Source organism: Apteryx mantelli, chromosome 2 (genome assembly GCF_036417845.1).
Source record: "Apteryx mantelli isolate bAptMan1 chromosome 2, bAptMan1.hap1, whole genome shotgun sequence".
NCBI lineage: Eukaryota > Metazoa > Chordata > Aves > Apterygiformes > Apterygidae > Apteryx > Apteryx mantelli.
The window spans coordinates 130587579-130831371 of NC_089979.1; the positions used below are offsets into that span (position 1 = coordinate 130587579).

The following is a 243793-nucleotide window of genomic DNA, read 5'->3' on the forward strand; positions in this document are numbered from 1 at the left end:
ACATATTTTGCAGCTATACTGGGCCTTTGCAGATCCTGGTACAGCCAGTTTAGAGCAAGCTCAGGTATTCCCACAAGGCACTGCATCATTTATCCTACTGTTAGGTCAATGTAAGCTCATGATCACTTGATCCAAGAATATTTTCCACAATCCGCTTTTGTATAACTTCATTGCTACTTAGTCATTTTAAGGCCAAAAAACCCCCCTTTCATTCTGCATGAAATGCCTTGTTGGGCCCCACTGCTCAGTACACTACAGAGACAGTCCATCCCCTCTATCAACATACTAATTTAGGGACTAATCCATCTCTTAATTAATTTTTGCTAAATTTTCTATCATTTTCAATAGGAACGGGGTCAGATTTTTAGGGTTTAATTCTGAAAATACTTAAGTAAATCAAGTTGCAGTAACGGAAGTAACATCACTAATATCTATTAAGCTGTTTGTGCTTGCACAACTGATCAACTGAAGTAACTTTCTGCTCAAATCCTAGGCAGAATTTGACAAAGTTTTTACAGTGACTGACACATCCCCAAGAGAAGCAAACATTCCCCCTGAAATGAAGTTATTAAAGAAACACTCTGTTCTACTACGTAAGCCTGTTTCACCTTTTCTGTTCCTCATGGTCTTCTTTATGTTTGCTCAAATAATTCAGCAGACCTATAGATTTTGCACAGAGATAGTATTTTTTCTTTTCTTTAGCATACATCAAAAGTATAATGGACTTGGACAAAAGCTCCAAAACAGCCACAACTACTTTATATACAGTCAGCAGTGTTGGTGTATCTGCATTTTTTCACTGCACTAGACTATGCCAGTTAGGAAAGGAACAACATAATACCTTTTAAACAAGAAAGTATATGAAGGAGGAACAAAAGGTCCCAATATCTCCATTGTGATCTGGAGTAATATTCTGCTCTCCTCTTTTTTCTTTCCTTTTTTTTTTGTTATTTATAATGAAGCGAGGACAACATGTGCCCTTGTGGCCAAGAAAGCCAATGGTATCCTGGGGTGCATCAGGAAGAGTGTTGCCAGCAGGTCGAGGGAGGTGATTCTCCCCCTCTACTCAGTCCTGGTGAGGCCCTATCTGGAGTTCTGCGTCCAGTTCTGGGCTCCCCAGTACAAGAGGGATGTGGCACTACTGGAGCAAGTCCAGCGAAGGGCTACAAAGATGATTAGGGGACTGGAGCATCTCTCTTATGAGGAAAGGCTGAGAGAGCTGGGCCTGTTTAGCCTGGAGAAGAGAAGGCTGAGAGGAGATCTCATCAACGTGTACAAGTATCTGAAGGGAGGGTGTCGAGAGGATGGGACCAGACTCTTTTCAGTGGTGCCCAGTGACAGGACGCGAGGCAACGGGCACAAACTGAAACACAGACGCTTCCATCTGAACATGAGGAAAAACTTCTTTACTGTGAGGGTGACAGAGCACTGGAACAGGTTGCCCAGAGAGGTGGTGGAGTCTCCTTCTCTGGAGATATTCAAAACCTGCCTGGACGCAATCTTGTGCAAGGTGCTATAGGTGACCTTGCTTGAGCAGGGGGGTTGGACTAGATGATCTCCAGAGGTCCCTTCCAACCTCAGCAATTCTGTGATTCTGTGCGATTCTGTGATATAGTAACCAGAAACAAAGTTAATGGTGCAGCAGTCATTTACAGACCTGCTTTATAGGTTGTGAAAGGGACTGACAGAAAAGAGTTATAAGCTCAGTAAACCTCACTTTGTTCATCTAGGCGGAAGGATTTTACCCCTATCTTACAAATCAAGCAAAAGCACCATAATTTCTAGCCATCACTTTACTTTATCAAGACAGACATTGCATTTGCCAACAATGTTAACAAAGGATATAGCATATTCATTGCATCGAAGCTGCAGAGTGGACACAGGAGGCAGTTTTCTTGGACATTTGTAAAAGCAGTGTCAAGATTGAGCAAGTGCTTCCACGCTGAACTTTCTGTTCTTGTAAGTTTAGTGAACTACACCTTGTAGGGACCTTGGGTCCAGTTTTCCTCTACTTTTCACTTTCTATTATCATCTATACTGTAGCTATGGTTCGGCTGAGCAGGCTAGCTACAAAATTCTCATCTAAAAGAGTTATACATCTATTTGAAACAGTGGTAAATGATGACACAGGGTCAAGGCAAAGAAGAATCAGGCTCCCCATGCAGGATCCTATTTAAGAGACAGATATTTCAGGGAGTCTAAAGGAAATCCACTTCAGCTGTTGTCTGAGTCACTAAGGCATGAAAACACGCTTTTCACACCTTGTGAAAATTCTTTAGTTGTTTCATGTACTTCCAAAGAAATTCAAAGGAGGCTTTACAGCTGTCATGTATATAATATTGAATGACTCCACTTGAAGATACTCAGATGTCAAATTAAGTTGGCCATATTCAAAAGTATAAAACTTGGTCTAAAAATGCACTTTCTTTCTCTCTGATTTAGAAGTCCTATGGCATTTTTTCTGTTTGCAAATATAGCACTATTTACATCGTGGTTCATTCTGGCTACAAAGCATGGCAGCCACTGGCCAACCCTGATACAGAATGACCATAGATGAAATAACAATTGTAAAGTCCCATTAAAGTTCCATTAGTACCAACTTATTTTCAGAAAGCTTCAGTCTTTCAAAGAGAATTAAGTATTCAGTTTAAGAGCACAGACTAATTAAGGAAGATCTCTAAGAATAATCGTAAAGCTGTTCCAGAAAGTTATACCTCAAAACTGCATAGCAGTCACTAGTAACTCAGTATAAGGAAAGTATTGAAAACATTTAGACTAAAGAACTTATTGGATATTATATTTGGCTTATATATTTATTTATGTATAAAAATATTATATTTAGACATAAGCTTACATGCACTTGGAAGAAGCCAGGAATCTTTATTCTGGCACAACAGAGGCAAGTATCATTTTCCCAAAGCAATAATCTGCTTCAACTTTTCATCTATGATCTGATTTATTAGATGAATGGCATAAAATATCTACATAATAATGCAGCAGATGTTCATACACATTCAGGATCAATAAATTATGAAAGTCAAGGGGAAGAGAGTTGAAGCGAGCTAGTCCAATCTCACCTCCTTTTGATAACTAAACAGAACTGAACAGAGGGAAGAAAAGCTTCCACAGAAATAGAAGCTTTTGAAAATCATGTAATTCTTGTAGGTAGGTTATGACTAACAAACATACAAAGCAGTTTGAAGCCAATCCTTTTACTGCTGTGCTCCACTTTGGGTTAGATTATTTTTTAAATATTAAACTATCAATCAAGTATTTTAATATCCACTATTATTTATTCTATATTAAATATAAAATATTAAATCATATGTTTAGTCAGCTTCAAAGCTTTTAACATATATGTCAAATGTGCATTAAAATGCCTTAAAATGTGCAAATATTCTTCTATTTGTTATGGCCAAGATACTGTTTTCAGTTCAAGGTCTTATTTTCAGAGGACAATGTATTTCCCAAAGTACCGACCTTATCAACCAAAAAATGATTTTTCTTTGAAGTATAAAAAGCATTTATTAGCATCTATGCTAAGTTTTGTTAAGACAAGACATTCAACAAACATTGACAATTTTTATGGAATGATTACTGAGAGGATATACTGTTATTTATTGATTTACTGTTAAAAATATATAAATACTTAATTTCTGCAACTTCAAATTTAGTAGTTAACTTAAATACACATGTAGTCTCCCCTACTATGGTCCTTCCTGACATGATATTGCAATAACAGAAACTGAGATGTGCTAGATATTTACCCTTTGCTACCAGATATTTACATTTTATTTATTTATTTAATTTACATTTTCTTTTGGAAGAGCTACTGGGGATGGAGAGGGAGAAGAAAAGTGGCAGATGCTTTTTATTATACTATATGACTTGATAAATACAGTCATATATGGCTTTTTCCAGTGCTGTACAATGACAGAATCAAAATCTCAATTGCATATCAGTTATTTTCAGGAACAGATCCAAACCAGCAATGAGTTTAGTATTGCACCTAATAAATTAAACATTGCACCTGTCCCTAGGTTACCAAAGCCAGTATGGAAAGACTTCATCAAACTGTTTATACACCCCATCTTCACAAAATGTATATGCCTGATTTTTTTTTAAATTCAAGTTTCATACTGACATTGCAAGCTGGTACAGGCACTGTACCTTTGTGCAATTTTGCATGCCACTTAGCATACCGGAGCCTCAGTCTTAATAATAGGTTGTAGATAATACTGAAAAATGTTTAATAACTATGTTACTGTAACATCAAAAGAGGTTGCATGTCAGTTGCTAAGCCTCCTTCCTTCAAGGGATCTTCCACAGGAGAAGAATCCACTCCTACAGAATTCCTTGCAGGTTAGGAGCCTGTCAGCCACGTTTTGCTATCAACCTCTAAAGCAAGACATCCAAAGCACTCTATCTGTGAAACAAAACACACTTACAGTCCTTTTTATGGGTCCTGCACTGTGCTTCTTGTACCCTGCCTCGTCCGTGGAATGTGGCAACTGACGGCAGAGCAGACTGCATCTTTCCACCTCATGCTGGGCAAGGTCCCTTACGAGGCGGGGGCGGCAGCGCTGCCTGTGCTGCCCGCGCATGCCAGCCACAACACTGCTCTGGGCCACGAGTCCACGTGGTGAACAGGAACCATCCTCGCTCACACGTACCTAGCAACTGTACCAGCTCGGACTGTCATCCCAAAATAAACCTGTGTAACTCCTTTGACTATCTTCTCGGTGGCTTGTCTTGCAGTACAAAGGAAATGAACTGAAGACTTGAACAAAGACTACACAAGCACACATTTTTAGATGAACATGAGTTTGGGTATACATATGGAGAAATTTAAAATACCACTTGTACCAGCAGGCAGTTCAGCAATTCCATTCATGCAACATACATGATAACACGTATCACTGTTAGGAACACAATTTCAGCAATATTTCACAGTTTGCCTCAATAAAAGCACTTGGAAGTTTTAGCCTATAAATCAAGACTGTCTGAAGACAGTTCTGTGCTGAAATCTTCAACCCTTATTCTGTATCTCAGTGTCTTTCAAATCAGGTTTATTTTGCTACCTTTCAGTCATCTCACTTCCATTTGCAATAACAAACCAAAAAAAGCACATTGGCCTGGATGTGTTCATCCTTCCTATAGCACCTGAAGTCCTTAACTTTAGCTATGCAAAGACACACTTTCTCCATTCCTCCCTGCACTGGCAGAGACACAGACTGTGACATAATCTACCACTCTTACGCCTTTGTAAACTCTAAGCTTATTCCAATATTAATAAAAAGACTCTTACTAACCTTTAACAATATACTTGCCCTGTAAATCTGTATTCGTGCAAACTGACTGATGCAGAAGAGACAAGCTTTTAGCCAAGCTTTTAACCAGGTTAATTAATATTAAATAGTAATGCCTTAAAGATCATTTCCAACAATTCTCCAGCAATACCCCTGAAATATGTACAAAAGCATTTAATATACTGCAGCTTGTACAGCTACTCAAATCCACTTTTCATCAGCTGATCTGTTCCAGCACATCTATTTCAAGGGCAACAACTAGAAAAAGTTCTTCCTCCCCGCCGCTCTGCGAAGACAGCCTATTTTTCTTTACTTGGGGGAAAAAGAAAGAAAAAAAGAAGCGAAACGCGGTACTAAGCAGAACCGGTAACTAACATGCAGTCACGCTGCTTGCTCCACCGCGGCGAGTAACCACATCCCAAAGGCTGCGACCTCCCAAGGACCGGGCGCGCCGCCGCCGCCCGCCGCCGCCGCCGCCCGGGGAAGGGTCCCGGCCGGGTCCCGGCCCCGCCGGCCGCCCGGGGCGGCGGCGGAGCCCCCGCGAAACGCGCCGAGAGCGAGGCGGGACCCGGCGGTGCCCAGCAGCCGCCCCGGGGCCGGTTACAACCCGGCAGCAAGTTTGTCCGCCGAGTTGTTTTGTCCTGCGCAGCCGAAGGGGCTCCGGTTTTCGGGCCGCCCGCTGGAAGACGGCGGGGGGGCGCCGGAGCCTCCCCGCCAGCAGCCACCTCCGGGGCTCCGCCCCAGGCCCCCCCCCCCTTCGCCGCCGCTGCCCGCCCGCAAAGCGCCGCCGCCGCCGCGCTGCTCTCGCTGGCCGCGGCGGCACGGAGACACCGGCCGCCGCTCCCCCCCCCCACCGGCCGCGCCGGCGCTGCACCCCTCCCGGCGCCCACCTGCTCGGCGGCGGCGGCGGCGGTGTCGGCGGCGGTGTCGGCGCGCTCCGCCCCGGGCAGAGGGCGCCAGGTAGGGCAGCTCGGCCGCCTCCCCGCGGGGGCCGCGGCGGTTGGCGGGGAGGCGGAGGGAGGGCGCCCGCGGCTCCTCGGCAGGGAAGGGCGGGGAACATTAAGGTCTAGGGAGAAGCCTGTCCCGATCCGCGCGGCGGGAATAATAAATAATAATATATATTTTTAAGTAATAATTGAAAAAAAACCTGCGCAGGAAAGAAACTGGACGGGGAGCGCCGCGGGCAGGTGAGATCTGGCCGGATCCGGCCGGGCTTGGCGCGAAGGCCCCGGCCGCCTGCTAACGGCCGCCCGCCAACGGGCGCGGGGGTCGCGCGGCGCCGCCGCCGCCGAGGTCAGGGGGTTTCCTCCGGCGAGTGAGCCCTGTGCCACGCTGCCCCCCTTGTCGCCCCCTTTTCGTTCACCCTCGCCTCCGCGTCCTTCAAGTGCAGGGCAGCTGCAATGCAAAAAAGAGAAATCCTGCTGCAGCCTGGCATGCTGCCGCATAAATGGGTATCTCGCTAGTTTTTAAAAACCCGCCTGGAAATACAAGTGTTACCCAGTGGCACAGAGAAAGCAGGCCGCTAGCCCGTCCCGCCACAAAACACCACCCACGTGCCAAGCTGCTGCTGCCTGACAGCCTCCCCAGGGCCTGCACTCGGAGCCTGCTACGTGTCCTTGCTCTTCATCGCCCTGTCCCAAACGTGCACCATCAGTATATACAAAAATCTTGTTCTGGATTTTTCAAGGCAATTTCCAGAGAGAAGTATTATGGCATCACCCTAGCAGAGCCTTCCTTGTTTCTTTCCAAGAGAGGAACTTCCTGCTGTGTGACCTCCCTGCTAACCTGAAGGAACTGGGTGCCTGACTTCTGTCATGTAACAAACTTTTTAGGAATGAGGAAAGCACTTTCTGGCTGCAGTTGAATAACATAAAAATCTTAGTGCAGCGTCTTGTTTCGCTGGTGGCCTTCTGAAGGTACTTCCAGATGGCTGAGAAGCACATTTTCTCTGGATTTCTCTGGATACCCTGGTTAGTTGTAGAAGTTGAATCAGGTGCTTCATTGTCCTGCTTGATTATAAACAGGTCAAGGAAAATTAATGTCACTGTGATCTGGGCAATGGAAATATCAGCCTCTGAGACTGGTGAAAAGTCACTCACAGCCTATGGCACTGTGTGTTCCTCATGCCTGGGGCATGAAAATCCATGCCCCAGACCTCTCTTCCCATGCTGTGCTGTCTGTCTGGAGGTATGAGTTTGATTTGTTATTCTGAAAATAGCTTCCTCATATCTTGTCAAATCAAATAATTTTCAGTCCCAAGTATCTGCCCTGGTTGCTTCCACACGGCTCAGGGAATTCTAAACCCTTTTCCAGCTGGTCACTAGTTTGAACTTCAAAACACAAAACCAAACCACAAGTGCCATAGGTAGAGTACCAGAAAAAAAAAAAAAAAAAAGGAAGCTTTTACTTTAAAAAATATACTTTGTACAATGCAACAGTGACCACTTCTACCTATGCAGCTGGACTGAGCTGGTAGCGAGTTTATGCACTGCTCTATTCTGTAACAGTCAACTTTATCCACAGTATATAGTTTATGTTTAGTAAACAGAAGTATTAATACTTGTCACTTGGCAGTAGTAGCCAGCTACAGAAGCTGTTGCTCAGTAGGTTTTATTAAAAAAGAATCCCAAGGGGCTGCATGCGAAAGAATTTTAAAAGTCTGTCTGTTTTGTCACCAAGAGGCATAGGTGAAAATGGATAAAGTGCTCACTTTCCAATGTTCTATCGGGTGGCAGTACTTCTGAAACACACAGTGGTAGTGGAGGGGGTCAAAGACTTCTACACAAACTGCAAGGAGTTTTGCAAAGACTAATGCAGTGAAACCCCCATTTTTCTCTGCTTCCCCAGATGAAATCCTCCTCCTTTTCGCAGCTGCATCCAAGAGCCCAGAAGAGGCAATTCAGCAGGGACAAAACTGACCCATAATGATGATATAGCATATGCCTTGCCTGGGTTTTATTATCTACCAATTTATGATTATTTAAAGTGTTTCAAACACTTTAACTTTTTAAATTAAAAACACTTTGTTTTAAATTAAGCACTGTATCAAACATAATTATGCCTGATAATGGTATGTTTTACAAAACATAGCCATAAATACAGGTTTATTTTCAGTACATTCCATCTGCATGAACATTTAAAAATTATTTTGTATATTGAAATTATATTTTCACTCTCAAGAAATTCATTTTAACATGGATCAAAAGATGTGTCCATTTCTCCAGGAAAGGTTAACCTTTGGACCTGTCCTAGTCCAAAGCTACTGGTATGACTTTCACTATGGTTCCTTTGTAGCACCTTAAAAGCAACTTTAAGGCTTACTTCGGGTTTAGCTGTGTGCTGGGAACGTGTCTCACAGGTAGATCTAGGGAGTGCTTTTGGGTGGCTGTCTTGAGCAATATAGCAGCCCCAGTCTGTCATCTTGTTATTCCAGCCCAATTAGCTGATACAGCCAGTATTTTTCACCTACTTTTCCTTCCCTTGCTGTGTCTTGCACGGCTGAACCCCAGTTTGTATTTACAGCCTTGACAGCCTAAATGAGAAATTCTGCACCCTTCCATTTCCGGTCCTAGCCAGTCTGTGGAAAAACAAATTCATTATAAGCCTGTAATTTCTAAGAAACCACTGACATCTAGTCTAACAAGAGTACAAACAAATGACAGGATAAACCTAACCTAAAACTGGAGGAAGCTGAATCTCTGTCCTCTGTGCTGAGGATAAGAGGCAGTGTCCATGACCATTAGAGACAGGAGAGACGAGAATGGCCTCTGGTAACCTACTCCAGAAGACTCCTTCCATTCATAGCTTATTCAATACCGGATAATAATTATTCTTAGCAAATATATTGTTGGCCATTTCTTCTTTAAAAATACCTTTCCATGATAAGAATATGTTCATGATGGTGTTGTCATCTTCAAGACCCCCCAAAATCCCACACAAGAAAATGAAAAATACCTGAAATAAATCCTGCCATTTAAGAAAACACAGAGTGTCCCAGACAGAGGAAGAAGTACCAGATGTTCTGTTTTGTGGTATTGTTACTGATTTAGAGTAGAAATATCTGGGATGCATCACTGGTGTGTGTCAACATAAATGTTTACCAGAGAAAGTACTCAGAAAAAATTATTCACATTATTTCATCTATTAGTGTCCAAATGAAAAGAGTTCTGTTGGACAGTTATTTGAATAATTTTCCAGAGTACTGATTCTTTAATTTTTAGCTATTAAAAGATCTATAGTACAAATGAAGGTGAGACTCCTGCTCATACTGATATCTTCAATCTCGCTTTATACTAGACTACCATATTGCACTGTGGCTGCAAACCAGGAGCAGTGTAGCTCAACGCAGACCAAAAAATCTGCCAAAGACCCAAAGTGAGCAGGCTGGCAGTGTGCCTAAACTGAGCTTTGTGCTGCTGTGGAGCTACTGCGAGCAGTGCCCAACCAAGGTAGCTTAAAACAAACTCATTTCTCCTACAGGACCTGCACGTGCAGACTCCTGAGAAGAGCCGACATTTCAGCTCTAGCCCAACGTTTGGTCACACAGGCAAGGGTTTGGGGATGTTTTTGCTGCTGGTTGGCTGACACAAACTGAAAAATCAGGTTTGATGCCTGCTGTGAAAACCCTCTGTTAAGAAAAGAATCGTATAACCACGTATTTTTGCCCGTGCATTTGTACATTACTTAACAGTTAAAGGGGAAATGAAACAAAAGACATACAAGCATAGTCAGAGCAAATGTGGTTTCTGTTCGTCTTGGGTTTTGTTGTGTCATTTTAATTACTTTGAAGAATCTAATATGTAAATTTGTTACTCTTTAATGTATTTAACTATTTACCTAAATTAGTTAAAATGCAGACGTGCCTGGAAGTTATTTTGCAGTATTCTGTCAACTTTACTTAATCTGCAGAGTAAGTTCTGAAATCAGTTAATATCTGATATATTCCTTCTTATAAGCTTATTTGGGCTAGTGTAATATGTCTTGATCAATGATAATATCTTTCCTAAAATCTAGGAGAAATGCAAATTTTTTCTCCTCCTCCAGACAATATTAGAAAAAGCTGAAAATCCTCAGTCCTTTACAGCATTTGTGCCTTTATATTTTAAATAAAAAGCACAAGTAAAGTTTGCTAGAAAGCACTGAACATAAGCAAAAAAATCATTTTACTTTAAGGCAAAAAAGATACTATAAACTTTGGAGAAGGTTAAATACATGTCAGAAAATAGGGAGTGGTTTGTATTTGTCATTATTCATGCAGACTTTTTAAAGACATGACAAAAATACCTATAGCTCCAGGCATTTGTGCATAACTTGAAAAATAGTTTTCACGTAAAAATGCATTAAACTTAGAAGCTTGAAGAGCAGAAATAATGTTGTTTTTTGCTTTTAACTTGCATTTTGATTACCTTTTTTGAACAGCTTTCAACACTTCAAAATTCTTTTACATAATAGTCTTAGCCATTATGTGTGATAACCTAGTTAGCTCTAGTTCCATGATTAACAGACATTTCCATGTATTTGTCCCCATCACTAATATGCTGATCTTTTCCTTATGTTACCTATACAAATTCCATGTTTTTGTTTCTTTAGAGAGAAGATAAGAACTCAAAACCTGAACTTTGCTCCAATACATTTTAGTAAGAAATTCCAAAAAGTGACTAAGTTGCTTACTACAGAGCAATGGAGCCATGTTTATGAATGTAGTTTAGACTGCAGCAATACTGAGGAAAGCCATAGAGAAATAATTAGTAGAGATGATTTCCCTAGAGGAGAATATTAGAATTTACTTTTGTTCTGTGTTTTTAATCCAAATCCTAAACCCTTACTCCTGATCTTGTTGGGTAAGCTGTTTGCTAAGTTCATTAGAAATGAGGTCTTGAGTACATTCAGGTTCATAGTAAATAATTAGTACCTAATGTCAGTTCCTTCCACTAATTGTATTTCTTTTGCTTATTTCTCTTTGTGCTGTGGGATGTCTTTAAAAGTATCTCTTAATGATAAAGCTTTGGATTTTCTGCAGTGCCTGTTTCTGCCATTCATTTTCTGCATGACCTCTGGTAAAGTACTTAATCGCTCTTAATAGCATGACTGGAACAAGAATGCATTCATTAATATTTGTGAGGTTGCCAGATACTATGCTGTTGCAAGCATTTATAGTACCTTAAAAAAATTATAATTGCACTATCCAGCTGGTTAATGTTTATTCAGTTACTGAACAGCTAAACAAAAAGTAGAGAGGCAGCCCTACTGTTTTCTCTCCATCAGTATTGAATTTTAAAGGAATTTTTCCATGTTAAAGCTATAGAATTAGGCAGTAGATAAAATACCATTAATAGGCCTCTGTAGAGAATAATGAGCTGAAAGCGTGCCTGGTGCTGTTCTGCAATTAGGATGAAAAGTGAAATACTGAGAGAATCAGAATACCATTTTCAAATCTCTTTTCAGAGTATAACCTTTTCATCCCCACCAGGGGGAGTGTACTCAAAGATAATAATTAGTAGGCACAAATAGCGTTTTTAAAGATGATGGTTTCCTCTGCCACCTTCTTGAAATAGAAAAGTACTTTGTGATCTTTGCAAGCATTTTTTTTTTCTTTCTGAAATTCCTTTCGCCTCAGCTATCACATTCTGGCAGAGAAGCAGCATGAGTGTTTTTCTATATCCTGGGCTTTGAACATATTTTGAACACATTTTTCAAGCACTGATGTCAAGTACAAGATTTAGCTGAGAGCTTACCTAGAACAGAATGCAAAACAGCAAATAAAAATCTCCTACATGATGGCATGCACCGCTATACACATTGCACATGCGGCTTAAATATTAGCATATTCAAAGCGTAGTGTGAATATTTATCTTTTTATCTTGGCTACAAGTGCTCCAATATTATTCCTACTGCTCCTGATGGTAACTCAAGTCTAACTGACAATTCTCAACGCATTACTGTGCTTTTCTTACCCTCTGCCTCTGGATTCCCCCTCTTCTCTGTCTAGTCCAGCACTGGTTGAGACTGTAATAGTTTGACTCTGCAGTCCTTAAAAGCATGCTCAAATAGAGGGGTCAGGCTACATGGCTGGATAGAAAGAGATGGGTGGGAAGCAGGTCCCGCGATTTATTTGCATGAGCAAATTTGCAGCTTTTGCATGTGGGTATGTTATTGCAAACACTCCAGATTTCCTTTGAAATAATAATTTGGTTCTTGTGTCTAAAAAAGGATATAGCCTCATTTGAACTCAAGATTTAAACATACTGTTAGCCATAAAATCCTGTTTTGCGTTCTGGCATTCTTCTCTTTGAAATATAGTTCATATCTCTCCTAGCCTATGAGACCACTTGAAGTACTTCACACTCATTGTAGTGATCTGAAGAAGGGAGTGCCCTCTGCTGCACTATATGCAGATAGGATTTTCAATCAAATTGTTAAAGGGGGAAGATTGTCACTATTCTCAGCAGCAATTGCTGATGTTATCAGTACTGGCATCAGGACTGGTTTTGTCCCAAGTCACTTTATTATTTTCAGTTGTTCAATGAGATAAAATTCAATAATAATTTAGTGCCATGGAGTTCTTCTAAGCGAAGAATTTCTTCTTTGTACATATGAAGCAAATGACAGGTTATGGTGCGACGTTCAACTACTGTTAGTAGCCACAATAGGACAAGACTGAGGAAAAGATTATAATGGATAATTTCAGGAGGGTGACTGGTGAGGGGGGAATAAACGAAAATCACTGGGAGTAGAATACAGGTCTTGTAAGTGGGAAAGTGAGTAGTCACAAACCTTGAGATAACTTTAAAGGTGGGAACAGTGCTGAGAGGCTATTTCAGCTGGCTTTTGTGGCTCATAGGAAAGGCATTACACCAGCGAAAGAGTCACCGTGGTGAGAAGCACAGAAGAAACAAGCCCGCTGAGCACCAGACTGCAGAGATGCTGTTGGACTGGAGTCTGGACCGGTCAGGACATTTCTAGATATTCACAGGAGGAACTGGAGTATTTTCCCCTGCATTTGCAGATATGAGTGTGGTTGCTGAAGATGCCGTAGTGGGGACAGCTGTTCGGAAGAAGACTGTGAGAAGAGAGAGGCAATTAGATAAGCAGATGGCAGGAAATAATAGCTTCCATTTGTGATTTTCATTGCTTACCTTTCTTGATCCGTAATTCTATCCCTTTCAGGCTGGACTGTCAATGTACTGAGGCAGCAGAAGAGTGGAAATGAGGAAATACAGCAAGTATCTGTGAAAAAAGTATTTCTCCATCGCAAACCAATTTTCATTTTATTGTGCAGAAAGTTAGCACAGAGAACAGGGAGATCAGTATAGAATAGTGTGTTGTGTGCTTTATTCCATAAGCCTCTTCAGAAAGTCTTCAGAAAAGGTGTTCAGGGCTTCAAATGTGTGGCAGGAATGGCATCAATTTTACTGAAATTTTGATCTCACTACATATAAACACTTTTTTTCAGAATAAAACTTGACAAGATATTGGCAATGTGCATCAAAAGGAGACGACTAGATTCTCCTGTTCACTCTCTTTCTCCTGTCTTTTTTTCCTTTTCCTTTCTCTTTTTTCTCTTTTTTTCTTTCTTTTTTTTCTATTTATGGCAAACTGACATGATCATTTCTGGTAGTTGGTGGTGTTCCCATGGAAACAGCCTTGATTTGATGATATCACTGCAAGTTGCTGCTGTTCATTTGCTATGTTCTAATTAAAATAAAATCTTCCTAGATAAATTGCATTTAAATCTTCAGACATTTTTCTAGGTAATTGGACTGGTATAATCTGCATTTTTCTTTCGACCATATCTGTGTGCGGGCCAAAAGAGTAATAATGAACAAGACACTATTCTTTTTGAAGCAATCTTTTTGTCTCAGTGCTCCAGTGTTCATAAAACCCAAGTGGGCTTTTACAGCTAATAATGGTAGTTATAAGTGGCTGTAAGCGATTTGTGGAATAAGAGCTGTGACTATTACATGCCACTGAGGAGTTGCTTCTTCTATTCAATATGTAATACTTTGCAATAACAACTGGTTTTGTTTCAGGATCTCTATGCACTTTCTGCTATTATGACTTAAAGTACTAAGGACTTCTGCTTTAAAAGTCAGATGTTTAAGTATCTGGGATAAAACTCTCCAGAGAACGAGTTTGATTGCCATACAGTAACTGTCCTGAAAGCATTGTTGAAGGCACACTGTGTCAAAACCACTCTTCTACATCTTGTTTGCATCCCCTTCCTTTGCACAGTATAGAAGGGGTTTAATTACCAGCTTGTCTCTTCTAGATTCTGAGATGAACATAAAATTGAGGGATTTTTCTGGTTGTGAAGTGTACAATATTAGATGGCAGGTCAAACAGAATTTGGTTACTGAAGCAGCTGGTTTCCTCTGAGTTTGTGTGAGTTTGAGACAGACACCAACTACAGTTCTTATTAAAGCAGACAAAGATGTCTCACCTTCTTTGGTAAGAGAAAACTGCTGTTGTGGGATTTGTTACCATCCCTGTTTGAGGAGACTAAACACAAAGAGGAAATAACCCAGCTCTCTCTCGCTGATTTCTCCACCAGTGGGAAACTAACCTACATAGCCACAAGCGTTAGTATTTCTTGGTAAAGGGCAACATGATTAACACTGCAACTTTCAACTTTTCCTAGGGAAAAAAAAAGATTAATATCAGTCTTCTGCAGAGGAGATGGTAATGTGTAAAAATGTAAAAGTCCCACAGATGGGAGACCTGAGAACAGAAGATAGGATCTTATTTTCCACTTTCTCTACTACAAACTTGCCATTCCCTTTCATTTAGCCTTATTATTGTGCTCTGTCATTATTTTTTTGATCATATATTTATCAAGTCACTGTGTCCATACCCAGATAAACTCTCATAAAGAAAATTTACCTGAACATGAGGTAAAGTAGGGCTAAATAATGAACATGTTCTTAGAAATTACTTGGAGATTAAATGCATCAGGGCCAAGATCATCTTTTTATTCTTTTAATGTCTTGTATACATTAGAGTGAGGGAAAGCTGATTGAGGTTGCTAGATATTACCAACAGTAAAAATGATAAGAATACTTATTCCCTTAGAAAGTATTGCAGTATCCAGAACTGTCCAACCAGCTCATTTCGCAAGTATGGCACGCACTCTAACTAAAAAGCTAAATGAATACATAAACAACACAACCAAAGGTTAAATCATTTCTAATTGAGTTTCCAAGGCTAGCAAAACCACACTGTGCAGAGGAACAGCTCAGCACTAATCAGGCTGATTATTCTGGCATTTAGTGTGAGTGGGCTGCAGAACAGGAAAGTCTTCTCATGAAGTCGCCCAGATAGACTGCAGTTTCCTTTTCCTCTAGAAAACTTTGTAGAAGGGCAGATGCCAAACTCCACAGGTGCTCTGCAAAAACAAACACTTTGCAGCACATTTCACCAATCAAATTAGTCTTAATTCAAAGGGTAAAATGACGTCCCTGTAGAAAACAAGCCAATGGCACATTACTAGCAATCAGCCAACACCTCTAGATTGCAATGTTTGCCAAGTCTACCCCAGCCAACAGTAAAGTCACTAACAAAACACAGGCAACAAGGTCACCATGTCTTCACTGGTTTTGCCACTGCCTTTTACCCAGCAGGCAGCTATTTTGTTTTAACAGCTAATTTCTGCCTTTTCTTTTCCTTTTGGCACTCCCCAGCCTATTGTACACTACACTGTTTGCCATTTTGGGGCCAGTTGTGGAGTATCCACTAAAAAGGGAGGAATCTTGCTGTAGGATTCACTGAAATCAGATGTTTCACACCAAGTGGCTACTACCACACCTACTGCTTTTGTTGTAGTTAATAATCAATTTTCCACAGATCTCTTTACTCATCTTTGAGGTCATCTATGTCTCTCTTTCATTCCAATTTATAATAGATTGCCCACTTACTTAGTTTCATTCTAAGATTTCCAGATTTTTTGTTCAGTATTTGAAGGAAGTACAGAAAAAGTCCTTTGGGGTTGACTAGAAATCTTTACTTTTTTAACTGAGAGTTCACAAAAATCTTGTAAATTAAACAAAACTTTTTTGGAAGGGTAGTGCATTTTTGTATGAATTTAATAAAAATATATACAGTTTGGAATAAAATGAGATTTATTAGGCAAAAATGGTGTCAATGTGCTTATGTCAGAGTCAGCTCAAGGCACCTCAGCAGCACAATTGAAACTGAAATTTTGCTGTCTGGAGAAAGAGGGGCTGAGCTCTGAGTTCTTCCTACCACAGGAATGGAGGGAGGAAGAGGAAGGACAGAGCTATGATGAAGAGCTGAGAGGGCAGTTCAGGAGAGCCGGACTTGCTGCTGCCAGAGGAATGGGTAAGCATGACAACTGCTTATTCTGAAGTGGCTCATTCCCTACCCTAAACAATAGCCCCAGTTGGTTTTTGGGCTCTGGCCTTGACAAGGCAGGAAGCAGGGCTATGAATACCTGCCGCCCATGGAGATCTCTGTCTGTGCTTATACAGCTGACCTATGTTTGTATCCAGCTTTTGCTTAGGATACAGAAGATCTGTGTTCACATCTCTTCCTTGCCCGATCTGGAGCAAGGAATTACATCCAGATCTTTGATATTTTCAGAGAGAACCTTGGTACTTTGACTCTAGAAAGAATTTGAATCTCTCCTCTTGAAACAGTACACTTTATTTAACTCCCCTCATTGGAACTGGGACTGGGAATCACAGAGGCATGTGTTGCACAGCACAGCTGCTCACTCCCTAGCCCAAAAAACGTTTGAGCTAAATGAACAACTTCTGCAAGGAAAGGCTGTGACAAAGCAGCCTGTAATATCCACAAACTACTGACTGCAGCACTCATCTGGGTAGAAGGAAGGTGATTCAAGTGAAAGAAAGAGAAGGCTGGAAAACCATCTCCTGCCAGGTGATAGAATAAGAAAGGGACTTTACTTTGTGCATGATTACTCAGTCTATTACAAATCTAACATAAAATTGAAAAGCCAGAGTGAGTCCTACATTTATTTCTGAAATTTTCTTTCATTGAGATTTTGTTGCAACTATTTGCAAGTGAATTTGTTAATAGTTTTGGCTTCCCCAAAATAACATTATTTGTCTCATATATAATTTTGGAAAATATTTCATTCAGCTCTATTTCAGGTCTTCTAAAAGATTTCAGTATCTTTTCTAGCTTCAGCAGTTGATTCCATGGATAAAAGACAATTTTATTGCTATAATGGCATCTGAATTTTCTGTCTCCTATGAATTTATCCATTTGTCATACTATGTCAGGCTAACCTATCTCTTTTTACATTTAGAAAAGCTCATTTTCATCTCACTAGAAAGTCTTCACATTTCCATGTCTCTGACAGTAAACCTGGACTTTGTTCCTGATTCCCAAAACATGGAATTATTCTTGATTCTCACTGAAATTCCCGGTTTTTCCAATCTGCTGTTCACCTGTTTCAGCATACAACTGAAATTTATGTTTAGTTTTACACTATTTTAACTGGCATATGTTTTCATGTTGTCAGCTCCCACCTGTAATGTAGCAGTTCTCTTTCTATATATCACGATACTGCAAGCTTCAGGTGTTGCAGAATTTTGAACTGAAACTACAGAAGACAGAGGGAAGTGGTTTTCTATTACTTTCTGGATCAAATCTTCTTTTCTTTTCCTAGTTCTTAAAATACTGCATGATTTTACTGAACTTTGCCAATCTGCTCCAATATCCATCTATTCAGTGGCTGCTTCTGCAGTCTTAGGGCTCACAGATGTGGTTGAGTTATGAGAACATAAGAAGTTACTGCACAACAGCTAAGCCGTGGCAACTGTCCTGTGTGCAGGCTTAGCCCACAGCAAATGCAGTGTAATGTGAGTTATCTTAAACCTCTTTCATGATGGGCTTATCTCTCCTATGTACTTTCCTGGGAGGCTGGGTATCATCATTCCAGTTGCACTGATTTGTCTGTTTGGGCTCTCTGTCCCCCTATCCTGTAAGAAATTAAATCACCTCCTGCTACTCTTTTAACTTTTAAAATCTTTGCTTTTTTACTTCACTTTAAGTAACTGTTCCTGCAGAGACTTTAATGAAGATAAGAAGAAAGATGCTCTTATGTGGATGTCTGTACTAAAGATTACAGACTGGTTAAAGGAAGGTTTTCAGTACAGGAGAAAGAAAGAACAAGCTTGAATGCAAGCAAGTCTGTACGCAAAGGCAGTGAATCCCTTTCTAAATGAATGCAAGCTGTGTAACAGACCTCTCATCTTACCTGAATGCAATGCATGAGACTCCAAGGTCTGATCAATATGATAGACAGAGAGGGGAGTGTAATGGATGCACCAAAGAGTGTGAGGCCACCTGACAGAAGCAAGACGGGTGTGTGGCTACTGCCTCGGGAATGACCTTGGTGCCCACAGGAATGAACTTGGTGCAGTCTTTCCTTGCTTGCGGAGCAACTCTCAGAGGTACTGCCAGGGTTGCAGGCCTTATATCAGGTGAATCTGCATTGCAAATACTAGAGATGCAGACTCTGCAGCGAGGAATAGGTTAATGCAATGCAGAGAGGGCCTGGAAAACAGCAAGTCTAATTATTACAGTTGTGCAACTCAAGTAAAGAGGAGAGTGAGAGTGTGCCTGCTAAGGAGTTAGAAACAAGATAAATGAGCAGAATGTCTATAGTCCATCCCAGGACTAACAGTGATCTACAAAAGATACCTGTGGTATTGCATCTGCAGACTGGGACAAGTCCAGCTATGGCATTTAAAGACATATAGCCTGACCTGAGTATACCGCATTGCTAATGGCTTGAGCTTGTGTGTGTGCATGCTTAGGGTCTGGGTTAAGTAATTAACCATTTAGAAAGTGCATGATAAAAAGATAATATCCAATGGGATTATGTTACAAGGTGTAAGGTATTACTTATTTGTGTACAAAAGGGACTTGCAGCTTGAGGGTTATGCAATTCAGGTACCTGGACAATTGACCACAACTGCATTGGCAGTAAACCACTGCTGTTTGTTGTTCTATCTTAATAAAGTAAGCCTAGTGATAAATCTGGTGTCAAGCTGAGCTCTGTGGCTGACCAGGGTTATGAGTGAATTTGGGCCCTGGAAAAAATAGGATTAGAAACCAATTTAGAAGCAGCCAATTGTAGCTGAGCAGCTGCACCCTGGAGATCCAGGAGCAGGGAGGTGAGGCGTACTTTGGGGGAGCAGCCAAAGCCTCAGGGCCATGGGAGGAGTTCAAATGAGTGAGTTTTACTCTCAAGGCGTGAGACACAACACATGTGAAATGAATGAACAGAACTGTTTTAATGTCTTCTCACCCATGTTTTTAGCCTATGGGGCCTTGACTTACTGTGCTAACACATAGAGATGGAACTAAAGCAGTCCCTACATCAGAGCTTCACTAGATTTCAAATTCAGCCTTCTTTCCAAAAATGAGCTAAATGTGGATGAGATTTTTGCATCTCAGGGTCTTCCCTACAATTAATAACTTTAGGAATCTTCTTCCCTCATCATTTGTGTAATGAAATGCAGCAGTTATTTAATAGCTTACTGTGAAATGTAGAACAGGACCACCTGTCAATGGCTGGTAGAGCTGGGCGTAGCAAAATCATTCTGCCAAGTCACCAGGAGGCAGCCACATGTTCAGAAGAGCTTAGTGCAATCACACCTACAAAATCTGCCCTGTAAGTCTGCAATAAGGTGATTACTTTCTACAAGAGTTTTTGTCTGTTTGACAGATTGTTCATTGCAGTTTTGGGTCAGTGAGCAGAAGACAGTTGGCCTGCTTCACCATTTCATTACTTTAACATTAATGAAATAATAGAAAAACACATTGTAATCAAGGGAGTTGCACAGATTAATTGGAAGCAACCAAACTCTGCCTTAGACCCATAAGGAGATCTTTAAATTCTGAGACAGTTGCCAAAATTGTGTCTATTTTCATCATACTCTCCTATGCAGAGCAATAAAATCTGTGCTAAAGATGTTAAACCAGCCACTTCCATGAATGTGTATGAATATGTAAAAAGGACAAGGACTTGATTTCATATAAATGTGGTTGTCATTGCAGTAAAAAAGGATGCACACACACAAACACAGGAGGATGCTGGTAAAGAAGGCTGATTTTCATTTTCCGCTTCAGTCTCTCAGCATGACTCAAGTTGACAAAAGGATTAATAACCTTGTCACATCACAGAGGTTAGAAGTCACAAAGTGCCATAGCTCCTATTGCAGTTACTGTAGAAATGAGAGTAAATGCAAAGAGGCCAAGAAGGCATTTTGGTAGCATTGTGCTTTGTTCATAGCTATTTATTCGTCAAACCAGTAGAGGTCTAAACACACCAGTTCATTGTTCAGCCCTCTGGCTGAATTTCATCCGTCTGAGGTAGCCAGACTTGGCTGAACCAAAGTGCAAACCGTTGTGGTGTATGCTACAGACCTCATCCGTGCTGATTCATGGAGGTGTATTACAGCTCACAGCTATGGTGCTGTAACTCTTCAGCCCAAACTACAGCAGCACATAGATCCTTGAGGTTTGTTTCCTCCCGAGATCCCTGGCTCATTCCTCAATGTATCAGTCAAGACAGCAGCCTTCACACAAGCTTCCATTACAAAAAAGAAATTGTATGTAAGACCTTGATACGATTGAGAAGATAGCATAGTAAATATGATTATACACTGTCACATCCTAGGCAGCCTGCATCAGCAGCTTTTGATGTATAAGCTGTCCATGCAGTGGACTGGGGCATTAACTTTGAAAGGTAATGGTACTGCCACCAAATTAGGTTTTGTGCTAATGAAGGAATTGCAATTGTGTGATTAATTTGCATGCATAATTATTACAACAAGGTGCAGAAATCAGGCAGTTTAATCCACCAGTGGCTACATGAACAAAGGACATGCTGTATGTATACTGATACTGAGTTCCTTTACCTCAATATTCCCTACTGCTGCCCAGTCTACATCTAGATTTTGGACCATTTAAACTACATCAGTTTAGAAACAAATACAATTAAATCAAACATCATCCTGCTAAAATAATGCCTCGGCTGACCTAGTCCCTTGAATTTAGAATTTATCCCTGACCAGTGATCATTTGCACCAAGACCACTGTCATAATCCAAAATAGGCTTCACCAGCTTGTAAGAACCTATGAGCGCTGGAGCCTTGCATCTCCCACACTCTTCTGGGGCTGCATCCTGCTCGTTACACAAGACATTATCAGCTACACCCTGTTCCCTAAAGCAGCAGGGAACAGGAAAATATAACTCTGGCATTCATCCCAGGTCTTAAACAAAAACATGCCTATGCACATGATTTTATGAACATATTCCCACTATGAGTAATGTTTGTATAACTACATGCATGATAAACCATTGGGATATTTTAGTTCTGTCTAGTATCTTCAGGACATGAGTTGTACATGCTGTACAGTGCGACTGTGATCATGGCCACATCCTGAGCACAGTCTGCTCTGATACCTGCGGAGTCACTGAGCTGGAGCTTGCTTTTAGGTTTAACTTCCACTGCACTTGGGAGAATTTGGACCTAAGTTTGAGATCTATCTCGAAAGATAAAGTTATCCTACAAAGCAGCAACCTTTATGTAAACTTTTTTTTTCTTTTTTTGGTCTGCTCCTGAGAGGCACTCAGTCCTTGCAGCTGCCCTCAGCAGGAAACCCATTGGTATCAGCAGCTTGGAGAACAGTCTTTGCTGAAATACAGGGCTGCTTCCCAAGCCGATGTTGCCTGTATTGGGTGACGGGCTCAAAATGGTGCAATGTAGCTGCAGGAGGCTCCCTATTCCAGAGAATGAGGGAAAAGCGAGCTTGCGCGCGCGCGCGCGCGTGTGTATGTGTGTGTGTGTAATTTTCCATTTTTGGAGCTGATTGCATTAGGTACTCTATGTGGCTGGTCACATCACAATGAATTATCAACAGGAACATTTCATGGATCACTGGAGATGTGAAAGACTTTGTTTAAGTGCCCAGAAGGAAGTTGCTCTTTGGTGTTTTTATTTTTCATCAAATAAATCATGTGAAACCAGAAACTTGTCCCCCCCTTCACAAGCAACATTATAAAAAAACTGGGATAAACAGGAGAGGATTAATGATTATGTAAGCACTGCATTTCACAAAGGGCAGGCTCCCAGACACCCTCTTTTTTTTGTTAGGCAGCAGATCACAGCCTGCAGAAGTTCTGCATGAAGTTAGAGCCTAAAAGAAGTCCAGGAGCAATGGTGTGAACACACCATGGGCCAAGAGCTGGCCACCTCTGATGGTGGATTCTGTAGCTGCTCCTAAACCCAGGCACTGTGTCTTTGCACAGGCTACAGCGTAATTCATAATTTCCTGAGGACCGTGTTTTTCCTCTGCACAGTTGGCTTTTTTGAGCAGTCAATCAATGTAAGAGAAGAGAGGGCCTTGTGAATGCTGAGCCTTCCAAAGGTACTGTGGAACATCGAATTAAATTGATCTGAAAACACTGTTTAAAGATGACTTTTGTTTGAAAACAATTGCTGATTGTGACCCCCCCCAAGTATTAAGATAATCTAAAAGTTGATCTGAAGGTGCATTAACTATGCAGAAGAATCAGCAATGCTAATTTTGTATCTTTTTCTATGACTTCTATCATAGATGATTAAAAACATTCTTGAAAGGGCGAGCAAATAAGAATGGGTTATATAATTGTAAAGTCACAAGTTAGTGGACTAAATGCATTGGCCACTATGTACATGTAGCATGCGAAGTTCCTGTTCTGCCTTCTTTTCGCACTGAATGGCTTTCAAGTTTCCTTTTGTGAATCAGTAACTTCACTTGTAAGCAATAACTTTTTGTGAGCTCGGTATGGTAAATGGAAACAAACCAGATAATTACCCTATGAGTAATCCTGTTTGCACTGCAAGTCATGCAGTTTACTAGTAACATTTATTAATCCAGCGAAATTGTGATTGACTAATAACACACTAATTTTTAAGGAGATTTTAGCTATTTGAAACCCAGGCAGTTGAAGAAGTAGAAGTGTTAAAACATTCATTTCTATTGAGTTTTCTGAACAGTGACAAGTTTGAGTTGTATTATCCAGGTATCTTCATGGTAACCAACATCAATAGTTCAAATAAGAAGTTACCTATTTTGGATTGATTCTTTTACAACAAAGCATAGCAATATCTCTCTACTTCCCCGTCACTCCTGAAAGCTATGTGTATTTTTGTCACCTGCATTTCAAACTTGTTACCTCTGTGATTAATCCCTCTTGAAATAAAAAGGATCCACTTGATTGCATCCTCTGTACTATTTGCTTTGTATGTGTTATTTTGGGCATGTTTTGATCTGCGTGGTCATTTTTTAAGTATGGTACTATACTCTCTGCTTCTACCTGTTGGAGCCGAAAAAGGGTATTAATTCTCTTTTACCACTAGGTGGCGATCTCTTAAAAATTATGAATGACAGAAGTACCTTTCCTGAGATTTTAATTTCGATATATCTAAAGTAAAACTCAATAATTAGACTTTAGCAGTTCCAATTGGCAGTGGTGCTGTCAGTCTAAAGGAAAGCAATATGCCCAAGTCTGCTTTCTAAGTGTAAGACATCAATGCATATCTGGCTATATTGAAAATAATAATATAGTTTTATAATGTCAGCCTTGGATTTATTGATAAGATATGTGTTTAAGCAGCGTTACCAATATTCCATTGTGACCAAAGTATTCATATACTGCAGAGTTTACTCAGATTTCCCAGAAGACGCAAAGGGCTTTCTACACAGCAAGATGAACATTGTAGCCGTAGAAAAATGTTTTAGGTGTAAATCCTCTCTGATTGACTTCCATTTTGAAGTGACTCATAGTTGCTTTTCAATTACCGGGTGTGATTTTGTTGATCCAGGTACATTTGCACATGAGCAGAACAGACTCTACTCACTTTTTGTTTTTTCAACCTGAAGGTACTCTGTCATTTCAACAAGTCCCAAATGTATGCTTACTTACTGTAAGAATTAATAAAGATATTGATTTAATATTAGGACACACCTAAATGAAATCAAGCTCTCTAGGTCTGCAGTTTCATATTGGCTACTTTGTCTTTCCTTTCATAGTTTTGCAAATTTTGTAATACTGAGACTAAACTGTGACCATCTACTCATAAAACAGTGCTGCTTCCTAAAGCCAAAGGCACTAAGATTTTTGTTGAACTTTTAGTAAATGTAATGCTGCTGTACTTCTGTTTACAATCCCTTTCTACATTCCATAGTCATAATGGAATAGCTGGTTAAAATACGTTTCCTCTCATTATTTGATTTTTGTCCAGATCTGGATTAGGAAGACATCAGAAAAGCTTTACCTTCAACAACGGCATACCAAGCTCTGCTCTGTGAATATACTCATTTCATTTTCATGCTCTTAGATATAACAGTGGAGGCAGCAATATAAACAGCAAGACGGCCAAATATAAAGAAAACTAGCAACTAGTGTTTTCAATATACAGAGTGTATGTATTATCCACAGACAGAATTTCTAAATGGATTTATCATGTAGCTTTAAAAAGCCACGGTCTCTACAGGAACATTGCTGAATCCTGCAAGTTCTCTTACCTAGTTGAACTAGCAAGCTTTTCAAGTACAAATGGTTAGACAGAAGCCAGTCTTGCATCTCTAGACAAGAAATCTCCTTCATTTGAGAAGGTTTGCAAAAGTGATCCTATTTCAGTTAGGAAAGCCCATTTATTAGGTACTGTTTATAGTTAGTTATTGTATAATAAAAACAAGATTATTCCTAGTAAAAAAGTACTAAGGACGCATTTTTAAAGATCAAAGGGCAATATCCTTAAGACACCGTACCCCATAGATGTGTGTATTACTCTGCTGTAATCTATTTGGAAAGTTTAAGGATAATTATCTTATAGTTTAAGGATAATTCTGATTAATACTGAAATATGATTGAAGAACACTTTTATTATTTTATTATATTTCATGGGTTGTTTAAAAACTCCAGCCACAACCAGCTCCGCATTTGGCCCGGATGGAACCACAGCCCTGTCAGCAAAAGCACAGATTTAATATTAGGTGACCACTACCTTTTCATAACCCAATCAGAAGCCACAAGACATGCCCATTTCCCTTTGACGGCAATTAAATATAGCAATATGGTTTTCAGTGAGTAAGATAAATAGGTTGAGCCTGGACAACTGCAAACAAAAGCACATGAGCAAAGGTTGGCACCGCACCCATCTACTCTTTCAATCTTCTATTTTCATTTAGTCAGCTTAGCTGCATTTGAACAGCTTGTAATATGCCTTCTTTCAGACGGCATAAACTTGCAGTCACAGGATGTGCTGAAGAGGTGAACAGGACAGAATGGACAAGGGCCTTTGGATCTCCACAATCTTTTTTCTGCTGCTTATCCTAATGAGATAAGAAAATAAGTGCTATAATTTTTAGAGGTCATACAATAGTGTTCAAAGTATGACACAATAAAAAAGTGGTATCATGGAAGGGAAGAAAAAGTCCTTAGCTGAGCTGCAAGACTTGAAGAGTGCAGCTCTGCTACAGAACTGTTTCCAGGATGTTTATTCATATGTAAAGTGTTATTACAATGGCAGTCACTCCTGCCGCACATCTCACAGGCTTCTTCATTGCTGGCTTTTGGATTTCAGCAGGATACTTAACCCTCTGGATGCTGTGGAAATACATAAACCCCCTTCTGAGCAATCACTGGGCTTGCCGCGACATTCTGCCTTCCCTGGGTAAAATGGAAAGGAGTTATGACCACAATAAAGCATTCAGCTTACTAATTGTTATTTAATTGCTCTTCAGCATTTCCAATGCATTAACCAGCAATGACAGTGTTACATAAACACTTACAAGCACCAGCTTGAAGAGTTGAGTCTTTAGGACACAGGGAAAGGCAAAGCACGTGTGAGTGTGCATGTGCGTGTGTGTGTGCGAGTGTGTGTGTGTGTGTGTGTGTGTGTGTGTGTGTATGTGTGCATGTTCACAGGCATGTTTGAAGGCATTAGTCATAAAAAGGCTTCTCTTCCCCACTCTGTGCAACACGTAATAGCCAAGAAGCATTTGGAGTGCTCTGAACAAGGAATAGGCAGTGAGTCTGGGTGATTCTCTCCTTTATGTCCCCAGAGGATGTATATATGTTCCCATACCTGCAGTACAAGACCTCTCTGACAATGGACTTCCATTTTCTTAAGTGAAACGCCCATTTTTTTTGCTTCCTCCCCCATGGCCAAAATGGCCATCTCAAAATATTGTGCTTCATCGTTAGAAATGCAGTCTGAAAATGAAGGCTGAAAAAAAGAAAACAAAAAAGCAAAGAAGAATCATTTCCTCTCCTTTTGTGATATGGAAGACAGAATAAATTCAAACTTGAACAGATTCAGTATTTTTAAGAATATTTGTGAATAAAACCCATCTCAGAAAACTGAGAATGCTCAATTTTCCATGAAAAAATCCTTCCTGTTACTAGGTCGCTGCCTATTCTCCCTGTTCAGGGCTGCTGTGCGCCGGGCTGTTCACATGTGCAGGACAGACCTGGAGCGGTTGTTATCTCCAGGTGGGTTAAATACACTCGCAAAAGCTCTGGGTGGGAGTGCATCCGATCTCCTGGGCTGGGGGGCACTGGCGCAAGCCCTCACTGTGTGCCTGGGCCTCTCTGCCCTCATCCCCAGGTGCTTTAGTCCATGCAGACAGAGGCGGGGGTAGCTAACTAGCACTAGGACTATAGGGCACCCTGCATTGTACATCCATGGATAAGCCTAGATAGATTCGGTCTGATGCAATGGCTTTTCCATGAGCAAATCACATCTGTGGTTATAGTGACCCTAGACTTAGTTGCTGTCTTGTAGTTCAAATACTTTTGCTGCGGTACAAATCCTGAAAACATTCTCTGCTCTGTGCACATCAGGAGCACGGGCCTGCTTTTGCCATGCCCTGCTCTGCATAAGCTCAGTGTCTGTGGGTTTGACCAGTAAAGTGCTGCTTATACCTCTTCTTTTTCTTATTTAGGGACTCTGGACTTAAATACACTGTATGTGGATGCTGCTTCCTCAGCAGAGTTCATTCCTCAGAAGGAAGGAATCCCTATTTCTGGCTGGCTTTGGCAATTTAACAGCTAATTCACATGATGGGAGTCTTGTCTTATTGTCCCCTGCAGGCTCTAATAAAAGGCGGGAACAGTGATCCAAAAATCCCACCAGAATTGTCCTACGAGCATCTGTAGAGATGCCTCCCACATGCAATGTGTGCATGTATCATTATTCCTCCATTCTTTCCTTCTGCACTCCTCCATTCGGCATCTCGTGGTGCAAGGGGCGAGCCCCCAGCATGTGCGGGCACTGCAAAGCTCCCAAGAAGTGCCCTCACTCTGCAAGCACATAGCCTCCTCAGATGGCTCAGTGGGCTGTGGATGACGTCTTGGCTAAGGTAGTGCTAATGAGTATGTAAATTCAAATCCATTTTCTGCCACAAGTTTCCTCTCTGATCTTGGTCAAATTACATAATCTGCAAAGCGGGGTATAAAATAATTGCTTTTAGAACCCCTTTGGGTCAGAGACTTTCTCTTTGAAAGATAGTTGTATAGTATCGACTACAAAGAACTGCAGGTTTTGTTTAGTGTCTCTAGACACCCTTATAACATGTAATGAAATAATAACACAATAGTCGTGGGAGATCTTCTCGGTAATCTGTGGATTATCTAGCCAGGGGGATTATTTTGGTTATCTAATCTGACCTCATATATGCCATAAACTAGGAGAGTTTCCTGACCAAATTCTTTCTTGAAGTAACCTCTCTTCTATAAGTAATTCCATTATTAGTTTAAAATGTGTTGAAATTATTTTTAAAAAAATGATACCTTACTTATAATCTGAGTTTGCTGCCATCCTGTCCCAGATCTTGTTATACCTTCATCTGCTAGATTAAGGAGCCTAAGATCAAAGTTTTGTCATGCTGTGACTCCTTTGTTAAGCTAAATAGATCGAACTCCTCTTGTCTTACACTATGAAGTATATTTTCCAGTCCTTTAATCATTCTTGTATGATCTTGTATGATCATTCTTTTCTCTAATCATTCCCAGATAAATGAACTGGATGTTATTTCAGAAGTGGCTACACCAGTGGGAAAATGGAAGAAATATGCCTTCACCACTCCTTCTCACTATTCCCCTGTTTACACATCATGGTTTATTTTAGATCTTTTGGCCACTGGAAGCTCACAACAGGGAATCCCTGCAGGCTCTGGATACTCTACAGTCTCTGTAAGAATTCGCTTTTGTTTGTATGTATTGTTTGATGTGACCCAGATTGGTCTCTATGACGTCTTCCTTATTATTTACCCACTACCTTAAGTCTTAGAGTCAGCTCAAAATTTCCATAATTATTAAGACTGGAAAATATGTTTTCTTCCATTTCACTGATAAAAAATGCTAAATGATATAAAAATAAGAGCCAATTCTTGTGAGATTTTACTGGCAACATAACCATACTAATTTCACACTGACAATGAATTTTTGAACCTGTCAAGTTGTAACTATTAAAAATATGTACAATGCAATTTTGTATTCTTTTTACTCTTAGTGAAACTCTATAGTGTCTCCCCATGAACATTTTTGTGCGTAGGGGTTTCCATATGTTATGGTCTATAATTTTTATTCAAGGTATTTAAGCATAGAGGATTTTTTCCTGTAATTTTTCCATCCCACCTTCAAAACTAAAATCCAGATGCCTTTGGGAGGGAGAAGGTACTCCCAGTCTCCCATTTCCATTGCCTTGGATAGAAGCAGAGGGGAGTGAGGCACTGGTAAAGCTCAGCAAGCACAAGGACGGTGATCAAAAGCTGCTGACTAGAGAGGAAGGCTGGTCTGACTCTACCTCAGCAACAGCAAGAGGATCTGGGAGCGAACTCCTGTCACTCCTGAAGGAGCACATATCTGCACCTCTATCTCTGCTTCAGGGATGCGCTCTTCTTCATTCTCCCTTTCACTTAACAGTTTGGCTTGCCCTTGGACTATCTCTAATACAGCAACCAAGTCCTCTCCCTCATTTTTTGAAGTCTTCTTTGAAGACTCTAGGATTTTGGTATTCAGCACACAGCTTTACTCAGACAATTCTTAACCTTCTCTCCTTTCCCACAGAAAGTGAGAAGTCTATGGACCCTGGTTATGTGTAAGCAGTAAGAGCTAGCCTCTCATCATCTCTCGGTCAGGAGACCTGGCCGAATTAGCTGAGCAGGTGAACCTCCTGCTGAACCAAAGGGGTGGCCAGCAAAGGTCAGTTCTCTCTCCATACTCTAAAACTTCTCAGCCAAAGCCTTTCATTGCTGATTAATCATTGTGTTTTTATTACTAAACACTAACCTGAGTTGGCAGACTTACTGCTCCATGGCTGTGCTTGCTGCTGACAGATGTGATTATAGATGTTTACTCTCAGTCTCCTCAGATACATGCAGCTCCAGCATGGGCTCTGTGTCACCCGCTGTGTAAATGAAACGTCGAGGGAACGCTGCATGGGGCTGAGCTGAGGTATTCCCACATGTTGATTCATGTCTGTTTTACAGTTGTCTAGCTGCAGACCAAACTATCTGAATAGCATTTTTGTTTGGTTAAGAAATGATTGGCTTCAGCACAGGCTGGAAAACACAAATGTTTGTGGGCACATTGTGAGAAGCGCTGGGAGAGGAAGGCAGACGTGCTGGAGTGAGATTTGGAATCCCTCCTACTCTGGCTTGCTCTGGATCCTGGAAATACCTGCCCTTGCAGGCTCTTACAGAGCTTTTATCTATGGCTTCTTTATCAGAGCTGGTCATTCCTTTTTAACATGCACTTTGCAGAAGTCATTTATGGCTTAAGCTTCCCCAAGGCCAGATGGCTGCACTCCTCAGAGTCATTCTGGAAAGGGCTACATTTTGGCATCCACAGCCCCTTACAAATCTTATTGCTGAGAAATATCCTAAATCTTCCCCAGCAAGTAGCTTTTGTTTATATTACTCTACCTCCCATAGTACATGCCAGATATCGTACTATCAGATCAGTAAAGGTGGTTAGGTTCTTCACTGATATCAAAATTGTCATAGGTCCATATAAGAGATGTAATCATTCAGCTCATGTCCCAGGACCAAATGCGTTCAGCAAGATTAGTTTAGTATAAATTTCTTTCCTCAGTGGAGCTGCTCCTTCTGTGTCCATAAGATGGTCAATAGAGACACTACTTTTCCCTCTGTGACCAATTGTTCAGCGAGCTGGAAGGAACCTGAAGAGCTCACCTGCACCAGCCTCCTGCCCCAAGGCAGCAGCAGCTATATATCAGCAAGGTCTTTCTCTTAAAGCCCTGCATGGTGAAGGCAGTCCTTTTGTGCTTTGCTTTTTCAAATGTCTAATCTAAAGCTCCCCTTTTGCAGTCTAGACACATTACTTATTACCTTAGCTACCAAGGACGCAGGAAGCAGATTATTCTTTCTTGCAGCAAGTTTATAGGTGTTTGGAGACTGTTTTCTGCTCTTTCTTCTCCTTTCTACATTAAACAACTCTAATTTCTTTGGTGTTTCCTCATATATCATGCTTTCTCGACTTCTGCTCATGAGTACTAAGCTCCTGTCAAGGCTGTCTTTACTTTCTCTCCCTTTTTAATGCCTGAAGGATGCAAAACTGGATGCATGCTCCAGCTGCAGTCATCACTGCAGAAGAGACATGAAGAATTACCTCCCAGGCTGTGCTACTGCTGATTGAGTGCCTTTTTTGCAATGGTATAATGACATCGTTGATGTGTAAAAATGAGACAGTTTTTAAGTGACTCTGTAGTTCAAGTATCAGCGTGGCATTCCTGGTCACAGGGGTCAGAATTCAGCGTCACGAAGAAAAGGGCTCAAAGGACTGGACACATAAGGCACACTCATTAATTTTCAACAGTTTGCTTATTTTGTTGTTGCTTTGGTTTCAAAGAGACTACCTGCTGTTTCTGCAATAAACTAGAGAGCAGTACATCAAATGCACCGTTAGTAAAATTATAGGGATCTTATGCTCATTAAGGATATAGACTCTTTGGTAAATTACTGTCATTCTTCACTTTCATTGAGTTATTTCTGTGATGCAGTTTCTTCAGAGTGCAGCAATTCTTGCTGCCCTAGTTGTTTTGCTACTCGAGCCTCTCATCTGTATGCAGTTTTTGCACTGCCTTCCTGGTAAATTCCATATTAAAGTGAAGTTCTCCCTTACAACAATATTTCCATGGTTGCGAATGGTGATTTCACTGTAAACTAACCACTGTCTTCCTGCCTGTATTCCTTGAATTCCTTAAAATCAACAGAGTGCTTAGCTGAGGTCACCTGGATAGGTGAGGAACCTAGAAAGGAAATTTCAAGACTGATAAGGGGAATTTCACATCCTGTTTCCCCCTGGAAGGCAGCAGAAGTTGTGTCTAAAACCTGTAAATGCCTTTTCAATTCTGCTACACAACTCCTTTATTATATTCTAAGCCTCTGTCCAAATATGAAAATTTGGGAGATTTTAATATTAAAATTGAAGGGGTTTTTTGATCAGCCATTTTCTTCAAAAATTACACAAGACTTCTGTAAAGTGCAATTGTGCAGCACCTCCTGGCTTCTGAAATAAGTGAATGTTTTAAAACTAACTGCTCACTTGTTATTTATAGAAGATTTTTAACCTAAAGAGTGCCATTTGTAATTTCTTGCAAATACTGTGATTCATTTCTGAACATTTCACTTACTCATATAAGTAACCATTTCACCTTTTGCAGAGAGTATAAAGCAGTCACACAAGGGAAGAAAAATGATTTTAAAGACAGCTCGCTTTAAACTTTGTTCTGTCTCTCTTTGAAAAAGCGTTTCTTCTGTTATTTTTCTTCACTTAAAATAGAGAATATTGAAACATATCTTGGTACTTTGTGGTAAATATACCACAGAAAATCCAAAGGGATTTAAACAGTTATACAAGCATGAGTTGATCACTAGCTAATGCAAGAAATTACTTTTGGAGTGGACCAGCAAAAAGGGAAAAGGCACAGGAGCTAGAGAATACTAATTTTAACAGTTGGTTAGTGTAGATAGCACTAATTGGCAGCACATATTTCCCAGATGTGTACACATTAACTGGAAATCCCGGTGAACACCTGGGAGCTCCTGCTGTCCTTGCAAAAAATAGTGCGCTCTTGTGCAGCACATCCCAGCACATCGACATCATGATGCCCCATGGGCTAGAAATGACTCAGAGAGTACAAGTGAGAGAGAGAGGGCTTATACTTAGGATTCAAAGGACAGCAGCTCTGTTTCCCCCCCTCAGTGATTCATGATTTGGGTACTTGAAAAAAATTTGAAGAGGCTGACTTTTCAAGAGCTCAGCATTTTCTGAAAATCAGAACTGCCCAAACGGAGGCAGGAGTTAAAGGCAAGCTCATCAGCACCATGCCTGCCAACGTTAAGTACCAAGGTTGTTTTCAACTGCCTTTCAATTTCCCTTGGAAATATCCCATACAGTTACTAGTAAGCCGTGCTTCCCACCCAGCTCGCAAAACTCAGCAGATCACAACTGAGGTGTTGGGGCTGAACAGGACCGGCTCGCTCTCTCGTCCAGCTTCTCCTCCTTGCCCTTCCTTTATATTTGCTATTTACATTCACAAGTCATTTCACAGAGGCCCAGACTGCTTCCACTGAAAGGTCATGTGCTTTGTTTTGTTTTGTTTTGAAAGTGGTGTGATTCATTGTCTCCAACCCCAAAGCCTGTTTGCTAAAACCTCTCCAGTTACTGATGCTCTAGGTAACCCAACACATACATTTTCAGTAGCTCATAGCAAAGCGGGAGCGGCAGACACCAGCTTTGCTCTGCTCTAATTGTCAGCTTCCAGCTTCCCCAAACTGTTATGCTCTCGCCACCCTTGCAAAAGGTTAATGTCAGCTGATCAATGACTAGGGCTTTGATATTGCAAGTATGAGAACTTAATCTAGAGGGAAATTTTCCATTAAAGAAGCAATTTCTGAATTAGTGCTTACAGTTTGAGAAGGTGGCACTACCATGAGTCACAAGGCCAGTGGAAATTCAATTGTAGAAGTGGAGTGTGCAAACAGGAATGGGATTATAAGCACTGAAGTTCAGTTGAACTCAGTCAGTGCTACAAAAGCATGTCCTTTCCTACAAAATACCTTCTCTTACTGGACAGCCAGATATCCCTTTAGTAAATATTTGGTATTTGCTTAATTCAAAGCACAGCATGTTAAAATAATGTGGAAATATACCCCTGTACAGACATGGATATATGAGAAAACTGTCTTGCCACCTGTTTTGCCAGGAAAAATTTCTCGAATGGTTTAAATTTTCTGCAGAGAAGCCTTATTCTAAAAAGGGGGTTAGTATAGTGTTTGCCTACCTCATAGCCCTTGGCAAATTCCTGTTTATAAAGTGCTTTGAGATCCTCAGATGATGAGTGGTACTGCATGGATAGGAAAATGTGTTGTTCTTTATTAAAGATAAACCATCAGTAAGCCTGGATCTTTCTCTAGTCATGGAAAAAACACTTCTTTTTCTCAACCCTCTCAAACACGACTTCAGCATATTAATTCATTCGGGTTTGCAAAATTTTGTAAACTCTTAGTTCTTTGGAGTCATGTCTTATTTCCAGAGATGCATTCAAAACTGCAAACTCTAATGTGTTTCAGACCCAGAGTTAAGTTTTGGCAGATCCTAACTTTTAAGATGGTGTATATAAATTTATTGTTAAACCAGAGTGATTTTTAGCCAGACCTTGATCTCAAGCAACCATCTGACTTTAATAGAGATATAATCTTTTAAACTACCATAAGATCTGGCGCCAAGACTCTGGCATGACCTGTGTTATGAAAATAATATAATCATCTGTGGCAATATAACAATACCGAGTTACTGCTGATAGTCTGATAGAGTGTAGATAACAAGCACATCATGTCATTTTATAATAGCTCCTCGGCAATATACTTGCAATAGAAGATAGAGGGCTTGTATACTTTTTATGGAACGTTCCTAAGATAGTGTGTATCACGCAGCCCTATCCGATGCATAAATTTCATTTCAGCATTTTTGCCTGTCAGACAGTCAGATTTATGGTGCCCATCAGGGCATAAGTGCAGCCACACTGGATCAGAACAAAGGTCCATCCAGGCGAGCAGCCTCTGACAGTGAAAAACACTTCCTTGTTATTTTAAATCAGCTGTCCCGAGTGTGTAAGCAGGGGGAGAAAATAATCATGCCCTGCTCACCTTTCTTCACCATTCATGATTTTGCACAGCTATCTTATTATGTCTTTTTCCTATTGCCCTTTTTCCAAGCAAATATGTCCAATCTCACCTTGCATAAAACCCTTTCCAGACCTACGGTCATCTTTTCACCTTTCTCCAAACCTTTTCGAGCTCTACAACATTTTCCCTGGAATGAGACCAAGGGACCAGAGCGGCCTTCAGTAGTCAAGATGTGGCTACATTGCAAGCTTACGGCTTTTAGTTTTGCTCTCTGTTCCTTTACTAATAGATCTTAATATTTTATTTATCTTTCTGGACTACCACTGAGTCCTGAGCTGACATTGTCACTGAAATATCCACAAAAGCTCCAAATTTTCTTTCCTGCATAGTAGTAATGTATGGAGAGTTCACCATTGCAGTTGTATAGTTAGGACTGTTTTCCCTATATCCATTATTGTACTGACCTTGACTTTTATCTGTCATTTTATTGCAAAGTGTTGAGATCCTTTTATAACTTTTGGCCTTTAATTTAGGCTCTGACTCATCTGAATAATCAATAGGTTTATCACCTCACCTTCCACTGCCTTTTCCACTGATAGCCACTTACTGCATTAGGAAAATTGACCATTTGTTACTACTCCCCGCTTTTTTTCTTTTAAACTATTATTGATCCATGAGAGGACTTTTTCTCTTATCCAATTTAATAATTTATTTCCCAGGTAACAGGGGAATCACTGCTTTCAGTACAACTCATCTCTGTGAAAAAAAAAGTGCACATTTCATTAGATGAATATAGATATGATTTCCTTTTTTTTCTTTTTTGTTGTAACATGCCTGAAGTCAAGATCTGGTTGTTGTGGAAAACATAGCTTTTTAATTTAATGCCCTTTATACATATAAAATATCAGTTATCACACTGAGAATTACAAGGAAATGTCTTTAAATTTGACAGTTCCGGGTCCTATAGTCAAATATGTATCATTTTTAAAGATGTACATTGGTTGCTGAACATTCAATTAAAGCATTGCTTTGGTCATATAGTCCTGTGGTCCGGTGATGCTATATTCTGCACAGCACAATAAAACACTGAGCATATATACCAATAAACATTTGTTTTCTAGAAGTAGCAGGAAATCTAGATTTTCTGCATATAAAACTTACAGAACAGACGCAGAAAAACCTCATAGTTGTTCAACTGTTGTTGAGGTCAGGAGGAATTAATGGTATACATAACATCAGGATAAGCTATTTCATTGCTTTGATATTGAAAGTGAGCTTTGCAGAAGCATTCAATATTCACCTACCTCTATTCACAGAAAAGTGATTGGCATAACTTACTTCACTGAGTATCAGACAGTGCGGTAAGAAAGGTTTTCTGTCCTTAGCAGCTTTTCTCAACTGGGAAATGAAATGTGCTTTCATCTACCAGCCAAGAATCAGGATCAACTTTAGCATATTACTACTTAAAATCCCCATATAGGATTTGTTAGGAGGCATTAAGTCAGGATCGTAAAGCACATCAAATAAAACACAGAACGAGTGTCAGCCCTGCACCTTACGTGTTATTAGGCTATTTTCTCTGACCTTACCAAGTCAGACTGCTTGTCCATCAAAGAGCATACAACATGTATAAATATTTACAGCCTAAACTGTTTTATAATGGATGTCACTTCTGAAGACATACTGCCATGTCTTGTCCCTCAGTGGAAGGTTACCCTGCTGCACTGTAAACAGCTCAGAGCACGTTATGTCCTATTCCTCAGCTGCTGCTGCTCCTGCTCTTTGAACATTTTAGCACTGGCACAATTTATAGTTCAAACCCAACAGCACTTGCAGCATTCACAGTAAATGCAGGCAGCGTGCACTGTATTCTTCATGCGCTGGGTGGTGATGAGAAGGACTTCTCCCTGAAGATTTCTGGCTCCCATTCTTAGGTGCCTTCTCCGACATTTGCAGAAGCAGGGTGTTGATCAGGTATTTGCTGTGTGTAGCATGTCATCACTGTCCTGGGTAACTGGCAGTGGGCATAAATACAGCGTTGGAGACACACTTTTATCAGTTTTTCTAAGCCAAGAAAAAGCAAAGTCACTTAGCAAGTGAAAAAGTCAACTCCTCTAACATACAAAGCTGGGAAATTAAAAAGTCTTTAGGTAAGAAAATTCACAATTTAAAGAGAATGAGAGTGAAGGACCTTTCACCTAAACATTAAAAGCTACACAAAACTGAACAGAGGACAGTAACAACCACATGATGTGAAATAAGTTATTAGCAAGGCAACTAAGGAGAGATTAAAAACCATTTTGGTGCTTACTGAGATTGCTTTGGGCCCAAGACAAAACAAGGCTGATATATTGAATTAGAGAGAGGACTATCTGTTATTTCTTAAAACTCTTACTCTCTTCACTTTTGGCATGTTCGTGTGTTTTGAAGACTTGAGCACCAAGACGTGTTTTTGCTAGAGTGCTAACGTCCTTTCAGATTAACTAACTTCCTCTCTGTGGAATCTAATGAAATCACAGCCCTGGTTTGGTCCTGATTTAGTTATACACAGCACTCCTGATTTTAAGTTAAATTAAGCTATTCCTCCAAAATATTATTATTATGGACAATATGTAGAAGATGGCCTTAGAAAACATATGAAGGCTGTGGCCTTTGTCAGGTTGCCAGTGTCAAGAGGAAGGCCTGCAAACACAAGAATTAACATGTGTACTCCTGTTCCTAATAATTAAAAGCACTAGGATATGTATGTTTAGCATCATTACAAAGCCTGATTAAAACCTCCTGGAATCCTATGGTCATATTTCCCCTTGACATACCAATATGAGATTTCAGCATGCCTTTCTAGACCTCAAAGGGCAAAGAGGATGTTATGACTGATGTATCAAAGAGCAAAAGCTTTAAGTGATATGGAAAGCTTACATCCCGTGAACAAGATACACTTTGACAGAGAATAAGAATCAATAACAACAGCTGTTTTCAGGGCCCAACAAATAAATCTGGTAAACTGCATGTTTCCAAACTGATAAGAGGGTGAGAAAAAAACTTCTGCGAGGAGTAGACTGAGCCTCGGATTCAGAATTCACAGATGTTAAAAATCTCAGTAGCTACTGAAAGAGCGGACTTGTAAAGGGCAGGCTGAGCTCCTTGCCACAGAGCATGCAACTTGCTGTGATCCCTGCTCTAGAGGAAGCTGTAGTTCCCTTAAAAAAAACAAATCCTGGAAATTTTCTCTTTCTTTTTTTTTTTATCAGACCCTGAAGTACCTATGACAAAGAAAGTGTTGTTAGTGATTGTTCCTGGGATTTATTACCATGGTGTAAAAAGAGAGCCAGGCTGCTGCTGAAGAGCATAATTTATAAGAAACTAGTGTGCTCCAGCTCAGGAAATTATCAATGTTAAGCATTTTTATGTAGGCACAGAAGGACCATGTAAATGGTCAACATTAAACAGCTGGAGCTGTACAGCTAAAATTCTCACTCTTCTCGGAGACTAAACCTTTACCAGGGCACACTAAATCATCTTAATGTTATTACTTTAAGTGATACAAAAATACTTTCCGTGGTAGGTAAATTCAAAATCTGGAGAGCATTAGAAACAGTATGGGAGTGTAAAAGCTGTCATCTATGGCAAGCAGAAAGCCCCTGAGGCTGATGGACTTTGGAGTCTCCTGTGGGAAGAAGGCAGAGGACGTGAGTTCCTCCCAGAGGATGTGGGTAAAAGCTTTTCACATCAGTCCCTCCAATGAGCAGGAAGGACGTTTTCTATTGCTCTGTATTGTAGTGAATATTTTACTGTTTGAACATTGGACAGTTTTATTGCTATATAAAAACAGTGTGTCATGTCACCCTGCACGTGTCTTGAGCTTTTTTTTCACAAATGTTGAGTATGACAGGGCATTTTAAAGATACTTTATGATCCACTGCAGGCACATGAATTCCTGCCAAGTACTCATTCACTCCTAAGAGCAGAAAGTCGACCCTTCTGGTCATGCAGCTTTCAGTCAGAGGAATTCCAAAGCATTTAGTAAATATTACCTGTATAGAAATTAGTATACATGATGTGCAAAAAAATACAGCCACTTTTAGATAAAATATAGCAAAAATACAGCTCCCCAGAAGTTGGAAATGGTGTCTGCTAGGCCTGAATTGCAGGGAAATCAACACTGACAAATACAGATCTTACCCACTCTACTTTTGTGTAAAGGGTCCTTGCTCTGGCATAAATGAAATATACGACTTTTGGCCTGCTAGCAAGGCCCAGATTCAGTAACAAACTTAGGGTTTTAGGCTCTGTTCTGGTCTGCAGACTCCTCAAAGCTCATGTGCTGCAGCATTCAGTTGCTGTGAGTGGCCCAGTAAGTCCCAGGACAGGTGTGAGTCTTACATGTCCTCTATCTGCTGGGACGTGCTTCCATCAAGGCAGGCTCCAGAGTCCAGAGTCCCCACCCAAGCATAGGTGCCTGCACCATTCCTTCTAAGAAGAGAATAGGACTTGCTTTTAATTTTTAGAAGAAGAAAGAAAGATTTTGACTAGGTCAGACTGAACATCCATCTGGTCCGCTGATAGCAAATATTCCCTTTACTCTTCTCCTGAACAGGGCAGACATAGGATATTTTCTCTGCTGTGTTCTCCTGGGTTATGTCCACATCCTTGTGTTAATAGCTCTTGATGGACTTTTCTTCATGAAATTTGCCTAATCATTGTTGAGCAGCAGCACCAAGATACCCAGGCTGACATTTAAAGCTTTTAGCAAGGAAGTGGGATACCTAGGATCCGTTTCTCTCATGCCCAAGGGAACTCAAACCTAGCTCTGTCAGGAGCGTTACCTGAGGGTGCAAATCTTTCCAGTCTGTAAGATAGGCAGGTTTCTCCAACTACCTGACGGAGCAAAGCATCTTCATCATTAGGCATACTTTTAATAGCTTCTGGGCAGATTCACGGTTCAGATTAATGGCATAGTGTAATAGGGCAGCTGTCCAAAGCAGAGAACAATTAGACAGAGAGCAAACACCCCAAGCAAGACTGATGAAAATGGCACAGATAGTACATACTACCATCAGGAGAAAAGAGAGCTGTCTATGTGCCTTTCTTAAGCCAATTATTTGAGTGAAAAGTCTGCACATTACCTACAGATGAAGAGCATTGGGGTCTGCTCCATTAACAAGGATAAGGAGGCTCAGGTTATCTCAGGTCCCTAAGAGCACACGCCCCTTCCTCCTGGAGGGAGAGGGCACCAAGGCCAGGTCCTCCTGTAGTCAGCTGCATCTTCAGATAACTGGCACTCACAGGAATTTCCTGGGTGTGTCTGAGAACAGATATGGACCTTAGACAGGGACATCCCTCTCCGTAAATGTAACCTGGTAGTGTAGTTGCTTTATTTTATCTAGTAAAAATGGCTCTTCCCCAAAGTCTTTCTATAGTCTAGCCTTTGGTGAACCACACCCCTTCTCAAATCTAACCGTTAAACGTATCCAAATGAAATATTAACGTACTACTTAAAGGCAAATTAAAGCAGGTGGGGAAACAGTCACAGCAAGAGACAACAGCAACACTTCTCCCACAAGACAAAGCGCAACTAGCTCTCTGATTTGGCAAAGAAGATTATTTAAGATGTGCTCCTCCAGGTTCCCTGTGGCATTAAATTCTATAGTAGTAACTTTTGCTTTCCACTTTGCTGTTTGAGCAGGCCCTATTTCCTCTCTCCCAGGATGCCCAGGAAGGTGTGATGGACTCGGGCTCTTCTCTCATACAGTACCACTGAGGAGTCATGCAGCGCATGCAGGGACTTTACAGCTAGTGCTACAGTCCCCCAGTCAGACGGGAAGGACAACATTTTCAAAATGCTTCCTGCATGTAATAGTGTATGTTGATTTGCACAGGTCCACACCTAAAGGCAAATCTTTCACGCATAGTTGCAGGTGACGTATTACATGCAGACACCAAAGACTGGGTGTCATATCCACCCTGAAAATACCACATTTCCTAGTGCACACTGCGTATTTGCCTGGTCTCAAGAAATCTCACTTATACTGCCATTTTTTTTCCTCTCCTCAAATGGAATTGACACTTCTTGGTACCACTTCTGGAAACCATTATATAGAGCATGCAAGTGCTAGACAGGACCAGCAAACCTTGGCAAGTGCCTTTCCCCCAGCCTTGGGAACAAGCTGCAGATCTTTATGGTAACAGTTCAGATCTAAAAGGGAGTTAAAATTGCTCTGTTGTTTTCTGCTCTGGATTGGCAGCTTTTGAAAGGTGTTGTATGACTGCTGCTTGACACCGGTATTTGTTGAAGCAAACATTTAAAAAAAAAGAGCTCAAATAGCTCTCAATTAAATGGGTTTGTATTGTGCTGGGTGAGGGTGTGCCCCGTCCTGGCTGGCGAAGCTGAACAGGTAAAGGCCAAAGCAGTAACTAACATTGAAACGCTGCAAGGGAGGGGGGACCTGCACACCTCAGGACCTGAAACTATCTTCAACTTTTGGCCTTGTTCTCAAGACAGACAAAAAGAGAGAGGGAGCATTTCAGTGGGGTTTATAAAGAAAGTTGTTTAGAAGTAAATGCTAATCTAGAGCAAGAAAACCGCAAAGCACAATGGCTATGCTGAAATGTTACACTGGTCTGAAGTGAAACCATTTCACCGAGAGTTTCTGTAAGAAAGAATTTTGAGTAAAGACTGGAAAAGATCAAGTAGCAGCTGGAAGGCAAGAACTGACCAGAGAGGAGAGGGGAAAGGAGCTTTCCTACTTCAGCACAAACAATTGAAAAAACAGAATAAAAAATACACGTGTTAATATGCAACTCTTGTGTGGCTAGTTCTATCTGCCTTTGTAAATAAACCCCAAATTTATCATTTTAACTTCCTCCTCATTCTACAGCTCTGATAGTGCTGTGTGACTATGCTGCCTTTTCTAAGAGATTTTACTGAAGCTCAGATCCACAAAGGTATTGAGATGCTGTTGAAGCAAGTGGAATTAGATGCCCCAATACTTTTGCCAGTATGAACTTTTGACCACACTGGAATTCTTTAGCTACATCATGAGAGATGCACACTAACACAACTGCATTAATTTAAATACATATTTTAGGTTATAACAAAGTTATTTTCCCATGCATGTAAGTGGGATGCGAGTACCACCAATGCAACTAAAATCCTGTGAGACTTGTGCATTAGTCTCTTAAGTTCTCTTTAAAGTCCCAGGCACAGCTGCTAATGTGCAGCTTCAGTAACTGTCCTGGAGGTAGCTGTGCAATGATGTGTAAGTTTATTTAAGTGATGTTAAAACTCTCAGGTGTCTGAAGGTTCCTCTCAGAAATCTAAAACTTTCAAATGCCTATTTGAACCTCTTGCCACTGCTTATTACAGCTCGGTGTTCTTAGGCAATTTCTACATAGTCTAATTTCTGGTCTCAGACAAGAGCAAATCAGATGCTTCAGTTCAGGTACTTACTTATGAGCTTTACTTTAGCACTATATCTTGAATTTATTACCTCTAAAGTGGGAATGATTCATGTTTATTTTCAGGAACATAAAAGGATCAGTTTTCAGTGGCGAGCTCACTTCTCCAGAACTCTCTGCAACTGCAAGGTATAATTATTAATTTGAGTTTAGGTTTAGGCAGAGAAGGGTCATAGGAATATCTTCAGACTTTGTTGAAATCTTTTGCAGGGGACAATTCAGCCAAATTTCTGTTCCAGCACAAAAAAGAGAAAACCAATAAATACAGCTAGAGAGGCAATATATGATAAAGAAGGTTACTCATTACAAAGGTAACTGCATGGTACATTATTATAGCAGATAAATAAAAACATATGAGCTAAGGAAAAATGACTGTAACAATAAAAGCTAATATTTTAAATGCTGCAAGGGATCATTTAAAATGTGACTTCAGCTTTCCAAAGCTTATGTAATTTGAATCATGGTCAATAGTATTTGCTATTCTAATATGATTCATCACTTTCTCACTGTTTTCCATTTCAGATGCAATTCAGCAGATGTTAATTAATACCTGTGATGGCTAAAGTATTACCTGGAGGCATTTTCATGTGTGAAATATCAGCCCGTTGAGAACTGCACCAGGAACAAACGATAGCTTCCTGGCCTTGCAGGAGGAATTAAACTATCTTTAGATGCCCAGTGAAATGGCTATTTGTGGGTTTGTCTCCTCCTAAAGAGAATACCAGTACAAAATACTGTCCTTGTGCATTCTGCACTTGTGCCTATTTCATAAATTTTATTTCTCTAGACGATTTAGAATGGAAAACCAGAAATGCCAGAAAATACTGATTCTTTAGGGTTTTCTTTTTTTCTCCTCTTTCTTCTACTTGTAGAGGTCTGCATTTCTAGGAAGTAATGTTGGAAGGATTTTTATTTTATGTTTGCACCATGTTCCTAGTCACAAACCCAAAGATGTTAAATAAGTCAGGCAAGCCAACAATGATTTTGGAAACTCCTATCACTGAAAGCACATGTCAAGATTAACTCAACCAAGGGCGTGCAAACTGTGAGGCTCCCCGTGTTTCTCAGGTAGCGATTATTTCCAGAATCAAGATGAAAGCTCAGTTCTCCTCCTGTTCATAACATCCAGTGGGAACGTGCCCAGAAGCACATGCAGAAATGGATTTATTGTATCTTTTCTTCTTCCCTTGACCACTGAACTGCTGCCCACTGTTGTGTCGTGGAACAGTTCTTCTGAGATCAGGGGACAGTTTAGCTAGTCAGACATTTACAGACTGAGGATAAAACAAAGAAAGCAAAATAGAATGAGAAGTCGGCAGTGAAAAGAAAAAGGTGAGCCATTGAAGTACAATGATAAATAGTACCTCTAATTTTTCATTTGAATGGACATGCATAGGTATGGTTCTTATTTTCAGTAACACAGAGGTCGTGCTTTTTACCCACTTACTATAAGAGGAATTACTACAATAAAAAAATAACATTGCATCAGTGGAAAAACCAAAATGCATGAGGAGCTGCAAACAGACAGCAGAAAATTCACGGCACACAAAGGCTTGCATCTGAGAATCAAGTCTACTGACAGTGTTTGGAAATCTCTGTATATTTTAAAACATATGATAGTCTGATAACTAATGCCCTGAAAAAAACATTATAATCATTTTTATTCATATGAAACATGACATTTCACTCTGATGAGGATTGCTCACCAGAGTAAAGTTATTCATGTAAAATCAGGCCTTACAGCTGTTACAGAAAGCTGTTTGTTGTCCCCAAAACACATATTATCTGTTGTTATATTGCTTTATCCAAGATAAAGTGGGCAGTAAATCAAATTCTTAAGCTGCAGCTGCTAATCAATATGCTTTAATTGAAGACAACATCCAAATATTGTTTCTCAGAGTTATTTGGGAATTTCAGATATGTCATTAAGGCCAAAACAGGTGAAGAGAACCTACCTCACTTCTAATCTGGTATATATGAGCAGTGAGCGACTTCACACTTTTTGCTTTATTCTGAAATGAAAAACCCCAGCCAGTAGGTCCCCCATCCTATTTACAATAAATTAGAGATGAGGGGGAAAGGTTTGTTTTTCTTAGTGGTGTAATTATATGGTCCTAAATATTACTTTATAGTCAACCCTCCTACACCAATTTTTTGAAAGAAATCTTAGAAAGGTTTGGGTTTTCTGTGTTTTACCCTATCAGGTAGGATCCCAAAAGGTTACAAAATGAGCTTCCAGTTTGCACCTGCACTTGAAATAGTTTCTCTTCTAATTAAGTATCAGATGTTTGAATTACTCTAATCTTAATGAACTAAATTAAAAATGGGCTCTAAAGTGAAGCATCCAGATGCACTGTTCAGGCCAAGGTTGTGAGTTCTGTCCTTCAGATTTTAACCCTAATATGACATCATGCTCATCTGTCAAATGTCTAGGTGACATTTCATTCATCTTGTTAATAGATGCAGGAATTGATATTTCAAATAAAAAATTATCATCACTTACACTATATTGAAGACAGAACTTAAAAAAAACAAAGAAAAGCAGTAAAGATCACAGGTAGTCCCTTCTCTCAGTTCAGTTTAAGACATACCCTGAGATAACACCTCAGGTTAAGAGTCTTATTAAACATCTGCAGATTTAGAGGCTTTCAAGGCACTTATTCCAATGTTTCCAATTTAGGATCATTTTCTGCAGGTGCTGCTGCAGACTTCCTGCCCCCTATAATCTTCGCTGAGTACCAAACTGACCAGCCCACAATAACAGGGAATGATTCACCAGACAGCTACTCAGAGATTTATTTTTAGTTCAGGCAAGAGCAGGAACAAACAGGCATATACTTTGCAAGTTTATTTGAAAAGTTCACTCTGTTTACTAAATTTTTTTTTTTTTGCCACAAACAAGGGTTGTTTTTTTTTTAAGCTGCAATCCTTAGTAGTAATTGGAATATTAAAAAAATTTCATTACAACTAACTTAGCTGAGGTTTAACTCCTCTTTCTACTTATTTTGTGAACATTGTACTGTTTCTTTTTAAAAACAAATAGCAATTACTTTCTTAGAAAGCTGCCCCATTTCCTAAGCCCACTTTCTTAGGCATGACCTTTACGAAGGAGATGAGAAAAATACCTATATTAAGAATGCTGTGCATTGAATTATTAAAGGACTGTCAGAAGTGCTCTCCAATACAAAAGAAAGATTGACCTTTCTTTACTTAAAGGATGAAGAAAAATAAGACGCTCCTTAAAAGGTGTATTTTTGTGTACCAGCTTAATTCATTTACATGCATACAGATTGCTTCAAGCTTTATCTGATGCTCAAATTAAGAAACGAGGACTGTCTCTGTGATACAAGTTGGTAATGGCCAACGAGACTCCTCTCTTCTAGCTGCCTAACACCGATCAGCGCTAACCTAAAGATACTGCTGCAAGGCCATTGCACAGAGGGCCTGGAAAGTGAGACAAGGCATTCAGTCCGCTTTCTCATGGATCTAGTTTTTCAGTAGCTGCTATCAAATTCATTGAAGCAAGGATTTGACTGAGCAGGAAGATAGAATTACTTCTCCTTCCCACAGCTCAAGGTCAGGATAAAGATGGAGGATGGTTGCTATCAAGCCATTTTTAATGTATTTATTGACTTCATATTCTGGCCAAATTTCCAAGCTCAAAGTCCCATACATGAAGATTCAAGATATAGCTAATATTTACTCACATACTAACCAGTACTGTTACTGAATCTTAACAGCAACCAGCTGAACATCCTACCAGACTTCTTCCCAAATAAAACCATAATGTGTAGATATCTTGTGTGCAGGTAGAGACTTTCAACCAATGAAGCTGAGACATTTCCAAGGAGTAAGTACATGTTCACTGTAGAAATGGGTAGCTTGGAGGAACAGCAGAGAGGAAAGATTACTTTTTCACAACAGCATAAGGATTAAAAATTCAGAAAAGCACATGCGTGCATTTTATAAAACAGTAATCTCCATACTAAGGCCTCTGGATAGTTCCGAAGATCTGACCTAAGTAGAGATTACACTATGCCAGAAGTGAGTAAGAAGTGCACCAGTACAGTAGCTATGTACATGTTTTTCTGTTTTGGGTGAAAAAATAAATAAATCAGGCCTTAGAATACAGAAATACAGACTTTTTTTTCTTTTTCCCTGTAACATAGGGGAACATGTTGTGCTCCAAAGGTATTATTACAGTTCTGGCAGCAAAGCCACCTCTTTCTGCCTCCTTTTTTTCCCCTGGACTAACTGTTGCTGAAGTAAGGTTCTTTTTCACCAATCTGTCCACTCCAAGCTTTTGAACTTTCCCTCCTCTCTCTCACATCCCTTCATGACTGGATTTCTTCCATTTGCTGCTTCTTCACAAAAGGAACTCAGATATCCCTTGACTGAGGAGATTCTATATAACAAAAGCATCTGTGAGGATATACAGGAGCAGCTTGCAACAGTGTCCCCCCCCTCCCCCCCCCCACACTTGCTCTTCACTTTGTCAGTACTTAGTCAGGAACATAAAAAGGCAGTCCAAAGCCAATCAGGAACATAAAAAGGCAGTCCAAAGCCAATCAGTACTTTGTAGTTTTACTTAGACGAAATAGAAAAGCATATGTCTGCACATTGGGTGGAAAAAATCTTTTATGGAAATAGATTTTTGATGATACAGTTTCTTTGTCCTTTGGTTTAACAGTCCGAGGAAGTATCCGAGGGAAGGATTGTTAAGTAACTAATCAGCTAGGTTGTCTTAGTTTATCACACAGGAGCTTTCGAAGTTCATTATGTACTACTATACACTATGAACCATGGGGCATTTGCCTTGTATCTATTACTGTTTTAATATTTTATTTCAATGACTGTCAGTGACAGTCCATTCGTATTTTTACCTGGAATGTACTTCTCAGGTCTTTTTCCTTTCAGGTCACTTTTAATTTTGGAATGACCATAGCTAATTAATTACAAACAAACAAACAACGTAACTGCCTAATACTTGACTGTTAGTAAATAACTTTCAGTCCCAGCCACTATGCAGTATCATCTCCCCCCTCCCCTCCAAAGGAAAAAAAAAAAGCAGCTCTAAAACCATTTTAACAATATACAGTGTGAATGTATTTTACAATAAATAAACATTATCAAGAAATGTGTAATAGCTAAATATTTTGCTCTGTAAGGCACATCACCAGTACAAATCTGGCTTATAGTTTACTTTGTGTCTGAAAATCCAGGAGTTGTTACAAGGAGCAGCTAGCTGCCCAAGTTAAAGCATGTTAGACTGCTATAGAAAGAAATCTTGGGAATCTTTAACCTCGCTTCACAATCTTTGAACACAATAAGCAAACATTTATGTACACTTCCAGTGGTGCCAAAGCCTCTTTCCACTTTTAAAACACAACTCAATCCTCATCAGGGCGAGTCTCTGCTCTCTCTACATTTTATCACCACCTTTCTTCAGCTGAACTTCAACATACCAGTACCACTAATTACACAAAAATCATGCGTTCCCTGGCTAAATAATGTGAATTGTTAGATAGTAACCAGCCTCTCTGTAACAGAACTACAGGGGATTAACCTCTGAAACACCTGCCTCTGAAACAGTGTGTGTGTGTGTGGGGGGGGGAACAAAAAACATACAGTTCTACCTTTTGCATATTTAAATGCAATGCGACGCGAGGCATGGGAGAATCCATGTACCTGTCCCTTACAATACCTCTCTTATGACTCCCTGAATGCAGAAGCATTCATTTACTAGTGTGCTCGCTAACAGCAGGACAGGAACACAATTGTTAAAGAGCTAAGGCACCGCTGGAGGTTCTTGGCCTTGAAATTAGATAAGAACACTTCATCCCCCCTTCCTTCAAAAGGCAGCATATGAGAGCAGCAAGCTGCCTTGGCAGCCAGAGCACAGAGAAAAGCTGGGTGATTGCTCTGAGAAGCGGAAAGGTTGGCTCTCAGAAATGGCTGGGGGAAGGCACAGAGACCTCTGTGCTGGTCCCAGGAAAGCAGCTTCGAGTCCATTCACCATAGGATAGCGAGGGGGGTGGTTACTGTTATTACCATTAAGACAACCACATCATCCCATGATTTCAGGGTTTGGTCTTAGCATTGTTCATGCAGTACAGCACACAACGTCCTCATCCCACTGCAGGCCTCAGTCCTCCGGCTCAGCATCGACAACGCTCCGGACACGCGCTGCCAGGCCCCCGCGGCATGGGGTCGCAGCCTGGGAGACCTGCCTTGGCGCGTCTCCTCGTGGCCCGCGAGGCGAGGCCAGTCCTCGGCACGGGGGCAGCCACAGGCCCCCGCCGCCCCGTCCGGCAGGCAGCCGCAGTGCGCGGGTCACGCTGGGGAGCTCGCGGCCCGGCTCCGCAGGGGTGGCCGCCGGCAGGGCGAAGCGGGCGGGGGCCAGGCCTCCTCGCTACTCGCCCCCCGCGGCGGCGGCGGGGCCGGGGCCGCTGCCGTCGAAGACCTCGGGGCCGTCGGCCAGCAGCGAGGCACGCACCTTGCGCCGCTCCTTGAAGCGGCCCGAGTGGGAGACGCGGAGGCTGCGGCGGCTGCCGCCGCCGGCGCCCTTGGGCTCGGCGCTGCCGGCGGGGGGCGGCTGGCCCTCGCGGGGGCCGGGGCTGGGCGGCGCGGGCGGCTCGGCGGGCGGCGGCGCTGCCTCCGGCAGCTTCTTCTTGCTGGTCAGCGCCTTCCACCAGGGCGCCGCGGAGCCGCCCTTCACGGCCGCGGCGCTGTCCGCCATCTCGGCGCGCCGGGGCCGCCGCCGCCGCGGCTCCTGCGGGGGAAGAGGGGACACGGTGAGCGCCGGGCGCCTCAGAGCGACGGCACGGGACCCGGTCGCGGACCCGACGGCAGCAGGTGGATCCGCAGCACCTCCTCCCGCCCCTCACCCCCCCGCCGCAGCGACCCCGCAGACACCGCACGCGGAGGAGGGACCCGCAGCCCAGGGCTGCGCCTCGCGCCCCGACACCTCGCGCGGCGAAGGAGCCAGGAGCCCCCCGGCCCCGCCAAGCCGCGGCCGGCAGCGGAGCCACCGCCGGGCAGCGGCGACCCCGGACGGCGCCTAGCCCGGCGGCGCGGAGGGAGACTCCACCGAGGCTGCGGGAAGGCCGAGGGGTCTCCCCGAGGAGAGCGCAGGCCGACCCGCGGGCAGCCCCGCCTGCCCGCCCGCCCGCCAGCCACGGGGCGCCGGCCCTCCCGCGGAGCCGGCCGCCTCCTCCGCCCCGCGGCGAGGGGGCCTGGCGGCGCCCTCCCCGCGGCAGGCGGGCGGGCGGGCAGACAGGGGAAGCGAGGCACTGACCTCCAGGCGCCTGCCCGCCCGCCGCGCCGCGAGAGCACTCCTTCTCTCACAGGCGAGCGCAGCCGCTCCTCCCAACGGCCCCGTCGCGAGGCGGCCCGCCCGGCTCTGCGGCGCGGCGGCAGGTGGCGGCCGGTCCCGCGGCTCGCCCCGCGCCCCATTGGCCCTCCGGGCGGCCCCCGCGCCCCGCCCCGCGCCCCATTGGCTGGACCGGCAGGTGTGGGCGGGGCGGCGGCCGCTGGCAGTTGGCCGTTAGCCAGGCCGTTAGTCGGGCCGCCCCCGGCCGGGGCGGCTGCATGCCGCCTGACCGGCTCCGCTGGCATCGGGCGAAGGCGGAGGCAGAGGGCGATGGGGGAGCAGCTCTCGGGAGAGGGAGGGATGGCGTCGCCCTGTGCTAGGCCTCAGCTGGCGGCGGGTCAGAGAGAGGGGACCGCCTGCGGGGCACTGTGCGGGGGGGGCTCGGCCTCGGGGGGTTTCTGGGGCTGGGGGGAGGTTGGGTGGGGGAAAGTCGGTGTCACCTGAAGGCGCTGGTGAGGGTGTTGAGCTCAGGGCGCGCGAGGGCCCGGCTGGTGTTGGTGACCTGCACATTTGCTGGGGCACTGCTTTTACACACAGCAATGATGTCTAAAATTGCCTCAGCTCCCAGTGAGGGTGGGGGGTGTGAGCTTTGGGGGAGTGGGGATGCTCCTCCTGAATGGCCGTGCAGCTGCTGTCATCCTATCTATAGGCAGCGATATGCTGGCAAACACACCTGAATCTAAGCTCTTAGTCCTTCAGTCAGATCCGTGTGAGCCCTGAAGGTACCGCATATAGATCTGACCACAACATAGCTGAAATATTGTTTCACCTTACAAAGAGAAGAAATAAAGCCAAATCTATCTACCCTCACTGGTACAAAACATTGTAATTGATTGGCAAATTTGTTGTTGGCAGCACAGATGAAACTATGCCAGAGAAAAGATGGGAAGGAGGAGAGAGCCTTATGGATTAACTCAAATAAGGCAACGCTGTCAGTTTATAACAAAATACAGGGCTGCAAACAATAGATGCAGTGTTGTCATTGTACATTGCTGCAACAAGAACACATATGAAGTCCTTTCATATGTATTTCATGTGTGCACATGATAGATGGCACATGATAGGTAGCTTGTAATTGTCTTTAACTGGCAACCTTTAAAAAACAAATATAACTGACTTGCTAAGAAAAAGTGCAATCTAATATTTATGGTGGAACTGGCTTAGAATTAGGACTCTGAATTGTTGTATGATGGTGGACTTGTAGGCATACAAATGTCTGTGCCTTTTTTATTCGTCCAGCAAGGGGAAATAAGATTTGCTTATACCATGCTTTGTGTTAAAAATGGTGATTTCTTTCGTTGGAGAAATATGCCATGTAAAAATCTTTTGTTTCCTAACACTCCTCTGATCAGCTACACATTCAGTTTTTCAAGGAGATCTATTGTCATGTGGAAGAGCTTGTGAAAGAAGTGATATTTCAACCTCATCTTCTTTTGCTGATCAACTTCTGCTACTTGTAGCTCCCTTGAATAGCCCATAAAGATAAGACATATGGAGCTTGGTGAATAGAAGTTATTGAGTGACAGTAGCCAAGGTGTGTGCTTGTATTACTCTCCAAAGTGCTTCCTTCAACTACAAAGGGTTTTGGAAAGGGAAGTGTGCGTGCACACACACATACAAGCACTTGAAAATGTCTCTCATATTAACAGATGTCAGCAGCAAAAAAACCTCTCCTGTGGAATAAACCAGTAACTTCCAATGAAAAGAGATGGCATTTATATTGCATGCTAAAAAGTAAACAACTAACATTTTCTAAGATTCATAGCAGCAAGGAACTGGGTTCTTTGAGGTCAAAGACAGCAACAAACCACAGGGCCAAGTTTCTCTCAGTGAGTATAACCTACTGCTATGCTACGCACATTTGTATCTATAGAGAAAGAGAACACCAACATTTCTCCTGGTCTTCTTGTCCCAGGAAAGTGCCTGGGGGAAAGGGATTTTATGGAGAAATAAGAGTAATTATTATTATTATATGTACTTTTTGCAAAACATTAATGCAGAAAGCTTTGCTGATTTTTATAGCTTCCACCCTGCTTATAGGCTTATATAAAACATTTGCCACCATGTTACTTGTTTATATTACTTTGATTACCATAGACCTGACCTCTTAGTTGAGATAACACCAGATTTGCATCAAATCAGCATTCTTTTCGGATCAGTCTGTTTCTAAGAATCCTACAATGAAGGAGATTTGTCCTTTCTGACATTTGACTGGAAGAAGGGTCTGCTAAAAGGAGACAGACAGTTTGGAAAGTTTTGTGAGAGACAGTGTGTGTGTGTGTGGGAGGGAGTTAATTGTATGTATGTGTGGCAGGTAGGAGAACAGCAAACCTTGCTCTGCATTTGGAAGTCACTGCTGCAAATCAGTCGGAACATACTGTTACACAAGATTGTCACAAAGGTGAATGTTTATATAAAAACAACTTTGGAAGTGAAATTGTATGTTCTGCCCCTTCCTTATTGCAACAGTACATTTTGCACTCCTTCAGTATACATACCTTTGCAGAACTGATATAAAAAGGAAAGGAAAATAACCAACTACCTGATTCTTTCAATGCATGGAAGTCAGATACTATATTCATTTAATAAGCAGTTAAATAAGTATTTAATTGCCCCAGTTAAAGTCTGTCCTTTCTTTGCAGGAAAAGAAGGATAAAAATTAGTGGAATTCTGTAGTCCCAACTAGGGTAGACGTGCAGGATATTAGCAGACAGCCCAGTACACTGTAAAATAATACTCTGTAGAGCCACTTCCTCTACGTTGCAACATGCTTCTTTTGAGTTGGATTGGCCATATTGACACCAGGTCCTTTCATAATTCTGCAGGCTCTCCAAAATTCAGAAGTAAACTGGGATCCTCAAGGTTTAGATTCCCAAAGACTAAAACTTTAGTGTCACTGTCAAACTAACCTTACTTGGAACAAGTAAACTAACTGCAGTGGAAAAAAAGGTGTTTGTTGGTTTTCCCACCATTCCTTTTCCAAACTTTGCAGACCCTACAGCATCCAACTTGAATCTGGACTCAGGAAGCTTTAGATTACTAAACCTCACCCCTTACCTAATTATACTGAGGGGGGCCATCTCTACCTACAGTAGAAGAGAGGCACTAGCCACTGCAGGCAACAGCCTTCTTGACACTGTGGGCTATGCAGTGTCCAGCTGAACTCTGTAACCTTTCAATTTTCAAAGCTTAATAGTAATTTTAACCCCAATATTAAAAGCAGCTATGATTATATGCAGGGGAGCCAACCATGCCTTCAGAAACATGAAGGGCATTAGCCAGTATTGCTCTCACATCTGTTATTTGCTCTGAAGCTCCAGACCATCCAAGAAAGTGTGCTGGGCTTTTGAGACTTTAGATTCTCAAGTGCTAACATTAAGGCCAAGAACATCTCTGATCCTACAGTACAAAAGAACATATGGCAATGACACCTATAAACAGAGCAGAGCTTTTCTTAAGTTCATGTTCCCAGCAATATTCAACAGTACACTTGATTCTTTAATTTAGATTCTTAAACACTAACCCTGACCTCACATTCAACTGAGCAATTGGCTCTTAGTGTAGAAGAAAGCTTGCAACACTGATACCTGTTGACACAAGTGGGCCTTAACTCGGGAGCCTTTTAGCATTCAACATTAAAATCAGTTCTTGAAACTCTTAGATCTTGAACTCTAAATGTCACTTTAATTATAAACAAATGACCCCTGCTTACAGTAAAAGACCACTTGGAGAATTGGTTCCCATCCACATCAGGCTGCCTACTCTGAAGATGCCAGCAATAACTTCTTAAGCTTTAGATTTACAAGAGCTAGTAGGACCTCAAATTTTAAATTTTACTATAACTATAGTGATGGACTGCAACCCTTTAGTAAAATGGAAGAACATTTTCTCTGTTGACAGGAAGCTGCTTCTTAAATGCTGTGAAGCTGCCTCATCCTGTAAGAAATGCAGCATTTCACATATCTGGCTATGTCTGTACAGCCAAAAAAGTAAACCCAGGGAGTGACTTTGAATGCTACGTGGTGAACTGGCCCTATTGTTAGTGGAGACTCCTGACATGATTTTGGCCTTTGTCAATTAACACCAACATCCAGGCATGGTTTGAAGGCTGTAAAAGCAAAGAATTATTCCTTCTAGGCAGAATGGGCAAAGCTACACCAGTTTGTCTCCCTCCATAGTCTTCAGGCATTATTGCAACAGGTTTTTGCCCCCTCAGGCACTTTAGGTATCACTACTGCATATATTACAGCCTAGGACATGCATTGCAGCATCTTAACCTTAGGGTATGAAAATGACCAGTTTGATGGGCTGAAACAGCCCTCATGTTAATTCAGACACTGAATCACAATTTTTGGAGGGAGGCACTCTGGAAAAAAACATTCTAAAAGGCCACCGGTGACAACAGTGGTATGTAAAGTAGTATGTAATGTGGCTATGGCAAGTCTGTGCTGCTTGGCATGGTAGAAGTCCCTGGCGCTGCTTTACTGAGTGATACAGATGTAGTCTTAGCTTTCCTAATTCTGCCTCCAACACTACCCCAGACAATATCCTTACATGAACCATAACATTGGCTCTATGAAGGGAACTAGCCCTAGAGTGGAACATAAGGCTTGTATTAGTGCTCGTGCTCATCCTAACTCACTGGTAACTTCAGCTTCATGAATAAATTTGGCTCAGAACACAGCAGATTCTGAAACTTTACCCTAACAATAGCCATGCCTATAATCAAGGCCCAGAACTTGATCAAAAGAGACGATAAAGCACTGGTGCCTTTCAACAGAGTGTAAGAGCGTTACTGCATACCAGCATGACCCTGATTCTGTAGGCCCTGCAGCAGCCTGCATTAACACACTGCTCCTCAAACTTTCAGTTCCTGAACACCTACCAGCCTTTACCTTGTATCAAATGAATTAATCTCCACAGCAGAAGAAAACAGAAGAGTGTAGGCCCCTAACAGCAACAGCCCTTTTCTTATGTCTGTATATCCAGCAGCAAACTCAGTTCTTCAACTTTCTGAGTCTTGAATTCTAAACCGTATCTTATCTCTCACCCTCATAATATCTGGAGATAAAACTAAGGACCCGTTCCTACAACAGAACAGAAAAATAAAGACATTTGTGACTGTTGACACCAGTATCCTTCATACCTCTGCAGGTCTTGCAAAAAATTCAGTTCATCCAGATTTAGAATCCTTTACCCAGACAATAATCATACTCCTGATCACACTTAGATAGAGTTGATCATTTCTGATACCTGTGCACTGCAGTTCTTGCAGCTTCAAATCACTGGCCTTTATTGACAGCAGGCTTTATTCCTAATACTGATGGCCCTGCAGCATCCAGTACATCCAGTAACAATACAACTTTTTCAATATTTGGATTCCTAACCTAACCTAGCTCTAACTATTACTGTGTTTTAAACTTGGGGCATACGCTGACAATAATAGCTATGAACACCAGCATCCTTTCTAATGTTCTTGGGCAGCAGTGTATGGTAACAAATTCGGATCTTCATGCCTGTTGGACCACACACATGCACACCTTGTAGCAGAACAGGAAACAAGGCACTTTCAAATACTGGCTGCAGTCCCTTGCCAGCTATGTGGGCCTGCAGCAGCCAGCCACAATCTGTGTTTTTCAAGATCTATAGTTCCAAACCCTAAAGCTAATCCTAACCATCATTCTAACCCTCATCTTAGCAATAACAAATGGCTCATACCTTTGAGAAAAGAGGGAATACTTTGACCACCCTCTCAGCTCCAGCCTTCTTCCCACATCATCAGGCCCTGAAAAACCCTGCAATAATGCAACTTCCCAGCTTCCAGTAATAAGGCTGGTTCCTGACACATTAGATTTCCAAGCATTATTGTAAAATGAACCCTGACAGCATCTCTGCTTATAACCAGCTGCTCATCTCTATGGTAGATTACAAAGCACTGGCCCCACTTGACACGAACTTTCTTCCTAACTGCAGTCCTTACAACATCCAGCAATAAACCAGGTCCTTCAGGCTTTGGACTCCCAAATACTGGTTCTCAGTGTAACATCAGCATAATTATAACCAAAGACCATGCCTTCAAGTGGAAGAGAATATTAGGTGTGGCCCCCTAGTAAGGCTCATAGACTTCCTATACCTGCAGGCCCTAGAGCATTCAGCAACTATCAGCTTAGTTCTTCAAAGTTCAGATTTCATAATCTTAACCATAATCTTTACTCAAGGAATTCATCTCTACAGCTTAAAGAGCATAAGATGCATTGACTCCCTCCCTCTTCTTATCTCAATGGGCCCTGTAGTCTCTTCATTACCTTTAGTTAGCTGTAGGGGATATAGCAATATAATTCTGCTTTGATGATCCAGTTTGATGGCATTCTTCCCGGTATATATAAGTGTTTGTGAATTACCTTTCTAGTCAGAGTTTTCATCAATTCCTGTTTATCAGCAGTGGGGTCTGTGGGCAGCAGGATCTTCTTTCTCCCTTTTCTGCAGACCTTGAGTCTGCACTTGTCAATGAAGAATTAAGAAAGAGGCCAGATGGGCACCTACTGCATGTGCCTACTGTACAGGGTGGGAGAGTATGGCATCCAGGGAAAATGCCTTAGCCACTCCAGCTGCTGCCACTTTGGGGAATTTGAACAGCTTGAGAAATGCCCACTTGAGAATGCACTTCTGTGAGGCCTTTCTCCCATCCCCACCTCCTCTTCTGCTCCTTTTCTGACAGCAGGGCGGCACCTCCATCCTGCCTGGCTCTGCTGCCAGCTCCAGCCATTAGCAGAACCAGGGGAGCAGGTGGCTTTTCCCCTATTGGTAAGGTGTGGGCTGGGTCTGGGGGGATGTGATATTGGCAGCAGCTAGCAGGTACACCAGCAGTGGTTGTTGGCTCTCTTCATCTTGCAATAGGAGAGAGGGGGAGAGAGCAGCAGCCTCACTGGGTTAGGAGAATGCTCTCCCTCCAGACGTGTGAGTCTAGGTAGGGCCCTGTGCAAACACAGCTGGTCATCTCAGTGCCTCGTTTGTACAGAACTACATTGTGCCGTGTTTGAGCTTATTGTAAAAGGAAAGACACAATCGCTTCACGTGCTCTGCAAACCCTTCTCTGTACCTACATTCCCTTTCACCTCTTCATGCAACGTGACTTTAAGCCTCCTTTTAGCCCAGATGTTTATTACCACAGGCACTCCCAGAGTCTCTCTGGAGGTCTTAGTAAGACCAGAGTTCTGCCCAATACTATACCCATGATCCCTCTTCCCTTCTCTATCCTAAATTTGGCAGTGATGCACAGCTTGGGTCTTTCCTCAGGCACCTTGTTTCAGAAGAGATCCTAAACCTGATAAAGATTCTTTCCCAGAGCTTCAGGTAAAGTTCCTCTGCAGATCTGTCTCCATTAATCTCAAGTGATGTGGGAGCTCAGAGACTATTGAATGTATAGGAAACTGTTCTCTTTACCTCTTGCTTAGCACTAAAATGAATGTGGTACCAATTCAACCAATTTTGTGCTCTGTTACACCAGTCCTGTAGCTTAAACTGACGTCAGAGAAATCACTCACAGAGAAGTGGAGAAAAGAGCAAGGCTGCCTCCTCTGCAATCATTTTTAAAAAGTTTTCCCAAGGAAACAAATTATATGCACTTATACTCTTTTTCTGTTTTCCTTCTGCAAATTCTTCTCTTTACCCAGTAACTTTTGAATCTTTTGTCAAATTTCAATGATATTTGACAGCGGGAGAGAGATAATTAAGTTTCACGACAACTGGTGTCTTGGTAGAGGAGCCTCAAGTCAATGTCCCAGTTGAGGAAAGCCTTCAACAATTCCTTGTTCAGTTTTGCCTACCAGCTGCCTCTTCAGTACACACATACTTTGGAGCCAGACACAGCATATGCCGTCTCTTTTCCAGCTTGGTATTTACAGGATATGTGGCAGGGGGGCTAAGGAGGGGCCTAGAGGAACTGAGATAAGGAGAACTGAATACTGTGGGCATGAAAGAGACAACACAGCTAGGATTTGCCGTGTGTGGGATACAGTCTGTAGAAAACCAAACTATACTGTTTTTCATGGAACATTTTTTTTCATATAGTTTCATATGGTTGTTACATACAGTTCAAATTATTTAAATCTGCCAGCAATAAGCCTCACAAAGACTACAGGTAAAGAAGGGATTTCAGCTGTTTCATGACACTCATAAAAGTTATTACCTTACAAATCATTATCTTATGTAATGTTTTACTAAGCATGGCTAAGACATTTTTGCTTTATGATAGGGAAGTCCTATGACCCTGGTAGCTCCAAGGACCAGCTGTAACGGGGTACAGAATAGCACCTGCATACCAGAAGATGGGGCTAGCTGAATGGCAGATGTGAAGCATGGGTGGATGCCTGCAGTTCAGTACTACTGCTGAGTCTGCAGCAGACCAGGAAAGGCCTTCTCAAGTACCTGGAGAGGAACAAGGTTCATGCCTCATATTCAGCTGCAGTCAAATGGGCTCAAGCACAGTCAAGTGCAGAGTTTTCACCTGCTTCCAGTGTCACTTCAGGTGCAATGACCTATAGGGGAAGTTATATGAGCTATAGCAGAACCTCAGGGAGCATCTTTCAAATGAATCCTACTCTCTAGCAGTGCATGGAGAGAGATAAGACATAGTATTCCGCTGAATGCTTTGAAGGAAGGAGAAGGAGCTGGTGTAATGCAGTCAGACACATTTTCCTGTGTACTGGTTTGTAGGCTTGCATTTAAGATATATATGCTTTGCCTTTTATATTGGCAGATAGTCTGTTTTACCCACAGAGCTCCACAATCTGATCTCAGAGTTGCTGCTCATACCCAGGTGCAGCTGTGACAGCTACAGTAAGTCTGTCACTGGAGATGAAGTGCGTGCAGCACAAGGCAGTGCTAATGAGCTATGGAGGGGATTAGACCCTTTTACTTCCACAGTAAGTATGCCCACTCTCTACTGGTTACCTGAGACAAATACTGACAATTCATTTGATATTTGTGTTCTAAGATGCAGAATCATGCTCTTTTCTCTGTCAAACAAATTAGAAATTTCCTCCTTCCAAAGACACTTTATATGGATATTTCTGAACATACTATTTTGTACAGTCATTGAACCCTCAGGATGGGACATGTGTTAAAGGCTCCAGACTGTGAGATATGTCAAAGGTGCCAGTTTGCTAATGGTACAGGGAAAGGGAGAAACAGAAGCGCAATGGCATAGACTTACTTGTCTTTCTGCAAAATCAAAAATGGTACTCAAATACAGTTCCTGCCTTAAAAACCAACAAATTACTGAGCTGACTGGAAAAAATGAAGAAAATCATTGTCAGTCAAATGTCTGCATTCAAGGAAGTGTGAAATTGCTATGATAACATCATGTCTTCAAAAGTACAGAATTCATTGGATTGATGTTTTGATTCTTTGCTTGCTTGCAATTTTACACAGAGGTGGTTCAGAGTGATCTCAGTAAAGAAATGTGCTTATAGACTTGGTTGTGGTAGTATGAACATCTAAGCACCATTTTGAAACTGCTGACATTCAGAAAAACTATTTTAAGTTTTCCAAGTAAGAAACTTTCCAGCAATGTCAGGACAGTAGTTAGCAATTGATTTTCTTTTGGCAGTTTGCCATGTGGTCAAAGTGACAGACACCAGAACTCTTTAACACATTTAATGGGATTTTCCTTCCATTTACACTATCAAAAATTACAAAGCATATTTCACTTCACAAAATAAAACCATTTCCAGATCATTTTTATGACAGTATTAAGTAGTACATAACCTACAACAAATAGTCCTGTACAATTCAGGAGGATCTATAGAAGTATTGGGTACTCAGACTATTTAGCATTTGCTCTGCAATCTGGGTTAATCTATCTAGCCCTTAGTTATTTCTCTAGAAGACAACAAATTTACAGTAATACCCTCCACCTCCCTTCATTATCATAGTTACACGTATTTTTCAATTTGAATAGAAACAAGTGCTCCCTGAAATAATTCAGGAAACTGCATCACTAAGTTACCAAGCATATGATTCAAATGATCAAGATGAGGGATTATTATCTTTTTTGTATTGAAAATTGAGTTTGGTAGTAAAGTATGCTGATTTGCTATGCTTGCAGAAACATCTCATGCTGAGAAACAGTTTTAACACTAGGAATAAGTTGCAGTTAGACTATGAACTCTGTAGGTCAATGTTTGTGAGGGGAGAAACATATTAAAATTTGGTAATAATTAAATTTATCAACTCCCACATTTCTTACACATTCTTGTTTTTTTAAAACAAACCATCAGGAAACACATTCAAGAGAAATACCTACATTTTCAGCAGATTTACTGTACGTTTATAAATACAGAAACATGACAAAACATAGCTTGATTTTTACAGAAAAACCAAATCCTTCATAATTAACCCAAAAAAGTGCTAACTTTTCAACAAGGCCAGAAAATATCCAGTGTCCCAGCATCACTTAACTTACATATTACTGTAATCCAAGAAAAATCTGGCATGTGAAACTGATACTTCCACCAGGATTTTTGAAAATTCTCAATACCATATTTGACATGGGAGTAAAAAAAAAGAAGAAAAAAGAGAAAATACTATATGTTTTTAGAAATACCAAATGGCTAAAAGTGTACTATACAATCTTAGAATGCCAGTGCCTAATACAAAGAAAGAAACCTAAAGAAAGTTGGAATACACATAAGAAAAGAATTCTCCTTTAAAACATTTGCAATGAAAGAGGTATGTCAGGATAATACTGCATTAATGGTAATTGTTTTCAATATATCATAGCAAAAATGCAGGAGAGAATTATGTGGAAAATAATCAATGCACCGCATTGGTTTATAGTTCGCTAAAATAAAATGCCATTCTTTCAGCTAGGTAAAGTAAAAATATCTTTATAATATAGGTTCTGTTTCACAATTGACATATATAATTATGTCTTATGGAGAGGGAAAATGTATAGCTGTATACAAGTAACACTGATTAAGTACCTTTTTGCTTCTCTAGCCATATTAAAATATGTTTTGTATTTCTTAATAAGTTAACAATAAAATTGTTTGCAACTTCTCAAAACAAATATACATCTGAGGCAAGGCAAAAGATACAAGGTAAGAGGATTTTTTCTGACCTTTTTTTCCCTTCTACAAAGAGGCATATGTCTATGAGACATAGGCTTTCCCTAAGCATTTTGGCATCTATCTGCAACTTTGCAGAAACTGAAGTGCAGCCAAGGAACTTTTCCTTTATTTTTTAAAAATTGCAAAGAAATGTATTTTTCCTTCAAACTACTTGTTTCAAAATAAATGGCTATGAAGATATGTCTCTGTCTGTCTAAAAGAGAACATCTTCATTTTCTATTAAAATTTGCACAATTAACTTCTGGTACCGCATGTCATTCAGAGTAGCAAGGGTACTGTCCTCTGGAGGTCTCATTAAAGTAGGCCCAAACACTATTCCCAGGTTTTCAGCATTCATAAAATTCTCCTTTTCATGCAAAGTAACCCTAAAATAGAAAGAAAAAAAAAAAGTAAGTAGCTGTTTACTTACCATAAGAAAAGAACATATTGTATCTTTATTCTGTGGCCCTGCTCCATAACAAATATTGCTAGATAATGGCATTTTCAGTAACAATTTTTACTTACACTCAACATAGTAACTATTTCCACAGCAAGCACAATGCAGTTATGGTGGGGCTGTATATTCCAGTGCCTTTGAACACCCCTCCTGCAACTCTTAAGTGATTTGGCCATGTGGCTCACATTTAAGGTATCAGAATTAGAGGCAATTGCTTTTTTGCATGATCACAGTTTACATTATGATGTATGGAACATTCCCCTACCCTGCAGTCAGACTGCTACAAATGCCATCTATCCTTGACAGAGAACAGAGGTACTTCTAGGAAGGAGCCCAGGCTGTTTTTTCCCCTGACATAGGTCTTGTCATGTAAATACAAGGATAGATGGGCTACAAGGCTGCAGCAAACACAGACTGCCAGGGATTGTCCAAGCTGCAGAGAAGTGGGCCCTTAGGCCTACTGGAAAATGCAAGGTGTGCTCGAGGGTTTGGTCCACATAGGACAGCTTCATCACATTGATGTTGTCCCAGCAGTCCTTTGGCATTTGAGTTCAGTCTTAAGAGTGTTTTTGTACTGTAGTACAGAGACACAGCCACAATCACTTAGTAGGTCATGGTCCCCCATGGACCAGACACTTGCTGTTACTAAGTAGAGCACGGTGAAGTTTGATATCTCCTCCCAGCACAGCTCCTCTGCCAGGGTGGAGCACATCTGGCACTGGAGCCAGCTCTCATGGCAATAGCTAAGATTGCCTCTGGCCATAGCAATTCCCAATTGGACAGCAGTAGGCAGTGGATTTCCTCATGCCATCAGGGGAACACAAATAGACTGAAACTGAATGAGGTAATCTGGTCTTCCTGTGTTTGCAAGGTCCAAGTAAGACTAGGTTTTGCCTCTACTGTTAGCTCTCTTCAAAGAGTGGCTCTATTCTAGGAGAAGCACAGAAAAACACAGTTCTTGCTTGCTTTCAGGAGGACAGAAATCTGCTAATGCCCCCCCTCCCCACTTTCCAGCACATGCACGCTAGCTGGTGCTTTGCAGGGAGAAAAGGCAAATCTGGGCTCTGCCTAGCCCCTGCCACTACCGTGCAAGTAGATGAATAACTTCTCTGCTTTCCTCCTGTGTCTGCGTGCAGCAGCATGCAGCTATGCAATGACACATGTGTCTTACTAGCACGTACTTCACCACATAGGAGACTACTCTTTCTATTATATTTCCTCCAATTTTGAGTAAAAAGTTGTCAGAAAGAATGTTCCTATTTGACTGAAGAAAACTGCTCTGCAAGTTAAACAGCAAACAGTTAATTAACTGACTGACAAGCACATTTTTTATTGCTGATACTATCCTCTGCCAGATTTTCTTGACTAGGCTAGGCTATTCTTTCAATAGAGGAGGAAGAAGGGCAATAAACAGATTCAGGAAAGGAAGTTCTAATGTTTCAAAAGCAATACAAAACTTATTGTTCTTTGATTGAGCTGGATTTAGTGTTCTTCCGCCTGATAAAGAAATATGAAGTGCATATGACAAGAACTCAGTGCAGTTTCTTTTCTATTGAAACACAATACTAGCATAGAGCTGTGATCCTGCAATCTTTACACAAACAGATTCCTTGACATCAGTGCATGTTTTGTTTGCACAGGATCTATGGGGTTGGAGTTGGGACTCTGTGTTTAAACTACAGAACAGCATGTTCTCAACCTAAAGGAACTTTCTCTCTCTCATTCTGATCTCTCTGGCAGAGTGTCTGTAGGACCTGACAGGCACTTGATGCTGAAAACTATAATTTGGAAAAGGAAAGGAAGTCCATTGCTTGACTTGCAGGTACTTGAGACAGAAAGATTAATCAGCTGTTTGGATTTTTTTGTCTCATCAGCAGTTCAGCTCAACGGCTGAGCTGCCTGTACTGCGGTTCATGAAAAAGAAAGAAGGCGAGTAAATTCTTAGCTTTAGAAATTTGCTCTCAGGACATGAAAGTACTGATCCTGTATGTGGGTCCCTGACTCGTCCAAAGTCTGCACAGGTCTTCCTAAAAGCTGATGTGGTACATCTGGAATTGTCCAGGCATGTGTGCTGAAAGGGGTGGGTGCTTACACATCTCATTTCTGCAGAGTCCAAAGAAGCTCCTGCATGCCCAGGTAATGTCTCATCAAAAGAAAAAATTACTCAGGGTAATGACCTGAGCCAATTCAAAATGGGAAGTCTCTGCATAATGAGAACCTGATTAAGCATGAAGTGCATTTCACAGAAGCTCTCTAATGCAGTTTTATGTGAGTTGAAGTCCTTTTTTTTCAGGTCAGTATTAATAATGAAGATCTGTCTCAAGAACAGAAAACACCCCATTTGCAGCCAAGTAGTTACAAGTAGTGGTACAGCCAAGAAGGATGATCAAAGATTTGCTGTGACAAAGGCAAACAGTTTTGTTTCTGCCTTACCCCCTTTTTTGTTGTTTCCAAGTATCCCACAAACTTTAATGAGAGAAAAGGCACATCCCTCAGGCAATATATGCTTAAATGAAGAGCTGCTTTAAAATGACAGTGTTAGTCTTTACTCAGCTTCAATATTCAAAAACTTACAAGCAAGACTTTATGAGGCATCTAGGTGCCCAAAATAGCAAAGTAGCATTAGCATGATTTTGAAAAACATTTTAGCTTGAAATTGGTGGGTGAGGCATCTTATCCCTCCTTGGTACACTTCATAATTTGCCTTGGTATCTAGCTAAAAGCTTTGAAAATATGGCACTAAATTCCCAAGTCACTTTCAAAATGGAATTTAAGCACTTCTGCAAATTTTATATTCCTTATGACCAAAGAAGTTTTGGAAAGTGAGTAAGGCAGAGTGTGTTTAAAACTGAAAGAAATATGAAATAACTGTTAAGTGTGCCTGTATAGCTACTTACTAGTAGTATAAAAATAGGCCCTGCTTGATTCTTGGCTTAACTGTGATGTGAGCAAAAAACTAGTAAGAGGCAGTTCTTTCCTTTTAGGGTTATAGTTCAGGAGGACAAATCAGGAGGTAAGGGGAGTCAGAAGCAAAGCATGATCAAATGACTTGCCACAGCACATCTAGCACATCTCTAAAGTAACTATCATTCTGGTATTTTTCAGATATTATCTACCTCAGAGAGATGTGACAAATCTGAATTAACTCTTCAAAGACTTGCAGTGATTTGCTGACAGAAGGAGCTATGTTATATATGTGCACAGTTTATATGCATTTACACAAACACAGCTTGTCTGTTTATTTGTAACATAATTGCTTTAGTGGCAGTGCCCTAACGGAGGCTTTATTGGTACTTTCTGCAACATCTCTCTTTCAAGGCAGAAAACTTGTAAACTCTCCAAGTATTATCCTGCATGCCAATTAACTCACTTTTTGAGATGAATCATTAGGTATCTAAGTGTCTCATAGTGAGCAGCAGGGAGTAACATCAACACTTCATGGACTGCTTCTAGTCGTTCATCAGGATTGGAGATTTCTATAAGACAACAAACAACTAATGTTAATTTGGCTTTCCATTTGTAAACAGGCAATAAATTCAGGAAGCTAAGTTATTATTATGGAGTCATTTACAAGCCGTTGACTGTGCTTGTAGGGCTAAATATCAAACTCATAAATAGGGAGCTTATCAGCAACCTTCGCAGCCTCAAAAAATGATCTTACAAAGAATCAGCAACAAAGACCACCCCATAGTCTACCAATATGGTCTGCATATCTATCTACAGGTCAGTGTATCTACAGTAGCTGAGCTTCATAATTGCTTCATAATACTCTGTCTGGAACTGATTCTTTAAAAACTTAGATAAGATTACCTATCATAGCCTTCAAAAGGAGATGGGAATGTGGACATATGCTTCAGAGACTCTGCTTGAATATACTGAGCTATGCTAAAGTTTTGCTAGAGACACTGAAATGATGTAACATTACATAAGCAAAGAAAGATGTCTGAACATATTTAAATACACAGGTATCAGTGATCTGAGATCATTGATGCTCATTTAAGACTGTTTGTCAGTCTCTCTGAAAATTTGAGCAGGATTTACATGTATTTTACATGAAAAATATAGATTCCTAGGCTGTGAGCTGAGTCAGAGTTGTATCTGTTGCATGACTTTTCATAAAAAAGGCACCAAGTGTTTGAATTAGAAGATTAAAAATCTTTATGTTCTGCTTTTAAAGGTTGGTAGATTGACATGATAGGAATTGCTTTCTCTAAGCTTGCTATTTGTAAGACTAGTGACAAGCAAGAACAATTTCTCTGCCACAAGAGGAACATGGGAGTGCAAGAGAGAGGCATCTGTGCTTGCCAGGGGAGTGCGAGGTGGGGTAAGCCAGAAGGGAAGGTGAGCCAGCATAGTCACACACAACACTGCTCCTGTTGACTACTGATGTGCCGTATGCCATTTCAAAAGCTCTAAGGACACTTTTTAAAGAAGAAAGCATGCTACTTCTTAGAGATCTCAGATCTTTGAAATCTTTGCTGATCATTTTGATGCAATTCTATCTGCTGAGTTTTCATTAGTGACTATCATACTGTGGAAAGCTGTGCCCTGGAGAGTAGAATCTGAGGTAAATCTTATCTCTCACTCTCTGCCAGCATCATGTTAGAACCAGAGCAATGAATGCTGCTGCCCTCTTCCCTCCCTGACAGTGTGCACCCATCGCCTGCTGGCTCTGTGGGGGGTCAGTGCATGCTGCTTCCTATCTGAACATGGGTTAGATGCTGTAGGATCTAGTGAATGGGGGATGCACCCGAACTGTGGGGCAGGTGTGCTTTGTGGGGTGCCTCATGGCTCTGATCCGTGCCTGACTGAAGATGGGGACCTGCTGGAGAACAGTGCAGCTCTAGTGCCCAGGCTATGGGAGGTGGAGGGAAGGTTGCACACCAGTGGGGAAACGGGAAGCACTCGCAAGGCCCAAGTGCTGACAGAGCTCACTGATCGTGCAGGCTCGTACGTCCCCGGCAGCCAGCACTGCAGCGGTCATGCCAGCCCTGGCACCCTCCCAGTGCCACGTTCAGTCCTTGCAATGGCATTAGACATTCTGCCTCTTTGTGTAGAATTTGGGTAGGTCAGAACAAAAGAGCAAACACTTCCGTTTAAAGACCGAGCCCAGGGCAAGGTGTAGCTTCACTGGCTGATATCGAAATCACACTTTCTGAAACTAGTGAGTTATTTTTATGCTATACATTTATTTGTATCTTTTTACCTGTAGGTTGTCCCTGCTGCATCAACAGTCAGGCAAGTTTCACGTGAGAGAAGTACAGGGCAGAGAAGTAATGAACAGAACAACGTCCTTGTTTCCAGTTTGTTGGCTTTTTCTTTAATGTAAGCATCTTTATAGATGGGAAATATAATTAAAGAGCAGTGCAAATTGCTATGCAATACTTACTTGCTGCCTCTATGAACTTGGAATAGGTGTCATAGGTGATCACAGGAATCGGTAAGTCTCTGAAGTATAGCTTCAGTGCTCCAGCAATAATGTTTATGTCTGGATAGATACTGGCAGAAATATCAGCCTTGTCACCATCTAGAAGAGGAGAAAGAAATCGTTTTGAAAACAGTCTAATTCTGACTGATGCAAGGCTAGGCTTCTAATTCAGATTTACTGTGTCCAGTCTGACATGAAAAAAACAAACTGAAAGCATTTAGAAAGCTTAAGGGATAATATATTGCTGAAAACTCTTCAGTATATGAATGAGGAATGGTAATTTCCTTATCATTTAGTAAATAATTTATTTGCTCACATCTTTTGGATAAGCTGGTGATTACATCAACAAGATCTACAGTGCGCCATCTCACATACGATGAATTAGTGTTGAATGCAGAAGTCATGTTGAATAATATATTTGTTGAATTTGGCCCATTTATTAGATGTTGAAAATAAACTATTAATACCTTGCTTTGATGTTGTATTTTTTATCCACAGATCTCACGATGCAAAGGAATATGAATCACTGTTTTTATTTTGATTTGGGAAGCAGAGGCACAGAGAAATAACACTACTTTCCAACATCCCTCAGGAGACCAGAAGCAAAATTCAGAGTAGACACCAGCTCTTATAAGTCCTGCACCAATCTCTTCATGGTGATTAGTCCCAAGGCCTTTTTATTATTTGGATGTTCCTCTAATGTCTTCCTATTTTAATTACTTGTTTACAGTAAAGATTTGAATTTAAACAGAAGTGCTATGGCATTTAGCTACACAAATTATTCTGAAATGTGGATCATAATTTCAGTTAAATGAATATGGATAGCTGCAATGGATGAATGGCCAAATAAATTAATTATGCAACCAAAATGACATATATTTTGTTTGCCATATATTGTAATACAGTAAGTTAAAACTCCTTTACAGAGCATTTTAAATCAATCACATGAGTCTGAAATTTACAATTGATGTTAATAAGTCCCTGGCTTTAAAGAAGTGAAATTACAATAACTACCAGCAAGACTGAATTAAAATGATTTTTCAAGTTTAAATGACTATTTCCATTCTATTCTATCTTGTACCTTGATAGGCACATTTTTTTCTCCAGTCTGAGAAACTCTGCTGTCCTCCCCTGCTCTAAGGCAGAGTGCCTGTCCCCTCTCTGGGGCTGCCCCTTTACAATCTGCCATTAGAAAGACAAGGTAAGGGCACTGGTCAAGCAGGGCCTGGGGCTGCTTGGCTTTAATTCCCAGCTTTTCCTCAGACTTCTTTGAGACCAATTATACTCTTTAGCTCCCATTCCTCACTTGTAAAGTGAAGATAACAGAACTCCCCTCACAGTAGGCAGTGAAGATAAAGACATAAAGAACTCCGGACAATGTGATAATTGGGCCATGCAAGGTTAGGCTTACTTGAGTGATGGACATGAGTTTGCTTGTATGTGCCAGGAGGTACAAGCATGAACTTGGCCTGCTACCACTGAGGCGCCGACATGCTGTAAATCCACTGCTTTGCTTGTCTCACAATAACTAGTGCTTGTAGACAAGCCCTGATATAGACAGATGAGTGGGTGTGCTTGATGCACTGCTTCCAAGATGGTGATAAAGGCTTTCACAGCAGAGTAGAACAGTTTATATTGATTGTAGACATTTTATACAAACCTATGGCATTAATCTTGAAGGGATATGTCCTGTCCAATGTACACACATAATTCTCATTAAGACTAATAGTGCTACATGTTCTCATCAAAAGGAGATTATGTGCTTAAGTGTTTAAAACAAGCAGCCTTTCTTGATGCAGCTGAGCAGTTTGAATACATCCATCAGCATTGAATTTAATACAGCATCAGTAACCCCTAGGAGAATGTTTACACTGTTCCAATCTTTTGTTTAATCCACACGTTCCAGGCTCGGTAGCATGAGTGGTGTTATAAAGCGTTGTGTAGAGAGCTCTATTTAATTGATGGACACTGTGCACTCAAAATGCTCCACTGAAAACAGATACCTTCAAGGAGACAGCAGCTGCATCAGAACAGATATAGTAAAGGAGAAGGTTGCATCTATTATCCAGGTCACCAGTACACTAAATGGAAGTGTTATTTATTTAGTACTTTTACAAAGCAGCACAGCACGCTTCCTTAAAGGGGCACTTCAGCTACAGGAAATGTACTTCAAACATACCTCTTTTTTATCTGTTTGCTTACTGCAGGAAAAACACATTAATTCCTGAGTCAAAGATTTTTCTCTTCACTTCAGAGACAAATATAGATCCACTGGAAACACACTGACAATTTTTTTACAGTGAGCACAATGATACGTCTGTTACAGTATTTCTATACTTCTGCAGTAGGTATGTAGGGGAAGGGGGGGAGTTCCTTTCCACTGGTAGATTTTGGATTGTCTTTTTTTTCTTTGAATTTTAGCCACTGAAGGCCCTTTGGCAGGCTACACTTATTTCTTGTCCTCCCCAAATTCCTGGATTTGTATTTTGTTCAAACACACTTAAAATTCAGAGCACTAAGAAGGAAAAACTAATTAATTGCAGGCAAAGTCACGATGTATTTTACATCTGCACTAACACACTGTATGAACTACATATATTTTATATGGTATTCCCACAACTATCTTTTTAACTCTTCAGTACAATAACTTTCCACAGATTGTATTTAGCACTTTCAATATTAATGCAGTGGCTATGTGTTAATGCAATCTTTCTTATACTAGGGTACAAACATTTAGTTCATTTAAGCTTTATTAACTTAATTCTCCCCCCCTAAACCTGTCATTCCTCTTTTCCTGTTACTTTGACTCTCTCAACATATTTTATTGCGTTATGTTGAAGTATGGATATCTCAAGTCAAGGAAAGTCTAATTTCTGTTCTGTAAAGGTTTCACCTGACTTTGGAAGCCAGGTAAATAGATAAAGAGTTTAGACAAGGAAATGGAGTAAGTATTGTGTTCTTAAAACCTCAGCTATGTCCTCTGAATACTGAATTACACTTAAGTTACTTGTTCCTTAATGCTCTGTTTTTATTGCACAACTTTCCTCAAGCTAATGTGCTTCTTTGTAGTTTTTCTTGGTTTTGGAATTGAACAAGTTTCCAGGTACACTGGCACAAGAGTGCGAGTCTGAGTTAGGATGCCTCTAAGTACTCATATGTAATATCTAACAGCACAATATTTTTAGCAAGTGTATAGTACCAGCCAGCCATTGAACAACAAGGGGAAGGGCAGCAGGCGTTTATGACAGTGGCAGCTCTGTGGATAACCTGCACAATAAGCGTTGCATCGCTGTCAGAAGGCCACAGCTCAACAATGCTCACAGAGAGCAACTGTTGTTCTACAGCACCAACATTCACAAGATTAAATAAATCCACATTATTCCTCTCATTCTCATTATAAAAATCACTAAAATGGAACATTGTCAGTGTGTCAGAGAGCCCAACTCTCATTTACAGTAGGGCCATTTACACCCTGTTGGCTTTGGAAGGGAGCCTTCCTTTAAACAAGATGAGGGCCAACTTCTCCCAGTTTTAAAAGTAAGTGTCACAGCTTTATTGGACCAAAACAACGTACCATAGGATACCATTCTTGTCCTGAGATGTTAACTTTCCAACCTGTTTGCTCCTCTGTTCTCATTCTAATTCTTGGAAGGCACAAGAGAGTGTCCCTGCAACAGAGCCAGGACGACGAGTCCCGGGCAGGCTGACTTCTGTGCATTGTCCCCCTTCAGCTGCAAATGAAATCAGGCGGAGGGGTAGCGCGCGGCCGTCAGCCCCGGGCACCTGGTCTCTGCATTACGCTGCCTCTGTCTCCCGCGGCTTGATGAAGAGGTTGTGAAACTGGAAAGCCTTCCAGTGTTATTTGAAGTATGTGTCCTATGTATTAAAATGGAGGGACTCCTTGCTTATTTTCAAAACCATCTATTAAGAGCTGTATTTCCAGAGATGTGAAAACATACTAGTACTGTAGCCAGGTGCACTGGGACTGACTTAGAAGTAAAACCAGCAAGTACTTCACCACTACAGGCACCATGCCACAAAATCCTCTTTGTAAACTGCTCAACCTCCATTTTAAAACTATTTTTTTTTCCCTACTCTGATTAGAAGGTTGTTTCAGAATGCTGTTATTCAAATGGTTAGAAAATGGTCTTTACATTGTCCAACTAAATTTATCTGTGGCCAGGGTATATCCTCTGCTATTGTGATAAGATTATCCGTTAGATTAAACAGTTCCCTTCTCTGGGTCCGTACCCCAACTCTCCACCTTTGCTTTGACGGCTAAATATTCCAAGCTCTTTTAAAACACATTTACCTTCTGCTATACAGCACGCTCCAGAGATGTCTGAGACAGTGGCATGACCACAGATAAGGTTGTTTCTGTTGCAAGACCTGTTAAATGGAATTTTCCATTTCATATTTCAGGCACAATCTTTTTCTTACAGAAAATCTTCATTTTTGCCAAACATACATTAATCTCCTGTAGTGAATGTGGAAGCAACAGGTCTGGAAAACGCTCACGAATTTCACCTTCTGGGCAGAGAAGGCAACTGGAGCAAAAAGCTTGCGGGCGTTGCTGGAGGGCAGACGGTCACGGCCGGCCGCCTGCTCCCAGCTCTGCTGCCGAGGCTGGGGCTGCGGGCTGCACCCGTCCTTGGGACCTTGCCTTCCTCGCCCCTGTGGTTCCGGGGTGAAGCAGGGGTAGCGCAGAGGAGGCAGCGTCCCAGCTGCGGGGCTGGCGAGCAGAAGGCAGCCCGGGGTCTCTGCCTTGCAAACCAGGATCCGGCGGGCGAGCAAGCCCGGAGCTGTCAGGTGGGAAGCGTCCTGCCAATTCACCGCTCTGCCAGCTGACCACCACCTCCTCGTCATGCAGCCCCCAAGTCAGAACAAAAAAAAAATCCATCTTGGTTTTCTTTAAATCCCTTCCTGCAAAAAATACTGGTCTGCATTTTCCATCTCAGGATGGGGAGAAAACGTTTTTGAAACGGGAAAGCACAGCTCACAGCTTTTGGGCTCAGCAACAGTCTGGCCACACGTTCTTAGAACAGGTTTTCATTCACTCTTCCAGGGCTTTTAGCATTATTCATGGCAACGGTTTTTCTTTCCTTTCACATCCCTTTGCCCTCATGGGATTGTCCAAGAAAATGAAGATACAGCTTTTTATTAATTTACGCCCAGTAATGAACTTATCCCCATAGCCAGTGTATACCTGGGTATACAAATGCAGTTCTTGCTTTCTCTGCTTCCATGTTTATCCACACTTTTTTCCCTTTGGAAATCCAGTACTGTCAGTGACTTTATTCTTCCTCTTACAAGATACTGCTTTCTTTGCCAGTAAACTACACGTTCTTCCTCGCTGTGGGTCTCATTCAAGTGTTTATTGCCACCAGCTTGATGACATGAGCGCAGGCAATAATAACAGAATATTCTGTTTACAAAACTAAACTGGCTCCAATGCTTAGAAGCATTTACAAAGCAACTACAACTGCAATAGTATTCAAGTCATGTGCTTGGTTATAAATTTCCAGCTGCCTTCTCCAAACTCTTCCCCCTTCACTCCATGCTCCTGCTTCTCAGTTTCACTCAGGTTAGGACACTTCGTGGGGGAGAGAGTTAATCCCCGCAGCAAAAGGGTTTGTCAGCCCAGACCTAGCTGGAGGAGCAGCGCGGGACCTATGGGGACTCTGCGATCCTCTCCGTGGCACTGCTTGCAGTGGTACATGTACAGTAAATGTCATCCTAGGAGAGCAGCCATATCCTTTTGCATCTCTTTTATCCAAATCATGGCTGCCTCCAGCCCTGATTTGTGTGTGTGTGTACGTTCACAACTGCAGCGTCCAACACCATTTTAAGATATGCAGCATTTTTCAAAGGTTGTCTCATTTTTTGATGAAAACAGTCACTTAAGGAATTCCTACCGCCACAGCTGGATTTTCTTTGCCAAGGAGAGCTGCATGGCAAGCTGTCTCCAGAGAATAACTGTCCAGGCACAGTAAGTGTAGCATGTGTTAGGGCCCCAAGGGCCCCAGAGACCTTTGCAGCCCAGCCCGGAGCCATCAGTCCCTGCCCTGCGATGCCGCAGTGCTGCTGCGCTCCAGCCCCACCACGGGCCCCCCCAACCCGGACCCACATCTATATGATGATGCAATCTTTCTCCTAACATGGCAGATGTTATACTTGAAAAAATGAAGTAGGAGGGAAGACACTATTTATGGGAAAAGAGATGAATATTGACATATCTTCTTAAATGTTGCCCCTGAAAAAGTGTTACCTGTTCATGAAGGCCCTGCTCTGCAGCACTTACATATATACTTAAAATTAGTCATGTATGCAAAGACCGCTTGCATGACCAGAACTAAGGCAATCAGCCAAATTAATTCAGAAGGGCTACCAGGATGGTAATGACGACTAACAGGCAGTGTTTTAATTATTACAGTTTTGCAATATGCTGTGCAGTTAATCCACCTAAGGCTCCTCTGGTCTCTTGTGCAGACATGAAATGGCCATGGGGTGGGCAGTGCTGAGAGCAAGGCCACGTGCGGACCGAGTCCCAGGTTGGAGTTCCTGGTTCTTAAGCTCATAAACAGATCCTCATTATAAAACACTGAGTCTGCTAAATAGGACTAAGAACTTTTCCCTGGTCCTATCTAGGCTCACACTTGAACTAGGGACCCGGACTGTGTTGCTGGATTGAGCAATCACCCAGTCACCCGAGCTTAGCTTCTCTGCCCAGCTTTAGTTCTTGAGTATTTAATTATTCCTTCTAACTAAGAAATATAATTTTCTTCTTATGAAAAGTACTGCAGATCTATTTAAAAAAACAGAAAAGACAGGCTGCTTTCTGTATTTCTGCTTATATACCAGCTGCATTATCATGGTACCTAATGCAAATATGAAAATAACTGAAACGTCCTAAACTGAAAGCTTTGATAAAAAATTGTAAAAATTTAAAAAAGTTATACCTCGATCAAAGGCCATTTTCACATCTTCAATGTGCTCAGTGAAGCCTGAAACTCTGTAGAGACCCTCAGACTTCAAACCTGAAATATAAAATTCTTGGTTAACTTTGTTTTAACAACCAACAAATATTTAGGCTTAAAAACAACAAAGCTAAAGTAAATGTAGGTCTAATAACTGTAGCAAAAATACTAATGGCAATGTTAAACTTCAAAGCATTTGAGGAAGAATCAAGGTAATTTAAAATTGTTTTCTAAAGAATTAAAGAATTTAAAAGTTTGTATTTTCTGATTTTGTTAGGAACATAATAGATAATATTAGAGGAAAATAATGCAATTTGCTAATGCTGAGGCATGTAATATTATCATGAAATATTCATTTTATCTGGGAGATTTTTCTGGATTTATATACAGTTAGTAAAGCTTTAAAGGTCTTCTTACTGGTTGCTTAATGATAAATAGCAATGCAAACAATACTGCCTTCCCCTATGATCCCATTTGTTCCCAGGTTTGCTGTCACCCTTTAGTTACACACAAGGCATGCATGTGACAGAGGCTGTTCTCCCCGTCATTACAACCCTTCCATTGCTCTTGCACCGCTAGAGAGCTGCTCACTGGCACAACACTCCACCTTTTTCCATGCCCACGGGAAAGGGTGGCCGGCAGAGTAGGCCGTTCGCCGAACACAGTCAGGCAGATGTCACTTGTTTTAATCCCAGAGCTCCTTGTTGTGACCATGCACCATGCTAACCTACATCCGATACACTTTGTTTTCTTAACAACAAAATCAGCATTTTAAAATAAAATGAATAGCTCTACAGCAATTAAAGAAAGTGAGAGATGTTGAGAAGACAGACAGTGGGCAGATTTCTCTTAACCAATAAATGCACAAGTATTTATATCTCAAATGCAGCGTAGCTTCCTGCTGTTTCATCTGACTCAGTAAAGCTCTTTTGTCTTAGACCCAACTATTCTTTCTATTTGTCCCTGCAGTGATGATATAATCCTGGTAGAGATTTACGGAGCAGTGCAGGGGATTTAACTATAAATCTTTGATCCATTTCAGTAGATGAAGTGTGGCTTGGAAATCCCTATGGCTAGTATCAATGTGTTGCCATGCAGATTACTGCGATGCCATGAACTCAACATTATGAGATTTCTGTGCTAAAGCTATAACTGACCGGTAAATTTGGCTTTTTGGGTAACATGACATACACATTTGCTACCAAAAGCAAAAATACATGATCTGATTGTTCTGTTGCAGGGGAGATGGTATTTCTTCAGTCTGGCATGCCTCTCTGTGCAGCAAAACCTGTCACCAGCTGGAGTTTTGGCTGTGACATGCCGTCTGAGCCACGGCACCCATCAGTCAATAGCGGAGTGTCATGTGAAGGGTGCTGCCCTGAGCAGCTTGCAATGTAGCGCAAAATGCCACAGTCTGCGACCTCATTTGGCTCAGTAATTTCCATTCACTTGTGTTTGCTTTCCCATGATGCCCTGAAAGGTTATTAACAACAGGTTTGGTTTAAACTGATTACTCTGAAATTAGAAGTGTCCCTAGGTATGCTAAAAGAAAATAAAAGTAATGAAAAAAGACACATAAACATGAAATTAAAGTTCACTTTAAAGTTCACCCCTTTCAAAAGTGTAACATAATACATGTTTTGACATGTTTTTCAAGAAGCATTCCAGTAAACTGCATTATGAAATGTCACGATTTAATTTTACTAGCCGATGCAAAGCAATGCATCACCTCCACTAAAAAAACCCTTCTCTCATCCTGTCTTCAGTGTACATGAACATACTATTTTGTCCTACCTTAGCCTGTAATTCAACTCGTTTTTATTTTATTGTGTCCGCTGCTTTTCAAAGCATAACACACTGCTTTAGCCAAATGACAGTTTCAAACTCTTACAAACCTCTCGCTTCAATCTCTCGGATGCAAGAATCCACAACCATCGGCCTCTGGGTGTTGTGGGCTTTCACTAGTGTGGTCAGGTCACAACAGTAGACTCGCTTTATCCTCTTGAGGTCCGGCTGACAGTCGTTGGGCACGTATTTGGAGCACTGCTTATGTACGTTCAACCCACAGTCTGCAAGCAAAGTTTGCCAGGTTAACTAATTAATACTAATTCCGAGAGTTTTTCTTCTAACCATTTATTTCTTTAGCCCACACCAAGCAAGAGGCATAACTTTCCCATCACTCAGCAAAGCTAGAATAAATAAGATGTTTCATGTCACTCTCTAGTGACTTTGATGGCCTCTCAATATATAAGATTGGTAGGATTTGGTGACATTCAGTTCACTGTGCTGCTGAATTACTGAAGAGGAAAAAGACAAGAACAGAAATCTCTTTTAAAAAGTTATGGGCAGAAGTGAACTCCAGCATAATTGCTTAAAAAGCTATAAAAGCTGTGAATGTTCTTCCCCCACCTCTGGCCTGATGGTTACAGTTGCTGCACAGCTGCAGATGCCTGGGTCAGCTCACAGTCAGACGCTTAGCTCTAGGTGTTGCTTTTGATAGGGCAGGACTTAACTTCTGGGCATTTTAGCTTAGCTTTTTATAAAATTAGTACATTAATGACTGTCTTCTGCAGGCCAGCTTGTGGCTTAGCACTGCTAAAGGACTGAGGACCTAAAATTCACCTCAGCACTTAAATTCTCTCTCTGCTTGAGCCGGTGTGCTGCCCTTCCCCTTCTGCGTTCCTGCAGTGCCACGTTTTGGCATGGGCGGCTAAGCGGTCACAACCTCGCCATCCCGATCTCGTCACTTCACTGGTGACTAAGGTGACCCCAGTGTTTAGTCTGTAAGTCAGCTGAAGCATATAAAATGCGGTGAAAGGCATGATGTAAACAAAAGTGATTCAGACTGCAAATTGCTCTCGGTGTCTTATTCCAGAGTCAGACTTTCCTCTTGGTTACACTGGTAGGTTTCTATTAACTTAAACATCACTGCTTGATCTCCACAAATTGAGTTTTTCTAATGGCTTCAAAAGTTCAGCCAAATAAATTTATAAGCCTCAGGAAAGCAAACACCAACCTCGTGAGTGACACTGGCTCCCAGAAATGTGATTGCTATTTTAATGCTTTCCCATAGTCATGCCTGTCACCAACAGTACCTTTTGGGTAACTTAACATTTCTAGTATCACCACTACTAAGTTACGGCTTTTTCATGTAGATTTACAGCCTGAGCCATTCAAAACATAAACACGTCTCTATTACTTGCAAAACATTTCAGTAACATTCTCTATAAAATACTAATCAAGCAAAAGCTTATCGTCACTACAAACACACCTACATGTTTAATAAAATTGGGGGGTTTTGTGTGTTTCTTCATGCAGTAATTACTGGATAATACATTATTGTTCTGTGAAATCTAAACAAATGTGAGCAGCTGCAGTTAGGATCCTCCCTGCATTGTTTTCAGTGCTCTTTTCCAAGCATGTGAAGTTAAATCCAAATGCATCTGTCTACTTAGAGTTAAATGTTAGTAATTTAATAAGAGGGAGTATTATGTTTCATACTAAATAAATACGCCTTTTTATAAGTTTAATATTTTATGTATGTGAACAAATACAGCTCTATGCACTAGTGATGGCCAGTTCCTGCACGGATCAGTTTTTGATCTTGTGTTTAAGATCAAATAGCTTAAAAACCAAACAGTTACTCCTTTTCTTTTTTTTTTACTTTCTTTTCATACTCTTTGTTTTATCATTATTCATCTACAGGCAGAAAAGACGTCACAGTAACTGTGACTGCACTTTCAAATACTTTAAATTTCTGAAAGGTATTTTGATTCTTCAAACTGCTGTCTAAATTTTATGTAATAGTCACCTCCTCTACCCTGGAAAGGCAGATGTTGGGGTTAAACATGTTAGGTGCCAATCTGAGTTCAGGAACATCCAGAAGTTAGGGCAGGGAAAGGTAAGACAGCAACATATTCAGTTGAAAAATGAAAGAAAAGAATGAAGTTATGAAACCCCATTTGCAAGGCACCAAATCCAATTTCAGTTCCTGAATCAAAAAGATCATGAGGTAATGATTATTGCATTTTTGTAAGATGATTCTTTTTCACACGAGAACAAACAAATTTAAAATAATTAAAAAGCCATTAAAATGCTAATACAGTTCAGAGGCACCAGAGAACGAATCCTTCTGGGACAATGAAGGTCATTATTTTTTGCTTTCCCTCGAGGTAGGATATTTAAGGCTTGCAGCAACACACAGTATTTTTACTGGAAACAGGTGACAGGTTTTTTTGCAGACAAGGGCACTTTTCAACAGTTGGTGGCAAAAAGATGAGCTATGAAGCCTAGTTGCTGGCTGGCATTTCCAGGGGACAACCTGAAGACACAATAAAGAACACAAGAAGAATTCATGATCTATAGCCCAGGCATGGGCATGACCAAGGTACCACCAGAAGGATGTCACCTTCAGTGAACAAGGGCTGATGGCTTCATTTCTAAACCAGCCGAGGCAGGAAAATAAGCAGGACAACATTTCTAAATGCTGTGTTTGGAAAGCTACGGTCAATTTTCCCAAAGAAAGGGCAGTCCAGCTTCTTTTCCAGTAGATTTTGTGTATTTGTGTAAACTCAGGCACTCCAGTATGGCAAGTGGGAAAGCCTGCCGTCCCATTTGTGTTAGGTTTTCACGTTTGGAAAGCAAGAAGATCTTTACCTGCTCTATCAGAGATGCTCTCCTTGGCTAACAGCAGGTCTGGCCTGCAGGTGCTGCATACATACCATTTCTTTTTAAAACTCTGCATATGTAATAGGCTGTACTTCCCAGGACTGGGCAAAACCGCAGCACTCCAATTCACGCAGGAGGATTTCTTGCCACGTTTTGTAAAGTAATCCCCATGCCTCCCGCCTGCAGGGAATGCAGACTTGGCGGGGGGAAGACATAAATCTGAGCATTTCAAGAGCAAGAGAGAAAATGTTTAAGAGCTACCTGAACATCTCACTCCCTGAGCGATGAGACCCCACATGAAGTTGGCACAGTATTCACACCAGTGCGGACCTCGAAATGTGTGGACCTGTAACACAAACGGGGGAAAAAGAAAGAAATGGGGTCGCTGAGAGGCAGATGGTCTGACAGATGGAACAAGTAAAATGGATAAACAACAGAGGACTCAGTAGGAGTAAATCTATAGCGCACAGTGCCCACATCTTTCCAAAGTCTGGATGAAATAAACCATGGGAACAGAAATTTGCTTTGATCTTGAAGTTTATCTTTCAATAGGCTTAACATAACAGAGAACTGGGGTATGTATGACACTGAAACCAAATCATTTTTGCTGGCTGACATTTCAGCTAGCAAAGTTACAGCAGAGGGGAGGAAACCAGGTTCACTAGTCAAAGGAGAAAAATGTAAACTTAACAATCCAAAGAACTGCAGCCAGTGCTTTTATTTCACTAGCTCCAACGAAACAGGGCTGTTCCTGAGGTTCACACTCTCTTCAACAGCTCACTTGAAAGTAAGGGAAATGATAGGACATAAAATCCCTGCAATCACACCACATGCTGATTCCTGATAAACATATGCACCCACAGATCTAGTGCAAAACCAATGTACTCACAAAACAATTATACTGGAAGTATCTGGGTGGTACTTGCAATACCACACAGGTGTTAGCACACTATGACTATGGTGTTAGATGTGCATTTATGCCCAAGGACACCGAACAAAATTCAAGGGCATCATTGTATCAAAGGAAATAATGAATGATTTGTGCACTTATTCCAGGCGATGGTTGGGCAATGATCTGATTTTGCACACTTGAATCCACTAGTGGCACAGGCAAACAACACCCTTCCACACTGTATTAAGAAAATTGATCTCACACAGGCAAAAGATGTCGCTAGGTCCTTTTTCAGTAAACCAAACTTCATTTTGCTGCAGTCCACATAACAGTACATATGAAAAAAAAGACCTCCACCCTGTTTTGCCACAACCCTGCTTTCTCAATTAAAATTACAAAGGCTATGATGGAAGACCTTTTCATTTAAGACATACGTTCTGGTAAAGTAAGCAGTTTGTTTTCATTGGAAAGAAGAGTAAATACTGAGGTCTATGCCTGTGTAAATGGACATGGCATGAACTAGATCTGGCCAGAGACTTAATTGAGCTTAACAAAACATAAATCATGCACACTCAGGCTGCTAATGCTTCCTTCTCCTTTTCTGTGTTTTTGCTTACTGATCCTGCATATTGCTGAATGACCGCTTCCAGCTGCTGGCATGGGGGAAGTGACCCTTTTACTTTCCATAAAGTAATCTTTAGCTGGGAAAGAGAGGCTGTTGCCCTTCTCAAACAAACTTTGTGAAGTTTTAAGCCACGCATTTGGCTTGCTAATGTTGTAGCCCCATTTGTCTGCAGCATCACACCTATACAAGTCTGTATTGTTAATTCTATTACCCAGGAAGATGAAATAATATTGTAATTTTAAGACGGACCCCTCTCTCTGATTTAGTGATAAAAATGTGACGCTTTTACTCGGAAGTGCCTGACAACAAATTACTCCTGACCAATTACTCATACAGTCACTAATGACATGAATAAGCTTAAAGCAATAGTAATTCTTCCTCCCTTTTGATAGCAAAGGGTCAAAATTGGAACATCTGACTAGGTCATATTTATTTTCTGAAATGTTGTTCTAGCTCTCAGCAAAACTTATACTCCTGGGAAACAAAACTTTGCAATAAACATATATATATATATGTATGTATGTATGTATATGTACATTACCATTCCTTGCCTGTTTCATAGCTTATTTTGCAGAGCAAGTAGCATGAAATACAGGCAAGGCTTTTCGCTGGGGTAAATAGCAATACTTAACATCAGCTGATGACCTGAGTTTAAGGCATATGTTCTGTGTGACCTTCAATACAAAATTGTGGATACAAAACTATAGATACAATTAATTATGGCTGCATTTTTAGATTGATAACCACATAATTAGTGGGTCTGCATCAGCATTTAATTGTGAGTGAAAAACATGTGCTGTGGGAATATAGTTAACTATATCTTCTGCTTTGCTGGGGTTTCCAAGAGCTAACCTGCTGAGAAGTGTCTGTAAAAGCTCATTCAATATTTTTAAAATGGCACCACTTCACATTCTGCTGAACGTACATCAAAGTTGCTAGGATATTTGGGTCCTATTGCTCACTTTACATAAAGCTTAATTCAGCTGATCTTGCTGTAGCCTATTTAGAAAACGGTAGCTGATTATTTCTTGATCTCTTCTGTCATTAATGGGGAACAGCCAGCACCGCTCAGCGAGGGCTCCAGCTGAGGCATGCTGACTGCGCACCCTTCCCTTGCTTCCCTGAGCGGCCCTCAAAGGCTAGCTCTATTTCTTCATTTACTTTAATTTCTCACAGCTCTGCATTTTGGCTCAAATGGGAAGTTCCCAACTGAAATACCCTTAAAAAAGCTAGTCTTGGTGATTTCTGGTTCAGCTGAAACAGGGTAATAGCCACTCTCTCTAACTGAAAAAAGGAGACCTTCTTAAGTTTCTAGATGAAGGTGTAAAAATCTTTTAAGATACAGTTTTGAACTAAGTCTCTTATTATTGGCTAGCAATTAATTTCAAAGAATTAATGAAAGAATTAAATTAATGAATGTAACACTTGAATTCAGTCCAAAGCTTTGGGCAGATGCTACAGGCAAAACTTTTGCATGGTAAATGGGAGTTTCGCCTTCAGGATTGGTCTCATATCTATTTTAAACAAGGAGAGGTAATGGCAGATGTCTTAGCATTCTGAGATGGGTTTGCAGTTGTTGCCCTGTCCTTTGTAACTGCATCATTATGCATGGACTGGGCGTGGGTTTTTGGAAAAATGATCAAGATTTATTTATTATTTGTCCCTATCCCATTCTGCAGTCTCAAGAAATCTCTGTGTATATAAAGCATAGGCTTGGGCTGCTTTTGCTACAGTCTACATACAATTTAAACTGTTAAGAAGAATTTACAGTGAAATATTTCTTCATATACACCAAAAATGTGATGTTTCAGACTACATACTGTACTATTTAGTCTTTCATCTTCTTTCCACATTGTCTAACTCCTTCTAACTTTTCCACTCTGTTTCCTTTCAATCTCTTTCTAAGTCCTTCAATAGAAAGTAATTGCTTTCTTATACTCATCCTCTCTGTTGGCTACCTTTGCTCTCTCACACAATATTACACTGCGGGTCTATTTGTGTTGCCTTCCTGTGCTCTGACCTTCTCCTTTCAATAGTCCAGTGTCCTTGCTTCCAAATGATGGCATTTATCCTATACCTACTATCTCATTAAGTTTTTATCTGTCTGGTATTTTAAATAAGGAGTATTTACGGAGGGAGAAACTAAGACAAAAGTTAAGGAGTCCCAATATAGTGGCAAAACAAAATAATCCTTTAACAGTATTACAGAAATAAACTAAAAATTGCCTTGAATTGAAATGTGTGTTTTTTATAGGAATTACATGGTGCTGCTTTGGAGACAATTTTGTTGTTTATCTGGCTGGATAGACTTTTCTATTTGCATCCAAAGAAAACACAGAGATTTTGCAGACTTTCACTTGAATACATGTTCATTTTTCCTCTCCGGTGTACTCTTGCTGAACCTGAGCTGTTTGCAGGGAAGAAAAGCTGACTCTGCTGTTATTTCTGTTTAAATACATACAGATCATCTTCACGATGTTTGTAAAGAAAACCTCTCCCCAACCTTTTGTCTCACAGAAGCAGTGTCTATCTGTGGTGAATAACACAAGGGGAAATTTATGCCAGAGCCTCCTTTCTCCTGGCAGATTTTCTGACTTGCCAGCAAACAGCTCCCTTTACTCCAGTAGCCCATGTGCAAACAGGGTAGCCTGTCTGCTGTGGGATTTGCCCCTGCTGCAGTGGCAAATAGGTGCAATGCTGTGGCAAATACGCATTATTCAGCTGCATTTGCTCAGCCGAAGCAGCGCAGAGGCCCTCTCATGACTTCCTAGCCTAGTACAAACCGGGTGGGACATCACCAAACTGCACCCTGCAGACCCTCAGACATGAGCCTGAGCTCACTACCAGAAGGGACCCCACTGAAGTTGGTGGGTAAAGCACGTCCCAAACTCTCTGCTGGATCCAAACCTTACCGAGATGCGAGAGGACTTTGCAGCCCAGTTAGGCTGAAACCCCCATAGCTAAAGAAATCACATCTGTGTTTTCCTAAACAGAGCTTCAGGGATTTATTCTCTTTCATAAATTATGGTCTGTCTACACTGGCTGAGGCAAGCTTGTCCTGCCAGAGAGGAGCCAGCTCCAAACCCCAACTCATGTGATGGTGTGGTGTGCTCAGGACGAATCCAGTTTGTCAGGGACCTGTGAGAAGCGAGGTGAAGGCATGGTATCATCCTGACCAAGATGGTTTGCGTGCCCCAGACCATTTGGGAGGGAGTGAGCCCCTCTGTTCCTGCAGTTAGCCGGGCCCTCGCGTTAGTGTGGTGGCAACAGAAAAACCTACCACGGCCTCTTCCCACTCCCCACTCCCCAGTCCCTTTCAGCCACATCTCTGGGGGGGTCTAGCACATCTGATCTCATGTTATTAAACTCAGAAATGTGAAATTATCAGAGGCTATACTTTTTACTTCAGAACTGCCACTGGGCAACCTAAATACCTCTTAACAAGTCAGTCTGAATCCTAAATCTCTTTTCATTCATTGGCTTGGAGTACCTTGCAATTTGGGAGAGGGTCTGAATCAGACAGCATGGTTGTTCAGAATCTCATAGCCTGGGGCACTTGCGCTCCATACTCCATTGCTGCTTTCTAATTTTGACGTTTGTTTGGAAAAGACAGAGGGGCATCCAGATCTCGTGCTGAATTTTGTGCTTTGAGTCTCTTTCTTTATTTTGTGCTTTTTCTCTTCTAGTTGAACTTACAAGATCCTTGATATAAGATCTACAAAAATGTCATCAGTTTTACTAAAAATGTGGCCTTTATTTTTATGTTTCTTCACGCCTACAGGACAAGAGCTAAAGAGTTTCTGTTTGTTCATGAAGAACAGCCTATGGCAAGATTATGATGGACATTGTGACATGTAACCTTTGTTCCTCAGAACTGAAATGAATGACACAATACATGTCAGTATTCACTTAAAAATGGGAGACATCTCTTTGAAAGTCGGCAAAATAGCATCCTCCTTCAGAGAAATCCCCTAACTTGTATGCTGTCAAAGGCCATTAAGAATTTTGCTGCAAGACCCATAAAGCCATTCTTTCTCTTTTAAATCATTTCTTAACATTTTTGTAGTGAATATAGGAACACACTAAAGATAGTAGAGTTGAATTTAGCTGAGTTTCTACTCTAAATAGTCTACTCTAAGCATTCTATCCACATTTATTGTTTAACAGCTAGACATATTTTAATATTCTCCTGTGGAAAACTAACTGCTTTTGCATAGTGAATATATTTGTTCATTAAGTAAATGTAACACTTATGACTGGCCTTTATTTCTGGATAATGTCTTTTTTTAATTTTACTTCCTTACATTTTTTATTTCATTTACTTGTCTAAAACCATAATTTTCTGCTGTCAAGCTTTTGAATACATATACATTTTAATCATGTGATTTGCCAGTTAAACTATGACTCTTTTGAAACAGAAAGGAACTGTACAATATCTAGATTGTGCAAACGCAAAGTTAACTGGGCACATTTCCAATTATAAATCAAAGCCAAAACAAGGGGAATTTTGAAGAGGAAAGAATGCATGGGTCAAAGTGGAAAAAAGTCTCAGTCATGAGAAAATATTTTCTAAGTCAAACTAAAATAGTTTTGATATTAAAATGATAATGAGGGCAAAACTCAGAAAGAATAAAAGATGTTTTAACCACACAAGAAAACTAAGAGGTTTACCAACTACAGCAGAAACACTGCAGAGTAGAGTAATGTCTGCATGGAGGAATACAATAAAGAAATAAGAAGTAAAGCTTTTTTGCTAACTCAAGAAATCAGTGAAGTCCCTTTAGTCAGTGTTAATTTCTCCTTTTTTGACAGGCCGGAGATGAATACGAGAAAACTGCCTCTCTGCTAATGAGCTGAAATATTCTGACAGTGACCCAGATCGGCATCCTCCAGGAGCGTTAAGCAAACTGAGCTCTCAAAACCGAGATGCATTGCTTTCTTGTTCTGTTCCTGCCTCTCTGGCTCTCGGTATTCATCCCGATAACCATCAAACCACAATTTGATCCCAGGAGACAGGGTAACTGGCTGGCACGCTCTGAAACCAGCACAGCCCTTTTGGCACAAGGGTTCAGCATGAGCTGCCTGGAAGGTCCGTTTCCAGAGCTGAGTCACTTCTCTGCTCCAGTGCTCCAGACAGAGCGCTTGGGAAAAAAGCAAGAATTGCATTTTGCATGGATGAGCCAGCAACGAGACCATCCGTTTAAACACCCCTGCATTTCTCCAGCTCTCTGTGTTAGTTTGACATGCAAGCACAGGCTTAACTCCTACACTTCAGTGGGACTCTAAGAGCAGTTCCTTAGCATATGGTGCTGGAACAAAAGGTAGGAGACAATGCCACTGCCACACTCTGCCTTCTTGTTAGCGAGCACCGGAGCTTTCTCAACTTCTTGAAAATAGAATCGGTACAAAATGTTTGCTGGTAAAATGTTAATGGCTTTGGATAATAGCTAGAATTTTGAAAAGAGGCCTTTTTATCATTTAAAAATGGATACATTTTAAGGTAAAGAGAGTCAATATAAAGTACCTTTTTTGTGAACAAAAAAGAAAACTAAATCTGGGCAAAAAGAGCTAAAATACAGATCAAATAGTAAGTAGCAAAACTATTATTTGATTAAACAGCTATGTAAAAGCATACTAAGAATGCAGTCAAGGGAACTTAAGGTAGAAAGAAACATGTTTTTTTCAATACTTTTCACAGAGGTAGTACAGATGGGCATCAGGAAATCCAGTCACAGCAAAAAACCCCCCAAACATGAGGCATCAGAACAGAACTTTTAAGCCGAAAATAACCAGAAGTTGGGCCTACCTTAAAATTGTGTGCTTTTTCATAGTTGAAATGGTTGTCATTTTGAGTTAAGGCTGCTCTTCTGACCAAGGAGGTGATCTGTGAATAGGCAAAGAGTTTCAGAGGTTGCCACAGAAGTGCCCCCTTTACTCCCACCTTCACCCCCAGGGCCACTGCCAGGAGCTCTTGGCGTTTCCTCCCTCGCTTCGACTTGTGGACCACTGCGCAGTTTTTCTCATTTTCGAGCCACAGCTCCTCAGAGAACATCGTGCTGGGATCCCAGATCTTTTCGCTGTCTTCCTCGGTGCCCAGCAGGCTCACTGTAGTCAGTACAGTACAGTTTGTCCAACTGCTTCTAATGTTAGCGAGCAGATTTGAAGCAGCTGCAGCCCGTTCTGCCGAGACCTCGGGCATGTGACGTGAATGGGCCGGCTTGTGGGATGGAAGGAGCTTCTGCATCTGAATAAGTGACGGCCTGTGCCGTGCTATTTCTTAAGGCAGATGTGCGCCTGAAACAATAGCCTGAATTCATACACGGAGCAAGCTTCCCCCCAGAGAGCCCCCTCCCCACACCGTGGCATCCAGTGAGGGACGGATGAAATACCGGCCAGGGGACAGCTTTATAGCTTCGTGTCCAAACACATTTCAAGGGAAAGACCGCTTCTACTCCATCGCACGTTAAAAATGAAGACACAAACAAAAAGCCCAGGAAAAGCCCACACGACCAAATCCGATGCTGCATCCAATTACACTCAGACTCGGAGGCTTATAAGCCAGCAGCATGTATACCAGCAGATTAAGCCCTTCAAACCATGATGATTATTTAATCTCACAGGGCTAGAATCTCTCCTTTTTCATATCCTGCACCAGGGAAAAATCCAGTAGCACTCCAAAGATTAATACCACTTCCATGCCATCTTTTAAATCACAACATTTTGTCATAGTGCACTTAATAGTCCGGAGTTAGATCACTGTCGGAGAAAGCTGCAAACGCCGCTGTGAGGCCGTGGGCTGGGAAGCCCAGTGCAGCCTCCCAGCGAAGGCCGCGGAGCCTCCCAGGGAGGTAGGAAGGCACGTGCACAGCCCCGCTTGCAGGAATGGGGTCTGTATGGTGAAAATACCCGTTGTCCTTCACTCGGGTTACATTCGATGCAGGGTTTGGGGGTGGGGGAAGTGATTTCTGGTTAAAGCAAAAGGACAGGAGAGACCTGGAGCCTGACTGGTCTCCACTACAGTTAGCTGTTACTTTGGCCAGCTTACTTGTTTCTCTGCAGCCAGGTATTTGCCCCTTCCCCGGACACGGAAGATGTGCAACACCAAGCCTCCTACAGGAGGCACGTTCAGCTCCCCCACGTGACATTAAAGTATTTGGGTTAATTCACTCATGTTAACTTGTGAAGTTGCCTCTTTTTTTGTGTCTGCTTTTATCTCAGCCTGAAAAGCTGGAAGGTTTGTCTAGTTTACCTACTAAAACCTCCACTGTGTAGACTGTGTGCCCCTAATAAAAGCGGTGCTCTACTGATTTGAAAGCCTGTGGGGACAGATGGTGAGCCACCAGTAACATCAGGCCCTGCAATTTCATACACTGCTCTACTTAAGGCTTTCATGCAGTTCTGCAACCTGCAAAATCAGCTTTCCAGTTATAAAACGATGCATCTATTTCTATGTATAACATATGTAATTCCTTTCTTTCTCAGGTAACTCATAGCACCTCTTTTTACAAGCTGTGATATTCCAAAGCTGCTGTTAGGCTATACGCAGGGTGTCCACACAGCCCCATCGCCCCCGGAGTAGTCACTACCTGCACAATCCTTCCCAAATGCACGGCACTGCCAACTGACCACCACCGTCAACCGGCTGCGACAGCTGTATTAATATTGCTCTGCCTGGAGGAAATCCCTGCTGCTCTTCCATATGTCCTCCCCTTGGTAAGTCCCGATTTCTGCCAGTCCAGGACCTCTACCTGCTACAAGACAGACCACTCATCCCCAGCTCACTCTGAACCCACTTCACGAAATGAGGACTATTGGCGCCAGGGTCACCCCGCCTGGCCCCAGCAGCAGTGACTTCACTTTGGGCCATGAGGAAAGAAACTTTGGAGCAGCTTAAAGTTCTTATCACACTCCAGCTTCTTTTCTCAGTGCCATTTTAAATGCATTTACATTTATCTGTCAGAAGGACAAAGAAAAACAAACGAGCTTTGAGTTGTTAGACACCCCCGGAGCTGCAGCTTGCAAATCCCAATGTATATATCAGGTACTTCCTCTTTGACTTGCCGCATAACTGGTCCAAAGTCAGAGAGAGGTCACCTTCTGAATAACATGCTAATATTTGTATTTATGCCACTAGACTGATAAAAATCCCATTACGTAACCAGTATTTTTTACATAACATCACAGATTTGATACCCAAGCTACTGGCTTATGATGATACATCTTAGAATATTTATTAAACTATTTCTGGACTATTACAGTGTCATCCTAGGAACAGACACACAGTACGGTATGCAATGGAAACTCTGGCTGTTCTCATAGAAGCATTAAACTTCATTGACTCGGAGGAAGAAAACTTGGCTAATTCTGTTCATATGACTAAGGCAGATCAGTATTTACTGTTTAACATACATGAAATTTTATTTATCTGCTAGGTTGCTTTATCTGTCTCGCTAGGGCCCTGCTTAGATGCTTGTTTAATGGGATCTCTTGCAAACACAGGATGTACAGAAGGCCAGCAGTGAGTGCATCTCTTAAGAAGCTTAATCATACAAACCAGGCTTGGTGTCTAAAATTGTGTTGCACAACTGAGAAGAGCTGGGGCACAAAATAACCCCTTCCCTCTCTAAATAAAGAACAAACAGCAGCAACATGAAATTCTCAAAAGTAATCAGTTCCGATGTGCCGATATCCTAAGCCAGTTCAAGTACTGAAGTGCTTTCTTTTACGCATTTTCTTTTTCTTTGTATAAAATCTACTGCACAGGACATTTGATCAACTCATTTAAAGAGTGAGTATCTCCTGATCAAGTTAACAAGTTAGCTTCCAGCTAAGGCAGAGAATGCCAGTGGCTAAAAATATTTAGGTGGTTGTGACCAAATACTTAAGCTAGCGAAGACTGAAAGGCAAATATGGGGTTGTCTGCATTTTCAGACTAAAGGATTCCTGCATAACATATGATTTTAGTTTGTTAGTCTCTCTGTAAAAACATATGTACTGTACAGCAAATTGGGCATTTACAGTAAAATAAATGTCACTGAACCAGAATAATAAAATAAAAGGGGGAGGAGGGGAGAAAGAGTGTTGTTCAGCTGTTGCAACATTTTCAGCATGCCTTTGTAGAAGGAGCTGAACTACGCAATTGTATCTTCCCTAAAACACTACCATCTTGTTTGCTAACAAAGACCTTGGGAGTAGGAAAGAATAAATTTTAGTATGAAAAGCTTTCATTTCTGTACACGTTGCATGATTTCAGTTTTAACCGTGTGGGCGGCACTGACGACTTGCTGAGAGCAAGCTGTGGCTCATCCTGCATGTTTGTGTGTGGGAATAAACACCGCTCCACTCCCCTGCCCCGAGTGCAATATGCGAGGATGCACCGCGCACACTGTGGAGAGCTACCGCATCTCTCCTCCCCTTCCCAGGCACCCCCACGCGTGCACGTGGCGGGCAAGGGAGGGCTACCGAATGGCAGCCCCTTGCCACTTTGCCTGCCACAGGGCACACCTACAGCCAGCACAGCACTGGCACATGCAGGTCCCCCTGGACAAGACCATGAATTAAAAGGAAGATTGCTCTGTGACGAGGAACTGTGGCAACTCCATGGCTGATCTCTAGCACCATACGTTTAACACTGCACATAAATGCAGTCATAGGTCAAAGGGAGGCCTGTTTCCTCATGGGCACGGCATATTCAGCAATCTGCCAGACAGATTACGTTTGCTCAATTGAAAACACAATGTGGAGATGACACGCAGCACAAGAATCTTGCAACTATTGATTTTCCCCTGGTTTTAGCGAGTTATTCTCATGATGTTCTCATCAGACGACTCAAAAGAAGCCGGTGGGTAACACAGTAATCTAAGTGCACTGTTAACAAAACACAAGGCACTGAGGGGATATGGTCACGAACGCTAGTCAGTGAAAGGCTTTAGTGGTACAGTAATGCATCCAGTCTGTGTCTCCTACTGCAAAAACACCAGCAGCCTGACATTAAAAGGCTTCCATAATGTTGAAATAGGGGGAGGAAACAAGCCCCAAGTAGAAAATGTACTAAACACGAAGCAGAGCACAATATCTGCAGAGCGGCACTTGTGAACCTGATCTTGCAAAATACACTTCCCCAAGAAATTCTCCCTTTGAGAAGAAGTCTCTTGACATCACTTAGGTGCACACAGACGACAAAGGTGTGTAGGACCGTGAAGCTCCACAACACAAAGCCTGGGGTTAGGAAAGGAGTCAGACAGCACAAAAACTGGTCTGCCGCTACTCTCTGATCTGCTTTTGAGAGGAAAACAATCCACATCCCTTCGGGGAAGCTTTTGATGGAAGTTTCCATCTGAAGGGAGATCCTACCCTCACATTTCTTGAGATTCACCAGAACTGCCAGAGGAGCACAAAGCTCTCCCTGGAAAATAAACATACACCAAAATAATTAGCGTTAATTGGCTGATAACCTCCTCTGTTCAACAAAACTCCAGGTGAAATGAGCAACAGCTTCCCCTGCATGCAGGTTGGTCTGAACTCCTCAAGGATGCAGTTTTGCCCACGAAGAACCCAATAATCGAGTGGTTCCAACACAAAACCTCCTTTCAGGTGAGCTGGAGTTCAGTAAGCTGAACATCATCAAGGTCTGGCCTCATTAAAAAACAGCATTGCAGGTTTTTCAAAGCATTAAAATATAATCATATCTGTATTTTTTTGCTCTTTACTCCTCAAAGTTTGAGCCTTTTTTTTTCCCTTTTAAGAGCAACAAGTGTTTTTGCAAACTGTGGTTCAGAAGACTGCCAACAGTATATCGTATGTGTTTAAGGTGGCAGACTATCTACACAGGGCCACCCTTCTGGAGAGTCTGGATGCGCATCCATCACCACAAGTTCCACAGTCTAGCATTGTACAAACTGGGTTTATATGCTTTCCTCCTCACTGAAGAGAGAAATATTGGTGCCTTGTGGTTGTGGGTGGGTTTTTGGAAGATCTCTTGAGGACTGCTGCTGGCCCATGCAAATCAGAGCAGTCCCAAGAGTCCCTGACATGAATTAAAGACAAGAAAAGAGTAATTTCCTCCTGGTGCCCACTGCTTCAGTGAGCCTAAAGTCACCATACTGGAGAGTCGGTCCTCACTGAAGTCCTTTTCTTCTGAGGATAACCCAGTTCAGAGCAAAAGGAATTTCACATTTAGGAAGACTTCTGCAGTAAATGTTCTAAAGTTCTAAATTCAAATCTTTACACCTCTCCTAAATTAGTATCGTTGTTTAACAGCATTACAGTGACCAATTGTTGTTTATATCCGCTTCTTTCTGACAGGGTGTTCAATCCCCTCCCCTGCAGAAAAAAGATATGACTTTCCTATGGCAAATGAAAAAATAATCTCTGTTAAACTTCGGATTTCTTTTTTAAATCCTTCTCAAACAGATTTTTCTGTGCACACCATGATTGTTTTTCTCAAAACAATGCAGTGCACTAAAGAGTACAACAGCCAAAGGTGAAATGCTGCAGATTCAGGAAGGCACTAGAGAGACTATTACTAAAAATAATACTTGCTGTAAACCTCTTATGAAGTATTAATAAAATAAACTATTGTCTATTATGGAACAACAACTGGAGGTTACACTAAGTGGTGTGCAATTACATAATCATCTATTAAAAACAATGGGGGGACTAAAACCCTTTATGTTGTCACGTAATTGTATCACTTAATGTGTTAAGCTCTGTATTTAATGCCCATCATCGTATTTAATAGGTCTAAATTAGTATTTTTAATTCTGATTTTTGTAAACTATAATAAATATGCATTGCATTACAAACATATTGTAGTATCAAGAAAGAAATAAGTCCAGAAATAAGGGAAGGATCTGGATATAGTATGAACTAATTCCATGATTCTCCTGAATAACCCTGTAGAGATTAACATGGTAACAGCGGGTCTAGCCTATTTATTGCCTCAGCTTCCTTTCCTCCCACTCCCTCTTTTATCCTTTCCAATCTAGCTCCATGCTTGTCAAGGTTATTAATGACGGTTTCCTGGCCAAGTTCATGAGCCTGTCCCTTGTGCTTAACATTCATTACCCAAAAGGTAGCAGCGGGGTGAAAGAGGGAAGGCTAAGGGCTAAATGGGGCAGAGCAGGGCGCAGCCAGCGCTGCTGCTGCCACAGAGGACGAGGACGTCCCCCCCAGCAAAGTCCCCCCAGCGCTAGCCGGCAGGAGCCTGGGAGGAGCAGGGATGAGGATCCCAGCCAACAGTGCCAAAATGTTTCCTTTGGCTCTACTCCATACCTACTCCTTTTAACAGTACAAGTAGTTTCTGATCCTCCCTTGGTTGATATATTATCCTCTCTCATCCTGATTTCTCTTCAGTATCTTCCTGTGTGGTTCCTGTTCTCACTTTGCTGTCAAAATCCCTGCAAATTCTGTCATCGGTCCCCTCCAATATGGGTTCCTTGGCAGCCTGATCTGCTTCCATGTTTTCAGCTGCTCTTTGGTGTCAGTGGCTCCCAAATCTCTCCGTCTATGCTTATGTCATCCCCTCATATCCTACACACCTCACTCTGGCATCTCAGCCTGGCTTTGGCAGTTCTAATTCAGTCTACCTGGAAATCAGATTCCCAGCTTTTCTATCAAAATACGGAGTGTTTAAGGGGTCCCATTATTTATTTCTTAGGGAAACTGCATTGAATTTATTTCTGAACCTCTTCTTATTCTCTGTATAGACAGAACACATATGACTGTTTTCATGAGCTGAATTTGACAGACTGCAACATACTCAAATGAGTATTATTATCATATCTACAAATTAAAAGGAGTATCTATGACAAGATCTGGTCTGTAGTCTAACCAAATTTCAAAAATAACATTTATTCCAGTCTTTGTCAAAAATCTGCAGTGATCCTGTTATCCTACTGATGATGTTCTTCAGACAACAAAACTAACAGAATATGTTTTCTAACTAATAGACATTTAGGGATGGAAAGGATGGATGGATGGATGGTGAATGTCTAATCTAAAACAGTTATCTAGGTGCTCTACATAATCAAAGGAGAAAAACAGAACTCCAGAGGGTGATTCATCCTTTTCTAAGACAGATCAGATCTAAAACTGATGAGCTTGAATTGCCTTCTTGCAGCTCTTTTCATGCATCATATAAGGAAATTAGATGACTCAGGTAGAAACAGATAGCTTACTCAGTGATATCCAAAACTGGGTATGATTAATCTCCCTCTGAGCATTTTTTCTATTTCCATTTTTCTATTTTCTATTCAATTTTGGAATAAATTGAATAAGGAATCCTTTATTTTATCAGCCTAAACTATATCTATGAGTAATTTAGAATAATAATTGTACTTTGTTTTGTTTATTAATACTTCCCATAGTTGAGACTCAGACTGATGCTCTGGTAACATGGAATACCCATAGTTTACTGTATCATTATTACACAGCTGCATGTTCCTTTATGGATTTATCTGGGTTCATTACATGAACTTTTTCAGAAAGTATAAGTACAGAGGAGTCAGCCTCTCATCAATGCAAATTTCTGATGCTGACTATATAGGTTGCCAGCCTTTTGCCATTTCACCCACGGAGGAAATAGCCTAGCAACATAATGAACTTAATATGATATACAACGGCCTCTCTGAATTAAAAGGGAAGTGACTCATGCTCTCTGCAAGATATGGGACTATTAGTCAAGAGACAGAGATTTTAAAGAGGATCTTAAATATTATAGTCTTTATCCAAACCCTCACTGGATGCTGGCTTAGTACCAGAAAAGGTACACATGCATATAACCTGTTCATCATTTTATGTTTTTGCTATAAAGTTTTTTTTTCCTGAAGAAATAGCACTTTGTTTACGAAAGCCAGCTTGCCACTGATTAAAATAGTCATTGCCCTGCCAGAGGACTGCAGATCTTGAACTAAAGCCAGAACTGCTGAGCCAGCACAATGGACTGGAGAAGTTAACACATTTACTTCCCAGTCTGGAGACAGAGGGGAAGGCAAGAACGTTCCCTCCGAGAAAGGAGGTGGCTACTGAAATCGAGGCTCCCAGGACAGTGCCCTTGAGGAGACTGTGAAGGGGTCAGAGGTGCAGTAAACTCAGCGGCCCTTTAAGCTTGCTTTTTCAGAGCTGTCATTAAAAATCGCTGCTTGTGAATGGAAGAGCTGTTTGGGGGAGAGATCCTGTTGGGTGCCATGATACATCACAGGGTTAAATTCAGCACTATGTTTTCTGAGACTGTATTAAGTTTGTTTAATGTCAGGACATTAAATGAATAAGCTTGATAATAAATTCCAGTGTTAAATAGCTACTGTGTTATATAGCTAGTGGGCGTAAAGTCTGGACGTTTGATGTGCCTCATCACACACCCAAACATGTGCATAGCATGTTAAACACACACCTATCTACTCACTTTTGGGGTAATTCTCATTTTGGTGTCTCAAACATCACAACGCCCCGTGATGACACAACAGGCAGGTGTTATCTCAAAGTAACATAGACCCTAGAGTCACCTGTCGCCTGCTCTACAGACAGTGACATTTAAAAGGTAGATTTTAAAAAACATCTTTTGTTTCTCACTCTCAGTTCTGATACTGTGTGATGGTGGGAGGAAACTTCTTGCAGAATGAGACCAACTCAGCACTGCAGCGTATGCTCTAGGCTGAACATTATGGGCCAAAATCAGAGCCTCTGTTCATATAGGGAAGAAAAATCCAGTCCATCTGGGATTATTACAAAACAAAGAGGAAAATAGTTTTCAGAGAAGTTTCCCAGAAATCCCAGAGTTAGACAGAAACAGCACGTATGTTCTGAGCCACTAATGGCTCACCAGAGCTGGCTGATCTCTGCAGGGACCATAAAGCAACTCTGGTAGAGCTGCCAGAATATAAAGTATGTTGTGCCATTCTCTGGAACTAACAGCATCACCAGGATTTCTGCCCTAGATCAAAACAGCTTAAAATAAGAGAATTTGAAGGTGGGTTAAAGAAAAGATTTATGTAAGTGAAATGGAACAAATAATTTGTGAACCAGTGAGCAGCACGTCTAATTAAATGGCAATCTATAAAACCTAATGGCTCCTGGAAAGTAACAGTTAAGGACAGGATCCTCAAAGGTGGGATACTCTGTTCTTTTAGAGCTCACAGGGAGATGAAGATGATAAGCAATTCACAGGAAGTACAGTGCCAATATCAGCATTAAGCAGCAAAGGAGATTTTTCTCTAGCTTTGGCAGTTTCTGGGCGTTGTGAAGGAACTTTACAGCTTCAGTATAAACAGCATGACAGAGTTACTCTACTGCTCAGTGGTAATCATACTGTCAGGTAAACAGTGCAGTGGGCCAGAAATGTACTAATGTGTTTTCCATCATTAGTAATATTTCTGTCCTCTTTTACTGCGATATCTTGTGACTTCTTCCAGTGATAACACATAAACTAGGTAGAAAATATATGGTGAAAGTAATTATTCATACTAGTTAAGACAAAAAGTAGACAATTAACAAATAAGAAAACAAGTTATTTTCAGGTTGAAAGAATATTGTCATGAAAATTATTTTTAACAAGCCCGAGTCATTACATTTTACCAAAAAAAAAGGGGGGGGGAAATATACTAGTGTTGCAAAAAAGTCTTGTTTTATGATTGCAAACTTCTATTTCATTTTCCATCTATTGCATGGACACAAAATGAGGGCAATAAGGAACCATTTTCCATATGCATAAGTGAAACTATGGTATAGAGGAGATCACCAATTCCAGTGCTTGGCTAGCCATGGTTGTCTTATGGCTTGTCTGAGCTGAGCTGTACATCCATGAATGCTTCTGTGTCCAAAGATGCATTACCCTGAGGTGGGGGCATCTGGTGTTTCCAGGTACCCATTACGTGCTTCCGTCCCGTCAAAGGAATGTCACCTTGTTCATTAGAGACAGGGTCAGATCCTTGACTGTTATCCCAAAAGAAGCAGTAAGGCTATATGACCTTTGGTAGATTTCTGACTAATGGCGCCAAAATGCATGTTTGCTTAGAAAACATAACAGGAATCTAGGCAGACAAAAGTGATGTGGAGTTATAGAAGAGATAGGAGGCTTGTACACCCCTGTGATCATTTACCTGTTTCGTAGTGCATTACACTCCTTGGTATACAAGAACAGTTCCTATAGCTTAAACTTCTATTAGATTCTGTTCTCCATATGGACACAGCATGGAAAGAAAGTGGCTGGGATAGGAATAGCATCATTTATGGAAAAGAAGTAGAAAGCTGCTTGTAGGAACGGGCAGTTTCATCTTGTAGAATATGTACCCTCCTTCACCTCCCTCCACCTCATCCTACAGAAAAAGCAGTTCAGTTTATAACCAACGTCTTCATCTCCAGCATGGGGCTTCTGAGCAGAACTAGGCCCTGGATCGTGTTCTCTTTTCCCACAGAGAAGCAAGGGAACTACTGTCGACTGCAGACCAAACATAAAAAGCATGATTCATTGCACTTTTATAAGGGTATGTTACAGGATACTCAAACCGCTTGAGTTCATACACTTTGAACTTGTATAAAGTACCAGAACGTATCCAAGTTGCTTTATTTTCCCTTCAAAGAAGTGTTTTGTGTCATGTTTGCTTTACGCATTGCTTGGAGCTGTTTTTGATATATTTTTACCCTGCGGGTAAGTAGTAGTGCAGATATCCTTCAAAACACATATATGTTCCCATGGCCCATTAAAGAAAAACCCAGACAAAGACTGACCCTACTCCTCTGCTAGTGAATGAACACATAAAGGCTGCATAATCCTAGTTTTATTTTTCCGTACAGTGTGGCATCAGGTGTCATTTGACCCTGATATCCTTATAACTCCCAGTGACCTGCAGCCTGCTGCCCTCTGGTCCGAAGCAGAGGCTTTTGTCAGTGGTGGCCCAACATGCCCAGCTGCTTCCGTGATTGTTCCGTGGGGACAGATGGCTCCTCACAACACAAAAAAGAGATTAAAACAGAATGGGGGGAGTGACATCAGTACCCAGCCAGGGATTTATTTCACAGAACCTATGGGGCTACCACCAGTATAAACTCAAATTGCAGTTGATTCTGCCCATGCCGAGGAAGAAGTTTAGATTTTGCAGAACAAAAGACGTTTCTTTTGAAATACATAATTGCCACCATTCTAACATTCATATTCTGTTACAGCTGTTAAGCTAATCTGAACAGATACTGTCCTGTCACCATCAGCACTTTTAAGTAATCAAAAAAGCAAGACTGATACTCTACTCTGCTTCTTTCCCTGGCTGTAGCTCAACTGCAATAAATTGGTATACAGTTTATTTGTTTATTTTTCTTTTGTTTGTGATGAGGGGGTTATAAAGAAATGATTGAGGAAACACAAAACCGAAAAAGTAAGTTTCGCCATTAGGACCAATCCTGCTAAGACTTTTGTATGTAAAGGACCTTATGTAGGATATTTTTCATAGTCCCACTTATGTCAATGGAACTAAACAGCACAAAACTCAAGAACAGAGTCTCTTCTAGTACTTAGTTCTGGAAGTAGTTCACTTTAGAGCAAATTTTCTGCCTTGAATTCAGCTCCAGGTCTGTTAAAGCACTCTGAATTCTCACAGCCGCTGTGGCAAAGTCTCCCCGCTGGGGGCTGCAGGACAGATTCTCTGAAAAACTATGAACACCCAAACTGGACTGGGCATGCAGAGATCTTGTCCAGCTAAAGTATTTTCTGCAGTTTACCTAGTCAGTATTTATACTGTATAAAGTACATTACCCGGTTACTGTTGGGGACAGGGGGAATTTGGCCTCTATGCATGCATGGTACTTGGTGCCACAATGTTTTTGTGGAAAGCACAGATTTTTCCTTTGCAACACACATGGTTCCTAACAAAACCATATAAAGATCATGAAATGAAAGTCCCAACACTGAAATAATAGTTAGATTGTTCCAAAGTGATATCTTTCAGGAATAAGTTAGCAAGATACATAATGTGCTATTTCACAATGAGAGACTATCACGGACATATGGTGTTATCCACAGTCAGAGTGGGATTCCTGGATTCTGTTGTTACACTGTTGACCACATAGACTGAGATAAGATAATTAACCTTTTTGAACCCCAGTTTTTCCAGCAGTAAAATTGACATAATAAAAGCCTGCCTATAATACTGGGACTTCTGTAAAATTTAATTAGTACTCATGAGCCACTCTGAGAGTGCAGGGGGAATAGCAAAATATAAGTACAATCTTACAGGGACTAGTGATAGTTTGGTAAAATTTGTAAAATTTGGCAAAATTTTTTAAAAATAAAACTCAAACAAGCAAAAACTAAAGTTCATTTTAATCCACTTTTAAGTGATGCTACTATTTTTAGGAATGTCTCACTGAAGACAATCATCGGAAGTGGCCACGGGGCTGTTATCATGCTCTTTATGCTACTATCACTAAATGCTTCCAAGAATAAACAATGATTTTTGCAATCTTCCCAAATGGCTATCTTAATTCACCTTCACTATGAAACAACTGACAGATACTAGACATGGAGGAATGTTGGCATATGAAGGCAAAACCATCCCACAATGAATAAAAGGCTCCTGAGAAGTGTTTCTTCCCAAAGGTATTAAGCACCTTCTGTTTCCTCAGAGACAACCGAGTGTAATATATGGACATCACCTAGACCAGGAAAGCATCCAGCATCTTCAGTCACCAAAGCAATTTCCTGTTTCCGTGAGTGAGAGGGAAGAGGAGAGACCTGTTTCCACATCTTCTGCTCAGTCCACGTCAGAGCTGGGACTTGCTGCTCACCCCAAGCTCCTGCCCCAACCTCGAGGCCTGACGACGGTTTTATTCACAAAACGCAGAACAACTTCCATGGGAGATGTCAAAGTCTGTTTGTGGTTTTGCCCAAAGAGCCAAGTTAAGCCTTTTTCTTTTTGCGTATAACCACACAGAATAAGGTTCAAATTATTCCCCCAGGCACAGCTGTATAAACCAGCTCTGTCCGTGAGACTTCGGCACTAAACCCACTGCTTTCAGAGGATTTGCGCAGCTGTAGCTAGCGGATTGGAAGGCAGCAAACCATTATGCTGATAAGACAAAAGATGTGATAGATCCCATCAAACTCACGCTTAGTTTTACTGCCTCAGCAACACTACTGCTACCGCTACCAGCAGCATAGGTGGGAAGGGCCCAGCCTGACACTGCGCTGCATATATTCACTGCCACTGAATTCAAGTAGAGCTGATGGCATTTAGCACACTGTAGAGTTAGGATAGATGTTGTGATTAACACAGATGGAGGACTCCTTTGCTTCATAAAGTACCATCATTTTTTACTCCATTAATTGTAAGAGTAGACCTCCTTATTAGTCATTATGCTAGAACTTGTGGGGAATTTTTCAGTGAAACATTTTTTGTGACAGAAAATGTGACTCATCAGAATGGGAACTTTTCACAAGAAGTTCTGACCAAGAAATGAATTCCATTTTTTTTTAATTGTGGAAACATTTAACTTTGACATATTTTAAAAAGAAATGTCCTGTTTCCAGTTTGAAACATTGCATTAAAAATAGATAATAAAACATTAAAATATTAAAAACAGTTGGAGCAGTTTCAGTCAGTCTAGCTCAAATCTCCTTCTGCCTTTCATCCTGCTTCTTCAGTTCTAGTTCACACACAAACAAAAAAAGGAGTCTTTTACTTCTATCACAATTCAGAATGAGGAAAAAAAAAAGACAGGAGACAAAGTTTCCATTACTTTTATATCTCTCTGCTACAGGGCTTTGATAAACTCTCAGAGTTTAAAGGCGTTCCTCTACAGCAGACTGTCGAGGGGAGTTGTATTCCCCTGTACCAGCTCAATAGAGACATGCAGGCCTCATACTCTCTTTCTGCTAATCGGCTGTTCCCTAGTGCTCTTTTAATCTGCAGTGACAGCCTCAGCCCCCTCCAAAACCCCTTTTTTTCAGCTACTAAAACAAAGAAGGCACAACTCTAAATGCTTTACAATTTTAAGCAGAGAAGAATCGCATTCTCATGGTTGCAGCGAGCAGCAACAAAAGAATCGTGTCTCCAGCAGCCCCATGTGAATCACTACCATTTTCTGGTTTTGTTTCTGCTTTCTCAGGACTTCAGCTGAGACAGACTTAATCTAAACAATACTAGAAAAAGGAACCACGCCACAGCCATGCTAACGCTTATTCAAGACGAGTTTCCCTGAAGGAATGCCTTAGAAAGCCTCTCAGCTGTTGGTAAAGTATAGCACTTTGACTCTGGCGGAGGGCAGAGACAGCCTTAATATAGAAGGCATTAATGAAGGATTTACTCAGCATGGAGCAGACAATGCAACATTTAAAACCCCGTGTTTATACAAACTAGGCAAAGACATTCCAGAGCACAAGGCAAAAACTAAAATGAGACTTCGCCGTATTTAAAGAAGACCATAGCTCTGCATATATCTTTTTGGGTGGTACATTTTTACACTACACTGATTGCTTCCATTTTTATTAATTTATAAATTAGGACAAAATTTTTATTTTTTTTAAAGTTGCTTCACTAGGAATTATAGCTCTTGGGCTCTACATTTTGAAAAATTGGCTGAGCACCGTTTGTATTGCAGATTAAGACAGAGTAAGTTAATTTATCACTTAAATGCATTTTCACTTCATTTTAAGACAACCTAATTTGCTCGAAGAAGTTTAACAAGTTGGCTTATTACTGCTGTAAAACAGGGAGACTTCATCAAGTGAACTGCCATCTTCTATCAGCATCATCATCATTACATCCTGCCCTTGTTTTATTTTAATTTATAGTAATATTTTGCAACTTGTCAACATGGGTTCTTGGTAATTTAACATAGTTACAAGATTGGCAAAGAAAGCAAGCCAGCAGCTTCTATTTTCACTGTGCTCCACATTTCCTTCACACACCAGTTTCACAGTCTCCATTGCTGCTTGGTAAAGGATGGATGGTTCTTTCCAGTCAACAGATTTGGATGGTTTTATGATGTGTAGGATGAGACCTTCCCATCTGGGGACTTGTTGCTTTCTTACCAATCATCTTCTGCATTACCTTCAGTGGTGGCGAAATGTTGCAGAGAGAAATCTCTACAGGTGACAGTTCACAAGTCACCAAGAGCTTTATGGGTCAAAACTCAATGTTGTACATATTTTTGCAAACTAACAGGCAATATGCGCCTTACAGCACATGCACCACATGTCCCACAAAGCATGATCCACTGAAGAGGCTGTTGCTCTAACACCAGTTTCTAGCTTGGTTTTTAGGAACAGCCCAATATGCAGCCAGTAGCAGCAACAGGACTGATCCTCATGGCAACATCTGTTTCTAAAGAAAATCACTCCAGTCTCCAGGTAGACGCAGGTTAAAAAAAAAAAAAAAAAAGCCCTTACTCAATACTACTGCATATAAACGTCAAAGAGCAGCTGAGGGTACAGCAATACCCTCAGCTACAGGCTCTAGTAACAAATGTCAGGCAAATATCCAGCTTGGAGGAACAACTGTAATCCCCAATATATCTTCAGGCTGCTTCATCACATCAACCGGATTCAGCTCCACTTTACCTAGTGCTTCATTCAGATTGCTAGAAATTAGGGCCTACATGAACAAAACAAAAAGTCCTCTTCCAAGGTGCCCTGCAAAGGGAAGACTGTGCCGCTGCCTACTACACCGTTGTCTCTACCCATATGGGACAAAACACCTGGGTATTGGCAGGATAAAGCAATACTCCTCCTCAGTAACTCCACAATTGCGTATACTCTTTAGGGAAGAGGCAAGAGCAAATATCTGTCCCAGAGAGCCCTTGGGACACAGAAGCAACAACTGAAAATAACAACTGGTATCTCTCAGCTCATGGCAAAGCCACTAAAAAGCAATTATAGCCATTCCCCCAGCTGTTTGCACTGAAAGGCTGATGCAATCTGATCCGTGAGGGTCTCAAGAGTGTGAAATACATACATGTTCACTGATAAAGGAAAGAGTTAGGAACCGTCCAGGTATCAGCTATCTATACCAAGCCAGTAAGGGCAATATAACCAGGTTTTGGTACATTGCACTCAAAGGAAAGGGACTTGAATGAGGGAGGTGTCATTTCTTAAAAAACATAGCAGGTGCTTAGTACCAAATCAGCTCTAATAGGCCTCAGAGATCAGTCAGGGATAAGAAGATTAGCTCCGTAGTTTAACATGGAAAAATGTCATGGAGAGTTTATATTACAGGTGAAAAAAATTGCTGAGATTCTAATAGGTTTTCCCACTGCTGCACCGTATCAGAAAAACATCAGTTGGGCAATCAGAAAGTTCTCTTGAGCATCCAAGCAATTTGTTTAAAGCATTCTTCTTCCAGAAGTCAAACGTCAAACACAACTTAAACTACAGTATTTTATTACTTATTTTTGAATAATAAAAAGTTCCACTTGAAAGGGAGAATTTGGTGAATATTCTGCTGAGATTCTTCTATAGTTCAGCATCATCTGAATAGTTCTAAATAGGAATCTCTGTCATCTCATAATGACAGCACTTTTATCCTTCATATTCTTCATCTTCTGCTTCCTGTTTGTGTAATTGCCTGTCTTATGGTAGAAGTGGGCCATCCATCCTACTGAACACATTTGGGCCACTATTTTGAATGCAGCTTTACCTAAGCTATTCCCGCTATTAATATTTCAGTGATTTCCTGCTCATATTTAACTGAGATGACTCTCCTCTCATAACTGCGTGGAGTGTCAAATGAGAAAAATACTTCATGAGCTAATTCCTTTGGTAAAGTTTCATTTTTATTCCTCGAGATGTCCTGAATCACTAATACACATTAACTCCTTACCTAGAGAAAATTTTTTTTAGAAAAATGAAATGTTCTCTACTGTTAACTATATCTAGTGAATTGAGTGATCAGACACTCTAGATTTGCAGTACTTTGCTGTATGCGTTAACAGTTCTGCAGTTTATGTTGATTTATAATTACAGAAGCCCTTTAGGATTCAAGGGCTTTCTGAATGGTGGAGTCACAAAATAAGAAGGACTTTCCTTTGTTTGGTAAATCTATACAGGTTCACTATTTGTTGTTATCAAGAAATGTCCTTACATTTATCATCAACAAACGTTCTAAAGTCTTCAAAGGATCAACTAGCTGCAAAGGGAATTTATAAATCTTATTACTATTTTAACTTGTTCCTGTTTGTTAAAGTACACATAATGAAGAGCACCGAGTTTGGCACCTAATTTCCATATGTTCATACTTAGCAAAGAATCCCATTGATTGAACAGACTCCGATTTTTTAGTAATATTTATTATTTGCATTGCAATAGTGCACATGAGCTTGAGCCTTGGACCAGGTCAAGACAACTGCAATGTTGTACAAACCCAGAATAAAAGATACTTCCCTGCCCTGAAGAGCTTACAGTCTAGAAAGCCGTCCCATCTTCATAACAAGTACTGTCTTGCAAGGAAAAATATTTATGAAATGGAACATAACCACAACAGACCAAGACATTAATTTTGAAGACTGTGAAGAAGAATTTGCAAATATTTGAGCAAGGACTCAACAGTAAATTACCAGAGATATGCCTAGTGTTTTAAAAGTGCACTACATATAATACCCTAAGTAGTAAAGCACCTGGTTCTCCTTCAGTTTAGTGATAAATTAGTAATTAACATGCAAATGAAGAGAAGAACAGAAGTGGAAACCTCCTTCCAATTCAATAAGAACATTTCTTTTATAGGTTTTTCTCCTTGCAGCAAGTGTTCCTTTTAAATTCCTTTTCTATTTTTCTAAAATTTTAAAAACCTAGGGGAAATGGTAGGCATTTGGTAAAAGTAGTTTTCTGGGTAAAATGCAGAGTCTTTCAGGTTTCCTGTGCGTGGGGAAGATCTGCAGGGAGACAGGGACTGTGTTTCCGGGGTTCCCAGTTTTATGGCAGACTGCCCAGGGGCCAGGGAGTATTAGCTTCCGCCAGAATTAGTGAATCCGTCAGGTAGGTTATACCAAGGCTGAGGACACCCAAAGATATGCAAGGAAGTGCTGAGGTGTGAGTGCTGAGGATGGAGGTGTGATGCATGAATATGTATAGTTGCTTGGAATCAGTGAAGTATTGTTGCTTTTTAATGAAACATTTCAGGCTCAAATGTATATTTTCTGGGGAAAAAAAAAGAAGAAAGAAAAACCTAGGTGTTGCTGGAAAACTTCCAAACAGCTCTAATCTGATCTCCTGCTGAAGGAGATAGACAGTGCTTACTGGAAGAGCCAGAACTATTTTAATGAGCAGTGGGTCTACTTTTTCAACAATGAAGATCAAAATAAATATTGAGCAGCTGCCGACTTCACTATGCAGCAGCTATAGGCTTTAATCCATTTGATAGAACATAAATCTACACGGAACCCAAAGAATAGTGGGAGTATTTCATATTTATGAATGTATTATGCCCACATAATATAACACTATACTATTTGTCTTTAGTACCTCTGTATATGTATGTATCTTTTGATATGCTATGCACATATTATATATACATAGGTGTATCAGTTTATAAGTATGTCTCTATCTATTTAACTAGTTGGCCATATTTGCAAAATATATAATGAGCAAAAGAAAGTCTCAGTATGCCAAGTGGAGCCATGCACAGTAAACACCCATCACCCTCAAGTTCTTAAGTCTGTTACTAAGGCATAATTGTGCTAAATAGTGTAAAGGTAAAATATAGTTATCAGAATGTTGCATCAGAAATATGCCAATAACTGGACTTTCAGAATCAAAAATTTGGATATTGTAGTCACGCAGTACTGCATTTTGCAGTAGTGGATATACAGGGAAAAGTACAGCAGTTTGAAAGACTGAACAATTAAGTCCACAGCCAATGTGAAGAAGAAAAGCCATTTACTGTCAGGGAGGGTGTTTGGTAAGCAGGAATCTGGAGTTGTCTATTGAAGGAAGATAAATAAATAATAATCATCTTTCTCTAAAATGATTTTAGCAGATTTTTATTAGAGCTAGCATTGTTTTTTAGCCGGGGGGGGGGGGCGGTGCGGGAGGAGACTGAAGTGCTTTACGTCATTTAAAATGACCATGAGGCTGTGATTTTTTTCCTCTCATGTAGACTTTGCAAGAGACTTCCTTGCTTTACCACCTCCAAGGTGAACTACTTTCATGTCACTGTTTAGGATTAAACCTCGACCACAAGCTAGAAGCTCTACAGGACACAGCTGTAGCTGCCAGCATCCTTAGTGGGGACAGGATGCTCTAAACATGCAGTGTCTGCACTGAGCTCCCTCTTGGTCCACCATCTTTCCCTGTCCGCCTTTCGACTTTTTAAGTGTGCTGATACTTTGCATGACAATTAAAAACAGCTATAATGCTCTGACTCTGTTTTCGGACTACAGATCCTAAGGATTCACTTCTCCCTAGTGATTCTCCATCAGCATTGGGAACATAAGTTTCTTCCATGTCCTTCTAACATTTGAATTTGGCAGCCTACAGGAACCATCTATCTGGCTGAGTTTCTGAGATGGTCCGATTTTGAAGGGTGAACTGGATGAAAGCAACCAGGCAAGATTGGTTTGTGAACCTTTTCTTTTTTTTTAAAGTATCATTCCAGCCACAGGTGATGCTTGGATTCTGCTGTGGATCACCTATTGCATTTCTATTTTTTGTAAAACAGTAGCTGTCACAGCTGGGCATGCAAGATAAATCATTAAAAGTAATATATAAATAACTACGGCCCAGAGATATTCATCCTATACTACTTCAGGCAAACCCCTGATTGCAAATTTCTAGGAAAAGTAACTTGCTTTCTTATTTGTCTGTAAAGTGCCTAGTACTCTCTGGTGCTTTTGTAGAAAACAGGTATTAATAGGAAGAGTAAATATTAATGGTAATCCTCAGAATATCTGTGAGATGAGCAGATACTTGCTTCTGGCTGATGGAAAGCAAATGACAACTGAAGGGAGAAGTGTGGTCTAGGGAGAAAGCCTCTGAAGCATTTTCTGAAAAAGCTGCCTGATTAATTTTCTTTTCTTTCTGTTACAATACTGTGACTACAATTTTGCTTGCATCAGCCATGAAGCTGAGGGACCTCTGCCCTACTCTTAGTGGTTAGAAATGCTCTATTCAGTAACATTATGCTCTTAAAAAGCAAAACACTCCCTGTGTCATTTGTTTCATTTGTTTCTTCTGACACTTCATGAAACAAACCGGTAGCTATTTTTCAGTCATGCTGCCTTGCACTCAGCACACAGCTGATTACTCACTGTCATGGATGTAAATCTTTGAAATGCAAAGAAAAGAAATGAAAAGAACCTCCTTATTTACTTTCAAAGTGAAATCCCAGCATCCAGCAGAATTTTACAACCAATTTTACTATGGCAATATTTCTTGCATTCTTGCAACAGTACATATTAAAAAAAGAGATATCTATCTTAATTCAGTTTGAGCTCTGACCCTTCATGTCCTATGATGCTGTGTTTACACAAGCATAGATAATTTTTCCCCAGGCCAGTTCACATCATGGACAGTCCTCTCTCAAACTCTTTTCTGAACCCTGAAGTTAGTTCCACTCCCTCACCCCCAGGCCAGGGAAATGGGATGCTGTGGAGTTCAGATGCTTCACAAACAACTTTCACCAAATCACAACTAGAGGAAGGACTGGTATTATTCCCATTTTACTGACAAGTGCCTGACTCATTATATTAATCTCTTTTCCTTTTGCCACCTAATTTGAGTTGCAGTTTGCATTTTTAAAGATCATTTATATGCTACATTGTTTTCTATATTCAGAGAACAGATTCCATTAGTTTCACCTGCATTTGCTCAGTAGTTCTGCAGAATCTAATCTGTGCAGCCAGTAGCAGAAGTAGCCTCACTAGCCTCTGAACGTATTTGAACTACTTGCCAGAGCTACATGAGAGTTTTGGGCTGGGATGTAATCCAGCTCCTTGTGCAACTTTTAAACAATTTCATCACTGATTTAGATTTTTTTTTTCTTTTTCCTCACATGCCTTTCACTTCCATAAATATCAAGGTAAGGATCCTCACCCACAGTCACCCACTCACTCACAGCCATGTCTGTTCTTAAGAGTCATAAGGTAGTGGAAATGGGGTAGTCTACTATAGCTGTGGCATTGAGGGAGAAGCAAAATTTGGAAATTCTTTTGTTATTAAACTACTTGAATCCAATCTGTAGACAACAGTGCTTTTAAATATATGACCATGCTCCTCTAACTGAACAAAGTTTCTCCAGTGCACTGATTGAGGCAGAAGCCCCCCAAGGAAAGACACGAGATCATGTAATTAAAAACAGTACCATCACATAAATGTACAAGTGGTGTTGTTTGCTCAGTTTGGCATTCCCTAGCTTCCAAGTGCTTAGCTTTGCATTTTGAAAGTTCTTTTAATGTTGACGCTCTTCCTTAATTTTTGGGACTCCTGAAACAATATGAACCCCTTCACCCGGCTACAAATTTTGAATTGGGGAATCCCAGTGACCCCAATGGTTAACCACCAAAGCTGGACCAAAGCTTAAAAACTAAAGCACAAACAGCTGTACTATGAGCCAGCCCAGTAACTGTCAGCAAAGAGCAGCTTATGACTTTGTATATGGGTCACTAATGAGAAGAGCATGAGACATCAACAGATTTTCGTAACTGTTTGCTGACAGCAGGAGCACAGAAGTTTCAAGCTCATGACTTGGGATACAAGCACCATCCCGTGCAGGCACCAGTCTAAGCTGGCCTCTTCTCCCTCTGCTTCCTTCAGGCTGTCTCTGTTAAAATGGGTAATTTGTTGAAACTGACCCTCTTCCACATGGAGTTGGCATTTTCAACAGAAAAAAATGCTGTGCTGAAAAATTCCCTATGAACCCAATTATCTGTGATCTTTTAAATGATGTCAAAACTTTGTACTTTCCCTCAACCTCATCTGAGCAGTCTGCTGCAGCTGAAGAAGAAAAACCAGCTTGACACATAACACGGAAACCTCCCAGCCAAACAGCTGAGGCTGAGCAGAACTGGCAGCAATTTTTTTCCTTTTTTAAATGGAGAATATCAGGCATTTATCCCTCTGCACAATCAAGAAAGTAATTCAGTAGGACCAGTCTCATTAAAGAAGTGAAGGAAACTCAAATCTCACTTGCAAACAGAGCAGTCAAAAATTAGGGAATGTGTTTTAGAAGTTGTCTATTTGGACATTTAAACCCATCCAAACTAGAGAAGACCATTTCATGCATATTTCTGTGAGACAGTGTTTTAGTATTGCTGAGCACACACAACTCCAAGCAAAGCCAAGGGAAACTCTGGATGTCACAAACCGTTTCAAAACAGGTTGTCCTAGATGATACAATATCTACTCAAGTAAAAACATATGGCCCACTTTGGAGGCCCTTTTTGCCATCCCAGTGAGGACACTGGGTGTGCTCCTCAGCCAAGGACCTAACTACATTGCAGAAGAGTGAAGCCTTTTGTCCACTACACAGAGTCCTTGTTTTGAGGGGTAGAGGCAAAAATGGGCAGTTTCTCAGGGATTTCTGCTAGAGGAGGACAAGGTAACAGAATCCCTCCATTGTATCCTCTATAGCAAGAGATAAGGGCAGCCCTTTTGCCACTTCCAAAACAGCTATTCCCAGATGCCACCCAGTGCAGTGTAATTGCCCTTTGCCCTTCAGTCCACCTGGAAAGGGAGGAGAAGGCTGGGAGCTCTCTGTGTTACTCAGTAGCATGAAGAACAGCAACAGTGAAATCCCTTTTCCTCCAGCCCATACAATCCTCCAGTCACTTTTGGGGGAGGCAGGAGTCATCCACCTCAGTTTCAGAGGAGAAGTTCTCAAATTCTGTCAAGCAGGCTCTCAGCTCACCCACAGCCACATTTTCTCCCAACAGTCATGACAGCAGTGGAAACTGCAGTCAGCTACAGTTGTGGCATTCAGGGAAAGGCAAAATTTGGAAAAACTTCATGGTTTTAAACCATTTGAATCCAATCTGTGGGATATAACAAGCTGACAAGTTGCAATGTAACTATCTAGCTTTCTGTAAAACACCCAGAAGTAGTCTGCATGGCACTGGTGGACCACTGCAGCCAGGTATTTTGCAGAGGAGATATGTTTACATACAGAAGAAGAAAAAAAAGAATAAAGGAGAGGTGGACCTTTATCACTACATCTACACTTACAGCGAGGCAGAAAATACGCCTACGGGAAATTGTACCTATGTAGCTTAAAAAAACTATTGTTTTTAAAAAGGAAATATCAAGCTCTAATCAGCTTGGTTCCCTACAGAAACACAATAGCAGCATTTGTCTATCTGTCGCTCCATTTCCCCAGACTACCTGTTGAACCAGCCGGCTAATTTCAGCCAAAGTTGATGGAGGAACAGACATTTGAGTTTCATGATATTTGCTAGCTGGACGGAGGCAAGAGACACGGACTGCAGCCTGAACTTGCATGCTCTCTCTTCTGCTTGGCCTGCCAGCTGGCCTGGCAGTGTCCCTGCAATATGGGGCTCGTTGCAACGCCTGCTGCCTCCTTCTCAAATAGTAGAAAGGGAATGCAGTAGGGAGAAGAGAGGAGGAGGAATGGGCATGGGGGATGTGGACAAGGTCTGTAGGGATGGCTGGGCTTACTGAAGTGGGAATAAGGAGTGTAGAAAGAGCACGAATCAGTAGGGAACCAGGCCTCACTAACTGCAGTGTTCACAGAAAACCCCTTATATAATTGGCTCCAAAAGGTTTGTGTCAACCAAAAATATCTGGTTGTACAAAGATTTATCCTTTTATGTTTTCATAGATTTTATCTCTTAAAATTTCAAGGCATTGCAAATCTTTGCTATGGGGCTTCCTTTAAGTCCTTTGCTGCTGGTCCTTCTTGCATCTTCTGGGCTGTGGCAGAACGTGACTGTTTTCCTTGGTTGTGCTGATGCTCCATAGGTAGAAACAAGGGCATCTGTGTTGGGGTTTCTGAAGCATAAAGTGGGAACAAGCCAAAAGAAAGACTTTTTCTTGTCCTGGGAAGGCAAGAGGGGAAATAATGAGGAAAAATAAAGGTGGTGTAGGGTGGTTTTCAGGATGGTAGCTTAAATAACAAAAAAATTAATTGAAGGAAAACCATGGCGGGGAGAAGATATTCCAATGCATCAGATTGGAAACAAGTCTGTTTCTCAAGTGATACTTTTACCAAGAAAGGCCTCTTTTTATATTAAAGACTGCTTAGGCAAAGCCTCTATTGGTGGAAGCTTTTGGAAGATAACAATTGTATTTAGCAATTGAGTTTGCAACCTGTTGTTCCATTTCCTTACAGAAGACTACAGCAAAAGTCACCTTCAATGACATGTTTTCCAAGATTTCTCAGAGCAACACCTGAGGACATGGGAGGCAGAATCCCAAAGTAAGACTCTGCCTGTGCAACCTGAAATGGTGGGGCTAGACCCTTGGGCGTTTGCTTGCTGCCAGTGAATGAGGACTGAGGGGAAACGATGGGTATTGGTTTTGTGGAGCACAGCCATGTGGTAGAGCTGAGAGGCTTGGCTCCACGTACCACAAGCAGCTGCTAGTAAAGGGCCATAAGCCACAAAGGCCCTGTGCTCCAATCATTTTAGCTCCCAGGGAGCAGTCATAGTGCTTTTCCATGGAGCAGCTCAGAATTGCCTTTTTCTCTCAGGATCCCTGCTATCACCAATTCCCTTCCCCGTCCTCCCACTATCCTCTTTTCCAAAGAAGCTACAAGTGGAAGAGCATGCAGCCAGACAGGCATACCTCCTCATGAGCCCCAGATTCAGGAAAGGAGACCCATTAATACACTGGGGAAAACAACCTTTTTCATACCCTCCCTGGGCAACTTGCACTCGGGATTCTCAGGAGAGATTCCCATTTCTACTGATTCCCTTGGACTTCTGAAAGAAGGCAGCATAGACTGAAGCAGGAGGACTGAGCATCCTTGTAGAAACTGTCTGTCCTCCTGATGTTGCTCTGATCAGTCCTGCTTCAGCCAACACAGTGCAATGCAATGCCCATGGTAGCCCTTGCTAACAAAGGAAAGGTAGGGATTGCAACACATCTGATGTAACATATTAAAATAATTCACAATGAGGGCATTGCACAACCAGCCTCAATAACCTTGCTGGGGAAGTACAAAAGAGCAGCCTTGAAAGCACCAACACTTTTTTTCCTGGGTACTTATATACATGACCATATATTTGAAAAAAAAATTTTTTTTTTTCCTAGTGAAAAAGAAAAATGTTAAGGGAGGTGGAATTTCTTAAAATTACTGTAAAAAGAAAAAGAAAAAAATATATGTTTATTTACCATGACCTTAAACATAAAGCTTCCAATTCTGTAATGCCTGTTTATGGCAGGCAGAAGATAATACACCAGCCTAAAGCTGATGCAAGCTTCTGGAGAACAAGATCCAACAGTTTCTTAATCCAGAACGTTGTTTCATGTAATTTGCCATAATATTAACACAATTCTTACGTTATATACTTTGGGACAAAAAAAAAAAAAGTTCCATTTACTCATTACCTTGTTCCTTCAAATGATGGTCATTTATTACCACTCCCAGTTACTTTAAAAGGGTTGTTCCTGAAACTGAACACTGTAGCTCAGTATTAAATATTAGCTGGATTCAACCCTTTTAAATATATATATATGTATTTAATATATAGGACATATCTGTAAATTACACCCACTTTGCTGTGAAATCGGAAGACTTCTTTCCTTTCCACTCTTTGCAGTAACTTCAATGCTAGGGCCACTCAAGATTAAAGACAGATAAAAATGTAGTTTCTGTGTTCATTAACTATCAGAGTTCATGTAATTGAGATATTGTCTCATTCCTCAAGGCTATTATTCAATAAATTGAAAAATCCATCAACAATTCACAACTTCGATCTTTGTTGGTTTGTTTTGAAATGTGTCTATATTGTTTAAATGAAAAGAGAGGTCAACGGAACTAAGATCTGCCAGTGGAAATATCTTTGTTTCAAATTTTTGCTGTTTACTTTTCTTCCCTGGAACTGATGTCACATATCAGAAGAGATTATCATTGCTCTACTCCCCAGTAGCAGCAATAGGAAGTTAAATTTCTTATCATTGGTGCTTCTCTTTGCAAGAGAATCTGGGTTAACCTAAGGAGCCCCATGTCTGCAAAAAAATATTTCTTATTTTGTCCCGGGTGAGAGCTTCGTGTTGCAGAATAGGGGTTGAGACCAACCTCCTGCCCTTCAGGGCAGTATCCAAACACTTGGAGAGACCTGGAAAAATCCAATAGGAAGTGGTATAAACAAGAACTGGTGCTACACACTCTTCCCTCCCCCAGGATTAGAAAGGATAGATACCACAATGCCGCTATGATTTTTATCACGTCCAACCCATGGATAAGCAAAGGATGAGGCAGTAGGACAGAGTTTGGTGTTGCCTCTTCCAAAGGGCCAGGCAAGTGAGTTACTTCTTTTAACTATTGGCAATGGCCTGCTGTGGGAGAGCGTTTCCCCTCTGCTGAAGTGAGCTAATAGCAGGTTCCAAAGGCAAGTTGCTACTTTTCCCTTCAGGGAAATCAGTAACTCAGTGTCTCTTACTCTGGAGCAAATTGGTGGTGACTATTTGTAGTAGTTAATATATGGGGCTTTCTAGACACCTATTGGTCACATATTCCTGTTGCCCACCAGCTTAGGAGTGAAGTCAGGTGAGTTACGAATCACTGCCTCTCATAGCACTCTTGCCTAGTGGAAGAAACAGCAGCTGAAGCGTAGCTGGAGGTGACTACAGTATTGAAAAACAACATTAAATTTTATTGCTGCTCCCATGGGACAGAACAGCAGAACCTCTTCTGAAGTGACAGCACAGCACCTGGATTTTTAGAAAGTCAATGACACAGATTTAAAATAGAGAAAAACTGATTAATTAGATGGGACATATTCTTTTCTCATACAAATCACAACAGTCAGATTCAGCAATACTTCCTTATTTTGAAGTGCTTACTTCAGAAGTCGTGGAATCTAACCACACTACCTTTTTTCATTTTTTTTTCTTAGAGGCTGCAGTTTAAAACTACATCTCTCATTAGCTTCTGGCTTGGAAAGTTTCCTTTGCCAAAACAAGTTCTCTGGATTCCTTTAGTACATCACCAAAAGTTCTCAAGCTTGGTTTTGAGAGAAAAAGGAAAGTCCTGTAAAAAGCAGATAATTAGATTGAATGGAAGGGCCCAAAGCTAAGGAAGATAAAGCCTGAAGCACCATTACTGGAGATAAACCCATGAGGGGTTAGTCATAGCTCAGAATGCTGCGAAGTGTTTAACTGAGAAAAGCACACTCTACTTAATAAGAATATAAGTCTCTTCTGAGCAGATGCTGTGAAATCTTACTCAAAATTACGAAGCCAAGGTAGTGGGGCCTACTGAACTGAGGGATGAACTAAGAGTCCAGACCACCTATGTTCAAACCTAGGCTTTGCCTCTAACTCACTGTACAACCACAGTTGATTCACTTAATGGCTCACTGTGTGCCAATGTTGCTGTATTTAGATGCAAGTCATACGCTTACCTATTCATCTGAGTGAAGCTTCATTAAAGTCAGGGAATTTGAAAATTCAAGCTTTGGAAAATAAAACTGATGATATTTCTAGCATTATCTTTTCTGTATTTGTTTTAATACTAGCTATATAGATGTATTAAAAGTATCTATAATTTTTGGATCCTATACTTTCAACTGTCAAGACATCTTCTATAAAAGTCTGGTAGGTCAGTGTTTTATCTTTGTTATTGTGCTACAGAAAAATCTTCAAGGACAAAGGCTGATGACTGAAACCAGTAAACTAATAATTTTTTATGTTTCTATTGCAACTTCTGCTGTTGTTTATGTCTCTCACTGCTCTCTAGTTTTTTTCAAAATAGCTGTCTTCTCTTCATTTGCCACTGAGATCAGTAAAGAGATGTTAATTAAAAGAAAAGTTGCTGGAGGTTTTACCTTTTACTTTTTTTTGGACTTATCACAGGTCCCAGTGCAATATCTCACTGACCTTGACTAACAATGCCAAATTAGACCTAGTCTTCTCTCTCTGCATATGGAAACCCTAATCTTCAGTGACTGTTCTACTAGTGCAAGTGTGCCCTTAAACTCAGCCATAGCCATTCCTTAAAACAAAGAACCGAACAGATCTGCTCCTTAAAAAAGTTATTCCTAAGGGTGATTAGGTATACAAAATATATCATGCATCAGTATTACTATTCCAAATAAACCATCTTGATAACATTTGTACAAAACACCCTCAATTAGCATGCCTCAGAAACATGTTATTCTAGAAAGAGACAGATCTGCACTGGTGTCCCGATTCCCCTGTCTGTGCATCTTTGCACACACGCACTTCCCAGCCTTCCTCTCTGGGAATCGAAGCAAGAATGTTTCCATGTGTAAAGCCATTTGTGCAAAGCATTGCACGTGCAAAACAAAATGAGATAAGAACCCAGCAGCTCCAAATGCTGAAATAAAAAAGCTAATTCAACTGGCTGCAGCCTTAACTCCACCATGGTGAAGGCCAGATAGTGAAAAATACCCAGGGGTTCTGGCAGAACACAGCAACAATGTTCAGGTTTTCAGTTCACTAGGCAAAAAAAAAAACCCTGATTGACCAACAGCCCTCCATAAAACCTGTGCGAGAGACCATCAGCACAGCAATACTGATTCAAGTTCAGCAGAATATGCACCACTAATAAAACGAAAGCTTGAGCAGGACAAAAAGCAACAATGGGCTTTCTGGAGTAACAAAGCATCTCTGATGCTGTGTGTGACAACTATTTTCATTAGGTTCGGTGGGAGCGAGCCAAGAAAAGGCACCATGCTGAAAATAAAACAGACGGTGGCTCATTATTGTGCTGTCTGCCTGCACCTATGTGTGGGCTGAGAATCCTTTCCACCAGGTTTCTCACTTTTTAAATATATCACAGACACATGCACAGACGACTCATGAGCTATAGACCTGTCAGGAGGCAGACTAATGTCAGCACTTCAGCCTCCTGCTTGTCAGTTCTAATCTCAAATAACCTTTTGTCTTGTTGCTCCAGCTACTAAATTACAGATCAAGTGAAAAATGTAATTATACCCCCAAAGGCCATGGACAGCATCTTAAAATACACTGAACTGTGAACAGAACAACAATCACAAAAAGATAAACTGGATTACCCATGGTGCATAGCTAATCCAAAATGTTTGGCAGTCCCCCATGGGTTATTACAGAACCATTCCCTATTTTCTGATTTCTGTTTTGCGTGGGACCCCTGCTTGCCCCCTTGTATTAGCATAATTTTGATATTTGAAGTCTCATGAAGAACACTGTTGCAATAAATACTCTGTTATATCATTACTGAACTCTGTTGTATCTGTCACTTCTGAAGATGATACAGCACTTTGAATTCAGGACTGGAGTTTTTAAAAGGAGTAGGAGGATGGGAATATGGATACTTATTTTCTTTGCACAAATCCAGTTGCTAAATTTTTACAGAAAGAAAAATGTCCAAAATCTTTAGGAATATATTATTCTCTCAGTTAGCTCTGTATTGTTATGTTGGCTTGGAAGTGCTATCAACTACTGAATTATATTGTTTTTTTCACCTGATTATTGGAATTTAAACATTTAAGGACTTTTTCTGGATTCTTGCACACGTCTATACAAATATAACTTTTCAAAATACTAATTATTCTTACCAACACCTGACAAGAAAAAACTAGGTGGTGTTGTCCCAGTGCAAACCTCCACATCTGTTAACCCAATACCACATAAAATCACTAAAGGCTGCTGGTGGTTGAAATTTTTATTCTTCTCTTTCTTATTAATGTCATGATTTATCTTTATTCAAAAAATTGAACTCATATTTTAAAAGGAAAATAGGCAATAAAATAGGAAAGCATTAACATTTCAGTCACTGTCCCCATATTTGCAATCCTCTACTTCAAACACAATCTGCAGAAGAGTCAAATTTGGCATCCCCTTTTGTTTGCACCTAACAGGATTCTTCTGAAGTAGCGAAGATATGAGTATTTATTACTCCATTCCATCTCAGCCACCGGCTGACAGAGTACTCCATTTCCAAATCTGATGTTGAATTCTGTTGCTTTAATTCTGCCTGAATTAAAAGAGATGTTCTGCTTGTGCTGTAAAAACCCTGGATACTAAGTTGAATTAAATGGACTGAAACATTTCCTTTAGGAAATTCTACTTAAAAGACATTGAACAGGCAAATGTCTCAGCTTCATCATCATGTGAGCCTTCATGCCCCCGTTATTGTCACCCAGCAAGCCATATCTACCAGGATAACCAGGTAGCCTGGTCCAAGCAATAGCCCACACACTCTGGGAACGTGCGCTTGATCCAACGTACTGAACAAGCCGCCTGAAGTGCTGTCCCCACTACCTACACTGTGCCTGTTCAGCAGGCCCACCCCAGCCCCAAGGCAGGGGAGTCTCTGCACACGTGTCACAACATACTTGTCCACAACATTCTTGCCCGGGTTTCCTGGGCAGCTCTAACAGAGACCCCCACATGGTCCAGCTTGGGGCTCCGCAGGCTTGCTCTCATTTCAACTGCGGCAGCATCACCCCTTTCTTACAGAACGTACACTCTCACCTGCCTGCCGCATACAGCAAAGGAAGAGAGTGTTACATACATCCTAACTGCTTACATATTTTTTCAAATTTGCAACATAAACCATTTGGTGAGGAATAGAACAAGGGGAATTACACTTTTGTGTTTTCTTGTGAAGTTCACTGTCTGTAGTTAGACTATACAGAGCTTATACACTGCTCACACATGGAGAATGAAACTTAGGCCACTGCACTGAGAGCTCACTCCAAAACCATGCATGTAAAAATTCTCTACAAAACATCATGTGATATCCTACACCGCACGCAATGTCTCACAAGAAGCAAGTTATACCAAATGATGTCTTGACTTTATTCATTCTGGATTCTGCCAGCCCACAAAGGAACCAAAATCGAGCTTTTTTCCTTAATTCCTAGTAGTTTGAGGTCTGAAAGTAACCAAATGATGTGAACAATGCCCTTGAAGATACACTCTTTTTTTTCCAGTCTCAGAGTTCTGCTGCCAGTATATTTCATTTTCAGTCATTCTGGAAGTGCCTTAAGCTGTCTGTAAATTCACTTGGCCTGACATGCTCAGCAAGGCATTATAGACCAGACGGATTTAGGAAACCGCGCTGATCGAATTACTCAAATCAAAGGGAGGGAAATCAAAGGAAGATTTTCTCCCTCTACTTCCTAAAATATATAAATAAATAAAACTATTTTATTTGAAACAGCTGGAGTTCCCCAGGTCTCTCTCTGTTTACTTGTATTTTAAAACACAGCCTTGTGAATGCAGTCCAGTAATGGCTAGGGATCTAGTCACTGTGCGAAGGGCAGCAGTCATTAGTTTACTGTCAGAGCTCCAAGCTGGTCTACTACTGTCTTTTATTCCTCAGAGCTGGAAAAATAACAGACATAAAAAACTTCCAGAATATGGGCTTCAAAGATGTTACTGAAAACAGAAATAGGTATAAATTCATCTCTGTGATATGAACCTGACCAGATTCTCCTGGTACCACAGCACAGATGCTCTGGACACATTTTTGATGTCCTAAGGCAAGCTGGAAGATGTTCAGCTTTTGCCCCACCACATTTCCTGGCATCAGATAATGCAATAACTAGAGCCTACTTCTTGTGGGTGAGGAGAGGACAGGCAAGGGAAGAGGAATGAGACTTTTTTTTCCCTTGAAGAAGACAAGCCTACAGTCAGTGTTGGGCAACTGCATGCTACCAGAAAGGATTTGCCCTGTTCTCATTGCAAGATTTATTTCCCATGCTCCTCTGCATTGGCAAAACAAACACACCCCAACTCAGATTTACATATTTATCTCCCTTTTTAAGTGGCTGCTTTGTTTGTAAGAGCAAGCACTGAATAGCTATAAATAGTTCTGTCAAATCTGAGGTCAATACACGAATTACAACAGAGTAGCCTGCCAGACTACAGGATTCATCACAGAAATTTGACTGGTGGCAAATGCAGGTCAGCGTACCTCCTACAACATCATTCCACATAAAACTGCAAGAACTTGTGCAAAAAGCATTCTGGATGACTTGTGCCCTAGAGAAGTTTAATTTTATACTACAGGATCTGCAGCTACTCTAAAGTGGAAGTATTCATATCTCTTCTAAAAACACCAACAGTAAGAATTAAGAATTTTTAGAACAGACATACTAAGTATGATGTTGTTTTGGTGGAGACTAAGTGCTTTGCTCTGCCCCAGTTGATGGCTGTGGCACTACATCTCTCAGTGATGAACCGTATGAAAAGCCGTTTCTGTGAGCTAGTTGTATTTATTCTCCCACAGATGGAGAAACTGCAGCATATGGAAAACTGCATCCTGGCTGACTTAACAGGTGCCACACACAGACAGAATAAAGGCGTATTTTCTGTCTCAGAGTATTTTGTCCTAACTACTCAACGCTATTACCTTAAAATGCCAGCTCTGAAATCAAAAGCTTTATTTGCATCACATAGGGAGAAATGTTAGCTTTCCTTCACTTAACTTTTTAAACACATTAAATATTCCTACATTCAGTCTTTCAGACAAGTAAAATAAACAGATTATACTATGTCTTTTTGTATTAACATCTCCCACTATTTATACAATTCCTCTGAGAGCAGACCCTTCTGTAAGACCATTACCATGTACACCTACTCCTTATCACACTACATTTAATAATCTAAGTGTTAATATAGAAGTAACTTTGAAGCTAAAGAATAACCTTAAGATTGAAGTAATTGGGACTTTGTGTTTATTGTTGTATGTCAAGTCATTACTTTTTTAGGAACATGTAGAATACCTGTTGGTAAAAATCATCAGGTGGTCATGTTCCAATGAAACCACTTTCAGGTATTCCTCCAGTCACACCAGCACATACTGGTATCAACTGCAAAAAACACCATAATACAGTCCCTGGAAACTCTTAAGTGAATATGCCACCTAGTGTTTAATTGGGGCAATTTCATTCATAAATCATCTCAATTGATTCTTCCAAACCTATTCCCTGAGAAGTCGATGTGGTGCACATGACTAAGTGTCCAGCAGAGTTATCTGGAGGAGCCTCCCTCTCCACCAAAATAAAAACACCGTACAGCATTCTTATGAGAGAGAGTCCATAGATCATCTTCCTCTTCTGGGACTGCTTAGCTCCTGACTGACTTGGACAAAGAGCCAAGCTAAATTCCTACCATGGTTTCTCTTTGGAGGAGCCCCCGGAAGCGAGCAATTCAGAAGGCACTAAGAACTTGCCCTGTAGCAGTGGGGCTTCACTCATTGTCAGGATCCCCCAAAAGCTGCATGGAAACAATAAAAGCCGTGGAAAGAGCTGACTTGTAATACCAGCCAAATGGCACCCAGTCAATCACAAGGGTACAGAGCGAAGGAAGAGGTGCTTTCCATGTCTCCCTGCCTACAGATGCTGGGCACAATCACTTTGAGAAGCAGAATTACTATTCCCAGCTAACAGCTTCCCAAAAGGGGACAGTGAATTACCACAACAATAGGTATTATTTACACGGATGGATGAACCAACAGGAAATTAGGTAAAGATACTTTTGAAGTGTAACAGCTAATATTTTTCTTGACACTCCACTGAGACAGAGATCATTCTGAGACTATGACAATGGTCTCCTTCCTTACTTCTAGCTCCCACTCAATAGTGGCAAGACTGGCTTAAATGCAAACAATCCTGTCACTCTTGATGAAAGAGATACTTTCTGTATGTATGTGGCTTGCCCCCTGTTCTCGTGCATGAAACATGCCATATTTTCTTCTTAAATCTTCTAATCAAGACTCTCTTGAAGTTTCTGTTATGGATACTTATGTTTCCAGGGTTTAAATTTCTACACTAAGTAACATGATAGCATAAACCATCCTGAGGTTTTGGTAATGTCTTGTTTACACTTTTTCCAGATCAATAAAAATCTTAAATGAAATTCCAATCCCTGCAGTACTTCATCAGCTACTTCTCCATAGGTTATCAAGTTGCCATCTATCTTTACACCTTGTTTGAAATTATTCTACCTATTTTCAGTCCATGTGACCATGTTCATGCACAAACCAATCTGAATTAATGTCAAGACTATGATTTCATGAGACATTGCTAAAAATCCAATTATTCTACATCTGCTGCATTCTTTTCATTCAGTACTTTTGCAAATCTATTATAAAGGCAAACAAGTCTAACTGGCAGTTCTTTATAAACCCAGGCTGACTACTATGCACAGTTCTACTATTCTTTAGGGCTGAGAATAAAAAAAGAGCCCATTGTTACTATTCATGCTTTTCACACCACAATGTCCTCTTTTCCAAATATTAACTGTTATATAAAGCACAGGTCCCTGACCTTTGTAGCCAAGCCTCAGCTGAGAAAACTTCAACAGTATATACTTCACTGGGTCCGTTTACTAGTCCTCATTCTGCCCAAGACTGCCAAGCTGCTCCTTTCTACTGTGCGGCACCTCCTGCTAGCTCTGGTAGCCCTACCTCTGAGACCGAGCTAGTAAGACTAGCTAACTTAATCTGGAAGTGACCAGGAAGATCATATTCCCAGCTCTAGGATGAGGGCGCAGACTGTTGAGCTGGCTCTCTGTGGCAAGAGTCCAGATCAAACAGGATATCTGCTGGGTCTCTGCAGTGACTTCTCTCTAGTGTGCACATAGCTCAGTGGTGAGACCTACTTCACCCTGCCTATAAAAGAACAGTCTCAGTGGTTATGATGGCCTGGACATACATGTTTTATGCTCAGAAATCATAATATCTAGAATGTGATGGGACAAGTGCCAGTCAGCATGCAGGGACACAGAAAGCCAAACAACTGGCAAGACATTCCTCAGCAGATCAGCAGAGTGTACAGGATTTAGGAGAGGAAAAGCTTGACACATCTTGCCTAGCAATAAGTACTTAGTGGAAGCCTTGAAAATTAGGATGGTAGCTACACTTAATTCCTAATGGTTGAGGTGGCAATTCAGAATTTAAGGTGGAATATACCTTCTTCCAGACTATACAGGGAGAAACTAAATAACTATGTTCTTTAGCCACATTGGTAAGATGTTTTCATTTAGATAGGATGAATCCGAGCCTCTTTTCAGGCAAAGAAAACCATGGAGAAATAGGACTAGAATGTACCTTCAGAGTTCATTACCCATGTGAGATAATCAAGTATGGATTTTTACTTACAAAATGGATTTTTACTTCCAGCAACTAGACAAATGAAATGTTTAAGCTGAAGGCTTCATACCAATCCCTATGGAAGTTGTTTTATACTAGTTTAATACCATCAAACTATTTAAAGAGTCAAAAAATCCTCATATAAACCTTTTATTTTCAATACATCAATCTAGGCATGGTTCTACACAATAAATATTTAGCTTTATGAAAATTAGGAATGTGTTTATAAATAGGGAAATAGCCAAGAGGAAAAGATCAATACATGTATTCAACAGAGCCTCATTGCAGATATAGCACTGTACTTTAAGAAATACACAAAGCCAAGTGGAATTTGCTTTAGGACTACCATAAACACTTCTGGTGTATCTAAGCACTTTTAGTACTAATCTGACCATCTCATTCGAGCAAATTTCAATCTACAGTTGTGGTATTTAAGTATGAAGTATTCACACATTTTCTACTTGGCTATCTTTCTGAAAGCCTGGATCAGGAAATACTTCTATTAAAACAAAATTTCATAATCACCTTTGCTACGTATGCTTAGCATTGTCCTGAACCGATCCAGGACCCAGAGAAATCCTTGGGAGTCTCTCCGTTAATTTCAGTAGCATTTGGATCAGACCATATCTGTCGTCTCATATTAGCTGCGTAAATTATTGTTCCCTCAGCTTACAAGCTCTCTTCAGGCATAATCATATCACTGATTCAGCTTAAGGCAAAAGTCATGAATCCTGGGCTGATGGTAATAACATAACATAAACCAGCAACCTATATGAGATGTTAACAGCTCAGGGAAGCAATGTGAACAAATACTTCTTAATGGAACCTCTCTTTCTCTTGATTCCCTCAATTTCCATTACCGTTAAAAGGAGCCAAATTATTCTTCTCAGAAATCCTTGCCTAATCAGGCAAAACATTGGGACTAAGTCTGGTTAGGAATGCTACAGTCAACTACAAAAAATCATTCCTTTTTTTGTGCACAAACATAGACTGCCAGAGGGAAGAAATCAAAAAGATACTTTCCATGATTTTTCTTTGGCATCTTTTTTATTTTTATTTCTTATGTATTGCCTGTTTTATATTTATGAGACAAAAAAGAAGCTGAAAAGATAAAACTGGAATAAACAAAAGAATGCTGACATTAAAAGGCAAAAGAAAATGATTATCCAGTTAAATTTGCAGGAAGACAGTATTTGTCACTCAAAATGTAGAACTGCTTACTGAAATACACATACTAGTAGATCTACTATATTCATATCCACTCCTCTTCACTGCAGTATAATACAAAAGGATATCCTGTACTAAATCAATACTAAATGCTAGCAGCTGCTTAAAAAAGACAGTGGAGTATGTACTTAAATACTCATGTCAGGGCATGCTGCAATAAATACATATATGTGCAGTATCATGTAAAACCATGTGATTGCCTGTGTTTAGAATACTGCTGTTCTGGGACAAGTAGGAATGGCTGATGAAAGGAATTAATTACTCCCAAAGTCATTCTGATGTCTCCGTTCGTTCGTTCGTTCTAGCAGCAAAAATGCCACACACAGTTTATCACTGCATGTACTACTAAAAAGTGCAGGCGAAGGCTATCTTCCTGCACAGGGTTTATGCTGCTGCATCTGAGCTTCTTCCACACAAAATCAGTAGAAACATAGAAGTCCCTTGTGAATTTTGGGAATTTGCATATGGGATTGAGCCTATAGCCCCTAATGAAAGAAGGTGGTGGCTTGTTAACTTCCCTGCAGAACTGAGCACTTCAACCTGTTCTGGCCAAGTCTGCTGCAGAGGCTGGGAGCTCAAGGAAATGTAAAACGCCCTGGGTCAGAAAACCAGTGTGGTTCTAGCTCTGAGTCTGCATGAACAGACATTTCTGCTCACTCTCCTCTTAAGTTCATGATCTGCTGCTAGGGCAGCGCAGCACGGGGAAGGAAACGCACAACATCTGGATAGACATCCCAGCAGAGACGCTGAATACTAGCCAGTAACTGGTAATAGGATCAGCAGAGGTTTACAGGAGCTGCAGAATAGGAAGAATAATGAATAAATGAAAGACTTGAAAGATTTCTTTCCTGTTGGCTAACAGCAGTACCTGTAGAAAACTCAGGGAAGAGCCAAATGATGGAGTGGTAGGATGAGGCTGAAAGGCCTTCAAAAAGGGATGCGGTGTGAATAGCAATGTAGAAATACAAATACTTACAAAAAGTTAACCAAATCAGAGGTTCTCTTAAAACTGGCTGTCTCCTGTGCAGTTTTGATGCAATGAAAACTGTAGTGCTCCTAACAAAATTTAATTCCATAACCAGATTACATCTCCAATTAAGGGGCGTCAGAAAGCAGTCCTTCCTGGAAGTCCAGCATTTTATTCTGTGGGAAACTGTGTGAACAGCATGACTAATGAGGACAGCAATACCCACTGCTACTTCTAACAACGTTATTCTTCCTTTTCTGTCACCTTTTCCTTAATAGGAATAGCTTTCTTATCTGTCTGTTATTTGTGTGGGATTTTCTGCTGAGGAAATCTACAATCTGCCAGACTCCGTAATATGCTTATCATTTCAGCTTTTCAGTTCTAGCTACAATATTAACTATGGCCTCTGTCATTTGCACATAAATGCACAGTAATGAGCTGCAGCAAAATGGACAGAGAGGTTACTGTGTCAAGCAGCAATGCTCAGTGCCTGCTGCTGTCCTGCTGTTAAGTGAAGTCTCCACATACAGCTCTTTCTTGTTTTAGCTCAAAATGATACACTATTCCTCACAGATAATCATCGTTAAAGGCCTCTTGCTACTCCTGGTACGTACTTACAACCAAAAAGCAGAACAAGCCTTCCAGACCAGCTCCAAGGACAATCCTATTTCATGTACAATTGGTATGTTTGAACTGACTGAGCCAGATCCTACTTGGAGAGAAGTTGATGGCAGTTTTGCCAGGATCCAAGTAAGTGGAGACCTGGCACTGACAAAACTTTCCTTCATTTTTACTGTGTTTACCAAGAGTTTGTCCTCTGTCAGACAGGTTAAGATTACTGCTTTCACGAATACTCAAAGCTCAACTGCTGCCAAAGATTTTATTTAACTGCACCTCTGCCTCTCCTGTAATCTCCAGTGCTAATATGTAGCTACAAGGCACTTTAATGGAGGAATTGCTCCTGCTTCGCACCAGGGCACTGCATCCCAGTGTCCGGCACCGTGAAGGCCTGCGGTGGCTGTGGCAGCACCAAGCGCAGGTCCCAGCAGCGCAGAGGCACCGGCAGGAGCAGGGAACGGGCGCTGCTTCTTCCCAGCAGCCCTGACAGCGCCTGCCTGCTCAGAGCGTTCATGAGACTCCAGCTCACATTCACTTCCATCATTCTGAGTTTTTGAATATATTTTCCTGCATTGTATTTGCCAGGGTGGGATTAGAGAGGAAGAATTTATTCTCTTTGCCTGAGATATAAAGATCACTGACAGTGATGCTGCAGTAATGGTAGCATCACGTGATACATGATATGTGATAGCGATAAACTTTTCAGAACTATATATTTTACTGACTACTGCAAATTTTTCTCTCCTACACGTGAGGATTAATTGCTCACAGCAAGTTACACAAGCCTCCTCCTACACTCACAGTATCAGGTACTTATCTGCCCTACATCTTCTATTCTATGTTTATTTGCCCCCAGTACAGCATTTCCTAAACAGAACAAACACAAAACACGCAATCGCGATTTGTCCAAGCCTAAATCACAACCCTAGACTGTATATAATGTTCCAGCGCTCTTTGCGCAAGATCCAAAATCCTTTTGTAAGTTGGATCACATTAAAATGACAACTGCCTACACTGCCAAGAAAATATTTGCAGAATGCTGCTCTCCCATAACACTTCATTCCTAAAAGTCAGTGAGTCTCCTTTTAGGTTGAAGATCTTCTAAACTATTCAGACTAAAATTTGAAATCTGTGTCTGTAAATCTAGCACCTCTTTAAATTTAGACAGAAATACTTCTGGAAGAAATATAGGCATTATTAAGAATCTCAAAGCATAAACATTTTCTTAGGCCTATTACAAAAATATGATGGGTAAAAAGGCATGAACAACAACAGCTTAATCTGGCCCACGTATCACATCCTCCTTTTGAAATGAGCATGACTTCACTAACTACAACCTCCAAGAAACTATAATTATGGGAATAGACAGGTACCCCAGGCAGTACCAAGACATTTTATTCAAATGTGTGCTTCTCCTGCCAGCCAGGGCCTTGGTGGCAACCTTCCATCAATTTACCCAGAGGGGGAAAGCATCTCTGAAATGACTAAGACATTTAATAATTTCTGCTGTCAACATGGGACATGACAGAACAAACAGATTCCCCGGATGGTGTAACAAATCTACTACGGGGATGAATGCCTTCAGCCCTAGTTTCACACTCTGCAACTGGTTTCAATATGAAACAAAATTTCACTTCTGAAAAGCCTAAGCTATAATACGAGTAGCGATGCTTAACCTTAGAGTGCAAGATTCTCCTTTCAAAAAAAATGAAAGTTTCTGTCCTGTATGTAAGGCTTTTTCCCTCCCTATCGTTTCTGAAACATTCAAAATACTCCAGGCATACGTTCAAATAAACCAGTTCAATTATCAAAAATTTCCATTTTATTTGTTCGCTTTAAGCGGCCAAAGAAAACCCACTCAGTTCAGTTATGTTGTCACTCATGCATCAAGAAATTTCCTATGCAGAGATATGTCATACTGAATATCCATCCATTTATTTCTAATGGTCTTAGCAGCTGGTGAGAGGGAAGCTTTTGATTTGTGGGCAAAGCAAGTCCGTTGCCTAAAATGCTCTACAACACATCACAAACAAGCAAAACATCTGATACTACTACGACTGAACTACCACTTTCCCAGTTTTATTTTTATTTTTTAGGGGACTGCATTAAAATGAGCATTAAATTCCCTTTACCCTCCTCTGCCTCTATATGCCATTACTGACAAATACTTCGTATTTCATTGATTTTTTTCATAGCCCAATCCACACTGAGGTTATTGTGAAGAAGAAATGGGAATGATGGTCCCTGAGTCTTTGCTGTGCAAACCTCTTGCGAACTTTCCCCAGGAACATATGAAGCAAAAGCAGCCACGACAGGCACTGAAGTTCTCTCAGTTGCTCATAATTTAGCTGAAGTAGCCTTTTCTCACATTATGGACTGATGGAAATGATGAAAAACTGGTACTAGGAAGGAAGCCCATTGGGAGTATTAATTATCTATACTGAGACCTCAGGTGATACAGTAGGTCTTTAGCCTGGGAACAGATCACCTTGCCTACTTGGCCCCACTCCTCATGTAGCTGTGATTGCTCCTGCTCCTCCTGGCAAGGAAAACATGTTAGAAACACCTGCTACTTCTCCTTCTGCTGCTTCCCCTCAGTGGGGAGAACGGTGGGGACAGTTGCCAGCAATGTAATGGCTTAGTGGAAGCTGGCTATTTTTACATGGCAGTGCAGCGACACAGCCCCAGTCTTGCAGGCTGTTCCAATTGCATGTACGAAATTCTCGATGAGCACAAATGCTCCTCGTCTGGGATGAGGGCTTAAGGTAGTAGCTTTTGCATCGTAAATCATCTTTCAGCTGAAATACAAAAAAGACCTAGTCCAGTCACTAACAAGGTCCACAGAAATCTTTCTGCTGCTACTGACGGTGGTAACATTAAATCCAAATGTGACATTTTCAAGTACAGGTACTTGGAGCTAAGGATGCAGCTTTAAACCAGTATTATCATTTCTTTTGATCTGCCATAAAAGCAAGTCCTGCCCTCTCCTTTGTGCTGTATTTCCATCATGTGAGCTAGATAAGGGAGTAGATCTGGCTGAAAATTTGCCTTATTTTTCCTCTGGCTGAGTTAATTTTAATCAGGAGCAGTTTTCTAGTATCACTGTGTAGCTGCATAAAACCTTATGTCAGCAAAAAGGTGGTAAAGGAGAGAGAGCAGGAGCACCTTTCTAGCAGCTTGCACGGTTGGTTTAAAAGTACTTTTACAGCACAGTATTTTTACAGTACATACTCGAAACCACCTAACCTGAGAAATGATGGCTAAGCCCAAGCACAAAAGAAAACACGATTGGTTATGAAAAATAACCTATTAAAACAAACCCCTCTGAAGCCTTTGACCATACTGCAGTATACAAAACTTGAACTGCAAGCACTGCAACTAAAATTAAACAAAATTTTGTTTTGCTTTTGTTTTTTTCTTGTACAAAGAATATGCTCCTGATCTCATGAAGAAAAAAGCACAGTTTTCCACTGTCATGATTGCTTTTATTACATTATAGTAATTTAGTAATATTTAAAGTCATCCCAGTGTTGATCCAGTATTTTCTCAATATGAAAGAAAACTTTTCCAGAACCTCATTTGGACCATTCTCCATTATTTCCCTGACTGATCTGACTCACACCTACCCAAAAAGATCCTGTCATAATGCACTATGTCTACTTCTCATTGTGCCTCGAACACAGTCAAAATAAAATTTCTTGTGCCTGATATAGCATTCACAACCAAACAGTGTCCAGTCACAGGAATCAACTGAACAAGCATGAAACCTGTCTCTCTATGGTATCCAGTATCTTGCATATTACAGTACTACCTAATTGAATCCAAAGCTATTGTCATCAGTGGATTCATTTTGAAATAAAACCTGAATGGAGGACTTGTTGCTCTCCTAGTGTCCAAAGGATTTCCCTGGGGCAGTACGCCTTTCCTAAAAAAATGGCATTATTAATGGAGTTAATTTCCTGTAGAGGATGAATAGGTTTGCATGTCAGGTCAGTTACTCAAGAGTAATAATTACTACTGAGAAATCCAAACCAATATATAATCAGTCAGTGCAGATATGTGAACCTGAACAGATAATAACTAGCCTAGAAATGTCCTAGAGTGATGGGGATATGCACAAAAAGCAGATCTTTTTTAACGTTCAATATTACATGGCAGCAAATTCACTCCCTACTTCCCAAATATAAACCAGCTCCAGTTACCAATTACTAGCCAGTGTATTGAATGTTAAAATCATCTCAGTCATATTGCAGAGGTACATTCACAAACGTTAATAAGTCAATTCACCACAAACACCTGCCTCAGAAAGAAATTTTTGTTTGACAGTTCTCACAGCCTTACCACCTGGGAAGTGAAAATAACCACGTTATTACTTACAGGATCATTTTTCATATGTAAAATAATTTCTAACTTTAAATTTCAGTTGCTTACTAACTGCACGGGATTCTCAATTTATTATTATGTCTTGGTCCATACAATGCTTTGGGATATGGCATATGAGAGAAGGAGACCAAGGAAAGTCCACTTTAAATCAGAAGAGCGAGAAGAAAAGGAAGAAAACACGCAATACCCCAATTTCAGATCCCTCCACCAAAGACTTGGCAGGAAAGAGGAGCTTTGCACTGTAAACGGAAAAATAACAAACTTGAGCTGTGGTGAATGGTCAACAGGAAGCAGTTTCATTATCAGAGACCAATGCTGAATATGCTTGAGTATACTTGGATAAAGAAACATGTTTTGTGACCATTATAAGATGCAGTTCCTATGCTAACCAGTATATATATATATATTTACACAGTGAAACCATTTGTATAGTACTGATTAGAAAGTTTTCATCATAAGCTCCGGTTAAATATTAGCTCGGAGCCAAAATCACATTCACAGGATATAAACACTTCAGCAGTTTAGTAATACTTACTAAAATATAGAAAAATAGAAAAAAAATGTCTTTAGACAAAATACTTTTTCTCCTAGATTTGACAGAAAGACTGGTATTAAGTGCCAAAATTTAAAACCAAATACTTACCTTTTCAACGGGGGTATTTTCTTCACTTGTTACACTTGCTTTTCTTGATTCATTTTTTGTTCTACTCAGCCTCCGGGACACTTTTTCTCTAAGCAAAGTGGCATATCCAATGTGTTCATAGATGGGGTTTGTTGTCATTTTCGAAATATACTCAGAAGCCTTTGTTTCTATATACAATGTTATCAAGCCATCTGTTACCAGATCATGGATTGATTCAAATCTTTTCTCCCCAACAAAGTGCTTCCCATCATAGAACAACCTGTAGTTTAAGGTCTGATTACCAAATCTGCATGTACCAGAAAAAAAGGAGGGAGAGGAAAAAGAGACAGAGGGAAGAGTGAGAGAGACAATTCATACTGGCAAAACACTCAGGAGGTAATTTTGCTGACTATATGCTAAGTGATATATCTGGATTACATACGGAATATACACGTGGCAGCAACTGGATCTCTGCAGATACAGCTCAAATTCAAAACCAAACCTAACTGCATCACACAGACTGGACTACAGAATTGAGGCCAGTTGTCTTTAACAAGCCACGTAACCCAGAAAGACATGTTTTTACTCTAAATCCTAAAGGGAGTACCACAGCACACGGAAATGCATATTTTCACTGACAAGACCTTGTACTGGGATGTAAAATTGTGTTAAGGGCTGTTTCATCCTGTAACATTTCTAAGGTGCTGAAACTAGAAGCTCAAGCATCACGGGCATTTTTACAGTCAACGGAAAGAGACGGGCATCTCCAGCAAGTAATTCAAATCCTAAGAGTCTGAATCATCCTCTGGAGGGAAGCCAGAGAGATTAAGATCCTAATTTGGGGTGAGTGGGTGGGGAATTAAATGCCTAAAGTTTGGTGGGATAACTCTGGCCCTACATGGCTATTTATGGCAAGCATAATCTATGTTTTTATAAAACTGTATTAAAGAGTGCTGTAGTAGCACATTCTGTTTATAACATGGAGGTGAAATACTATTCTTGATTAAATGATTCGAAGATAAGTCACTGGGTTAAGTGGTCCAGCATAATACATCAAATGTATATGTTTCTGCATACTGTCTTTGTTGCACATTCAAAACCGAACTGTCAACTGTTATTTCTCCCCACACATTATTTGATATAAATTCTCAATTTATACTTAAATTCAGTTTTTGAGTCTACAAATAATTATCCAGATGAATTTAGAAATCACACTGTTGTGTCAAAACAACAGGCAGTTTGCCATAATCCCTGTCCTTTGGTAGTTCTTTTCATTCTTTATTTTGAAATAGCTGGCCAAAATCCTAAAAACATGATGCTTGTTCTTTTTCAGCTGACAAAAGTTGCTTTTAATTTACAACACTTTTTAATTGGCATGAATCACTAGTTTTTCCAGCTCTACCATCTGCACATCAACATGAATTCTGAGGATGATTTCAGCACAGTATTACAGCTACTTAGGATAACTCCTTGAAGAATTTTTGTTACAGCCTTACCAGCAGGAGGGTAGAAATGAAGACTTCTGTTTTGTGTGTACGTCCCACAGAAGGAATAATGTTATAAACTTTGTAAAATATTGCCACAGAGTTTGTTTTGTCAAAACCCAATAGAGCGTCTGGGCCTCCTCCCACTAGCCCACAGCAGCTTTAAGGTTGTCATGTGGGCAGGTTTTGAATGGCACAGCTAAGCCAGGAGCAGCCGTATTTTCAAGAAAAGCCACCTGTGAGGAGCAATGGGACTGTAGCTCAGACTCCCACTGAATTTTGAATTCAGCTGAATAGCAGCATCTTACTTCTTTGAGCAGCAGCATCTCATGATTCACACTGTATTTCTACAGCAAGCTTGAATTCCAGTTGGGGAAGAAAACTGAGGTCTGGTATGCCTCCTTTGACAGGTGGCCAGCCACTGGACTTCCCGGTTTTCCAGAGTGGGATTCTTTAAATATCTCCCACTGTCGCTGATGTTTGTGTAAAATACATCACTGAGCACAGAGAATAACCTGGCTGTGTCCTGTATTGGGTCATTCCCCTGTATGAACTAGTTAAAAGCACAGTAGTACCACATCACCACTTCTGCTGCTCTGTTTTTCTTAACAGCATCCAAATTCTCTTGTGTTCTGTGAACTCACTTCAGTCTCTTATTTGGTTTTCAAGGATAAGGTCCATGTTTAACTCACTGCAACGGACTCAACTCTAGATAAAAATATCTGAAAACAGGCACAGTCTGCTTCTGAAAAGGCACTTCTTAGCCAAGTGCTAAAGGGCTGAGTGAATGACTGCAGTGCTGTGATTGTCAAACTGCAGACAAGAGGGTCTAAAATCATTCTGACATCATGAAGTGTGTTAACTAATGGTGGATATAGACTTTACTCAGAAAGGACTGATATAACCTCCTCCATTAAACACATTTATGTTTGAACTGTAAGCCTCTATTAAAACAGCATTCACCTGAGAGCAAGAGTGTAGCAGCCGGGTTGCCGCTGGCTTTCTCGAAGAATATATGCTCCTTCTACGCCGGCAAGTATTTCATCTGCTTGCTCCCGAGAAATGATCCCATGAAACCTAAGGGAAGATATTTCAGTGATTTACAGTATAATGTGACCAGAAATACCTCCCTCTCTGCTTCAGAAACTATTTGAAAACTTCTGAAATAAGACTGTAGGTTAGGCACAGATACAACAGGATATGACACCAAATGTTGCACCCATGTGATAATTTGAGAATCACTTCAGATCCCTGCTTCCAGTGTGAGGACAGGGAAAGAGAAAAGGGAAGAGCAAAGAATAATCTGATGTAGCCATGAGGCAATTGTGCATATGTCTTGCAGTAACCATTGAGCGCGACTGTGATCTAAGCCATCAGGAAGCTGTCAACAGCTTCCAAGTATGTAAAAGTGGCAGAACGATCTAGTCTGGGCAAGTCCAGCATAGAGACATAGAAGAAAAATTACACTGTAGTTTCATATACTGCTTCAGTCAGTATAAGCTAGCACTGCTGCTAAAGAGGAATTCCCACCTCATCTGCCCCCACCAGCACCACTGCCCTGCTCCATCCACATACATACACACAAGTACCTGTGCAGCTACGTGGTGAACCATACCAGACAGGGGCTAAAATTAATCCCTCAAAAATAAAACTTGTCAGAAACAAGAAATACCAAAATAGTTTTCAGACACATTATTTCCACAATGTATGCTACACAAATGTTTATGTTGATACAAGGTGGGATCAGGTAGTAGGCTGAGCGTGATGGGTGAGTAGGAGGAAAGATAAGATCAATTGCAAGTGGGAAACTGTGGCTTTAGGACTTCTCGTGAAAATTAATGCAAAGCTTTCTGAAGAGCTTCAGTGGAACTGATACTGAACAAAATTTGCCAGAGTATGACACTTCAACAGCACCCAAAAATGTATTTTTCCATAAATGCCCCATCTTTTCACAATATTTCTCCTCTACCAGTCTATGCCTTTCTTCCATGTTTCCTTTCTAGAGGTTACATGACAGAATTGAAAACTGGACAATAATGGTATTATTTTAAAATAAAGGAGATGACTTAAAATAAGAGGTCATTCTTATTACCAATTTGCTTTATTTTTTATATTAACATTGCTTCTTTAAATTTGTAGCAGAAACTGAGACAAAAAATACAAACAATTATTCAAAGTTGTATTCTATATATATTAAAATTGAAGAACCTACAGAATAGCCTTGAGAACAATAGAGTTTTCTTTATTTCAGTCAAGTTTCTCATTCAGTGTTGGAAAAAAGCAGTATTTTCTGTGATTCTTCTGTCATTGTAATTTTAAGAAAGAGGCTCTGGGATACACAATTACCTTTACAATAATCAATATTTTAGCTGTGATGTTTTTGTAAGTACAAATGTAGTCTTCATAGCAGTTTCAATCTTAACTCCTACACATACTTTGCTAGTTGATAAGCCTCCAAGGGTCTCCTCAGAGCTTTTGAAAGTTTCTATTTTTGCTGTTGTCTGAAAAAAAGGCACCAAAAGCTACTGGCTGTAAGCATTTTCTGTTTTCTGACAATACATAGGAAGTGGCCTATTTCTAACACTGCCTCTGATTTGGTTGTGAAAGAGAAGGAAAACATGTTGGATGTAAATGTAATTGTTGTTCAGTTCTCTTAAGTTGTCTTTCCACAACTAATACATGTTCGAAATACTGGGTTTAGGTGATCTTCCCACAGTGACTTTATTCAAAATGATGAAAATTGATTCATACTTTCTTCCTGCATTGGTGGGATGCAGTCATTTTCTGCCACATCCAAATTAAAACCAGCAGCCCCTAGATGACATAATTTAAGCATGTCTTTACCAGTAAATTCACGGCAATTCATAAGTCTAGCTAAAAAGAATGAGCATCAGCTATTATTCACCACTGGAAGCTCATTATAAAATATAGCACACTTTAGGTTAGATGTTAGACAACAAGCTTTCCCAACGATCAGTATAATGAACCACTGGGACATCTGTGAAATTTCTTTAACCAGAGGTGTTAAGCACTGGGCAATCCAAGCTTTCTCATGGATGTTCTAGACGCAATTATGTAAAGGCATAAAAACAGTTGTCCATGATGAGGCCATAGATCCCCTGAACTCCGAATCCTGCCCCTGACAGCAGTAAACAAAAAAGCTTTACAGAAAGAGTACAGGAAACAGTCAATGTTTCTGCCATTTCATATCCCTGCCCATCCATCCCTGGTTCTGTGAGAAGTTGCAGCTGAACAATTATGGCCTTATCCTTCATGAATCTCAGAACTCCACTTGTAAACCCTTTAATATCTTCATGCTTTTGGCCTCCGCAGCATCCTGTGGCAATGAAATTCCCACTATGAGCAGATATCCATTGGACATCCACAGAGGAATGCCTGTTTATTTTCCTCAGATAGTAGGTGCTCCATCCCTTTGATCCATCCTTGTGGCACTTTGCTTTACCTTTCCATTTGTTCTTTACCCTTTTATTAAAATGCAGGGTGGAGGAATGGGGAGAGAGAGGGACCAGAACTGCATGCACTATTAAAAAACACAACCCCATCATGGATTTATACAGTAACATGATCACGTATTTTCTGCTTCTTTCCCTAGCAATTCCTAATTTTCTTTCCCAGCACTACTGAGCCAACTGCTTTTACAGGACTGTCCCCAGTGGTTCTGAAATCTTCTTTCTGAATGGTAATAACTAATGTGATCTTGCCTTGGTGGGCTCATCTAGGTGACCTCTTACAGTTCCTGCCATTCTACTACCCTACATTATGTCAGTAACCAGCCAGTTTACTGGATAAAAGACTGTGGCAATGGTTTTTGAAGTTCTGCTCTATAAAGCTTGATGGGTTACTTATCCCGGTACTGTCTTCAGTTCTGTTGTACTCTGCTGGCTAGATCTGAACTCCCTATTGTCAAAGATAATATTTAAAAATGAAACTACAGTAATTAGGGGCAAGCTACAGGCTCTTGAACTTTTTGATAGTAGAAAAGGATCACTAAACACTGCTGATGTATCTGGGATGGAAGAAAAAACAAAACATGGAATCCACGTAATTTAGCTAGTGAAAAGGATTAAGGTCTCAGCAAATTACTCAAGTAAAGGCTAAATGCCAGCTCTGCAAACAGTGCTTAACTATGAGATTCAGGTGGTTGTTGCAGTGCCTTTTGCCTTCAACTTTACCTGCTCAAACCTCCTTGGCAACGAAGAATCCAGACCCTTTCAAGTTATTTATAGACACGAAAACAGCTGAGCACAAAGCAATTGTACTCTAGTGGTCTGTTATTTTCCTTACAACAAAAAATGCACCAGTTTTCTGGGTGTTTCAGACCTTGTAACCTTACCAGGGAGTAAAGCATTTAGACATGCAGCAGTGGACATGCATATATCCAGAAACAGGACTGGGTATTATGGTAGAAACAGTGTAGGAACACATATAAAAAGGCAGTAACAGAGGGAAGCCTTTTCCCTCCTCCCTAACCCACTGTGGCCTCACAGGCAGGTTAAAATGATAATCAAAGCAAAAGTAAGAAATACTCAAGACAATAAATTTGTTCCAAACTGACCTGAAAGAAACAACACAAATATGCAGGCTTTAATAGTGGTACAGTCCATGGATTGTAAGCAGCAGTAATGATTGTAACATAGCTGAAATATTAGACATTCAATATATCTACCTCCCTGGCCAAGTGCAAAGTAAATCAAGTATTTTGTCAAAACTCTACTGCGTCTTTTTTTTTAATTCTACAACAACAATTTTCAGATACACCTAACAAATATTTAAAAGAGAAAAATACGTACTCTCTTCCATAGTACTTTGGTCTGTTCTCCACCTACATTTTGAAAGAAAGGAAAAAATGTTAAAAACATACTTAATTTTAAATAAGCAACATACAAATAAATTATGCTTGATTATTGAAGACTACTGCACCCATTTAAGCTACCAAATTCTGCAGATTCAAAATCGTGACAGGAACATGACTACACAAAAAAACAGAAAAATGAAAATGAAACAGGTGGGTTTACTGGTGGACTTCTGAGAAGTATAGCACTTACGAATGGTGAAAAAAGTAGAACTACAAGTAATTTTATAAAATCTGATCAAATGGATAAAGAATAGTTTACAGCGTTTTTTGCTAATCTAACATTTATAGTATAAAATAAGACTATTTCTGTCATACACCCTTTAGCCTCTTAAAACATTTTTTGCCTATATATGGCATGTAACTTAAGATATAAAATTAAATATTCTTGGGAGACTTAAGAGAAACAACGTTTCTGGATTTAAATCTAGTCCTAAATTCCTGGAAATCTCAAGAACCTGTGGGCCTGACCCAAAGTACACTGAAGATGTTGGAAGGACTCCCAACTATTTTAAAGAGTTTTGAACCAAGTTTTAGGAATGTAATGTCCTTATACATAAACTTGGCGTAGTCTGACACTATGATTCATTTCTCAGACTCCAATCCTTCAATAAGTTCTCAAAAAGCAAGCTCCTCATCCTTGCAGCCCTTTATTTCATCAAATGAAGGCCTTTGCCTTCATTTTGTCTGGATTGCTTAATTGCCTATTTTGCCTGAACAGTTCCAGCTCCCGTGTGCAATCCATGGACAACTGCATCCTGACTTTTCGAAACAAGAAGACTCACATTTCTGCCTGCACCTTCATTACTGAACAATTGATTTTATGAAGTGAGTATACTACTGTGGTATGTTTTAACTTGCTGAATTTGGCAAAAATGTTAAATGCAGATAATAATTCTAAGAAATCCACAAAGTTCCGGGACATGGTTTATACATAAAAAAGGGACAAGAACAACAAAATGCGTCTCGGGGACCTCCCTGAGCCAGGCGCGGTACCACACAGCTTCCTGCAGCAAAAGAAATATCAAGCCAGCAGGGGGCACTTCTTTACAAGGTTTCACATGGGGGTTTGTTTACTATTACCTTACCATCCACAGAAACGTATTTGATTATTATATATTAATTTTCAGATTTTAAGACCCATTCATATAAACGCATTCATTTAAGAGTCTTTATAAAGAGAAGTTTCTCCCTATAGTCTCTCTTTGGCTACGGCATTTGTAAAGAAAATGTAATAGTGTCTTCTTCATGGGCCTTAAAACTGCAACTTCAGCCAGCATTTACATGTGTAAACATGAGAGAATTTAATACAACATATATATAAATTACCTAATTACTGAAAAAAAATGTGTGTGCATACCTGAGTGAAGCTGCCCATGAAAATGGAATTACCGCTTAATACATAGTGACACACACATAGAAAAACTGTGATTTCAAGACTGATCCTTCAGGATAAAACCATAAAATTTTCACCATCTCGTTTGACTTGGAACAAGGACCCTTGTTCTTGTTTTGATTAAATCTCATTATTTCACATATAAAAACTGCAAAATGACAAAGGTTTTTTACTTCTGAATAGCATATACATAAAAGTCACTTTTTTGATTCAATAATCTGTACAGTACGCACTAAACTGAAGCAACTGACTTTGTACCCCGTGGTCACTAAGGCTAAAATATAGTGCAAACTGAACTGAAGTCTGTACAAGATAATGAGAATCTTCAATGGAAGTCCTATGGGAGTTCAAGCACATCCTTACTGCACTTCTTTTCTAGCACAGCACTAGTAGTATCATACCCTTGAAACTCCTGCCTAGGAATAAGGCATTGATGCAAACATTTTGGAGCTCAGAGGAGCAAGGAATAAAAGGAAAAAGCAAATGCAGAAATGAAGAGAGAGCAAAATCAGAGGAACTGCCAAGTGCAGGTGCTGTGTTTCTATGTGCATACACTGCAACTCAGAAAGGATATCGTATGAATTCAATTTTTGTTTTTAACGCTCATAGCTCACTTTTCATGTGATTGTTGTGAATTTATGAGTTAAAAGGGGTGCTAAGGATTCATGTGAAAGTAATCAGTATCATACAGAAATTAGAAAAGATTTTAGAGAGTTCTTTGTTAAAAGTGTCATTATATCAGTGTCTCATCATATCCCTGAACAGTGACATACTTCCAAGAAAAAAAAAAAGTCATACAACCTCAGAAAGGATGTTGTTTATACTGTTCATCTTTACTAGCATTACATGACTTTATTATTTTGCAACTGTACTGTATCTCTTAGCTGGGAACAAATTTAAAAAATGGGTATCTGAGCTGAGTTAGGTGTATATGAGACCACCAAATGCAATCTTTTCTTTTTGGAAACAATGGCCACTCCATACATTGAAATTGGTGACAAGGAATAAATAGGTAAACTTCTTTTCCCACAGAGAGCAAAACAAAGCCTTTATACCACCAAAGATGAAGCATGAGTTTCACCTAGGAGTTAGAATCTGCTTCTTCTGTAAAAAACAGATTTGTTCTGATTGTACAGACAGAATAAATACTAATATTTTCAATTTACCTCAGAAAAATATGGGGCTGAGTTAACAGTACTGACACCCACCCCCTGAATGGTCTGTTATACAAGTTCCCACACAAATATAACAAAAATAGTAAAAGAAAAGGATACAATCAATCTGGAAGTACCTCCCTGAGCAAACAGAAGTACATTTATAATCTCTCTCACAACATCTTTTATGCAAAAATCTGAGTTTGTCTGTAAAATTTTATCATTAAATAGCAACTGACTGCAATGCCCTGAATGCTGTGATTTGCATTTTTCCTCCTGTTTGTGAGTTAGAAGATTTGCTCTTCCGAGAGGACACACAAAGCTCATCGAATCCTATCTTTTTCCCCCTCCATAAAACAGAAACCTTTGCGCCAACATCGTTTAGCACCCATGTGCCTAAATGGACATAATGAGAACACTCTGTTTTTAGGCAGGAAAGATATTTTAGCATTTCCTGAAGTAAAGCTCCTTTAGTATTTCCTGAAGTAAAGCTCCAGATCTGCAAGACCACCCAGGAAAAAAAAAATTGCAATTTCTGATGTGCTAACCTCTAAAAATTCTCTTCTCTGCTTACTGCAACCTTTAGTCTGAAATAATCATTAAGCTCCCAACGAACTGCACTGCTAAGAACAAATGCAAGGAAACAAAGTTATAGCACGATAAAAGATCAAAATAACATCAGGGTCTCTAGATCAAAACCAGAACGTTGGATTGAACTTGGAAATAACCCAAAAGTCTGCACAACTGATGGAGCAGAAGCTTAAAACTATCAAAGAAGCTGGTAGTTCCATTTTGTACTGACTGAAGACTCTGTACAAACTGCAAGGGAAGTTCTATATATCCCAGAAGGCAAAGGTGACCGAAATTCAGTTGGGATTAGCTTTTTCCTCTCCTGCTAAAAATGTACTCACATGCACACATACATACAGGCACACAGGTCTGATTCAGAGCATTCTTAGTCGTGAAAGAATAGACAATCCTCAGAGAGAAAAATGACAGTTTTCCATGTGGTGGGAGCCCAGAATAATTACCTTATTCTGAGGACACATACACTTACTTGATTTTCATAGATAATGGGCTAGAAAGAACACTTTTATCACTTTCCATATAGCCGTGTCAATTTCCCCACTGGAAAAATGATCATATTTCCTAGGTGGTCAGTTTGTTTTCCTCACCTGCACATTATTCCTGCCCAATTCCCTAAATGTTTAGCCAGGGGAGAGATCAGAGGGATGGAAGCATTTAGGACTCTAATGCTAATAGACAAAGACAAAATACAAAACTGAAGAAAATTACATGAAGCAAATAATAGGTCTCCACTAGTGAAGATATATTTTGCCTTAAGTGAAAATATATTTTGCCTTAAAGAGTTCTGCAGCCTGCTTACACTGCTCCCGCATAGAAAACCAATAAATGGGTTTTCTGTCTCCACTATAAGTAAGTGGCAGCTTTCAACACAAATGTGAAATGGTAATTTTCTGGCTTAAAAGAAGGTGTTATCACCAATCTCAAACCAAAAATGTTGTTGCAGAGCAAGAATTTCTGGCCATTGTGCCAGAAACTAGCCAGAAGAAAGTTATTACTGAAATTCACAGTTGTATGAATCATGAGCTATCGGTGAATGCCAAGATTCTTTAAGACTAAAGTCCTCTTCATCAGGAAATAAACACGGTGAAATAGCCTAAATCACTACTAAACCAGCACTCATATAAAGTCAGCAACATTCAAATACATCTAATCTTGAAGCACACTCAAATACAAACGAAACCCAGCTTGACTATATTGTCTTCCTCCAAAGGCCTTTGGAAGTCCATGCTTAAGAGAATATGGGTATTCTAACCTTGACCCCCACTCTAAACAACACTGCGTCTCTCCATCCCCAAAAAAGACTTAGTTGGGACATTTAGTCTAGTTTCGTAAGTTTTTTACAATGTTACAGTATATTCTTCAAGGTGTGCAGTCAGTTACATCAGGGTTTAAACTCAGTGCTGAGAAGGAAATAAACCTTCTTCATAAAAGTACACTAGCTATCTGAGATAATTCAATACACTACTTGTACATAATTTTGAGGTTTACTGAATTTTAATGCCATGGGATTTGTGGCTTCTCTTTTGACCAGGATGGCTTAGCCCTGGAATGACATACTCCTGCTAATGTACAGATTATTGTATTAAAATCCCACATCACTCTGCAAGATAACTCGTCACAAAACTACTGGGAATCATGCAGGCGGGAGGTGAGTACGCCCTAATGTGATAGATTTTCATTGAAAGCATCAACATCCAAGCCACACCACACTGAAGATATGGAGATGCCCTAAAGAATTCTTTCTGCCTAAGTACTAGCACAGAAATAAGATATTTCTAATTTCAAAAAATTTTATTTCTCTTTAACTTAATTGCATAAGACATATTTCCTTAGCCAGTGGCCAAAGCTGAAAGCCAGAAACATTGGAATGAAAATTTAGAAATCCCTCTGGGAGAGCAATCTGTCCATATTTCAAAAGAACTAGCATGATATTAACACCTTATACCTATGTGTTTCAATCACTGCTTTAATCCATCCATACAGAGAATATAAAAGGGGAAAGGAAGCAGTAAGGTGGGTAGCTGCTGCTGCCTCTCTCTGTTCTTCTCCACAATCCACAGAGAGAGCAGAGAAACAAGATTCAAGAGCTAATAACACCAGTGTGTTCACTCAGTGCAGGCAATGAGGTGTTTTCCCAAAGGAAGTTTAATCTGATATATTTTCTGTTTGGAGCAATCCTGATTATTTTTCAGTAATTCTAGTTGACTATCCATAAATACACCTCCCAGCTCAGTTTATCATAAAGAGAAACAGAAGAGCTGGAAGAGAAGCCTACAAGAGAAGCCCAGTTAAAACGGACTGTGCAGAAAAAGGAAGAACCTGTCTTCAAAACATTTCAGCTTTTGCCAGAATTGTCGTGAGCCAACTGCAAACTTTTGCCTCAGAATCAACAACAGAAAAGTATTAAGGAAGACCGTAAGCCCTCATTAGAAGAAAAATCCACTACTAAAGTAAGAAACTCTATACTGTATTTCACTACTTCTATAACATAAAGTTTTCATCTCCACATTTTTCTTAATGGAATAACTACATAGATCAATTAGCAAGTCTAACCAGCCCTCCAAATACAACAAATTATTTTACAGCAATGACTTAACTTGGAAGAAAATTCAGCAGCTACTCTTTTTGCAGGGAAATATTTACCAACTTTTTCTACTACTACTTTATCAGGTGCTCTGGCATCAAAAATTTCAAAGAGAAACAACTCCTGCTTTTGCCAAAAGGGTCCCATGGTAATGGCTGTCAGCTAATACTGTTAGCAGGAGTAGCAGCAATGTAACGTCTATACTCCCCAGCCAAGGATAGGCCAATTATACACAGTCAGTATGTACATGCATAATGAAGGTCTTATCCCATAAGGTTTTTAGTCAATGGCATGCAACCCTACTGATGGCACAGGCTTCTCACGACATGCCTATCCAGGCCACGTGACCTGACCAGTATGTACACGTATTTTGGCTATATGACGAGGGAGGAACCAACACCTTTCTCAGAAAGAAACTGGCAATGCGTAAGCTGCCGGAACGTATTCCCCACATTTTGTCCATGTCTCAGAGGCTGTCCAGAAAACAGACTATCACATGAATAGTGTTGGCAGTCTGCAGCTCCCTTTGTGATTTAGTCACAAACCCATGCAGATGCCCACATTAGGGCCACCCCTTGGATACACTTTCAGTAACTTGGTGGTGAGGGACCATGGTGCCTCCAACACAAGAGAGTAACTGGGAGTGAAATGTCGAAATTGTCCAATAAAACGGAAGGGGTATGACTAAACAGGTTTCCTGGAAAATGATCCAGGGATTATTAAGGGTCATAAACTGAATCTGAATCACTGATGCTGTCTGTTAAAGAAAATGTTGAAACCAAAATGCCATATGGGGACATAAAAACTAAGAGTACAGCCAGCAAGAAACTTCAGAGTGATCCTCCCCTCTCATAGTGCCTTTAGCTGGCATACTGAGTGTCGTTTTGGGCACCACATCTCAGGAAACACTGGAACAAATAATAAGAGTCAGCAGAGATCTACAAAACATGAAATACAAGAAAAGAGGTTAGCCTAAAGAACAGAGCACTGGGAGGGGCTGTAGCAGACAGCTGTGAAAAAGGCAGACTTCAAGGGGAAATAAAGAAATTTTTGTGCTTGGTAGGCAAGACAAAAGTGATAGGCTTAAACTGCAGAAAAGAAAATACAGCTTAAACTATAGGAGTTAAAAATAATTAAATATTAAACAATTAAGCACAGGAGGTCATGAAATCTTCAGCTTTGGAAGCCTTTAAGAAGAGAATATATAAACATCTCTTCTTGATGCAGGGACTATGACCTCTTGAAGTCTCTTCCAGCCCTTGGATACCATGATCCAGCCTCATCTCTGTCTGGGGAGCTCTCAGGAGGTAGGGATCAGCAGGGAGCACACTGTCCGAACAGGTTGTATAAATCACATATAAAACATGCACATCAGGTCGATGCCCACCTGCATGAGGCTCTCCGGACAGAAAGCAGCAGGGAGCAGGTAGTGGGCTGACTGGACTGCTCTAGCAGAGAAGGCCAAACCTTCAGGTGATAAATTTGTCTCTGCTTAGTAACATAAAACACTATAAATCTACCACCATAGTAAAGTGCCAAACTGTGTTTGATATCCTCAAGCAAATATTTTACTATAAAATTTACAAGTGCTGGGGAGGAGAACGTAGGACTGGAGTTCCTCACTACTAGGGAGAACATAAAAGAAAAGACAAAACTGAAAAATACAAGGGAGTGTTTTTATTAGCTAGTGTTCAAAGCTGCACAGCTCTTCTGTTCTGGTGGCTAGCTGTAATCTACAGAGAATGTACGATGCATAAAGATCCTTTCTCAGAAGAATAATACATTTTAAAGAATCCCAGGAAAGCCCAGCAGCCCTGACTGTTTCTGTGACATTTACTGCAGGGTGATTTCCACTCTATCAAGGTTATTTCTATCATTTTTAAGGACAAAGTCTTTAACAAGTATGGGGTTTGTTTGTTTGTTTGTTTGTTTATATCAAACTTTCAAAAGAGCTGCTGTAAGGCATCCTTTACGAGAGCATTTTTAACTTGGACTTGTTTCCTATCCATGACCTTGAGCAAACTCCTTCTGTCCAGCATACAATAATCAATATACCAAATAAAATATTCTAAACTCCAGAAGGTAATAAAAATCTCCCCAGACAGTGACATCTGCTATTGTTATTAAATCAGAATACATTTCTATGTACATTCAGCTCTAACAGGGAAAAACAAGAATGAACAAGAAAAGAAAAAACAAACATTTTGAAACCTAATAAAGACAATAATGTGTTCCTGAACATGAGCTAAAATAAATTGAAATGTAGCTTAATCAAGGAGGCTGCTGTTAAGTAGTCAGGAGAGACAGGGTCAAGTTCAAACAACTTCAACAGCAAAAGCAGGAGTCATCTATTTTGCTATGCAGTTTCCATTCACACAGTAAGGGCATCATTAAATGTAAGAAGGAAGATCAATGTTACCTTGAATGCAGGATGAAAAATTTAAATATACTATTTAATCTGCGCTCCCTTTTTCCAAGAACGATGTGCTGAGTCATTTAAATGGGAGGAAAAAGGTCCCTAACAGCAACAGATAACTGTACTAAGTCATACCAATGCTACAAACACTGCTTGCAATTCTGTAACCAGTAAGGGGCATTATAACCTTCATACAACACATGCCATACATCTGCACAGTTGTGTTGGTGCTATGCCATCTACCCCAATGCATCACCAAAAGCTGTGCTGACTAACCAGGTCAGTGTTACTACGTGATGTAAAAACATAGCCCTTCAGCAAGGTGCCTACAGAATATGCTTGTGAAGTACCAAATGCACGTTTAGAACCAGTGTGCTGGAACCCAGTTAGAAACTTGAGTATGGACAGGAGACGTGGACAGGACCTCAGGCTTGTTTGTGGAAAGAAAATCAGGAAACAGAAGATCCAAACTGAGAGTGGACAGAGGTAGGCAGAATATTAGGAGGAGAGGGGCCTTAGACAAGCCCCTGCTTAGCATCACAGGGTGGATGTGTACATTGCCAGTTTATTAGGAGAACATCTGTCCACGGGGATAGTAGGAGGATGAAAACAAAAATCTGAGGAGGAAGAATAAGATTCATTCAGTTAATCTGTCATTGATTTTGTGAATACTTCTGCTCTGCACTTGGGAACAGCAGACGTTTCTGTTAAGTCAGGCTATCTGCAAAGTCTGAACAGGAATAAAGGAGCTTAGTGCTAGCTACTTTTCCAGAATCACAGGTGGAGATCCTATTAGGGACTCTGCAAAATACTAAGTAGGAGAATGTTTCCCAAATGATGAACAATCTGGTACCTTACAGATGCTTTCATTTCAACAAAGCTGAACATTCTGATACCTATTTAGCAGATACATTATTCATATGAAAACGTCTCTATCACACACACATGCAGATGCTTCCTTATCTGTACAGGGCGGTTGAACTGAGTCAGTACATATTGGCTTGTCATGCTGCTTTTTCAAAGAGATATGAAAATTTTTTTGGAAATAAAGAGGATAAATAGAAATTTACTTTGCAAAACTTCTAAAGTTTCATTTTGAACCCTGGAAATTCAGGAGTCCTTGTGTGAAAACAACACAAATTCCACTATGTTCATGTCTACTTCTTTTCTGTGTTCCAAAAAGAAGTGTATACTGGCTGATTTGACCATTGTATATGTAGGTATATATGTATAACATATAGCAAGATAGGAAGTAAGATACATAGATGCAAACAGACAGATGTGCATATAAATTTCTATAGTTATTCACATTAAGAAAAATGGATTGATCAACCACTCCCCATAGCGTGTTCTCATTTTGAATCCTAACAAAAGACCTCAAACACTTTACAAAATATCAGCCAGTAAGCAGACAAAGTGAGACTTCCTTTGATAAATTATTTTAACCAGCCACAAGGAATACTGGCCTAAATTGGCGCAGACATGTAAATCTATAAAAGTACACAGAATTTTCACCTACACATAGGCTTACTTTATCTAAAATGAGGTGCAAAACAGGCTTCCATATATTCTGGTTTGAAAACTACTTAAATTTGACATCACACCAAAATAAAAAGAACTAGACTAAAAGACTGATATTTAATATAAAAAAGATAAGAGAAAGTTAAAAGTCAGGAGAACAGCAAAATCACACACACAGAGCACACACTTTCAAGGAAAAGTGGAGAGGAGGATGAAGCTTCCCAAGGAAGCTTTCAACCAAAACCAGAGGGATAATTAACAAGATTATCAGCCCATAAAGTAAGCTAGATATAATTACTGCTCATTAGTCAAAGTTGCCATCTTGTCTTCTGAAAAGCAGCTTTAACTGTTTCATTCATCAGCAATCAATAAACAGACCAACTTGTTCATAAGGTATTTGACTGAGAAGGGGAACACCAGTCTAATTTGCAAATTGCAACCTAAAACATTAGCAAATCGAACTTGATGAAATTCAAGTGGAATAGACAAACCTACTCTACTTTTGTTTAGCTGTAACTATTTCCTTAACTCTCATGTATGCAGAATACTTAGAAAACTTTCTGTTCTATTCAGTACTCAACAGACCATTAAAATGAGGATGACATGTACATCTGAGTGCTCCAGTACCCTGCTATTTTTTCTGTGTGGGACTTAATGGACTTTAGGAGAGATTTCCTATGAGTTCTTAAAGCGCTTTAGAAAAAAATTCATCAGCTTTTTCTATGTGATGGATACAACTGAATTTTAGGCAACCAGTATTCTAGCCCTGCTTTTTTCATCGACAAGCATTCTGTGGGATGAAGTTTACTCTGAAGACATAGAACTGCATTAGGTCTAAACCCACATTTTAAACCTAAAATGAAAACCTACATTTGGTCATTTTAGGAAAAGATGGTTACAACACATTTCAGCAGTCTGTGGGCCCACTACCCAATTATTAAACAAAGACCCTTCTTGGCCTTCAACTATTTTACGACCCCTTCGGTGCAGCCAGGCTTTCTATTTTCAGCACAGATTTCAGCTGAAGAACTTTCCTTCATTTGTCAATGTCTATTCAAAATTGTTCTCCAGCTCCACTTGCAACCCACAGATGACTTCTGCATCCTCCATGTTTCTTGTTGTTTCTACCATAAACACAGGATTATAAAAACACAGTTAAATCAGCAGCAATATTGTAATAATTTTAAGATATAGGCTCCATTAAGTCTTATATGTACAAACACTTTCATTAATGAAAATAGGTTTCAGGACAATTCTGCTCATTTTCATTTAATTGCTGGCTAATGGGGTCTCTTGGTGTGTCAGTGTGTGTGTTTTGGGGTTTCTTTCAAAGGAAAAGATAATTCAATATTCTGAATAATCTTAGATAAGCTCTCAGGACTGACAGTAAGAGACACTCTTCATGGTAGTGTCTGACTTTTTGCAGTTTAGAGATTTGAACAAATGCTGTGAAAATTCCCATTTATTCTCATTATTTACCACCAATTTTATGGCCAATTTCAATGCCTATTACAGCTCTCTAGAACTTTACCACAGAATACACATTGTTCATAGACAGGTGAGGGCAGATGGAAGGAAAATGTATTCAGCTTATAGAGGTCATTAAGTTAGCAGAATTAAGGGAATTCATGGAAGACTTCCTGCAATGATTAAATGCTTATCATCCACTCTGACATAGTCTGCAAACATCTTACTAAGGCTTCATTTCAGCACCCTTGCTCAAGCTTATCTAATTCTGGAACTGCCCTACTAAAAGCCTTTTCTTAGGTACAAAGATAAAATATTCATGTATCTGAAAGTAGGACTGACAAAAGTAATCTGGAATTTTAAAGCACTTTTCAATATTGTTATTGTTTAAATGATACTCTACTATGTTCTACTGTTCCTAGCTTGGATCCCATATTGCAAAAGAATCTTTGAGGATAACTGAGTAAAGAACAATTTGCAGTTTAGGACAGTCTAAACATGCCATTATTTTAGTCTCCTAGAATCACTTAAGCAAAGAAAAAGGGATTTGAGTGTGTGTGGGGGAGCCTCCCTATTGTAATCATATTTGCTTTTAATCAAGGAACCACAATTTTGCTGCTTTAAGGGCAGATAGACTCTTTCTGCTGCTTCTGACACAACCTATTTGGTATTCAGAAAAATGAAGAAGGCAATTAACTGACATTTTTCTACATAATAATATAAGTTAAAGCTCCAAGGCTTTGTCCTCACTAGGGAAATTTAGACAAGTTTCTCACTGCTGCTGACACTGGTTTGGCCGAAACACTGTTAGGAATATGAAAGGTCTAATGCAGACAAACTCACCAGCCTCAAAAATTGCTGTCAGCTATTAGACTTTCACGGAACAGAACAGGAATAACATTCACAGGTAGGAATATCTGAATGACTCTAGACAATTAACACAAGAGTCATGGGTAAGACTCACTCTTTGAAGGAAATTTATAACAAGCCTGTTGTTTACCAGTAGTTGCTGAAAATGTTCCCCAAAAATGTCACCGTTCCTTTCTTAATTCTATTACTTCGTTAAAGGCTCAAATTCTTTAAAAGATATTTTAACTTAGAATAGCCTACTAAAATATCTTTTAAAACTGAAAACTGTTTAATATGTTACTTTAGAATAAAAACAGAAGGTTGAATGCTTCGCTTGAATTTTTTTCTGTGAATGTGTCATTTTTGATCATCATTTCTGTAGAACAAATCCTAAAAGATGCTTTTTAGTATGACTTTCTCACAAAATTAGTCCGAATCTTTGCTGCATACCATTGCAGTTGCATCTACAGGCACAATATTTAGAAACTATTCCTCCACCCGGATGGTGCTTCTAAATGAAATTTTTTTATTTTAAAAATAAACCATTAAAACATCGCTGGAAGGAATACAGTTACAAATTAGGGTATTGGCAGAAATCCAATGTTATTGGGAAGGTAGGATATTCACACTACTCATGCTGCCAGTAGTGATTAATTAAAAGCCGTTAGATACCTGAAGCCCAACAGTTCATTCAATATGATTCCCATTGAAGGAATGACCTGCTTTTGCAGGCAAGATATTTATGCAGGCAGAGGAGAAAAAGAAAATCATGATAGCAAAGCTCGAAGACACAAAGCTATAAATGTTCATGTTTTATTTAGAGTCCCAGTCCCCCTTCTAGTCTGGTTGTTTGTGTATCAGGACAGGTGATTTCTGTCTTCACAGTATAGCTAATGAAGAAATCCACACAAATGAGATGGCAGAACTGCTGAGATCTGAGTCTAAAACCTTTGTGACTACTGAATACAGAGGAGCAAAGGCATGAAGAAAATGTGGAAGACAGCAATGGAGAAGAGGAATGATAAAAATGCCAACTGGTGAAAGGAAAAAACAACACTTCACAGGTTTATCTGTTAGTGTTACAGATTTTGTTTTTCAGCAGATGCTTGAATTTCCTTGTGAACAGGGCAGAATTCAGCTATTACGAATGAAAAACGTCTTCCCATAAACACGAAGGATTTAAAATTATTTCCATTTTTTTATCACATCTGCCAGAAGTACTTTGAATCCTAAATCACACAAGAGAACACCCTCAACAAAGTCCAGTTCTTATAATATTCACATGGAGATATAAATTTTTCCAGCATCACTCATATCTTGCTGACACCTGCTCTCCAGATGTTGGATGAACATTATGTTGCATACTAAGTAACTATCATACTGCTGATTAACATTTCCACACAGATTATAAGAAAAGGCATTTTGAGATTTTTCAATGAAACTGACAAAAATCTAGGACTAATAAGATGCCACTTCTTAAGGAAGAAAGTCTATACGGTCATCGGAACAGATTAAAGTTGAACTAAAAGTAAACAAACCAAAAAAATCCATCCTACAATTTGTGTGTTAAGGAAAAGCTAATAGGTGCCATAGGAACAAACTGCTGAATTTCCTCTTTTAAATAATCTGTGATGCTCTTTAAAACCATTATATAGTTCTACTTTATATAAAAGCAATACTGTGAACCTAGTGAACAATATAGACATCAGAGGAAAAACCCTAAAACATTATATGTAAAAATAAATATATAAAAATTAAGTACATCATCAGTGTTGGAGTAAGATTTTTTGCCTCCAAAACCAGAGAATCTGTTTTTAGAAATCAGGTTGTGGACACATAGAGCTGATCTACACAACAATTCATAATCCAAGTAATAAAAAGTCAAAGCTCACATTTTTAAGCATTCACACTGGTTTATATATTCCCTACCCTTGAGTAAAGTCTCTTTGTTTTCAAATATTTTAATGAATAAAAAAAACCAAACCAAATCAAAATAGGACTCTCTCTAGTCCAGAAAGTCAGTCACTAAAAATGGCTCATTAGTCAGAATCAAAAACAAACGATATGAATCAGGTATTTTTTACTTATTTTGTTATGCACTGGTTTGTCAATTAATCATTCATTTGGTTAATATAGTATGATCTTAGCTTCTTTCTGTACATCTTTAGAAGTGACCTGAATAGGAACTAAATGTCTATGGTCTTTTAACATCAGGAAAAGGGAAGAAAGGATAACTTCGGCTGTATATAACATGCTGTATCTAAGGAAACAAGTTCAATATAGTATGCTGGTAAAGAGTTCACAAATGATCATTTACTCCATTTATTTAGGTAGATGCTCTTGTTTCTAGAACAACAATACAAATTGCTATTCTGCTTTAAAATCACATTTTACCTTGATCAAAATTTGTTGTCATATAGGCAAGCTAAAAATGCTTTAATCTGGCTTAGTGTAATAAATTTTGGATTAAACTTATTCGGGCCCAATCTCTTGTCTCCATGAAGAAGTTCAAATATAACTAAATGGTTGGTAAGGGATCCTAAGCATACAATGCAGATTAATCATATTTTCTGAAGATAAGTTCTTTCTTAGAGCAGTTCCCAGTAAGAAAAGATAAAGGAAATAATGGATAAACTTGCTTGTTCAATGTTTCAAGACAGAAAATGAGGAATTCTTCTAAGGCCACATTGGAAGTGGATAAATTGTCTACCTCAGTTATTGTCAGCTATACCACCAATAGTTTAATACTTGTTATATGATATTCATTCAGTAAAAATCTTAATGCTCCCTCCTTTTGAAAATACTATGGCCACAGAGAGGAAAGTCTTGTTAAAATCTTTCAGCATACATACACCAAAAGCCCACCGGGCTACAGCACAGTCCTTTTTCTTGAGCTTCATTTTTGACAGGGAGAAAGCATGACATGAGGGCTTACCCACTCTAGCAGGTAAGCGGACAGAGCTCAGAGACTTCCGATCTGAGGCCCAGATGCTGCTCCTTGGCTCTGAAACAGCTGGCCGATGGCATTTGAGAAAAAAATGCAACAGTCCTTTAGTTAGTGCATGAGGTGAACTCAAGAAATCTGGATTTAATTCCTGGCTTTGCAATGGATCTTCTTCATGCTCATGGGCAACTTCCTTCATCTCCCCTGCGCTGGTACAATGCCTCCTACCCCGCACAGAAGCGTTCTGCGACGGTATCTGTTAATATTTGACAGAAGCTGTGCTAGGGGGTCTATTTAAATGGGTACGCAGGGTGGCACGCTGCTCAAAGCTCAGGATCATATTTGAGAACAGAGCTATATATCATATTGATGTACAGCCGTTTATGTCCGTTTTCACATATGGAATCTTTTTATACCTTGTGTAACCGCTCCCTGTATTTAGTATTTCTATGACTAATATGCACGTGTGGGTTTGCAGAGAATTTGTCCCTGACATCAGAGAAGATAAAACTGTCATAAAACTTCATAAACATATCACAATTTTATTGACTGAGCAGAGAAGTCTACATATTTTTTCAGCTACAATGATGCAATGCAGTTTAAGGAACTGACATACTCACCTGGAGATGGAAGAACACAGAAAAAGAGGAAAAAACAGGGCAACAAGATGACTCAGCAAAATTTTCAGTCTTATATATTTCTTAATATTCTCCAATCTTTAAAGTTTCCATGACAGAACTAAGTTCTACTGCTACCAACTCGCTATTTTATCTTGAATAAAATTTTTAGCAAAGTGCTTTCTACAAACTGGAACTGCATGAATCATGTTGAAACATATCCTACATACTTTAATATGCAGATATGGGAAGGGAATACACTTTATGCTGCTCCATTTCCACAAAGAAACACAAATTGTTAGTTAGCATATAGAAGAGCACAGCAAGCAATGATTAATGAATATTTGTCTAATGAAGGGGCTTCTAGTGGTAAAATTTTGCATATTTCAGCCTCCAAGCCTAATTAGCAAATATTAATCTGCTTTAATTAATCAAGCCCAGGAAAAATGATTATATAAAATGATGGAGCAGAAAAATTAAAGAGCATACTACCCTCGGATGGCACAAAAGATCTTCAGGAATAATACGCTGCTGACAATTCATCAGATTTAACAAGGTACAGTAAAAGAAGAACTGACCTCCTGAGGACAAATGATTCTCTTGGGACGCGGTGCCTCTTGTTGTAACTGATATACTGTCAAACATAAAAACGTAAAGATAATTAGAGGATTGCAACATACACAAACTTTTATTCAGATGCTTATTTTAGCCAGGGGCTGCAGAGAAAAATGTAAATGCAAAGAAAAGGATGATAAACAGAGGTATTTTGGAGTGAACATAAGTCACTTATATGAAAACCAGTTGCTGAACTGTAAACAAGCTAAATCGATTAACTGTTTTAGAAGTGTTATCTCTTTTAGTACTTGTTACTAGCTATGTTTCTATACTGGGAAAAAGTACATAGAAGAATTTCCTAGGAGTATCTCAGGGTAAAAATTTGATTTTGCATACACTATGACGTAACAACTCAAGCAGGATTTTTAAATGTAACACCCATGTTTTTCTGATAGGCCAAGAAAAAGCTCACTAAAACTGAAAGAGTTCACTGGAATCTTATAATTTTTTTTAAGTTGTGCCGGTAATTATTTATGAGCAAGCAAACATTGCTTTTAGAGTAATTATACCATATTCAAATAGCCCTGGATCAATTTTGCATATCTTCTTAGGGCTCCAGAAGAGAGATCTGAGGCTAGGTGCAGCTGCTGAACTCTGGCCCCCAGCCTCTTCCCTTCATGTATTTAATGAGATCCTTTCCTTCCTTTCCACTCAAAAGTCAGGAGAGGAAGCTGACAGACAACGACAGTAATCAATTCCAGTGCAGACAGACTGTCTCTCCACAACTCCAGGAAAAATCCCAAAGGTTTGGATTGCCTCCCTTGAGAAAGGCCTTCTGTAGGCTGATCTTCTGGCATTCGGAAAGATCGTGTTTCGTCCATGGTTTTTTTAAAAGCCCAAATTTCTAGGACAGAGCTCTTCACAGTGCTTCTGGAGCTCAGAATTATTAGGTGGTAGATTATGGGGGGGAAGAGAAGCAGGAGAAATAAATGCCTGTAGGTTTGATAAACGCAAGAGTTCCTGCTGCAGAAAGCGAACAGAAATGGTAGGTGTTACTCTTCAGCACCTTTGGTTACCTTGCACACCTTCTCTTTAAATGGGGCTAGAAACAGCTGCAATGAAACTTGAAGAGCATGGAAGTCCTGGGCTCACCTACAAGTTTGTTACTCAGGGAATATGAAAGTTTTGGGGATCATGTTCTCTGCTAATTTCTAAGTGAAAAAAACCCATATCCTCTCCTTTTACCAACCCCATCTCCATCCCCAGTCCCTAGGAGGGACATAGCAAGACAGTTCATGATTTCTTATATTCCATATCAGTTTTAATGCACAAAAATGTGATCCAGCTCTGAATTTTTACTAAGATAACCTGCCTCATTCAGCACTGCCAGACTTCCCACTGCTTTTGCACAAGATTCATGATAACCAGTAGTATTTCTTACCCCTTTGCATAGTGTGACTGAGTAAGATTCAAAGTCTTCACTTTACTCATTTCTGATTAAATGTCTTCTGCATCTCTAACAGTTTTCCGTACTTTCCTGTACTGGGGAGCCCAGACCTGGACCCAGCACTCCAGATGTGGCCTCACCAACACTGAGTAGAGGGGCGGATTGCCTCCCTCAACCTGCTGGCAACGGTCTTCCTAATGCAATGCTTCTTCCTAAAGGAGGCTGTTGGCCTTCTTTGCCATGAGGGTGCACTGCTGGCCCATGTCCAACTTGTTGTCCACCAGGACCCCTATGGCCTTCTCTGCAAAGCTGCTCTCCAGCTGGTTGGCTCCCAGCCTGTACTTGTGCAAGGGGTTATTCCTCCCCAGGTGCAGGACTCTGCACTTCATGAGGTTCCTCTCTGCTGACTTCTCCAGCTTGTCAAGCTTCCTCTAAATAGTAGCGTAGCCATCCGGGGTTTCAGCCACTCCTCCTCCCAGCTTTGTATCATCTGTGAACTTGTTGAAGGTGCATTCTGTCTCATCATCCAGTCCATTAATGAAGCTGTTAAACAGTACTGAACCCAGTACTGGCCCCTGGGGACACCACTAAGGACTGCCCTCCAGCTGGACTTCATGCTGCTGATCATTGACACTCTGAGTCAACTAGTCAGCTAGTTTTCAATTCACCTCATTGACCGCCTATTTAGCCTACACTTCATCAGCTTGTCTATGAGGATTTTATGGGAGACAATGTCAAAAGCCTTACTAAAGTCAAGGTAAAAAACATCCACTACTCTCCTCTCATCCACCAAGCCAGTCATCTCATCATAGAAAGCTATCAGGTTGGTAAAGCACGATTTCCCCTTCATAAATCCATGCTGACTACACCCAATCATCTTCTTGTCCTTCACATGTCTGGAAATAGTGTCCAGGATTAGTTGTTCCATCTAGTCATGCATGAAAACTCTAGTTCAAAAATCAGAGACCATGTCTGAAAGTTCTGATTATTCTGGAGCCCAACATTATGCTTTTAAAGTGTCCATTTTTGAATGTTCGAAATCACCACGACTGCTGATTCAGGAAGTAACTCATGCTTAATACTAAACATATTCAAGAGGAAAACAGCAACTTTTTTCTTCCCCCATACATTTCCAGTGGGGAAAAGGAACTCTAAGGAAGCAAAATATTGCAAGAATATGATTGCTTCCTCACCATTTAAAGCAAAAGATCTATTTCCCCAATACGTTCATTTCAATTATTAGGAAAAAATCATTCTTCACAAAAATCATATTTTCAATGATCAAAACTGTTAATTATTTATTAACTGACATAGCAAGATAAGTTAATGAAGCTGTTTCTAAGGTAAACTTGATGGCTGTGGTGTAAAAGAAGTTGGTCTGAAGAGCACATATGAAACCTATCTTGTGACGTTTGTATAAGAAATGAGGAAAGTAAAGAACTCCTGGAAATGGCCAAAAGGATGACTGAGGCTGATATCACTAGAGAAGCAAGGGTGGGAAAAGGAATCAGAATTTCACAAAACAAAGGAGGGAATGACTAATGGGAAAGGGCAGATATATGAAAGACTTGAAAGCAAACACACAAAAGACTGGATGTTGATAGGATGCAGTGGGATGAATCAGTGGAGGGATTCACAAAGAATGACAAGAAAGACAAATCATCTTAACAATTGTGTTTTGAATAGACTGGAAAAGGTTGCTGTCATTTTCAGAGAGGCATGGGCAATTAATCTGCACAAAAATCTGAATAGAGAAAGAGATATGATTTAGAAATACATCAGAGGAGAATGTAATAAGATTATTACTATACAAATAAATAACAGCAATAATTTACATGCTGCTTTAGATGTGCAGGATGAGAAAATGGCCCCAAGTAAAAAGCATGACTGAGCTTGTGAATGGTGCTAATCACAGAAAACATGAATGGGAAATGGTTTCATGGGAAAGATAAAGAATTCAGATTAGGCCATATTAACTTTAAATTGACAGAAAGACAATCCAGTGGAAATACTGGAGAGAGATGCTAAACACTTGGACCAAGGGAGAGAAGACAGATCAGAAACAGAAAGAAAGGTTTGAGAACCATCACTGGCACCAGGGGAAGTGAAGCCCAGCAATTCAATGAGAAAGAAACAGCAAAGAAGAGACAGGCAGGCACACAACTGCCAAGAATACTCAGAAAAGATAGGCAGCAGGGCAAGAGCGGAGAAGGTAAAAAACAATGAAAGGCCAAATAAGTGAAAAACTAGGAAAAGACAATATCTCAAAAAGACTAAGAAATTCAGGAGGAAAGCAGGTGAGACACTATCAAAAAATATGTTCTTTTCCAGAGCTCTATCCTCTTTTTGCTTCAAATGATTGCTATATAAAAGCCAGCAGACGAGGTATGAATGCAAGTGAGTATCATGGCTAAGGTGACTTGAAAAAATGTGTGCCCTACAGTTAAGTTCCCATGAGCACAGACACCTCATTAAGTGACCTCATTTTCAGAAGTGCTGAACACCCTGCAGCTCTGCCTAATTTCATTACATACTTTTTCAAAAGTGCCAGGCACTCACCACTCTGGTTGACACCGCTGAGACCCCAGCAGAGTCCAGTGGATGGTCAGAACAGCAGAAAACACGTCCCTTACTTACGTGTTCAAATGATGACAAACAAACTTCACCTTTCTGCCTCATTTCCTCCCTCCTCCTCCTTTTTGAAAATTCTAATACAGAATCCTATTTATTGGGGTATAGTTGACTGAAATAATAGAAAAATGGACTTATTTAATACAGTTGTAAGCAGCGACTGACATCTGACCCAGTCTATCTCAGCTTTGAGGGCTTACAGACAGTTCAGAGACAAACTCACTTTGATCATAAAAAAGACAACACTTTGAACAAAATGATGCATTATTATTTTAGCCCTAAGAAAATTAACCTCATAAAATGTCAACTGCATGCAAAAAGGAGATGTATTATTACTGCTTAGAGAACAGCATCAGATTGGCAGCAGCTTTTTGGTCCAGCTAGAGATGAAACACATAGTAATAATGCAGACTTAATATTTGACCAAAATGCAGCAGTGCAATAGAAAAAATCAACACCCTTTAACCATCCTTAAAAGTTTTGTAATTCAAATAGGTTGCCAGCATTCATAGCAGCATAATCAATTTGAGAGCCTGTAAGTTAACAAAACTTTAAGTGATTATCTAATTTCTAGAGGAATGCTTTTTTGAGATGTAAAGTAACTAGTTAGAATATGTATCTCATCTTTTGTTCCAGGGAGAGAATGAGACTTGTCTGGAGGAATGAATAATGAAAATTCTACAATACATTTTAGAAAGAACTGTCTAATTATGAAATCTGTTCTGTGTAAGTAACAAAGCAGTGACATGCAAAAGTCTACCCTTCCTCCTTTTCTGCCAGGGAAGAAGGACTATCACTAGTTTCTTCATACTTCTTTCATTCTGCAATGTGCCAGCAACTCCAAGTTTCTATTTTAACTCATCTATGATTTCTCTTCAGTTATGCTCCAATGGAGAGGAAAAATTCCTATCATCGCTTCTACAAAGCAGCAAAAAGACACACTGACTTCTGTCTGCAAATGCTTCACAGAGTTCCTTAGTTTTACCTCTTTGGCCTCAACTCAGTAAGGAATTTATGCATGTGCCTAACTTGAATGATAGGCGCTGTCCCACTCCTGTGGGATTACTCACATACTTAGTCCAAGTGCACGGCTGAAGGAAGGCCTTAATTTCTGACAGATCTAAGACTCAGACATTGTGCTGATTATTTGCTGCAGGGTAGAAGGCAAGGGAACTTTCTGTGGAGCTGGACCATGGCATTAAGCAATGTTTTGCACCTTGCCACTTTGCTGTCCTACACACCAGCATACTGATCTCAAATAATGAAAATAACCGTTAAAATGGCACTGACATTCGACATACTTAGCCAATACTTACTCAATCTCAACAGTGATAAGAGGAGAAAAAGAGTGGCTTTATATATCCTCAAAACTCATGAACATGTGCTCTGTAGCTGGAAGTCAAAATTTACTAAGCTATTTCAGCAGCCAAACAAATTGCCTACATGTGACAAGTAGCAGATAGGATTCTTGTTTCTTCACTAAGAGGGCAGTGCCGCGCTGGAGCAGGTTTCCCAGAAAGGTAGCAGAATCCCTGGAGGTTTTCAAGACTCAGCAAGATAAAGCCGATAATGCTGGCTATAACTGACAACAGTCCCGCTTCAGGTGGGAAGCTGGACTAGATAACCCCAGAGGTCCCTGCCAGACAACATTTCTGTGACTCTTATCTTCCTTTGTTTCCTATGTCAGTGACGGTAAAAAGGCAAAATATAATTTCATATAATATTTCTAATGTACAACAGGCTACAAAAATAAATCTGTTGTTGGATATTTATTTGTTTACCTATTACTGAGATAGAAATGTAATCAAACCCATTGCTTAGAGATTGGTGGCTGCTAGTTACTTTCCAACTTTTTTCCAAGTCCTTTGACAGTAATATGAAATTGTTCTTGCCATTTCTTTTTCTCTCCATCTCCCAGAGTGGATAAAAAAAGTCTGAAAAACCTGGCAATGTCTGAAACTCATGTGCCTTCTAACAATTCTTCATAAACAAGTGAAGATTAGAACTATCCATCTTTTCTGCAGAAGTTCAGCATAACTGTGACTTCAAATACAGCTAACAGAAGCTTATAAATTATGCCAAAGAGCAAGGCTTGGATTCTGAAAGCTGTTCCACTTTGTTTGGCATTTGCCCATGGATATGCAGAATACTGTTTATTTGAATACTTTGCCTGCATAAACAGGAAAATCTGCCTTTGTGGAGAAGCTAGGAGGATTGAAGCCTTGGTTTTTATGCCAATAAAAGACAACATAGTGCACATAAATTTATACAAGACTTAAAAAAGAAATCAAACTGTATGCAAAGTATCTAAATAGTATGTTAGTATAATTAAAGAAAAGTTACTAGCTAAAATGCAGTAATAATTATAAAATAAAATAAAATAAAATACAAACACTAAATTAAAACGTGATAAGACACAGCATTAGTTTGCATCATGGACTAATACTACCACTGGACATAATTTCTGTAATTATTTTACCAGATTGGGATTTTCGTAACAGAGTAAAGAAGCAGTTTTTACTCAACATTGCAATGAAAAACATATGTCTATGGCTAAGCAATCTCAGCAGTAAATCTCTGTAATCTTAAACTACTCTCTGCATTTTGGAACTGTGTAATTTTTTCCAAGGTCACTCATGCATGGAGTTCAGATGCTGAGGCCATGACTTTGTCATTACCACAAAACTGGCATCCTACATATATCTGAATAGGAAATTATATATTCATATTCTATTAGTTCATTCTGCTTTTTTTTTTTTAAAGTTTCCTTGGATTATAGGTAAGCTATCAGGCAAGTAACCAAACTTTTTCCACTGCATGTACTGATGTGTCTGCTGCATCAGTGTGGTGACTAGAAGGCAAGTAAAAGGCATGTGCTTATTCTCTGATTTTTTAATGAAAATTTCCTTAGTGCAAAAAGAGGCATCATCTGTCATTTGAAATCCTGATCTCATCAGAGTCAATGGGAGTTTTCCATTGATTTTGAGTAGGCCATGTTTCTCTTCTAAAAAAACCCTTCATGTAGTCTACTTCTTGTACCAGCAAGGTACATTGGAATGGTCCAACTAAAATCAGTATAATCCTGCTGACTTTTGAGGAGGTTTCTCTTACATACACAAAATATTGCAATTAAAAATGTAAGTCATTGGAAAACAGTGTTCTGAGAAACAAATTTTGTAATTCAATAGTGTGCTCTAATTTTGGCATATAGCATATAGATGATGGCTTTAAAGTCAGCAAGGTAGTCACATGTGCATATAAGGGAAGTCAACAAGTTTACTCAAGTCTTTAAAATTATACATGTACATGCATGTAATTACTGCGATCCCTGTCTTGGTAGTTCCATTTCTGTAAAGGCGCTGTACATAATTTGAAGTTGCCATTATAAAAGGGTAACTTTTGCTTAGGATAGTTCTGTATCTGAAAACAGCAAAAAAGAAAAGAAAGCTACAGTTTCATTAAAGCTTCAGTAAAGATTTAATATAAAAAGATAAAATGTACAGTCAATCTTTAATAAGGGTTGTAAAAGCCAATGTTTTGCCTTAGATCAGTGCTACTTTATTAGAAAATGCATTTGGAACAAAGCAAAAAAGAGCATCAAATATGCATTTCTGCACTACACTATATGTAAATCATTTTTCTAAGGGCAGACAGGAACGTTCAAAGAACTGATAATGGTGTCTCCAACTTCTAAACCACCACTTCAAAATCAGCTTATAGTGCTAAGGATCAAAAATAATATTATCTGAAAGTGATTTGGTGACTCATATAAAAAGACTAGTATACTCAAGTCCGACCTGTAGTAAACATGTGAAGGATTAACCTCTACATTTGAAATCCTTCCTGACGGTCTTGGCAGAGAAACCATGAAACCCAGGATCTGCCCCTTAGCAAAGCAACCCACAGAATCTGTCCCTGACAGCCCTGCTGCGCTTGCTCTACACAGAACCAGAAAAGGTCAGTTTTCGCTGCTGGCCCATACAGTAATTTCTACAAGCACCTAGTACATTTATGTCTTTTTTTTAAAAACAGAAAGGGAAAAGACCTAACAATGACACCCTGGTAAGGTCCTAAGATTATTCAAATTTCAGGTATACTCACAGTATGATTTCCATATTGGAGGCTGGTATTCTTCAGCATCTGAAATAGAAATAAAAAGGGGAAAAGAAATCAGTCAGTTGGCCACCAGGTCAAACTGGCAGCATGCATTTTTCTGTTGAGAGATCTCAGCTTGTCAGCAAAATTCACATTTCTTTCCCAAGAGAGATGCTAGCTCATTTACAGAACAGTTTTCTATGGGAGAGAAGAATATAAATTTCACCACTTGTGGAGCCAAAGTGTTTTTTCCAAATTAATCAAATACAAAAGGAATTAATTTATCACCAATTTGCATATAGTTTCTTAACTCACCAGTATTGTTATAGTAATGAACTAGAATAACTACAAAGGAATTCTTTATTTCCTTAACTTGGCCTGATAAACAGACAAATCGCTACTGATTTGCAATCAGGCTTCTAACCCCTCCATTATGAAATAAAATAAGCCTTAATGAATAATATATGCCTCAGCTAAAAAGATGCACAGCTCAGACTGGACTCTGATGTACAGATCTGGCAGTTCCAACAACAAGATTCACTTAAACTTCTTGAACTGATAATTATATGTAATTTGCATATTTTCCAGGAACAGTGTCATCAAAAATTATAATAAAAAGTCAGAAAACGGAAAGACTGGAAAAACTGCAGCTGGAAACAGAAGATGACTGTTGTGCTTATCAACTGAAGGGGCACAAAAAGAACTGATATATTCTCTTAGTGCGAGGGTTATGCAATGCTTCCGGGTAAACTGCTGGCAAAGGGAACCAAGCTTCTGTGTTTAAAAGTGTAAATCTGTATGGCCTGAGCTTAAAACAAACAAACAAACAAAAAATATGTCAAGAGCCAAGAGTGCAAAAGGCTCTCTAGAAGGCAGGCTAGCACCACTTGATGGCCACACTGAGTACCTGAGCCTGCAAGCCTCAAGAGACATTTCCAGCTGCAAGAAAAGCTGTTGCTTCAACGTCCAGAAATCCCAGCAAAGGCCAAGCTTGAACTTTAAGAGTTAAATACAGAGCTCCAAACAAGCTGCCATACACTAGCTGGAAAGGGTGGGGAACCTTGTATTCCTTTGGCTTTAAACTGCCTTGTTGCCAAACACTTTGAAGAGTCATTTATAGTGGGTGTATCATTAACCTCCTAATACTGTTCAAGTTAATTAAGGTGTTTGGTGTTTACTAAACTTCTACTCAAGTTATGCTAATGAAATTCAATTATAGTTGCATAGCTCATGCTCCCTGTCTATTTATATACACACAACCACTTTAAATATATCCATGCAAAAGTTTGTTTACTAGGAATGTTAATCATTAGCTACCATCTGCCACTTTTAACTACATTGTTTTAAAGAAGGATAAAACCTAGCAATTATCACAGTTACTGCCTGTAACATTTTGCAAATATATTGATTGGGAAACCCATTCAATTTCAGTTTCAACTAAATCCACTTCATAACTCTGCCAAAATTTTAAAGTGCTCTCAGACTAACAGAGTTACACCATACTGTGGCAATCCAGGAGTAATTAGCTTGCAAGTTCATTATACAAACAGATTATTTTAAATTATCTGAAGCTATTCATGAGACCAGTGAAATTTATTCATGCAAGAGCAAACTAATTTTTTTTCCTCTCACATTATAATAGTAATATATTACTCAGTTTCTTCTATACATCTGTTGCTCCACATACAGTTCCTCATAGCACATTAATATTGTGTATTAAATTACTTTGTGATATTCTGTATTACTGCAACAGAATTTCTGAATTTGCTTATTAACTTAAATATGTTTTTCCAGTAAGATAAACACTAAGATAACACAAATCAGTTTATCTATACTTGTGACTTCAGAAAAGGAAATAATAATGGGAGAAACAATGAAAAACCAATGAGATTTCACTGTTGCTATAGTCTTCCAAATTAATTAGAAAGAGCAAAGTAAATTGAACAATGAAAGTTCATCTGTAAGTGGCCATAAACTGCTTCATTAGCTTTAGACGGACTGATGGTGTGGAAACAGTCTAGGTACAGAGCAATCATCTTGGAGATAGTCATAAAACAAAAACTCTTGATGATTACATTAGATTTGTCATGGTTAATCTGTCAACCCAGGAAAGAACGAACAGAACCATTCCTTTAAAGACAAAATAATTCTTAAGGGCAGCACACGCAGTGGAAAAATAGGGGTCACTGGATCCATCTTCTGTCTTACAAGGTACTGCAATATTCTGTGTGATCCTTTCAGCCGATACCATGCTCTTAAGTCACAGAAAAAACACTGTATAGGTGATATTATTAATACTGCTTATTGTCAAGCTACTGTGGATGACATCTGATGCCATACATTTGTAGGAAAACAAAGAATAACTGGTTTAAATTCAACCCAGAGACCGAGGTCATGTTTATGGATCAGGGAAACGTTTAATGGAGTTCAGACATGGACCTCATGCCCCCGTTGCAGAAGGCAGGCAGTGGCTCCTTTGTAGACATGGCCCATGTAAGAATGAAGGTGCCGTTCTACGTGGCTGCCAGTGTGGAAATTAGCTGCAGGGTAGCAATTACCATGACTGAATAACCAGAAAAATACACCAACTTTCCTCTTTGTATGCAAATAGGACTTACGACTTCCATCCAGGAGTTTAGACTAAACTTCAGCTGTTCACAAGTCAGAGATCAAATGAGATGAATCCTGCCTGAGCACACTGGATTACTACTATTTGTCCCTTCTTGAGAGTTCTGTTCTACTTCTTTTTTTAAATTATTTCTCTTTTATTGAAAGGTGGGTCAACTATGAAAGTTGTCCATCACTCTCCATCACCAAGCTTAATACAGCAGGATCATGGGAGTACAGAAATTGCCAATAGTAGTTTGGGTGGTCGGCCCAGTTATGTCACAACTTGTGTCTTCACTTCTGCCCATGGCAGTGATCTCAGCAAGGACCACAGACCTCCTGTCTGACATACTTAACAAAAGTGAATCAGTCAATATACAATTAAATCAGACTTGGCATCAGTGAGAAGTGCCCCATGTTGATCTCCCATTAAATTATCTTCTTAACATGAACTTTGATCATAATGCTTATCACAACTGTGATAGGCAGTATGTGAAAAAAAGGCTCAGTGGCATATTCTTAGGTGATAAAACAGGATCTCTCCTGCTGCTGTTTTCTTGAAGGGTTCACACTTTCGACAGAGATTTGTTGTCTAAATTCAAGAAATGAACCAGCTAAAGACATGATTGAAAGCAGTTGCCACAGGAGAAATAGGGAGCACAAAATGAGTATCCATTCTCAACAAAATGTTACAGGGCCAGCTATGACACACCTTTTTGAGTTGAGAGAGACCCACTGGGAAAGAATTACGTCATGCCCAGAAGTTCACGCCTGGTTAGGTTGTTTCAAGTCTTACCTGTACTTTATCAGAAGAGACCACCAAAACCAGAAAACCTAACAAGCACTCCTTCCTCTCCCAAACTTGCAAGAGTAGAACTGGGAAAAAAATAAGAGACTAGCATGAAGAATATTAGAGACAATATTATCTATCAAGAGCTTTGAAACATAACAATTTAGAAGGTGAATATTTGTCAGAGCTAAAAATATAACTAGAAGTTGGTTAAACTTTAAGCAGAAAGACAAAATGAATGGTGAATGCTCACTCTTGGGGAATATTTCAGCTACCCAGAGGTTTCTCACTGCACACTAATACAGCCACAATGGATGGAAAAAGATACTGTAGAGAATTGGCAAACCAAAAGTGATACTACGGAACTGGAAAGAAAAGCAGATTAGTTCTTCACTTAATTTGCTTTACTCTTCACAGAGTAGTAAGAGGATGAAAAGCATCTGAGGAATGAAATTTTTTCACAAGGTTGATGGAGCAATGTAGTAGCTGAATAAAAGAAGAAAGACTACAGTAAAAAGACTACTGAGAAGTTGGCAAAGCTTTAAGCAATCAGATTAAAAGTAAAATTATGCAAGTTTTTTAAAAGAAATATGAAGATAGAAGACTGTTTCTGTAAGTGATGCTTGGTAAATGGGTAATACTTAGAGCCATTCTTAAACAACTTCTGGAAAAAAAATGAGGCTTATGTTAATGATTCAGGAAACAAATTTACTGATGAACTTCAAAGCCTCATTTTTCACCCTGCCTGGCTGTATACCAAAGATATACCAAAGGCCATCTTTTTGGATGTGATTGTGAAAGGCTTTGCAGTGGCCCATAATACTTTCTTAGGATGAACTGCTTTCTACTACTTCCTTGTACTTTGTGAAGATGATGGTTTAATGCCAACATTTGATTCTTGGTACTACTAGCACCAGGACTGGCCAAGCTAAGGCAGATCTAATATAATAACCATCAAGCTAAACCTCTGATTCCTTTGACTACTAAGACTGATAATGCACTGGCAAGAGGAAAACTCTCTTTTACAGGGAGGATCAGAAATTATGTCATACCATTAAGTATTTCCGATTTGTAAGTGGCATTTCTAATTAGAAGGGGAACAGTAACATACTACTGCACTGTAGCTATATGCCATGCCCAGTAAAAGATATTCTAAAAAGCATTAATGATTCCTACAGTAGTAAATATTTAAGCTGCACAGTAGCAAGACAGCTTGATCAATGAAAAGGTTACCGTAACTCACTGCTGGTTTCTTCATAGTCACTAGGAAAGAGGAGGAAAATAATTTTTTGCCTTTGGTCTCAGTACAGGATTATAAAAAACAATCTGCGCTTCACCCTGGAAGCACCGCCTCAGCCTGGACTTTCTGGCATCATTGTCTGAACTTCAGACTTCCTTTCCAGTAATGACTAATTTTAAATCCATGACTTGTATGTGCAGTGATGAAGAAGAATCAACCGGCAAGCCACTGGCTTGTTAACAGTGTGCAGATAAATGATTCACCAGATGAACAAGTCTAGTAACTGATTTTTTCATCTTCTGTTGTTATTTTCAGGACCAAAACTAATAAGTATTAAGGGAAATATAAAAAGGTATTAAAATAATAAAAAAATTATACAGTTTTACTATATACAGCACTTGCATTTTTATAACTTTGTTTTCAAAACATTAGTGTATGCTATTAAATACATTTTTCTTATTTTTATATACGTAATTATATATATATAAGATATAACTGTTGAGTAAAGGCCTTGATATGAACAGTATTTGTATTCTTTAGGGACATGTATTTTTTTCTTTTATTTTTCTTCAAATAATCAGAATTATTTTATACAGTTGACTAGAATGGGGATGGAGATTAAAGTGAAAGAATAATAAGGGAACTTCTTTGATAAGGCCAGTTCTTTTTCAACACATAAATCATCACTGCATTATTTAATTTTCACTGTGTGCTTAACACTTACCAATTAATGAACTTCATTTTTTTCATCTTCTCTGAACCCCTAATGGCTAGAATAGAGGATGGCGAATGGTAACTTTCATTTGTTTTACCGTCCCTCTCTCACCGATTAATATATATGTGTACACAGCTATCCCACATTGCAGTAATTTTGCAAACTACTTTAAATAGGCAACTTTATTCTGTGCTTGCTTTTCATTTGGCATGCTCATTTAGGTGTTTTGCTTGCTTATATTATATACAGTAACTGTCCTTACAAGCATGCCTGACTATACTTTGAGAAAGAACATGCTTTTTTATTTAAGTTGTAAATAATCATACTGTCAAATAAGAACCTCACTGTGACTCCTAAAAACTCAGTGTGCTTTTGAAGATCAAAATTAATTCCCTCACAGTTAATCATTAGTGATGTAGCTGTTGAAATATCTCAGTGTGTCATAAACTCTGTTTAAGGTTTCATTCAGAAATGTGTATTACCTATAGAGAAGCCAGTAGATGCCAGCTTTACTGCTGAAATTTCTCTTCACCAGTACATGAACAACTCAAATACGGAAACTTACTTCAACTTTTATTTTAATGAGACACTTCAACTTTCAGCATAAGGCATAGAAACAGAAATTATTGAATTGCTTATTTGCAACACAGTTTTTAGTTGATAAATTAATTTAGATTTTGGGTGCTTCCCACAGTGCTGTTCTCTTCAAAAAAAAAAAAATCAGTGATAATGTATAATTTAAAATGTCAAAAAATGCTCACAAGAGGGGTGGAACTCTATCCTGCACAGTAATTAGGCTGAAATAGCAAGCTTTTAGTAAGTACAATATAAAAAGACAGCTATTTTGTATCTTTTGCATTAGCCTATCATGAACTTGTTATTAGAAACTACTACTGTAAATTTAGCTCTTTTTGTCCATTCTACTAATCAGAATCTTCCTATATTGTGCTCTCTCGCTTTTGCTTCAGATCTCAAAACTGTATCTCTTCACTGCTATACAGGTGGACAGTTCCATGAGTAATTTTGTTTTACGCATATGTCTGTTTTACTAAAGTGCAGATGAAAGATTGTGTAAATATGCAAATTTAATTAGAAGAGTTATCAAGTATCAAATGACAAAATATTATCGTGAAATAAGTGAATTGCTAGGTGAATTGCTCTCTAAAAGATCACAGCATATTTGAATTATTTGAACCCATAGCTAAACTTGTAAAACAAAAGATTAAAAAGAGCCATGTTCGCAATTAGTGAGTGCTGTTCAGATAGTTATGACCACCCAGTCACAGCAATATTTCATTTAATTAAAAAATCTGCCTTTCTATTCTGCAAAAATTGTAAAGAAAATTGTAATGATAATTGTTGAAAGATAGAATCCTACCTTCCTTTCTAAATTTTGAAATGGAGGGAAGGAATAAACACAATTCTGAATAGCCATAGGAAAAATGTAAAAGGGAAGGGTATTTGTACAATCCTACTTTTCGTCTTTCTTAGGGCCAATATGTAGGGCAGTACTGGTAAATGGTCTCCTCCAGACAGCAAATCACAGCACCCAACAGAGATCTAATTTTAGCTGATGTGTATATTCTGAATGCTTTAAATATTTTCCAGGAAATTTATATGATTTAAGAGTCCATAGTGGTATTCACGCTACCTAACTTTAGGCAGATAAGTCCTTTTTAACACTGAATCACCTTGAAACTCTTTGACTTCTGGTGGCATTTAAGAGTCTATGTGATTTAGGTGCTTTTGAATATTTTCACAGCAAGAATTAAGAATTTCCTAATCCAAGTCATTAGAGCTTTGTGGTAATAAACTAGAAGGAAGATGCTGGAAAAAAAAAATCACAAAATACCTCCTTCACACTTGATTGCTAGACATCTGTCTTAGTTAATGGCTGCCACTAAATTTAATCTGGTCACCAAAAATTAAGCCTCAGTGCTTGCTAGCATTATCTATTTTAAAAGTAAAGCCAGCATAATTAAAATGTAGCAGATTTATTTTCACATTTTCATATTTTTAATCTAGAAACCAGAGGTATCGAAAAATTAAAATGGCACAATTAGGGCTCTGAATGACTGAGAGATTGACATTTCACTGGTAGGCATAAATACATGACATAAGTTAAATCGCATTGCATTAGTAGACCTCATATCTTCTGCAGATATACTTTTGTTTCTAACTAATGACCAGTTAGTTCCTGGCTAAAAATCAAGACCAGATAATCAGTTGGCACACATGAGAGCAGCTCCACTGAAGTAATTTTATCACTGTGCAGAATGTGGCAATGTTTTTCCAGTCATTTACTTATGGCAATTTAAAGAAAACAGCAAAAAGTTAACTCTCCAGCCAGTGATCCCTGGACTCTACAGAGCAATCCATGCACTATATGAAAAGTCATGTGACTAAAATAATTGCAAAAATGCCCCAAAATGCTATTAAAAGGGTCACTGTAATCACGGTGAAGTATTTCAATTAGAACATTTCTGTTGAAATAGTGCCAGCACATTCCCTGGTCCAGAAATGCTCTCATAAATTGACACGATGCCCGTTTATCCGGCTTGTCAAAAGAGCCAGTACGCTTCCCGAAAATGTATTAACCTTTAGCAAAATTCAAATCATTGCTTTTGGTAACTCTGTTATTTTCGACATGTGTCACTTCATCCTCTCTCCAACCAACAGCACCAATGTTTTCTTTTGACCCTTGAAGGGTGTAAGAGGTGGCCCTATTCCTGTAGCTGATTACGGAAGCTCTCCAACAGCTTTCCAGCTCATCTCAGGCTTTCCCACCTAGCCTCATATTCACATTTCTATGGACACAGAAATAGAAGTATTTTTAGAATATAGTATTTTTAAAGTATTTTTAAAGGCTGGCACTGCAGGTTCAGAATCAGTTGGAAACCTAGTAATTCCTATTGCTCAGCAAAGCCATGTGACTTAGAGAATTTGAGCTGGAATTCACAAAGATCAGAAAATGCACTGTACTCAGGCCTGGGGCTACTTGTGTATTAGGAACCATGATGAACTCTGCAGCCTAAACACAGTTTCGAGCCTTGGACACCAGAGATGAAAACTACTGTGCCATGCAGAGCATGCTTAATGACTTTAAGAAGAGTAAAAGGCTGGCAAATAATTAGACCCCTGGCTTCCTTTACAGATCCTGCAGTAGTTGCTGCAATATTTGCTTCTATATGCTAGAGCATGAAAACCAGGAAAAACAACCCCCACCTACAAACTATGCTAAACATTCCCACCACTTTTTGATAAAATTCTGAACAATCACGGCTCCCAAAATAACAAGCTATATTTTACCTGTGTGCTTTCTCTTTGTATGAAAAAATGACAATTTTCTTTTAATTCTTTTGTAGGTGGATAGTTTTGTCTGAGTGTGTCAATTACATTCAAAGTCAGTTTAATTATTATTTTATGTGAACTTAGCTTCTAGATCCTCAGCTTACCATTTTTTTTAAATAGCTTTGATTAATCAGTGCCAGCTATTACTGAGGACCCACCTTCTCTTCAAATATGTTGTAAAAATGGACAAAGATTTCACAAGTCTTTTCTATCATGTTGCTACCCGCACATTTAACTGCTTCCCTAGTACCGCTATTCTTCCACTTACTAATTTTGATCTAAATAATAAAATGCTTATACTCTCCTTAAATTTAAGTTCCATAATAATATTTTTATATTGACAAGATTCTTATGTCATAAAAAGGTCTACCTAACCATACTTTCCTCCCTGCAATCTTAGTAATAAAGCAGTTACAACTAATATTACTTTAAAATTGTTAGAATACTATCATAGACCATTTGCTCTCAGAAGAACATAGTTTATGTATTGTTTCCTTATTCGGGAGGAATTCTAATTGCCCTGGAGAGGTCTGTAATTCTTCCAGGAGCTTTTTACTACTGCTTGGCACTTTTACCATTGACAACGGGTTCTTACAGTATCATATAGTTGCAAAATACCTTGTATGAAACGCTATAAAACTTAAAATACACCTGGATCTCCTGCAAGTTTTATCAAACTAACCAGCACGGCTGTGCAAAATATCCTGATGCTTGGGCATGGGTGACAGCTTGGCTTCACAGCACTTCTTTGACTACTTTGTCTCTAGAAACCTTGCAGTTAACGGGATGTCATTTGAGGCAAATCCCATGTTTCTGTAACGTTGTGACCGTCAAATCAAAACACATCCAAAATAGCCCTCAGAGGACAGACTGGTAGCCTCAGAGGTGCTGGTGCCTCCAGCAGCATTGAGCAGGAGGACACAATTCAGCCACCCTTGATGCGTAAAGGAAAACACAACTGCAGTCTCACTAATATTCTAATTTCCTGATTTGCGATTTTTAAAGATGCATATAGCACACATGATTTCTGCATTTATGTATTTCAGAACACATGGAGCTTCTTTATATGTGATAACTAAATCTAAATGAAGTGAAAACAAAATCATTCCCAGAGTAAAAATGAATCTTTTTTTAATGTATAATCAGAGATCGGCTGCCCTTTTTTGTTGTTGTTGTTAACAAAGGAAGTAGAAACCACAATATTTCTCAATAACTTTTTTGGAATTGTTCTTCACCTTTGTAGAATTCACAAGGAAAATTTGTTTCTTAAAAGATTATTCCCCACATATTTTGCAGATACACTCAGAAGACTGTCAAGCCAGTACTTAAAAGTTCATCTAGCAGATCTTTGATCATAAACTTAGTTTAATTCACAGTACAAAAAAAAAAATCCTCCCCTTCTGAGTTATTTTTAAAGATATGCACAGGTGCCACAATTTTGAACAAACCCTCTGACTCATCCCACTAAAACACTTTGTTTAAAGTCAATTAATTATGAATAAGGCTATGGCTTTGGCACAATAATATTTAACATATTTCATGGTAGAAGTACAGGAAAAAGAAGCAATATTCATCAAAAGATTAGCAAATATGTTTGCTATAGGGTAATGGCAGTTAAGTAATAACCAACCAATATTCAATGCAATATCAATAATCAGGTACACTTGCTACTGTGATTTATTTCTTCAGAATGATAAAGTTTAGAAATAAAATACTCTCTTGCTTGCTTTCTGTGTTGGCCAATATCTGTAGCTGATTTGTATGAGCCAGCACAGCCTCTTCTTTGAACAGCAAATGAGTCATAATTCCTTTAAATGGACATGATCATAGCCGTGACATAATCACAGCCTTAAACATGAAACCAGACTGAATGCACTGCCAAACTCCCAAAGCCATTTTGTCCACGTGTCTGCATTCCTAGAGCACGTATAAAGATACCAGACTGCTGACAGATCAACAGCTAGGGATACAAAAAAGATGTTTTACCTCAGTTGTTTCCTAGTAATGTAACTAAGAAAAGTTTTGTTCCTCTGATAAAACGCTAGTTTTCATCTAACAAAACATAGTTCATATTCAATTTTTTTTTATTTACAAAGAAAAAACGTGTGTATTCATGCTCAAAGACTCAAAATTGCCAGCATAGCTAGATTAATGTTATTTTGGAGCATGGAGAAGGGAAAACAACACAAACTCAAGTCAATCCTCCAGAAAGAATCAATAAATCTCCAAAAGAATACAATGCATTTTTTCAGCTAAAGGAAATAGTTTGTGCTGAGCAAGAACTGCAAGTCTTAGCAGTAACCGCCATTCTGCATGTCTCCTCCCATCTCAGGAGACAGGAAAGCTAGGTAAAACGATGAGCTAGGATGGATATTAAATCTTGCAAAAGACTGATGCATGAGAAGGGTTTTTTAGATTTTCATACCTTTCCTATGAGTTTGTTATAACACTCAGCAGAGCCTGTCACAGCCTGTCAGATTATTCTCATAGCTAAACCTTGCAAAATACAGATCTTCTCGAGGATCCAGAGACTGAAGTTGCTGGTTGTCTGTGGGTTTATTTTGCAAAATCAAAGGTTTGTAACTAATGACTGAGACAGTGCGTTCTCCTTCAAACCACTCCAAATGAAAGCTAAGTTTTTGCCAATTTTTTGCTTTGTTTCATCAACATTATTTGATGCTCACAGCAAGACAGCAAGCAACTATGACAGTTTCGTGCACCATGAACTGTAAAAATATTGTGCAATTATAAAACATATATTTACTTTAAACTTTTACTTCTCCTTGTGCTTGTTATTTTCAAGGATAGTTTAAAGATAAACCAGGCTGAGAGAGTAAATATGCCTGCTGATGACAGCAGAAAATAGACCTGAATATTAAAAAGAATCACATCTCAAAAGGCAAGTACAGTGAGATATAAAACCAATTTGTAAAATAAAAGCTAGCCAGACCACTTACTATTGTTGCCTGATAGCATTCAATATAGCTTGAAATTCATTAATATGCTAGGTAATGTAAGTACAGTGCATGTATACAAAATTAATTCTATAATTTCTACATTAGAAAAATCTACTGAAAGAGGAGAATAATTATAAGGCAGTCTTACCCATCTGTGGAAAAGGCACAGCAAAACCAATCTAAACCTCAGAAGAATAATTATCCCAAGAGACTCGCACCTCCTGGGAATGCCCGTTATTGTGTTAGGAGAGCATAAAACTGACAGCTATTCAGAAAGACCTCTAGAGCAATTGCAGCTTAGCTCTACTGCTTATCTTACTGTTCAGAATATCTACCAGCTTCCAACTAACTTACCAATATTATAGGTCATTTTTACAAGTTAGCTGTAAATGCTTCTTTTATAGCATATAATTTTAGTAACAGACTGAATGTCTGAAAAATGCTTATGCGTCTCAAATAAAAGGCTATTCAAATTCAAATGGTTTTATAGAGTAATAATATTTAATTTTGATCTGCCTAGTAACTGCGGATTGCTTAGTCAGATTAGGTGGAACTCCAAATGAGACAGTACCCAAGTATTTTATTATCATTAAATATTCTCATTGTGGTAGCATTTGGAACTCAAAATCAAGTTTGGTGTTGTGTCCAACTGCTAACATGTATGGTTTAAAAATAAAACACAACACTCGCTGACCTAAAAGTGTTTGTGATTACAGGGTACAGCGAGCATCCAACAGATAAAAACGAAAGGGATAGGAAAGCAAAAGGGTAACAGGAGGGCTATCCATGTCAGAGTAGTAGGTATCAGTCACAGTGCATCCTCCCCAGCCTAGCTTCATCTGAATTTAGCACAGAAGATGATGGTCTTAAAAAACAAAAATTTAAGACCCATGGAGCATCACGTAAACACACTAAGGACAACCTCACCTGATTTATTATTATATTAGGAAGCATCATTTATAAATGTTAAGAAAAATGGTGGAGATTTAGTTCCTTCTGAGAGCATGAGAAAAAATAACCTCAGTACATTTATGATATATTTTTATTGAAGTGACCTACCACATAAGTAACAAAATATCCTGGATCAAGGTTTTTTAATAACTCATTTCTACTGAACAGTAAATTATTCAAAAGGAAATTGCAGCTCATGTGGAGAATATCCTTCCCTGCTTAATGTGCATGAGACTTTACTGTATTCTCAAAGACATGCCTATACCCTACTGCTTAACAGCCTGATTTCCGTATATTGTTTTATCTAATGCCAGTCAATTTACTTACACTGCTGCTGTGCAAAATCTAGTTCAGGGTCCCCAACTGGTAAACATTTTCAACAGAGCAATACTTCTTTCTTTTATGCATGCTGTAAAATAATTTATTGTCTAGTAAAACTACATTTCCTCCCAGTTTCTCACTCATTTTGGTCCAAAAAACAGTCCCCACTGGAGTGAGCAGGCCAGATTTGAAAGCAGTCATGTATATCTGATGAGGCAACCCAAGGCACACTATTGTTGCCATCAGCCAGTGAAATTCAGGAGAACGCTGAGTTTTGTCACAGACAATTTATGGTGACATAACAGTTGGCTAAAAGGAGATTTGAAATGTGAGCTTCCATCTAAAGACTCAGTGGTCATGTGCAAAAGCACTGATGAAATATCAAAGTGAGGTGGTGCTTCAAGATCATTAGTTGCAAATCACACCACCTCAAGAAACGTATTACAGGCGCCTGTAATAGAGTAAGAAAGATTTATATGAATGCTAATCTCAAAACGCTCACTTGAAAATGCTCCAATGGTTTTATAACAATGGAAAAGATGATTGATTAAGTGCCAAAGTGGTTTGTTTGATGCCAACTCTGAAGAAAGCCTTTGCAGCTTTTATCATTTCTCTTAAAACAGACAGACTCAACTTTAAGCAGGAGTCCTTCAAAACACAGGTGTCCTTCTGCACCAGTTTTGACTGTGATTTCAGAGCTGTGCTCTGACTACTGCTGCAGCTGTACAGAAGTATTAGCCTAGTAGGCATACTACTTTTTACACATCCTAGACCAGTGCACTACATCCCTGCACCACTAGTTCTGCATATAAATCACTGTCTTTACTGTTTTCTGTCCAACAGCTTACAAATACTCACATGGTTTATTTAAAAGATGCTGCAAAATATGTACAAGCTTTACATTTATCAGAAAATGAATGTAAGTAGGAATAAAATAGCATAACCAGTCCTAAAGGGACATCTCCTAGGAGGTAGAAGATGAATGCAACCTATAGCCAAGTGAGATCCCAATGATATTAGAACTTGATAAAAATTTCAGTTACAAAGTGCCAAACTTTGGCTGATAAAATTATCTTTGCTCCTTTGATTTCAGTAGGATGGGCATGATTTATTACAGTCAAAGAGCTGTCCAGAACCATATATAAGCATCCCAAGCTCAGAAGCAGTTAGTCCCAATGGTCATGGTGTTAATACAGCAGATGGTTCTCACGTTCCTCTCAGTAATCTTAGTATCAATAACTGGAATGTACTCTATTTCACATTGAAGTAACAACAGCTCACATTTAACAATTTTAATAATTTTATTCATGCACTATATAATAGCAACCAGAGCCTGCCACTCGCTGATCTGTCCCTGTCAGTCCAGAACTCTTGCCTTCCCAAAGGCATTTGATTTTTGTATCCATGCCCAGATCTGTAGAAGTATTCACCTAAGTCGGAATTACATGAACCACTGAAGTGGTAAAGATTAAAATGACATACAGAACTACAGAAGTATATTCCTGAGCTTCTCAAACCATCCATTGGACGAATGCAGATTCTGCTGATCACTGAAATATCTAGCCTGATAAGAAATGAAAACCTACTCAACCTCTTAAAAATGCCAAGCTAAAAAACTCCCAAAATCTCAGGCTAGAAGCAGTATCACTCATTTTAAAATTCAAATTCTGCTTAAGACCAATTCTGTCATCACTAAATATTGTGAAGATAATCTCCTTTCAGAAATGAAATCTAGATAGATGAAGATATAAAAACACAGTAAAACACAGTAGCCCTGACTGAAGACCACTACTAGAGAATCAGATTTTAAAATGGATCAGTGGATATATTTAAGCTGAAAAGGTTCATCAGGATCCTTCTCAATACGCTCATATACATTTACCTGCACACACAGATGTGCCTATCTACTTTATCTACCTTATACACTCATTAAAATGCAGTCTTTATTTTTGAAAGCATGGCCTGTCCATGTTATCTCACACATTCATCACTACTGCTTTGATGATTTGATCTTTTAGTGGATTTTTTACAAAAGCATACACAGAATGATCAATACCTTTTCTTCCTTCTTTCTTCCTTCCTGACTTCCAAAATAAATTGCAGGTTTTTATCAATTTTTTATTCATAGTTTCACACGGCCAGCTAGACAACAGAACAGCAATGACACAACCCAGAAACATATCAGGAAAGAATACCCTGATATTTAGGAGTGACAAAGGATGGCTGTGCAATTAAAGGATAATACTGAGACTTCAGACATTGAGTTTAATTTCTAACTCTTCCACATGCTCCCTGTGTTACCTTGAGGCAGAAACATAATCTTTTTAATCTTTTCTATCTAACTCTTCATCTCTATAACAGAGAGAAAAGCAGCACAACCTTTCTCCCAGCCTCTCAGAGGCAGAAAGCTTTTCTTGGGGATTGAACTACCTTACACCGAGCCTATGTGCAGCGACAGAATCCCAGTTTTGGATCCGGCCTTTAGACAATACAGTAAAATGAACAAATACTACGGCTGCTATGAATAATAGAGCACATTTCAAAAACAAGCCACTTTGTACACTGGAACAAAGTAGGGGTAGAGTAGAAAGAGAAGGGAGAGAGAAGTAAACAAATCCAATGTTCAGTGCAAAGTTCAGTGGAGTAAATATTTCTCATCTGATGAAAGTAACACTGTAGGGCTGCAGTGCCCAAGCTGGGGCACAGAAATCAGTTTAGTTGTTGAGAGCATCCTTCAAGAGTGATAGGAGGAAGGAAACTGCTATTGCATTATGTGTTGAAATGTGTCTCAGGAGCTTTCTTTGAACATTTGCAGACTGAGAGCTCTGTAGCAGGCAGGGGCACCGGGAGCATGGAGGCATGCTTCCAGCTGACGTCTTGCAGCCTCTCAGGTGGGACTTTCCCCACTGATCTTAGCCATCAGCCTCTCCTATTCCATGGCAGTGGAAGTAAGAAGTTGTAGGGATGTGGAAGCAGAGGGAAATCAAGAAAGAGCTTGGGTGGTTGTGCTTGAACCTGGCTGCACATCCAAAAAATGACAGCTCCATACCCATGGCTCAAAGCACCAAAGGAGGGATAGCAGGAGAGAAAGGAAGAAAATAGCCCACCTTGACTGCCTGCCCTAGCTGTGGTCCATGTCAGAGCAGCCTCTCCTCTGTGCGAGCTGGCAGTGCAACAGCAGGACTATACACAAGAATTTGCTGGATCACATCTATGCCTACCAGTTACCCTCTAACTGAAGACTTTAATGTGGTTGCTGATCTCTTGCACTACTTGTTCTGGACAAAAAGAGCAGGTCAGGTTAGACAAAGCTGCTACTCAATGTTTATTTTGGCTGCTGTTTATTTATTTATTTATTTTTAGTGGTGTGATTGGGCTTCAGTGGGCACCACAGCATTTCAACTCATCCTGTACGTGCTTCTGTAGGTTGGATTATTTCCATTTCACCACCTGCTTCTGAGGACCTTAAAATTCTGACCGCTGAGGTGAATATTTTCAGCCGGCATCTTCACTACATGAAATGGTTATTATCACTCTGAGCACTCTTTTCATTAGCCAAACATTTCTCTACACTCTTTTAAGCCGAAACCACCACTTCTACTTAATGGAATAGCAATTAACTTGAAATACTTGGCTTTTTACTGCAATGCATCACTCTTTCAAAGTCTGATATGCTAATAAAAATTGTATGCTAACATAATGTATAAAATATCATCTCTGATTTCAAACTAAATCAAGATTTATTGGCTCCAACAGTGCAACACTGATCTAGCCAATGAATATTAATGTATTAACATAGGTAGCAGAGTCTTATGCCATCAGGAAACTAAATCAGAGTGGAACAGAACATACGACATTATACTGGAGAAAGCCTCGGTATTCTATTTCAATGGGATTTTAGTTTTACTTAAATCTGAATGTAGTTCTAGACTGAAAAGTAAACTCGAATTTTTTTTCTGTCTGGCAGCTCTCCACCTTCATAACAAATTTGCTTCAGCCCCCAGTAAAGAGATTAATTGGAAATGCCACAGAAAAAAATCCCAAGGTCTTTTATTTCTTCTAATGCATCATTACCAATTACAGGATGCTAGCAGGACAAACTATGCCCTTGGTTATATCTCTACAACCCACTTCTCTCCTGCTTATGCTCCTAATACTTATCCAGCTCCTCTGAAAAATGCAAATCTATACACTTATGTCTGTAGGGATAATGGTACAACATCACTGCAGTAAAAATACCCATTTACCTCAATGATGCTTAAACTCCAAAGCCTTGCACTGGTAGGGATAAACATAAATTAACTGTAATGTTTAAATGTTAAACTGCTATTGAGAAACCTCCACCCAAAATCTAGCCAGCAAACAGTATTGCTAGGCTCCATACAGTGCTACACCCATCCATTTCATTTGAAGAAGGAAGTTGACGCAATGCACGATGACATGAGAAAGTGATGATTGATTTAGCTCCTCATGAATAACTGAGTACTGCCTAAATCCATGAAAGAACACATAGGTATAGGAAGTAACCGAAGTATTGAGATGAAAGTTCCCTGTCAACAAAAAAAATCCAAGCATGAGGGAACAGACAAAATAATTCAGGGAAAAAAAAAGTCAGTATGAAACCAAATCTCAACTTGTTGCACAGTTCAGGTATCACTTCACAGTTTCAAGTGGTTCTGTTTTTTTTTTTTCCAAGTTGGAAAAGGCCATTCCTACTTTACCCTTTTTTTAAAAGTTATTGTTATATATTCAGTTCTAGCTCCATTCATTATGCATTCACAGATTTGGTATTTCATCCTGCAAACAACCTGTTATTGAAAATCTTTTGGAAATGCCTTTTGTGACCTTTGGGATGTTTTCTTAAAAGATGCATAATTCTGAAATACAATTGTGCAGTAGACCTTACACACTGATGTCACACTGGGTAAATTGAATTAAGGTCAAGGTCAACTGTTCTTTCGTTATATTCTGGCAGTGGAAACTAACCCAGGAATAAGTCATAGCAGCTTGAATAAGAAATACAGTTAATAAAATAGTAGATATTTGTGTTGTCACTAATGCATTATGAAACTAAGAGATATGTCAAAAGTTTGATTTGAAAAAGCTTTTATATTTATATTTATTGATTCTACTGACAAATCCTAGTTACTAACAAAATGTACTGGAACCACATACACTTGAATTAAATATATATAAGTGAAAGTTAAAAGTATCACCTGCAAAAAGTCATAAGAACATAAAAGTGGAGAGCAGGGGAAGACCAAATGTCTCTCTAATCCCAGCATGCGATTTCCAACAGTGGCCAGTAGCATTTGCTCAGGCAGAGAGTTTAAGAGCAGGGCAACTGACCTGAAGAAGGTTCCTCCCCACATTACAGCACAAAAGCTGCATCTTAACCTGCTTACTATAGGCTGCTTAGGACACAAACAATCCCACAGCATAAATCAGTATCCACACTGAATAATCAAATGAAAAGCACATGTGTGCATTACTTTTTCTTAACTAAAAAATATCATATGTAACCAGCTGCCATTATTTGGTCTCTGAAGTAAAATATAAACAAACTGCAGACAGGTTCACTTCCTATAGTTCCATATTACGCCACTGTAACTCCTCTGAAATGAAGAACAAGTTGGCCAACTATTATGGTGAACCAAGGCAATTCTGAACAACACAGCCATTTACACTAGCATCCTACTGTAATGTATATTTGTAATAGAGCACCTAGTGAGATAAATTAGTCTTACTGTAAATAGCTATCAGGGATACGGAAAGTAATAGTTTCTCATGACCTGCTGCATGTGTACAAAAGCAGGTGACTGAAGTGATGTAAATATTAGGATTGTATCTTCATCTGGCACTCCTCTGCCCTGGAGGGAGGGAGAGAGAAACACCTTCTGTGCACTTCACACTTCTGCATCCTTTAATGAACACCTAACCTGCAGATACATATCCTCTGCAATCAGCACTTTCCTTGGTTAAAAAGGCCACAGAGAAGAAGTATAAAAGCATTGCTCGGTCACTACGGATTAACATCAGGAAGGTCAAAGCCCAGCTACAGCTAAATTAGCCAGATATGTGAAGGGTAACAAGAATGGATTCTATTGGTATGCTAGTGGCAGAAGGAAACTCAGGGAAAATGTGGGTCCACTGATGAACAGGGCAGGCAATATACAGACAGGCAATATAGAAAAGGCTGCTTCTACACCTTTGCATATACTGCTACAGTTTGGGAAGGAGATGGGCAGTTGACAGTGGGGATGCAACAGGTTAGGGATTTGTTAGAAAAGCTGACTACACTTATTCAAAGACCTGGGGCTGGATGGGATACATCCAAGGATGCTGAAAGAGTCGGCTGATGTGACTGTGCAGCCATGATCTATGAAAAACTGCAAGTGATCAGGGTCGGTCCCCAATAACCAAAAGAACACTGATATTGCACCAAGTTTAAGAAAGGCAAGAAGGAGGATGAAGAGAAGAATCGGCCAGTCAGTGTCACCTTGATCCCTGAGAAGATCATGGAACATGTTCCTTGGAATCCACTCCCTGACACACAGGGGACAAGAAGGCCATAGGGAACAGGCGACACAGATTCATCAGAGGCAGATCACACCTGATTGAGCTGATTGCTTTCTACGGTAACATGACCCACTATGTGGATGAGGAGAGAGAGATGGATGTAATATACCTTGACTTATTAAGACTTTTGAGGCTGTGTCCCACCACATACTCATTTGAAAGCTGAAGAAGTATAGGCTAGAAAAGCAGGTGGGCTGAAAATTGGCTGGACTGCCAGTCCTGAAAGTAATAATCAATGGCTCGACAACTGAGCAGGGTACCCCAACATCAGTAGTGGGCTGATATTGTTCAATATCTTTATCAACTGCCTGAGTGATATGACAGACCCCTCAGCAAATTTGTGGACAATCCTAAATGACCTTTCAGCATCTTAATCTCTCCTGGAAATTCAGTTCAGAGGGGCCTTGGTAAACTTGAGGATTGAGCCAACAGAAGCCTAATCAAGTTCAACGCGAAATTCTGCACCTGGGACAAAATAACTCTGTGCATCACTACACACTGGGAACTGACAGACCTTGCTTAAAGGACTGTATGAGCCAAGAATACGCTTTCCTCACAAATAATACAAATGCCATATAGAGGTGAAATGACCTACAATTAGAGGTTAAGGTTGCTGGGCTTGGTTAGTCTGGCAAAAAGGAGACCAAGAGGCAATCTAGTAATAGTCTACATTTGCTTAAAAAGCAGTTGGAAAGAGGACAGAGCCAAATTCTTCTTGGTAGTAGCAGACAATATAACAAGTGGCAACCACCACAAACTGCAGCTTGGGTGATTCAGACTGGACAAACGTGATGAAACAAAATTCAGTAGCAGTGCAGCATGGGAACAAGCTGCCCAGAGAAACAGTGTAATTTCTGCTCTTGAAGGTTTCAAGACTGAGCTGGACAAAGGCATGGCTGACCAGATATAGGGCTGGCAATGGTTGATTCAAGAGCTCCAAAGGTCCCTTCCAACCAACATTCCTATGAAAAGATTATTGCCCAGCTTTCCGACCCAGCTCTCCTGCCAGATGTCCCAGCTCCCTCAAGCACAGTAAGTAGACAGGGACGAACACGATGGTGTGGCACTGACAGAGAGAATCCAGTGACAGAATGCCTGTCACAAGCCACAAAGGGTAAGTCATGGCTACAGAGGGATGCAGTACCTAGTATATTCTTTCCGAAGAAGATAAAATCAATGACATCTTCTGATCCTGTCTGAATCTGCCAGAGAAATGGTAGGGCAGGCTGGCATGTAATTCATACTTATTTAAAACAGATTACATTAATCTGATCCAATCTCTATGACACTTAAGACATACTTATGTATTGGAACATCTGGATACAAACCCACTACTTACAGGAAAGCTGCTTGAGACAAAATTGATTTATTCTCTTTGTCAGGACTGGGATTGTCCAAAGACTATGCCTGGACACAGAGAACATAATGAGAGGGATTCATCTCATCTCAGCCATCTAAAAGTTGTGCATCTAGCCTCAGCTAGTCATTTAGGCCACTTCTATAGTCAGTCTAGAGAAATACTTGCAGAGGTGTTTGATTCCTGTTTAAGATGGATGGAATAAGCTCCTCCTCTGTTCCCTTCCTCTCCCATCAAGGCACTTGCATCTCTCTACTCCTACCACAGGGAAGAAGCCATTTCAGAACAGCATGAAAAGTGGTCCTTCATAGGGGAGGGTTAGAGAGGAATTTCATTTCTACCTCTACAGCACAGAATGTGATATGTGGCTATGTGCTGGAAGAGAAGATACAAGAGAAATAACAAAGAAAAATATTGCTTAACTAGATCACTAAAATTTTCAGATTTTTTTTTGAAGGGCAACTAATCTGAAATCTAGAATTCTTCATCCAAAGTTGTGAAGAGGTCCTGAACCAGTGCTTGTACAAAAGAGATGGATAACACACTTTCAAAATTGAGATACTATTGCCCAAGTTGTTTTCTCCCAAATGAATTAAGGAATGTTGATAGAGAACTCATAGGATCAATAATACATGGATGAATTACACATACATGAAACTCATTTCAGAGGAGTGCAAAATTTGTCCCTCAAGAGTTTTTATTTATATGAAATATGCAAAGGAAAATTAATTTCAATCCACAAACTAAATGTTTGCTACATATTTTGCTGCTGCTACATAGGCGAAGTTCCTATTGACATTAACAGCGTTGCAATGGCTCAACAATGAGGAAATACTGTACAACCTTTCTCTGCCAAAGAAATTTAATCTTAAAATGTTGAGTACTAAATGTAAAGAAAACCCCAAACAAGTCCCCACAACTCTCTCCCACTATCTGTCTTTTATAAATTGGAAGTGGGCTGTTGTGTAGCTCTGCTCAGAGAGTATCTTTAGAACGGTACTTATTTCAGCTGTAAATACTTTCAAACATTTTTGAAAAAAAGGTATGAAATGGCAACAGAATTGTAAATAATGAAAATTATTTCTTTTGACACAGAGACAGGAAATCACTGTTTTAGATTCTAAATCCTGAGTTTAGTAAGTTTCCCTTATGAAGAACAGTTGAGGGACAGTGACTCAGCTCATTCAAAGGCATCTGAATATATTACACAAATGTTCAGTGAAAACTGAAGACCTACTTAACTACAAAACCCAGCAAATTGACATTCAAACTCCAGCCTTACGTGATTAACTCAGACATACGATAACAATATACTCTTCCTTAAATTTATGGGCTGCAATAGCACAGCTGAGAAGCTGCAGTCTGACGTTTCATTTCTTAATGTAATTTATTTGTTTTCTGCCTATTCCACAAAAAACTTTCCAAAAATGAAGGTAGACCTCTCCATCAAAAGACACAGACATTCCTGTGCTACTATACAGAGACATTTTCTACATGTTCAGTGACACCTATTTGAACCGTGTTAACATCACTTCAAAATTCAGTGCCTACCAACTTGGAACCTCTCTGCTGAGTACCAACACCAGTTATGTACAACCTACTTTAGCTGGCAAGTAGGCTCCTTTTACCAAATGTATTATATACAGAGAGTTTAAGCAGCTGAACAGTTATTAAATCATGTAAGCATTAGAGCTGCTAACACCACTGTATGTTCCCGATAATCTTAAAATTTCATAAATCACATTAAATAGTTTGCAATCCTCATTCCTGTTTTAATGCCTACTTGCATACTTTAAAGAATAAGGATTTTGTTTTCCTGCTGTAGGTCTTTTTGGGAAGACCTGATCAGCTGAGATTAATTGTTAGAGATGCCACCACATGAAGCTCAGTACTGACAACAAACATATTTAGCTTCAGGAGCACACACTTGCTAAGTCATGGCTTGCTAAGTTTTTTCTTGCTCCATAAAAGACTTCTAATCCTTCCTAATGACTTCTATGAATGAAGCAAGAAGGATTCACATTCAACTTTGGATGAAAAAAACCCCATTTCTTTGATTTGACTTGCTCATCCTCATTAATGACTCAGTCAGTAGGATCTACCACTTACTTTTGCTGGTTTTTATCCTGGTTTTGTATTATTGCAATCATGAGCAAGAGAACAGTAACACAGAGAAAGCTAGGTATCAGAGATTATGGAAGACACGGAGGCTCTCAAAGCAATGTTTGTCTCATCTAACTTTTGTCTTATCTAACTTTCTTAGGACTTGGATGAAGGATTTCCCTGTTAAGAGTATTTTTCGTCTGAGTTTCCATTTCAGGTCTTTCTATACCCACACACACAAGCTCTAGCTATCTTCCTAATATTTCCAGTTGGAGAAAGAATGAAGATCCACCTTCTTTAGCGACACAAGCTTAGACAGGGAAAGTCAAAAAGGGTGACACTGAATGACCATTAGCAATGTTTTTGATACTAGAACATGTTTTTCCTCAAACGAGCTGAATTTTGACAATACTAATGTTTTATTTTGTCTTCCTATGTGATATCCATTTAGTGAAGAAATGGTTTTTGTCCAATGCTTTTGAAAATCTCAACTCCCTCACAAAGATGGCTTGAAAGAATAGTGGCTGCCCATCATATCCCATAACAGCACTACCAAACACAGCCCTTTCAGCAGACAGGATACTTGGGGCTGGACTTGTGGCAGAGCTTTCATTTCATTTTCCAAGAGGGTCTCTTTACAGAAATAATATATACCAGGCTGCAGTTTATTCCACTATGCCAGGGACTAAAACAAAAGGAAATGCATAACCCCCTTTAAAATCCATTCAGATCTCAAAGACCCATTAATGACAGGAAAGGAAACAGAAGATTATTCTCATGCCTGACCCAAACTTAGTTGTAAATGGTAGGATGGCAAAAATAAGAACAATGACATTTGCTGCTTCACTTGGCACTTAACAGAGTGCAATATCTGGAGTAAAAATAAATTGAGAAAATCAAATAATAGAGCATTGCACCTGATTTTGAATCAAATCCCATCTGTTACTGTTACTTTTTTTGCCTTCAGACTCATCTTGTGTTTCTTGCTACGTCTCTTCTATTAAATAGGAGAGTCTTTTAGTCTTCTTTGTATAGATCAATGTGCAAGAGGTAGAGGTCAAGATGCAGAACAGATTTCATTAACAGATTGACAAGGTAGAGGGTCCAGAACACAAAAAAATCAAGAATTGTTCCTGAAACCGATCATTTTCAGATTTGAGTAGAGTTAAAATTGAGGGTACTTTGTACTTCCCAGAACTGAAGCTGCATATGAAATAAAAAACTGTTTTTAATTACAGCACTCAGATCTTTCTGAGGGGGATCCTAATCACAAGGTACTTTGTATGCCAAGCTATTTCTTCCTTCCAACAGGCATCAGCTGTACTGCCTCAATTGACCTTTCCCAGCAGTTCCTTTTAAAAGAAAGGAAAAGGCCATATAGCTAAGCAAGAAGAAACTAAGAAACTAAGAAACCAACAAAAACTTAAGCTATATTTCAAAAATCGCTCTGACCTCTGTACCAAAGAAGCTTCCTCATTCCTAAAAATAGCACAGTAACTTTTATCAATTTACACCCCAAAATCCTATCATCTTTACTGAAATCTTCCTTTGGAAGAAAGTGAACTCAAAAGAAATAGTGACATTTTCAAAAGATGATTACTAACAATTATTAGTGATAAGTACTATCATTGCCTAATGCTAACACAGCTTTTGAAATGTTTTTTGTCTCAACTCCCTCCTGCTTCCCCTTCTTAAATTCTGAGATGCTTTCAAAGCAATAAACTTTCAGGAAAATGGCATATGCTTGGCTCTGTATCCAAAAGGAGCTCAGCACTGAATTATGCCATTCATTCAACTTAAGCTAGTAATTATTGTGAGTTTGCTATAAAACAGTATTTTACCCACCCTCTCTTGGCTCTTCAGTATCATTCGCCTGTCAGTGTTTCCAGCACCATGTGTATACTAATATATATTGCTGTTCTACAAACAAAAGTGTTCTGAGAAGATGTTCAAAGGATCAGCAGAAATTACTGTTACATTGAAATAAGCTTGTGACTAATTCTCAGCAGGAGCTTAAGTACTGAAGTATTTAAGAACTGAAATACTTAAGCATGTAAAATAGGCATTTTAAATGTACTTAAAGGCCTTATTAGTCTATTGATGGCTATATTAGTGTCTTCAACCAAAGCGATCTGAGCACTCTATTACGAATTTCACAGGACAAAAGGCCTGAGATTGATGGTACAGATTGATCTAGTAGGTATCACATCATTATTTTTACTGATGTTTGACTAAAATTTACTGTTCTGAGAAGCATTCAGTCTTGTCTGGAAGAAATCAAGGGATAGAGACTGTACCAGTTCCATTGCTAATTCATTCTAATGGTCAACTCTTCTCACTTAAAAATGAGTACCTTATTTCTACTTTGACTTTATCTAGTTTCCATTTCTGACTATTAAAGGCCTATTAAATAAGCCTTTAGCACTCTCTTTCCTCTCTGTGGAGGAATTTATGCACTGTAATCAAGCTCTCTCTCCAACTCCTTTCTGACAAAATAAGCCAAATGAGTGCTTTATGTATCTTTGTAGAAGACACATTATTCAGGCATCTTATCACTCTGGTGTCTGTTTTGTTTGTTGTTACATTTTACAACTTCCTTTTCAAAGGAACAGTACTCCAGTATCAGTTTCACCAATGACACACACACCTTAAAATCATCAGTCTGCTCTTGATCATTACTGTCCTGTTTATATGATCACAGAATTTATGAGCTCATTTTGTAAAAGCCTCTCTCAAGTTGCTTTTCACTATGACCCTTCAAAAAATATCAGTCACTGCTTTCCGAGATATTGTACCCCATTCTGACACAAGCAGAGAACCCCTTTAAAGAAGAAACTACTTTAATTTTTTTGAATCAACCCAGCTTACACAAACATATTGTTCCATACAACTGCGTCTTCCTCATTATTTACATCCACTAAAGACATCAGCAGCAATTTTGTATTTCAAGATTATTGATCAAAGCTTCACTGCAGTACAACCCAAACAGCAATAACCCCAGTTTAATCTTAATTCCTCAAAAACAAGTACTTGGTGGTAAATGTCATGTTACTTTTCAAACCTATTAAGATGACCACTCTATAATCTGTTCTATATTGAAATCACAGTGAAAAATTGTACAGAATTCAAAATCAGTAAAGAAGCAAAACCAGAGCTGATGTTCCATTTCATTTCAGCTCTTTTCATTGCTCTGGCTACTTGAAAAGTCACAAAAAAGGCAGAGCTAATCAATACTCTCAGTCACCAAGTGACTCAACCACCATGGAGCATAAAGCAAAACCAGGGAGAAACAGAAGTGCAACTGCAGTGCACCGAAACAACAACAGATACTCCTGCTAATTTTTGGGCATCCCTTTCATTATGCATTTATTGTGAAACAATACTGCTGCTAAAAACACATTGTGCTGGAAGATTGTCCAGTTTCATCTTAGTACTCTGGGTCACCTTGCAAATTAGCATTTTGCAAATTCTTATGGTCACAAAACCACAACAGAGCACCACTCTCATTATTAAACACGAACATACTGAAAGAACTTTCCTATTCCTTTATGCAGCAAAAAAAGAGTTACGAATTACAAAAGAAGTGATAAAACTTAAATGTCCAGCTACAAATAATATAATTGATAGAATGGATAGTTTGTTGGTTCCTTTTTAAGTTATTCAGAGTTACCTGAAAGTTAGTCAAAGGTCTCTCTGCATCTTAAGGACTTAGAGATTTTAAATAGCTACTGCAATCCTACAGTTTAATAGATATAAAAATGGTTTCAAGTTGCAGAATTTTCATCTGAATCCAGACTTTGACCATCTCAATATTTCTTCCTATTAAATGGTGTCTCAAGATTATCCTTACTTTTTATCAGCTGCATTCTCAAGAGCAAAGGTTAAAACGCATGATATGTGAAAGAGGGAAAGGCCACAGTAGGGATTTAACAGTTTGGTTTGTTAAATTTTGCAGCAATGCATGCAGCCTCCTGCCCAGCTGGCAGTTGAGGGACCATGAGACGTGGGCGCAAGTGTTATGGAGGGAGAGCACAGGAGACTGCTTTGAGGCAAGGGAGCACAATGAACATGGGAACTGCAGCTGCAGATATGGTGGTGAAGCACATGTTAAGGAGGTGAAGTCATGCAGTGTGGGATGTATGCTACAAATCCATCGGAAACTAGGTTTCATTGCAGTTCTGCTCATGGAACAACTTGTTCTTGATCATGGTGACTGCCAAATCAAGGAAGTATTATACTCTGGTGCCAGGCCTTCCTGGCATAACTGTACATCTAGCCAAAGACTTCATTCATTGTCCTTTTATTCTTGCAAATGTGAACCATCTCCGATTTGTACATTCACGCCTAAGCCTGCAATTAACCTGCCAGCCATGTTACTCATTGTTAGAAATTGCCAGGTTCCTTATTTATTTATTTATGCTAGGGCAATGAAGATATGGTAAATACCTGTAAATTTAAATGGCATTCTAAATACTCTCTACCATTCTCCTGACTATGAAGAGTGAGTGTCTCTTATCAGAGGCTAAGTGAACACCCTATTGACAGAACAGCCTATCTGAATCAGATACTAAGGACATTCAAGAACTAATCAAAACTTGGAACCATATAAAAAGAAAAGTAACATGCAAATCTTTCAGCAAAAATGTTGTGTTATAAAGAACGAGTGTTTACTTTGTAAAACACATGTAAATACTTCTGTTCAAATATTGAATATTAAAAATGAGGCCTTTTTTTCCCTCCAAGTTCTGTCTTCGTATCGTCATCAGCACAATGACAACTCTCCACACTTCTGAAATACTGATGACCTGGCATTGCAAATTAGAAGGTAGATGGCACTTTGGTCATGTTTTCGAAAGAGTAGATTCTGTGTACTAATTTTTTCAATTTTAGAAGACTCCCACCAGCTGCTCTCAGAATATCAAGCTTTTCTAACAATCTTTTTCTCAAGCTGCCCACCTAAAATTGGGATATTTAAGTTATTATTGAAGTCACTGCTCAAATTTTCTTCTCCTTTTTGTCAGGTGAAAATCGCCATTTACATACAGTTCTTTGCATTGATGTTGTTTGTCGCATGCTCATGTCCCTAAAACTTCAATTGCCTAGTTATTCTGAATACACATGCAACAGAATCATTGCAGACTCACTAAATGCCTCATCTTGGATGCTCCACACTATAAAATTATAGTCAATTAGACTCTTCAAAGTGTATTTGTCTTTGATTCTTTTTCAACTTCATATTTTAGTTACTTTGAATTAGTGGAGATGCTCTCCACCATTCAAGTCTCTAGACGAGAGGAGAGTTGAAAGTTACAGATAAGGTAATAACATTCTCTTACACCATCAATGAACATTTTGTCTACAATCCTAACAACATTCTCATAAATGTGATTACCACATACAGTTAAAAGAACCTGAATGGCTGTGTTATATACAGACTAACATTATGATGTTACAGACTGAAAACAAAGAGCAGCTTCAAACAACCACATTGCAAGAGGAAAAAAGGCAGAGGGAGGCTCCTCTTAGACCTCAGAAGCTTTGAAGATAGTAGCATTACAGGCAGGTCTAGACTAGCATCAAGCCCATAAAGTAAACAAAACCTGTGTAGGTAAAATTTGGGACTATCAGCCTTTACAGTGCTTCTTAAAACATTTTATTGTTGATACACTCCCCTGTTTTTGGAATCAAGCTTCCTACTAAAAAATCCTCATGAGTAGCATAAGGCAAAAACATAGGAAACATTACATAAAGAAACGCAACTAGTAGTGCTGCGTTGGTTATTTCACAACACTTTACACTTCTGATATCTCACAGTCATATAATCATGTCTTGCTTCCTTGTAATAGACATTAGAGAATAAATTATAGACTTAAATGTAAATAATAGTTGCACAGGAACATGGAACTAAAAGTCAATCATCTATTATAAAAAAAAGTTCCCCCTTGTTGCATAAAGAGTAGGGCTGAAAATAAAAACTTCACTGCTGGTACTTCAGTAACACCATCTGAAGAGGTAAATCAGAATTTGCATGGCTCAGTTTTGCTAAGTTATTATAATATAGATTATCTGGATTTTAAATTTTAAATGAGAGTGAGACATTCATTTCCTTTTCTAATGTCAAGAAAATACTTAATAGCAACTGGAAATTTGTCATGATCTTGGCACTCTGTGCAAGAAACACCTGATAGTTATACTGTTATGGCTTCACAAACCCCAAAATAGTAAGCAAGACCATCAGTCAATCATCCCTGAACACAGGATTAGGTTGGACCCAATTGTTTTCAGCTGGGTTATTGAATCTGGAATGCTCAAACTGGCAGTGGTGCTGAGGCATCTGCCCAGAGGTGGATAACTACTGATTCCTTACCGCACAATTTTTAAACACAGCAGTATACAGTAAAGTATCTTTCTAGCAACATGTGCAGGAGAGAATACACATGATACATAAGATAATTCTGAACTCTTATTAAAAAGAGTTCTAGACTGCCACTTTAAGCCTGTATTAACAGCCCCCCCCTGCTGAAAATTTTGTTAATATTGAAGTTGATTATACCAGCCTCATTCCTTAAGGCATTTGTCTGAACTTATGGAAAAATACATGTAACATTAAAAAAAATCACTTTTCACAACATGCAAATTTATACTACTGTATAAAACATTCAGGTCTTAATTCATTAAAAAAAAAAAAAGTCTTTAATACACCCACTTCTAACAGGTCCTGAAATACAGCTAACCTTCTGAAAGGATCTTTCTATTTTAAAATGTAAAACTCCTTGTCTCTTAAACTTTCTATGCTCTCTGCCTTTGGCCCTTTGCCAGCGTCAACCACCACCCTATCTATCACTTAAATTCAGAAGCTAAAGGTGATTTCTATTTCTTCCCTTTCCCCTGTCCAAGCACTGTTTATACACTGCTGCTTCTTTCATAATTTCTACAGGATCATCTTCTTTTCAAGATAAGATACAAATTGTTGTTCACATCCCATCAGCTCCCATCTCTGTTACGGATCCATTCAACAACCATGCAGTTTTACCTGGACCATATACAGTACAGCTGCTACAGCATAAAAATTTCTGGGGTGCCCTAGGGTTTTCCAGTGCTCTAACAACATCTGGCCGGGCCATTACAATAACTTATGTTGGCATTTCATCCTCTAACAGCATTTACAAATTGCTATTGGATGCTGCCAAAGGCAAATACTCCCCGAAATTGCGTTATTTTTGTTATACACCAACATATCCACAAACATCTAGCCAAATTAATATTTTTCCCACAACTAAATCTTCCAGAAATAATGGTAAGGCCAAAAACCCAACCACAAATCATGCAGAGTAGACAGCTTGCCTGCACCAGGAGATCTTCTCCAAGCTCATTCTAATCCTGAGCTCATCAATGATGACTGCATCTTTCCATGAACTTAGCATTTTCTGTCAGTGAAGATCCTGTTCGACACTCTACATATTTTGTTTGCAATGAGATCTGCGCAGAAAGGTTCTGATGTGCATTCCCTGCATTTCCCAAACGCCATCTACAATCCACAGCAGCTCATGGAGTACACAGAATACAGGGGCCATTTCTAAAGAGCATCATAACATGCAAAAATCATTTTTTCCATGGGGAAATTACACAGAGAGCTTGGGCCTGTGAGCAAAAATCTCAATGTGTTCTTTGGTTTCAGTCTTCATCTTGAAAAACCTGCAGCTCTGGGTAAATAATCTCTTTCCTCAGCAAAAGGCTTATGACTACCTGAAGCCATATTGTACAGTGCACACCCAGGTGATTTTGCTGAGCAGAGAGCAAATGGAAGAAAGAAATCTCTTAGATTTAAGCTAACATGGCCTTTTAATGATCACAAGTCTGATGTTTACTTCTGCCAACAAAGTATTCTGTATTACACAGGACATAGGCCAAGTATGAATAAGGCTTTTTGAAGTGGTAAATGCCTGTTTGTGCAGCACTTATCTCATGAGGTTCCCAATCTCTGCTTGAATGTTCTGGGCAGTATGGCAATAAAAATGAGAAATGACAATAAAAGACATGACTAAGTCAAAATATTTGCCAGGCCAGGAAAGAGAAGTGCATGTTAAAATGTTTTTAAGCAAAGCTAAAATACTGTAACTTCGTCACTCTGCTTTTCTGTGAAACATTTATTACTTGTTTAACAAAACAGGATGTAAACAAAGTTTGCAGTATAAGGGGACTGAAAGCATGTGGGGCTGAACATGATCATTTCCTGCCAGTCTTCACCAGCTACTTGTGTGATCCTGTGCTAAGCAAGAATCACAAGGAGGAAATGCTAACAAGTGTTCTACCACTTAGAATTGAAAGCAGATCTTTAATAATAAAGAACAAAACCAACATATTCATCCTGGATACCAATATTTTATAAGTTGCCCTCAACATTATTAATTTGTCTACTACCTGAGATTTCTAGCTCTATATGCCTTCTATATGTGTTGAAGTCTTTCTAAGAATTATGGACTTAGAACATTTTATTCCTCTGGAGGTCAAAAAGATTGTGACCTGATAATTAGATTTCAATAAACTGGACACGTTTCCGAAGAGTCCTTTCATTATGGAGCATTTCCTTTTTGAAGTTTAATCTATAAATTTTCATTGTACAATTATTACTATATATACTGTTACTACTATTATGCATTCTCCTACCAAACAAGTAGGAGGCATCTAAATGGGAGATACAGCCTAACCCATGTTTCAAATTTGTTTTAAAAGCTTTATATTTTTTTAATCAAGCAAACAAGATGCAGAAGAGCAATCATACCAGGAAGTGTCAAGGTATATTATGCAACTTTCCTCTCTAGGATAAGATGTTATTTTCTTCCTTTTTTGCCAGTTTCACCTGGGATACAAGAAACTTTATAGCATAAACCAAAACACCATTTTGTCATCAATAGTCTTGCAAAACAAAGATGACTAATCTACCAAAGACACAGTTCCCTCACCATTTTTCTCACGTCAGACAAGTGCTACCTTCAAAATTTGTCACTGAATTGTACCACTGCTTGTGTGGGCCAACAAACTGAAGAAAAACTACAGTGGTATGTCAGCATCCAAACACATATTCTGACTCATAGCTGGTACCACTGTAATATTACTACTTCAGGCAAAATCCTTACGTGTATGTGCTTAATCTGCATAAAGTGACTTCAGGTTTTTGTAAATTTTATATATATACAATCTAATGCTGCAACACCTGCTCATGTGAACAATCCCATTAGTGGAACTGCATATTACAAACAACATTTCCCAGAAGAACTTCTCTCATCTTAATGGACTTCCAGATAATGGACTATGAGCTCTATCCCACATTACAGAGTACTCACCTTTATTCATTAACTTTCATTACTTACGAGAGCATGGCTATTTTGTGACCGCCTCTTGCAGTGTATTCCCTAAAAAAATTTCAGTTAAAGCACTTGGAGATTTTAGAGGAAAACTAAAATGCGGGGGAAAAAAAAACAATCAAACAAAAAAAGCCAGTATGGGATTGGAATGCTTTGAAAATGCATACAAGGTTTCTACCATTAAAATGGTAGTCTATCTTAATTTCAGTTATTCCTCTTACCTGCTATTCAAATGTTCAAAACTTTTCTTCCTGCCCTGCTATATTTTTTGCCTCTCTATATTCTCTCATTTGGCTTTTTCTTCTACTAGCAGTTATATCCATTCACAAGTACTTTTTTCATTTTCCTAATCTTCTAATTCTGTGTGTTCATCTGTTACTCTTCCACACCCCTGGTTCTGTACCAGCTTCTCCCCTCAACTTTTCCTTAAGGCTGGTGAGTATATTGCCTCAATGCTGCTGCAGGAAAGAAGCTACCTCAGGAGGGAAGAAGGAGAAACTGAGGAGCAAAATAACACAAGTTCCAGCACCCTGAGAACTGCTGTGCTTGTTAAGATCCCAATATTGCGAAGCGAAGTGCAAAAGTCCCTCATTTACATAAACAGCAGGAAGGATGATTAACATGTATGAACACTAACATGCACAGGATCTATCCATGGACTGAAATAACCTACAATACTGCTTTAACAACTGAAATTATAGTCAGAAGAATGAAAATGATTTTGGACAGGAAGACAGACTTCATAAAATGTAGTAAGCTCCACTTGGAAAGTGGGCCATATAGAGTCCTTTAACTTTTCTGCATCATCAGTATTTCTTCTGCTCTTGTAATTACATTCCAAACCCCAAATTTTGGCTCACACATTTGCATATGCTTTGCACTTCAAAGGCTGACCTACGTATTAGCAGGGCCTAGTTCCTATTGTATAAATAACTAAGAACAGGAATCACATTGATCTGATTGCACTTGATTTTCATTCACTGTATTGGGAATTCTTCAGACTCTAGCTCCCATGGAAATTTTTCAGTTTGGTATAGTCAATTTTGGAGTATGTGATTTTACAGAAAAAGAAGTTTTACATTAATAGAAGTAGAAACTAATTTTGTTAGGGAAGTTACAAATGTTTGTGGGTTCAATCGTAGTTAAAATAAAAGTGGATGTCAAAACAAATAAACTAAGATACACAGTTAAATACAAAGATTAAAGAGAAGACAGCGTTTGCCCTGAATATTTTCAATTACTTGGGAAAAACAACTTCACAGATGTGGAATTTTATCTACAAAGAAAGAGTTCAGTTTTGACATAGTTAATTTTACTGACACATCTGAAAAAGTATTAGAAGTTTTACTTCATTAGAAAGAATTTTTGCAAGCATAATAAAACTGTTAAAGTAGAATCTATGCTACCAAGGTCAGATAAAGTGCATATACAGGCTTGCTCAGTTCTAGCAAGTGGCAATACTTAGGGCACCAAGGCCAAATTTCAGGTGAATATTATGGCGACAAAAGACTTGGCTACCTGAGAAGCTGTAGAATCAGACCTATTAAAATGTCCTTTGACAAAACACAGCAATAACTTTTTAAGTATTTTTCTGCAGCATCTATTCAGTCCATAGCTACTCCTTCCCTTCCCTAGGCAAGGAACGTTTCTTTTGAGAAATAAAATTTGTGACTTTTCTGAAAGAATATGTTCTAAAGGTTTTCTAAGGACATCATCACTTCCTGCTATTGACCATACTAGTTCTTTAAAAGGGAGATTCAGCACTCTCTTGCAGGATGATCAGAACACCTCATGCTGGCAAGTAAGGCAGAAAAGTAAACAGGAATGTTTTTTTCCTAGATGACGGGATGAAATTTGTATTCCGGGCTTTGGGGGGTTTTTTGTCTCTGACATGCAGTTACATCTACTTAAGGAATCTTTCTACAATCTCTCTTCCCTCCACTGAACCCTGGGGTTAGTCTAGGAGCGTTGTGAACATATTTAAAGGCTTTCTTAAATTGATCTAGCCGCATTGGATTTCTGTTCTCTGTACTGGGAATTCTTCAGATTCTAGCTCCCTTGGAAATTATTAGTCAGCTTGGTATAATCAATTTTTGAGTATGTGCTAATGAAAAAGGTGTTTTATTAATAGAAGCAGAAACGAATTTTGTTAGGGAAGTTACAAAGGTACCGTGAGGGCCTTTGCCCCTCTGTGGCCATGACCTTTCGTGACAACTACATTTCAAGTAAACTCAACCAGAAAAGGAAGCTCTGGACTGTGAGACATGGAACTTCCAGCCTCACTCCTGCAAGAAACAGGAATGGCCATTAACCTAACTAACTGCTTTAGAAATTGCGTGAAAAGCTCATTTCCTGTGTAGAGGAAAGCCTCTACATAGCTCTTCTTCAAGAGACGAACCACAGCCAGTTATTTGCATGCTGATACACTCCCCTGTGAAAATTTAAGTTATTCCTCCTCCTGGCTAAGACTGAGGGCTTAGATACTACTTGTTTTGTTATTGCTGTTGTTAATGTTCTAAAATACTTGAGAAATGGACATAATTTCCATTAAAATACCAGGGTGATAAGAGACTTAAATACAGACAGCTGCTAGAACTGTCACCCAGTAAAGGCTTATTAAGAGCCATCACTCAATGACAATTGATTGACACTGCCCTTTGAAAGGGGAGAACCAAGGATGGTGTGCAGACGTGGGTGCCCTTTTGAAGTGCGGGGTCTGTGCCAGGATGCGCAATTCCTGAGCATCCCTCTGGCCACCGTTTACTTTGCCCTGCTTTAGCCCCAGGAAGTCCCTTCAGATGAGGCTGATCCATCCAGGGAATCAGGACATGTTCTCTTCAGTAACGCAGAACAACAGCCTACAGAGAGAGGTATCTGCCACAGTCTGGGCAAAGCTAGCTGCTTTTACAAGTGTGCTTCCAACCTTCTTCTAGCCAGACAATAATGTAATTACTTATTTTACTTAATTTAATTCTGCAGCACCTAGCTCTCATAAACTGTATTTCCCTTGCCAAAGCAAGAACAAGGAGGAAATTGCAGTTTTTTCATAGCTTCTATTGAGTGTGCAGTCACCATCAGCACCGTTATGGAAATGAATAACATATCCTTCTGGAAATTCATTGACAAGCATCTCTTTGAACTGTACTCCAAACTCAAGATGACTAATGGCAATATACCCAATATGTTGGTGTGCTAAGCCAGTAAATGAGCTTGTCATCCTTGCATTTTCTTCTGTACCACGCTCCCCTGTGCCCTGGCTTAAAAGTGATTTATTACTAATCAGCTGAGAAGATTTAACAAGGAGGAAAAAGGAATAAACTTCAAGCATTTAGAAATTAGCATATACATTGCTCAAATGCCATTACCTCTTCTGCTAATCCTACTACAAGTTTTAAAGGAGAAAAAAGCCTTGTCTGGCACATGCTAGTTGTTAAATATATAAAAAAAAAAATCCTGCTTTTGTTTTGAAATTGCAATGCAACATTTTATCATCCCTTAACATTTTGGAGCTCTGGTTTCATTTGCTAAGTTTTCCCTTTTTTTCCCTACATTAATTTTTATATGTCAAATACTTCCTTAAGTCTATGTGCGTTCTTGGTGCTCTGTTGGTGAAACATTCTACATATAACCAGCAAAAGTGATACCTGAAAGACAACAAATGACTGAAGACCCAAATACAAGATCTAGTAGAAGCAGTGATGGTTACAACAGCAACTGTACCACTATAACCCTAACAATTATAAAATTACAGGGGAGGACTAATTATCCAAAGTATGAGTTTTCCAGGAGCAGGAAAGGGAAAAATCTTGCAATGCCAGGCATAAATACATATTTCATTACTAAGAAAAAAACCCTAAATCATACAGAAACATGCATTATACTTTTTAACACACAATAAACCAGTGAATAGTATTCTATTCACAAAAGAATGATCACTTTATACTGCAGTCCTCTAACACCTACCATAGGATTGATGATAATTTAATTATCATCTAAAGCAATACAGGTACTATTTCATCATTTCTCCTAAGAATCAGAAGATAAAAAGCCTTCTTTTCAAAAGCCAAATGATCTATTTGCAGTAGTATTTTCTGATGTTTTGGATCTTTCTGCACAGCACTTTTCAAGAGATTATACAAAGTTCAAGCTGGTGGAGTAGTGTGAGGGCACATAAGAGCTGCTTTTGGGGCCTAACAAAAAATGGTTTCTTTCTGCAGCTTTGCTGCCATGAATGGCATGGTAGTGGGAATACCCTAGGACCTGCAAGTAGCAAGAAAATTTGTCATACAGGTTTCTCTCTGTTCAGCATATACATGTGTGCAAGTATGACATACAAATGTACATGTTAACTGGCAAGATATAAAGAAAACACCTTTACTAAAATTTATGCAATTAATTAGCTATTCTGTATATTGCCCAAAGTGCAAAACAATGGCAGAACACAAAATTGTGTTTTCCAGACCCTGGAAAATTCTTTTCTGTCATTGTAGAGAGTCAACTGTAACTGTAAAGAAAATCTTGTACTATTGTGTAAAGCATTTACTATATTCCAAAGGCTTTTTTTTTTTTTTTTTTTTTTTTTTGCTTTTAGGATATATGAATTACATTAAATGAGATTTTTTCAAAGTAACTTTTATCTACAAGATAGGAAACTTGCTTATAGAAAACAAGTGTGTAGTCTAGTTCTACACTTGACATTACTTATTTTGGAAACTGGCAAAAATGTCTTGGGGGAACGAATTGTTAGTTTGTTGGTTGGTTTACTGCTAAAAGCAATGTATGGCAAGAGAACCACAAACTCAAATCACTCTTAAAATACACAAATTATCGCCATATTAATATTTCCTACATAAATTTATAAATTAGTCCTCATTGCCTCTTAGTTTATTTCTAATTTATTAAATACATATTTACAAAATATTCACTTAATAGAAAATTTCCCATCAAAAAGTTAATATGCCAAAATGGATAACTTCAAAATTCCTGATATAGCTGTCATGTTCTCATCAGAAATATCAAGGGAAAGATTGCATTCAGCTGTGTTTTGAAGAGAAATGCACTACGGATCTTATTATTACATGGTCAGATGCTCACATTTCTTTTAACGCCATTAAATGGAATCAATTTCTCAAAAAATACTGTTATATATTCTGAACCAAGCACTTTCTAAAGCCCTGTATTTTCCAAAAAGTTAAATTTAGCTTCTTTTTCTTAAATAAACAATCCACAAGTCAGAAAGATTTTTTCTTGTATTTCCTATATAATATACAAAAAATGATATTTGTAAAGAGAGTTTTTAATTCGCAAGGTACCTTTTCAACCACTTTCTCTTGAGAAGACCTATTTATATATTTGAATCAAGAAAACTGACTTTGGATTTTTTTATTCCTTCTGCAGTTCCACCACTGATTCCTCTGGAATAGTGATCACAACATTTAATCCATGTACTTCAACACCCTTATTTGTAAAATGGGTATATTGACATGGACCTCACAGATTATACAATTCAGTTAAAATGCTGTATTTGTAAAATGCTTCGATAGCCTTCACTGAAATACACCTGCAAGCTATTACTGTATAAAGTGACAATTTGTACTGACGTTGAAATGACAAATAAGGGAAAAATTTTAAGGACGAACTTTCTTGTCAGCGTTCAGCCGTGACAGATGGTTAGCTATTTCCCCATTTCAGGTAGCTGGCTCCTCCGCCACCGCGCTACCGCACTCTAGGAAGCTGTCAGTCCTTCCAGCCACCGTTTCCCTTTGTCACAGGAGGTTTTGGCTAAATATACATATGGGAATTTATCCACTCTTCAGACGCTTCCTCTTTAGATCTGTGCTTCACTGAGCACAAGGAAATGTTTCCGGCCACATCCTGTCCCTCTCTGAACTTGACTATCCTTTACTGTTTCAAGCCTCTTCCAACCTAAAAAAAGATGATAGGAGGAATTTCACTTTCTGCAGTTAGCAGTTTGCTTAAGATTTTAAGCCCCATCCAAGCTGTATTTCTTAAAACCAAATGTAAAATAAAAATAAGACAGACTCAGTCTAATATTAAACTCCACTTACATAACCTGAGTACTGCACTTTCTTGATCTATATTTAGGTATGTCTTCTATTCACACAACCCTTCTTTCCCTAGTCCAACACACTTTACTCCGCAAGTGTCTTCTCAGCAGCCCTTCCACAGGCTTCCTTGGTGCAACCTGCAAAGCGCCTCCCGCAGCCCAGCAAGCTCCTGCTCGCGGCTCCGCAGCTCCTTTCTCCCGAGCCCCCAAATAACCTTCTCTGTAAAATGGGTCCTCTCAAAGCTCCCGCTCCTCCGCAGGAGCTGTGCAGTGTCACACAGCCCACGCCGCCGCGTGAACCCGTTCCCTGGAGGCTCGCTTTCTTCCTAGCAGATGTCTGCTGTTTCTCCAAAAGACACAAATTGCCCTGGTATCTTCACGCAGGCCTGGACCCCAGACAGAAGCTCCTTATGTTCGATAAACCTCATGCTTGTCGCTTTCTGCGAAGGCAGGCTAAAAGCAAGGCCAGGCTTTGACGCTCCAGCATAAAGCATCAGGTCTGAAAGCACATTCATGAGCCCACGTGGGATCGGGACACACGGAAGCAGGGTTACGGGGCCACGGTAACTCAAGAACAGCACTGAAACTCGCAGCTGGAAACACCGCTGCAAGGCTAGGAGGCAGGAAAGAGCCTGCCTCCATAGCACGTATGTTTGGGAACTGCTGACGTAAAGGATGTATCAGCTTGAACAGGCACTAATAAAAGAAGGTTATGAAAACTGCAAATACCATCTTAGCATTTTTCAAAGATATTTCTCTACAGTTCTGTTCCTAAAAATGACATGCAAGACATGTAGCAGACTTGTTCGTATTACAGAACACATTGCATCAGGCTAAAACAACCTGCGTTCAGTTAGCAAATTTCTTGTTATATGAAAGAACTTTAACCTTCAGCTTTATTTCCTATGCCACTTCGTTTTTGAGAAGAAGAGCAAATGCTGATTATACTTGTACAGCTCAAAGATAAATTCATAAAATAGGCATTCACAGCTGCCTCTGAAAAGAGGTATAAATTTCACTCCCCAACCAAAATCAACCATTAAAATGGTGGCAACAGAATGACTTTGGTATTCTTTTTATTTTTAAAATTTGGTTGTTAAGGTATATGGAAAACTAGCAAGGTATAACTACATAACAAGCTTATCTAAACAAAAGCATAGTGCTCTTAACTTGAGCCCTAGCTCTTTGAGTACACCGAATGCACAGTTTAGAGATGAGAGCCAGCCAAAACCTCAGGCTTTGTAAAGAGATTTTGGGCACCTCTCAATTGTGCCTCATTCAAATGAAACTGAATTTGTCCAGTAATGGTCCTATTCCATTTAGCACAGGTAAGAAATTAAAATGTTTCCACAGAGAACTTCTTCTCATCTGATATCCTGCTGCACCACTAACCCCCCACCAAACCCTCAAAGCATGGGACTGGCATAAACAGAGTCAAACTGCTTGAAAAAAACCATCTTTCAATTGCCTTGGCCCAGGCCTCACACCAGCCCAGGCAGCAAGTGAAAGCTCCTGCAGAGCAGTTTCACACCAAACCAACCCTATTCTGCAACAACCTTGAAGGATTCTAATTTTCCTAAGGGCAAGTTCTGCTAAAATTCTCTGAATGTGTTTGATCTTACTACTTTTTAAATCATCAGGAAAAATTAGCCCTTTATTGTGGCGCTAGGGAAGGGGAAATTGGTTTTTAATATTAGAATAACCGTTTGCCATCTAACTGGCAAATTATTGGATATATCTAATGGTAAAATGTAAAGTTTTGATACTATTTTGGCATGTCTGAATTTGGCACTCAAGTTCAGAGCTGCTAAAGGTATGGATGCTTTGGGGATTGGTGCTCTTCCCCCTATACAATTTATACTGAGAATTCTGTCCATGCTTCTGAGCAAAATACCCAAACAGAAAAAAGCTGGCTGGGACTCAGCTATGGATGATTTCTGGAGTGAAAGAGAAATCATTTTAGTAACATACAAATACTTTATCATACAAAACGCACATATTGTGTAGCAGCGGCAAAAACTTGAATTAATCCTGAAGCCCTTAAGATTCCAGAGCTGATTGATGCTGAAGGCCCAATTAGCAAAGTACTTAATGCACAAGCTTAGTATTAAGTATCGACATAATCCACTGACAGGGCCAGCATGTTGCCTCAAACAAGCAAAACTTCTGTTGAATACAACAGGACTTCTGTGTAAGGAAGAAAGGAAAGGCTGCCTCCAAAACAAAATCCAGCATGTTGGGTAATACTATGCCTGAATGACTAATCTCTCCTATTCACATAAACCTTATTTCCCTGTTCAGAAAATTCTGCCCCACTTTTTGAGGTGTTTTTAGTCTGGTGATATAATAAAGTTAATATTCCATCCATAAGGTTTCAGGAGATGAGATGTAGAGCATTTAATTCTATTACAGTTTTATCAAAAGGAGCTTCTTTCATTCATTTAAGGATCAGAAAGAAAGCATGTCTAATCCAAGGACCCTCCATCTAATTTTAGTAATGGAGACCTAATTTAATTTTAGAAATGTAGATAAAAGGACACTCAAAAATGAGACACATCAATGAACGTGTTGTTATGAGAACTGTAAACAATTGTCTGTTTTCTCTTATCTCTCTCAAAGACCTCTGCTAAAATGTCTTCACTGAAACCAGTTTCTTCAAGAGCAGGCAAATCATATAAAAATGTGGCACAGCTTATACAGAGAGACATACTAACGATACATACTCATGGTCTTAATTCCAAAGAACGACAGGAGCAATTACCTCATTTGTAATAAATCTTTAAAACTCTTCACTTTCACAACAGGAGGAGGGTGCTGCCTACGGGAACAAATACAGCACCCGTTTTTATTTTCCACAAGTCCTGCTTGCAAGGGGAGAAATGCCTTCACTTGCCACCGCCCTCCTTTAACAGAATTTTTGATGCAAATTGGCTTCCCCCACGTACACGCCAGCGACAAACTGCTCCGCAAATGCCAGCCTGGAAAGCACCATCGGATGCAGAGAACGGCAGGCTGAGACTGACGGCGACGGCGGTCCAGCTCCTGCACGAGCTTTGCCTCGCGTCAGGGCTGCAGGTGCTGCTGCTTGAGCTGTCCGCACCGACCGCCACGACGCTGCTGCAGCAGCAGCTACAGAGCGCTTGGCCCAAAGAGGCACCACCGCTTTTCTCATCCGGCGGGAGAGCTAAGGGCAGGACGACTGCTTCGGAAAACGCCTTTCCATCCCTCAGGAGGCTCCTGGGCTCGGCGACAGGCACAAGGACCTGCGGGCATGGAGAGGTGCGAGAGGAGGGGATGGTTCGCAGGCTATGGCGCTTATAAAGATTTGGAGAAAGGGGTATATTTGCATATTTGTGTCCTTTCCCTAAGCGTTTGGCAGCACGTTGCTTGGCTGGCCAGCCAGGTCCTGCCGATTTCATAAATGTCCTGCGCGGCGGGGACTTGCAGCGATACGCTCTCCCTGCGGCTACACGCTGTGCAGACCACAGACCACTCCTGTGCCTCAGTTTCCCGGCCACTAGGAATACCGTCCATCAGTCCTCCCAGCACGGTCCCTCTGGTTTCTAAGCCACTCGTCTTGGCAGCCCACGTGTGCTAAGAATGTACTAATTATTATTTTCCTAAGTTCATTTTTTTCCTGTTAATCTCTTTACTTTGCACAATGACCACTAGCAGCAGCAGCCGAAACAGTCACAGCAGTAACAGCCATCATTAGTTTTGCCTGTGAATTTTTAGGCTACCCATACCAGTTTTCTGCATTTCTCTGAAAACTTGTGCTATTTCGCTATCAAATGCCATCTACTTAGTACTATCTGAAATGTCATAACAAATGACTTACATCCTGCGTTTAGGCATTCTGTATCATAAAAATTATGTTAACTGAGCACCCAGCACCCAGCGTATTTCTAAGTGTGCTCAAGCCTATAATTGATCAACAGGAATACTGCCTCTAAGGTTAAAACCTATAAACCATTTTTTTATCACAGCAGGTAACGCAGAATTAGGTCTACTTTCTAGCACAGCATTCATCAAAGATAAAGCCAACACTGCTCAGAGAGTAGGAAGACAGAAACTTGAAGCCCAAATAAAACAACATCCTAATAAACACAAATCGTTATTTCAGAATGTTCATATATTTCAGATATATGCATTCATAAATATTTCAGTTACATTAGAACACAGATAAACTAATGAAATTCCTCTTGGAAGTCATACGGCAATATACAATCCAATTCGGTAATGCATATTGCAAAACAGATCTAAAAATTAATCACAATTTTTATTTAAAATTTGTTCACTTTCTTTTGAAGACTAGTATGAGGGAAAGAAGCAACCAGTGATACAATGATGGATTTTAATTTTTTACACTTCGATGTAAAATCATCCGTGTTTGGTATTTTTCAAACTTGCAGAAAAGAAATATGGACTTTCCGCTTTCCCTTAACTGCTGCTTTTAATGATTTTATGCAGTTTTGCTAGCCTTAATTTACTCAGGCTTACTCCTGACAGTCAATGGTGGCTAATAACGAAGGACTAATGGGTTTAATTCCCTTTCTTTCATGCTTTTAAACAAACAAAAGCCCCTGCTTTCTTCCATCTTTTCAACAGCAGGGCTATGTCAGGAAAGGAAGGAGGGCGCTGGCAGCCCAGCACCAGAGCAAGGACAGATGAGCGAGTAGCAGATGGAAACCTAATCCCTAGCAACCTCCTCCCACCCCCAACCCCCTCCCCTCCCCAATTTCCCATCCTCTCCTGTTAAGACCTGCTGAAGCCGACAACCTGCTTTTCCTTTTCCTCCCCATAGATCCAGAAAGGCTGGGCAGGTTCAGTGCGGACTTTGACTTGGACCTCAAGGAAGCAAGACCTAGGAGAGGAAAGCAGAGGCAGAGACCACGTGGCTGAGCATGGTGTGACTGCAGAGAGACTGAAGTTTCAGGGCTCCTAAATAAGGAGGGAATGATATGCTTGAGTGAGGGAGAGCAGGGCGAGAGGAGAAAAGGCATCTTGGCGAGAGGGAGAAGTGAAATGAGGCAAGAATAGGGAGGAGAGCGTGGCTGCTTATTTATTTCCACACGGGTCAGGAGACTGAGATTTGGTGAAGAGATTTTGGCAGAATAGTTATTGAGGAGCACGCAGGGAAAAAAAAAGTACTTAACAGTAGAGCAGGTAAAATTATGTGGGACACTGGAAACAACTCTGTTCTGAGTTCAGAAACAAATGTTTTGTAATAGGTGATAAAGAGAAATGGCAGCAAAGTGATCTCCAGCTGCAAACAGCTGTACTGTCTCCAGTCACCACCAACAAAAACTTGTACTCCAAAGCACAGAATAATATCTATTATACTTAATACCTTTTCATTATACTGTAAGCAAGTTGTCAGAATCCTGAAACATACAGACTTGGGGAGGATGGGGAATAATTTTTGAAACTTCATCATGAGCAAATAAGTCTTTTAACAGTCCTAATTTACATTGTTAATGTACTTAAGGAATAATAGGAGGGAATAGCCAGAATGCAAGTCCACTCCCACTCTGTGGGCCATGGCTTCACTAGGCTTGTGCCTGTTAATACACTGGGCCTCATTTTCATATAAAATTGGTGTCATGCTGCAAAATGTAGTCATTCACTTTGAGAACTGCAATTATTGCTTTGCTCATACACAGCAAAGCACCATCTGGCCTGTTCACAATGCAGACACAATGCAGAAAGAGTGAGAGCTGATGTAAATGGTTTTCCAGCAATGCTGAATTCCTCCATAAAAAGCAAATACACTTGGATTTCAATGATTACTCACAGAATGAAGCGCTCTTAGATTTAAACGAATACTCAACATTTTTCAATGAAGCTTAGTATCATCTTCTGTTACCTATCAGTCAATATTTCAGGGATCTGAAGAATTACTGAATCTCATGGTTTGTAGCTATCCAGATGCATTTCCAAAATTTCTGGAGGAACACATGGCTGTTCTTCCCCTAGTCATACTTAAGTTAGAAAAGTATATTCCTATTTTGTACTCCAAGAAATCTTTAGATTATTCAAACTTATAAGGAAACAGTAGTAGTCCATGTGATTCTCCCAGTATAAAACTACATATCTAGTAAGTGCTTACAATTTTTTTCAACTTTTTAAAAATGTGATTCCATGCTCAAGTTAGTACGGCAGCTATACCTCCACGAACAGTAGATGATAATGTTTAGACTGAAGAGCCTGAAGGGTTGCAGGGCAGTCACAGAATGCATTACAGAACATGTACCGAATTAAGCAAGTCCCATAGATGGCTGTTCCTTCTTTGTCCTTTCCTCTTTCGAAATCTATGAAATCAATCATAATGACATAGGTAAAAGCAGATTAAGAAGCAATAGTTTGGATACAGATTTTGGTGAGTTTTACACTAGAATTTAGGTGGGGGTCTAACTATTGTTCTGGAAATAAGAGCATCCCAAAGTATTAGCAAGGACAGTAGCTCTGAACAACAGCTGCCACCACATTAGTGGAAATGTCACAAAATTATTAGCTTCAAAGAGACTTTTCACCTTTTCCATTGAAATCTGGTAAAAATAACTGCTCTTGGGAAAGTCTGAAGACTTCCCAAGCAGAACCAAAAGAGAGATGCTACCTGGATTTTGGATTTGTCCCAGATACAAATGCAAGAGTGTCTGGGAATTTTTGGACCAAAACTGATCATGATGCTTAGCAGACCATGAGCGACAGTTCAGTTACCAAGTTGGCACATGGTTAGCATTTTCTTATAAAGAATTAAACATGCAAGTTTCAGCATGACTTTGTTGTACGCGTGAAAAACAAAACACTAAAGACTACCAGCCACAGAAAGAGTGCTTTATATATGAAAATTTGTGTTCCAAGTCTAATTCAGATCACTTATCCCAAGCCATCTGACACTGTTACAAAATCATTCAATGCACTTCTTGGAGAAAGCAGTACCTTCTTACTGAGTGGTGAATCCTCACACCAACTGACAGGGAACACCAATGAGACCAAGCTGTTAAAAAAACAAAGTCTGAGGCTCAAGGGAAGCACAAGGGGAGAAGAGAAAAAAAAAATCCAACAGAGAATGAGAGTGGGGTCTTTGGAGTTCTGGATGTGCCAGCCTTCCTTTGTCAGAAGAGAAAACCAATTAATGACTATTAAATCACAAAAGCATGCCAAAGTACTCCAAAAGATCTAATTTGATAGAGGAAAGAAGCCAGCATTAAACTGAAAACAAGTACAACAAGTAATAGACTGGAGAAATGAATAGGAAATTTAAAAAGATAGTGTATTATTTGTTTCCAGAAGCACAGCATAAGATGTTGGATACAGCAGGCATGTCCACCATTGTTCAGATGATGTCTTTGTTATAAAAGTAATTGAAGCTTTTGTGTAGAATACAATATACAACCAACCCAGATAAATGAATTTCACATCACCCAATTGAATTGTCTGCAACTGGCAGTAATATAAAAATTAAGCTTGTAGAGATATTTCCATAAGAAGGAAGCTATTTCAACAAATATTTGCACACTGATATTAGAATACATCAATTAAGTTTATGAAGAGAGACTGAAGGCTAATAAAGTTATTTTCTGGAGTCAAGTACCTAACAATAACAAAAGCATTTTAAAATGTTAAGAAAAGGGCTATACTGGAACAATGAAAATACATCTGCTAAATGTTACTGCATGATAGTGACAGGATAGAGTTGCTCGCGTTTTGCAGAAAGAAGGCAGCCAACACAGTAAGAAGAATGATTTACAAGTGTTCTCTGTTATGGCCATAAAAGGAGGAGAGGAAATCTGATGGTCAGAAATAGAACCACTGTAAATTAACTAGGGGGAAAAAAAACGTTAGAGAAGTACATGATAAATGAAAAGCTTGGCAAAAAGATGGGCAAGTAAAAACAAGGCCAGAGAACAGAATACCAATTTAACATGCAGATATACTGTGGAAAAGTGCTCTGTAAAAGATGGTGTCAGGCATGTTGGCTGTTGAGATCAACGAAACCCCAAATTACTGTCCTAGTGCTTTAACTAATTTGCTGTGAAGCAAGGTCTAAGTTATTTCACCTTGCTATCCTGGGTTTGAAATTAAAGGTAACAGTACCTATCCACCTCTTAGGCAGGGCAATGGAGAATCAATGTCCTGAGAGTGCTTCAAACATCGTGTGTAAAATCCTGGCTCTGATGAAGTCAGTGTGACTTTTAATGCTGACTTCAACACTGCCAGAATTTTATCTACAATGAGCTATAAAAATGTTAGCTATTATTATTTAAAAGGACTGTGAAACCTTTGTATCATTTAGCCTCAGTTACTTCCCAAATCCAAATTGCTCAGTTAGTAAGTCAGTAAACAAACTGGGATGTGGAAATCCCACTCCATTCTTCCTGTCTTGCCTATCACTGCCTTTAGCAAAGACGGTACTCAACTTTAACTGACAATTTTGCTTACTGTGTTAACAGAGAAGCACCAGGTTCCTTGTTAATCAGCTAAGATGGATCTTAATGTTAGCAGTAATATATAACTTTGAAGAATTATCCATGCAAAATACAAACAGGTCTTGAAGACTTTCACACATAAAGAAGTCAGTATTTCTATACTGCAACTTTTCCTAGAATAGCTATTCCTCAATATCCGCCACAGAAAAGTAATCAAAGATGCATAAAAGAAACTGCATGAAAAAATACAAGCTCACAAAGAAACATTTCATGATATCATTATCCCTTTTATTGGGCATTTCAAAATGTAAAAGAAACTGTCAATACTGACATTATGAATCCAAAAAGAAACATTCAGAAAAGCTGGAATTACAAACAAAATGCAATGCACTTTCCTGTATCAAACAATGCAGCAAAATAACACTCTACTGGCACTGTTACTGGAAGTTAACTTCATGCCAATACTGTGGTTCTTCCATATGTCGGTTAAGAAGACAGAAGTTGTTAGTGAAAACTCACAGGGTACTTTACAGAAATGAGGAGGAAAAAAAAGAAAAACCCCAACTAATATTTGCCAAATTCTTTTCAGAATAAATAATATCTCTCTGGAATATATTACATCATACTTTGAGTGTATTTGCAAAGTATTAGAGCTTAGAAATTAAGGTAAAAATAGTAGTTGTGAGCTTCAGTGCCCATATTTATCATTCAAATACATGTTACAGGCTAGAAGTATACACTGTAAAAGCACAGCTTTACTAAGGGGAAGGAGGTATTGGCTCATGCATTAGCATCAGCCACTCAGGTTCTGATTTCACATATCAAAGTCATGATGAAATGGTTATGCAGTCCCTTCCCCCAAATATATCAAGGCAATATCTGTTGTATTTCAATTTTTATAAATCTATGTTCTATGTTATTTCAAGCCAGTGCAACTAAAAGCATGTTCAGACAGAATAATTTGGAGAATTCTACCTCTATTGTTCTAAGTCAATACATTCTCAAGTCTTAAAATGTAGCTACCATATGACAGACTTTGATAATAATCACAGCTGCTCATGAAACATCTGGAGTGAAAAAACACCAGTCAGAAGCCAGTTTGTGTCTTTGGTTTGAAGGTGATGATAATGTCTTCCCTTGCAATTTCACTGAACTGACCTCCCAGCACAGTGTGAAAAGTCAACATGTCAGTTTTCTGAAAAAAGACATAAAACAATACACTAGATTGTTCATTTCCAGACTCATTTTACACAAGAGGAGACAATAACGTGGTTGCCAAGTTCCCTTTGGGGTTCTCGCAGCCTGCTTACCTACAAATCCCTTTTGCAGCAGCAGATGAGCCCTAACTTCCTCTATCCACCTGTTGACCTTGCTGTGGGCTGCAGGACGGGAGCAGCAGTTAACCCCCACGCTCTTTTTAGAGCCAGTGAAGTGCCAAAATTTCCTAATCGATTAAATGCCTTCCATGAACATCAGGTATTAGTATCATAAATCAAACCATGTGGCAGTGTCTGACTTGGCTCCCAAAGTTACTTTAACAGGCACTATCTTAGAAATGATCAAAAGCCTTAGACCATCAGCTGCTTTACTAAATAAATATAATCTAAAGAGACTAAAATTATTGCTGGGGTGAGCCTCAAGATAAAAGGGAAAATTTTTAACTTGAAGTCACGGGAAGCTGAAGCTGCTCAGAGTTTTAATTAATCACAAATTTTATTAATACTGATATTGTTTCACCCACGTATATACTTCAAATTATAATGAATACTTCTTCTCCCTTTTATTTGTAAAGTATGCAACTAATCAGACTGCAAGGGACCACAGGCATTCTCATGCAGACATAATAAACTAGCTTTCACCTCTTTGGAAAGTTCAGTTTAAACTTAGTGTCTGTTCCAAAATGACAGGACCTTAGGCAAACAGGGCTTCCCACAACTTCTCAACTTGTTGCCCAATTACCATTAAATTTAATAGATGATAGTTAAAGATCTCAAAGACATGAAGTTCCCATTAGTTTTGTGAAACTCCACAGCTGGACAGAGACTCAGCTTAGAGGGAAAGAAAGGGAGAACTCAAAGACTTTAACAACACTGATGGTGTTAAGAGGGAAAAACCCTACTGGAAATATCGTTCTCCAGAGAGAGAAGTACTCTCCTGCTTGGCTGATCAGTAAGCATAGAGCTCCCGGCCACTGAGTGCACACGGACCTAACCAAAAGGCGCCCGAGAGGCCCAAAAATAAGGATAGTTTAACAGGGAGCTTATAGAGCTGGGAGGAGACTGAAGAAACTAGGTAGGGCTGCGGGAAGTTAGGATACGGGGGAAAATATGGGCAAGTGTGAGGGAAAGGCAGGTAAGGACAGTGCCTGGAGCATTACAGGTAGGGTTGCATGTAGGGTGCAGCTGGGAACTGAGGTTAAAGCACCCAGTGGTTTAGAGGACCCAGGACAAAGAAAAAAGCATTAAGTTGCTCCCCTATTCACAAAACTCCTTATTGCATTAGTTTTTCGCCCCCAAGTTGACGACCAGAAATTCCCCAAATGCTGTTATGAGTAAGCGGTTCAAATCAAAACCAAAACCTATGCCTGTGTTATCCCAGATAGTAAAACAAAAGGAATATAAGAATAGCTGGATGAAATACACAATTGAAACAGCTAATGAAAACAAACTAATCACAGGTTTTATCCTCATTATGAAGAATATCACAGAACATTTAGCGAACCAGTAGAGACATGCTGTCACTGCATTTTGATGATGCAATCAGCTCTACACAATCGATCCATATGTGGGGACCCGCTGATAGAAATGATGTTCTGCAAAAGCAGAAATGTCTATCCATATGGAGCTCATTGCAAGAACGAGCCTCTCTTTACATTCCTGGTTGGATTTCTCACTTATCCTCATTATATCTTAATGAACATTTGCAGGGATCAAGTATTCTGAAACACAGAGCCAATTCCAATTTTAATGCTCTCCAAAGCATTTTTACTGCTTCATCAAAGAGGTTTCAGAGATTTAGGTACAGAGAACATTATTTCCTGCTGAAAAGATTTGGAAAGTTTATATTTTTCAAACAATCTTGCATTTTCCAAAAAGTTTAAGTTGACATTTGTGTCATTTCTGAAATTCCCTAGGTGGCTATTGATGTTTAACGAGTTGTTTCCCAAGATTTAATGGGAGAAAAGTGTTTCTTGTAAATAAAGATTTTATGTTCCTCATTTTATCCTATCATGTCATTCAAGATCATCATGAATCTGAAAATTTAAACTTATCAAGTTACTGACAGATTTAAAAAAATGCGCATAGAATGTGCTTAAGTTAGAGGAATCTGTTTCTTAAAATGACATGACTCAGATAATCTCTCTGCTTTTAAAATTATCTAATTCTCAGTTGTAAAATATTTCATGTATGAAAGGAGTTAAATAAATTCTTCAGCATTTGAAAGCTGCAGTTTAAAAATTCAGATGGTAAAATACACCTCCTTCTAGGTATTATTTACCCAGAGTGACTCAGGAGAAGAGCTTAGGTTAAAAAAAAAAATTAAAATAATCAGAAGACTTTGAATCAAGCTGCTAATAACTGCTTTATTGAATTGGAAAGACAAACTGCCAGCTGCACAGAAATTCACAATATTTTTTTAGCCCAGGTAGTATGAAATATTGAACCTGAAAATTGGCACTACATCTTCAGGCAGGAAAGTTTTCTTGGAACTAGTCCAAGTTAATACAATAGGTCACAGTACATTGCAGTTTCCAGTCTTCTGTTTCAAAGGAACAGGAAAAAAAAAAAAAGGACTGCAAAATATGAAAAAAATCAAGTCTTTTTATCTAGACAGCAAATAGAATTCTAAAACATTTGTGTATGTGTACACATCTCCCCCCTCCCCACCCTTTTCTTTTAATCCTTTGGCATTATAGAGATATTGCTATCACTGTTTAATGTACACATTTCCTCTAAATAGTTTTCTTGAATTCCTGCTCACAGACCTAATAAAATTCACAGTGTTTCAGAGATGTACTCACAGTGTAAGCACAAACTACATGTTCTATTTATTTTTTTGAAAAATAGTGTGATCATATGGTTAGCAATTACATTTTAATATTCATGTCAACAGTGGCCCATGAAAATGTGCACCTGAACCCTGAACTTTGGTATTTTATGACTTTTCATTGCTTAGTAGTGGCCTCTTACTAGTACAGTTTTGTTCTGTTTGTACTATGGAAAATTGTCCTTTTTCGTTAGCTGTGCTAACATGCCAAAAAAAACCCAAAAACCAAAACCCAAAGACTCTCTATCAAAACCTAAGAATGCCTCAGATCCTAAGGAACTGACAAAATACACATACAATTAATACAATTAATATTTCTTCATGTATGAAAGGCATGGAATATTGCAGACATCAAAACATTTTAGATGCATGAATGAGAACATGTGCATGAATAGGGGCAAGAAGAGGAACTGCACAGGGGCTTAGGGGTTTCTGAAATAAAATCACTCTCAGCTCAGAAGGTGTGACAGTGGGGAGAGGCACTGGCACTTCAGAAAGCCTCTGAATAACAAAGCTTAAGAATTGATCGATATGGCTTACACCTGGGAAGGAAAAATCCGATTTAAGAGACTTTGGGTGATAGATACCAGAGGAAGGAGACAAGCATCGTGTTAAACACAAGCTAAAATGAGATTCAGGGTTTTTTTGCTTTCAGCCCCATTTTCAGACCAGCCCCTCGGCCAGCTCGCAGAAGGATGTGGCGAACACCCAAGCTGTGCCAGGGAGGCGGCGCGAGCAGGGTCCCAGCGCAGGCTGAGCTGCCTCCGGCAGCAACCAGCTGCTCAAGCTGCTGTGGGATCTCTGTCCCAAGACTCCCCTGTAAGGCGTGCTTGATAAACCTGCAGTCACTCTTCCTATACAACCTATCTAGTGTCCCTCATTTTAAAATAGTAATAAAAATATGAATAAACCACAACTATACACAATCTGAAACCAAACATGTAATTTTTAACTTTAAAGCCAAGTGAGGGCTTTGGCACGCACTCAGCACACCCTCTAGTATTCATACGATGGGCAAGCCGGAATCACGCTTAACCAGACAAGAAGAGGTGCTCCTCAGATAGGGCTATTTCCATGCTCCTCTTTCGCTGAATCTTACTCATGCAACTGAACTACTCTCTTTCAAAGCCTAAAATTAAATTCACTTTCAAACAAAGCTCAATCTCATAAAGTTCAAACACATACATAAAAGTTCAGAGAGCTCATGTTTGAAGTTTAGAGAAAGAAGTTCACAGAGGACGTGCTTCTTGTCTGGAACAGGTCAGATCAAGACTGGCTAATGAGACAGCTTTTGAGTACACATATATGTATATCAACTATACTATTAAATTTAAACAAACAGTGTCATTCTGGGTTAAAGGAAGAATGTCTGCTCTCTGTTTCATCTTTTGTGAAAGTCTTTTACCTTCTTCTATTATAATATTTAAAAAGTACTAATCCTGCTCAATTTTTCTTGCTTTTGAACACTAGACTGTCAAAGCTGTCTTATGATAGAATCCAAACATCCTTAAGTTTTTTGGCTCTCTAAAAAGTTTTTAATTAAAAAAAAGAAAACACAGCAATTAGGTAGCAGGACTTCACTGAGCTTGTTTGGATCATACAGGTCCATAATCATTAAGGGCCTTAATTTATGCATACAGACTCCAGGGCTAGATTCATTGCAGTCTGTTTTGACAAAAACATGCAATTTTAGGGGAGTGCCTCAGATTCCAAAGTAATATAGTTTGCCTACTTTGGCTCCAAACAATATTTCCAATATTTCCAGCCCGTCATGCTAAAAAAAACATCTCGGTCAGAATTCCAAGCAGCAATAATGCAAAACTGAGGTCCGGCTTCCCAGATTTCTTGGGCACAAAAGAAGCTTGTCCCTCCCTAAAGCAGTCCCAGTTACTGGCAAAGGAAGCATTACATGGGAAGAGACAGTTTCTGCTTGTTTAGAATCTGATAAAAACAAACAAACAAAATTCTGACTGCTTAGATTCTACATATAAAATTCTTCCTCCTGTCAAGAACTATTATCTGCTCCCTATCTCTGATGAACAGACACATGTACTTACTCATTCACTCACAGTTTTTACAGCTTGGACATTTTTAATGGGTTTGTAACTGTAGGTAGTGTTGATACACATATTAGGAAATTTTGACAGGACTGAAAAAAACTTTGAAATCTGACGTTTAAGTCACCCTGGAGGATACATTAAATCTTGCTAAAAGGAAGCTAAATGGGGAAGCTAACAGAGTTAAACCTTTGTAGGCAGTGTGGTAAACACAGATACCATATTAGAGGCCTGGAGCAAATACATACCACCTATCAAAAAAGACTTGAGAAAGTGGAAAAGGAAGCCAGCATAGCTAAACAGCAGGGTATGAGAGGTTATTAGAAGCAAGAAAAAATATTCTGAAAGCTGGAATAATGTCCAAATGAAGGAAAGGAAGTAGAAAGACTCATAAGCTACTGCAGGTTAAACAAAACAAACAAAAAAACAAAGCAAATTCAAACCACAATAAAGCAAGTTGAAAGAGAACTTGAGGAATAACCTGCAGAAGACATAAAAATGAACAATAAATCCTTTTACATGCAGATCAGGAATGCAAAGCCTGCCAGTCTCTTTGGTCAATACATGATCAAGTAATAAAAGAAGCACTTAGGGCCACAGCAAAAAAATAACTAACTTTTTTGAGATCTGCACACACTCGCAAACTCTGGAGCTCTTTGTCCCAGGATATTCTGAGTTTATATGGTCCAAAGAGCAACTGGTCAAATTTATGAAGTAAAATATAAGAATAAAATATATGTATTAAATATAAGAACCCACCTCTCTATCTCAGGAAATTCCCAAGCCATGCTGGATGCTGAGAGAATATTTTGCAGAAGTGTACTCTTGTGTGTCTGTCCTATTCCTATACTCTTTCTTAAGCATTTGCTGTTGGCCACAGGCGGAAGGAAGACACAGGTCTCCAGTTGAGCCAGTGCTCAATGCTGTACAGCTGTTCCTATGCAGTCATGCTTTAGCCATTGTACTAAGTGCTGTGCTTTAACCATCTGCCCAGCACTGGCAAATTACTTGCAAAGTGGCCAAGAACAAGGAAAATATAATGGCTGCAAAATCATCTTACAAGAATATTGTGTGTTCCCCGTCACAGTCAGTCAGCCTACCCACCTTCTGCTGTGTTTAGCCAGCTGTTTCCAAACGCAGGGAAAGCAAGGACCAGCACAGGCTAGGCATTTTGAGAAAGTGATGCTAACAGTTGGAGGTACTCTCCTCGTACCTGTACTGTTATAATGCTGATTTTTATTTTCTGTTATTAAGGCTGCCCCCCGCTCCCAAATTCTCCCTGAGAATACAGACCCGACAGGACAGACTATGGATTCACATGCTTAATAACACTTCCGCCTTGATTCTTTTTTGCACTGAGGCCAACTTTACACCGGTCTGACAGGTTCACTAGTCCTAGAAGTTAACTTCTCATAGAAACCTTAAAGCCAGACTCTCTGATGGTGCAACCTAACTGAATTTCCCCCACATTTGGTTCCTTAGGAACACAGATTTTAAAGACTGGTGTGTTTACTTGGGGGAAGGGAGGGGGTCTTGGGTGTTTTAATGGCAGCAATGGGAAAGAGCTGAATACAGACTGGCCTAAAATTTGGACTGGTTTCAAGTAATCACCTCACTACAAAACTCTTCTGTCTCCTATTTCAGAAAGTGGGTCCAGGCCCAAAGGTGAGTCTCACACTCTTTCTTAGAGCTCCCTCAAATGAGAGCTGGCATCTCTCATTATGTGGACCGCAGGCTCCAATAAGTCACAGGACACTGTAAACTGAACTGACTGCAGAGCCTTACCCTAATCCACATGTATTTTTACATTTGTTACAGCCTGGCAAGGTAATCAGAAAGAAAATGCCCTTATTCATGTGCTTATGGATGTATTAGATATGCAAAACACTGCAAAGTCATTTCTGCTTGACATCAAACAATCAGACTTAGTATATGCAAGCATGATAAATATATGCATGCTGGAAAAAAACCTTTTAAAAGAAAATATGCAAATGCTTTCAGACTTGTATGTCATTGATACTTTGCAAAGGTTTTGTGCACCAAAGATGTTTCTCCTTTCTAGGGTGGCAGGCGACACTTCCAGAGAGTTACCTCAGCAGCTGCCATCCCCAAAGGTCCTCAACAGCTCCAGGAATGAATGACATCCACTTCTTTAAGTATGCATCAACCAATAAACCTCTCCTGAAATGTTTATTAGGGAAGGCTCTGATCATCAAGGATAGGGAAAGTCAGCATCAGATTGAATAACTGCAAGAATATAAATCCAGGATAACACTGTTCGCATAATTGAAGTAAACTAGGATTTACTTAATTAGTTTAAGCATAACTCGATGCTAAGACCCGGCCTGAGAGAGTGTTGCACACCTTTATGTTTTGAGGGAAAGAGTACATATGAGAAAGGAGGGAAAAACATAATTACATTTTATTGAGACAAAACATGTCCTAAACCGATCCTATGAAGAAAATCACAATATAAGGGACAAATATGTGACACATTATTCTACCAAACAAAAATAAGGTGAAATATATGAAGAAAAAACAAGTTCTAAATATGTCTTTTATATGAGCAAAAACTCCCACAGAGGTCTAAGAGGGCAGTACAGTCCAATGAATTGGGAATGTTTATTGAAAAATCTTATTCTCTTGCCCCTTGCTGACTTTAATTTGGGTCCCTGATATTAGCCGAACAGTTTCATTTTTCTGCCCAATTCTTCCTTTCAGTTATGAAACAGGTGTTGTGAGGATTAGTTAAGTATTTACAGAATGAAGCAAAAAGTTCTTTTTAAAATCCCTACTGTTAGGTCCTTTATTATTAAATATGAATAGTATACCCAATACTTCTTTAGTTAATGTACTTCTTACACACCATAGACAATCATGAACTTTCCTTCTACAAAACACATCACCTTCAGACAAATTTTTGTACACTTATGTTTTCTAGACACTCTGGAAGCTTTTAATCAATACACTACCGCCAGGAGTCAGTAAGCAGTTTTCCAAAGCTCCTTAAGAGGTAGAGCTGAAAGCCTTTTCCTGTAAAGTGAAAGTAAATTACACTGCTCAGTTACACTTACAATCATTTCATATCGAGTTTTTTCTTCCTTAATTTTTGAAAAGTCTGATTTGATAAGCTTATTAGATATATTGATAGACTGACCAATTATTTTTAGAAATCGAACTGAACTCCCTCTCATGTTCTCCATTTATGGTTACAGTACTTGCCAATTATTATAACTGTGAATAATATAAATTTTAAATTACACTCTTCAGTGAATATATTTATCACTGCCATATCTGAGCAAGAGGAAGCAACTGCAGTACCAAGTGATGACACATACTCATCAAACCAATAGAGATCAAAGGAACTGAAACAAATATGAGACAGAAACTAAAAAGAAAAGGCTTTCATGAGTCAAGGCCCTCTACAGCAATTCTTTGAGGACAGCGTGTGCCGCCTCCTTAGTTAAAACTATAACAGAAATAAAGAAGAAACAGCTAGTGTGTGCGTTTGGGGGGAGGGTGCATGTTCCCGCTATTTGCTTAAGCACTGCTGTTGCTAGTACTTTCTTAAACATACACACATTCACTCAACACATGCAGTCAATAATACTGTGCCAGTTCTTCACCGTTTCTGACTGTACTTCACACTGTCAGTCTTCGTACTTGTAGCACTTTTTAAGTAACAAGATTTTGGGGCCCAAAAAGCAGTTTATTCTGTATTTACACAGTTCTGAACTTTGTTGTGGCCTTTCCACAGAATCTCAATACAAATGTATCTCAGTATAAAAGAAAACACAGTAATTGTAATATCCTGTTTAACAGCACTCAGGAAAGTAGACCTGCAATCCTGACTGCAGCTCTGACATGCATGATATGAATATTTTTAACTAATAGTGATCTGTTTTGTTTAGCAAAGACTTACTCTGATATGAAACAGCTTATCTCTAGGTCCTTTTATCTCTTTTTTTTATTTATTTTTTTTAACCACCACATGAACATCCTCCTGTGCTAAACAACATCAAACTAAAATACAAAAAAGAAAAAAAAAAACCCTTGAAAATGGCAGATTCAGGTTTAAGTTCTTGATGCCAAAAATGCATTATGTCTCTGAAAAGAGAAAGCAGCAAGCTTTCAAGAATACAGCCAGCTTAGCACTACTCCACTAATGAATATAATCAGTGTTATATTTCTACACCTTTCATGCAGTGACTTTGAAGTCAATGATCTACATTACTCTGACTTATCTGAACAGTACGTTCAGGAATAGCTATTCCAGAATATTTCCATGTCAGAAACTTTTTTCATTACAGCTCTTTAGACCTTTTTCTGAAATAAATTCATCAAACAAACAAGCTCATATATGAACTGTATACAAATTTTTTAGTTCTAGCAGAAATCACACAGTATATGATTTCTTACGTCTTCGAGGTTTGAAGATTTATTGTTATATTAATCATTAATAATAATACACTTAACCCTTTACAGTTGCACTTAAACTTTATTTTTCCAGTTTTATTTTTAAAATTAAAAGTATAAGGCAATTTAATGGATTTGGGAGAACTCCCCCCCCCCCCCCCCCTTGGAGCTTATTGAATCCAGTAATTCATCACCTCTGAAAGGAAGTAAGACCACTGCTTAGAATGGCACAGCAGCACTACCCAACGGAGCTACCCCAACCGCATGCCCAGAAAACCTCTTACTTTTATGTTCCCAAAATTTTTGCAAATTCCAGGAGAAACTGCTCAAACTGCAATATGGAAAGCCCCCACAGATGTCAACCAGGCACTGTTTTGCTGCACATAAGGGCTCTCAGTGAGTCCATAAGAACTTTGAACCTCATATTCTAGAAATGGTACTGTATTATATACCTGAAATCTTATTGTAGCAGAGGACGCTTGTTATACTTCAACAGCCAACTGTTGGTTCAATCAGAGGAAAAAAGTTTATTACCTAATTTGTCAAGGCCAATGACTGATGTTTACCAGTACTCCTTAGAGCTCCTTCACTTGTGCACTCACTCAGAAACACCTGATAAGGCCTGAATCCAACTGGGGTGACCACACTCAATGCCTTGTAACGTACTGTCAGTGCACCTAAGGCTTTTTGCTCTCAGGTGCCAGGATGTACTCATCTACTACCAAAATGACCAGAGTTTCTATATTAAAACATAAAAATTGACCTCTGTTAAATATTATGGTCCAATACACCCACTCACTTTGTAAAGAGAATTCAAATTTTTGTATTCTAGCCTATATATAACCTTAATAAACATGTCTTTCTCTTGTCTACATAATTTTGTAAATTCTCACCAATCTGACATCTGCTTATCTAAGTCCTTCTCCAGGTAATCAGTTTTGTTCCTCAATGGCTTATGGTTTTAATGCTGTCTTTAGTTTCATAATGGGAGAGGAGAATAAATATGCCTGTCTATTGTTACTTCCACAGCTCTAATTTTTCTCCCAGCCTCAAGCATTCACTCAAGAGCTTTAAAGTTTTATCCATGGCAGCCACTCCTGTTTAAGTCATCATTTATTGTTATTCTTTGAACTTAAGCAAAATTTACAACACACACTGATACATTAGACTCAAATTAGCATGGTCAGAGGAAGCATAGAATTGAAACGTCTTTCCATTTTTGTTAAGACATCACAGGGTTCAATATCCTTTCAGTAACAAAATTCATCAACACCAAACAACCTAAATACATACTTCAGATTGCAAAATAAAACAGATATAGAGCTATCAGCAGCATGATGCTAAAAGCTGTTGATCATCTTGGTCTGCCTGGCAGGAGATCAGGAGTTACAGAGACTATGCTTTCTCAAGAAGCAGGTATTTATCCAAATTATCTATAACGTAAGTCTTGTACATAATCTTTGGAAATTCATCACCAATGAATTGACATGTTCTTTATATGATGTAATTGCACTCAATATTAAACATGTTGCATATCGTTATCTGAAGGGTGGGAGGTTTACTAGGTAGCCTATAACAACTTGCCCCATCACAACAGCAGATGCTGCTTTGATGGAAACTGCATAAAAATACTCAGATAAGCAACTACCCAGACCTGCAAGATGCTGATTTACTACTTCAATGCAGAGGGAACAGAAGGTACTCAGCAGCTTGAGGGTTCAGGACTAAATATCTTGTGTTCATAAAGGGTTTTCATTCAGAAAACAAAATCTTTTACAACCAACTAATTAAGCTCTTGATGCTTCTGTGCGCTAAAGGAATAAAGATTTCTGGATTTTACAGAAATTTGATTGCAACTTTCAATTACTTTGTAAAGCCCTAAATCTTGAAACTCTTGTGATTATATGGAAAACTCTGCTGTAGCTCTTAAAAGTTAATTAATTGCTAGCCTTAATATTTGAGTCAAAAAGAAAGAAAGGTAATCCAGATAAAGCTTTATGTTCAGAAATGAAAGGAAAAGAAGGAAAAAATTTCAGTTAAAACAAGAAGGGTTTTAGACAGATCTGACTGTTTTGACTGCCTTGACTTATTTTAGTGCACAGAGTTGACAACATGGGAAAGGACAGCACAAAGTTAAGCAACTTTCCCCTCTATACTTTATGAGTTACTGAGACAGAACCAGCTCAACACTCTATGTGTCATTTACTCTATACACTGCTCTATACAGCACATTATTAGTAAGATTTTCCCACCAGGCCTACTTGCAATATAGGGTTTTTTGTTTTTTTTTAACTTGGAACACAGAATGTCAATATCCCATATTTCATTACCGCATTTTTTCCCCATCTTTTAGGAGCTCTTGATTCTAGAAAGCAGGACCTAGAAGTCCTGGCATGCTGACTCAGCAGTAACTCTACCAGCTACGTTATGTAAGAACAGCAACAGTAGATAAGTAGATTATCCCCCACAGTGACTATCAGTGGATACCTAAGGAAGAGTAAAAGCATATGGCAGTGCATATATTTCGTGAGTACAGTTTTCCTGCCTAAATACAGCTCAAGGACTTCTTTAGACAGAGGTGATATCGTTGCATTTAACAGTCCTGGATGGATCTTTCTCTCACAGAATTACCTAAATATGTTAACAGTCCTCCTTGGCTATCAGCATCCCTAAATTTCTGTGTCACAGAGTTCCCCAGTTTATATATACCTCTGTGCAAGGAAGTACCCTGTTTTGTACCTACTGTTGACAATGGCATTTGATATCCCCTAATTCCTAATTTGGGAGAGGATATTGTTTACTATTAAACAGGGAACATGTTCATGCACAATATAAATGCTTCAGACTGGAAGATATAAGGGCTGGCACTGTCTGCAAAGCCACGGCACAATACAATATACACAAGCAAACACTGCAGTTGTTACATGCAGCTTCACCGAAATGAGAGAGAGAATTTAACCCTATGTAAATGCCAAGTGAAAAGACTCTGCTGTACCTGTAGGCTTTTAAATAATCAGTAGATCACAAAAAAAGACTGTAGAAACTGCCTATCCCAGATTTAACCTAAATGATATTCAGCACTCCTCAGGACCCACTGAGTGCTGCCTTTAGCAAGGTGGTGGAGACACCCACCACCTCCCAAAGAGCTAGTGTTGATCACACCACACTGTGAGCAAGGCAGTACTTTAGCCACACAAAAGAATACAAGGTCCTTAAACAACCACCCAGCTACCTTGGAAATGCCGAAAATGGAGGATTTGTTAGCGTCTCGGAGGATTCTCCCCCTTTCCTCCTTCCTCTGTGGCACTTCTGCTCTAGATTAGGAGGGCATTCAGGTGGATTCAGTGCAGCTTCAGGTATTAGAAAAATACTGCAACACAGACGCCATGCCTTTTGGCAGGAAACTTAATCCTTAAAGAGCTGTCAGACACAGGTCCTCTCAGACGTTATATGGTGCTGAGACAGAGGAACCACATTCTCCAAGGAACTTGCACCTGCCTTTCCAATGGCCACTTCCAGCATGCGTATACATGATGTGTGCTTTTCATTTTCTTTCCTTGCCATGAAACGAAGCCAAACATTTAACCAATTGATCCGTCAAGACATGACAAATTTTCAGCAATTAAGCATCCGCTCAGCAGGCTGAATCTCATTTATAAACTAACTTCTCCATCTTTTCTAACATTCAGTTTTTTTCTTCGCTGAAACAAAAAACATAACACCAGAAATGCACTTCATAGCATTTTTTAAAAGCTAAGACCAATGTTTAAACAGGCAACAAGAAGGTGAGAAGAAAGGAGAGGAACAGCTACATGACAAGCTTATAAGAAAATTCAGAAATGTGACTTGACATGTAGGTCACAGAAGGTGACGTGATTTACTGATGATAAGAAAGGGTCCACCTAGTACCTCCTATGCTGTCAGTAATAATACTATAACTGAGACACCTTGACTTAGGGGAATCAGACTGCCTGATAAAGACATCCTCAGAACAGATGTCTTATTTACTGGACTAATTCTTTTGTGATGACCTTGATCAATAATAACAGAAACAAAGCAAGTGACACTTGCACATTCTTCTGAATTTTAAAAATCTTTTAATCTGTCCTTACCTTGCCAAATGCATGAGTCCATGCGGTCAACTTTCAACCTATGCTTCAGCAAACTTTAAAGCACGTTAATGTTACAACGGCCGCTATTGCAACATCAGCTTCCTTTTACCAGAAATACACTCCCTTTCAAGCCTCAGGATTTGGATTAATGCTTAGAAAAACAGGATGATGAAACTATTATTGCTGAATTGTGCATGATTCATGATTTGTAATAACCACCTCCAAATGTAAAATTCAAATTTACATTCTCATAATCAAAGGTCAGAAAAAGACAACAAGAACGGGTTATTATTCATAGCAGTTAAAACTACACATTTACATTAGCTACTGTATATAATTCTTAGATGAACTTTGACTACACCTGTAAAGAATGTGATATATATAGAATTATAGATTTATAGCTGCTTGTACAAATCCTGCTACATTCCCCTGCAACAAAAGCTTTTTTCATACAATATTTATGTGTCATTCCTTACTACACAGTTCTCCAAATATTTAAGCTCTTCCTTTTGTAGAAGAGAAGAGCAAGCAACAACAGACTGGCCCCCCAGCATGGGAACACTTTCTGCCAGCACTCCAAGTAGGCAAGTGAGGCAAACCCTGCCATCCTTGCCCTTTAGCCAAAGGTATGCTTCTGTTGTATGTAAACGAAGCAACTTTTAAAAACATTTCTTTGTCTAAAACACTTTGTTTAAGACTTACCTAAGCACTAGTAACTGAATTATTGCAGTTGGAAAAGTGCCTTGTAAAACATTACGGGCACAGACATACATGGGGGTTGTGCATAAGACTCACCTCAAATATTCCTTCTTCTAATCCCTTAGCGTTTGGCATATCTAAGCCTTCTTAGAACCAGTCAAACAGAAGGCAGGAACTAGTCAATTGAACCGGTATCCAAAAAGGTCATCATAATGACGGCATGAAAACCTGTATGGCTGATCCTACACATATGTCTTTGAGACAAGCAGATCCATCAGAAAAATAAGACTTGTAAACTAATTCTTGTCATAAACTAAAAGGTGCAAAAACTGCTTTTTTATAAATGAGTAGGCATATAAGCTAAATTGTGAAGCACACATGTAGAGTATCAGTTTCCAGTATATTTTATTCTCAGTAATCTGCAGCCTACACATTCAGTAACTAACTGTTGGATCAATCAGCACATCAGAATAGGGTACTTTGGCATCTTTCCCTTTTGAATTTTTATTATTTTTAGTAAGAATGGCATGTTCTTTATAATCATTGGATACAAAAGACTTAAGCTTTAATTTAGAGCAAAACCACCCTGGCTAGCAGAAGCTTGGCATAAGGAATAGGTTAAAAAAAAAAAAAGAACTTTTATTGCACTTTGTTGTATCAAAAGTAACACCTTATCAGCATAATGGCAGCATTATTTATAAAACCTTCATGTACCATTTTCACAACACTATTTCTATTAAATCCTTGAGAATAAACAGCTATGTTCATTTACTAATCTTCTTCCCAATTAGATCTCTCTGAATCTGTGTACAATAGTAATTTCTTTTCTTCTCACTTGCTAGCATCTTAATTAAAATCAGCTTATGTTGACTTTCATTTTTACAGTATAGCTGCCTATTTCACATCTTAGCACCTTCACGACCCCGAGTCATGAGCCTTTAATATTTTATTTTGACCTTGTTAAGTTACTGGAACCATCAAAGATTTCTCTTCTTTCCTTGGTAAGCGCTTTTTATCCTTCTCACAATGCACTGTATGTGCAAAAACACCTAGTTGAGAATGATGCTGCTTTTATACAACATTTATCTGTTCATTTATAAAAATGCAGTTTTTGCACCTTTTAGTTTATGACAAGAATTAGTTTACAAACCATAAACTGCATTATTAATTGAATGAGGATCACTGGTTCAGTGATACTTAAAGGTCTTTTTTCCCTGAACTTCAGGACAGAAAAATGTATTTTTCCATTTTCAAATAAAAAAAATCATCAATAATTGGTGTTTTTCAAAGAGGGATTTATAGCAGTATTTTTCTACATGGAATTCTGAGTCTATAAAAACATAGGAGGTTTGTAGGGAGAACCAGTACCTTTCATTAAAGCAGCTGACACAGCTGAAAAATAAAAATATCCAGACAAGACACACAAGCTCTTCTTCAGATCTGTAGCAGAAAGCTTGCCTAGGTGTTTCAGCGGCATCATTCAGTCTAATAACAAGTACTGTTCTGAACACACACGCCACATGAAGAAACAACAATTGAGATGGGAAGCAAAAAGGTGCATAGCTATCTCCTTGGCCCCCACTTTTTCTCCATCACCTGCAAATTTATCTTTTGAATTCACAGAAAAGACAAAATATTGGGTACACTGGCACTTAAATTTATATATTTGGCTTGGGTCCGCATTCAAATTCTTCCAGTGTTAGTATTCTCAGAACACAGGCTCATACTCAGGCAAAGATTTTGGCACAGTTTGAGCCCTGCTGGAGGAGAAAGTCTGATTACATGCCACCCTTTAGCAGACCCAGATTCACATTTACCTTCAGTGTGGATGCCACCATCTCCCTTGCGTGATAGACAGCCCAAGCTGCCAAGCCTATTTGCCTGTTACAGAGAGGCTATCTGGCAGACGACTTGCCAAGAAGAGCTCTTTTTCAGAAGGGCCCAACATCATCAAGGCAGCTGGGATTTACACCCAGTTTGCGCTAGCTTTAGATGGCACAGCCGTGCAGAGGCTGAGACATTCAGCATCTAGGAATACAGATGCATGAAGCCCAGTTGGGAAGCGTGCTGGATTGTTTGCTCCTCAGAAAGCAGAGCAGACATAGCTACAAAAGTCTCCTCACTTGGGTTTCACTCACTATTGAATTTACATTCCAGAAAGTGGAGCCTTAAGTTTGCCAGCTGTGAACAATCACCATTTGGCTACTGGGTGGAGGAAACTGGAGGCAGCCAGTGACGAAGTGAGGGAGGTAAAATGTTTGCTGGGAAAGGATGAAAAGTTAAAAAAAAAAAAAATTTTAAGGAAAATCATAATGAGGAAGAATAAGGGTCAATACTAAGATGGGGTGGGAGGGAGGAAGAAGGGATTAGGTTTATTTTAAGAAGAAAGAAGCATGAGGGAAAGGGACCAAAACTATACAAACATGTACAATCCTCATCAGAGGATAGGAGAGGACATACAAGAAAAGATGCTGCTTGTGGCTGAATCAGCACTTCAGCTAGAGAGAGGAACAAAATTTAGGAGCTTGCAAGGAATAAAGCTAATAGATCACCTGGGCATTTGCTATGGAAGAGATTATGGGAAAGTAAAGTGGAACTCCCAGTGAAAGTAATTATAATTATAGCACTTCATATTGTGTGCAGATTTACCCAAGGACCAAAGGAGAATACTTAATTTAACTGCTTAACATGCTCACCTTCCTCCCCCCACATAGTATATCCCTTTTCCCCCTAGCCACATTCAACCATGAGCGTTACTAGTCAAAGAGCAGCTTAAGTTGTCACCAAAAGCAGAGCTATGTATGAAGAAATGCAATACAAATATCCACTGCTCCCTTGCACTGAAGATTTATTTTGTTGCCAGTGAGTGCTGGCTTATTGAAAAAAATCCTTCACAGACTCCTGTCAGGTCAGGCCCATGGCAAGTACCTAACGTTACTGAACCTATAATTAGCAGCATGAGAGTAGCTGCAGAGACCAGTATCAAAGCACACTAACTCTGAGGAAGAGACAGAGATTCTCTAGCTGTGAGAGCAAAGAAGCAACAGATTCCTAAGTACTAACACCTGTTTTAACACTAATTTATAGCTGAAGTCATAGGTCTTCATGTGTGTTGGCTCTCCATTTGTAAAACAGTTAAAGCTAACCATGCCACCATGTCACCACACATGTAGTGCTTGTAAACGACTGCTCCAGGACAGAGCCAGATTCTGTTCTTATATAGACACAAGTTCAAGTGAAGACCATAAATCCCGCTTGCACATTTGCAGAAGTGTACATGGGTAGGCAAAATGTCTACACCATAAAATTCTCATGCAGCTTCTTCCTGTTAAATATATTTGAATGGATATTTTACATTTTTTCTTATTGACATGAACTGGCAGCACATGAAAAGAGCACTGTTACCTCGCAAGTGGTCAGTTGCAGTAACTTATACTTAGGCTTCAGCAGTCAGCATTCATAAATGGACTTTTTTCCCCCCAGAGCTTAATGTGACTGCTTTGTTCCTCCAACAGAACTGGGCTCACCTGTATAATGAACATGTGTCTTTACAAAAGAAGAGAGTGGTGATGAACACTATCTAAGGAAGGAGAACTGTGTTTTAAGAAAGGCAGGTAAAAGATGGAAGAAATCATTCCTTTAAAAAAAAGAATGGAAATTTCCATCTGATATTCAAATGCTAATTTCCACCACTATCACTCAGTAAATAAACTTTTTTTATGCCATGTAAGACAGATTCTAGCCAACTCTTGCATTTCCACACAGGGAGAAGAGGCTAATCGAACTCTTGATCCGCACAGGAGGAACCTGAAGATACCCAGCAGCACACACTGTTCAGACAGACCAAAATCTAGCTATCCAGCTCAACATGTACACACGCAGGGCAGGCAGCAGGGCAGCTGTCACCCCCAAAATTTCCTAAAAGAAACAAGTCACCTGTAACTGCTGAGGTATCATATCCCTGTGCTCAAACCTAGCCACATATTTGGATGTTATAAACATTAATTTAAGGACAAAAGCAGGGCAGATCTTTTGCTGTTACTTCAAAACAACAGTTTTGTTACCTCAAACCACAGTGACAGTGGTCTCAAATTAGAAATCTTATTTATATGCTCCTAAGATGAGCGGTTTTACTTCTTCTCAGAATGCTGGTACATAGGCTATATCTTTAAGGCTACAATCATTAAAATGTGTATTTTGTTGAAGTTTAAAATGCACTTGCAAATCTGAAAATTGTTCCTAAATTATTTCAAGATCTGAAAGCACCATGTGAACAATGCCTTAATTTGACTCCAGAAATTCCCTATGAGATAGACAAACACTGTACAACTTTTGAAGTTGAGCAAATGATCCAGCAGCACATTACATAACTTGATCAAGGCCAAGCGTCAAGTCAGTGGTAGAGCTGAGCCTTGCAGCTTGGTATTCTGCTATCAGCCACAAACTTTGCCTCCTTCCCCGTTAGTAAAATGTATTGTGATACTATAACATTCCCTTTTCCACTGAATAGAAATAATTATATCATTGGAAGTCTTCACCCTGGTAAGTTGAACACGCATATAAATTCTACCACAGTAAATTTATAAGCAAGCCTGTGTGGTTAGATTATGTAAAAATATGCTCCAAGACTTGCTGAGTTCTGAGAACTGAAACCACAGACAGCCAAAATACGGCTGCTCACGGTCAGATATGGTGTGTCTGCTAATATTGGAAACTTTATCATAGTGTAGCAAATTTAACTTCTGATTAGTATGGGCATAGAAAAAATACAGACCGAATGCACTGTAACAAAAACAGAAAACACTCTAATGTTGTAAAGAGAGAAAGTGAAGGGCCATCAGTTGTTTTATGAAACATTTGACAATACTTATGAGTTAGGTGGATCTAAAGCCCAGAGTCTGGTGTCTATGCTAGGTGTTAAGTTTCGTGCCAGATTCACCTGCTGAATGGGAGGCCATCTGGAGTTAGCTGCTATCAAGTGCTCACACCAAGGACGTACCTGAACTCCCACTCTAATCTGGAGTTCAGGTACCTGAACTCGGACTGCATCTGTCAAACTGGGAGACAGATCCTGGAGACAAGATGCAGGATAGCCTGAGGGGATTCAGAAACACGCACTGAGCATCATTTCTCAAAACACTTCTATTAAAGCTGGAACATGACGCAAGAAAGAATTTGAGGTTCATGGGGCAAGGAGAGTAAGCAGGCAGCAAATGCACTTCTGCAGCTTAACAGATCACCGAGGAAGAGAGCCCTGTCCAGCCTTTTAGGGTTGTTTCTGCTTTTATCACATAACTTTGATGTAAAAAAATATAAATGACCCATAAAATGAAAACCCCATTGCCCAAATGAGTGCCTTATCCAGCAGGCTATTGAGTTGAGCTGACTCTTGCATGTTTTCATTCTGGTCTTACCACTCTTGCATCCTGAACATGAACACAAAGCAGAACTGCAGGTGCCTGCTTCTTTCAGCTACTTTCTGGTTAAGGCAGTCAGGGCTTGCAATTTTTGTGTTTTTATTCTTTTTTATTATAAGGGCTCACAATAAGTACTTCTTTTTCAGGAGCCAGTTCTTCCCGTGGATCTTGCTGCAAGCGTCACATGCAGACACACCGACACGCAGAGTAAGGTGTACAAGTCACATACACCATCTTTAAAAAACCCATAGTCGTTTGCTGCCTTTTACATTTACTTGTATTTTATACAGTTGTATTGACGGTAAAAGGAGCTTGTCCGCTTTTCTGCTTTTCACAGGATCTATTGCTATGTTTAAAAAGAGCTCTTACAGATTCTCAGTCTGGCACCTCAAATGAAACACCGAGGAGCGAGTACCTCGTATCGCAAAGTTGTTCATCCTTCCATTTACTCCTTCAGCCCATTAAAATACCAGCATACGACTTTCTGCCAATTCCCTATTCGTCTACCACGGCTTAAATCCTACAGCGAAGTAATCCTCCGGCGCGGCGGCATCGCCGGGCCACCGCTTTCATTTTGCAGCCGCCGCCACTCAGACACGCAGCGCGACTTTCCTGCTCTCCTGCGGCTTCTTGCGACGGAGCCGCCCCTCCGCCTCGCCGGGGAGGCAACGCCGCCCCGGGCCCCCGGGGCCCCCGCGCCGCCGACCCTCCGGCGCCTGCACCCGGCGGCGCCCAGCGCCCGGCGCCTCCCTGCGCGCCGCGCGCGGCCCCTTCCCCGCGCTCGCCGAGAAAACTTACCGGACGAAACCGACGAGCCGGACAGGCTGGAGTTGCTGGATGCTGCCATGCTCCCTCCTCCTCCTCCTCCTCCTCGCCCCTCAGCTGCGAGCCCGGCGGCGGCCCCCGCTGCTGTCCGGCCGCCGCGGCCGCCCGCCCATCGCAAAGTGCCGGCGCGGCGCAGCGCCCAGCCGCCGCCGCAGCAGCCCGCGCTCGGCTTCCTGCGCGGCCGTGGGCGGGCGGGCGGCGGCGGCGCCCCGCCGAGGCGCTGCTGCCCGCTGGCCGCGGCCCCGCGGAGCCGCTCGGCGGGTCAGGGACGAGGCCCGCGGCGCTCCCAGGCCCCGTCTCCCCGCCGCCCGGCGAGCAGGGCTTACCTTGTGGCGGGGCCGGGAGAGCCGCCCTGCCGGCTCCTTCCCTCGCCTCCTCCCCTCCCCTCCCTTCCCTTCCCTCCCTTCCCCGCCTCCTCCCGGGCAGCGCCGGCAGCCCGGCGGGGGACCCGCCGCCCGCCTCCCCTCACGCACACAAAGGAAGCGGCGGCGCCGCCGGCCCCCGGCCGAGGCGGGCAGCGGGGCTCCGCGCCGGGCGGGCGGCCCCGGGAGGCGGCGGCGGCCGAGACCCCTTCCCGCCGCCTGGCGCGGGGCCGCCGCGGCCATGTGCCGGCGCCCGTCGCGCCTCGCACGGCGGGGGCCCCGCTGCCCTCCCGGCCCCGGCCCCGCGGGCACCGGCCGCTTCCCCCGCTCGGGGCCCGCCGGCCCCGGCTCCCCGGCGCTGCCCCTTGGGGAGGCCACGCGGGGCAGCACGGCCCCCGCTGGGAAGGGCAGCCCACGTGGGGCAGGTTTGTGCCTCGGGCCCTGCCTTTGTCTGCTTCGGCTTTCCCCGGGCCCCTTCGCTTTCTGCTGCTTCCCTCTTCCCGCCTGGCACGCTCTCACCCTCACTTTTTTGTCTCCTGGCCTCCCTTTTCTTGAAATCGAGGCCAGCACCTTTCGGTGCCAGGCTGTCACTGCCAGGTGCTCCGCCACAGGCCATGGGGGCCATGGGCGCCAAGGTGTGGGCCTGGGGACACCCCGCTCCTGGGGACACCCGGGGCACCAGCCAGGCCTGCTGCCGCCCCGCTCCTGGGGACACCTGGGGCACCAGCCAGGCCTGCTGCCGCCCCGCTCCTGGGGACACCCGGGGCACCAGCCAGGCCTGCTGCCATCCCGCTGTGTGGGACACAGCAGGGTCTGGAGCAGGACCATCCTCACCCACTGCCCGGTGTCCTAATGGAAAATGCAAAGAATGAGAGCCAAGAAAGCTTCCCTCTGTTGACTGCTGTTCATGCTGTTTTTTTTCTCCACAGTGCTTTATTGCCAGCCAAGGCTTCCTTCCCATTTTGTAAAATAAGTGTGAGAAGGCTGGGGGAACGTGGTCGGCTGTAATATGGTTGTCGAAAGCAAGTGGCATGGAAAGTCTTGCTGGCATGAGATCTGTAAGGAGCCTATAATCCTTTTGGGTTTGCCTTGATGATGATTTATGAAAGCCTTGCCTGTTTCATAACAGTCTATAAAAGGTTATTTCAAGCAGAGCAAGGAATAGAGTTAAAGTTTCTTTTACCAACTGAGCCTTATCCACCAAACTATGCTGATTTTCAAAATGAGCATACGAACTACGTGCGATTTCTATAGCCTGCACCCAGCCACTTCCCCCTCCTCCCAAAAAAGAAAAATCCGGTTTACTAATGCCCTAAACTCACTTCACTTTTTTTCCCCGGGAAAACAGGTATCGAGACCCCCTCTAGTGGCCGAGCCATAAACCAGTAACAGTTATTCCTGCAGCAATAGTGACCAAGGGGGCTGGGGTCTCAAACTCCCTCTGGGTTTCATGCTGGGAGCTGTATGGTTGCATCTGATGCAATTGGCTTTTCCAGGTTTTATTTGGTAATACAGCTTGCTCCATATGAGAATCAACAACCTTTAAAACAAGCTTTAACTCTTATTAATCTGTAAATTGCCATATGACATACATAAATACAATATAGGTGTGCCACTGCTTTCTGGTCTTTAGCCAAATATTTTATGTCACACATTTTAAACATTAAAGGCTGAGAAAAAAATGGGAAAGGCAACTAGTCCTTTTATCTTCTGGATTAGGTCGTAAAACCAGGCTGATATGTGGGATGTAGAAAAATATTGTAGTATGTCATGTAATATGGTAAATGTCAAAATTGTAATAGTAAATTGCCCACTCACAGAGAGGTCCTAGTCAGATTTGTGCAGATCCCATGGAGCATATGGTGTTTTGGAGTGGTATTCACTTGTCTCTTATGTGTTTGTTTTTCCTGCTTCTACTGCTATATCTTTTATTCTAGAATTTGTGTCCTTGTAGCATGTTATATGTCTTTGCTTTTTGCTTCATAATCTTGCACTGTCTTGCTCTCATGTCTCAAAATACTGCATCACATGATTGGTGAAATAGTGGTGTTAGCAAAACTGACAGAATCTGCAGTGAAAGAGGATACCCGAGACAATGAGAAATAGGGCTCTACTTAACCTCTTGGAGGTTAGAGGAAGTTAGCAAAGTAGATTATGAAGAACCTCAAAACAGTAAAAATGTTGTTGAATTTGGTGAGCATTATAAAAAGAAATCTGCCCAAATACTTGTTCAAAACACTAATCCATTTGTACCATCTGAATTTATAGTCCATAAGAGTTTGCTTTCTGTGAATATTCTGGTGATAAATTTTAGTGGACTATTCATGGCAATAATAAATAGCAGATGATGGAGAATATTAGTAGAATATTCATACTCCTGTTTGTGATCATTTACACTAGAAATCTGATTCTAAATAATGCTTTTGTTCTTGCAGGGAACAGAAGCCTGTCATTTTACCCATGTGCTCACTCAAAATAAAATAGATTTTGATCCCCCAAATTAATCAGCTACTACTAAATGTTTGACCAGAAATATTTGGTAAATAATCTAAAAGAAAGAAAAAGACCCTCATTCTGCTGAGATTTTTCAGACAGAAAAGAATTTTCATTGTTAATTTTAACTTATCTTTCCAGCTATACATCTGAATGAAGCAAGAGAGGAATTTCTTCAGAGAATGACTACTTCAGGTATTCCAGTAATTGCAAATGAAGTATTTCCTGTCCAAAGTCAGCGAGTCTTGACATGTCTGGTTATGAATTTGTGTACCTTTGAAGGATAGGCAAATGTTGATCTTTGTGATAATAGCAGGTATGGGGCTATGTAATATCAATTTCCACAACATTTAAAGGTAAATTAATGCAGTTAATTGACATGTCCTGTAGATTAAAAGAAACTCTTTCACATTTCTAGACAGGATAGCCTCTTTCTATTTAGCAGAAAAGAACATGAGAAGCCATGAAACTAGAGGGAAATTACTATATCAAAGGCGAAGCAAATTCAGAAGAAACCAAGTATCCTTGCTATGCATAAAAGTGCAAAGTGATGTCTATACTGTACAATACACTTAAATCCCAGTTCTATTTTGTAGAAACCGTGAACAGACTTGGTCCTACTCTGATTTGTACGGAACCCAAATTTATCCATTACTAATATTGGGTATACTTAGATAACAAGAATAAACTACAAATTTTAAACTAGGTACCGTCTTTGTTGTAGACTGTTCCCTGGCTTTCAACATATGTGTGCTTCATATAGCCTGATGAAAATCTCTAACTTAGTTTACATTCCTGATGGAACTAAATGATTCTGCCTGTTCTCATGATACCTGCACTTTTATGAGAAGTCCAAGCTTCTCAAAGTTTTGAATAACTTAGAAAAATCACATTTCTCTATGTATGATCTCAGAAACCTTGCTATATAGGGACACAGTCATTGATATTAACAAAGGGAAAGCAAAGGGAAAATACCAATCTGTATGCTTTGTATTATGCACAAGAAAGATCTGACAGCTTTTCTGTTTTTCATTCCTGGGAAGATTTTTTGAAGATTTCCCAGCTTCTAGAATGGTTCAATACAGTTTTTACTAACAGAGTTTCAACATGTTTTTTTCTTAATGGAGAGAATAAAGAGGTTGTCAGAGAACAAAGATTTAACAAATCAGTCCTCAGACTATACATAAGCTCCAAAGTGACTTTGAATTACAGGTATGTGCAAGATGAAGACCTACATTTGGAGAACCATCTATGCAAACCATTCTGACTGACAGTTGAGTCTATACTGCTTTTGTGCTCCATACTATGGAGTGGCCTTGGTTCCCCAGACAATTGGTAGCTAACTAATTATAACAACTTTGTGAATCTCAGAGGACAAATCCTAGCTGATAAATAGGTTTTTATGTTTCCGTAAAATAAAAGAGAATAGAAAGTCACCTTTCCCCCAAACAGCGGGTTGAAAACCTAGAAATAACAAATAAAGGAAAGTGCACAGAACTATGCTGCTTTCCTTCAATGCTCCAGATGACTTTTCCCTTTTGAGCAAACAGCTTATTGCATATCCAACTATTCATACGTATTTAACATCCTGATTTCCTCTCATTCAAATTTAGACAAAGTAGACACTTTCACTTTGGAGGCAATGACCGCTGCGTAGAACTTTCTTTGTTTTACTGACTTGGCAGAATGCTTCTTGCTTTATAGCTGCAGAAAGAGTCATCTAAAGTACAAATATAGATAGAAAAAAAAATGATTAGATAGGTCACTGGATGGGACCTGTAAAGACATGGATCTCTGAATCAGTCAGACTTACTGAAACTGTAAGAAATTCATATAAGACATCTAAGACAGCATTTATATCACTATCTCCCATCTGTTGAGGTCTCCATTATACAGGAGCCATTGCATAAGAGTCCTCTTGGACTCTTCTGGCCATCTGGCCAGAAATCAGTGCACCTTGAGTCTCCTTAACCATAAGCCCCTCTCATCCAGTACTAACAGCCAAGCTTCGTGTTGACTCTTAGCAGCCAAGCCTCTGTAGACCGTCTGACTCTTAAGGCTTTTCCAGTTTTAGAGTAACAGCATATCAGATTATTCTTATGGAATCTGGCATAATCCTCTACATCTGACTGCTGGGTTATTCCAACAAAGTAGCAATGGCTTACTGTGCATGATAGACTTTTGCCTTGCAGGGAGGACAGGAGTTCGAAACCTAGTTAACAAATTTATTTCAGGATGAAACCTGGCATATATTATTTCAGTGTGAGTGTAAATAGCTTGGCAAAAATGTTTGGTTTTAATTAATTATGTAAATTAAAGGAAAGTAAAAACTGTTTGGCCCACTGCTTTGCTTATGTAATAGGAATAAAAATATAAATGTTATGCACAAGACAGCAAGACATTTGACACAAAGATTTAGTGTTGTCAAGACCTAAAATGCTAATCCTTCTTTTGATGTTTATATTGCTTAGCTGGAAAGGGAGGCAATACATTATTCATTCTTTGATGTTACAAAAGGGGAAGACCTTTATAAGCAAAATATAACCCATATTTATACAGTCTCTACAGTACTTGGCAATTTTACTCAATATGAGCACAAGCCATAATAAGAAAAATGTAAGAAAAATAAAGCAAAATATCAGTAAATAGCAGATGTATACTATATTCTGGTATGAATAAATTATGTGAGTCATAATGGTTGCAACAGCAGGTGGTGGTGTAGTTCAAGACTCTTTGTGATTATTCACTTTTTACCTCATACTCCAAAGAGGAAGTTTTGAAGCCCCTCAGACATGGTGCAAATTTTAGCTCTGCAGTTTTATTTGGTGAACAGGCTAGAGACATCAGTTGAACTTTATTAGCTCTGCAGAAAACATATAGAAAATAGGCTGGTCATTGCTTCTGAGTGCTAAACCTGCTGCTATAACTAATTTATGAATGTTCATCCTATTTGTCCTTTCATGTTTCTTCCTGTCTCATACATCCTATTTTAATGAAATTGCAGATTGAGAGCTCACTGGGGCAGACATTTTCCTTGTCATGTTGTTTTTAAAGTTTTTTGTACAGTGAAGCTCTAATCAGCGCTTGGAAGCTGATAAAGATTTTGAAATTACTAAAGTCAAACATGTTACTGCCATTAGATCTAATCATAAAAAAAAAAGTACAGAAAAATTTCTAGTGAAATTGAACTTCAGTGTGTTTTTCCTTTCCTTTCTTAATAATAAGCAGCATTTTTCAAATCCTTTAACTTACAGTACAGAATTATAAAATGCAAACTAGTTGCAGTTACAACTGCAGTTGCATTTTTTATACAGAGATTAAGCTCTTACTTTGGAACATGAAAGCATTTGGTTTAAATTCTTCCAGGGATGGAATCTAAGACTACAGTAAAATATTTAAGCACATATCTAATCTTTTATATATTTCATGCAATTTTAAAATGTGACATATCTGCTACAGGAACAATACTTAAAAATCAGTAGTGTCTAAGGCTGAAATCTTTACTGAATCATAAACCCTCATTTTGGACAATGAAGCTTTCTGTTGTTCCAGAGAACAAGTATCAGACAAATACATCATATATAGGAAAAGAAGAATTTTCTCCATGTTGCTGTACCAATATGCCTTACCTCTTTCTGAGCAAAATGGATCACATTTTAGTTTGAAGGGCATGTTGTATATCAGCTACACTCAACCTCTCTTCTACAGTTATTGAAAATAATATCTATGCTGCAGACTTGAATGTAGGTGGAGAGACAGAAAAAGAAGAGGAGAGATAATTTTGCGCAACTTAAGGGCAATCAGTTTCCTTTTCTAAATATTCTGAGTCTCATGTTAGCTACATACTAAACAATGTGAAATATGGGGATGTTGATACTAAATTGAGATTTTGTTACGCAGTTGTTTCAAGTGGATCATACTTAATCACAAAGTGACTCTCCATGGCATGGGCAGTGCATAGCTTTTGCTGACCTTTGGCCTTTTAGCTAGACTGATGTTTAGGTAAAGTCTTTTCACCATAGTTTAAAATTTTCTTTCTCTTAAACTTACAGTAAAGTCATCATGTTGAATTCATAACTTCACAATTACCATGACAATGCAGTGATATCAGAACCTCAGCTTTATTCTTTCATTAGAATAGAAGAAAGAGCTGGGCTAAGAGCAGAGCTGCTTTAACTGTTCTGTCATTTTTTCTGTGTATGTGAATTGTGTGCAAAGCTATAAGATTTAATTAATTATTTTCTTTGCTATTCCAGCATCCTTACTGCATTTCTTCACACTGACAAATTTTGGCTAATGGATTTGTTTGACAACTGTTCACTGCAAAAATGTATTATGATACTCAAAATTCATGAGTAAGTGGTGAAGCTGTATGATTTATTAACTAAAAGTCATGTGTTATGAGACTTCAGAAACTAAATTGGCAGTTGTCCAAAATAAATTTTATCTCAGCTACAGATCTGAAAACTGTGTTCATCAGACTATTGCAAAAACAAAGCTTCGCTCATTCATTTGTCAAAAGTAAATTAGTCAAAATATCTATTTAGAAGTTATTTACTTCAGATGTTCATGAATTATTTATCTCACCATTTTACATGTTTAACTATGATACCAAATCTTCTTAATTAGATACAAATATTTTTAGTGATAGAGAGGGCAGCTCCCAGAGAAGAAATCCCATCTTAATGTGTTTTGGATTTAACAAATGTTTTCTGCCCTTTTATTGAAATTCTGTCTACATATAATTTTGCGTACTTACTTATGCAATTTACTGATTTAAACTCAGCCACTAGCTTGGCTGTTTTGTTCTTAGGAAAGATATGCACAGATATGGATGCTCTGTATTATGTATGTAAATAGAAATCTTGAGGACTATAATGTTTTTGCAGTTGTTGGGTTCTCTTTTCTTCATTTATAGAGCCAGAGGTCAAATGTAGAGATTTTTGATTATTCACTGGGCCAGTGTATCATTCAGCTACATGTCCCTAAAGGCCTACTGATATTAAGCATCCTAGATTCCAGATGAAGGCATTTCACTTCTCTACAGTTTTACCTAAGATATCAAATAAATATATGACTCCACATTTGTCCCTTAATGCTTGGAATGAAACCTTGCTTCTGCTAAAGGCAGAAATAGTGTTTCTCCCTGACTTCAAAGGGGCCAGTGTTTCACCCTTCATTTCCCTACTGGATACTGCCTTTTCCTTTAAGCTACCATGTATCATAAGAAGTGATGTGCTTTGGAAACCATAATGTGACACAGTAAAAATTGTAATGTCACAAGGCAATATCAATATATATTTTTATGTACTAGTGGGAAAAGAAGATAAACTAAGAGAGAATTGTTCCTGACTTACAAAACTCAGTTTGTTGTATTTTTAAATGAAAATATGTCCTTGTGAGTAATAAAAAACCCCCATACACCTGCTTAGTGCCATTCCACCAAAGGCAGCTGTCAGATAAGCACATGTTTACCTACAAATCTACTCTATCATTTCTCAATCACAAAGAAGATTAGAAGTGGGATTTTGAGCTTGCATGGGTTTGTGAGAGAGGCCAATATCAAAGAAGTTCTGCATATCCCGAGTGTTGAAGCATGACTGTGGAGAATCCCAGATTGTAGTAAGTTAAACTTTATTCTGCAATTCAAGCATAAGAAAGAAGAGGACATCATGGATGACCTTGCTTATGTAGTTCAATTTCTCCAAACATCTATCGTCTGCTTGAGATCCTTTGCTACAATTTAAGCATCCAAAATATAGAACCATCATATAAGCAGTGATATGATGGAGTTCTGCCATAAAGTTAATGATAAAACTGCCTGTATCCTGCAAACAATTGCTCTCCAAATTCCTAGGAAAAGAAGCCAGCTTTGCCTCACATTCAGAACTGGATACAGTTACCTAGTATGCAGATACTGCTGCAGTATACTGATACAGTATAGAGCTATAGAGACACCAAGCAATAGGGATGGAAGCTCTTACAATTTGGGCAGTTGTCCCCATTTCTTTTCCTAAACTAGGGTCCATTCTAAGTATGTGACTGCCCTGACCCCGAAGGGTAACAATTCTGGGGGAAAAGGGAAGACAAGAGTGTGCTCCTTTCCCTGCAGAATGCCAGGGACTCCCTTCACTTGTAGCTGAGATTTTTGAAGTCTAGGCATTACTTTATTACTTCTTGAACTCTAGGCATTACTGACTACGCTAGACACCTGTGCTGGCTCCAGCTTTTCAGAATTTGACATGTGTTTTTCAGTCAGGGGAGGGGATCCATTGATTTCCAAGGCCAGGTCTTGATCCCAGTTAAATTAAAACCAAACCTTCATGAAAATCACTGTCATCTGAATTTCCTCCATGAAACTACCAGTAGTACTTATATGAAATCTGTATTTATAAACCTATCTGTGATTTAGGAAGGTCTATGGGCCTGCAAAGATCAGAGCCCCACTGAGGTAAGTATTTTAATAAACATATAATAAAGAACATGCCTATACCATAAATAGTTTGCCATAAATATATATATGGTCTATACAACAAGTAGAGGTTTGCTAAGTAACTATCTAAGACTGACAGTGGAAAAGACTGACAAAGTAAACCAAGGAGAAGTGAAGTCTCCAGCTTAAAATCATCATCAGAGGTAAAAGACCATGCCAAGAAGACAACAAATGTCCCCTGATAGTCAGGCCAGGAACCTACCTACAAGACCTTACTGCCTTCCTATCAGGTCTTTTCTGTTTTTTTTCTTTTTTCTTTTTTCTTTTTTTAAGGAAAAGAGAGGCCTGATTGAGCTAGTTCTTTGACTTACTCCATTTTGTGCATAATCGACTGAATATTGAATACTCATTTTGTATGTTGTATAAAATTAGCTTAAACGGACATGAAAATGTTCAGAGTACCAATGAGCTTTCAGCAGTAACTGAAGGTCCTATTGTATATGACTCAAAAGGAAAGTAAACAAAGGTGTCCAGGCCCAACTTGCCTTTCATTCCACAAATATAAAATAAAACAAAAGCTCAGAAGTCCTGTTCTCATTATTATGCTGACATTTTGAAAAATGTAAAAACATTAAGTGAAATGCAAATTCTAGTGAATTTTTTTAGAGGTGAGTGCCTCAAATGATATGATTCTAAAATTGCACATTAAATTAAACATAAAATTGGGTGAAAGGTACATAAAAGAGCTGTAAATAAGCGTCTGTGTGTAAATAATTTTAACACGTTATAAGCTTAGTTGTACAGAATGGGGGCTATAAATGTTTTTAGGATGATGTGATTCAGCAGTGCAGGTTCTTGGCTACAATGAACATATAACACAGTATTTCAATGCCTGGGCAGTTCCCCAGAGAATGCAATGAAAAGAAAGTTGTATGCCATTCAGTTAAGGCCTTGCTGTGAACACCAATAAAGAGATGACATTCTCAGAAGTCCTGCTTACCAGTGGTGATTTTGCCCAAGAGCATGAGGAACATTGCACCCTCAAAGAGTTCAGAAAATGAAGGGAAAGAGCTCCACCACAGGAGTTGTAAAATATCTATATGTCTTCAGGAGGAAATGCCTCAGAAGAATGAAATATTAGGCAGAATAATCTGATAACAACCATCCTCTTATACCAAAGTTCATCCAAAAAAAAAAAAAGGGAGATGTCTGGTACAAATATTAAGGATGAAGTCAAAGCACCTTCCTTTGCGGGAGTGTTACTAGGCAGCTGAGGAGACTTGCTGATGACAGACCGAGATTAACCCTTCAGACTGATGAAATGTAATAGAATTAAGCAAAATGTGGCACAGGGCAAATGAGGTTGTTCACCAGTCTTTCTTGGTCCTGTCAGATACCCCTGACAGTGTGTTAAACACTCAGATTCAAAAAACACATGAATTAAGCAATTTCTCTTCTTTCAACCCTAATTAGGCACAGCAGCAATTAGGGCAGCAGAATTTCAGATAGCCCCATTCCATAGATCAGCCTGGCTGGAATGAGGAAATGATTGAGAAGGATGCGTTTGTGTAAGTGTGTGAGAAACCACCCATAAACACATGTGTGAGTGCATCTATGTGTGTGTGTGTGTACGTGTGTGTATGTACCACTGCTTGCATACATACAGCCTTGGGAAAACCAGAGACTTTTCATGACTGGCTGGATATGAAATCCTTTTTCTCTCTCCACTGGTATAGAAGAAATAATTTCTGTGGTCACTAGAAAGCTGCAGATAATTTTCTTAAAATATTTTGCCACGACTGGGGGCCTATTTTCCTCTCCATAGGCTGCTTAACTCTTATTAATATCAATGGGGGTTTTGCACACATGTGGAGAATAAATTAGATTCTTCATTGTTTCCTTCTGATAAAATTAAATGTTCTTTCCACATGTTAAAAATAGCTCTTATACTGTTGTTCTCATGGTATTGGAAATGCAGAAGATATTAGTCACTAAATGAATTTTAAGTCATTTTGCCCTTTAATAAAAGACCTGATCCTACTTTGTCTAGAATCAGAAACTGCTAGTTGAAGACTTCAGTCAGAACTCAAGTGGAAGGTCGAGCATAAGTTTTGGTATGGCTTTGTGACTACTGATTTCATCCTTAGGTGGGATGGAAAACTTTTTTCACCCAGTATGGTGCCTTGTACAGGCTAGATCTGTGAGTAACAGTTGCTTCCTAAGTATATGATTATAGATGGTTAAAGTCTTATCCTGTCAAATTCTTATCAATAAATTATTTCCTTTTTTCTTATTTACAAGCATCGGAAGACAAATTTTTCTGTCACAGCCTGTATCAAGACAGTCTTAGCTCATTTTCCTCTGATGCCTGTAAGTAAAAAATACTAAATGAATTTTCACTGACATGACTTTGAGTTGCTATTTAATACCATCATTATGCGGGAAGTCATTATTGTGCATGATTTGGTGTATGTAAGATGCTAGGATGGATTTTATACTCTTTGAAGTGTTTTTTGTAGGACAAATTCTTATATTTATAGCAGACCTATTAATATTTATCCTTGATGGTGCATCAAAGAAATAGCTACAGGGATTTTTCGGTAGACCTTTTGACATTTTTAGAATATGGAATGTTGAACATTAACATTCAGCTCAGTCATAAACATGATTCCCTGAGGAATGATGACATCCAACAAATTGGACTGTCTTCTTAGAAACTGCATTCCCCATGGATCACTCAGTAGCAGAGAATGTTTAAGCATTATAACTTCTTAGGACACACTGAGGATGCAGCTGCATGTGTAAATGGAAGAGGAACAGTGTCTATAGTGTCTGCCTACTTGTCCCAGAAGTGGTACGAGATGGGTGAATGCCTACAACCTGAGAGTGGAGGGAACCATTATAAAACTGTTGTTGTAGATATGCTCTTGAAAAATAATTTGACAGAACTTTATTGAATAAAATCTGTGTGAACTGAACTTTAAGCTATAAGTAAGAAGAAAAAAGTGAAGAGGCCAAGAGAACTTGTGCCTAGGCAATAGATGGAAATGAGATGGAGACAGGAAAAGAGAGTCAATGAAGTTACTTGACCTAGGAATCAAGCCAGGATTAACAGAAAAACTGGTACCAAAATAAGAAATGAGTTTACCTAAGTCCAGAATGAGCATAATCTTTTTATCATTATTTCTTTTAGAGTTTAGTAACGTAAGCAATAGTTTTTCACTGGGATTCATAAACTATTTAACTTTGATTTTTTCTCAAAACTACAGTTAGCTACCCTAAGCTATAGGAATTTGTTTCCTACTCTAAACTCAATATGCCTCAGAATGTCTTTATAACCTTGAAACAATACACAATTTTTTGATATCTAGTTGTACTTGTTTTTCAGATTTTCTTTCAGTTTTTCTCGGATTGCAACAACAGATCACAAAATATGTTGAATAGTCAAAACTATACCTTGTGAATGAACAAATATGAAGAGCAGTGATATTTATTTTTGCTTCTTGCTTTGACTTCTGAATTTCTTTCAGGCTTAACTGAAGCTCAACATGCCTTCTGGGTCCTTAGGTGCTTATTGTCTGAGATACTATGACCGAGAAGACTTGCTATGAATCAATTCAGTCACCCCATATTGGGTAGGATCCAGTCCAAGATTAGGACACCTACATTTAGGTACCTAGTTGCTTTAGTGACTTAAGTCCCATTAGAGTCAATCAAGATTTTGTCAATACCATCAATGGAGCGTAAAGAGGCATTCAGTTCACCAGGTAATAGGTATCTATTTTAGAGTGCAGAGCTGATTCACTCTCCATGCTCTACTGGAACTGAATCCTACTGGAACTAGAATCCCATCTGGAACTGAATCCCACCAGGAATTTCCAAAAAATCAGATATTCTAAATCTTCCAGTTTGTTGAAGTCCAGCTTTTCTAGTCCAGAGAGATTAGAGCTGGTTTACAGATTTTTATCCACTTGATTTAGAGGGGTTAGAATTAGGGTTTTGCCATACTAGGCCTAACTATTCACTTTACTAATCCAGCATTTTGTTTTAGGCAACTGCCTTGTGATGGTCTTGGTATCACAGAGGTAAGGCATGCTCGGTGCAGTCTTATTGCTTCTATTTGAGCCTTTTCCATGCTGACCATTTTCCTTGAGAATAATCCTAATCTGTTAAAATCTGTTTATTTAGGTATTGCTTGGGGTGCCGGTTACTCATTTTTGAGGGCCTTTTGTCATACATTTTCCTTCTTTTGAAGAACAGCTGCAAAAATTTACTATCCTCTTCCACTATTCATCAGTTAACAGTTATTATTATGAGGCTTTGTCTTTTCAGTACTGAAATAAAAGTTTACTTGTCACTAGCTTTTAAGCTTCTTTTATTCTTGTATTTCAGGCTGACTTGAAAATTAAAGGAGTACCAGCTACTTTGATAGTGTTCATTGTATTCTCCTAGTCATTTCCAAACTGGAATACCAGATGTAATCCTAATTCATAGACTGAGCAGTGATTTCCTGCTTCAGGAATGCTTCTTTTTCACTGGAATCTTTGATGTCAGACCACTGAGTATTTTCAGTCAAGTACTTCAGTGTGGTCCTATTAGTTAATCTTGGAGTCCTGCTGTCCTTGTTCCCCAGCCTACATACACAGTAACTAGCTAATGCACCATCCTCCTAAACTCAGCATTTGCTATGTATGCTAACATTTTATTGATATAAAAACAATTTGCTTGTTGAGCCGTGTGCACAGAATGATTGTAACTATTAGCAGCTTCCTTTCCCATTCAGTTCTACACAAAACCTTAACGGCAGGTACACAGATACAATGATGGGAGTTTAAAGGACCGTTCTGTTTTTAATCTATTGTTGCACTTTGTCAGAATCAGTGTAAACTGCTGATATATTTGATTTGTCTTTGGCATCACTTGTGGAATTTATGCCACGTACAGTGAAATGGGATCCTGCAGTGCCTGAGATCTTTAGACTTCAGGAGGTAGAACACTCTTGGCCAGGTCAGTGCCATTCCAGCACAGACATTGCTAAGGACTTTCTAAGGTACTATCCAGGACTTGTGAAGCTCCCTACGTTAGAGAGTTCTCCAGTGTAACAATATGTGGTGAGAGAAGGTACTTCCTTTTTTACACTTTAATTATTCTTGTCCTGGCTCTTTGTCACTTTTTTTCATACCCTTGTAAGTAAGAGAATGAAATAATGAATCTTAAGTTTTCCTTAAAAGAAAATGTTTCTGGGATTTTTAGCATTTGAAGTAAAAGAGAAGCCAAACAAATCTTCCCAACCAAAGTTATGCTGGAATTACCTTTGAAAATATATTCTAGAATACAAATCAATTACAATCTTAAGGAGAGAGTATAGCCTCTCAGGCAGAATACATCATCAGAAGTAATTTCCGTTAATCAGTTTGCATTCTTTTCTAAATGTTCTCCATCTAGCCACTGATGATAAAAATCTCACTATCAAGCCATCCTGTATCTCCTGACAAAAACAGCCTGTAAATGAGTTTTCCATAAAGATATGTTGGTACAAGTCTGGAAGCCAACACACTGGTTAAGCTGGTGCTGGCATTGTGTCTCTCCCCTAATGTCACTGTCTCAAGATAGTTTTCAGAAAAGAATCCTGGAATTTTGTAGAAAGTACCCTCTTCACCTTCACAGAACTGCTTATGAGATATGTCCTCACCCAAGGGTTGTCTTTCCATGCATAAAAAACAGCAATGAAAGCAACTTGTATGGTCTGTATATGCTTGTATGGTCTGTATAGCAGCTTGCTTTGGACAGAATATGATGGCTTTTTACCTATTAACTTAAAACTATCGTATTTGTCACTTGGCTGAGACATACACTAGAGGAATTTTATCATTTTCCTGAACTGTAGCTTGCTGCTCCACAAAGCCTCAAAGCAGTTACACTTCACTTAATGGCAGTGGGAAAGACCCAAACATCTTTTCTGAAAGTCAGCTAATTGATCTTCCCGTAAAACTCATCTGGCACCTACACATTCCCAAATTTGGGAACCTGAATATCACTGGTTTAGTCATCTTGATGGACCTTATCAGAAAACTTTTCTGCTCATGCTGAGATGCATTGAAACTTCTGATGACTGAAATGGACACTGCCAAAAAACAAAAAATTAATTTAACTGGAAGTGATGACAAATCATAGTAAAGGATTTTAGATGTGCTTTTCTTTACATGTGAACCTGCTTGACCCAATAAACAACTCCAACAATGTCTTACTTGTATGGAAGAGAATGGGGAAATGGGCAAGGCAATAGTCAGAGGACTGATGCTTCTGCCTCATGCAAAACCTTAAATGAGGCTGACAGGGGAGACAGAAATATTCACTGCCAAAAAAGAGGTTCAGACTGTCATCCCCACTTATGCTGACTGATACATTCCTCTGTGAACATTTCAGAGCCAGCAATGGAAAAATCTACCTACCAGCAGCTACTGTAGGAATAGCAGAATTTTGGTTAGTAGTTATGTTTAAAATTAAAGGAAGTGCATTGTTCCCATGACCTCTAAGAGTATAAAATCTGTGTGCTTTCTTTTTGTGCCAAAGTAAAATAACTAACAATTATAAAGGAAAGTTAAGCTCCCTCACACTTTCCTGCTTGTTTTTTTGAAAGCAGATCTTCCATCCTGCTGGATACAGCCTGCCAGCTTTTATTTTCTTCTGTTTCTCCTAATCCATGTTATAGCTGTCTTTTGTGTCCTCTCTATGCTGTTACTCCTTTCACACCATTTCCTGTGGCTTGCTTCTACTATGATGTGGACACAGTGATTGAACTAGACTGGCACATACTAGTATGCTGTAGTAGCACTTCCAAGAGATTTGATGGCACACCCCACACACAGCATGCTCAGGGTTATTTTTCTCATATTTGTACTTCTCAGGCATCCATATCTGCCACTGAGAGAGGAGGAAATGCAGTCCCCGACAGTGCAAGG

The 243793-nt window shown here is 39.7% G+C and overlaps 1 protein-coding gene across 1 annotated transcript; it reads right to left on the bottom strand.

Annotated features, from left to right (window-relative positions):
• Positions 1–58979: 58979 nt before the first annotated feature.
• Positions 58980–227660, bottom strand: CHN2 (chimerin 2). Its single transcript, XM_067291561.1, has 13 exons — positions 227517–227660; positions 159142–159180; positions 150986–151041; positions 134810–134841; positions 130962–131075; positions 128536–128821; positions 85303–85380; positions 78241–78325; positions 75207–75380; positions 73294–73371; positions 66296–66433; positions 64277–64382; positions 58980–60835 (listed from the first exon to the last, which is right to left on the bottom strand). Exons 1-13 carry the CDS (start codon positions 227563–227565, stop codon positions 60664–60666), a joined length of 1407 nt encoding a protein of 468 aa, XP_067147662.1. The 5' UTR covers positions 227566–227660; the 3' UTR covers positions 58980–60663.
• Between the last annotated feature and the right edge of the window lie 16133 nt (positions 227661–243793).

Excerpts from the sequence above, each read along its gene's own strand:
- CHN2 (XM_067291561.1), bottom strand. The coding sequence starts at position 227,565 with ATGGCAGCATCCAGCAACTCCAGCCTGTCCGGCTCGTCGGTTTCGTCC. Across the intron at positions 78,326-85,302 it reads AAAAAGCACACAATTTTAAG|GTCCACACATTTCGAGGTCC; the intron begins GTAGGCCCAACT and ends TTTGTGTTACAG. Across the intron at positions 73,372-75,206 it reads CCGAGAGATTGAAGCGAGAG|GTTTGAAGTCTGAGGGTCTC; the intron begins GTTTGTAAGAGT and ends TTTATATTTCAG.